The sequence below is a fragment of the Epinephelus fuscoguttatus genome, linkage group LG15 (assembly GCF_011397635.1).
Source record: "Epinephelus fuscoguttatus linkage group LG15, E.fuscoguttatus.final_Chr_v1".
Taxonomy (NCBI): Eukaryota; Metazoa; Chordata; class Actinopteri; order Perciformes; family Serranidae; genus Epinephelus; species Epinephelus fuscoguttatus.
In genome coordinates this window covers 40556958-40772186 of record NC_064766.1, presented here as the reverse complement: position 1 = coordinate 40772186, position 215229 = coordinate 40556958, and the positions used below count along the sequence as shown (strand labels likewise).

General features: G+C 40.4%; 8 protein-coding genes and 1 pseudogene across 31 annotated transcripts; 4 read left to right on the top strand and 5 right to left on the bottom strand.

Moving 5' to 3' along the window:
• Positions 1-5884: 5884 nt before the first annotated feature.
• Positions 5885-15291, top strand: LOC125902687 (inner ear-specific collagen-like). The gene is made up of 4 exons (XM_049599226.1): positions 5885-6103; positions 10240-10774; positions 13983-14063; positions 14366-15291. Exons 1-4 carry the CDS (start codon positions 5885-5887, stop codon positions 15289-15291), a joined length of 1761 nt encoding a protein of 586 aa, XP_049455183.1.
• A 6553-nt stretch (positions 15292-21844) lies between these two features.
• saga (S-antigen; retina and pineal gland (arrestin) a) lies at positions 21845-44953 on the bottom strand. The gene is made up of 16 exons (XM_049598574.1): positions 44928-44953; positions 40295-40377; positions 37210-37270; positions 35007-35051; positions 34068-34267; positions 33099-33158; positions 32449-32516; positions 32192-32327; positions 31762-31846; positions 31517-31589; positions 29303-29440; positions 29115-29192; positions 27230-27244; positions 26726-26778; positions 26526-26535; positions 21845-22188 (listed from the first exon to the last, which is right to left on the bottom strand). The coding sequence occupies exons 2-16, from the start codon at positions 40340-40342 to the stop codon at positions 22065-22067; spliced, it is 1194 nt and encodes a 397-aa protein (XP_049454531.1). The 5' UTR covers positions 40343-40377; positions 44928-44953; the 3' UTR covers positions 21845-22064.
• A 3426-nt stretch (positions 44954-48379) lies between these two features.
• cldn15la (claudin 15-like a) lies at positions 48380-56769 on the bottom strand. The gene is made up of 5 exons (XM_049598568.1): positions 56398-56769; positions 50827-50991; positions 50068-50149; positions 49143-49256; positions 48380-48866 (listed from the first exon to the last, which is right to left on the bottom strand). The coding sequence occupies exons 1-5, from the start codon at positions 56612-56614 to the stop codon at positions 48788-48790; spliced, it is 657 nt and encodes a 218-aa protein (XP_049454525.1). The 5' UTR covers positions 56615-56769; the 3' UTR covers positions 48380-48787.
• Positions 56770-62841: 6072 nt separating this feature from the next.
• Positions 62842-74649, top strand: crfb16 (cytokine receptor family member B16). Its single transcript, XM_049598556.1, has 7 exons — positions 62842-62939; positions 65082-65211; positions 68812-69002; positions 71390-71514; positions 72015-72162; positions 73648-73799; positions 74399-74649. The coding sequence occupies exons 1-7, from the start codon at positions 62882-62884 to the stop codon at positions 74483-74485; spliced, it is 891 nt and encodes a 296-aa protein (XP_049454513.1). The 5' UTR covers positions 62842-62881; the 3' UTR covers positions 74486-74649.
• Positions 74650-77795: 3146 nt separating this feature from the next.
• LOC125902267 (cytolytic toxin-alpha-like) lies at positions 77796-180350 on the bottom strand. 18 transcript variants are annotated; one of them, XR_007451068.1, is made up of 7 exons: positions 156463-156585; positions 152747-152838; positions 152142-152200; positions 151954-152033; positions 148248-148339; positions 123740-123831; positions 122718-123405 (listed from the first exon to the last, which is right to left on the bottom strand). XR_007451068.1 is itself a non-coding variant. In XM_049598487.1 (6 exons), the coding sequence occupies exon 6, from the start codon at positions 147726-147728 to the stop codon at positions 145353-145355; it is 2376 nt and encodes a 791-aa protein (XP_049454444.1). In that variant the 5' UTR covers positions 147729-147910; positions 148248-148339; positions 151954-152033; positions 152142-152200; positions 152747-152838; positions 180283-180305; the 3' UTR covers positions 144002-145352. The 18 variants fall into 18 exon arrangements, 14 of the variants coding, with proteins under 14 accessions (XP_049454453.1, XP_049454456.1, XP_049454454.1 ...); XR_007451069.1 differs by lacking the exon at positions 148248-148339; XR_007451071.1 differs by lacking the exons at positions 148248-148339; positions 151954-152033 and adding an exon at positions 124401-124480.
• On the top strand, positions 106584-115978 carry LOC125902266 (stonustoxin subunit alpha-like; annotated as a pseudogene).
• Positions 120826-134810, bottom strand: LOC125901889 (uncharacterized). Its single transcript, XM_049597884.1, has 3 exons — positions 134108-134810; positions 122279-122688; positions 120826-122172 (listed from the first exon to the last, which is right to left on the bottom strand). Exons 1-3 carry the CDS (start codon positions 134808-134810, stop codon positions 120826-120828), a joined length of 2460 nt encoding a protein of 819 aa, XP_049453841.1.
• Positions 167577-172538, top strand: LOC125902293 (uncharacterized). 6 transcript variants are annotated; one of them, XM_049598540.1, is made up of 3 exons: positions 167577-169862; positions 171623-171676; positions 171858-172538. In XM_049598540.1, exons 1-3 carry the CDS (start codon positions 169287-169289, stop codon positions 171975-171977), a joined length of 750 nt encoding a protein of 249 aa, XP_049454497.1. In that variant the 5' UTR covers positions 167577-169286; the 3' UTR covers positions 171978-172538. The 6 variants fall into 4 exon arrangements, 1 of the variants encoding a protein (XP_049454497.1); XR_007451073.1 differs by having other exon boundaries at positions 167577-169361; positions 169704-171676; XR_007451072.1 differs by having other exon boundaries at positions 167577-171676.
• Positions 180351-183485: 3135 nt separating the features above from the next.
• Positions 183486-211144, bottom strand: slc39a6 (solute carrier family 39 member 6). Of its 2 annotated transcripts, none has more exons than XM_049598501.1 (12): positions 211070-211144; positions 207937-208117; positions 204937-205534; positions 202199-202355; positions 201659-201751; positions 201388-201557; positions 200167-200355; positions 199281-199365; positions 198276-198677; positions 196458-196538; positions 196023-196213; positions 183486-190548 (listed from the first exon to the last, which is right to left on the bottom strand). In XM_049598501.1, the coding sequence occupies exons 2-12, from the start codon at positions 208113-208115 to the stop codon at positions 190396-190398; spliced, it is 2298 nt and encodes a 765-aa protein (XP_049454458.1). In that variant the 5' UTR covers positions 208116-208117; positions 211070-211144; the 3' UTR covers positions 183486-190395. The 2 variants fall into 2 exon arrangements, with proteins under 2 accessions (XP_049454458.1, XP_049454457.1); XM_049598500.1 differs by lacking the exon at positions 211070-211144 and adding an exon at positions 210642-210913.
• Between the last annotated feature and the right edge of the window lie 4085 nt (positions 211145-215229).

The window sequence follows — 215229 nt, the reverse complement described above, 5'->3', positions numbered from 1 at the left end:
TTTTGCTTTCAACAGCCCGACACACATTAACCAGTAACTAACTAATTACGGTCTCAGAACATAAGAAACTTAAAATGACATGAACACAAGAGGCCTTTCCTTTTGGTCGGCGCTCCATCGACTCAGGGAGCTCTAGCTCCACACTTAAAAGTGCTTCTCATTTAATTTTTTGCCTTTTCTTTGATTTTCTGTTGGCTTTGCTAACAGACAGCCGACCAGCTGCGCTACCCACCCTGCCCTGCCCACCTTCTGGTCTCCACTGGTTAGCTAATGTTAGCCTTGGTTGCCTGCACTACACACCAGCCGGGCTGGGTGGAGGCTAGCCAGCGGTGCCTGGTAGTGGAAAGACTTTGCTGCAGAAACGTGGTGGCCACCATCCAGTCTCTCTTAGGTTGCCCCGTTAAGTAAGCGGCTTCATTTTGAGCCACAAACCCCCTTTAGCATTGTTAACTACGTCAGCACCACTAGCAATGCTGACACTGCTGACGGTGCTAACATCACTAACAGTTAAGTTAATAATGCTAAAGGGGGATTGCTGATCCGTTTTAAGTAAATTTGGCCTGAAAAAGGCGCACGCCACTTCCCACGCAGAAGTTGTGATCTATAAAAACTGACTTTGACCCATGCACATGAATATTTTGGAGATGGGAAACTGGCGATGCAGATGGTGAGGTGGAGGCCTGACTGTAGTAATTGTCAATTATTTTCTGGCACACGCCATTTTTGGCTTTTGTCCGTTGGTACATTTTTATCATGGATCCTACGCACTGTTTTATAACTCAGACCCCAAATGACTAAAACTGAAAACAGTTCCATGTTACTAATCAGTGTAACTCCAGCGCTGCACATTGCAGTTTGGCTTCTTACTACTGTGGCGGATGTGAAAACACAAATGGCTATATCGGGAGCCAGTGTTTGATTTGTCCATTGTGAGCTACTGTAGAAACATGGTGGTGCAACATGGCAACCTCCATAAAACAAGACTCGCTCCCTCTGTAGATATAAACGGCTTATTGTGAGGTAAGAACACAACGATTCTTACTTTCAGGTCATTACACACTAAAGGAAACACTTATGTTATATTATATTCCATTCCTGCTGTGAACAGGTCAAATCAGAGGCACCTGTGCAGTGTTGGTCGTCTCTGCTTCCAGTTGTCTGCCCTCCACCTCGACAACGCACCGATGTATTCCTAGAATTATAAGTTATCAGGTCTCTGGCAGAAGGAACCATCATCTCCATTTTATTATGAATGAACCTCTGTATGTTGAGCCATGAACACACCAACATACTGTTTGAATATCATGTGTCACAGTGGTCACATGAGCCTCTAAAAACGTGACCTCTCTCCCTCAGGTGACATAGATGACATTTTTTTGTATTCTTGCAGCCTGTTGGAGCTTCAGCTGACCTCAGGTTGTCTGTCAATGCCGCCCAATGCACAGTAAAACCCTTCAAACAGGAATGCAGGTCTTGTTGTTCACTGTGAACCGGTACAGGTGTGAAATCCAGGCCGGCCTCCGGGGTGTCGCAGAGCGCCGCTGGCTGTGGAAACCAGGACAGATATTAAGGTTAACTATTCATCCTCTTGTCGTCTTTTGTGCCTTAGCCTTGTTCCCTCAGCTCGCTTTACCTTTGTGTCCTCCTCTGTTTTGATTTTTCAGACTAAAAGCAGGCCTGGGGACATAAAAGAGACGTCTCTGGTTCCACGGGCGACTCTGCGATGGGGTGACTAACAGCCTTTTGGAATGAGACCGAGGGAGGGTGCGGCTCTGTCCCAAGCGTGTCTTCTTGTGATAGAAGTCTGAGAACTGGCCTGTCGCCTGCTGCTTTGTGTCAGAGATTTCTGTTTGTTCCCTTCACTTCCCCTGAAATAGTTTAAGGACGGGATCAGTGTTTGCATCTTTTTGTCTGCAGAGTGCAATTTGTCTGACACAAGTTCTGTTGAACAGTCGATGTTTTGATTGAAGGCGCCGACAGTTTGTCTTTATGATGAACTTCAGTTTTCTTTACAACGAGAACTGCAAAATATTCTGATCCAAATAAATTTACTTCCATCGAGCAAATAAAGACTTTATAAGATTTGACACACAAAAATCATCAACTACAAAACACTATCCTATTTGTACATCTATGAGTCACTCAGTGTTACCCTCAACCTGTTTTTCTCTTTACAGAAGCGGTAAACATGAAGATTTATTGATTGGGAGCATGTTTAACATGAGAAATCATACCATAAGTTTACAAACTAGGACACAACTCGAGCAGTATAATCCAAGTCTCATTATCCAGTCGTACGCTCAGTACTTCCCAAACGCATGATTTTTGCTAAACCATAATAATTCAAACCAAACTGACAGTGAAACTTATCTGTGCTCTTTTCAAAGCCAGTCTCCAATACTAAGGCTACTTCGGCAGGTACTGAACATACCGCTGGTAAATGAGACTTGGATTACACAGCATGAGTTGTGTGAGACTTGGAAAACAGATGTTTCAATATAGTTTTCTGTTGTTAAACATGATCCCCAATCCATCAATAAATCATTATGTTCATTGTTTCCTTGGAGGCATGCAAGAAAAGAAAGTTTTCATCACCAATTCAGGGTAACTCTGGATGAGTATAGTTTGGTTTATTTGCACAAACGTGTGTACAGAAAAGACAGTAAGAATTTAAAGTTTAAACACTGAAGGAGAGGTTAGAAGGTAAAAATTGCTTATGAAGATACCTCCCCTATTAAATAGCAACAAATATACATAAAAAAGAAAAGCCCTAAACAGAGATTGTGTTATGTCCTTTTCAGATGTTTTTGAATAGTGATAGTGAGATACTGGCTGCAGTGATGAAACAAAACCAGCATCAGATGGACTGTATTCATAATCAGTACGCCACAATAATATAAATAACCAGAGGCAATTCATCAGCCAATGAGAATATGTGTGTGTGTGGGGCATAAGCACACACAGCCAGCAGCAGCAGTGACTCGCCGCTGCAAGCCAACAACCCGTCTGTGGTCATTTTGACGTGACCAGCAGACTTCACTACAAGCTGATTGACTATAGAAACAAGTGACGTGCTTTAAAACCAGCCGCCGTCGATTTGACCAGCTGAGTGTCAGGTGACACCATCAGCCGGCCTGAGTCGAGCTCAGACCGACCAGTTCACACCGCTGACACTTTTCTCTGCAACGTCCTAAAATGATTTTGTCTTGTCACGAATCTTTGGTCTGAACTGGGCTTTAGTTTTAAAATTTGAAGGCTTTTAACACATTATTTATTTGAAGTTGTGAATTCTGGTCTGGGACAGGTTCAGAAGTTAAAAAGTATCTTAAAAACCAAATTTATTTCACATATGTAATACCTTTACAAAATAATGTTTCACCTGAGAAGCAGAATTAGTCCATTGGTAAGTTAGGTAGAACATTATTTGTCCCAGTTCTCAAGAATGGGTTTTTAACGCTAAAAACAAGAGTTTAGGTGGGAGCTACTTCCTGGAGTTATTTCATGACGAACAATGTGACTTAACTGAATAATGATTTAACTGATAAACCGTTTTGTCTCAGCTTTAGTTCACTTTTAGTTTCTCTGCAGTTGAGTTGTTGCCTGAAAATTCTGTCTTTTCACAGGATGAACTGAGGAGGAGCGTTAGTCTCGACAACAGAAGCAGCAGTGAATCTTCTGAGGGAGATTTGTTTACAGTCTGAGCTTCTTATCGCACACTGACACCAAAATGACAAAGACACCACAGAAGAAAAGAAGAAAGGAGTAAAAAGAAAAGTGAGATGGAGGTGAAGAGAGGGAAGAAAGTAGCCATATGTACACAGCTTTACTGAAGTAAAAGTGCAGAGTAGATGTTTCAGCGATCATGTGTCAGCATAGTAAACTTTATGTTTGCAGGACATTTGAGTAATGAGTGTCATTTTACATTGGTTTATTTTTTTCCCGTGTTTGTAATTAGTTTCATTAATATCATGGACATGGATGTCACTGCAGAATGAAGTCATTATCGTCTGCTGTTAACTGCTGAAATAATAAAAGTAGGCTCCTCATTATGAGGACTGGATGCTTTCGCAGTGTTAGATTACTGTATTGTTGAGCAGCTGCTTGTGCCACAAGAGCTGTTTGTTAAGAGGATGGTAAAAAAACATTCTGCAAAGTACACTGGGAAAGTCATTCTGGTCCATGACGGAGTCCTAAATACTTTGTTTTCCCATATTTCAACTTGTCAAAGCACTTTCTGGTGGTGAGTGTTACTAAGGAGACGGAAAAAAGTCACTTGTTCACAGAAAAATCTTGTTTGATTTTATGTAATTAAATAATATATAATAATCTAATCACTCAGGCTGAGTGTTTCCTCACTTGTTCCGACAGTTTAGTTTTCCAGGTGTGGTGGAGATATTTTTGTTTAATTGTAATTTTAATTCATTTAAAAACCGTTGTCAAGTTGGTCAACCGGTCAAGTTGCAGTTACAGTTTACATCCATGTCTGTCCAGACTCATATGAAGCCATGACAGCTGACGATGCTTCAAATGTTGCTGCAAAGAAGCTACAAATTCTTAAACATGGATGCTTCACACACAGATGCTCTATACAATCAGCACAGTTTCAAGATTAGAGTCACCAGCTCAGTATGTGACCAAATGTCTCCCCTTCTGTTCCTGAGATATCACACTGAATAATGGCCAAAAAAGTGTTTTGCAGAACATTATGATGTCATCACTTCATTATTTTATCCTATTAGACATTTGTGTGAATTTGTTTCATAATTAGCGTACGAATCCTTGAGTTACAGCCAGAAACGTGTTCTGTGAGATTACACTGACCTTGACCTCTGACCACCAAATTCTAATCAGGTCATCCTTGTGTTAAATTAGACGTTTGTGCCAAAACTGAAGAAATTCCATCAAGGTGTTTTTGAGCTGTCACATTCACGAGATTGAGAGAGACAAGCTGACAGTGATCTTGACCTCTGACCATCAAAATCTATTCAGTTAATTGAGTCCAAGTGGACGTTTGTGCCACATTTTAAGAAAATTCCCCAAGGCGTGCTTGTGATATCGTGTTCAAGAGAATGGGATGGAGGGACAACCACTGTCACCGGCGCAGAAGCATAACAAAGCTGACTATAGAACTGTTAATCTGAGTATGTAATCTCAATAACATGTAAGAGCTAACAAACGAGTTCACACTATCATCTTGTTCACAATAATACCGGTATGTTTTTGAATATATAATATGAAAAATTCATATTGTGATACTCGCAATATTTGGACTTGTTGACATACAGTACTGACGTCATACTGTTACCCCCGGCAACAACAAACATGGCTGAAAGTGAAATAAATTATTACTCTTAGTGAGTTACCCTCCCTGCAGAGGGAACTCATTCAGCAGCTCCTCTGGCAGCAGCACAGCGTCTCTCCCTCTCCTCTCTCGCCGTGCGCACACAGGAGTCGGTGTCGACAAGTGATTAAACCTTTGGTGATGTAAACCTACGTGAATAAACTCCATATATGTGAATGTGTGATGATTGTGGTATCATAACAGCCTGTCACGGGTTACGGCCTGATGATTAGAGGAGAAATGGCAGAGCATAAAGGTCCAGGTGAAAAAAAAAACAACAACTCAATTTAGGATTTTACTAAAAGAAGGAAATCACCTGTTGATTTACATAAAGAGATCCCAGGGGACATTTTTTGTATTTGAACTGTTTAAATGTGTAATTTGTGGTAGATTTGATTTAGTTGAACTATTAGTATTATAACAGAATCTGAATCTCACTCTGAGTTACTACCGTCAGATAGAGGAAGTGGCTGATATCAAGAAGACCTACCAGTGGATGGAGAATGCTGGACTGACAGACAGCACAGAGGCACTACAGTAATCATGGCAGCACAAGAACAGGCCCTAAGCACAAGGGCCACAGAGGCCAGGGTCTACCTCAGCAGATCAGACCCAAGGTGCAGGCTGTGTAAAGACGCCCCTGAGACGGTCCAGCACATAGTAGCAGGGTGTAAGATGCAGGCAGGATCAGCGTACATGGAGAGGCACAACCACGTAGCTGGGATAGTGTACAGGAACATCTGCACCCAGTATGGACTCCAAGTACCCAAATCCCAATGGGACACAGCTGGGAACAACAGGGCTAAGATCCTGTGGGACTTCAGCTTCCAGACTGACAAACAGCTGCTGGCTAACCAACCGGACATAGTAGTGGTTGACAAACACCAGAAGAGTGCAGTGGTGGAAGATGTGGCGATACCAGCCGACAGCAACATCAGAAAGAAGGAACACGGAAAGGTGGAGAAGTATCAATGGTTGAAAGAACATGTGGAACAGATGTGGAAGGTCAAAGTTGACCCCTGTGGTAGTAGGAGCACTCGGGGCAGTGACCCCACAACTTGGCGAGTGGCACCGGCAGATTTCAGGAACAACATCTGAAGCCTCAGTCCAGAAGAGTGCAGTCCTAGGAGCAGCTAAGGTACTGCACAGAACCCTCAAACTCCCAGGCCTCTGGTAGAGGACCCGAGCTTGAGGATGACACAGATATTTGTCATATCGTCATTATGTGTGAATTTTCAGAGACATGATCAAAGAGATGAGCTAATGTGTCCCAGAGGCCGAAAAAATCCCATTGCAAGTTAAATATCTGATTGTGTCTGCAGGTCCCAATCCTGTAGTTCTGACCACAATAAAGCAGAAATGACCTAAAGCCAATCAGCGTGCACCACACGAGCGATGTAAATACTGTTTATCGGAGGAGGGGTATTAACACCTGCTACAAGACATCAGCAAGCAAAACCATCAATTCCTGCTGCCTGCATCTCCTCAACCATTCTTGCACTGGTGCTATTATTCTTTGAGAATTATTCCAGTAGAACAACAATGTGGATTAATCCTCCACTGTAAATAGTCCACAGAAAATGCTCTGTTTCCTTCTCTTTGTTTAATAAAAACTACAGTGACCATCTGCTTAGTGCAGAGACTTTGAAAAAAAGTATTAGTTTGTGCTTTTAAAGATTCAAGTCTTCTGTAGGAACCAAGGTGCTTGGAGCTGACAGACAGAGACAGGAAGTCAGACAGCATTGAGAGACGAACTAATATGTTACTGGTTTTGGTTTTCTTATGGGTTTTTATTGATAATGGAAAAATGTAAAATATCACCAGCCTAATTATTTAAAGTGGAGTTTAGTTTATGCTTTATTGTTTCTGAAGGTTTAAAGTGCTTTGCTGCCCTAACAGGAACAAAACTCTGCAGGACACAACATTAAAATAAGGAAATTAAATCTACATGTAATTGTGTAAAATCTGGGACTTTTCTGTCCAGACTGGTCAAACGATGAACGTGATGACGAATAAAAAAAAGAGCTGTGAAAGGAAAGATTAAAAAGAGAATCTTGTTTTCTGAAAGAATGATGAGAGAAAAAGGAGGGTGGAGAATGATGGAGAGATAAACAGAGAGGTGTCTCTTCTTTCGGCTCTATAATATATTTTAGCTGTTTCATGGTGAAGGAGGTCACATCGCAGGCAGAAGGCCCAGTTCTTCCCCAGCAGGACAATGAAGACGCACCTCTCCTCCCCCCCTCCTCCTCCCTCCTCGTCCTCAGCCTTTGTCTGCAGGCCCAGCGAGTGAGCCAGAGGCTGAAAGAAGTTTTGTTTTGGGCGAGGTTTATAAATGGATCAAAGCCTCCTCGATAGTGCTAATCTTCTCACAAGTCCTTCTCAAGACGATGTTGCACGTCTCAGACGGAGCGGTGAGTCTTTCCTTGAAATACCTCGCAGGATTTTTTTTTAAGTCTGGCAGCAGTTCAGGTTCACTGGAATATATTGACTTTAATTTTTTTTTTTAAATCCACTTTTGACTGGTTGTTAAAGCAGATTTCTGAAAAAGTGAAATCAGAAAACGAGCAGAAAAAAATGTGTGTATAAAATTATACACACATTTTTTTCAACTATATAGTCAACTCAAAGCTCTTAAATAGACGATACAAATATTCCAGTATTTTAAAATTATCATTATTTTTTGTTTTAGTCTTGAGCTTAGCAAAAAGCAAATTGTTAATGCATCCAATAATCATTTCAGATTGATTGATTTGATTTGATTTAATGCATTGTGCTCCAGTCAATCACATTCAATCTTACAGAAGGCACGCCAAGCTATTGTTAATCTCAGCCCTGATCAGTTCAACCACTAATTAATCTGTGGGTGTGAGCGAGAGGCCGTGAGGATGATAGAGCGTTGGTCTTGACCGTAGTTCAAAAACGGGACTCATCCATGTGACTGTTTGTAGATATCGGTTAGTTATCCCGTCTAACTGCTGCTGTAACTAAACTGCTGAAGTGCAGAAGTTCATCTTCTGTAAGTTATCAAACAGCTTCAGGTGCATCACTGCCTTCCTCTGAGCCGGTGGAGTTTTGATCCTAACTTATAACGTAGCTCAGAAAACAAAGACAGATTGTAATCAGATCTGTGATTGAAAAAACGACACCTGATTCTGAGGAAATCCTGAAACAAACTGATTTGCATTCTATGAGAACTATTTTTTAGTTATGAGGATAAATATGGACAAACAGACTGAACACTCAACCTAAGGATGTTTAAGTGCGGGTGAAGCAAAAAAAAAAAGTGTGTAACGATGTCACATCATTGAAAAGCTTTTACTAACCACCCAACGATTAAAAAAGGTTTCATTTTTAAAAATCTTGAAAACATTAACAGTGTTCGTTGCTCTGAGATGCTGGGGTGTTTCCACTGGAGGCACTGAGCTGAAGAACGAGCCACTTCAGAGCAACAGACTCTTTAGCCTCTAACTCAGTAGTACAAAGTGCGCGCACGCACGCACGCACGCACACACACACACACACACACACACACCACGACCTGCTTTGAAGTGACAGACATAACATTTACATGACTTTGAGGAATTTGATTTATTGTGTTAGTCCGACTAAAACTGGACTTAAAATCCATGTAAACATGTTAGTATGACTGAACTTGCACCAAATTGACTTTCTCAAAGTCGGACTAACACACCCAAATGATTCAGTTGGGAGCTGAATTCCTCCTGCATGTATACAGTCAGTCAGACCCAAACTGGCCGAGGCGCTCTGAGCATGCTCCACAGTTTCCTCCCCGGGCTTTGACCCGGAAGTCCAATAGCATTAAATGTGTAAGAGAAGAAGAAGCCGGTAACAACATGGAGAAATCTACATCCAGAGCCGTGACTTTTTGGACGGACCAAATGTACAGAGCTGTAAAGTTGTCCACCATGGTACCAGTTAGCTGCTAGCTCACTGTAGCTAACTGTAGCTAACTAGCTAACAATATTTTGCTCTTTGATGTAATAGATCAACTGGAAAAAAGCTCCAATTCTAACAAGCTGAAAGGGGACATATCGTCAGTCGTCTTGGGCCAATAAATGGATTCCCCTCCCAGCTTGTATACTGGGACAAGGACAATAGTCCAGTTGAACGGCCTAGATGAGCTATAACTGTAGCTCCACTTCACTGTGCATGTACACGTACTGAGACTCTTGATAGCAGTTAACTCAGTAATACAAAGCATGCATGCATACACACACAAGCACACACACACCCCAAGTTACAGAATGAGCTGTCACACTCTTGTTAGCAGCTACCCCAGAAGCTTTGGTCTATGGTAGCGCAGCACACACCCTCTTTTGCACGTAGATAGCCTCTCGTTCAGCAGCTAATGTTAGCTCAAGCACACACCTACAATAGTGAGCAGTAACTGCCGGCAGGCTGGGTAACTGATTCAGGCTCAAATACTGAAAGGTACGTTCGTGACCACTGTTTTATTTGTGTTTATACGATTGTGGCATTTAACAAAGATATTTATCAGACTGAAAGAGCTAAGAGAGGTCATGGGACGTGGCAAACTCACAGCAGGCGCCTGAAACAACTCTGATGCTATGACCTCTAACCTTAGAAGTAACGTAGTTTTTATATAGAAGAGGAGAGGTTATGTTAACAATGGCTCCAGTGCATCATCGCGCCATGATTTCAGGCCCGACCAAAAAAATCAGACACAGAAATATTGAAAAATACAGTCTAACTCCATCATTCTGTACTAAATAGTTCCAAATCTTTTCAAAACATGTGTAATGCGTTTTCTGAAGAAATTACTGATTTTGCTTTACCTGGATTTAAAAGATGCAGATTTTTCCCAGTGTGATTAGCTTACCATCTTTCTCTTGCCTCCCATCATCCTTTTCCTCTAGATGTTGTCGAGGCTGCTGGGACTCCTCGTCCTCTCCTCCCTCTGCTCAGCCATGCTGAAACCAAATTTCAATGACTCCAGTGCAGAAGGCCATGGCACCAACTGGTCTCACCGCAGCCGTAGCATGGCGATGCCCTCCGGCTACATGCCATTCAGCGAGGGGCACCCTGACGACATGGACTCCAAAGCGCAGATGAACCAAGGCGACATGTACTCTGGCGACATGGACTCCAATGCACCGATGAACCAAGGCAACATGTACTCTGACAACATGGACTCCAACACACCAATGCACTATGGCAACATCTACAACATGAACACAGGGGACACAAACTCTGGAGACCCCCCAAAGACCATAGAGTCCCGGATGTTTGGAAGCACCGATCCAATGATGCCCCCCATGCCTGATACTGGGATCTGTGAAATGCTGATGAACTCGGCAGCGCCTGTTGACCAGATTCCTTTTTTCTGCCTCTGTTGGCACTGTAAGGGCACCGTGGGGCCCAAAGGAGACCGTGGAGACCGGGGCCCTGCGGGTATGTAGATCACTTTAAGTTTCCCGTTTTGGCGGGAAAGCAGGCTATGTATGAAAGCTGACAGCAGCTGTGGGTTTCATTTTTGGTTAGACTCCTCTTACAGGGGGCTGGGGGTGATACACAACTGAAGTTGAACAAATCTGATTCTCAAAGGAGCAATGATCAAACTAGAAACTGCTCGGATGGTGCAAGAAAAAAAGGTTCAGGTTTGCAATAATCACTCAGGCAGCAACATGTAATGAACAAGAAGCACAGACTTCTGACCAAAAAAGGAAGAAAAGGTGATTGTCAGTGAGCTAAAACATTAAATCATAAATATGAAGAAGCTCCAGACACAAGAGATGCTTTTGAGCATTTTGTTGTTATGTGTAAAAACTATATACTGCATAAAATAATGTACATAGCCACCGTGATATCACCCATTGGTTTATGGACTCCTGTTTTGAAGCATTGAGCGTGGCATTTTGGCGATCGCCTTTTGGAGTTTTGGAGCCAGAAGTCACTATTTGGATGAGAAGATGCAGCTCTGGAGGAGAAAGGGGTGGATCTGACTCTTCCCTTTTCACACAGAGAGGGCGCTATACAGCCGCTACAAAGTCCCTTCTTTGTGCCACAATTACATTTTGAAACAGAACCAAACAATGGCAACATCATGCCACTCTGGTGTGTGATTTCACACAAAAGGGGCGTGAAGGGTGTGACGTGTAATGCAACAGCACTGGCCTTAAGTGTAACATACAAAATAACAGCATAACATGACAATAATAATCATTTATCGTCCCTGTTATATGTCGGCTGATCTCATCCTCTGCTCAGGGGGTAAAGAGCTCCTGGACCTCATTTTTTTCCTCAATCTGAGGACATTTACAGCCACTGTTCTTCTTTGAGTTAGCTGATAACTGCTTCTTGCTACTTTTTAAATTCCCGGCCTTGGGTTCCTCACACGTTATGTTGTCAAAAGGTCAACATTGTTACATCCATGATCCCGTCATGCCAGCTGTCCTTTTGTTTTTTTTACAGACCTTGTTCTGCTGCTGTTACTACCTCTGTTGCCGGCTTAAAGAGGAGGCAACTCTGTCTCCCCAATCCGTCATCGTACCTTTTATACAGAACAGTGAGGCGGTGTAACGCCATGAATTTCCTACCTTTAGGAGGCAATGTAAAAGGGGCTGTAGACTGTGGTGATGCATCGTAGACAGCCTGTCACTTAAGCAGCCCCGTCCTTTACAATGCATAACTTAACCCTTAATTAAATGTAAATGGGTGAGTTATATAAAAATTCTCCCCCTCGTACAGTTGTCAAGAACAGGGAAATAAGCTTAAGAGATGTATATTGTTTTTTTTGCACCGGGCTGTAAACATGTTTATTTCTACTGTGAAGTTGGACATTTTAAAATAGGGGTCTACGGGGACTGACTCGCTCTTTGAACCAGCCTCATGTGGCCATTAGAGGAACTGCAGTTTTTGGCACTTGAGGTTGCTGCTTGGTAAAAAACAAAGAAAGACGTGAAAGTATCTGATGAGAAACATGCATGAAAAAAAGACATGCAGCTCATGACTTAGATAACTTTTCAATAAAGTTCCTTTTTTGTTTGTTTTGAAACCAGGTGCCACAAAAGTATTAATGTTTGATAAAAAATTAAATCAGATCACATGGGGAAATTAAAGGAGGTCATGACAAAAAGGTTTGAGAACCACTGGTCTCTGCAGGAGGAGTGAGGACTGTGATATCAGCAATAAAAAAGTCAGTGAAAGAAGTAACCAACAACTAACCTGAGTGTAATTTTTAATCAGGTACACCTGGGAGTCCTGGAAGAAGAGGAATGATGGGGTTCCCTGGTCGACCAGGATTCACAGGCAGTCAAGGGGTGAAGGGTAAGTTACACATCAGGAACTCTCCATCACCTCACTGTTAATGACAACATAACACAACATCAGTCTCGGGCTGCAGTTTTGGCTTTTTTCTATGTCTGGTTATCAAAGAAGAAAACACCTTTCGACAACATTGAAACTGTCCGTTTTGATCCATCCTCTTATCTGACTCTGGATTAGACAGAAAAAAAAATGTTGGGCTGCTCTACAAAAGCCACTTTGTGCCCCACCAGAGGGGGGACCAAAAATGGGGACGGTAAGGAATGGTTCTATTGGTACCATCCACAACTTTTCACAGTGGAAACAGAAAAAAACAAAGAGCGTACCAAACTAAATTAAACATATCGTACTGCTCAGTGGAAACGGGCCTCATGTGTCTCTGTTCAGCCCATTCATCTCATACACCTTGTCCACCAAATCAGATCTGGTTCCTCAACCAATTCCATCCAGGACTCTCGGAAACGGTTGTTGTACCATGCACAAAACAAGAAAACAGTAGGAGTAAAATGGCAGAACACATTGATCACCTGCCAACTTTTGTTTCATTATTGCAGATATTTGTTATTTGTTTTTCTATTAATGAGACCAATGCACGCCATCCACATTTCCCTCACTTGCATCTCTTCTTCGCGTGGAGAAATGAGTCTTTTCCTCTGAAGCGCCACGTGAAGCAGCGTCCGTTATCAGCTATAGAAACTTTTGATAGAGTTTGTGTCTGCACACACAAAATGTTATATATACATATATAATGATAAAGATTCAGTTCTCAGTAGCAGAGCAGCAGCGTTTTCTCTCTGTCTAACAATCAGCTGCACATGAACAACAACCTGCTCAGAGTCACACTATGTCTTTATATGATTTAGGCCTTTTCATCATTTGCAACTGTATTTATCGATATTCTGATATTCTGAAAAATCTGTAAACAGAGTATTCAGAACCGTCAGAAACCTGAGGATTTTCCTCACAAGGATCACTTTAACATGCGTTTACCTCATTATTTGAAACTTTGGCCATATTCAACATAAACATCCTTCATTGTAACCTTCATAAAGTCGCCTTTGTATTAACTGTAGACCATGCAGATGCCTGTCATGCACACTTTAATGTCCCCAACCAAGATACTAGAGCTGAAAATCGGTCTTCAAAGACAAAGACAAGACATGACGCAAATGTTTGATTAGTCACTGTAATGTGATTACTGAATTCAGGAACACTAATGGGTTACATTACTGGGTTACTGACAAACAATGTGATTACAGTAGCACTGGTCTTAATGCAGGTTACCTCATACTGCTTTTCATGTCTTTTGCAATAATCATTTTCTTTGTCATTACAGGTCAGAAGGGAGACATGGGGGAGAAAGGGCAGCCCGGCACTGTTGGTTTCACCGGGATGAAGGGCAGCCGAGGCTTCAAAGGTCTGCTAAGATCTCTCTGTGTAAAAGATTCCTCTATGTAAAGGGCTAACACCACTATCAATAGGACAACATCATTCGTCACTGACAAATAAAACAGTTGTATGATGTGACATTGCAGTAGTTAAGTTTTGGTTGAGTTTAGGTGCAAAAATGATCTTGGTTTGAGTTATGGCTTCATGAACGTTGAGGGACGTTCCTCACCATGGCTACAATAATAACGTGTTGTTTTAGGTTGATCGTGGTTAAAATAAACTAATGTTGTGTCTAAATGTAATGTAAATATTCTTGATGCATGTCTCCAGGAGAAAAAGGGGAATCAGGAATGGAAGGCCCCCCAGGCTCACAGGGCCCTCAGGGAGAAACCGGTACATGCCCTGCCTCCTGTGAGAGTGTCCAGGGTCCGCCAGGTCCACAAGGCCCCCCTGGATCAGCCGGAGCCCGGGGCCTGCCTGGGGTCAGGGGAACCATGGGACCCAAAGGTATTAAGGGAAATAAGGGTGACCTAGGTAGACCCGGCGACCCCGGCATGGATGGCCAGAAGGGTGATCAGGGTGAGCAGGGGATGTGTGAGTGCACAGATGGAGCAGATGGCACTGATGGGAGACCAGGAAGTAAAGGAGCTAAAGGGGTCAAAGGTGACACTGGTGTCCAGGGTGTACAAGGCCCCATGGGGCTAAAAGGCAACGAGGGTGACATGGGTCTCATGGGGCCACCTGGGCCCTGCTCCCCAGCCATCCAATCGGCATTCTCTGCGTGTATCAATGAGTCGTTTCCTATTCACAACTGGCCTGTTGCTTTCCCAATCGTCCTTACCAACCAGCAGGGGCACTTCAACCCACTCATGGGCATGTACACGGCCCCTGTCAATGGCACCTACGTGTTCAGCTTCCACCTGGCAGTTGCCAAAAAGATTCTTAAGGTTGGCCTGTATCGCGAACACTACCCCATGGTGAGAGCAACAGAAACAACCCACCAGTCCACCACTAGCCAGACTGTCGTCCTCCACCTCATCATGGGACAACGGGTGTGGCTGCAAGTGAAGGACCAGACCACGAACGGCATGTACACCGATGCTGAGAGCAGTGGCACGTTTTCCGGATATCTGCTGTACCCCGACTCCTGTGATATGCCCATGGGCCGACATCACTGGCCTCAGCAAATTACAACAGGATTCAAGTGGGACTCTCCTTCCTCATCTACCACACCTTCCCCCACCCCTCCACAATAGCAGGCTCCAGTCATTCAGTCACTCAGTTACAGCAAGGCATCCACACACATCCAATCAAACACAGTGTATTTATAGCTGCAAGTTTTAGAGGGGTATTCTGTCACACAGAACATTTAAGTGACATTCAATATTCAATCTCTTCCATTTGTGGACTGAATCTGAGTTGTTCTTGACACAAGGTAAAAGGCAGGGTGGTCAAAATAGCCAATACGAGTTTTGTTATTACACGACAAAAAATAACAGTAATAATCTTGCTTATCAAGTCCTGTTTTAATAGCCATGCAAGTGACTGAACCATGAGGCTGACATTGGTGGTTTGTGGTGAAATATCTCAAAAACTACTGAATGGATTTCCATGAAATATGGTTTAGAAATTCATGTTTCCTGCAGGGTCAAGTGTAATCACTTTGGTCATTTTGGGTGGGGGGTGGCATGTGTGTCAATAAACTCAAAACAGCCTGTTGTACTAGAGTTCTGGAAACCACATAACATCGATAAACTATAAGATTTTAAGGAAAATCCTCTAAAATGTGGACATAAATTCACTCTTATAATTCAACACTCACTGAAATATGAAATCGCATGTAGGCTTAGTCGTACCAGTTTGACAAATGCATTTGATCATGCACTCTGAAGTCTGTGTAAGGCAAAATCACTGATTTCTTTCTAAACACATTAAACATGTTAGAAAATACTTGTTGAAAACATGAAAAGACTGAACTGTGTAGTGCTGAATTGTGGAGTTAGACTGCTCAACATGTGTCCAGGTTTTTTGAGTAGACCCTGTATTTATTAGTCAGAAAACCCTAAGACAGCTTGCAGAAAGTAGCAAACTCATCGGTTTGGGCCGCACACCCATACTGTCATATACTGCATACCCTGGTAAAATTTCAGAAAGGTATGAAGGTATGAAAAAGTAGCTACTGCCCATGCCTTGAAAGAATATAAGGCAATATATGAACATTCACATCCTGGATTGGTGTAGTTCTGGCTAATAAATCCTTAATTTTGCTTTTGGACAATCAGGTCAAGGAAATACTTAAAAAAAATCCCAAAACAACCCAAAGTCCAAAAATAACAGAAGCTGTGGATCAATCTAGACAACTCACCGAGGATCTGTTTAAGGCTTAAGCCTCACTGATCTCTGTTTTAGGGCTGTTTCCAGCCCATCAGTTTATCTCCATGGTCTCTATGGTAATGGTGGTGAGTACAATGATCTCTGGCAACCAAAATGCTATCAGCCAGGCTTGATGAATTGCACATCAGAATCGGCTGCATTGTGGGTTGATCGGATGGCTGAGGTTAACACTGGCCCAAAACCAGCTAACTGAAGTTGATTTTTACCAGAGATTGGTCCAAGGCCTTTCGCCCAATGCCCATCTTTTTCAGTGCCAGAACACAACTAACTGTGCCGACACTCAGCCACGAAGGAGCCAACTCAGCTGGCCGCCTTGGTCATAAGCCCCTTTTACGCTGCCTCTTCAAGGCATGAATTTCATGCCTTTATGTCGTCTGTATAAAAAGTACAATCGCAGAATGGGGTAACAGAGGTGTCTAACCTTTGAGCCGACAGCAGAGATAATAACAGTGTCACAACAACGTCTGTGTAAACGAGACAGCCAGCAGGACGGGACCATGGATGACATGGGTGTGACGTTCTGACAACTTTATGTGTGCGACCCACCCCAAGGAGATTTAAAAAGCAGCTGATAGCAGTTAGCAGCTAACTCAAAGAAGAACAGAAAAAACGAAAAACAACGAAAATAGTTAGGTCCAGGAGCTCCTTACCCTTCAAGCAGAGGACGAGAATGAGGTAAATGACTTTTATTGGCCTGTTATTCCCATTGTCATAAAGTGTTGCTGATGCCATTGTTAAACTTCACACTGGTAATGGTGATGAGTACAATGATCTCTTGGTTCTCTGAAAAAAATGCTAAAGCAGGCTTGATGAAGCACATCAGAAGCGGCTGCAGTATGATATCTATGTAAAAAGGGCTATAGATAAACTAACTGAAACTATAAATAAGAGTCATAGTTGTAAAACTGATTTTTCCTTTAAGTGTGAGTACAAATATGACAGTTCAAAGCACCAGCGTGTAGGCTTTAGTGGCATCTAGTGGTGAGGCTGCAGACTGCAACCAACTGAACACCCCTCCACCCAACCCTCCATTTCCAGGCATGTAGGAGAACCTACAGTGGCCTTCACTTTGATATAAAAACGCCTAAGTCCCTCTCCAGACAAGGCTTTCAAACGAAGGCTGGGACACAGTGTGATATCACATGTTATCATTAAATTAAAACACGTGCATTCAGTGTGGTCTGCACTTGCTCAAAGCCTAAATAGCTGGTGCACTATCATAGAACGGAGGAGTCCGCAATCAGCCTTGGGTCAGAATATTTGTTGTAGGAGAAATACAGATATAGGTGAAGATAACAGATCTGCAAATATTGAAAAGATCTATAATATATGATGATAAACAAAAAACTTTAAATTATATTGACCGCCGCTCCGAGCATACCCAAAAATTTCTGTCAGGCTGAGAACACCCAACGAGCACCTGAGCGAACACCATCCCTTTATTTCTGGTGTTGTCTGCTGTAACCCTCCAACATCACAGCTCCAGTCGCATTGCACATGTGTCATAACCAATAGCACCAATGGGTCAAAGACTGTGTCTAAGATAATGAAATTCTTAGTTTCACGGTGACTTCTGAAACATAACTATAAATATTATATTCAATTCCTACGCACTGCTCCTACAACTTTTAATAAGTAAGTTTTTCAATTTAAGTCAGGTACCCGTCACACTCCATCAAAATTTAAGGATTAGAGTAAGAGTAACTCATTTGTATTGAAATACATCTGCAAAACTAAGAGCGCTGATTTAGTAGCAGAGATTGTGACAGGAATTTTATTTTTTGGTAGAAAATGTAAATATGTGAATCGGCACTGTGGGTTACGGTAAAATCAGACGGTTTGCTGAGATGGAGGTTTGTTAGTTAAAAGGTTTAAATGGCAAAGGAGCAGTAAAGAAGGTGCTGTGAAGGACATAAGACGGTGGAGAAATGAAGTCATGTACAGGTGGAGTCCTGGGCTGGTTAAAGAGTAATGGGTAATGTTTTGTCAACAGTGAAATTCTCCATAAAATGAGTGAAAATAGTCTTGAGAGTGACAAACTGCAAAAAATAATCTATTTAAACAGACACCCAGATTAAGTCTGGGAGAAAAAAAATATTGCTTCATGAAACAAACATGAATAAATGAGCTGTTGGAGTGAGAGACTTTCTAAAAGAAGATTAACTGGTTTTAAAACTTGAATACCAGTGCAGAGGCTGAGTGAGACTGCACAGAGAACCAGTGGAACTGACAAACTAAAAATCAAAATGAATAAAAATGCCAATAATAGCCAATGATTTATAAAACTCACTGTGATGAATGCTGTAGGACAGCTACAGGTGAATTCTGGACGTTTTTGGACGATGCAGGTGGGGAACTGAAGAAAGAAACATGATAAAAACATATTCAAACCCTCACTGAGGTGTTTTGAGCAATGATGTAGTTGTGTGTCACATGCTGCACTCTGTCCACTGTGGTTTTTGTCTGATAATTAAAAGTTGACTTTTCTCCTTTCTCTTGTGTCTGGTTGTTTCTTCAGCAATTTAAATTTTTTGCATAATTCATAAAATATAAAATCAGCCCATTCTGATTCCTGTTAAAGGGTCCCAAATTGACAACAGGAGGGACATTACAAAATAATTAAATATTTAAAGTGTAGGTTTGATGATATTCTACATACTCAGACACTGAATGTATCTACAAGGGATGCACCCATTTATCGGCAGATATTTGCCTTGTTGCCTGCCATGGGCCTATCTTCAAATAAGATGATATTCAGCGATGGTGTTGGCTGACGTTTTTCTGTTATGTTACATCACTTTTGCGCAGCCGAAAAAGCTTAAAACTAACAGTGTCCTGTTATTTCGGGGACAATAGAAAACGTGTTTGGGACAACCAGAGATCCTCTCCAGGGTGCCGTGACGCAGTAAACTCACTATAGACGCCTGAGGGGACTTCCAGTTGCTTCCGGTGTCCGGACCCAACTGCTGACAGAGGTTACACTGTGATGCTTTCAAGCTCTATTCAATAAAAATGAGTATTGGGCGAAGGTAAAATACAGCTCTTTGAAGAAGAAATGCATTGGTGTTTTCACAGCAACGTAAAACAGATGTTATGGAAGGGAAATATAATATAATATAATATAATCTTTGGACAAGGGGGAATAAATAACAAGAACAAATAAACAAAAACAAAAAAATACACTGGTATCAGCCATACTGTTATTCAAAATGATGATGTATCACTATTTAGTGATGAATGCTGTAGGACAGCTACAGGTGAATTCTGGACGTTTTTGGACATCAGTGGGGAACTGTGTCACTGGGTGAAACATGATAAAACATATTCAAACACACATGCTGTAGTTTCAGCAATCCTGCATAGTCCTGTGTCAACAAATGCTCACTCTGTCACTGTGGATTAATCCACAAAGTACTGACTTTTCTCCCAACACAGGCAGTTTGTTTCTTCACAAACCACAGAGAGCAGATGTTTGAGCAAATAACTGATGAAACTTAATATTTGTTTTTACGTCATGTGTCAAATTTGCGTCACTGAAAGGAGCTGAATTGTAGCTGAATGCCACTGACAGGAAGTCAGACAGTACCGAGGGATGGACTAATACCAGACTTGGGCCCTTTTCACACAGAGATGGTGCTATAAGGCTGCTACAAAGTCTGTTCTTCATGTCCCCTTTACATTTTTACAAATAAGATGATATTCGCTCCAGTCTAGTGTGTTGGCTGACAGCATTTTTCTGTTATGTTACATCAGGCGTGACATGCAACACCATAGCTTCAACCTCTGTGTAACATATGACATCCGTGTTGGCAGCACTGTATAAACAATAACATGTCAATAACAATCATTTACCATCTCTCTAGGGTGTCTGTGGACGCAGTGCTCACTATAGACTCCTGGATCTCATTGTTTCGCTATTTGCAGTTGTTTTAAGCTGACAGTTTACACTGTGATGCTTTCAAGCTCTATTCAATAAAAATGAGTATTGGGCGAAGGTAAAATACAGCTCTTTGAAGAAGAAATGCATTGGTGTTTTCACAGCAACGTAAAACAGTTGGAAAGGCAGTGTAAAAGGGGCTTTGTATTTAAAAAAACAAACAAACAGAGATTTAAAGAACATAAGGAAATATTTATTTTAAAAAAAAGTCCCATGAACTCCTGCATGGACCCCGGACCTCGAGCCTGAGAAACTGCACGACACCAAGAAAGAGCAGCTGATGCAAGAATGGATCAACCAGCTTTTATTGTCAGAGATCAAACTGCACAGAAGTCACACACAGCATCACACCTCCTTTAACTGCCAACTAGAGCTTAACCTTTTACATACATGTTGCCACAATAAAACTAAAGTCAGCAGCAGCAGTTTTACAGTGCGATGATTTCCTTCAGAATCAAGGTAGCAGGAAACTCAGCCATCCGAATTGTGATACAACAGTTAAAAGCAAACAAAACTAATTCACATATTATTTATGAGCTTGCACTTTTGTCAGATTATATTTAAAAAAAAAAAAAAAAAAAAGTTAGTTCAGAGAAATGTTGGGAGATCATTGCCTTTTACACATAGAATACTTGTATTCTAAAAACCACTGTTATGAGCTCAAGTCAAGCACATCTAAACTTCAGCTTCAGTAAACCAACTTCTTTGCATTCTTGAGCAACACATAGTCTACCTGTTCTGATTATACAAAAAGAACAAATGACTATAGAGTCTGAAATTAGCTGCGTAGCTGTAAAAGCATAAAAATTATTCTTACAAATAACTTAAGAAGAATTCATCATTTATTCAGTTCAGGGACCATATCAGTGGAGTTGCATGTTGGCTAAGAAATCATCTTTAAACGAGATTTAGCTACAGTATTAAATGTTATGCACCACCAAACACTGACTCTAAGTGGGGCCATACTCCTTTTCATGTCAGCCACAATAGCTCACAACCCCTTCTCAACAAGAGCGCCAGAAAACATTTTTTTTCTTAACGTAAAAATATTTTATTCAGTGTTTATAGCAGTTTAAATTACTCTGTCCATTTGTTGTCGAGAGGTAGATACCTCTGCAGATAGTCTGTCTCCTGGTAAAAAGGTGAACACACATTTAATCATCAGAGAAAATAGGTGCAAACGCAACAGCAGGTGTTGGGCAAGCGGGCTGTCTGCGACGTGCCAAACAGCGAAGAGAGAAGAGACCTCTCTGGATAATTTGGCTCTCGATAAAAAAATAAACTATGAACACTTTAGGAATTATAACCAGGAGAAGTTACAGCTGGCTGCAATCTGCAATCCTCACCACTAGCTTACACTAAATCTCCCTACATCCTCTTTACTGGACCTTTAAAATTATACTTACATGAGACACTCCAACAGGATGATCACGTGTCTGCTGGTTGTAAAAAAAAAAAAAAAAAAAAAAAAGCAGCTGTCTGGTACCATGTTAGCCTTGTCAGGAAGATGTTTTCATACTGTTAAAGAGCCCTTCTGCCCCTGATCAGTGTACTTGGTGAACTATGTACCAAAATATGCAAAATCACAGATATGGTCCTTTAATTAAGTCTCAATTTTTTTCTAGCACAAACTCTGAGTCGACTCAAACTCCCAGCTGTCTTTGCTACAGCTGTCATCACTCCAACCAACTCTCTCCTTTATTTCTCTTTAGGCGCCATGTCGTCACCCCCCGACACATTGCCATCTTCGTCCTCGTCATCAATCATCCCCTTCAGGTAGGAGCGTTTGAACTCTTGAAACTCCATCTCCTCCTCCATCTCACTGCAGACGTCACAGAAAGATGACAGCAGTGTTAGAGAGGAACTGCAAGCGTTTACTGTCACAAGTGCAGTCAAATTTATTACATGTAGGGAGTACAGAAAGGCTTTGAGTTTGAACATGCTGCGCTTTAGCCAATCACAATGGAGGGGGCGGGGCCCAGATGTGCAGGTGTCCCCAGGAAATGTGTACCTACAGAAACAGCAAGCTCCGCGTCCATAGCGACCGCTCCACCCAAAACGCTGTCTCATCAACGTGAAAAAAAATATTTTTCCAGCGAATGTTAAAACATGATTGAGCTAACTGGAGTAGTTTCATGTCGTATCCGACAACGGGAGGCTTTTAACAGATGACGTCCTGATGTTAGCTTTGCTAGCTGTCCCTGTCAGCTGCAGCCACTGATGCTTTCTACACATCATGATTTCCCATAACTGAATAAATACCACACATAGCAACACAAAACTGCTTTGCTAGCTCAATCATGTTGTAACTAAGATATCTGCTGGAAAAAATATTTTATTCACGGACCATTTATTGAGTTAATACCTTATTTTTATACAGTGTATGGTTATTACAGACGCCGCTAACGTTAACAGCTAACAGTTAGCCGAGCTAATCTACGATAACCATGTTAATTACAAAACACACAGAAATAGTAATGTTTGTTCAGTCATTGTGTTTATAGACTTAACAAACATCAGATTAGTCTACACGGTGATATAGTGACGTGAAAAATGTGATATCTAAACTCTGCTGGTTTTCTACCCGAAGTATTTGTAAACAAGACGGCGATGCTCTGGGGGCACCGATGGAAGTGAAGGGCATGAGCGATTGCCGAGGCCCCTGCACTTCCGTTAGTCGGCAAACTCCGGGCTGTGCCTCCAGAGGTAAAGGAAGAAAATTATTTATTTATTTATTTTTTTTTTTAACCGATGGATTTCCAGATTGTGTTTCACCTAGCTGACACAAGTGTGAGAAAAAAATCTGCAAAGTCAGAGGATCTATTTCAGGCACTGCTGGTTCCAGAAGTCATTTTTCCCCACTCACGGCTGGAGCTCCTTCACAGCAGCAGTTAAACCAGAACAAGTTCGAAAAATATCTGGTTCTTTAATCAAAAGTAAAAAGACCTAAAAGGGCCTGTGGGCGTAAAACCAAAGATACACTAAAACAGAAGATACTGCATTACAAGCTGTGCAAATGGTACGAAACACTACACACTTCCTGTCTGCTAAGTGGGTGTGGTTGTCTCTCCCACACATACCCCTACTTTGTTTGGAAGGGTAGTTCACGATGTGCGGATGTGGATCAGATTCAAAACAATATGACACAATATACAGTACAAATTTAATGTTTGTTCCTTATTTTGCTAACTTAATGTCTGACATCGACCGAGTGTTAGAACACCTCAGTTGTTACCAGATCTCCCAAGAGTGTGTTGCTAAAACAGGCACATCTCAAATAAAGTTAATTTGCTCCTGATTTGTCTGTATGAAAAAAAAATGCCATTTCAGTGTCAAAATGTCTGGAAGGATTGGGGCTTGTGAGAAATGGATACGATATTTACTTCGGTGACTATGGGGCGATCATCATCTGTACTCACATTCACTTTTCCCCACTGGAGGGAATACACTCAAGACTGCTGTCAGTCTCCTAAAGGGGCGGGGCAGTGGTGAAACCCACACATGCACATGCAGGAAATGAATTCAATGTGGGCCGTCTTGGTTTAGTCTGTCTCTAGTAACACTTTGACTTCCACTGCCAAGATGCATGTCTGCAAAGCATGCTGTCACATGTGCTGCTCGCGGTGGGTGAAAGCTAAAGATTTAAATGTTGAGAAAAACATAAATAAAGTCTGCAGCTGAAATGAATTCACTTTCAGATTGGTTTTTTTTATGAATGAAACAACAACAGCAACGAACTGTTGAAACATTCTGAAATCACTACTGCTGTGATTCACACAGTTGACTGAGAAAAGCAGCTGAGGCTTGTCATGCATCAAAACTGACACACAAAACATGATTTCTTAGGGGTTATCCAGGAGAGCCACACGTTTCTTTGTTTTGTAATATCAAGTCTGCAGTATGAAGGAAGTCTTTAAAATAAGAACACAGGATTCAGAAAAACACTTCTGGGACCAGCGAGTCCTTCGACTTTGCAAATAAGGAGACGCACTGACTCCAGTGATTTCATGTCATTTTCTGTAAATCTACATCCAAGGTCTACTGAGCCAGAACAACTGAAAACACACATGGGTGTCAGCATGTTAAATCTTTTCCTCTTAGCAGTCTGAACTTTTACTGAAACTGATAAAATATAAAAACTAGAATTATCACCTTGCTGTTGTATGCCTCCGAGGACCAGTCAGTTACAGTTTACATTCATGTCAGTGAAAACATGGATGCTTCACACAGAAGATCTATACAATCAGCACAGTTTCAAGATTAGAGTCACCAATTCAGTATCTGACCAAATGTCTCCCCTTCTGTTCCTGAGATATAAAAAGTGTCTGGGTTTTTTTTTTTGTGGAACATCACATTGAAGTCACTTCATCACATCATTTTATTTTTAGAGATCTGTGTGAAGTTGTGTCATAATTCACATATGACTTCTTGAGATATCATGTTCAGGAGAATGAGACAGATGCAAGGTCACAATGACCTCTGATGACCTTTGACATCTGACCACCAATTTCCAATCAGTTCATGGTTTAGTCCAAGTGGACATTTGTTCCAAATTAAAAAAAAATCCCTCAAGGTGTTCTTGAGATATCGTGTTCCCAAGAACGGAGGGACAGACAACCCTGAAAACATAATGCCTGTGTGAAGGCAACAGGAAAACAAAGAACACGAAAGATGACACTGCTGATGAAGATACAGGGATATAAACAGGATCCAATGGAGAGATGGCCTGGAAATAAAAGCCAATGAGGTGATAAAAGATCCTGAAACATGATCATCAGGGCTTGAAGCAAGAAAAAAATCCTGTGCCTGAATTTTTTTTGGAGAGCATTGGGGGAGGGGGCTTCTGTGCTAGGGGGGTCTGGGGGAACATTTGATGTCAAAATGAAATAATCTGAGTATCAATCAAGTATCACATCAAGAAGCTAGAATAACAATTTCAAGGTTTTTAATGATGAAATATGAACAGTTCACCAAAAAAGGAAAATTTGGTCATCAGCTCCTACAAAATGGTTTGGGCCGGGCAATTTTAGGCAATTCTGAGCAACAAGAGGCAGAACAGTTAGACAACAAGAACGTCTGCATTAAAATGTACATTTTACATCAGTTGAGGCTTAAACTCATGACCTCTGACACCAAGGAGCAAGCTTCTATCTGACTGAGCTAATTAGCAAGTGACAACTCATCTGTGGCTTCACAAATTATCTCTCGCTTATCTCTATTACCACCCCCACACCCCTTTCTGTATGTGTGAATTGCAACCCCCAACCTGTAGCCATTTCTGTGTGTGTGTGTGCTTTCATCTCTCTCATGTCTAGACCAAACTGAACAAATATTTATAGACGGGCAAGCAACATGATTAAACAAGCTTTTATTTTTTAATTTAATTTTAGTTTGGAAATTGGCCGGATTCTCTCATCTTTCTGTGTCCGACTTCTTGTTTGGTACAATCCGCTCTATCCAGCTTGACAGAAGCGCTCGCGGCTCACATGAAAAATAGACCAGACACTGAACTGAAGCGCTGCAGTGCGCGAGCCTCAGTTCGGGGCTCCGCTCTGCTCTGCGGCCTGTGTGGACAGTCAGATAGGTTAACATGGGCGCCGACTGAAAACTGCCTCCGCTGCTGGGCGCTGCGCTTCGGTTCCACATCTGGTGTGTCCGTACCGTGACTGAATGAGAGACTATGAAAAGGCCCGCCCTACTCTGCCTCTGATTGGATAGAACTCCTAGTTTACCTTGAGTAATGTGATACTCAGTAGTTGGTAGTTGGAATGACTGGAAAATATTCCTGCACCAGAATATTCCTGCGCCGGAAATCCGGCACCGTGCCAGATTTCCGGCCCTGGATCATGTCACCAGGCCGCCATTGTAAATAAGAAATTGTTCTTAATGATTTGCCTGGTTAAATAAAAGTTAAATAAAATAAAATAAAAATGTTCTGAGTGAACTGGATAGACGGAGGACATTTACACCAAACGTCACAATAAACACAACAATATTCATCTTCAGGCACAATAAGAAGACCTGCTGTCTGATTTAAACAGTCCTGTTCATCCTAACTCAGAGGGACTGACGCTTATTTTAGAGAAAAACAAGACTATTAAAATAAAAAAATAAATAATTCACTGTATTTCTTTTGTTTTGCGTGGTAAACTGTCTTACCTCTCCTTCACTGTTGGCAGCAATAAGAAAAGAAAGGACAAACAGGAAGGTTAAGTTGGTCGACATTCTTTCAGCTGACCTTGAAAATCTTCTATGAACACTTCTATATACACGATTAACTGCATCCACTATTTAGTTGTTATGGAGTTAATAATACCTTTAACTACATGTAGATGCTTTTGGTAGACTTGTTTCCTTACCTGCATCAGGTTTAGGATGCATCAGTTTGAAGGGAACCTCTAGGCCGACCTCGCTGCAACACAACCAAACAAAAAATCTCACTGCAGCTGTGTTAATGAATTAATACACAGTACATGATGTCACACTCATGTCAACAAAATGTTATCAAAGAGTTAAAGGTAATAAATACATGCTATGCTGAATAAAGAATATCAGAAGCTTTAAATTAATAACATGTTACTATCCCAAATATCAAATTATATATATTATCATTTAATAATAATGATGCATTTTTACTAAGGGTGCATCTCAAGGACATCTTACAAGACAGATTTAAACATGCAGCAGAGGCAGAGGAAGCTTTAGACACTGGAAAACATCACTGATATAGATTTCCATGATTACTACTTGCAAGAGAGAAACACAGACTTCTATTTTCTCAAAGGCAGAAACATGCTGTTGTTCTCTTACATTCTACTACTCTACTAACTACTACTGATGAAAATAAGTAAACATGAACTTACCTTGATCCCATCATCCTGTGAGCGCAGCAGTGACAATAATTGGGACAAATACAAAAAAAAAAAAAAGTTGAAGGTTTTGACTGGAACACTGCACACCAACAGCAAACATTTGGAAGACGTCACAGTCTGCAGGCGGTGGGTTCAAGTCGACCCAAAAAATGTTCACACAAGATACCACTACTCCATAAATAATTTTAGGAACTATGACAGACAGACAACCCTGAAAACATAATGCCTGTGTGGAGGCATAGAAAGGAGGTGCGAAGAAACAGAAAAGGAAAACGAACACTAAAGATGACACTGCTGATGAAGATGCAGGAATATAAACAGGATCTAATGGGAGGGATGAAGGCTTGGAAATAAAAACTGATGAAGTGATAAAAGATCCTGAAACATTATTTTGTCCCTGAGTGAACTGGAAGGCCGGAGAACATTTACACCAAACGTCACAATAAACAATATTCATCTTCAGGCACAATAAGACGACCTTGTTAATAATAATTTTAGTTTAACCTCCAGTAACTGTGCGCAGCAGTCTGTAATGTCAGTCCAATATTCTCTCTCTTTCAGCTCAGTTTTTGGTCTCCACCAGCTCCTGAGGGAAATATCTGTCTCTTTGGCTGCTAAATGCTCCGCTATGTTCACCAGGTTGTTTCTAACTGTGTCTGTTTGCTGCTGATCGTTCACTACCAGAGACACTCGACACATTGTTACAACAAAAGCTGTGATTTCAAGATTTCAGCAGATCCATCTCAGAGTGGAATACAATGAACTCAAGATTGTTATCACAAAGTGAGAAGGTGCTGTATAAATCATATGGTGCCTTGTGTTTATTTCTATTTTTTGGCATAAAAAAAGAATTTGAAAAAAATATGTAAAAACTAGAATCACCGCCTCGCGGTTGTATGACTGCCCGAACCCGTCAGGCTGCACTTATAGTTTATATCTATGTCTGTGAAAACATGGATGCTTCACGCCCATCTTCAACCAGGCAGCGCAGAGGAGCCACATTTGAGGAAAGTCCCTTAAGTCCTTCTTGAGATACTGGATGAATGAGAAAGATACAAGGTCCCCCAAAATCAAACAATGTCATCCTTAATTCCAAGTTAAGTTTTGTGCTAAATTTGAACAAATTCCCTCGAGGCATCCTTGAGTTGAATTCGGCGCAGAGGCTTACAAAGCTTTTATGCTTGTGTGAGGTGAGAAAGTTGGTATAGCGATAAAAGCAAAATGCAGCAGAGTGCAATGGAAACAAACTGAGTGAATAAATTAAGATGTACATAAAGCATGTGACTTAAACTGAAGAGCTGACAACATCAGATCTGTTTAGAACAATGAGACTTTAACCTTCCTCACATGAATGTATTAAAAAACAGAAATCTCTTATTTTGTCTTTAATAAAGAACTTGTTTTTTTAAATTGTACTTTATTTAAAGCATCTTTGAGGACACTGAAAAGCACTATGTAAGTGTGATTTATTATTATATTTTTTCCCCAGCATTTGAGGTTTGACTGGAGCCCTTAAAGACATCATTTCATTGCACTCTTTTAAAATAAAAGAACTGAACCTGGCACCATTTCGTCATGTGAGTGGACCTTTTTCACAGCAGACATTTTGACTTGTCATAGCAGATGAAACTGATAATATTAACGATGGCTCAGTTCTATGTAACACATTCAGTTAAGCCAGCATACACAATACCAGAGCATCTCCTAAATGGAATGCAGCATCCAAAAATATGCTTTTTTCAAACTGTAAACATGGTTTTTGTCCCCAGTTGGACACGCCATCCCCAACTAACTAGTCTTTAGTCTGTAATGTGTCCCCATGGGTAGCCTGAGTCATAACATCCCACACAAACACACACAAAAGGGGAAGACTGACCCTCCAACGATGAGCTTCACCATGACTCTGTACGACACCATGATCCCCATAACTTCTTTCAGCACACCTTCCTTGATACTGAAAGAGAAGAAGATCATTTAAATTATTCAATCTAGTAAAGACACGTTCACCTCCTGACTGAGCTGTCACTTCGTTAGAAGAGGTGGGCTGTGTGAGTGTTTGCTTACATGCTGGATGATGCCAGGTTGGTGTCCTCATGCTTCAGTTTGCCATCCAGAGCGATGCCCCTCCTCTCTCTGTTGTTGGCCAGCACGGGCAGCAGCTTGTAGACTTTCTGCAGGGTCGCTCCAGGAGACACCGAGTCCCTGAGACATGAAGACACAGATGCACAATGAGCTTTAGGAAATAACTTTCGATACACTGATTTTATCACAGAGCATCCAAATCTTAAATGTCCTCCTACTCACTTTCAGATTGTGAAACTCTGCTCAGTTCACAGTTGAATTAAGAACAGCAGTGAAGACGTGAGGAAGGCTGAAAATTTAGGAACGCTTAATTTGGACATGTAGTATGATCTCCGCCAGGTGAAAGGCTGGAGGGGACGATACATTTGGTTGTGTTTGTGAGAGTGTGTATCCTTCTGTCTGCAGCGTATCTGGCTGGATCCACCAGCCTCATATTTTGTGTGCACATGTATGACTGTATGCTTAAGGACCACTGATAGTCGCTGAGATTTGTAATTGTTGAAAAACCTGTTTCACTGACCATTTTATATCGTCACTGACTCCTCACTCCACTTAACCAGCCAGTGGGGGCCGCAAGTTCTCTCTGAGCCTCATCACTGCTACAAACTCTCCCTTCCCACGTAAAAAGGCACAAACCTCCATCTATTCAAACTCTGAGATGCATGTGTATTTAATTCTTAAAACTTCAAACTTGTCTTGATTATTGTGACTGTTAAAGTCTCACTTGATCTGTATCTGCAGATTACTAATGCTCTCTTTTATTTGTTGATTTGACATGAGGTTTATATGACCAGAGAGCTGTCACGAAATAAATCTTTTCCTTTTTTTGAGTGAAAGCTTTAATGTCTACATGACGTCACTGACTGTACACATGAAACTCAGTTTTTCTTTTAACTATGAACAAATGGAAATACTAATTTAGTCTTAATTTAGATTTAAAGATACAGTAGGGTCCAAAATTCAGAAGAGTCAAAACCAAAATTTTATGGCACTGACCAACTTAACTCCTTTGGAGAAAAGGTCAGAGCTGGAAAATTGAGTTGTAGCCCTTGTATTGGAGCACAAGTTTACATGACACTCGACAGAACTAAAGTGGGATTCATACGTCTGTGTTGAATCAACACTGTGCATACAGCATACCCAAGGCCAGAGTCTGACGTGCACCTCCCCAGAAATATAACTACATGTCGCTGCAATGCAGACCGCCTGTTTATTTTAGTAAGCTGACAACAAAACTTTTATTTACTTTCATTTCACAGGTCTGAAACAATAAATCGTAAAGCACGTTAAACCCCCACACAATAGCATTTAAAGTCTTGTGTGTGATTTACCCTGTAGAGTAGAGGAAACTCTGCAAGCCACTACTATACTGAACCCCCAATTGCTGAGCGAACGTGAAGTCTGTATGGTAGCCTCAGCCACCAATGTGTGAATGTGTGTGTGAGCGAACGTGAAGTCTGTATGGTAGCCTCAGCCACCAATGTGTGAATGTGTGTGTGAGAGAACGTGAAGTCTGTATGGTAGCCTCAGCCACCAATGTGTGAATGTGTGTGTGAGAGAGTACATGTGACATGTAGTGTTAAGGAAAGGTAAAGTAAAGTAAGGTAAGGAAAGGAAAGGTATACTTTATCACCCCTCATTGAAATTTGTTTTGGACTAAAAGCTGCTGCACCATAAAGCACACACACAAAAACACATGTCGACATCATAAATTGGAACACTTGGCGCTGACGTGCCCAAATACACTAATTCCATATAATAAAAGTGCTAAAAAATAATTATGCTCTTGACGTGGTCAGAGCGGAGGACTGCAAAGGTGCGAGTTCAGTCCATTTACGATAAAGATCAAAGGAGTCCTGACTGTCATGGACTTTCCTACACAGTCACTGACATCATCTACGACAACCACTCAGTGGCATCGCATGAAGCTCTTTGGATCTTTGTCAATGCCATCTGTTGTCATGCAAAGCAAAGGGGGCAAATACCAAATGCTGAGATACTCCGACATTCGTATACACTGCTGAAAGATTCATGCACTCAAATTGTTAAGCTGATATCATCATTTGTAATTTTTAAAAATAGTGTTACATTTGAAACAAATGCAAAACAGAAGTATCTTGGCTACTGGCCTCAGACTATGTGATAATGAAAACTCTTAATTATAATTTGTGTAATATTTAGTGTGAGCTGTGTTACCCAGGTTCCTCGATGGCCACAGATTTGACATAGCTGTCATTGGAGTACAACACCACCGTAGCGACCTGATCCACTGAGGAGGACGAGAGAAGAAGAAAAATGACTTGGAGGCTACATTTACATTTACTCATGCAACAAAAGGTCCAACATGCAGTCAGTAACACTTCTCCATATTACAGTGTGGGCATATTTTAGTTAATGAACATCCCTCCTCTCACAATGAAAACATGAGCGACCGTATTTACCAGAGACGATGATGTTCTTGATGTTTTTGTTGGAGTTGTTTGTGATGCTGACGTGCACATTGATAACTTCACCATGGTAGTACATCTGGAAACAAGACGCAGGGTCAGAAACTAACCCTAACATCAGGGAGGCATAATCTTGGTCGTCATATTGTTGATATCTCTCAGATTTCGGCTCAGATTTCAGATCGTATTCCTGCGAGAACATGTCCAGCTGTTTCTAAGAGACTGGCGCTAAAATAAGGCAATTCAGACAGAAGTGAAATTCAGGTGTTTCAGCAGAGGTGCGACGAGTTCTACGAGCACAACGTGCACCAACCATGGAGAATTCCATCCCCTGAGACTTCAGATTCTGTAGCTGTTTTTGAAAAAGTACTCCTGCATGTACTGCATTGTGTTTTGTGCTACAGATACATGTGAAGCTACGAACCTCTTTGTCCAGACTGGCCTTGACAAGCAGCGGTTTATCCGACATGACAAAGTCCCTGGTGGTTTCAACAGAGGGCGCCACTCCCTCGTTCTCTGGAGCGTATTGGACCTTCCTGATCATCAGCTTAACTGTGCTCCTGTTGGACAAAGAAATATTAAAACATACAAAGTCTGGGTTAGACTTTTTATACTGACTTGGAGCTGTTTTAGTGCCATGAATAAATGGATATAAATTCTGGACAGATCAGCTGGACTCACCGTTTGCGAATTTTAGCGTCCTGGCTCTCAGCGCTGAACGCTTTGATCTCAAACTCCACAGCACATTGCTACAGAAGAAGAGAGAAGAGGCGTCACCATCCTGTGGTGAGCAGTAAATAATTATACAGGCGGGCTGCTAAGCCAACATGAACCCCCACCAGGCCAAAAAAATCTTTTTTTTATGAGTCCATGAACAAGGCAAGGGTCTGTAATTTGTTCACATGTTTGTAATAACAGCAGTCAGTGGGATGAATGTTAGCTAAACTGCTACAGACAGTTAAACAGGTGAAGTGAAGATAACCCTGTCGATAGGTTACCAGTTACAAACAGACTCAGTAGGCCCTGTGCTGCATGTCATCCCCCCTTTTCCCCACGTCTATTTGAGCTGTTCTATGAACAAAAGGCAAACAATGCCCCAACAAAAATCTTTAATAAATAAATAAATCATGATGATGATTTTTGCCGTCACTGTTTCTGTAAAGTTTGCATGATGTTCTTCACCTCTGTTTTGGAGGTAGGAAATAAAGTGACAGGCGAACCAGCCTTGAGGTCACATTTATTCCTTTTAAGCAAGTGCTTTGTGGTATGTTCAGAGTGTTTCATGTGTTCACTTAATCAGGACTGATTCGATCCCCGAGTTGGGCTCTTACCTTGCCGACATCGTGAGGTGCTGGCTGGAGAGCCACTGAGCAAGGCAGGTTGTCAGGAAACTGAGAAGACAAAAAGACAGGGGTCAGTCAATCAGTCAGCCTTTACTCAGATAGTGCTGTTTGTGCAAACACATGCGATGAAATAGACTTTACCTTAAAAGCAAGATACAAACACATCTAGTAAAATAAATAGTTAAATACATATAACAAGCAATACATTAATAACTGAGAAAATCAGTCTTAAGCCCCAGTCAGACTGGATGAATGCATCCATTAGAGTTGGGGTGATTTTAATAGTATTACTTGCTCTGGTCAGTAAATTTAATCCTGTCAGTATGTGGGTCATTTTCATCCTCACCCCATTAACAATCACAGCCACTACTGCCTCCTGCTTTTCTGTCAACTTGCTGCTTAACCTGACATTTAAGTCCTGTCCATGTATTTTAAACTGGATCTCTGAGTTTTTTCTTCTACTTCTCTTCTTTTTTTGTATCTTTGTATTTTGTGTGATCTAAATCTATTTTAAAAACTCATCAGTTGTTTAGACTGACAACTGTTTACCATACTTTATCTTTTCCAGTGTTAGAACATTATTAACACACACACATTACTCGAATTCTAATGTGGTCTAGAGCTGAGACACAGCTCCAGAGTTTGTTTGTCAGTTTTGTGACACACAGTCAGTGGTTACATCGTATAAAGTGAAACGCCATCTTTTCTTTTGTTGCTTTTGCTCTTCAACTGATTTGAAAGCACCAAAATCCACAAACTGCAATTTGAGTACAGAGTTGAGTACATTTCCCTGCTGATGATTGTTAAGTTTCATAACAGTAAAATATTAAATGCAGGACCATAACCTGTCTTTGAAGTATGTCACTGTGCTGTTTCCTGACTTCTTCCTGACAGTGCAGCTGTTATAAAAGCACCTTCATGCAGCCTGGGGGTCTCTAATCAACGATCACTCCTCACCTCAAAGAAGAACGGGTAGGCGTTGTCTCCCAGCTTGCGCAGCAGCTTGGCCTGCATCCTGGTGTGGATTCCCTTCTCGCGGTCCTGCAGAGGCGGGTACACCTGGCGAGTTGACAGGTACAGCTCCCTGCGAAAGGCGATTCCCATCACATCCATGTCATCCCTGCCGTACCGGAAAGTACAGGACAGGGTGACGAACACTGGGGGGCAGAGGACAGACACTGTCACTGTGATGATCAGGTGTCCCTTTAAAGTCATTAGTTAGGGTACAAATACGACACAGCAGTGTATTTAGTGATGAAATGTCATGGAACCAACAGTATGATTTAAACATAAAGAGAAAACTGAGGGGAGGATGGCAGATGAGTTTCTTGTATTTTAACTCTTTAACACCAGAAGGACATGTCAGTACGAGCTCATTTTGTGTGATTTTGTTCAATCCCCAAAATATTTACTTCAAGCTCATGGAGATCTCAAAGTTTTAAAGACATGAGCTGAGCTGTGTTTTGGGATCATGTGTCAAAATTAACAAATATAGAGAACATATTTAGCTTCAGTGAGGATCTGGAACAAGATAATACAAACATGATGTGTAAAGCTTCCAGACACTGTGGAATAAAGTCACAACCTCAGGGCTACTTCAAGGGAAATAAAAGTTAATTTGAGAGAAACATCCATAAAGGCTTCATGTCACTTCTCTTATCTGTGAAACTGGACTGTCAGATTTCTTTCAGCAGGAAACAGTGTTGTGGACAGAAGTGATCACACAGGTGTGAGGAAGAGAAACACACAGACAGGTGACGCCCGTGGACGTCTGAGCAGTTTCAAATGAAATAAGTCTCTCAAAATGTGTGGGAAAATGTGAGATGTAAACTGAGACCTGAGCCTGGACCAACATCCTGTGATATCACTGAGTGTGAAGTGTGTTTGGGTACTGACCTTTCCTCCCCTGCAGAGCCTCAGGGTCAATGATGATGACGCCATCTAGTGGTGAAAAAAAAGTTCAGCGCAATTAAGGCAATAAAAATGGAAGTGTATTTTTAAACTGAGTTCAATCATTTTAATAACCAGGATAACCAAAATGTGTCCTACAACTAAAGACACTTTCTTTTCTGAGTGTGAGGAGTTGAGTTAGTGCCCCTATTCAATCAACTTCAGCCCAAATCATCTGCCACAAGGATTTCAACAGTGACATTTCTATTCTAAACTTTGGGTTTATGATGTCACACAGAAAACTACGCCAATCAGCAACATCATGGAAAATGTCACATGGGTAAAAGAAAAAAATATTGAAAAAAACAAAAAAAGATTTAAGAGGTACTGAGATATCATCATTATTGAAAAACCTTCACTCTTAAAAAGAAAAACATGTCAAACACTTGTTCTCAGTCCCAACGGTCACACAGAGGCTTTAAAACAAAATACTAGCATCAGCCCAAAATGAACATTTCTGTCGATATGTGACTTGAATTATTTGAAACAGGTCAAACTTGCCCTGATTGTGACTTCTGTCAGGATTGTCTCTGATGGATTTTACAATTCTGTTTGATAATGTTCCCTAAAGATAAATACAGCATGTTTCACATTAGGGCTGATGACATAATCATCTTTGATTATGGTAATATGTCAATATGCAAACTGTGTGTCAGCATGTCGCAATCGAGTAAGATGCACGCGGTTAAAACATGGATTCCAACAGAGAGCAAGCTGCAGCTAAAAAAACTTCACCCACAAAGTGGAAGTAGCTTATCACAGCAGTACAACTGTCATGCACGCACACTTGAAGCAAAGCATCCCAGAGCACTGTTTACTTTTTGTCCCCATCCGGACACATATATATGGGGATTATCATCATGCAGGATGTGTTTCTGTCAGTGGTATTCACTTAAACTTTCTGCTCTACTGCTAAAGTTACAGCATGCATCACCTAATGTAGTTATTTGGCTGTTTTACATTTTCTGATCATTTTAACAATAATGCATGAGTGAGAAGACAGCTTTAACTAACACTACAGACTGCTGTTACAGACTGTAAATCTTTTCAGTTTTTATCCTTGTCCCACACTGATGCAAAAATGCATTTGCCAGTTATTACATAAAGTGCATATTACACCAGTGATGAAATAAAGCCATGTCCTAAAATCAAAGTTAAGTACTAGTTAAGTACTTAATCTGTGTCCAAGTAATCCAGTTGATTTGGAGGTCCAGTACTTTCTGATCAGACATCTGACACACAGGGCCTATTTTATTATTAATATTAATATTATCATAACACAGCAGCAACATGGGAATTAGACAAATTTTACAATATGCTGTTATTATGTTTGTAAGAGAAAAAGAATGAATAAAATGTTCTAAAATGAACAAGAGAAGTTAATGATATTTATTCTGGAGTAAATTAAGTGAAAAATTGAGAAAAATAACCTTTTGAATAATCAATAAATTAATCATTAGATCAGTCAACTCATTTAGAAAATAATCACTAGATTTATCAATAACAATAACGAAGAGGTGCAGCCTTATTTAACACGAATCCCTTTTCTTATTTTGCATGTGAACATTGTGTTGTGTGCTTTGTATTTCATGTCTGTATCTGCCCGTGGGACGTCACTAAAATGTAAGCATAATAATATGTTGACTCCACTACAGGAGCGACGTGATGGTCTCTGTGGAAAAAACATATATGCATATATCAGCATTGGCCAAAATAAGATGGAAAAAAATGCGGGCACATCAGAGAACGGCAAATATGTAACACTGTGCGTCCCCACTGTAATGCTCTATAAATGAGCAACACTGAAGTACAGAGACACTCTTGTGATCCCAGACGCTCTGTATTTATCCAGTAAAATACACGAGACAAACGGACCAATTTGCTTTTAACAAAAAAACAAACAAACAAAAAACACATTTTTTGGTGTCTCACTGGAAGTTTGTGGTGATTTTATCTGACTCACCCACAGAATACGTCCCACCGTCAATCATGAGATCTACACTGCGATGAAACACTGAGTGGCCCACACTTTTGATGCATCAGGAAGCAGACAGATAATCTGACTGCAGATATAACCTCGATGGACAATACATCTGACGTGGCTGCTAGTTTACTGGTGGATGTTTGTTGATCGGTGGAAAAAACTCACCCACTGGATCCACAGAGTCAACGCGGTCGACAAAGTCTCTTTTGCCCATGTAGACTCCAACCTGAAGCAGGAGAGGAGAGTTTCAAATATCTGGCACTAATGACACTTTGCATCATGATGTCTGTGGGTGAGCTCTCCATGACAGCACAGAGCTGGGACGCTTTGGTTCACATAAAGCAAAAGACAAATTAATTGGTATTAAAATAATTTGTTAACTTTGGAAAATTGCTGAGGTTAAATAATGTACTTTTTTTTGTTTGTTTAAAATGGGACTCTAACCTGCAGCAGAATCAGCAGCGATCTAAGGTTCTTTTCCACTTTTTGTTTTTTTGTTTTTTTTAAATCAGTTGAATCACATTCTGTCTGTGAACACAGCGCACATGCAACATTTCAGTTTGAGTCACGGGGTGGATAACTAGTCAGTCAATACGATCAGAGCTGATCAGATCGATGGATGAGAGGAGCAGTAGCTAGAGGAGAGTGAATGCAAACTTTCAGACACAGCACAATGAACAGCTAACTTTCACTGTGCCTGACAGTCTGCTTCTCCCTCACTGCCCCGAGTACGCTCTGCGCTCTGAGTGTGGTGCAATAAATAACCAAAGGGTATATGTTCCAACAGCGCTCCCAACGAGCGTCCAAATCCAAAAAATATGAAATCAATATGTTGAGGCAGATGCTGATATCATGGCGGGCCTCGACAAATGAATCAATGTGTGGAAAACCCTGAGTTTACGAATTTCAGCTAACGTGATATTATTGGAAACATCAGAAATAATAGTTACAGTCCTGTTTTAAAAGTAATTACTTGCTTTTTTGAAAACGTACTACTTCACTGCTTGTTGGGTCATTACTGCAAAAGCTCATCCCAGTGAGTTTGCGACTTGCCACAAGTCAGTTCATCTAAACAGAAGATGGCTGCCGCTTTGACCATCCTGCTATGTGATCTGTATGGGAATGTCCCTTCAACTCTCATTTTATTTCTGTGTTTGTGGCTTTTAGTTCCACATTCTACAAAACAGCGAATGGTACTTGTCGCCAGGTAGCTACAGGTATGACTATTAGCATCTAGCCCTGTGTCCTCATCACCAGAGGAGTTTACTGTAAACTGAGCTGAACAGAGTCCTCTTGCTGCAGCAAACACCACAACTATCTGATACATGGAAATACCTGACCCTCAATACAATACATTTATACAGAACTATTTTTTCCATTTAGAGTAATTAAAGCATTAAGTAATTAGATATTCTGGACTGGCTTTAAACAAACAGCTGAAATAATTACATGTACACAAGATAACCTCTCATGAGTTACTCAGAACGTTGCTGTAAGATGCAAACTTCATAACTACAGATTCTACTAACATCATTTTCTGAGAGTAAAAGACAGCTATTCAACATCTAAGATCAGACATTTAGTTATTAAACACAAACATCTGAGCAGCAGTCACCTGTTATCTGACATAAAGCTGTAAAGCGCACAGCTCAGCTCATGTTGTCGTGACTTTGCCTTGACCTCCTGAGGATCAGCACGCAGCTCAACTGCTTTACAGAATTAAATTCAGTGAGATGGAAAATTTCACTGAAGGTCAAACATTTCCTGATCTACTGTATCTGATGCCAATAACTCATCTACTACCAGACCAGCGTGAGTAATAACTATTAAAAAAGCAATGTTTGAGAAAAAAGAGCAGATGGGTCATCAGGGGTTACCAGTCAATGCCTGCAAGATTTCTTAAAAATAAATATATAAAAAGCTGCACAAACTAGAGTTACGCAGATATTTATCTTAAAGGAATACTCCGATACTATACTCACAAAATGTCCACTTGTGAATCACTGCCTCATCGTGCCTTGTCACCTTGATTCCATGAAGAAAACTTAATTTTTCAAGCATGCCTCAAAGTTCAACTTCAAGTGAACTGTCTTGTAAAAAATCAAAATGAAATGCTTGTGTTCAGTGGCACTCTTTGACTACACAAGCGTCACAAAAGTAAATAACATGACCCACAATATACAAGACATACAATCTACACACAGCAATGTGCAGTCCATATATGCAGCTGGAACCTAACTGCCTGAGGGAAAAGCTATTTCTCAGATGGGTGGTGTGTGACTTAATGCTCCCTTAAAGTGATATCGATGGGAGGAGCAAGAACAGAACACGAGCAGGTGCCCTTAATGATGTTTTGGGCTTTTGTTTTGCAACAAGTGGTGTAAATGTTAGGGCTGTACCTGACTCAGAATTATGTCATTAAGATTAGTTTCTGCTGTTAAACAGAGATATTCAAGTATTCTTTCCTTTTTTCCATGTAGAGTTTGACAGTTTGAGCAGGGTTCACTGGGACGTTCAGGTCGACAGTGACAATCACATAACATAATAAACAAGCTAACTTTGCTTGTGACGGACTGGAAATGTGCAACAGCATTTTGTCTGACACTAGATATCAAACAAAAGCCAGAGACTGTATCGTATTATGTCACTGTGGGCTGTGAATTCACCACTTCTAAGCAGAAGAGAGAAGATAACGTTATTTCAGGGCCTTGCGGGGCAAAACCTCTCCTCCTGTGCGCCACATTCACAAACGCCTGTACCAAAGGTGGCGTTATAGTGAGGAGCGCTCACTCTACAGCTCAATCTGGGGACTAAAATGTCCCCAGAAATACACTGCACAGCACACTGACTGGCAAAAAAAAAAAAAGCTCGACTTGCAGCAATCCCGGCTGACTCAGGGTTCTCCGATTAGTGCCAATGAGTTTCCCTGCTGTTGTTACAGTCCTCTGTAACCGTCTGCAGTCCTGAGCAGTCAGGTTGCCAAACCACACAATGCCCATCAGAACACTCTCGATGGTACAGCAATAAAAACTCACTAAAGTTCTGGTGCTCATACCAAACCTCTTGAGAGGTGATGCTGTAACAAAACATGAGACATTAGGGCTCCAATTTTGAAGACACCAACTGACTCTGGTTTGGATGTTCAATGATATTATGCTCATTTTAAGAACAGCCATGAGTCAGTGTCGGACTGTGGACACCTCCAGCACTACAAACCACACGCAAAGATGCAGTCAGCTGTTTCACTCACCGACTTGTCTTTGCAAATCTTCTTGAAAACAACATTTTTTGGACTCATGTTGGTGCAGATTGAGGGCAGCGAGTCAGCAGCACCTGAAAGAAAGAAAGAGACAAAAATATTTGTAGGTGATTTCTTCATTTAGCTCGTTCTTCTGTGTGAAATGGTAAAATGGCAGGTGAACCTGAACTTAATAAAGAAGGTTCACATTTGGTTTTCACCTTTAGTCAAAGGCCTGCAACAAGGGCAGCAAAACACACCAGCATAAACTAAAGTCACTAAATTGTCCATTATGTGACTTTAACTCAACACATTCAACAACCCATCGCACAACTTCATTAAAACTACACACACTTAACAACAAACAGCCCAGTTGATCTGAATCTGAGCCTTGAACCTGGGTGCAAAGAATATGACTACCAGAAGAAGGCGCTGATCCAACAGACACCAACACAGATCATCACATCCGCAACGCTCAAACATGAAAAGCTACATCCCACAGCAGAATCACTGACACTTGGTGGCGTCTGATTGGTTTGCATTTAAATCCACACTTTGAGAAGCCAGATTTTGCTCTTGAATGAGCCATGTTACAGCCACAGACCTTTAAGTTACCTCACCGTTAGATAAAACATAATACTGAAGTAACTTTATTTTGTTCTCAAAGTTTCCAGAATCCTTAAATGCTCTTCAAACTGTGCACATTAAAAAAGATGTTTAACCCATTTCCCTGAGTTACACTGCACTTCTTTTTCCAACATTCACACAAAGATGGCGACTGTAAATAAGAGCTTTAACTTATTTTCACCCTTTATTATTTTCTGAATTAATCGATTAGTTTGGTCTATAAAATGTCAGAAAATGGTGAAACATTGCCATCAGTGTTTCCCAAGGCCCTGGGTGATGTCCTCAAATGTATACTTTTGCACAGGGTGATGTTTCGGGTCACACAGCTCTTCCGCACACTTCTGATAGGTGACAGAAAGTTGCCATCCTAAATACCAGTAGTGCTTATTTTTACAGCCTATGGTCACGTGACATGCCACACCTGTAGCCCATATTCATGATAAAAATAAACCAAGAAAAAACACATAAATGTGCCTGTGTACCCCAATATAGTGCCAAAGCTAGACCCAAGAGGTCGAAACCAGTCGTTTTTTTAAGTGTCTTTGTACAAGCCATAATAAAATAAAGGCTTTTTAATGAAGTAATCACGCTACCTTTTTTCTTTCCCTGCTCCATGCAAGAGTGCCTGAAGTTTGTTTTTCGTCTTTGGTAAGATTTTGAGCCCTCTTCTTCAAGAGCACCTGCATTTTTTCCTTGAGTTTTTGGACAATAACAATCGGTCCTTGAGCACACCACTACCTCTCTTCTCAGTGCCAAAACTACTATTGAAAAATATATCAGGGGAAAATACTAGCATGTACACACTTTAAATCCCACATATAAATAAATAATATCACACAATTATCTAGTCAAGTGGCTGTCATACACACATACATCAAAAACACATCTTGATATGTCAGTCGCTGCTGATCAGTGGCAGAATTTATTATAGTGTGAGCAATGAATCAGAAGTCTGAGGGAGAGCCGTGTGGCTTGAAACGTCACTCTGTGACGTGTGTGTGTGTGTGCATGTCTATATTTTGAATTTTAGATTACCACTTACCTGTTCACATATCTGGCACTGTGCACATTTGGTTTTGTACCTTCTTGGTATTCTTGCCATTTTTAATTTCTGTGTTTGCCCTCTTTCTCACTTTGGACTGCAGCCAGTGATGGAATGTAACCAAGTACTGTGTTTAAGTATGAATATGAAGTGCTTGTACTTTACTTGAGTCTATTCTTTCTCTGCCACTTTAAACTTCTAGTAGTGCTTCTATACTACTACTATACAGAGGGAAATATTATACTGAGTGTTGCAGCGACATACCGGTTCCATAATATAAAAGCTGACAGTTATCATACAGTGTACATTTTCTTATTAACGATATTAAAAAAATGCAACTGGACAGAGAATCCCCCGGTTATTTGAGTTATTTCCAAGGGGAGACTTTCTACACATATTTCCATCAACAAAATGCTTCCAAGTTTCAACTGTAGTAACAAAACATTTGTTCCCCACAATAACCCTTGTTTTCATTCCTTTACGGGTCATTCTGACTGACAACAATATAAATTCTGTGATATCATGAAACTGCAATATTATCTGAGACTGATATCATATTGTCAAAATCTCATACTGTTGCAACCCCTCTTGTTTTATTTACCTTACTGCATTTACTGAGAGCTGTGGTTACTAGTTTCATGCAAATTAAGATTTTCACATAAAAACACAAGGAGAGTTTAGAAAATATAATGTTTTGTTGTCATTTAAACCGTTCATACAAGTAGAGCTGAAGAGATTAGACAAATAGCCAGTTAGCTGTTTGAGAGAAAAATCAATTGTCACATATTTGTTAAACATTAACGGGCATTTTCTAAATTATTTTGAATATTCTGAGTTGCCTTTTTCAGATTTTTCTGCAGTGAGTGCTTTGTTAATACTTAAAATACATGTTCCTGCTCATTTTACAACATACAATATAGTGCCAGCTCACAGGCAAAGAGAAACACAACAACAATACAACAATCTTAAACACATGTCACAGCTAAATAGCAGTAGATACACCGAAAATCGATATACATATGCATAATAAATTCTGCTCATACAAAAAGGCACTGTGATCAACAATAAAACGTGTGCTTGAGGGGGCAACTAAAGTACCCAACTGTCAAATAACCAGTAATCAATAAATTGTCCCTCAATTAACAATCAGAACAAAAGTGCACGGTACAAGGGATGAAGTTCCAAAGGTTGTCTTTTGGTACTCTGTATTTTGTTCTGATACTTAAGTAAAAATTTTTGATGATATTTTTTTTGTTTTGTAACAGTATTTCTACACTGTACCTGTGTTTAAGTAAAATATCTGAGTACTTCTTTCACCACTGCAGAAAATGCATGCTCTTATATTTATTCTTTAAAGAATAAAATAGGGTTTATTGTCTTTAATTTTCTACCCAAAATTTTATATATTTTTTTTAAAAATTCCAGCCCAACTCTAGAGGCACCATGGCACTGAGTAAACACACATATAACTGAAGTACATCTCAACAACAAGTGGACATTTTCTCTCTCACACCTCCATATTTTTGATGGTATCTGGTGGATATAACTTGACAATTTTACGCTGTTGAGTTAATCGAGTTGAGATGACCGAGCGATCTAAACAGACATAACTCTGCTGAGCTTCTTAATCCTTTTAAAACCTTCTCAGATGTGTTTCACCTCTCCTCACTGAAAACCACACACACACACTAATGTCATAAAACCTCCCTGGACTTCCTCTGACTGTTTTGGGATCAGTGGTAGCAAAAGCACAATAGTCAATGTAAAAACAAGATGGCAGCCATCTCTGCAAAGTCAGTCTGCTGCTGCTTTCAGCACAAAGGTGGACAAAACCTCATCAAATTATTCAACTGAAACTTGTTTATTTACGCTTAATAATATTTGTAGTTTAATGTGGCGTACATGTTTGACTAGTTCCAGCAATATTAAGAAGCTAAGACTCTATTAAATAGGAACAGGATTTAAGGACATTAGGACTTAATTATTGTCTCGTTTTAGGACATTGGGACTTTATTACTGGAATATTTCACACAGGCCAGTCAGGTGTAACAGACTGTGCCTACAGATAAAAAGGACACTCCTAGCTTGGAGTATGGAGCAGAGAATATTCATACAGAGTTACAAAGCAAACAGTTCACAAGGCTTCTAGAGATGTTGCATTATTTGCAATTTTGTTTTTGCACAGTCGTTTTCAGACATTGAAATTAACAGTTATGAACAGTTTAAGCCTTCAACAGTGACCACTAACCCACAGAGGTACAGAACACTGAACAAATGTTGCTTTGTTTTTGCACAACAATTTTAGACTTTGTTACACACTTGTGACTATTAGAAAATAAATCCATCTCCAAACCTACTTATTGTTCAAAAACAATGCTCAGTTTCTTATACTTATCAGATCCTACTGATCCCAAATAGCCTGAAGAAATTAAAATGCACACCAAACAGACACTTGGTCTCAGGAGGCTAAAAAGGCAAATGTGTTTACTGCAAACCTTTTTACAGCTTAAAATATTAAACTTAAAATATAAAAGTAAAAGAAAAAAACTATAAACTTCTGTCAAACTGTGTGCCTACACATGGATATCAATATTGTATTAATTTATCTCCAAAAGATAAAGCAAAACATTTCTGTTCAATCTGTCAAATCTGCTCAGTTTTGTTAATATCAGCCAGAGTCACAGATTTATCTCAGATGGCATCACAATACAAACAACAAACAACATTGTTTGTCCTCTGACCCTCCATTTGGATAAAGAATTTCTCTCATTTTAAGGCTTTGAGTCATAGAAATCATATTTTCTTTAAATAAGTCAACGAAGATAAAATCAAACCACAAATGAAGTTTCCCCACAGATTTCTACGTGTTCGTCACGTCAGAGGAGTTCATGTGAGACTCTCAGGATGAAAACAAACAGTCAGAAGGACTGACTAAATGTCAGCGTGAAGATGTCTGTGAGGATCAGAGAGACTCACCTGTGTTGCAGCAGTGGAAGGTGTGATGTTGGATCAGAGGGGGAGACGATGCTCGGTCTGAGAGGCTCTATATGTAAACACCTGCTGTCCGTCACAGCCTCCCTCAGCCAATCAGGTGACCAGGCTGTGAACTTTGACCAACCCTTTGTACCCTCCTCCTCCTCCTCCACGAACCACAACATCCAGACAGACAGACAGACGGATAGACAGACAGACTTCCTGTGAATGAGCCGACTGAGAGGATTGAAGCTGGTTCCCCCTCAGTCAGCACAACAGAGTCAGATTAGAGACAGGGGGCGGACATGGAAAACACATTACATGAACTACATTCAAACATGAGCGCATGAACATATGAAATGTTCTGCAAAAGAAATGTCAAAAAGAGTTTTTTTTATTTCCTAGAGGCAATGATAATAACAATAATTATGACTTTTTTGTATTTCGATTTTTAATTTCTAAGTTCCTTGGGACGATAATAATAACAACAATAATTGTGATCTTTTTGGGGGGAATTTCCTTTTTTTGTTTGTTTTTTATTTCCTTAGGCAATTTGTATTATTTTTGTATTTCTATTTCTATTTTTTTTTTTATTTCACTGGGGCACAAATTATAACAATAATTATATATTTTTTGTACTTCTATCTTTATTTTTTTTTTATTTCCTTAGGGACATAAAAATAATTATAACAATAATAACGATATTCTTTTTTGTATTTTTTTTTAATTCTTTGGGGCACTAACAATAATGATAATAATTGTGTATTTATTTGTACTTCTATTTTTATTTTTGAATTTTCATTAGGGCATAAAAATAATTATAACAGTAATAAGGATTTTCCTTTTTTGTATTTTTTTTAAGTTTTTTATTTCCCTTGAGCAATAAAAACAAAAATAATTATGATTTTTATTTTGGATTTCTATTTTGATTTATTTATTTTTTTTAAATTTCATTGGGGCACAAATTATAACAATAATTGTGTATTTTTTGTACTTCTATTTCTTTTATTTCCTTAGGGACAAATAATTATAACAATAATAAGGATTTTCTTTTTAGTATTTCTATTTTCAATTTTTTTTATCTACTTGGGGCGATAATAATATCAATAATAATGATTTATTTTGTATTTCTTTTTTTAATTACCTTGGGGCACAAATAATTACAATAATTGCTTATTTTTTGTATGTATGTATATTTTTTGTCTATTTTTATTTTTTTTATTTCCTTAGGGACATAAAAATAATTATAACAATAATTTGGATTTTCTTTTTGTATTTCTTTTAATTCCTTGGGGCACTAATAATAACAATAAATATGTGTTTTTTTGTATTTCTATTTTAAATTGTTTAATTTCCTTGGGGTGATAATAAAAGTAACAAAAATTATGATTTTTTTTTTTTTTTTACATTTATTTATTTATTTTACAGACCCCATTGTTTTTTTAAATATAGTTTTATATAGTTTTTAAATATACAAATGGTTGGGAAGTCACTTCCTGGTATTTGTAAAACAGTTTTTGTTTGTTGTGTGTGATTCCAACTGATATCAGAAGTTGTTTGATTTTGTTGGGCAACATCCTGTTTTCTCCTGTCTGTTGTATAAAGTACTAATGTTATCACATATCTGCCCTTTAGTGACAACTTATTGATTCTTATTATTCTTATTCTTCTTATTATTATTTATTGTTATAGCTGACATACAGACCTGAGGAATTATTCTTAGTTTCTGTTTGCGTCTGGATTTCATTCAAAATGATCAGATGACAGTTTTGTTAATTTTTGTAAATGTGTGTGAAACAAAGACGTGTTCAGACTTCAGACGTTCAGAGTTGGTCCGGAGGCCGTCTGCAGGTTGAGCCACAGGTTTGATCCGGTCTGCAGTTTGTGTGAGGAGGTCTATAGATAGACAGAGTGATGCTGTGGAGCTTTAATCCACAGTTCTGCCTGTCAGCAGGTGAACAGACAGAGGTGGATTACTGCCCCGCAGCGTATTAATCATCATTATAACACAGGAGATTACAGCACACACACACACACACACACACACACACACACAGATAACATACACTGTAAAATATTTGCCTGTACATGTACAGTAAATCACTGACTACTAGTTGTGTCACTTTCACAGTAAGTTACCGTGTCATTTTTACAGTGAATTATTGTGAAACAACAGCTGTGTAATCTGTCCTTAAAGTAGTTATTAAAGATTAAAATTACTATATTCAGTTACCTCACAGTTAAAGGCCATTACATTATTGTGATATAACAGTATGTTCCTGTAAAATTACTGTATTTAACTGTAACTTCACAGTTTATGGACATTGGATTGTTGATTCAGCAGGAACTCCCATTGAATTACCGTATTTCACTGTAATCTCACAGTTAAACTCCATATAGCAGTATACTTCTGTAAAATTACTGTATTTACCTGCATGAATTTCACAATGAAATTCTGGCTTCAGTTAGTTATCACAGTTGCAGCCTTACAGTGATAATAATTGATTTTATTGTGAAATATTACAGTTACATATTACTGACGGCAAATAAAATTTCCTCAAACATGGTCTCTGTCATTTTAGGTAGTTCTCATCACGCTGGTGTATGTCCAAGTGTTCATTTTCCCCGATTAGTTTGGTTTTAATTCGTTATTTGATTCTATAAACACAGTCTGACCACCCGGGCTTTTATTTTGGTACTTCCTCTGACCGGCAGTGTGCATTTGTATATTCGTTATATTAGTTTCACCAAGCACATTTAGATTTAACATTCAAGATTTAGATTTAACATTTAGATTTAAATTTAACATTTAGATTTAGATTTAATATTTAGGTTTAACATTTAATATTGAGACTTAACTGTGACATTACAGTTAACATATTTCAAATATTGCTGTAAATGTGGTAAAAAAGTGACTTTAAAAAATTCACACCACTTTTTTTAATCGTTGTTTGAACTAAATGGCAAAATGTTGCTGTTAATTTCAGTGTGAGACACTTAACAAACGGCACCCCATAATCAACTGCTCTTTAAGTGTTTATTCAGATTAAATGTCTTGGCCATCACATTGTCAATGATTTATCTGATGACAAAGATATCCACAGACAGTGTCAGAAGTTGTATGCACAGGCTAATATGCTTAATATGCACAGCTCTTTGTAGAGCACTTTGTACCTCACTGTATATACTGCCCACTTGTGGCGCTCTTACAGGAAGAGCAACATGCAGAGACTCAATGTGGCTTATCATGATGGCATCAGACTCCATGATGGTGTGGTGCCAGCCAAATGTTTGTGATTGTGATTTGATTTATGTGATTTGCAGGACTTTTTCTTGTCACAGAGTATTCTCACCGTGTGGTATTAGTGTTTTTACTTAAGTAAAGGTTCTGAATTCATCCTGCATCACTGGTTTGCAGGCACTGCACCTTTAACAACAACGACCAAACACCTCAGTGGTATGTAATACAAACTTTATTCCGATAAAAATAAACTCCAGACAGAATTATACAATCATTAACAGTCATTGATTAATTCAAATGTCTTCTCTAGATCTAGAATTTTAGAAAATCACCTCAGAAACTCTTTAAAAAAATAAACAAACATTTCAAAAGGACAGAAAAAGAACTACATATCCATATTTTAAGAGACCAATGCAGTCAGTAGATATGGCATGTTTGAGTACATGTGATGGTGTGTGTTTTCCTGTAATCATTACATTGTGGGGACTGTCATCCCATCTGGGGACAAACAGCTGGCGTCCTAATAAAACATATTTTTAAAACTTCAGGACCAGGTCAAAGTTAGGGACGTCAGGAAATAAGCAATGCCCTTAAAAATGTACAGATGTGTGTTTGTGCGTGGTTAGACGTAAGCTCTGGCTGAATCTGGATCGGACTTGGCTGTCGCCGTGTAGATCTTTGTCTTGTTTCCATAGTAAGCGCTGCAAAACAAGAGAGATAAAGTCAGGCTCAAAGTGTAGCTACAAGGCCTTTTCAAAGCAGACATTTAGGCGTGTCAGAAACTCTTTGGTAATGTCTTTCCTTGTCTTTATTTGAAACTTCAAGTTATGATATCTTGTCTCTTGATTGGCTGCTGACAGTGTCTGGTACAAAAGTTTAAAAAAGACATCTGAGCTGTGCTTCCTCTGCACTTCTTGTCTTTGCTAATAAAGGACAAAAGAAGACAATGAAACTCTGGTGAGGTTCGTAGCACTGACCCTTTCTTGCGTTCAGGTGATGCTCTCTTACAGGCGGAGCAGAGAAGACTCCCACCCAGGATGGACAGACAAGATGCACCCCATCCCAAGTAGAGGCCAGTACCCAGCTCAAACCTGCAAACACAGGGTAGAGTCAAACCAACTGCACAACAACACACAGCACAATGAAACAACACAGGGCGAGGTGTAACAACACACAGCAGAATGAAACTACACACAGAGTTGAAACAACACACAAAAGAGTGAAGCTACACACAGCGAGGTGAAACAACACACAGCGAGGTGAAACAACACATGGCGAGGTGAAACAACACACAGAGAGGTGAAACAACACACAGCGAGGTGAAACAACACACAGCGAGGTGAAACAACACACAGAGAGGTGAAACAACACACAGAAAGGTGAAACAGCACGTGGCGAGGTAAAACAACACACAGCAGAGTGAAGCTACACACAGAGAGGTGAAACAACACACAGCAGAGTGAAACAGCACACAGAGAGGTGAAACAAAACATGGCGAGGTGTAACAACACACAGCAGAATGAAACAACACACAGAGAGGTGAGACAACACACAGAGAGGTGAAACACCACAGACAGAGGTGAAACAACAAATGGCGAGGTGAAACAACACAGAGAGGTGAAACAGCTCATGGCGAGGTGTAAAAGCACACAGCAGAGTGAAACAGCACACAGAGAGGTGAAAAAGCACATGGCGAGGTGAAACAACACAGAGAGGTGAAACAACACACAGCACATGAATAAATAAATAATCATTGAATAAATACATTTCGGCATATTCAGTCTGTGAGAACTTATCTTTTCCTTTCTAAAGAACCATTAGTAACTCAAATTTGATGTTGTCACACCTCATGTCAGAGGATCATAGTAAAGTTTTAAAGGATGTGTGTTTGGGTCGACTCACTTCTCACCACCGACGAAAGGGTCGTAGAAGTCCTGCACGACTCTGTAGGCGTACCAGGAAACTGCTATCATGCAGCACAGACCTGCAACACACAAACAACAAAAACATTAAATCTTCCTATTCATTACTTTCCTCCATAACCTGCGGTGATGCCTCGGTGCTGTGGATGCTGCTGTATTATAAAAGTCACTTCCTGCTTTTTTTTCTGTCAGATATCTCAGTGTCAGGGGTCCACTGTCAAGGTCAGTGTTTTCTGCTGCTGTTTTCATTTGCTGATAAAATGTAATACTGCATATTTATTATGAATTTAATTTGAATCTAATATTTGATATATTAATAATAGTATATATTTATAGACTCTATTTATTTATTCATTCATTCATTTTCCGTAACCACTTATCCTGTTGTGGGTCGCGGGGGGGCTGGAGCCTATCCCAGCTGACACTGGGTGAGAGGCAGGGTTCACCCTGGACAGGTCACCAGACTATCACAGGGCTGACACATAGAGACAGACAACCATTCACACTCACATTCACACCTACGGACAATTTAGAGTCACCAGTTAACCTGCATGTCTTTGGACTGTGGGAGGAAGCTGGAGCACCTGGAGGAAACCCACGCTGACACAGGGAGAACATGCAGACTCTGCACAGAAGGGCTTTTTGTTGAACCCAATTTATATTTGTTGAGTTTTGCTGTCTCTGCTCTGTCACATGTGATCATGAGTGTAAAACTCAGTCTTTGCTGCGGCTGACTCACCAGCGAGGATGCTCAGGATTCCTCCAGTGACAGCGATCTTGGCCTTGGATTGGTCGGTGGCCGACCCAATTTTGATGCACTTCAGCCCGAGCAGAGACACGATCATGGAGGCGAGGCCGAGCAGCAGAGCGATGATCATTAGAGCACGACACGCCTGGACGTGAGCTGCAGAGGAGAAGATAAAAACATCTCAACATTTACATCATCAACAGTTTCACCAAGACAACTCAAAATAACTCATCCTCACAGAGAGGCTGCTATACTGACTTTAATACACTTAATATACATTCAGTCTCTGCTGCTCTGTGCATGGACAAACGTTGTTTCCAACATGTTTATCCTCGCCAGGGAGGCATTTGATGATATAAAGCAACAGGCCTGATGGGAAATGTGGTCTTACTGTGGGTAAACAATAACTTCAGCATTACCAGTGGACTGATGGAGGTAACTGGATGTTTCAATTGTGATCTCAGCCTGAAGAAACTACAACGTGCATTTTTACACATAAATTAAAGATATAATATGCAGGATTTTCCTGAGAAAAAAATGTATAGGCTTACACCAAAGTAATTCCTCTCAATCATCCCAAAATGGAATATGTGGATTTTTTAATTGTGTTCAGCAATGACCAAAAATCTAAAAAAAAAAAAAAAAAAAAAATCTTCTTCTTTTTTGCTTGTAATGTGATCATATTCATTCATGATAACATTTTATTTAACAAAGATAATCTCACACAATAGAGTGCCGAAGTCACGCCCCTTCCGGTGAAGCTCATGGGACCTTAGATCGGAAAAAATATGAATGGCAGTGAATGAGGAGAGAAATATTATCTTTTGGTCCCGTTTGAGTTGTGACATGAAATCCAAATATGTTCTTAATGAATCAAGAAAGTCAAGAAAGTCATACTTTGTGGTAAAACTGTTGAGATATAAGCTTTTGAAAAAAATGTAATTAGAGAAACTACACAGGAGGAGGTCGCGTATGTGACATCATAGCTTTCGCTCGCTTCCTGCAGCTTGGAGTGACTGCAACCTGGCACAAAACACACAGACATCTTCAATCATAAATCAATTAATCATTAAACAGTGGAATTTCAGCGGGGAGGCCAAGCTACAGGAAGCGAGCGAAAGCTATGACGTCACATACGCGACCTCCTCCTGTGTACTCTTGAGTCTTTCTAATTAAAAAGCTTATATCTCAACAGTTTTACCACAAAGTATGACTTTCTTGACCTTAAAATTTATGTTTTAAATTCATTAACAACATATTTAGATTTCATGTCGCAACTCAAACGGGAACAAAAGATAATATTGCTCTCCCCATTCACTGCCATTCATATTTTTTCTGATCTAAGGTCCCATGAGCTCTACCGGAAGGGGCGTGACTTCGGCACTCTATACATTAAAACCTAAAATTATCTCAAGTCAACCCAGTTTCACTTCGATTTCACTTCGATTTCACTTTGAAACTGGCAGTGTTGGGGAAACACAGCAGGACAGCGACAAAAGTAAAGGCAGTTGGAGTCTGAGTAGAGTCGGTGTGATGAGGTGGATGGGTCCAACAACCATTGACTTCCACCCAGCAGGCTGGTGTTTGCTTCCTGTATGATAGTAAAGTCAAACCCTGCTATAGTTTCCTAAACCGAACCACGTGTTTTTGTTGTTGAAGGGAAAAAAACATCAATTCGTGGTGTTGTACCGATGTAGTGCTTTTATTTTGAAAGAGACCGTATGTAAATATTAAACTTCCTGTGAAAACAGAAGTGTATTTTGAAAACAGACAATGCATGTAACAGGCTGAAGTTGACACGGCGGCACAGAACGTCAGCAGCCAACACACCCAGGGTACCTTGGACGTCATATGTGGACGTGGAAAGTCGACGACCAAGTGTCGATATGTGACGAGGTCAGAGTGAGAATGTGTTGGATGTTCAGTTTGAACTAATCAGAATGGTGATCAGATGAGGGTGTACAGATATTTGGATAACATAGATCATAGACAGATCCATGAACAGTATCAGTCTGTAGTATACAGATAGAATTGTATTGAATTAATTGTGTTTAACAGACGTTTCCAGCAGGTGTTACAGCTGACCCTCTGCCTGTTACAGTTAACCCCACCCATGTTGTAACATTTCACCTCCGTCACTCCGTCACTTCCGTCGGCGCAGCTGTAGAAGAAAAGGTACAGCTAACAGCTGTTCATTTGTAGCAGAGATGTGCATGTTGTTAGAATAAAATAATAAAAAAATTCATCTTTAACAGTTTTGATAACAGTTAGTCAAAACCAGAATGTGTAAGGTTGTGCCCCGCTCTCACCTAATAATAATGATAATGATAATGAATATGAGATTTGATGTCAGTTAATGACTCGTTAAATCCTGGTTTAAGCATTTTTATCCAAAGCAATCATGGTTTGAAAGTTTACCTGTTTTTGCCTCGAATTCCATAGACTTTTTTTAAACTGTAATGTTGCTCATATTCCACCTCACTGCTCCTGTCTCTGTCCTGAAGTGGAATCAATCACTGTAGGAAAATGGTAACACTACAAAAAGAGGCCTACGTGTATATTTAAATGAATTCGCAAATTTGTTTTGAAGAAGAAAAGAAAAGGAGGAACTGGAAGTAACATTATATATGTATGTGTGTGTGTGTGTGTGTGTGTGTGTGTGTGTGTTTTACAGCACTCAGCTGTGATGCTGTGGTAATTTATTGACAGATGACCTCTGATGATCATAAAAACCTGCCGCACCTCTTTATGAGCCTCACACAGTTTCAGGAGAGAAGGCTGGTTACAAAACAGGCAGAAGGGCTGAACAGTGAATCATACTGTATGTTGATCATATTGAGCTCTAATATTTGTAATGTGTGTCCTTTTTTGGGGAATCCAATCAAGTGTTTTAATTTCAAGTTATGCTGTTCAAGCCTTTAGCTTCTTAAACTCTCCAGACACACTTTATATTGTCTGGATTTTATGCAGTTTTCTGAGTGTATAAATACAATAAAATGAAAATAAAATATATTAAATTGTCAAACCTATAGTAGGCTTTTTTTTTAGGTAATAAAACCAACTTCAGCCCCTGACTCTCACTGCAAACCCCAGTCCGTCCATGACGCAACATTTTAATGTAAAGTCGACACAAATGCCCCAAATTATCAAAGTGACATAAAAACTTTATGTTTACTTGACACAAAACTCATCCATTGTGAGCCTGACATGTTTTTCTTATGTTAAGTCAACAATTTTTTAGTTTTGAGTTAATTTGACTAAAATCTACAAATCTGATTTTAAGTAAAGACCAATAAACAACACACTTAACATACTGTGGCATGTCGGGGCTAAATGAATAGAGTTTCCCAGCATGCTGTGAGACAATGTGTTTAAGGCAGTAAACCTTAAACACATTTTCTCAAGAAAAGAAAGGTCTGGCTGCGCCGACTCTCACTTTAAGATTGGAGAAAAAAACGCCCCGGCTGCTTGTATTTCTTTCAACCAATCACAATCGTTCTGGGCGGTGCCACAGCAACGGTGTGATTGCAAAAATATTGCCGGGGAGAAACAGGTTTTGGTGTAACACGCCCACAAAAATATCACCTACAGGATGCGAACCATGGCAGAAAAATGGCTACATCCCCACAAGATCAAACACCGCAAAAGTTAGTAAAGCCTGCGTGAATATTAGAGCTTTGAACATAAAGTTGTGCTGAGGTGAAATAAAGAGCACTTCCTGGTTCAGAATTATTGTCTTTACTTTCTTCTAACACTTGGGAAACCTAAATTTGTCATTTTATAATTAAATAAAATTTAGTAAAATTTTCTTCGAGACCGGGATGTTCATACGACATAGAAAAACATGCTCAAACAACATTTTTTTTTTGTGAAACTGACATAAAATTCCTGACAGACAAGGGTCATGTGACACATTTATTTTGTGTCGAAATGTTTACATCACTTTATTGTACTAAACCAAAAATTTTGAGTGCAAGTAGTTTCCAAAAATACTTCAGGTTGAGTGAGCAAATTAGGGTTTTCACTGCGTCTGTGGCTCCATTTTTAAAAACTTCCTTTGTTCAAACTCAGCTGGCACCAGACGTCAATACGACAGCAGAGAGAAGTTGGACTTGTGTCAGCCAGATGTTGAATTTTGGTCAGAATAGAAATCATGTTGACGATAAACATGCACAATCATGTCAGAATTTGACGTTATGTGGACAGTAACATTGTGATGCAGATGCTGGGTTTTGTTCTCTGCACCTTACGACTAAATGTCGTTATTCAAGATGATGTTGGCATGAGACGCTCAGAAGACGTTGGGTTTTGGTTACTTAACACCATTAAACCAAAAAAATGTCAGTATTTATGTCGGCATTAGGCGTTGTCCTGACATCGGATTTTAGTCACCCAGTGTCTCAAACTGAATTCAACCAAATATCTGGGAATTATCGTTATACAAAAGTATGCTAAAATAATTACAGAGTACATTTATGGGAGAAAATTGGTGTTCAAGAAGTTAACCAGCCATTTTTCTGACTAAGCAAATGTGTAAGATTTCCCCTTAAAGCCACACGTACAACCTGAATGAATATTCAACAGAACGAAGCCTCTTTAAAGTGAAAATAAAGCTGCTCTTTCTCTTTGATGGTGACCGGTGTTTCCCTCCATTTTATCATCAGCGGTGACGGAGGCTCAAAATGGCGCCCAAAAGATAATATTATATGACAAGTAATGGAAGGAAAAACAACAAAAGTATTCACTATACAGCAACAAAAATGAAGTTGGGTATAAAGTTGTGTTTTCTATGCAACAGCCTGAGCAGCAACTGATCTTCATTCTGTTTCAGGCGGGAAACTTCTGGCTGTAAATCCCCCAACCTTTGGATGAGCATTTCTGAAATGGTGCCACATGGCATGCTGGCCTACTTACAAAGGATCGAATAAGCTTTTAAAAAAATACAAAAACCTAATTTTAGAGAGTTAGAAGAATTAGAAGCTCCATCGATCAACCTCGTGAGCCTCAAAAGTTCAGAGCTGATTTTATTTTTAAAAACCTTTTCTGCTTTAAGAAGCTGAAACCTGGTCACTTCCTGGTTTCCTTCAGCAGCTTTATGAGCATATACGAGGAAGTTGACCTCAATGCATTGTCTCAACTAACCAGGTCACTTAAGTTTTTTATTTGTTTTAAAAAAATGTCAATGAAAACCTTTCAAAAGTTTTATATACATTTTTTTATTTCTAAATCAGTACATTCAAAGAATCATTTCTAAAGACAGATGCAGCAGCAAGAAGACAGCCCCAATGGCGTCTTATTTTACACTTCACCTTTTGTCAGTGAAGTTGATGAGGGTATCTGTTCTCTTTTATTAAGTCCTTATATCCTGTTTCATTTTATATCTTTTAATGTTGAATATATTACAGACTCAAAAAGCCTTACTGGATATTTGGAAAAAATCTTTAGAACATAAGGGGAATCAAATGTGCTCTTTATTCTCTCATAGGGTACTCACATCGTGTTTTATTTTAGAAAATATAGGCTAAGGCCTTGAAAGTCAGTGGGTCAGTGAACTTGTCTTACCGGGGAGGGCGAGGAGCGATTCAAAGTCTCTACACTCGGCGATACCGGCGCTGTTCTCGGCGCAGGCATGCCACAAGTTCTCAAACTGCCTCTGGGAGATGATGACGCTGCCGGACACGGAGGAGATCTTCCAGTAGTCGTTTGCCAGCGACGCTCCAGTGACCAGCCAGCTGATAATGCACATGATGAACCCGGTTGCTTCCAAAGCCGTCGACATGTTGGCAACGTTTCCAGAGAGATCCTCAGAAGAAATCCAACTAGTCTAAAAAACAATGAAGCCTTAAATATGGCAGGTTCAAAGGGCCCGGTCTTCCTCAGTAGAGCTTCAGTGGGTGAAGTCAGAGTCAGGCTGGGTTGTTGGAGGCTCTGGTCTCTGTCCTGCAGTTGTTAATCTGACGTCTGTGGCTCTAACAGGAGTACTTTACCCTCTCCCAGGGGCCATAAACTGCTGGGAGCCACTCCCTGTGGTTCCCCACCGCCTTCCACTCAGTATTGATCACAGTGATGATGATGATGTCACACCTCTCATAACCTTGACAACTATCCATAGTGTTTGTGTAGACTGTGACAAGAGTCCTGCGTGTCTCCAAAGTCATACAGCTGCTTTCCACACAGGAAACATCAGTCAGAATAAGAGCAAAGGCAGGAAAAGCTGTGGAGAACATGTACCTGTGCAGGTAAAAGTCACCTGGTCACTGATGAAGACTTGAGTAGAAGATTGTTGTGGATATTGCCAAGTATTGGTAGCTGAGGTGTGGTGAGATGGCTTTGTGCTGGGCTGTCTGAGGTCTGTAAGTAAGGTAAAGGAGGTTGTTGGGTTGGTGTGGGGAGCAGTGAGACCTGGCATTAGGGGAGTGTCTCTGGGACGCCAGAGATCACTGTCTAGCCTCCTGGAGGTGTCGTGGGACCAACTAGATGAAACACTGGTGAAAGGAGGTTCCCACCTGATGACCCCAAAGATGTGTTAGTTATCACTGCTCATTGGTCTGTATAGTTAAGCCTTGCCATGATAGCTTTTCATAGGGCTTAGGAGGTGATTCACTGCGTGCTGATCCTTTCTCTAGAGCACAAACTTCTTGTGTTTATTTGAAAATATGCTCACACAACAAAGGAAAAGTCAAAAAACTTTACAATCTCTGCATATATGTTCATAGACCAGGCATTTTTCTGCAGCTGCTGAGGCTCTACAGAGGCACACATGTCTGCATCTCCCAGCTGTGACGTCATTCTGTCATGTGACAGCCTCTGAGCGAGATCTGCTGTGATGCTGGCAACAGCAACAGCTGTGTCTTAATGAGCATAAGTTTCACAAGGCTTTGCTCAGCAGAGGCAACTGACTGTAATAAAGACTTAAAATCAAGCTGCTGCTGCTGCTGCTGCACTATGCACGCTCAAACCTCTGGCAGCGCAGCTCAAACTGCATTGTGTCTGAGGGAGATAATGCAATACATATGACTATGACTGATGATAATCATATTGGGCTGTTTCAGTGGCCCTCCTGCACTGGTGCCCAATGCACAGCATGTGATGCGCATGTCCGTAATGGCAGCGCTGATCAAAGCAGTCCCTCCAGGATTTTGCAGCCTGTTTTTGAGATTGTTGAGACCTGAAATACCTGATTTCATGTCATCTTTTCTGAAAAACTTGTGATGTATGTTGCTATGTTTATAGCTTCTTTTTTTTTTTTTGTAATGAAATTGCAAGGGCAAGTGAAATTTGAAACATATTTATGATGCCGTTAAAAACAAATAAGACCTCATATTTGTAAAAAAAAAAAAAAAAAAAAAAAAAAAATAGTGCTCAGCATAGATGAGGACACCCCAACAGATTTGTCAGAAAACCTTTAGTTTCCTTCAGAATCAACATTTTCGATGGGATACTATACTACAAAATACTCCCGCAAATACTCCTGTTAAATGTGGGCCAGATTTGTTCATTTGTACACACAAAAAAGGTAATTTTCCAAACAAATTCATTCAAAACCATGTTGCAAAAATGAGTTCACCCCAATGAAAGTCTTCGGAGCAAAGCTGAAGTTTAGACTACAAAATTCTAATTAGCAAGAATTCAACCACAGGTGAGTCTAATTATTCATTAAACAGGTGTCCAGCAGACAGTTGGCTATAAAAGGGCGTTACTTACTGAAGAAAACCCCTCCCCATTTCATGCTGTCAGTGATGGCATCACGTGGAAGAGAGATGTCACAAGACCTGAGAAAGAATATCATTTCTTTACGCAAGAAAGGTGAAGACTACAAGAGGATCAGCAAACTTTACTTATCAGTCAGGATACTGTAGCAAAAGTGATACAAAAATTTATCAAAGGTGGAGCTGCAACCATCTCACAGAGACGTCCAGGCCGTCCACGGAGGTTAACACCTAAACAGGAGCGTCTTCCGATGAGAAGGGTTGAAGAAAATTGCCATGCAAGTTCACTGCAGTGAGCTAAAGAAGTAGAAAGCCAAACTGAGGCGACTGTTTCCTGTGGTACAATACGGCGTACACTGCAGAGGAATGGCATGCATGTGTCATCCACGAAGAAAGCCTCTCCTAAAGCCCACCTAGCAAAAGATTAAGAAGACTACTGGGACTCTACACTCTGAAGCGATGACACTAAGATAAATGTTTTTGGAACTGTTGGCTTCCAAACTGTATGACATCGCAAAGGTGAGGAGTACAAAGAAAAATGTGTGGTGCCTTCAGTGAAACATGGTGGTGGGAGTGTCCTTATGTGGAGTTGCATTTCATTGATGGCATCATGAATTCACAGATGCACTGCTCTATACTGAAAGAGAAGATGTAACCATCACTATGTGCCCTTTGTTGTTGTGCAGTTTTCCAACATGACAGTGATCCTAAACACACATCTAAGGCCACTGTTGCATTTCTGAAGGACAGGATGAAGGTGATTCAGTGGCCGAGTGTGTCTCCTGATCTGAACCCAGTCGAAAACCTATGGGGAATTCTGAAGAGACAAGTTGAACATCACTCTCCATCCAGCGTCCAGGTTCTAAAAGAGGTCATTCTTGAAGAATGTAAAAAGTCAGATGTTGCAGTATGTCGCCACCTTGTTCATTGCATGCCTAGAAGACATGCTGCTGTCCTTTAAAATCATACAAAATACTAGATGTAGTCTTTTGTTGTGGGGTCTATTCATTTTTGCAAGATTTCATAATCTAAGTTATATTATTAACCTTCCTTTCATGTTATGAGTTAAACAAATGTTCTATAAAACTCAGTCTCGTCTAAAAGACGTTGATGAAAACTTTTACTTTTCAAAGGGGGTGTACTCATCTATGCTGAGCACTGTATGTAAAAAATGTTCATTAAGTGTTGTGTTGGAAACATTGAAGCCATGGGAGGGGAAACAGGACAAACACAGCTTGAACATGAAACTAAAATAAGCAGCAGCAGTTATTGCCATGAAACTGAGATAAACATTTATTGCAGTGAAGTTTCACACACAGCAGCTCAACATCAGTTTCAGCATTTCTTTTTTTGTTTGTCATATTTGTTGACGCACAGCAGAGTTACTGCTTTATTCTTGTCTTACACTGAAGTTCACCTTTAACATGTTTCCTCCAGTGAACCAGCAAACTGTTTATGATCACTGAGGAAAGGAGAAGTCACTCTCTGCAGCAGGAAGTAAAAGGACAATAAACAGGCTCATGTACAAATATGGAAATCCAGGTCCCGTCCCACTGTCAGGCCGATGAGTCAAATGAATGAGGAGTGCAATGACATCTGCTAATGGCATAATTTCTTCATTAGCTCAGAAGACCAGGTGATCCAAACCTGCTGCAACATTTACCACAACTCTCTGTTTATTTGGTGTCTTTCTGTGAGATTCATTTCACTTCACAGAAAAGTTAAAGCTGCTTGAACTAAAAGTTTTGATACGTGGAATTCAAATAAATAAATGTGCAACAGAATAAAAACACTGAATATTAAATGATGTTTCAGGGTCAATGTTATGTGTCTGATGGTTTCAGGCTGAAGCAAGTATAGAACAAAAGCAGACCATTAGTTAGCCGGTTGCTGTGTGTTTTATAGCTTGCTTTATGGCCGGGGACAGTTAATGTTTGATCATCATGAGAGTCCAAAGTCTTCACACTCTGTCTGTCCTCTCTCGAGTGAAGCAGTCAGGCAGAGACACAGAAACATTATCAGAATCAGAGACCAGAAAAGGTTGAATTAAATGTAACATCCCAACAGATCCACATCTACTTTTTCATAACAACCTATGACAGCGCACGCTTTGGCAATTAAAGGAAAAATCCACCTTTAAAAGTTCTATAACTGTCCAGTATGAAAGCTTTGACTCCAAGGGATTTAACATCACCTCAGCTCTCACACTGCTGGAGAAAAGTTTAGATAATCGAAAGTGGGGTTGTGTAAGGGGATTATCCATAGTCAGAGTATTACCTACAGCAGATGGTGGTCGACTCGCCCCCAGTAAGCAGGAGTACTAACACAGTAGCTGAGCAATCAACCTGTTCTCACACCGGAGTTGTTGAAAACTGCTTCTTGGTCAGTGACTTGTGGCGTCAGGCATGATACACAGCCGGTAGCTGTTACGTGTAACAGCACCCAGCGACGTCAAGGGGAAATGTGGTGGGACAACAACGAAAGTACAGGTGTTATAAGACAGACTAGGGTGGGTACGAGGGGTGGTGGATGCGTCCAACATCCACCAGAAGGCCAGTGTTTGCTTCTTGTCAGATTGTAAACCAAAGCCAAACTCTGTCCTTTTTTCCCCAAACTCAACCATGTGTGTGTTGTTGAAGAAAAAAAAACATCAATCACGGTGTTGTACCAACGTAGTGCTTTTATTTTGAAAGAGACTGTATGCAAACTGTACGTTTCCTGTGAAAACAGAGGTGTATTTTGAAAACTGACATTGCATGTAACAGGCTGAAGTTGACACGGCGTCCCAGAACGTCAACAATCAACACACCCAGGGTACCTTGGACGTCATATGTGGACGTGGAAAGACGTGGAAAGTCCATGACCAAACGTGTGGCGAGATCGGAGAATTTTGTTGACATTCTGGGAGGCCTTGTCAAGTTCTGCCTGTTAAATGCAATATTTGGCTTACGTTCATACAGGAAGTGGACACTGGGTGAAAGTCGGTGGTTGCTGGAGCCATCCGTCACCCCTCCCGCACGCCCTACTTGAACTTTCGCCCCCTTAACTTCCATTGTTGTCTGGCTGCGTTTCCTCCTCACCTATTACAGAATAACAGCGACCAGCCAGGTATCATACTGACACAAATGGATGGCTTTGTCGTTGGCGTCTGATGCCGGAAGTCACTGACCAAGTGCTGATATTTGACAACTTCAGAATTAGACGGTGGTTTGCTTGTACACAAACCAACTCTTTGCAGATTATAGGGCTGGTGTAGAGATGCATGGCCAAAAGAAAAGCTCACATTTCTGGTCGTAAAGTCAAACACACTGACTTTTAAAAATAATGGAAAACTTGGATATCAGCAGGTTTTTGGATAAGCACCAACACTGCAACGCCGAGCTTCACAAGGAGGTGGTTGAAGCCGCCGGTGGAAAAGCAGAGTTTATCAGAGTGTGTAATCAGGAATATTAGTGGAATATTATTTTTTGCTAGCCATGTAAACAGCTTAGCAGGAATATTGTCTGTTGTCATTCAGCAGTCCAATCAATGAGGTGTCATCTGCAAATTTAACAATGCTGCTATTGTGATATTTGGCAACATACCAGTGAATGTCACTTTGGGCTGTGACTGCTTCATAATTCTGCCTTTTTGATAATATTCTCCAAAGAGTTGGCCCCCAGAAGAGACCAGGATCATGACTGGAATCAAAAGGAGTCAAACAGAAACCATTTTCTGGCTTGTGCACAGCAAAAAAGGGTGTCTGTGCTACTGAGTCAACAAGAGGTTAAACAAAAAAAAAAGCAGCTCTATCGGCCCCAAAGAGCTAATCAGGTGTTATGAGTTAAACCCATAAATTGCAGCTGACAGCTGATGCCCCGAGGCCGCTGACAACAAGTCGAACCGGCTCTGCGGCTCAGAATCCAGCCTCAGCATCCCGACACACCAGTTTTTCTCTGCAGATCCGGGGCAGATCACAGGGACGCTCACACAGCTTCTGCTTTTTGAGACATCTTGAACACTGCGAGGTGAAGTAAACACTGACAGAAACCAGACTCTGAATCATGTGGATCTAAAACGGAAAGACAAACTGGAATATTATCGTCCTCTGCACAGTGGATTTAAGGCTTTTATTCACCTCTCAGATGAGCTGAAGGACGGATCCAGAAACGTACACTGCATGAAAGGCAAAAGGAGTACTCAGTTTTCTTTGAGGGATATTTCTGGACAGTAAACTGGATTATATGTTGTACTCTGCATTAGTTTATATGCAGGTCACTGGTTGGATTTGGACATGTTGGACCTGACATGACCAGAATCTTTCCCTCCTTTTGGTTCTGGAGACAAACTCTCCGGTCATGAGACGCACTGTGAGCCTGCTGATGATGACGATGGTCCTGCTGGACTTTACAAACTGTGAGTTCACTTTCACACTTAGCTGATGGAGATTTTCAGAAATGGCTCAGATCAGGTGAAGACATGAGTTTACCCCGCAAAATAATAAAAAATAAAATGTATACTTTTGGTTTTTCTTTTTGGATTTTTGGTTGGGTGTGTTGCATCAGTCAGCTAACACCTTGGTCTGAGTGCACCTGCAGAGACATTCACATGTGTCTTTGCTAAAGTTCAGAGTTGTAAAGAAAAACTTCGACATTTTATTTTTCTCTGAGAGTTGCAGCGATACCACCCTCATGTCTCCACACAGGATAAATGTTGGCATGTGCTTCCCTGTAAACTACGGATACGTTACAATTGTACATTTCATTTGAGGTGGATCTGTTTAAATGTTGTTAAATGTTTCTTTACGTTTCAATTTTCATTTTAATATTGTGCCAACACTGTGGCCAATGTGTAGTTTGGTTTTGGTACAGTTTGGAAAATAATACCAGGTTACTATCACCATGACCTCAGCTGGAATCTGTCACGACATGTCTCGACTCTCACCTATCCACCGTCCCCTCCACCTCCTGATGGGAAGTTAAAGCTCAAATACTCCAATCAGCCAAATTATTAGAACCTCTGGCAGGTGGAGTGAATAATGATCATCTTGTGGAAAACATTTGGTCCTGGCATTTGTGTGGATGCCGTTTGACATGCAACACCTATCCAAACACCATTACAGACCAAGTACCCACCCCAGCTGGACAATGCGTCATGTCACACTGCACAAAGAGTGTGTGACTAAGAGCTTGAGGTGTCGACCTGGTCTTAAGTTTCCCCAGATCTTACTCTGCTCGAGCATCTGTGGGACTTGTTGGTACCCCAGAGGAACTCCGATAAACAGTGGGGCCTGCTTGGATCAGACTTGGCTCTGACCTGTTGAACAGGGGTGTAAATATAGACAGTGAAGGCAGTGCGGTTGCACCGAGGCCAGTGGGAGTGAGTCATTTGGCGAATGATTCAGTTTGCCACCTTGGAACTGCACCTGTCTCTCTCTAAAAAAAACCAAAACATTAAATTAAAAATGGCGTCATTTTCTTGAGGCAATATACCCTCAAAAATTCATCTCCGTCATGATTTTCTTTTTTTCTTTTCTGGGGTAAAATAGTCAGCAGCAATCTATCACCACATTAAATGCTCATTCTATATAATAAGATATAATGTTTTTCATATACAGGTATGCAGTGATGATTGTTGGATAACATGTACTTGGATGACGTTGCTGTTGCCTAATGTCAGGTCTCTATTTTATCGTGGGATGAGATGATACAACACAGCAGCTAGTGTAGACGCAAAATCTGAGCACATGTACAAGTCCAGCGAGCAGTCGTGCCATTTAAACAGAAAAGTGGTGGTAAGAAAGAACAAGAGAGAAACAAACAGGAGGAGAAAGTAGCAAAGCTCCCTAAGTCAGATTGCTTTGGCTTTTTTACAAACAGTTGCCAGCAGTGTGTGTGTGTGTGTGTGTGTGTGTGTGTGTTGAGACATGGAAACGGGGGGTGTCCTGATGCTCGATCAGATTAGGATCTTCAGAATTTGGAGGCCAGGTTGACGTCATGTTCCTCCGGCCGTTCCTGAGCAGTGGTTGCAATGTGGCATGGCGCGTTGCTCTGCTGGGGGGCGGCGCTGCCATCAGGGAGTGATGTTGGGTGGGTGGAGAACACATGAACGCCAGGACCCAAGGTGTACACGGCAGCATAACAAGATGATCAAAGTTATTCACTTCACCCACCAGTGGTTTGAATGTTTTGGCTGATCAAGTTACATTTAATCTGAACACGTCACTTCAGTAACGTTAATTTACCAGTAATACATATGAAATGTACAATGCCAACATTTTCTCCTGGCGGCTGGGCTGCTGCACGCTAAACATGGAGCTACAGCCAGTTAGCTTAGCATCAAGACTGGAAATAGAGGAAAACAGCACTGCACAAACGTTAAAAAAACAACCTACCTACCAGCACCTCTAAGCCTCACTGATTAGCATCTTATTTGTGTCATTAAATGCATCCCACAGCTACGTCATGCTGCCCTCAACAATAATACCCAGCTCCTCAGAGCAGGACCTCCCCTCTCTGTATCTCACATAAGACTTAAACCATGAACTCATTCTGTCAGCAGATGTCTGGATGCTGCCGGCTCCCAGCAGAGTTTCCATGGAGTCTGTTGACATGAGACACGTACTGAGGTGGGGCCCTCTGGAGGCTCCCTGTGACACCGCAGCCCTCTACTCTGTTCAGTTCCAGGGGTGAGTCTCACACGCGCACACACACATCACACATTGTCCTCCTCCTGTCACACACTCACCAGAACACACTATGTGGATTAATCCGCTGCTGAAAATAGTCCCAAACAAAGTCAGATCCCTCCTGTCTGATAAAAACCACAGTGAGCAGCTGTTTGAAGAAATTACTGATGAAACTATTTATATTTGTGGTTTGAAAGATTTACAGACAGGAAGTCAGACAGCGTTTACCTTTCAGCCGAGTGCACCACTGAGAGGATTTTAGAAGTATATCATCACCTGACAAGCAGTAATTTTAAAAAGAAAAAGAAAAATTAGTCTACAGCATTTTTTATTCTTAAAAATCATGTGTCTTGCAGAAAATATTGTCGTGTGGTTTCCACTTTGGGGGACACATCCCAGTCAAAAAAATAAATAAATTTTGCTTTATGAAATTTAGGAAAATGCTCAGATCACACTTTCCTAAGTTTAATAGTCCAAAACCCAAAGATATTCAGTTTAATATCACAGAAGACTTAGAAAAAAAAATAACTGTCACATTTCAGGAGCAGGAATCTGATTTTTGACATTTGTGCTAAAAAAAAAAATAGTTGCAGTACGGTGAGTGAATTAAGACGACGAGGCACAGTGAATCATGAAAGCTGCAGCGCATACCTGCAGCAGGTAATCATTACATTCATTAAGTCATTTAAATAATGACACACATGTCCTAATAAACAGAATCAGCAGGTGTGTCTTTTCTCTGATGAGCCAGCTGTGACACATTAACACACAAAGCTGCGTTAGTTTCTACATTCAGACTGCATCACGTCAGCTGTAAATCACATTATAATTATCTGTCCGGAACATTCCTGCGGTTGGTTTGAAGTCTTCGGTGCGCTCCTCTGTTTAAGGAGAAGAGGATATACTTCATTAATCCCTGAAGGGAAATTAAATTTTCTCACTCTGTTGTCAAATACACACACAGGCCTGAAATACACACACAGGCCTGAAATACACACACACAAACAGGACCTATGCATGCAAGGCTGTAACTACCATTGAGGACACCGAGGTCATGACCTCTGTATTTTTTCCCGACCTAAATGAATGAATAAAATGAAAATAAAAATAAACCATTTCATTTGTGCGGTGAAAGTGCGTGGGAGGACCGATGGAAGGTGACTGAGTGACTCTCTCTTCTCTATAATAACAATTATTTAAAAAAGAAAATTCTGGCACTCTTGTTTGATCGACGCAGCTTTCATACAGCTCTGCACACACATTATTCTTGGATGGATTACTCGCGAATGCAGGATCACACAGAAATGCCACACATATCATATGAAAGCGCAGGAGCAGAGCTTTCCACTGATGCCACACACATCATTGTGCTGTCATCCCATCACGCTATAAATCCAGATCAACTGTCTACAACATAAAAACCTGATGAATTTCTTTACAATCCATGATACAGATCTTGTTATCAGTCACTTCATATAGTGAGGAATATCGTATCTTACCACGTCTTAGGCTTGCGTGTGTTTCTCCCTGTCTATCCACATTTGTAGTCCGGCTTTCAAGATGCAAATATCTCCATATTGTCCAGTTGACGCTCCATCAAACTTTGTATGACAAGACCAGCCACTTCACCTTTGTGCACCCAGACAACTGCAGCCTAATTATGCATGCTGACAGGGCCGTAGTCACCATATACATTGAGGGGGACACGCCCCCCCCAAAAGCCCAAAATGTCCCCCCAGTATATAACTGAAACTGAAAAACAACAACAAAAAAACGTTCAGGTCAGGCCAAAGAGCAGCACAGAGCACAGAGAAGTCAAGATCATGTCGACAAAAAAACGTCCAGAATTTTTTTTTTACTGCAAAGTGGCAAATATGATCTTGGAGGACATCATTGCACTTGGTTGACTATTTTTCTATGATCTTAGATGTAAATATTGCATGTTTCTTTCAGATAAAACACATTTTTGACTTGTGAATGAGTCAATGGAATTTCTTGCAATAATGAAAAAATACTGGCAATCATGTCCGCCTGGCACAGACCACATGTTTTGGACAGCTGTGAAGTGACAGAATGTCCCAGCATCATGGTTCTTATATTGCCAGATTCCAGAGAGTCTCCCCTCTTCATATATGGCAGAATATGTCTTCTTCCAACTTGCTATGCTGAGATACATGTAAACATGTAAGAATTTAGAAACACAGATTTGTTTTTTCATTGATATAAAAATTAATATAACTGACAGATGAAGAGAAGTACTTCCTGCTAAAGAATAAGTGGTTCAAACATAATTATAAATACCCACAAACAAAGTTTGGTGAAAGGCAATTATGCTATAGTATGAAGTGGGAAGAGAAACATGATAAGATGGGATTAATCTAATATGATGTGTGTAGTTCTTTATAGATGTAGCCTCTTAATTTGGCTGTCAAAGTGCACCAGATTGAAGGCTTTTGATATTTCGGACTCCCCCACATGCACCACGACTAAATGACCTCGGTATTTCAAAAATCCTGTGTACGGCCCTGTATACATGCATTAAATGGAGAGATGGCCTCCCAGGTGAAAGTCACAGGCTGTTTGACCAGACTACCACCCCTCCTACCTTTACTTACCTTGTTGTCCCAGCGTTTCCTGCTGACACCACCGGTCACCACTACACAATAACAGCAAGTGGCTGCGTATCATGCTGTGTTGAAAGGACGTCTTTATTCGTCTGTGTCTGACGCCAGAGGCCACTGACTGAAAGCGCTGTATTCAACGTCTTCAGAGTGAGACCGGGTTGTCTGCGGTATGCAGCCCACTGAATATGCGTGTTTCTCCCGCTGGCTCCACCCACAAGTTCCTGCTCACCTCATAAACTTTACATTGTGATGCTGTCATAGATTTTTAAATCGCTTTCTCGGCTCTAGCCTAAATCTGAAGCAATATTTAACCCCCTCCCTGAGAAGCTAGCATGACTGATGATTGGTACCACTGGGTTCCTCCAGTCTCCTCGTTTCAGAGGGCTGAAAATGAAATATTATTGTACATTTTTGTCTGAAATTCAGTTTGGGATATTTGGAAAGTTTGGGAAGGGAGAACTTAAATTTAAGTTTCATGTGAGTGAAAAAAACCTGTCGTGTAGGTTTGATAACAGAGACAGTGGACGTGTCTTCATAAGTGCTGTGATAAATGTCACCCAACAGGTTGGCTCCACCTGTCAGCAGGCCGATACACTGACTCACCTTCACTCTTAATTTTATTTTCACTGCACTGTGACAACTAGAAGCCTGAGTCAAGGAGGAAAAACACTGAGAACAAGTCACACTCAGCTCCTGTGAATCAGTGGCATGCACAGCAGCAGCAGCACAGCGGTGGAGGTATGCAGGGTGTGGCGCCTGAGTTTAGCTAATTATTACTGAGGTGCCAGCTGGGTGAATATGACAAAACCCACATTATCTGTTCAGAGACGCTGACGTGCACAAATGGTTAGAGTTAGTTTCAGTTCACACAGCCAGTTCTGTTCTCATGCTGCAACCAGAAACACAAAAACCCTTCAAAATAAAGAAGCATGAAGCGGTACATTTAAAGCTCTCTGTGTGTCTCTTTCTCCTTCAGTGAGTTTGAGCTGATGTTGCTGAACGGCAGCTGGGTGGACGCTCATGAGTGTCAGCTGATTCCTCACACTCACTGCGACCTGACCTTAGACCTGGGCTCCGACTCCGACTACAACCTCCGCGTCAGAGCGCAGTGCGGCTCCCAGCTGTCGCTTTGGACCAAGCTCAGCCTGCCCTTCAACCGCAGAGACAGTAAGACGTTTCTCACATGTGAAATTAAGTTTATACCTTTATTTACAAACACACTGTGTTAGCCAGGCCTGTCAGATATTGTAATTTTCAGAATATGTCAGGCTGCTCAGAAACTCCATCATTTGGTTTGTCAGAGTTTGGTTTTAATTAGTTATGTAACGTTATAGAAAGGAGGTGTGGCGTCATGATTGATAGCTGTGTGCTTGTAATCAGTGGTGCTGGATGTATGGGCGGGATTTGTTACCAGCAAAAGATAACATCGTCCTTATTACTTTGGCTTCACGTTGTACTGTGGAAGGAGGTGGAGGTGTGTCATTCGTCTTACAGAGATACAGTCTCTGGCGTGGACGTGCATCGTCTACACTGGGCGTGGCTGTGCCTCGTTGTAGTGTTAGGTGGTGCAACAGGTGTAAAAATTAATCACAAGGCTGGATTCCTTTACCTCCAGCTGTTGCAGCCGGATTTTGATGTGTTATTTACATTTGAAATAGTTTTGATGCCAAAGAAGAAGAATGAAATGATGTAAAGTTCCATTTAGTGCAGGCGTCAGTTAACTATCAGAGGAGCCATTTATGACCAAAAATATGATTATTTGATACTTTAACATTGCAGCGTTGGTAGTGAAAGCAAACAAATCTGTCCATGCACTATTAAATTCTGTATTTTATTCTGACACACTGTTAGCCGAGCGAGGGAGGCTCAAGACGAGCCACCACTTTTGAGGTTTGGCAAAATTTAGAGGAAAAGGCGCCAGGCCGTAGATGTATGACGCACGTTTTAGTTGACAAAATGTTAATACTTTTTTTTTTTTAACAGTGCAGAGGCTACACATTTTTACAGTTCGGGATGTAAGAATTTTGTTAAACCTACAACAGTGATAAATAGAAATGAAAATATTAGAAACAAATAAGTTTTTCACTTTCATGTGATATATTTGGTCAAAGGTACAGATGAGGCACTGATTTAGTTGATGTCCTAACAGTGCATGAAACTTTGTGCATTTCCTGGATTTTTTTTTTTTACTTCGTGACATGTTCTTTTTTCATTTTCCTGAGGTTCTTGTATCAAAGTCTGCTCCTTTATCTTTTAATACCTTCCTGGGTTTCACGTTATCGCACTTCAGAATATGGTTAGGCATATGACCTTTTCACATGTGTGATAGGGCCGCAACAAAGTCCCCTCATTACGCCGCCTTTGCTTTTATATACAGAACAATGGCAGCATCATGTCGCTCCAGTGTGCGATTCACAGCGTGCCAGCGTTCCAGAAGCAAAAAAGTCGTGACGGTGTGACGTGTACCACAGCAGCATCGGCCTCTAGTGTGACATATAACATGCTTGTCGGCAGCACTTTATACACAGTAACAATGGCATTAAGGTGTCAACAACAATTATTTATTGTAAGGAGCTCCTGGACCTCATTTTTTCCCAACTGGCGGACATTTTCAGTTGCTGTTCATCTTAGCTGAGTTAGCTGCTAACTGCTGCTAGCTACTTTTTGCATCAGTGGTTCCCAACTGGTCCAGGTTTCTCAATAGCTCAAGGTCCACACAGTGTAATATATTCAGTGTCATACTTGTATTTGAACATTTCATTGAGCTAGTTTTCTGTCTGTTAAGTAGCTGTCTGTTAGTCACTCACTCTACAGCAAGAAACAACACTTGAAATAAAAGCTCTGTGTCGGAAATTAGCTGCACTTCAAAATAAAGTGTGATTTTTATAAACTTGACATGTTTGCGGGTCTATTTAGAGAGGACCCGCCACCCACTTTTTGACCGCGACCCACAGTTAGGAACCACTGTATTACATCTCCTGGGGGTCGAACACATACCAGATCGTCAGAATATCACACCTGTCTCGTCCTGCCAGCTCACGCTTTTCACACAGACATTACTACCTCCACTGCCGGCTTAAAGGTGAGACAACTCTGTCCCCCTATTCCGTTACTGTCCCGGTTAAAGAAAGCGGCGAGGTGGGACAACAGCGCAACATTCCCGCCTTCAAGATGCAGTCTATAAAGAGGGTCTATGAAGAGATAATGAGTTGGGTATAAGGTCGGGTCCAGGTTAAGGTAAGTAGAAACAGACTTTGACACAACACAGCTTAAGTCCCACGATTTCATGAACGCTGCAATAATGGAGACGTGTCAAATTATCCAGAGGATGCACAGCACAATCTTTTCACCAGAACATTTTGACTTATAAAAAATTATGATTCTAACTCAGGATTTTATGTATTGTGTCAACACCAGGAGGAGGTTACACACTTAGAGTGAAGGGGCCCCTCTTTGGCCCTTTAAAATGTCTGTCCACGTCGCTGTCGAGCACATCACTCATAGGTTTTTTAAAAAAATGCATAAATCAGTGAATGTTAATCTCTTGTTGACAGCGGTCTTGACGGCGCCGGAGATGGCGGTGACGGTGGCAGGTGATGCCCTTCAGGTGTCGTTCAACAAGCTTCCTCTCACTGCTGTTGTCAGTGTGACGGTGTGGAAGAGAGGCGACGAGCTGCAGGTCAGAGTTTACTTCTCATCTTTATTCCCTTCTTTTCCTTCCTCCCATGGTTATGTGTCCTGTCCTTTATTTTTCCTCTTTCCCGCCTTCTCCTCTTCTTTGTTTCCTTTCTCCTTGATGTCTTTTCTTCTTTTTCCTCCTTTTGTCTCATACCTTTGTCTCCTCCCCACTCAGTTTTTCCAGCTCACCTCTCTTTTATTCCTTCACCCTTTCCTCTTCCTTATTTATTGCCCTTTTTTAATTTCCTTTATTTCCTGCTTTTCTTTCTTACATCCTTTGATGAACCTTTCCTTCTTCCATTGATTGATATCCCTTGTCATCTCCTCTGCTTTCATTGAAGCAAGTGAATTTGTAGCTCAGACTAGCTGCTGAGGTGCAGATATTTTGCACTATTCAGTTAATTTCTTGTCTATTTTTTTTTTTTTTTAAAAACAACAACAACAAAAAACACTTGTATTATACATCTTCCCCTCATTTCTCTCTGTCTGACTCTGATTCAGGCCACTGTGCACACAATGCCAGCTGAGCAGACGGTGCTGCTTGTCCCCGCCCTGCAGGAGGGAGCAGTGTACTGCGTCAGAGCTCACACCATCCTGGACAATCGGCTCCGCAGCAGCAGCACCGACCCCCAGTGTGTCTCCATCACTGGTGGGTTACAGTTACAGGGTGTTATGGCGCACACACACACACACACACATTTTGTTTTATTGACATAATACCTAGGCTATATGTTTTCACTTTCCTAAATAGATTAACTTTCCATATTTCTTATATTACCAATTTACAGAAAAGTCCTCATTTTCCAAAAAATTACTTACCTAAAGGATGTCACATCATTTTTTCCACTTCTCAAAAATTTTTACTTTCCAAAAATGTCCTCTTTCCAAAATGTTTCAAATTTCAAAAACCCCACTGTGGAAAATGTCCTAACATCGTGCTCTCACTTTCCTAAAACGTTCCCCTTGTTTCATGTTCTCTACAAAATATTTCAGATTTCAAAATATTTCCTTACTTTCCCAAAAAGTTGCTTACCTTATTGATTTCATGTTTCAGTTTTTTTTCCACTTCACAAAATATTTCCACAATCCATGTTTTTACTTTCCAACAATGTCCTCTCTCTCCAGTTTTTAAAAACTGTTCCCAGTTGGCAAAAAAAAATGTCATTCCAAATGTCCAATTGCTCATTAGTCTTTTCAAAATATTCCCATTTTAATTTTCCAAAAATGTTGACTATTTTTAAAATGTTGTAAGAACCTCACATTTATATATTTTTTAATATTCTCGTGATCCATGTTTTTACTTTCCAAAATGTTTCCACTTTGCAAAAAGTCCTCACATTCCATGTTCCTAATTAATTGTATTTTCCTAAAACAAAGTCCCCACTTTCTGATATTTCTTTACAAAAATGTCACAATTTTTAATAAATGTCACTTTAAAAAAAAAAAAAGAATAAGAAAAAATACTTTTAAAAAAAATAGCAAGATTTGATCACCCTGACCAAATGTTTCAGGGTTCTTTTTTTTATACTTAACAAAAAATATTTTTCAAAATCCATTTTTACTTTACAAAAATGTCCTCTTTCCACAAATGTTCCTATTTTCAAAAATCTGTCCTCACTTCGCAAAATTGTCCTCATGCTCCATGTTCTCGCTGTTCTTAAAATGCACAAGCCTAAAAAAAAGTCCTCTCACTCCATATTCTTTGCAAATTATTCCCAGTGTCAAGAGATGTCTTCACATTCCATAAAATCTTGTTACTTTCTGAAAGAACCTTGCATTTCTTTCCCACCAAAATATTCTAACAATGTTTTTACTTTCAAAAATGTTCCACTTTGCAAAAATGTGCTCAGGTTCCATGTTCTCTATTTCCTAAAACAAAGTCCCCACTTTATGAATTTTCTTTACTTTACAAAAAACAAAAAACAAACAAACAAACAAACAAAAAAAACTATATACCAAGAATTTTCTCTTTCCAAGAATTCCTTCCTTAGCCAGTCACGACCTTTTATTGAATGAATTCTGCTAAATTTGCAAAAGAAATATAATGAATAAACGGACTTAAAGAAACACTCTGACCTGGGTTCAAAAATAAATGCTGATAAATCAAAAACTTTTCTTCATGATCCACCCGCAGGTCCAGACGCTGCCTGGAAGAAGCCGACCACTGTGACTGTGACCGTCATCATCATGGCCGGTCTCCTGTTCGCTGTCTTCTGGTCCGTCGTTCACTGTCGTCCAGACGTCTGTCAAACGTACATCCGTAAAGAGCCACTGCCCCGCTCGCTGGTCAGTCTCACCCCGTATAAACACAGAAATGCATATAAAACTAGTGCATTAAAGTCACGTTAGAATAGACCTGGTTTTGAAAATAACTTAATATTTAACTGAGCTCCAGAAAATTGATTTTAGATTTTATAAGTATGCAAAACATATAACAAATATACCATAAATATGTTACTTACTTAAACCTGGTCACTGTAATGTGTCTATATTTATTTTTAAAAAATTTTGTCATTTTTAACCCAGCTGTTTTGGGTGTCCTGTACTACTGGATGTTATTTCTAGTTTTAAATATTGTGATTTACTGTTTTTATAATTGTAATGTGACACAATTCTTATGAGGAAATAAGGCTTTTCACATTTTTTAATTACATGAAAGATTCTTAAAATTTGATCTATACTCCATCAAGATCTGAGATCTTAAATCATTGTATATGCTCCAGTAAGTATATTTTAAATACATGTGCATATATATTTCACTCAAAGGGATGAAAATCAATTTCTACTCTCAACTATGTGATTTTGAATTGTTGAAATACCGCAGTATATCAGTGTGTGTTTTAATGTGCTAATCTTTAATAGAGGAAATCCGCCCTCTGTTGCAGGAACCTGATTGGGACACTAAAATCGCGATGAGCCCTGAGGAGGCGGAGCTTTGTGAGGAGGTCCATGTGTGCGGGCCTGAAAAATGAAGCCAATGCGCAAGTGCCAAAAACTGCAGTTCTTTGAACGGCCACTTGAGGCTGACTCCAAGAGTGAGTCGATCCCCACAGACCGCCATCTTAAAACTTTACAGCAGAAGCAAACATGTTTACAGACTGGTACAAGGTTTAGTCTCCATGACAACCATATGAAGGGGTGACAGGCTGTCTGTGAGGCGTCGCTACAGTCTGAGTCAGATCCATCCCTCACTCCTCCACAGCTCCACCCTCTCATCCAAATATGGTCACTTATGGCTCCAAAAAAACAAGATGGTGACAGCTGAAATCCTGAACTCGGGGCTTTAAAACAGGAGTCCACAGGATGACGTCATGGAGTCACACTCTGTGGTCACAACACATCTGGAAGACCAAGTGCTGAACATGGTGGACTGATGTTGTACGTTAATGTTTTGAGAAGATGCTGTTGAGCTGTTCAGGTCTCCTGGAAGTTTTGGGGGGTTTGTGATGTGTTCAAATCTTGTGGGAAAACTGAAACAAGCAGAGGAAACAAAAGGAAACAACGGAGATGCTTTGTAATCCAAGCCATGAGACGTTTCACCGCTCCAAAACCAAACAGCTCGTTACATCGTCACTTTTGTTATCACATCACTACTGACTTGAAATACAACAGTCACGTCAGTGGACTCATTTTAGTAATCGTCGTGCTGCTGTCTAGTGTTAGGTACACTTAACGGCAATGACCCTGACATTTACACACACACACACATCTGAATTTTGGGGAGATATGCAATTACCAATTTTACAGGGTGTAACAGAAAAGCAATATAACAAGTAACGTAAAGAATTCACCCTTTGTCAAGACCCGCCCATGGTCCTGCCCCCCTTAGTTACTGTTGTTGGATTCGACAAAACAAGCCTCGCGGGGGTTCATTCCCACAGGAAACAATGGAAAATACCAGGAGATTTAACTTTCTCGTAATTCAAATTGAATTGATCATTCTGTCCAAAACGTGGCGTCAGCAATAGAGAACAAACGTGGCTACAGTTGAGTGAACGGGCAATACGTGACCTGATGTCCCGATGTCTGACGGTAGCCATGGCTGCTAACGTGAGTTGTTACCCCTGACGTCTGACGTTAGCAACTGTTGCTATGGGGAGAAGCACTCTGGTTGGTGGGTCAGCAGACCAATCAGAAGGCCAACAAAGGGTCATTTACTGTTGGCAGGGGGTAATTAGTAAAGTGATGTTATTACTTTTGAGAAGAGTAATGAGTATTTACAACATTCTGTTTTTGTTTGTAAAGAGAGTATAAATGAGCCTTAAGTCCGCAGCTGTAGCGTGGCTACATGCGTTAGCCTCACCGGCTGCACTTTCTGACGTGGACGATGTGTCAGAGTCTCTGGTTTGTCACAAGCCGATCCATTGCGGCTGGGGAGAATATCTGTACACCTGGAATAATAATACAGATAATTTGTTTATTATAGTATTTATTTTCTGTGACATCATCAATAACTGTAATGAGTCGTAGATGTTTACTTTATGGCATCTTTTTTTTGTTGCCATCACGTTTAAGTGTTACATGTTGCCACTGTGTTATTGGTGTTTTATTAGATTCATACTGTATTTATTTTACTTTTTTTACATGAATTCTGATCCTCTGTGTGTGTGTGTGTGTGTGTGTTAAGGTTCAGTTCAGTTCAGGTGATATTTTGTGTTAATATTTTTTGTCAATAAATTCAATATGTTTAAAAAATTCAAAATCGTGGAAAATCTATATAAGCGGAAGTTATGGGTTCTTGAGGCAAATGTGTTCCTCATGAGGAGAGGCATCTCTGTGCAAAGTTTCATGTCTCTACCACATACGGGGCATGAGATATGCCCATTCAAAGTTTGACATTTCAATGGGTTGCTATAGCGCCCCCCTTTGGCCAATTGATGTAATATTGCTTCATTGGCATCCTCCCATGACCCTCTACCACTGTGCCAAATTTCACATGGATTGACCAAGTCAGTGAGGAGAACACACACACACACACACACACACACACACACACACACACACAGTTTTCATCATTATATAGTAAGATAAGATGTTTAGATGTCCATCTACATCCCAACCCTCACCTGGGGCCTCATTTATAAAACTGCACAGGTAAGGTGACTAAAGGTGACATACGAACAAAGCACAGACAGTGCGCACACACAAAAATATCCTGATTTATAACACAGTGCACACGCGTGTCCCACACTTGTTTCTGGTATTATAGGCCTTTGTAACGTGTTGTTAGCCAGGTCATTGTAATCGACTGAAGACCCAAACTCACTGAAAGCGTCTGAATTGTCCGTTTTGGAGTGCTGTTCTCTCTGAATATTACTCACATAGAAAATTAATGGAGGTGTCTGTGATATAATAATTTTGCCAACAATAGCAACCTTTCCTAAAATACTGCTGTGCTGTGAGATAACTTTCATAACGTACCTCTCTCTTGTCTTTGATCCGCTGTCTCTCACAGTGACAGATCAAATAAGTGATTTTTTTTTATACATTATACTATCGCCTAATTTCTATACAAGTGATATACATACTGTTTTAGATAAACAATTTGATAGTGTTTTCCATATTTGCTGATAAATGGTTTTCTGTAAAAGGAATTGAGAGCGAGTACCACAGAGACACCTGTCCCAAACGTACGTGGCTGAGTTCAGTGAGTGAAGCAAATAAAAGCACAGGCTGCTGTGTATAGAAGATAAACTTCACCACTCTGGGCTGTGATTTTTGTTTTGTCTTGCCCTGCCAATGTTTTTTTTGTTTTTTTTTGTATTTACTCCTTTGTTAAATAGGCTATATTATATTCGCTGTCAATTTTAATGTGTGTTTCAAATTATTTTTGATGTTTTTGGGTGGATTGTGACCCCTCTTGAATTACAAAAAAAAAAAGGCCTACTTAATACTGTAATCTGTAGTGACGTGATCTTTTGACTGTGCAACAAATCATTTAAAAAAAGAAAAAAAAAACATTTATTTTGGCCTTTTTCACACTTCACTTCCTGTCATTCCACCGTGTCTGTTCCAAATGAGAAATGGCAAAAAGGAATTAGTTAATACCAACATTATTTTTTTGTTTTTTATTTGGCAACAAAAAAACAAATTAACCACAGGATTTTTTTTTTTCATCTTAAAATGACCTTTCCGATCATATGTTCAACTTATCATTTGGTTTATAATGCATACCAAACTGAAAGCCTTGTACCAAATGGTTCAGTACGAATAGATGGACACAGTATATTCCAGTGGGAGCCACAGGAGCCAGAGGATAATAAATTATAGTTCAATGAAACATCAATAGCTTTTGTGTCGGGGTCATTTACATCAATTTAAGGATGTATAAAGAGATATAATTAGATATGAATGTGACTAGTAAAAGCAGTGGGTCAAAGAGAATGATTACATCAAAGGATTTTATTTCAGATAAACAACAACATGTTTGTGTATGGTCTATAAGAGTGGAAACAATAGCAAAAAAATTCACACGTAACAGGTAAAACAAAGGTATTTCTTCAAAAATGATGCTCAAGTGTTTCTTTAGCATAAAGCAACATTTAACAACAGTCAATGTGTCATTTTAGGTAGACACATTTTCTACGTGAACACATCTGAAGAAATTACATAATACACATTGAAGAGGTTTCAGACAATTACAAGACACAGGAGATTACACATACACACAGCTGTCTACACTATTTAACTGATTAATGACAACAAATCTAAAATGATCATGCAGTTTCAATTTGTTCAAAAATAATAGACATGAATTTTTAGCTTTTAGTATAAACCCTAGATTGTAAAGCTTGTTCAGTCCCCAGAACCGAGGCGGGTCCTCATAATGTCGGTGGACTGAGGTTTGGCTCTCAGCGTGATATCAACAGACATGTTTAGCCTTGTTTAGCACAAAGACAGGAAGCAGGGGAAACTCCTCGCTGAGCTCCATCAAAAGAAAAATCCCAGCTGTGTGTCCTCAGCTAAAAAGGTCGTCACCAGTCCATCCTGCGAGTTTGGGCAGACCTCAAACCAACAAACCCACTATGAGTTCAGGATTGAAGAGATGCAGCGAACACCACAGTTTACATTTCTTTTTCCACACATGTTCAATAAACAAGATACAACATGTGAATCAAACTTTGAGTTTTTGAAAGGCTAAAAGAAACACTGTGGATTGTAACGGCGATCAGTAATGTTGACCTACATATTATGTTTATGCACTTCTGATTTCCAACAGCTCTCATTCATGAAACATGAGCAGAACGAATTTGAGTGTAAACTGTTTGCAGAGGAAAATTTAAGTGTGTTTCGGCATTCATCAATATGTCAGTAGCTCTGATCTTTTTGCAATTACTAATAAAATGATAGCACATAAATATTGCTTGTTATTATTAGGTATCGTGCTCTGTTATGTTCACAACACAAAGACGCCTTTGAAACGCGTCAGTTAAACATGACAGGAGACTGGAAATATAACACATTTAGCTACATGAGTTGGCATTTAGCAGATTTAACCTTCAGATTCAACACATTCTCACAATGACCTCGTCACCTATTGACATTTTGGTCATGAAATTTCCGCATCCACAACGCTGTTGCTGATGTCCTGGGCCTGTTACATGCATTGTCTTCTTTCAGGATCCATCCATTCATTTTCATCCACTTGTCTGAGGCCGGGTCACGGGGGCAGCAGGCTGAGCAAAGCACCCCAGACGTCTCTCTCCCCAGCAACACATTCAAGCTCCCCTGGAGGACCCCGACACGTTCCCAGGCCAGATGAGATCTATAATCCCTCCAGCGTGTTCTGGGTCTGCCCCGGGGCCTCCAACCAGTGGGACTTACCTGAAACACCTCCAGTGGGAGGCGCCCAGGAGGATCCTGATCAGATGCCCGAGCCACCTCAACTGACCCCTTTAGATGCGAAGGAGCAGCAGCTCTACTCCGAGCTCCCTCCAGATGTCTGACTCCTCCCCCTATCTCTAAGGCTGAGCCCAGATTTTGGTTTGCCCTACAGCATCTACTCCTAACAGCTAAGGTAAATATGTTAATGGTTTAACTCTATTTGTTTCATGACATATTTGTCAAATAATGATCAGGATGTATAGGATTGTTGTGTATTTCAGTAAAACTCATGAAAAGCGTGTTCTTGCCAAGATGTTGTATCCAGTTGTCTTTACATCAAAAACCCTTACTCAGGCGAGACTGGTGGTCTTTATGCTGACTTCATTGGCTGGTCCAACACCTGCTGAGGTCACTGCTCTGCACCTGAACATGTACTCTGTGTTAGGACTCAGATCACTCACTGTGACTTCTTCAGCTTCTGATGCTGTCTTCTGTTTCCATCCATCGTCTCCACTGACACAGTACTCAACAGAGTAGGAGGTGATGTTCTCTGCTCCAAACTTTGGTGGAGAAATCTTCAGTGTCACACTCTTGTGGTTTGTTTCAGTGACTGTCACTGTTTCAGACTTTGAAGGTGGCTCAAAGTTCTCACTGACTGAAAAGCCGTCTTTATAAAGGTAGATGCTTGAACCTTTCTGTGTCTCATTTGTTGAACCAAATGTCAAGAACTTTACGTTCTTGTTCTCCTTGTTGGCCTCTGCAAAGTCACTGAAGAGCTTTGCTTTATGCCTCATTTCATCTGGTAGTTCTTTTGAGGTGTACCATTGTTCCCTCTCTACATCACGAGTATGTGGATCTCGAGGTTTGTCTGGTTTGGGTGTCTCTGTTAAGTAGTTTGATAAAGCTGAGAGGAAGGGTTCGGCACTTCCCAGTGAGGTGAAAACAAAACACACTGCATGCTCTGCACTGAGACTTTCTTTGTAGAGGTGATTTTGAGATGGAACGATCTTGGTGTTTTTCATCATGTTGGTGAAAGACATTAATGTGTAGATTTCTCTCTCTTTACAGTCCATCCACTCGTTCAGGTCTTTGCTGTTGAAAGGAGAAGCATGTCTCTTCTTCAGGATCTCTATGAGCTCAGCCTCTTTCTCTTCTTCTCCTCCTCGGATTGCTGGAAGTATCTTGGCCAACTTTCGCTGAAATTCAACCTTGTACCCAGAGCACACTTCTTTAAAGGTTTTAATCTTTTTGCCAATCTGTGAGAACTGCTGTGCAGTGGTTGTCAGTATATCATTGCACCTCATTTCCAGCTCACTGAACTCCTCCAGGACAGCCTGGACTTCTTCTACAGACACAGCACTTATCTCACGCATGAGTTTAGCAGCAGAAGAATCTAAACTCGTCAGTGGCAACAGCCAGACCTTCATTGGTACAGCTTTTTCTCCGTTGGGTCCCAACAATTTTGGCAGACTTTGGTAGACTTGTATGGCATCCTGAAAGGTTGAAGGAGTTTTCTCAAGTAAAAAGTCTCCATGGAATTTGCAGGAGAATTCCTCAACTTTTTTGAAGTCTTTGTCTTCCATTTTCACGCAACCTTCAGCATCTATCTGAACACTGGGAATCTTCTTGACCATCACCTTCAGGTGGCCTTGAATGTCTCTCAGATTTTCATCACTGGACACCTCTCGGTCAAAGACAAAAAAGGCTTGTGCCCCATAAAGAATAGCTGTGACCACATGTGTTGCTTCTCCTTGACCAATAACATCTGGATACTTCAAATTGCTTTTTCCAAGATGATCCATTGATAGTTGCTGGAACCTTGTGGTAGCTTCATATTTGAGTGTCACTCTGGCTTGATTTTTGGATGTCTTATTATCACGCAGGTATTTGGCTGATCCTGCAACCTCTACCAGTCCACTACAGAAACTTGCCTTCAGGGATGCTTCTACATTTAGAGCTGAAGATTTGCCCTCAATTGATTCTGATGCCACAATGTCGAAAGTATTGTAATGTTGAGGTCTTTCTCGTATGTCTTTTACCAGATTGTCGTGGCCCCACAATGTCAGGCCTGCAAAGAAAGTAAGGAAATAACTGTGAATCAAGGAATGGAAATTGTTTTTTAAAAACCATGGAATAGAAAAATCTCTTCCCACTAACCAAGTAAACCCCCTCATGGCAATGGCACTGCTCGATGGCAGTGGCCCCAATGCACCATGCCACACCACAAAAACTGCTCAGGAATGACCCCAGGAATAGGACAAAGAGCTCAAGGCATTAACTTGGCCTTCAAATACCCCAGATCTCGATCTGATCAAACATCTGAGGAATGTGCTGGTACCCCAGAGGTACCCCCAAATCCATGGTGGGTCCAACTTGGACCGAACTTGGCTCTGACCTGTCAAGGCATGGACACAGGACCTCTGGAGGGTGTCCTTTGGTGTCTGGCATCAGGGCGTTACTTTCAGATCTACTGAGTCCTGTGGGTTGTGAGGTGGGGTACCAACACATCTTACAGATGTTTGATCAGATCAGGATCCAAGGAATTTGGAGGCCAGGTCGATACCTTGAGCTCTTTGTCAAGTTCTTCGGACCATGCAGGGAGGTACCTGGACTGCACTGGTGTTTAGTTGTGTGGAGCGTGCAAGTGTATGTCAGAGCCCAAGGTTTCCCAACAGAACATTGCATTGTAACAAGATGATCAACATCACCTGTCAGGGGTTTTAATGTCTTGGCTGATTGGTGTAGATCGATTGTTTAAGCGGGTGGACAAGGTGTTACAGTAATCAAGGCGGGATGATATAAAACCATGAATGATTTTCTCTGTGTTACTGAAGGACGGAAGTGACTTACATTTGGAGATGTTCCTCAGCTGGTAAAAACAAGACTGGACTATGTTTTTTACTTGTTGCTCCAGAGACCAAATTACTGTCCAGAATAACATCCAGATTTTAGGAGTAGGACATAGGAGTGTTGGGAGTATGGGGGCTGACAAGTGGCTGAATTTGTTTTGAGATATGTTCAGAGTCAATGTTAAGAACTTCTGTCTTCTCAGAGATGAAATTTAAAAAGTTTGGGACATCCAGCTTTTTGAATCATATAGGCAATTATGATGAGATGCTAATTTACGGGTGTCAGAGGGTTTAAAAGACAGGTAGAGCTGTCTGTCATCTGTGTAACTATGGAAAGAGAAGTTGTGATGACGTATTATCTTGCCCAGGGGTTGCAAGTAAAGGGTAAACAGACCAGGTCCCAAGACTGGTCCTTGTGGTATACCATGTTTTAACTGAGTAGTTCTTGAGGAATATTCCCCAAACTAAAAGAGCATATGAAGCAAAATGTTGGGGAGTGATTATAGATCAAAAACTCTGTTAGAAACCACAAATAGAGCATATTAAACATACTTTTTGCTACATTTATTGCTGTTCCTTATAAAAAAAAACAAGGGAGCTGTTGAATAAAAGATTGTCTTTCTAAACTGTACTGTTCACATGTATTGCCATATATGTCTTACTGTGCTAAAATTTGAGGTGATACATATAAAAGAAATCTCCGCCCTGTATTTTAACTTGAGATAAGAGCTCTTAGAGTAATATAAAGCCAATTATCAACTGTTTATAGGCTCCTACACCTTAAAGGTCCTTGATATTGTGCATTTAAAAACATTAAAAATACTTTTTTTGAGTTGTAAATAAAAGCCCTCCTGTCTGTATTCATTGTTTTATGAAGAGAAGGAAATTGTCATCAAAGAGGTCTGTTTATTCATGAAATATAAAATGAGGATTAATGTAAAATACAGATGTGTTTCAGGTTTGAGAGTCAAAGTGTGGAATAGACTCAGAGCTAAGTTGAAACTGTGTCGCTCTCTGTTGAGTTTCAAAAAAGCATTAAAATGTAAAATGATTAAAGTGTACAGTAATGAAGGATTATAATTCAGATTATGTATTTATTAATGTATTTCCTTTCCTTTCTTTCCTTCAGCTGCAAAGTCAGTGATAATCACTTTGTCAGTATATTAAGCCCTGAAGTTTTGGTTAATCTCCAGTTGTGACACACTCATTTCAAAAGGTGTGTCCTTACCAGGGATGAATTTTTCATGGCGGCAGTCATACAGCATCCCAAGGCTGAAAGGACGGCCGAGGGCCGCCATCTCCATCGTCTTGTCCATCACTCAGCACAAACTAATAAAACAGATGACAGCATCACTGTTTACCTCTGTCCAACCTGTTACAACCCTTTCTTACCTCAACACGTCAAATACCGCTGATGTGTTGGCTGACCTAAACGTCAGAACATGACACAGTAGGAACCCTCTTGCATGAGTTTTTGATGTTCAGGGACAGCATCTCAGTTGGTGCTTGTTATGTGCATTGTTTCTTTTCAAAACACACTTGTGTTTTCACAGGAAATGTACAGTTTCTGCTCGTTACATGCATACAGTCTGTTTCAAAATAAACTCACAATGTGGGTAAAACAATTCGTGTTTAGATTTCCTTGAGCTGAGGTTACAAAAGTCTGTAATAAGGTTTGGAGAAAAACATCATGGTTTGGATTAGAAGGAGAACAGTTTTTACTGGTGTAACATCACATCACGTGACATATGTCATGTGACATACATTACTAGTGTAGCATGCTACACATACCAGCACACCACATTATAATTAAAATAACTCCACTCACCTTTGGTTTCACACAGTAAACAAACAGCAGGTGAAACAGAACAGAGTGAAAGTCTGGTGTTTGTTTGACTCATCCACCTCCACTCCTGCCCGCCAAATAGGAACTTTCTTGCTCTTTATACTACAGTAGTTGCCCACAGTTTCAGAAAAAGTCACTGTCTGGTGTGTTTCATACCGCTGCAAAATGTGTTTCTGTGTGTCGGCATCCAAAGCAGGGATCTATGGGGTGCCGTTTGTAAAGTGTCTCACGTTAAAAAAAACATCAACATTTTGCCACATTTAGCTTCAAACAATGTTTAAAAAAGTATTGTGAATTTTTTAACGTCACCTTTTACCACATTTACAGCAATATTTGTTAACTTAGAAATATATTAAATAGTTAAATCTAAATATTAAATGTGGCACCTAAATGTTAAATGTTAAATCTAAATATTAAATCTAAATCTAAATCTAAATCTAAATGTTAAATCTAAATATTAAATCTAAATCTAAATCTAAATGTTAAATCTAAATGCTAAATCTAAATATTAAATCTAAATCTAAATCTAAATGTTAAATCTAAATGCTAAATATAAATCTAAATGTTAAATGTTAAATCTAAATGTTCTGGGTGAAACTAAATATTTAGCTAATATGCAAATTCACACTGCCGGTCACCGGAAGTACCAAAATAAAAGCTTGAGATGGTCAGAAAGTGTTTATAGAATCAAATAACGAATTAAAACCAACTTATCGGGGGAAATGAACACTTGAACATACATTAGCGTGATAATAACTACCTAAAATAACAAGAAACGTGTTTGGAGAAATTTTATTTGACGTGTACTTTGAGTTGTTAGTGTCCCTTCAAAAGAAACAAACACAACTATTATCACTGTTTTGTTCTTTTCATGTTTAGTAGTCCTAATGTATGATTTTATGCTAGGATGTCCTGCGCTCATCATTATACCGCCCATTCTCATTCTGAATTCATCAAATACTGTAGCTTTGTCACTGATTTGGCATCAGACAGTGAAGTCAAAAGCCACTTTGCGTGGTGGTATGGTACACCGAGATGGAACCTTCTGCGGTGTTATGATATGCTCCGCCAACAGTACCTGTTGGTGCAGAATAATGCACAGACAGGTGGTGTCAGTTCATGACACGGAAAGATGAAACCTCTCATAGCAATATTATACGCCGCCAGACTGTGTCACTTTGAAAGGTTGCCAGTGATGTTGTTATATAAGGTGTTGGAAAGTGCCTATAGGGCAGGTGGGAGAGGTGGTGGATGAGTCCAACAAACCTGGACTTTCACTCAGGAGCCCGCTGTTTATTTCCCATGTGAATGAAGTGCCAAACCATGATGTTATTTTCAGTGGTTGCCACATGCTTTTGTTGGCTAAACCTAACCATGTACTTTGTTCACATCTGCCATTGGTTGCCACATACTTTTGTTGCCTAACCATAACTACGACATTTTTTTTATATTGCTGCATTGGTTACCACATATGTTTGTTGCATAAACCCAACCATGTACTTTTGTTGACATTGCTGCATTGGTTGCCACATACTTTTGTTGCCTTAACCTAATCATGTACTTTTGTTCACATTGCTGGATTGGTTGCCACATACTTTTGTTGCCTAACCATAACTACAACCTTTTTTTTAATATTGCTGCATTGGTTACCAAATATGTTTGTTGCATAAACCCAACCATGTACTTTTGTTGACATTGCTGCATTGGTTGCCACGTATTTTTGTTGCCTTACCTTAACTACAAACTTTTTGTTTGTCGTTGCTGCGTTGGTTACAACATACTTTTGTCGCCTAAACCTAACCATGTAGTTTTGTTGACATTGCTGCATTGGTTGCCACGTATTTTTGTTGCCCTACCTTAACTACAAACTTTTTTTTTGTCGTTGCTGCGTTGGTTACAACATACTTTCGTTTCCTAAACCTAACCATGTAGTTTTGTTGACATTGCTGCATTGGTTGCCACATAGGCTACTTTTGTTGCCTAAACCGAACCATGCACTTTTGTTGACACTGCTGCGTCGGTAACCACATATTTTTGTTGCCTTACCCTAACTATGAACTTTTTTTTTTGTCTTTGCTGTGTTGGTTACAACATACTTTCGTTGCCTAAACCTAACCATGTACTTTTGTTGACATTGCTGCATTGGTTGGCACATATTTTTGTTGCCTTACCCGAACTACAAATGTTTTTTTGCCATTGCTGCGTTGGTTACAATATACTTTTGTTTCCTAAACCTAACCAAGTACTTTTGTTGACATTGCTGCATTGTTACCACATATTTTTGTTGCCTTACCCTAACTACGAACTTTTTTTTGCAGTTGCTGCGTTGGTTGCAGCATCCTGGAGCATCAACAGCAGACACAGGAGGATACCTTGTCTGTAATAGGTAGACGTGAAAGTCCACTGACGAAGCGGCGCCATGTGAGGACCTGAGATATGAACATAATCATGCTCCTCCATCCTTGAACTAGCCTGTATCATTTCACACTAATGTGAATATTGCACCCTTTTACCACCTAGTAAAACAATATTATCAGTTAAATTGCTTCACGCCCTTTCAGAGTTATAGATTTTCTTTATATGCAGCTCATTTGCCTCATCGATACATAGAAGTGCATGTGCTCAGCCAAAAACATCAGAAGTGGTGAGGAGAGCAAAATTGTGGTCTGTTTCTTTTTTACCTGTGTTTAACCACTTCATGTAAAACAAGAAAACCCAAGATTTTATCCTGCTTTGTTAACATCAAAAATGTGATACGAGCCGAATGATTCATCCACACCTGAACTTCTTTGCCTTCGTTGCTTTCTTGAAAAATCCTTAAGGTTGTCTGAGATGGTCTACAAAAACATGAATCATTGTAAAACTAAAATAAAATCATGCAGTCATGTTCAGGCACCGATAACCTTCAGCATCACATAAACACAACACATAAACAGAGTAACAGCTCAGTGTGTTCAGCAACTTACCGTTCAGTTTGTCTCTGATCAGGAGGGGAGGACGAGTGCTGCTTCAACTGACTCTGTAGCTCCTTTTATATGCACTGCACACACACACACACACACACACACACACACACACACATGCACTGTGGTGTGGCTTCATTTTGTGCTGAGTCATGCCTCAATAAATTAATAAATCATATTAATCAATTCGGAGGTGGATGGATGGATGAAGTGAATCTTGTTCTCCTCTCCCTCTCTGAGAGATAACAGAATGATCAATGACCAGAGGGCTGAGATACACAGGGACTGAAAGTGTTAATGGCTTCACACAAGTAGCCCATTTCCCCGAAATGCCAACCTGCAAAACTGAAAGTAAAAGCAAATTGCTGCATTTTACACACTCATGTTTATACTGATGATGTTTCTGCACCCTCTGAGTATCTCATTAGGGTGTGGGGTCTGTGAACTGGATCAAAGAGTGTTTGGCACTGATCCATGCAGATGTAGCTTTTGTCTGATTGGATTTATGTTTTGTGTCTTGTACTTTACTTTGTGTTGTGGGATATCTCCTGATGCATTGTTTGTGGGAAGTTTATGGGCTTTTTTTGCCTGATAATGTTTGTGTTTATGTCTGGATGATATTTATGTATTGTGCTCTTAGATGATGGTTGATGACATACCAGAGCAACACATCCAAACGCCAACCTCGTCACATATCAGCATTTGGTCATGGACTTTGCGCATCCAGATACGACGTGAAAAGTGGCTCGGGTGCGTTGTTTGTTTGCGTTGCCTGGTTCTTTCAAGATAAACATACGTCATAACAACAATGCGACTTGACATGTTGACATGTTTTTTTCCTCCAAAAACTAACAAACATCGTTGGGTTTAGGAAAAAAAGAACAGGGTTTGGCTAACAGGACGTGAACACTGCTCTCCAGGGTGAAAGTTGATGTTTGTTGGACCCATCCACCTGAATAATCCAGGGCCGGCTCTTGGCATAGGCCATATAGGCGGTCCCCTAGGGCGCCACACGCTGGCGGGGGCACAGCTGCAAGCCCTCAAAAAAATAAAATAAAATAGAATAAATAAAATAAAATTTGCAGCCCCGACTGGCACCCTTTCCTCAGGAATACCAACAGTATCTATTATTAAAATCTGTTTTACATACTTCTATTATTATGGTAAAAGTATCACAATAAAATATATTTGATGACAAATACAATTTACAGAGGAAATATGGCCTAACTCAATCAAACCGAACCCTAATCCTGCCTAGGGCACCAAAGTGGCTAGAGCTGGCTCTGGAATAATCCCATGAGGGATGGGTCATGTAAATGTCCACGCATAAAAATGAATTATTCATTAATTAATTTATTTATTTATTCATTCATTGTTTTCTTGCTAGGGCGGCACGGTGGTCTGGTGGTTAGCACTCTCGCCTCACAGCAAGAGGGTTGCCGGTACGATCCCGTTCTTTCACATAATGTCATATACACTCACCAGCCACATTATTAGGTACACCTGTTCAACTGCTTGTTAATGCAAATAGCTAATCAGCCAATCATGTGGCAGCAGCTCATTAACATTTAGTCATGTAGATGTGACGGAGTCAGTTTTCTAATAAAGTGCTGTGTTTGTTTTAAATTTTGTTGTGTATTGTTTTTAAGTGGGTTTTGAACATGTAGTTTTTATCCAGCTGGCCCTGAACTGCTCACGCCCTCCAACAACAATCAGCATCATTGACGCCAGGTGTGTCTGCAGACTTGGAGACCGCAGATTCAGACCTGCAGATCTGGACCCGCAGTTCTAGACCCCTTGTATTTCGCGACAGCGCCCTCTATTTCACTGGAAGCCAACATACTATTAAAACTATTGAATATGGCCGACGACAGTCCGAGTGTGAGTATTGAATGTGAATCATATTATTTGTTTAAACTATTTTGTTGACTTGAATTAGAGAGTGAACTTCATGTTTTACAGTGATACGTTTAAAATGATATGACTGTCTTTACCACGATAGTCTGAAAGGCACGTCAAATATGGGTTAAAGTAGTAGGTAATAGTTTAGCTTGTTAGCAATGAACTGTTTGACCTGCACATTTTGTTTCATGAAACCGAAGCATGTGCTTTAAATTAAACACCAATAAATGATTAAAGCAATGAAGTGGATGATATGAGAAAAACGTGTATAGGCTTACGTTTTCATACAAGCATGAAACTGTTTAACTTACATATTGGCAATTAGTGTACTTTATGCTAAAAGTTAATTTTGTATTCATGTATAACATGTAATACACCTTTATTTTTTTAATATATTTTTTCCTTTATTATTCATAATGTTATATATCACGTGTGTTTATATCACTACACTGATATTACTCTATAGCATATATTTAGAGATTTTGTGGATAGAAATTAAGCTCATCCAGCGCAGATGATCAGAAATGTATTTTTGTCTATTATTAGGTTTTGGCCTTGTTTATGTGTTTAAAACGGTTGAAAAATCTTAACTTTGAATAATTAGGGACTCTCTTTTTAAGGTGCACATAACAATCCAGAAAGGGGAAACCACAGTGAAGTGGAGGAGTTTTGTGGAGGATCAAAGGCAGATGAGGAAGGAAGGGGCACTATTGTTAATATGTCGATATAATAATGTATTTGCTATGCTCCAGGATCTTCAGTATTTCAGTGTAGACGGTGATAGGTATTTATTTTTTTAAGAGTTTCTGTTTTCAATTTTGTGATATGTTTGATTTCTTTTTTTTCTCTGCAGATCTCCCTGATGTGTGATGTAACCACTGCACACAATAAAACATTTAAAACCATTTCAGTAGCCTATTTCACAGCCTTTGTTTCAAATTCCCACAACAAAAGTGAGCACTGGACACCCAAGACCAGACACTTCCTATTATATGTTGTAGCGGGTTTGATCAATGCAGTGCAAGTTTTTGGCGTGCTAGTCAGAGCAGTCTGATGAATATTAAGAAATAAAGAACTAAAATAGTTGGATCAAACCATACAGAACAACCAGCAAACAATAATGATGCAGAACAGCACCCAGGCATAAATCAACAATTAAATCTTGGTATTTTTATTCGGGTGTAATAAAATTTTAAAATTGTAAATTGTAGTAAAGCATTAAAAGTCCAACTTCTTTCAAACAGTGGTGTTTGGGTGAGACGCTGATTTAGTTGCAGTTATACAGCCGTCCAGTAGGGGACGAAAAACAAGGGGTCTAGAACTGCGGATCCAGAATTGCGGGTCTGAATCTGCAGTCTCCGGGTCTGCAGAGACATACTATTGGGCCAGGTGTGCAGCAGCCTCTGACAAACAGTTTAAGCAGCAGCAGAGAAGCCACGCAGAGAGACACCATGCAGCGACAGATACTACGCAGCGGGAGAGGCGGAAAGGGCCTCACCACCACTGCTGTACGAGAACCTCCAGGAAGCTAGCAGATCGCTGAGCAGGACCGTGGTGCCAGGCCTGAGAAGTGACGAGTGGAGCCAGGAAGGGAGACGACAGGACCGGGGAGAATAAGCCTCGCTGTGGGCTGGATTGGAGGGGAAGCAACGTGGGATAATAGAGGGGTGTGGTCGCGATGCACCCCTCTTGCAGTTAAGTACCCTCCATACTCATTTAACCAGCCATTTTAACTTTGGGAATTTACTTTATAACTGTGGGGACTTTTTTAGTGAGCTTTTATTGAGATCACTTCGGGCCATTTAAGGAGACACCTTGCACTAGGGGCGGCTGGTCAATAGAGGGCGATAGGGCGCCGCCCCTCCTCGAGCCACAAAAGAAAAGAAAGATGATAATACATGGATGATTATCATCATCATTATTGTCATATATACACACAATATATTAATTATTCTGATAATTTTCACTTGAAACAGCTCGTCCTGCCTCTCTATATGCAATCAGATGCAGTGTGGAGTCAGTTCCAGCCCTGCTGAAAAACAACAACAAAAAATGTTCAGGTCAGGTCAAAGAGCAGTGATACTATGTGATGTGCATTGTATTAAGTTGCAGGGTATGCCTGCATTTAATCAGAACACAAAATGAATTTCCACTTAGCTATAATAAAATGTTTTCTGATTAAGACTGACAGTGACTCAGTGAATACCTGACTCAGTTTTATTTGATTAATGGTAAAACAGGTCTCTGTTTACATTCAAAGGTGTTTATGTGGGCAAACTGATGAAAGTAGTCTGTTGATGACCACAGTGGATTGTTCAGTCATTGTAGAGCCAAATTAATTCAAATTTACCCATTGAACGGGTCACCTCAGCCATCATCAATCATCATCAACAATTGCCCCCCCTGAGAAATTTGGCAGGAGCCGCCACTGATCGAGGCCATAGTTTTTATCCAGTCTTGGTTTGTAAAACTTATAAACAACACGCTTGTGGGTGACACGGAGTGCTGTGGGGTGGGTGGACTGAACATATTTAACTTATATTTATTACCCAAGTGGCTCTTAATTTGCTGTGTGCCACTGAGTGTGTTCTAGAACGTGTTGTGGAATAAGAAGTACTGCCATTAGACCAACGGCTGACTAAGAGACTGTGTGTCTCTTATTTATGACTCATGGACACCAGAGTGATCGCATTTGTTTTTTAATCCTTAAGGACTCCCATCTGCAGCCTCAGGACTTTGTGGAGGACAAGACGGAGAGGACGGGGAAGACGACCACAAGTGACTTTGGGCTGGGGTTTCTTAAATTCTTTTAAAAGTAAACTGTTAAATTGTTGCCCTTGATTGTGTTTTTTTTTAACTCTGCTTATCTGATTCCAAGAACCTGCATAGATGTTCTAACAGAGTCCTAGGCTCTTTTTAATCTAGGTGGCGTTGTCGGTTTTATAACATTTTGTCATAATTTAAAAGTTCTTTAACCTCGCCACATAGACATGGTGAAGACGAGCTGCTGAAGTTCAAACGGAGCATCAGAATGATGAAGAAAGGTGATTGAAGTGACTTTGAACGTGGCATGGTTGTTGATGCCAGAGGTCAGAGGAGAATGGCCAGACTGGTTCAAGATGATAGAAAGGCAACAGGAAGTCAAATAAGCACTGGTTCCAACCAAGGTGTGCAGAAGAGCATCTCTGAAGCAACAACACCTTGTCCAACCTTGAAGCAGATGGGCTACAGCAGCAGAAGACCACACCAGGTGCCACTCCTGTCAGCTAACAACAGGAAACTGAGGCTACAGTTCACACGGGTTTTCTCACCAAAACTGGACAATAGAAGATTGGAAAAACCACATTCAGATGGAAGCATGGATCCATCCTGCCTTGTATCAACGCTTCAGGCTGCTGCTGCTGCTGCTGGTGGTGTAATGGTGTGGGGGAGATTTTCTTAGTACCAACTGAGCATGGTTTAAACACCACAGCCTACCTGAGTATTGTTGCTGAGCGTGTCCATCCCTTTATGACCACAGTGTACCCATCTTCTGATGGCTACTTCCAGCAGGATAACGCACCATGTCACAAAGCTCACATCATCTCAAACATGACAATGAGTTCACTGTACTCCAGTGGCCTCCACAGTCACCAGATCTCAGTCCAATAGAGCACCTTTGGGATGTGCTGGAACGGGAGATTCTCATCATGGATCAACTGTGTGATGTCATCATGTCAATATGGACCAACATCTCTGAGGAATGTTTCAGCACCTTGTTGAGTCTGTGACACAGAGAATTAAAAAGGGGGTCCAACCTGGTACTAGCAAGGTGTACCTAATAAAGTGGCCCATGAGTGTGTAAGTCATTATACAACAGTTAGTTCTGACCGAGCACATAGAGCACGTAGATGTAAGTACTGTCATGATCCTGGTTTTTGTTTATATTCCGTTATTTTGTGGATGTGTGTGTGCATGTCATTAATTCATGTTTAGTCTGTTTCCTGTTTTATTTTGTCCATTCTCTCCTCATGTGTCATGTCTGGTTTTACTTCCTGTCTTTGTGTTTTCCCACCTGCCCTGCGTTCCAATACCCATACTACCATACTGTTTAGTATGCCAGGAAAAAGAATTAGTGTGTCCCAATACATAGTATGTCAGATGCAGTATGCCAAAAGTACCAGGATGTTCTACTACACCCGGTCATATTTCGCAGTATGCATGTCAGCATGCTTCTTTGGCCAGTCTGACCCACAATCCTTTGCGCAGAGGAAGTTATGTCGCACTGACTGAGCTGCGTGTACAACTAACACCCACACTTCCTTTCATACATGATTTATTTAATTTGAGATACTAAGACACTACATATTAGGACTGCAATGATCTGATTATATACTGTCACATATCATACAGTTTTGCAAGAACACAGTTACAACATTCAACTTTATTGTGATTATAGTATAACCAATGTTAGGGTTCAACTATGACTACAATATAGAAGATTCTACCAGTACAGGCAGTGGTGTAAGTGTGGTATAAATAATGAATGAATATGACTAAATATGAATACACTATGGGCCAGGTATGAGCAGTATAGACTAGTAAATACATAAATAGTAAAAGTCAAATACATATTGCATAATGTAGTAAGAATGTGCAGGTATGTTACACTACAAATGAAAGTAATGTGAATGTAAGGCTGCTTCACGTGCAGACAGAATATAGTGCCAGCAGCTGCAGAGCTGTGAATATATTTAACGACAAATATCTGCCAGCAACAGAGAGCTGTGTGTGAAGGGGGTTAATGTGCCTACTGGTGACTAGTTCAATAGACAGGTCACTAATAATAGGTTTGGAACTGTTTACGTGAACACGTCAGTTTATTAGAAACAACAACATACATTATGACATAACAGCAACAGAGCTCTCCGGCACCTCCAACGGTATGCACGACTCTGGCGAGAGGAGATTTGCTGCATCTTCGAAGTACAACAACACAAAATATTCAAATGTGGCGCGACGGACGGCGGCGGAAGTGAGCAAGAGGGTCGGAGTTCAGGGAGCGATGTGATGGCGGATGTAGCGTGTCCCAATAGCATGCATACTGCATACTACACTACATACTTTTTAAGGGCAGCTGCAGTACATACTAAAAGTATATAGTAGAAGTATGCGATTTGGAACGCAGGACTGTTTTCTGTCACTCCCATCCTCCATCAGTCTCGTTAGAGTCTTCCCTTCACACCTGCTCTGTATTAGTCTTAGGTTCATCCCGTTATCCCTCCTTGACTCCTCTGTCCTCGATCACTTGAAAAGGCAGCAGTGTTTTCTCTCTGTCTAACAATCAGCTGCACATGAACAACAACCTGCGTTCTGTATTTATAATCTGTCCTGTGTCCTGCTCAGAGTCACACTATGTCTTTATATGATGATGATGATTTATTTATTATTATTTGCATCTGTATTAAAATCATTATCCAATAACCCAGAATATGATTTTGGTGTCTTTTTAACACCGGGAATGACTTATTAGGCAGGGAAAATTAGGATTGTGGAACACATCAACCCAACGTTCAGGAATGATCAGCCTCAGTGTGACTGAATGGAAATGACGGTCAGTGGTTTAAAAAGTGTTTCTTGCTGACAGACAGACTCTCTGACTTTGATTATATCCATTATAAAAATTGATGTGGGTCATAACAGATTGTGAAGAGAAAAATCTTTCTAATAAACAAAGTTGTTTGTTCAGATTTTTAACCGGATGGTGAATCAGAACAAATTAAATCTCAAACGTGGCAGTGATACACTTGGGTTTAACCTCTTATCCATCTTCACTCTGGTGTGAAACTCCAGTGATGTTGTGATCTATCAGATCAGTCTGATCAGTAACTGATATCCAATCGGGGTGTGTCGGTCGAAGGCTGCTTCCCTCTCCTCTGGAAGCCTCCTCTCTCCTCGACTAATTTGTTCTTTTCCATGGCTATTGTCTTCTCCATATCCAAATAATGACACATTTCATTTTTCCAGCGAATTAGCGCAGAAGGGTGAGTGGATTTCCAATCTTAAGTTTCTTAAATACAATTGAAGAAAAAAGAGCAATCCAACTCTGTGGATATCTCACATCATGTAACATGTCCTTTAATATACAAATTGAGGGATTACAATTTTAATTTCACACCCAATATTATTGATAAATAATGTTCTATTTCAAACCAAACTACACTCCCAAAGTGCACTGAACAGTGAATCTGTGATTCTGCAGTTAAAACAGTTCCCTGATTTGTTTCCATCATATTTACTATTCACTTATCTCTTGAGCAATAAGATGTATTCTTATTGTTCTACCTCTGGTTAAATTCCAACAATCACACCATCTTAAGTCAATATCAGTTCTCTTTAAATCTAAATTCCACAGCTGTATTATGTTGAAAGTGCTGCTGGCATAGGCAACTGGACTTGCTTGCGTTTCTTGAAGACACACGATATTAGCACTTACGATTACCATAACCTGGATGACTGAGAATCTTCACCAACCACTGTATTATAGATTGCAGCAAAGTAGTAACTGAATATGATTTCTGCAAGATTTTGTAGACTTTACATGTTAACTTCTTATCAGTTTCTGAGTCAAATATTAATGATTCTAAATTGCTCTCCTGTTCAGAATGAAAATCAATAGTTTGGAATAAACGTCTGAGTAGCAAACACTTGAAAAAAATCTTGATAAGACAGACAGTACTTTTTTTTTTTGCAGATCTGTCCAAGACTTACTGTATGGCGTAGGTAAAATGCTTGAACAGCAAGGTGATACAGTTCTAAATCTGGCAGACTAAATCTTCCTTCCAGTTTTGAAATATGTAAAACTTTTCTTTTTATTCTGTGACTTTTCTTTCTCCATATAAAGTCTGTAGTGTAAAGTCTTCATATGAAGTACTGAGTGCTTATAATGCTCTTATTGAAAAGGACTTTGGGCTGTCTTTCTTTGATGAAAGGTGCTAAATAAATAAAGTTTATATTATTTATTATCATTATTATTAGTAGTAGTAGTAGTATCATTATTTTATTAGAATAATAATTTTCAGTCCCGACAGGCTAACACTTAAATAACAATGCAAGAACCGAAGAACAGTTTTGGTTACCTGATGTTAACATAGGTATCTCTATTGGTCATTTTAAAGATTTATTTTTTTTTTAAATCATTTTTTGGGAATTATTTTGTATAAAGTTTCTATTTCCTCTTGGTAATTCTCAGACTTTGTCATGGCAGGATTATAAAATCTAAATAAGATGAGCCAGTCAGTGATTCTATTGTTTTTTGTCATTTTTCATTTAAATGACAAATTTTGTGATAACGTGAAACACAAATGTGTTCTTGAAAATTATGATTTAACACTTTGACAACAGTTAGCTGCAGAGGGCCAACGTGCACAATGACACATGAGAGGACAACAGACAGCACTTGAGGCAGTATCTACACACATCCAATTTGATTTATTGTTTACAATTCATAATATTTCTCCATCATTTAGCAGGAGCCACCAGCAGGACAATAACATGTAATTTGATGCACATCAGTATAAGAAGTCATTATGAACATTAACTTTCAGATCTCAAAGGAAAAAAAAATAGAATCGAAATGATTGGAATAGAAAACAAAAAAACATAATTACATTTTTAAAGTTAAAAGTTTGCAGCTAAACCTTTAGTGTGGTGGTACTGATGTCATGAAGTTAATGGTTCCAGCACAAAATTTAATCACACAGCTTTGTCAAAGTCCACCCTGTTCCAACAACAGAAAATCAAAGTGACATTACTCAACAAAATAATACATGGACACATGATTACTACAACCACCAAACTGTTTTGGTGATATGACGACAAAGCAGACTTTTAGTCTGTTACAACACTAATTTAAAAAAAAATTATGAGGAAACTGTTTGTGTTCCCTGAAAGCCCTTGCTTCTTTTCATGTTTGGCAAAATTTAACCTCACAACTCTGAGCAGAGTTCTCAGGATTAACAGGTTCTGTCTAAGTTTGACCCCATTTCCAAATGCGATAGGATTTTGATACTGTACATTTTGGAATACATTTAGGTTGTCTGTTATTTTCATGTATCAAATACACTTGTTCCACTTTATCTATTTGGTATGCAAAAACTTTGAAGTTCAACGTCTCAACACTGCTCGCAGATGGAACCTTAAAATTCCAATGAGAGGCGTTGCCAACCTTTTAGTTTTCATGACGTTCAAAGCAACAAAGAATGTCTTCATGCTTTTAGCCCCCATGTCCCAAAACATCTTTTCAAAGTGTCCGTCTTCCTCTGATTCATCTCCACTCAAGCTGCTTGCTGCGGATAATTTGTCTGTAAACAACGCTGAATTGTTGAACTTGAAGTGAACTGGCAGCCCGTCCTCTGTTTTAGGACATGGGACACCTGAAGCATTGATTGCCTCTAGAACTGCTGGGTGCATGCCGTCTGCAAAGGTCACGAGAACCCGGATGTTTTCTGCCACATCTTTACCAAAGATTGAGAGCAGGGATTCAAACACATATTCCTGTGATGGTGTGAGTTGTGTTAAAGCAGCCTGAGCTACAAAACAAATAGCATCAACTTCACTGACACCAAGCTCATCAGAGTAGACTTTACTTAGCTGAGGAAGGATCTCTTTGTCTCTTTCTCTGCTTCTTGTATCTCCAAACCCTGGAGTGTCAACAATGGTCAGTGAGTGCTCTATTTTAAACCCCTCCTGGTGGTTGAGTTTGTACACAGTGACGTCAGATGTCTGGCTGTGAGCTTGTGATGTTGACTCACCCTCATCAACTAACTTAAACCGATATGAATCCTCCCATTGGACACCCAGAATGTAATTGATCATCCCATTGATGAGAGTTGACTTCCCAGCTCCTGCTGCTCCAAAAACCATAATGGTGCGATTGGGTTTACTGGACCATTTCCCGAAACTGAAACGCTTGCACCCAGTGACATTGATTTGTTCTTCTTTCAGGGGAACTTTATAAACAGGCAGAGACCCTGTCTGGGGTTTGAGCAGTTTGCTTTTTTCTTTAACAGCATCAGCAAGACGTTTAATCTCCCTTAACTTTGGTTCAACTTGAGGTTTCCCAGGAGGGCAACAGGGTAAGGTTTTAATGGAACCACTGACTTCATTGGCTGGTCCAACACCTGCTGAGGTCACTGCTCTGCACCTGAACATGTACTCTGTGTTAGGACTCAGATCACTCACTGTGACTTCTTCAGCTTCTGATGCTGTCTTCTGTTTCCATCCATCGTCTCCACTGACACAGTACTCAACAGAGTAGGAGGTGATGTTCTCTGCTCCAAACTTTGGTGGAGAAATCTTCAGTGTCACACTGTTGTGGTTTGTTTCAGTGACTGTCACTGTTTCAGGCTTTGAAGGTGGCTCAAAGTAACCTTTATAAAGGTAGATGCTTGAACCTTTGTGTGTCTCATTTGTTGAACCAAATGTCAAGAACTTAATGTTCTTGTTCTCCTTGTTGGCCTCTGCAAAGTCACTGAAGAGCTTTGCTTGATGCCTTAATGTATCTTTTACTTCATCTGAAAGGTACCATTGTTCTCTCTCTACATCATCAGTATGTGGATCTCGAGTTTCGTCTGGTTTGGGTGTTTCTGTTAAGTAGTTTGATAAAGTTGAGAGGAAGGGTTCGGCACTTCCCAGTGAGGTAAAAACAAAACACACTGCATGCTCTGCACTGACAATTTCCCTCTGAAAGGCATCTTGTGAAAGGACAATATTTGTGTTTTGCATGATGTCAGTGAAAGCTCTTAGGATGTGGATTTCCCTCTCTTTACAGTCCATCCACTTGCACAGATCTGTTTCATTGAAAGGAGAGGAATTTCTCATTTTCATCATGTCCATGACCACAGCCTTCGATTCTCCTCTCAGAATTGTCAACCTCTGTGGGAAGGTCAGTTTGTATTCAGTGCACAGCTTTTTAAAAGTTTCAATTTTTTGGGCAATCTGTGGAAACTGCTTCACAGTGGTGCTGTTAATTGCATCTTTGCACCTGATTTCCAGATCAGTTAAGTCCTTCAGAACATCCTGTAATACCTGCACATCTTGTGTTGTGCAGACAGTAACAGTGATGCTTTCTTTGCTTCCTCCAGCTTCACCACAATCACATCTGACCCTGACAACATATTCTGTCTCTGGCTGAAGACCTGAAATGATCACCCTCTCAGCTCCTGCCATCTTTTGGCTCCATTGGAGATCTTCCTCTTTCAGGCTGTTGTCTTTTTTGGCGTACTCCACGATGTAGCTCAAAATGTGGACATTCTGTCCAACCTCAGCAGGTTTCTCCCAGCTGACTGATATCTCACTTGAGGTTGGTTCAACTTGAGGTTTCCCAGGAGGGCTGCAGGGTAAGGTTTTAATGGAACCACTGACTTCATTGGCTGGTCCAACACCTGCTGAGGTCACTGCTCTGCACCTGAACATGTACTCTGTGTTAGGACTCAGATCACTCACTGTGACTTCTTCAGCTTCTGATGCTGTCTTCTGTTTCCATCCATCGTCTCCACTGACACAGTACTCAACAGAGTAGGAGGTGATGTTCTCTGCTCCAAACTTTGGTGGAGAAATCTTCAGTGTCACACTGTTGTGGTTTGTTTCAGTGACTGTCACTGTTTCAGGCTTTGAAGGTGGCTCAAAGTTCTCACTGACTGAAAAGCCGTCTTTATAAAGGTAGATGCTTGAACCTTTCTGTGTCTCATTTGTTGAACCAACTGTCAAGAACTTAATGTTCTTGTTCTCCTTGTTGGCCTCTGCAAAGTCACTGAAGAGTTTTGCTTTGTGACTCATTGCATCTAAAACTTCTTTTGAGGTGTACCATTGTTCCCTCTCTACATCACAAGTATGTGGATCTTTAGTGTCGTTTGTTTTTGGTGTTTGTTTCAAGTAGTTTGATAAAGCTGAGAGGAAGGGTTCAGCATATTCCAGTGAGGTGAAAACAAAACACACAGCATGCTCTGCACTGTGAGTTTCTTTGTACAGGTGATTTTGAGATGGGACAATCTTGGTGTTTTTCATCATGTTGGTGAAAGACTTTAAGTTAGAGATTTCTCTCTCTTTACAGTCCATCCACTTGTTCAGGTCCTTGCTGTTGAAAGGAGAATCTCTCTTCCTCAGGATCTCTGTGAGCTCAGCCTCTTTCTTTTCTCCTCCTTCTCGGATTGATGGAAGTTTCTTTGCCAGGTTACTTTGGAATTCAAGCCTGAACTCTGAGCACACTTCTTTAAAGGTTTCAATCTTTTTGCCAATCTGTGGGAACTGCTGTTCAGTGGCTCTCAGTATATCATTGCACCTTATTTCCAGCTCACTGAAGTCCTCCAGGACAGCCTGGACTTTTTTTACAAACCCATCACTTATCTCATATACGAGCTTAGTGGCAGAAGGATCTAAACTTGTCAGTGGCAACAGCCAGACCTTCACTGGTACAGCATTTTCTCCGTTGGGTCCCAGTAATTTTGGCAGACTTTGGTAAACTTGTATGGCATCCTGAAAGGTTGAAGGAGTTTTCTCAAGTAAAAAGTCTCCATGGAATTTGCAGGAGAATTCCTCAACTTTTTTGAAGTCTTTCTCCTCCAATTTCAGGGAAAGGTCACCTTCAAGGATGGGAATCTTCTTTATCATGCCTCTCAAGAAGCCCTCGGCTTCCTCACGATTTATCATGTCGGACACTTCACGGTCAAAGACAAAAAAGGCTTGTGCCCCATAAAGAATAGCTGTGACCACATGTGTTGCTATTCCTTTTGTAAAAACATCCGGATACTTGACATTTTTAATTCCAAGGTGATTCATTGACAGTTCCTGGAACTTTGTGGTGGCTTCGTATTTCAGTGTCACTCTGGCTTGATTTTTGAAAGTCCTGTTATCACGCAGGTATTTGGCCGATCCTTCAAGCTCAATGAGTCCAAAAAATAAACTTGCCTTCAGTGATCCCTCAACATTTAGAGCTGAAGATTTGTCCTCAATGGATTCAGATGCAACTATCTCAAAATCATTGTGCTGTTGTGGACTCTCTCCAATATGATTTACAAGGTCATCATAGTTCCACAATGTCATACCTACAAAAGAAGGAAACAATTATGAATAACAGCATAGAAATTGTATTCAAAGTACCATGGAACAGAAAAATAAAAGTACACATTGTATGATATAAGTGTACATTCATCTTGAAAGCATCAGCATTCTCTACACCATACTAGAATATCCATCCAGTCTTATCTTTTATGTATTCCAGGGTCATTATCTGACAGAGTTGATTAGCAACACTGTTCACCAATATATGAAAAGGAAAATAAGTAAAAAAAAAAATAGCTTCACAATACATTTTTATACACTAACCTAACTGAATGCATACAAACAAATGGTGGTTAAAATTGTAAGCAATGAAAAGTCACAATAACAAGGGCATATAAATTGATCTTGTGATTGGTTTTACATTCTACAGTAGGAGAAGGGGTGTGAAGACTGGTTGAGACAGTTTAAGGACCAGTAGGCATCTGGATGCTGTTTCTAATATAAACCAGAAAAGGGTTCCATAGTTTTTAAAATCTGTTTGTGGAACCCCTCAAAGAACCTCTCCTAATTTAATGAAGAACAAAAGTCATGGATCCATTGCGTAATGCTGGGTGAAAAGGTTTCTTTTTTAATTATTTTAAAAGAATCAGGCATTGGTCAAGAAACGTAGCATAGGCAATACAACACAGATGCAGGTCCAAATTAGTGAAAAGACTTTAAGCCAGAATTCCTTGATTTTGCTGCGTAACCACATCATGTGAACATGGGTGGCTGGGGTTGATTTGCAGCGGCTGCATTTTTTAATTTGTCCAGCAGTGAAGTATTTTACTTTGCATAGAATAGTGTTGGATGCTGTTAACCCCACCCACATTCTCTGTTTGAGGAAGAACGTTGAAAAACAGACAGTAACACAGGCTAGAGTGGAGCTTTTATATGGCCTCACTGAACCTGAACATTGAGCCCTACCAACTTTCTGAAGGCCGAAACACAACCGGCAGCAAACAGCACGTGTCAAAAAATATGCCCCTATTATTTTTAACGTACAGTCCCACACAGGCAGTGGCTAAACACGTGTTGGCGCTCCTGGACGTGCCACCCTGCAGCACTTCATGCCACTGTCCTATTTCAAGCCTCGCCACGCCCAGAATTAAATGCATTATTCCCCCACTTGCTCTCCACTCATGCACACCTGCTCCTGTAGCAGCTCTTTTCCTTTGCTCCTATGGCAGCTCGACTCCTCTCCTCACCTTGGAGGTATTAAGAGAACTCTGTAGCTGTGTCTCGTGTGTGAGGAAAAATGGATGAGGAGAGACTTGTTGAGGTAGAGAAATATCCTGAAATGACCCACAGTCCTGTCATTATAGAGACCATGGCCTAAAAGATATTACCTGGTGAGTCATAGCTCTGGAGATTAGCACTTAGGTGAGAAATCAACTTTTATTAAGGGCGTCCACACATGATTTTAAGCTAATGCAGAGATGGGAGAGGTACACATTTTTCAGAAACAATAACTTTGCGTCATTGTCTGCGCAAAACGTCCAGTGTGTGCTAGGGGTGGGACTTGACATGTGTCGGAGGATGCACTGCACCACGGCAGTGTGTTTTCAGCTTTAGGACTGTATGTAAAAAATTGAAGTTGTGAGTCTAAAGTCAGAATTCTGAGAATAAATCAGAAGGAACTTGAGAATGAACACAACGAGAGTAAACTCAGAATTCTGACTTTAATCTCCAGTTGTGATGCATTTAGTATTCTACAGGTCCGTTCTTACCAGGAATGAATTTTTCATGGCGGCAGTCGTACAGCATCCCAAGGCTGAAAGGCCGACCGAGTGCTGCCATCTCAATCGTACCAACTGCTTTGTGGCCCATCACTCTGCACAAACTAAGACAACAGATGACAGCATCACTCTTCTCCCTCAGTGCAATCTGTTATTTATCTTTCACCTTGTAAAGTTGTGCAAGCATTTACAATGACAGAATATTAAGAAGATTACTAAATGTAAACATTTAGGTGTTAGAAAGAATTGAGTATACAGTTGTTTTCATACTTAATTACATTTAGGGTTGCAACCGTGTGAGATTGTCATGGTACGATACCCGTCTCAGAAAATATCGCAGTTTTATGGTATCACAGTATTAAAGAATTTATCTTATTATCAGTCAGGAATGAAAACTGAAGGGTTATTGTTGGTTTAACAAACATTCTATCACTATAATTGTAATTTGAGACCATTTTGTTAATGGAGGCTGTGTAAAAAGTCTCCCCTTTCAAAATAACTAAAATAAAGGAGAGATTTAACGTCCAATTGCATTTTTTCTTCAATATCGTAGATAAGCAAATGTACACAGTTTGATGACCGTCAACGTTTATATCACGTAAACATTGAAACCAGTATATTGCTGCAACCCTGATTACATTTTTACTTAACATAAAACTGTTGAAATCAAGTAATACAAGTAAGTCATCAAGTAATACTGATTCATTGAAAACCTCTGCTGGCTGTTCACAGTCAAGTCTTCTGGTTTAGGTTCCAAGAGCTGTTGTGACTTCTGTTGCTCAGGATTTAAATCTTCACCCCCAAAACTCCTGAAATAGAAAAAGAACAAAGTCCCTTTAAAACACAGCTCTGTTTATGGTGCAGTAATTGTGTTTAAAGACCTCTTCTATCTTTATGATCATTGTTACGATAATTGATATATTTTAAAACATTACCCCATATATCATTGACCCTACATGTCATCTGATAGTTGGCACTGCAAAGGAACACATGACTGTGAGAGTGTAAGTGTCCAAAGGCTGACGTTCCTTGATGTCCTCTAAAGTAACAAACAGCAACAGGCTGCATGGAGTTGAGAGATCTCATTGTCTTGTATTTGTTGTGTTTTTGTTAAGTGTAACCTGTGATGAGGTAGCGTGACTTTGACATCAGAGCTGCTGTTAAAATCTGCCAGTGACAGTTTAAATTTCAGCTGGCAAAAACTGAGACGACAGCTTTTATCTGCCTCTGTCTGCAGTCGAAGACCAATTGTTTGACTCCAGAAACTGTGCTTGGAATTTCTGGAGTCACTTTTATGATTTCACTTGAAGGATTTTGTGGGCTCCTGAGAACCTGATAGTTTGAAGGGTTGTACACAGTATCATTTACACACAATGGACAGAACTCCAATATATTTATTTGTGTTAAAAATATGCAACCTTTTCATATGTACAGCTATAGTGTTAGACAGTCAAGCTGTTGATGGTGTTAGTGTGCATGAAGAGTGCACTACCAACCTGTCTCTATCCCAACTCATCACATATCACCTTTTGGTCAGTGTTGTTCACATCTACAAATTACATGCTGCGCATCCTCCTGCGTTTATTGTTGACATTGAGGGACAGCAGGTCAGTTTACTCTTGTTAAATGCATTGTGTCTTTTTGAAACACGTCTTGTTCAGATGTACAGTTTGTGCTTGTTAGATGCATACAGTCTTTTTCAAGATTATTTTCAACATTGGTAAAACAACTCGTGTTTATGTGTATTTCATTGAGTAATGGGTTAGTTATGTGGTTGAGTTTGGGGGAAAAACCCATCATGGTTCAGCTCAGCATTCATATGTTCATATACTTCACGGACTGCATTTTTTCATCTGCGTAATATTGTGAAAATTAGGCCTATCCTGACCCGAAAAGATGCAGAAAAATTGGTCCACGCTTTTGTTACCTCAAGGCTGGATTACTGTAACTCTCTATTATCAGGTAGCTCTAGTAAGTCCTTAAAAACTCTCCAGCTAATTCAGAATGCAGCAGCACGTGTACTAACAGGAACTAAGAAACGAGATCATATTTCTCCTGTTTTAGCTTCTCTGCACTGGCTCCCTGTAAAATCCAGAATTGAATTTAAAATCCTACTGTTAACTTATAAAGCTCTAAATGGTCAAGCTCCATCATATCTTAGAGAGCTCATAGTGCCATATTATCCCACCAGAACACTGCGCTCTGAGAACGCAGGGTTACTCGTGGTCCCTAAAGTCTCCAAAAGTAGATCAGGAGCCAGAACCTTCAGCGATCAGGCTCCTCTCCTGTGGAATCATCTTCCTGTTACGGTCCGGGAGGCAGACACCGTCTCCACATTTAAGACTAGACTTAAGACTTTCCTCTTTGATAAAGCTTATAGTTAGGGCTGGCTCAGGCTTGCCCTGTACCAGCCCCTAGTTAGGCTGACTTAGGCCTAGTCTGCCAAAGAAATACAATAAATACAATCAAATAATGCTCCTTTTCACACCGGCATCAACTGTGTAAGACAGGAAACATGCTTCAACAAAACTCAAACTGGGTGCCAAATACTACGTATATCCTCAAACTTGTCTGAGCTAGACTCGTCGTAGTTCCGGTCTCCATCCATGTCAGTGAAAACATGGATGCTTCACCCACAGAAGATCTATACAATCAGCACAGTTTCAAGATTAGAGTCACCAATTCAGTATCTGACCAAATGTCTCCCCTTCTGTTTCTGAGATATGACGCTGAGTAATGGACAGAAAAATTTTATGCAAAACATTACGATGTCACAGTGAAGCTGACCTTTGACCTTTGGGATATAAAATGTTATCCCTTTACAGTTTTAACCTGCCAGACATTTGTGTGAATTTTTTATTGTGGTTTGGCCAAAAACATGTTTGTGAGGTCACTGTGACCTCGACCTCACCTTCACCAAATTCTGAGCAGTTCATTGTTGAGTCCAAGTGGACGTTTGTGCCTAATTTGAAAGAAATCCTTAAAGGTATTCTTGAGATATCATTTTCACAAGAATGAGACAGATAAGGTCAAAGTAACCTTGATTTTGAGTTTGTGCCAAATTTGAAAAAATGATCGAGGTGTCCCTGAGATATTGCGTTCATGAGAGTGGGATGGACAGACAGATGGATGGCCAACCTAAAAAACATAATGCCTGTGGCCACAGCTGCTGCCAGCTTGGACGCATAAAAACATTAATACGTCTAACTTTAAATAAAATCATGCAGTCATGTTCAGGCACCGATGACCTTCAGCATCACATCAACACAACACATAAACAGAGTAACAGCTCAGTGTGTTCAGCAACTTACCGTTCAGTTTGTCTCTGATCAGGAGGGGAGGACGAGTGCTGCTTCAACTGACTCTGTAGCTCCTTTTATGCACTGCACACACACACACACACGCACACACACACACATGCACTGTGGTGTGGCTTCATTTTGTGCTGAGTCATGCCTCAGTAAATGAATAAATCATATTGATCAATTAGGAGGTGGATGGATGGATGAAGTGAATCTTGTTCTCCTCTTCCTCTCTGAGAGATAACAGTAGGATCAATGACCAAAGGGCTGAGATACACAGGGACTGAAAGTGTTAATGGCTTCACACAAGTCAGACCATTTCGGGGAAATGGGCTGACTTGCAAAACTGAAAGTGAGAGCAAATTGCTGCATTTTACACACTCATGATTATAAAAGCTACAGAAAATATTGTGAGCAGTATTTATTGGAACGACTTTGCAAAGCGTCCTGTATTATTGTCTGTTTTAAATGTACGCCCTGACATCACAGAGGCACACAGACATTGGTAGAGGTGTACCGCTGAGTCACTCCCCCACCCTGCACTCTGCAACTCATTCTGCAGTTTCTGGGAAATCAGATGGCTGCTCCTCTCTCTCCACCTCCCAATGAAGAAAACAGCTCTGTGTTTCTCTCTCAGAGACGATAGCACTGCCTTGGAGAGTCACACACATTTCTACTGTAAGTACACAGATGCTCTTTTTTTTATAGGATTTTGTGTGTACCAGTTCTGCTGCTGTGTCTTTGCTGTGTACTCAGTCTTGTAGAATATGATGGTTTAACCAGAGACTTTAGGTATGACTTACTTGATGTAAACAATGCAATAATGAATGCAGGGTGTAACTGAACATCATAAATCATCCTTTGGGCAGCTGTACCAAAAGGTACAGAAAATAAAAGTAGTTATAGAAGTTCAGAAGTCCACATTTTACCTTTGAATGGATTTTTATAAAGCACTTGACTTTACTGAGAGACGTTTGCAGAAGGTAATCTCTAATTAAGAGTGTCTTAGCTTGTTACTGTTGCTGAAATTGGTTAAATTGTTGCCTTATCAAACTAGAAACGTTATTAATCATTAATAAGAAGAAGAACAAGTTTAAATCTGATCAGGTTTTGGACCTTGTCGATTTTTGTGTCAGGGTCAGCTGCAGACTGACTTGGCAGAGATGGCTGCCATCTTGTTTTACATGGATTAGTGCATCTTACTAGTGCCCACCAACGAGGACAACAGGTCTAAGTTAAGAAGAGTGACGTATAAGGTCCAGTAAACCCCAAATGTGACGTCCTCATGTGAGGACACTGGGTCTCAGGAGGATATAACCTTTCTCCCACTGATTCACACACTCATTGTCTCCTCAGGAGGGAGGGTAATAACTTTGCTGATCCTCCGACTTTTCATTTAGCGCCATTATCAGGTCAACACTGGTCCAGAAGTCACAAGGTTAATGATCAAATGCCTGCAAGAGTAATGATATTCAGGGATGTCCTCATCTGAGACAATCAAGGCACCTTTTCACTGATTGGGACAGACTATTTTGAGCTTCATAGAGCCTGATCTGATCCTGTGTTTTACATCAGCGGTCACACGGGTGCCTTTACTTGGGAAGCTTTTATGATCAGCGACACAACAAGAGCTGCCATCATCAGCTCTGCAACTCTACGCTGTCCGCCTCTCCTCCAGTCTGCTGAGCTCCATGTCTGTGTAAGAGCGAGGACTGAGCCTCTCCTGTGGCGAAACACTATATAGATTATACACACACACACACACACATATATATATATATATATATATATATATACATATTCATTTATTCATGTAATTTAGCTCATTGATGTGCATTCGTTTCATTTCAGCTCAGCGTGAGCAGTGTGAGAGAGTATCTTATCTTTTGCCTTTTGTCATCGGCTATATGGTGCTTCACCACCAACACTGTTTCATTTTACTATCAACAATAATGGAGCTTGTGTTTGTGACAGAACTATAAAAGGTGAGAGATGATGAACAGTTTGGATAGCAGGAGAGTCACAGGAATGAACTGACACACTCTCTGCTTTCTCTAGTCTCCATAAGAATTGGATCCTGAAGTCAGCAGAATGATAGAGGTGGCAGCGCTCGGCCGGCCATTCAGCCTCGGGATGCTGTACGACCGTCGCAGAGATTCACTGGTCCCTGGTGAGGATGCACGTGTGACGTTAAATGTGTGTGTGTGCGTGTGTGTGTGTTTGCTAGCTGCTAGGTTGCTCACCTGGCAGTTGTCACTCTGCTGTAACAAGGTTTTCCTCTTTGCTGGAATCCCACACATTTCTTTTAGCGTGTTTTCCTCCATGGCGAACTGCTATCTGTCTGTTTGTTTGGGTTTAGCTCTGATCAGTGGGTCGTTTCTAGGGTTGGGAATCTCTCTGTGATAGACGATTCGATACGTATCTAGATACACGGGTTACGATACAATTCAAAAACAGAACAATTCGATACGATTCTATGGTTAGCATTTGTTGATGTAGACATTAATCATACATTATAAAATAAAGAAGCCAATTCTATAAAAGTGACATTCTTACAGTATTTTCAAATTTGTAAAAGACCACATCCCCAAGTACTGTTGCTGTATGGCACTGGCAAAAATAAAATAAAAAGACAAACAACAACAAAATCACATGTCAAATGTATTTATTTTTAGACATGGACCAAAAAAAGACTTGCTGAATGAACATCATTTTGTTGGATGGGATCAATATAAAAATGAGAAGAAGTTTTAAATTTCAAGTGAAGTGAACTTTAAGTAAAATTTAAGTGTTTTAAACCTACAGTATTTGTGTTGTTTTTATCGTACTGTCTGTGTTTTTGTATGTATCTTATATGGACTTGAGTCTGGAATAAAGTTTATCATAACGCTGTACAATATAAACATAAAGCAGAATAAAATAATAACATGCAATGTAGGGGCAGAATCTGACATCTCCTGTTATTAGCTGATATCATGGACTGTGATGACTAGCAGCTTATCACTGACAGCATGTCAGACTATTTCTCTGTGTTTGCTACACTCTGTGTTTGTCATTTATAAAAAGATAAATCACTTTTCTATAATACATCAGTGATATTTCAATGGAATAAATTACTTATTGACTTATTCATACTTCAAAAACAGCATCAATAAGTGATTAACATAGGGGGGATCAAAATAAAATAAATAAATAAAATAAAAATCAACCAGCCACCCTCCTCCCCTAACAAGTAAAGAACAGTCCCTAAAGTGCGGTGAGGTTTGTGGAAATGTGAACGGCTCGTTTCTCCTCTGACACGTCACATACCTGTGTGCTGCTACGGCTCGGCTGTTCAGGTATTTCTGGGCAGTCATGACACCGACGAAGACTTCTTGGACCGGGCTTCTCGGTCACCGGTAAACCATTATCTTGCGCCGCGGAGCACTATGGCCGCCGTATTTGACAAGAATACGTATTTCTGTCTGTGTCTGTGACCCCCCGTTCAACCCACAACCGACAGGATTCGCCTGTAGTTTCTGCTGCGGCTTGGCTGCTCCCTGGTTTATCCAACCAGCATTAGCTTCTGGTCCTCATCTCCACCGGTCAAGCTGGCGCTGATGTTTACAGCCATTATCGTTGTCAGTAATGCCTGCTACGGAGCATGCCGCCGGCTCTCGCGTTGTTTTAGAGATGCAAACTGTTAAAGCCAGTCAACCGATTGCTAGTCTCGCAATACCCGAATCCATGACTCTACAATCGATTCATCTAAGGATTCTTGGCTGATTCGTATCAATTGAGGAGGCTGCTACCGATGCAGCCGTATCTCTCACTTGTCAAACCGGATATCCGGTCGTATCGGTGAATCGTTCCCAACCCTAGTCGTTTCATGCTGCATTTCTATTGGTTGGTTAGTAGATGTAGGTTGTAACAGCAGTCACACAGTGAGATGGTCATCCCAAATGTCTGTCAGAATTTTATCCTGTGCCATCTTTGATCGTAAGACCGTGACAATGGCCGTCCTTGAACCTCTCACTGTGCGACGTAGGACCACCATTTTAGAGCCACGACCAAAGATATCGCCACCTTTCCTTCACGTTAGTCATCTTTCGTCTGGGACAGTTTACAGCGGGCTTTTGGCACTTTTTGTCACAAGTATTGTACTTTGCTACATTTGTAGTCACATTCTTTACTGAGAAAAAACAAAAGTCACATGAATCAGTCCTGATGAACTGTGTGAGAATTGAACAAAAGAAAGGAGATAAAGCAACATTGCTGACGTGACTGCCATCATTGAGTGCGTGTACATAGACAGTTTAATTCCCTTTTCATTTGGAATGAAAGCTCATTCCTATTAAAAGTGATCTTGTAAACACCTAATTCGGAATGAAAATGGCCAATGCGATTGAAAATTCAGTCCGATGTAAGGGGCTGGAATATTCCGTTTGTAATTCCAAATGAAAGAATTTCTCGCGTTCATTCCAGTATTTCTGCGCATGCTCGTTTCCTTGCCCTTCTGGCGCGACGACGTATATAGCGCGCACAATGACGTATATAGCGTGCAACGGGCTGAGATAGAGCAGTCGGACTCATTGCACTCATCAGTTTCCATTCTCCACAGCACGGTCTTTTATCTCCCTTCTTCGACCTTCTACCTCCCTTCTCCTCCTCAACAGACGAAGCATTAGCAGAACAAGGTTGTTGTCGTACTGCTGCCTCAAGAATATCAGCAAAACAAGCCTGAAAAAGGCACTAAGAATGGCGTCGTCAAGCATCTTGTTATCCGGAGCAAGGACTACAGTGTTTTCTTCCAGTAAACATAAACACGTAACATCTGCCCCGCCCCCTATCCAATCAGAAACCTTCCCTGCCCCAAACCTTGTGCGGACCGAATACAGGCGATTAAACTGATCTCTGTGTAAACCCTCATGCAGAATGAATATTTCCCATGTAAACTACCTGGAAAGACTTTAATTCCAAATTATTTCATTCAGATTTATCTCATTCTGAACGAGAAGCCGTCATGTAACTGCACCCATTGTACTCCAAGCACACTGGTAAAACTTTTAGGAGCAAAGTGGGACAGAGATGCCGAGTAGACTGGTTATAGAGGGACATAGTGGACTGCCCCATCCCCGTTAAAAAGGTCACACATTAATGTGTAGATTATCTGCGCAGACAGAGTTTGCTGACTAATAGTTGGAGCACTTTTTAGATGGACATGTCTTTGATAAAAAGTTATTCACAAGTTACAACTCTGTTGCATTGGCCACTAACAGCAAGCACAAGTTTATGCTCTGTGGAGACCTAAAAATATATTTAGCAGTGACACTTATTTCACATTTTCATTTGGATCTAGTTTTGGATTTTGGATTTCATATGTATCTTAAATAGATTTGTTCATTATTGAAGACTTTTTTTTGAAGTTTTACTGACACCATAGCTAATAGATTAGTGTTTTTCCTCTTTTAGTCTTAGCGTTTCACTGATTTTGTGTCTGACATCCAGTCACTCAGTTTAACTTCTCTTCTTTTTGACAGGCATAATGCTGTGGGACTGGGGTGACCTATTAGAAGTTATAAGAGAGAAAAAGTTAAAGTGAAATGTTGAAGCCTATCTAACAGCAAGTTTGTTAAAAAAACAAAAAAACAATTTCCATTCCTTGATTCACAATTATTTCCTTCCTTTCTTTGCAGGCATGGCTTTGTGGGACCGTGACGATCTGGTAATACACACACAAGAAAGACTTCAACAGTTGAATACTTCTGAGATGGTCGTATCTGAATCAACTGAGGGCAAATCATCAGCACTAAATGTTGATGCATCCCTGAAGGCGAGTTTCTTAAGTGGACTGGTGGAGGTTGGAGGATCAGCCAAATACCTGAACGATAGTAAGACTTCCAAAAATCAGGCCAGAGTAACACTGAAGTACAAAGCTACCACAAGGTTCCAGGAACTGTCCATGAATCATCTTGGAAGAGACAATGTGAAGCATCCATATGTCTTTGATAAAGGATTAGCAACACATGTAGTCACAGCTATTCTTTATGGGGCACAAGCCTTCTTTGTCTTTGACCGTGAAGTGTCTGAAAAGGAAGAACAACACGACATTCAGGCTAACTTGAAGGTGATGATCAAGAAGATTCCTTGCCTTGCATTGGATTGCGAAGGTTCACTGAAAATGGAAGACAAGGACAGAGAAAATGTTGAGAAATTCTCCTGCAGATTCTTTGGAGACTTTTCCCTTCAGAAGCCTCCTACATCCTTTCAGGATGCGGTAGAGGTCTACCAAAGTCTGCCAAAATTGTTGGGAGCCAACGGAGAAAATGCCGTACCAGTGAAGGTCTGGCTGTTGCCACTGACGAGTTTAGATTCTTCTGCTGCAAAACTCGTCGTCAGATAAGTATAAGATTAGTTCATGAATCACAGAGTGTCCTGGAGGACTTCAGTGAGCTGGAAATGAGGTGCAATGATGCACTGAGAACCACCACTGCACAGCAGTTCTCACAGATCGGCAAGAAGATTAAAACTTTTAAAGAAATGTGCTCAGAGTTCAAGCTGGAATTCCAACGAACCTTGGCAAAGAAACTTCCAGCAATCCGAGGAGGAGGAGAAGAGGAGGCTGAGCTCGCAGAGATCCTGAAGAAGAGACATTCTTCTCCTTTCAACAGCAAAGACCTGAACGAGTGGATGGACTGTAAAGAGAGAGAAATCTACACATTAATGTCTTTCACCAACATGATGAAAAACACCAAGATCGTCTCCTCTCAAACAGACCTGTACAAACAAATTCTCAGTGCAGAGCATGCAGTGTGTTTTGTTTTCACCTCACTGGGAAGTGCCGAACCCTTCCTCTCAGCTTTATCAAACTACTTAACAGAGACACCCAAACCAGACGAACCTCGAGATCCACATACTCGTGATGTAGAGAGGGAACAATGGTACACCTCAAAAGAAGTTTTAGATGCAATGAGTCACAAAGCAAAGCTCTTCAGTGACTTTGCAGAGGCCAACAAGGAGAACAAGAACATTAAGTTCTTGACAGTTGGTTCAACAAATGAGACACAGAAAGGTTCAAGCATCTACCTTTATAAAGACGGCTTTTCAGTCAGTGAGAACTTTGAGCCACCTTCAAAGCCTGAAACAGTGACAGTCACTGAAACAAACCACAAGAGTGTGACACTGAAGATTTCTCCACCAAAGTTTGGAGCAGAGAACATCACCTCCTACTCTGTTGAGTACTGTGTCAGTGGAGACGATGGATGGAAACAGAAGACAGCATCAGAAGCTGAAGAAGTCACAGTGAGTGATCTGAGTCCTAACACAGAGTACATGTTCAGGTGCAGAGCAGTGACCTCAGCAGGTGTTGGACCAGCCAATGAAGTCAGTGGTTCCATTAAAACCTTACCCTGCAGCCCTCCTGGAAAAATGCAATCATACTCAAGTGAAATATCACTTAGCTGGGAGAAACCTGCTGAGCTTGGACAGAATGTCCACATTTTGAGCTACATCGTGGAGTACGCCAAAAAAGACAACAGTCTGAAAGAGGAAGATCTCCAATGGAGCCAAAAGATGGCAGGAGCTGAGAGGGTGATCATTTCAGGTCTTCAGCCAGAGACAGAATATGTTGTCAGGGTCAGATGTGATTGTGGTGAAGCTGGAGGAAGCAAAGAAAGCATCACTGTTACTGTCTGCACAACAAAATCTACACCCCTCACAGACTTCCTCAAAAGTACAAGTGTAAAGATAAGTTCTGAATCTCCCTCAGTTTACAAACTGCCTCTGGATGAAGAAGAAATGGACATAGATGGATGCCGAAGATTCAGCTGTGGCAAAGAAAGCATGAGGAAAAATTGCACAATAATGCTTCTTGGAGAGACCGGATCAGGAAAGTCCACTCTGATCAATGCAATGATCAACTACATTGTTGGTGTAGACTGGGAGGACAATTTCAGATTCAAACTGATTGATGAGGATCAGTCACGATCACAAGCTGAAAGCCAGACCTCTGAAGTCACTGTGTACAAAATCAACCACCAGGAGGGGTTTGAAATCCCTTTTCTCTGACCATTGTGGACACACCTGGGTTTGGGGATGCGAGAGGAATAGGAAGAGACAAAGAGATCACAGAGCGAATCCGAAGACTTTTCACGTCTGTTAATGGAGTCAGTGAGATTGTTGCAGTGTGTTTTGTTACACAGGCCTCTCTTGCACGACTAAATCCAACACATCGACATGTGTTTGACTCAGTGCTCTCCATATTTGGTAACGATGTGGCAGAGAACATTCAGATACTGGTGACTTTTGCAGATGGCAAGCTGCCACCAGTTCTTGAGGCAATAAATGTCTCTGGGCTTTCATGTCCAAAGAATGACACTGAACTTCCAGTTCACTTTAAGTTCAACAACTCTGCATTGTTTGCAGACAACAGAAGCAGCAGTGACAGGGCCTGTGATGAAGACTCTGATGAAGACTCTGATGACAATGATGACAGCTTTGATGAAATGTTTTGGAATATGGGTGCCAGAAGCATGGAGAAGTTCTTCACTGCTTTGGGTAAAATGAGGACCAAAAGCTTGTTAATGACCCAAGAGGTTCTACAAGAACGAGAGCGGCTTGAAACAGCCATTGAAGGTTTTCAGCAGCAAATTATAGCTGCATTAGCACAACTTGAAGAAACTGAGTCAACAGAGGATCAGACTGAAGAGCCCGAAACAGCCACGACTTTCAGTGAAAGCTTTGAGATTGAGGTGGAGGTTCTTAAGCCAGTGAAAAAACAGCTCACAAAGGAAGGAGAGTACATTACCAACTGCCAGAAGTGTTCAATGACATGCCATTACCCGTGTATGATAGCAGATGATAATGAAAAACGTCGCTGTGAATCAATAGATAGGACAGGGATGTGCACTGTCTGCCCTGGAAAATGCATTTGGAGTGTGCATGTCAACCAGACATACAGATGGGACTATGTTCAAGTAAAAGAGAAGCAGACACTGCAAGAGCTCAAAGACGAGTGCAAACAAGCTACAAAAGAACAGAGGCAAAAGACAGAGATCACTTACACAGCTCACTCTTGCGACATGATCGTGTCCGTCATGGATCAGTCAGCTCACTCCGTAACTCGTCTGCAAGAGGTCGCCCTGAGGCCTAAACCTGTGATCACTCCAGAGGACATCAACATGCTGATTGAAGGGGAAAAGTCAGAGGCCAAAGAAGGTTACCAGGCTCGAATTCAGTCTTTGGAGGAAGTGCAGACCTACGTAAAAATCATGTCCATGGTAAATGGATTTCCACTCTTTGACTCTGATTCAGATTCTGAGCCTAGTTTGGGGTCTGTTTGTGAGTCTGACTCTGAGGAAAACCAGGAGAAGTGCAAATTCATGTAGATTTTAGGGGGAAAGATCGTTTGGAGGTCTGCAGTCATGTTAGCAGCACTGTGAGCTTGTCATTACAGCTAAAACCACAATAAACAGTTGGATGAATGAAAAAGCCAAAGAAATAGCTGAGTCATGGTATGGACATTGGTATGTACACGTTTCAATTAGTTATTCTGTCGTGATTTTGGAAAACATGTTGATTATAATTATGTCTTAACTTTTTATCACAAACTGCTAAATTAAATAAATTTGTTCTTTGGGATCTGTGAATGCTCCAAATGTCACAGCAGTTCATTCAACTGTTTCTTATTGGTGAAGAACCACACTGACCTGGATGTCATCTCGACATAACCTGAATATTGTTTAAATATGGAAAATTGCTGACAAAATAAAATAATTTATTGATCCCTGTCAGATGAAGCACTGGTGCCACTAGTTATTTTTTTCCTCTGATTTTTATTAATAAAACGTAAGTACTAATTAAATACTTAAAATATATATTTATTATTTTTGAATCACTCAATAATCTGCTCAAGGTTTATGCTTAAAAACTATTGGAATTTTTACTTCTCTGCATTGGTCGGAGGCATTATGTTTTCAGGTCCAAATCCATCCATCTCATTCTCATGAAAGCAGTATCTGAAGAGTGCCTCGGGATTTCAACTTAAAGTGTTAATGGCTTCACACAAGTCAGACCATTTTCCCGAAATGCCAACCTGCAAAATTGAAAGTGAGAGCAAATTGCTGCATTTTACACACTCATGTTTATAAAAGCTACAGAAAATATTGTGAGCAGTATTTATTGGAACTACTTTGCAAAGCGTCCCGTGTTATTGTCTGTTTTAAATGTATGCCCTGACATCACAGAGGCACACAGACATTGGTGGAGGTGTACCACTGAGTGTACTGAGTGTAATCAGAGTCCTGTAGATTCTGATGGTTTAACCAGAGACTTTAGGTATGATTCACTTGATGTAAACAATGCAATAATGAATGCAGGGTGTAACTTAACATCACATTTTGCCTTTGAATCGATTTTTATGAAGCACTCGACTTTACTGAGAGAAGTTTGCAGAAGGTATGGGAGTAACGTTTACACATTTTTGCTACATTAACAGCATTGTGAAGAAAAAAGCTTTTGTTTCTTTTGACCAGACAAATATCTATCCGGGATCTAACTGTCAGTGTTGATAAATTTGGGCTTTGAAGTCGATGTGCATCATCGATGCTGATTCTACATCAGCCTTGCACCTAAATGTGATGAGCATATAACCATTCTCCCACTGATTCACACACTCATTGTCTCCTCAGGAGGGAGGGTAATAACTTTGCTGATCCTCTGACTTTTCATCTAGCGCCATTATCAGGTCAACACTGGTCCAGAAGCCACAAGGTTAATGATCAAATGCCTGAATGATATTCAGGGATGTCCTCATCTGATCTTAAAGATCTGTATCCAGCCAATCAAGGCACCTTTTCACTGATTGGGACAGACTATTTTGAGCTTCATAGAGCCTGATCTGATCCTGTGTTTTACATCAGCGGTCACACGGGTGCCTTTACTTGGGAAGCTTTTATGCACAGCGACACAAAATGTGCCGCCATCATCGTCTGAGCCCCTCCCATGGCGAAACAATAAATAAATAAATATTTATTTATTTATTTATTTTTTATTTATATATAAATCTCCCTCTGATTTTTAAAATCAGGATTTTTAAAATCTTAAAAGATTTTAAAAGTCCTGTTGCTTTACATTTTATCAATGCAGATGAAGCACTGGTGCCACTAGTTGTTGTCACACCAATGTTCTTTCCTCTTATTTTTGTTAATAAAACTATTAAGTACTTCAAATATATATTTATTATTTTGAATCACTCAATAATCTGCTAAAGGGTTATACTTAAAAACTATTGTAATTTTTACTTCCACGTCAGTCGGAGGTTTTATATTTTCATGTCGTCTGTATGTCCACACATGAAAGCGGTAGCCTATCTGAAGAAAGCCTCAAGGGAATGTCTCCAAATTTTGCACAAACTTCCACCTGGCCTAAACAATGAACTGATTCGAATTTGGCGGTCAAAGGTCACGGTGACCTTGCGGCGATCTCATTCTCGTGAATGCAATATCTCAAAAACAACTTCAAATTTGGCACAAACATCCACCTGGACTTAATGTGATACTTTGCTGATTTCCAATCAGCTTTGTATCACAACAGTGTGGGTAGTGTGTGTGTAAATGAACTGTGGCTAATCAATAAAGAGATAGTTGAACTTCTTGGCACTAAATAACTGATTTCATGTCCTCCACTCAGGTTTTCGACCGCACCACAGCACTGAGACTGCTCTTATTGATGACTTCAGTGACTTCCACTTAAACACAGATGGTGGCAGAATCTCAGTCATAGTTTTACTGTATCTCAGTGTTCTGCTTTGTGACCCCAGAGTCAAGACTAAACATTAAATCAAATATTTATTCATTTCTTAGTTGTTGTTGTTTTTTTTAAAGATAAATAACATACACAACATATAGCAATACACCACATAACCCTAACCCTGCCCTTAAGGTTTAATTTAAAATTTAAATTTAAGGTTTGTAGTTTTCATTTAGATATTAATCTTTCTATCATCCAGTATGTTTTAATTTTAAAATTCTGAAATATTAAGCTGGGTGTTTATTTGCCATTTTTGTGTAAATGATTTGCCAAATAATATTGTAATGTTACTCATCTCTGATTTGCTGTCCCCTAAAATTTCTGTTTGTAAGTTGATTGTATATTTATTTTCGTAAATCATTATCCACCTTTGGGCTTTATCCCAAAATGAGGCAACAACGGGACAATATCACAGATGCAAGACTGATTCCTCTTCGTCACTGCAAAACCTACACAAACAAGTTAGTTCAAGGCCCCAAATAGATAGCATCTTGTTAGTGGGTAAAAAGTTATATATTATTTGTAGTTATATTATGCATATAGATGCATCTTGGGTGGTGTTGGAGATAATATTAAATACATCTCCCATGGAATTATTATATTAATTGAGTCTTCCCACTTATTTGCAGTATTACTTGGATTCATAATGATGTTAACTAAGTTATATTTATGTACAGTACAGGCCAAAAGTTTGGACACACCTTCTCATAGCCATTTTGCAATAGCATCGTCAGTGAAAGCTGACATCAAGGAAAATAAATCATTTTTTGGCTGAATGTAAGTGGTGACTTTTAACTGTGTGTATGGAAAGAGTTATCCTGATTACTGTCATGATGCCAGCTCCCCAGCTATAGCCTCCTCAAGGCATGTCCAAGGCCTGGCCCGGCGCTGACCAATTTTTAACGGCCCTCTGCTTAACCTTCAAAATACACCACATGTGGCCCACCACACAACATCGATTCATCAAGCAAGATCAATCCACATTTTCTTCCTATATTCCTTTTTTTTTACTGCACTGTAACTTTGATTCTTGTAATTCAGACCTGTCTTAGTATATTTTGACTTTTCATTTTCTGTTCTCTAGTTCTTTAATGAATTGTTTTTATATGTCCTTTTATAATGTGTTTCTTTTTGCACCTTGTCTTGGTGCTGTTGGTGTTTTATGTAGAGCAATTTGAATTGCCTTGTTGCTGAAATGTGCTGTATAAATAAAGTTGCCTTGCCTTATTGTGGCTGTTCTATTATCATTAGCTATGAAAGCATCACCACTAAGCATTTGAACCCACGGTGGCTCTACCAAATATGACAAATGTGTTACACCACAGGAGCTCCAGAACAGCTTTAATACAACACGCAGCCAGCACAACCCTATCACTTAACTGCACACACATAATCTCTGGATGCAGTTAGTGTTACACCCATTTTAATCTAATGTGTCACAACCTTCAGTCATGACAACTAAAGTACAGCTATGACTACAGCCACAGTTAGTGACAGCAGCACCCGACGCTATATTATCCCTTGGGTATAGCCAGGTGCAGCTATAGTCTGTCTCAGTGAGCCTCAGCAGCTGCAATGATGACTTGTACCTGAGCAGCCATAGCTGAGGATGCACCCACACATGCTGTGGCCAATAGGCAGGGTAAGCTACATACTTTGTTGCACATCTTAAAGTTGTTATAACTTACTTACTGTTCGGTCCAAAAGTTGAGTCCAGATTTTGGGCTATTTAAGAAATGAAGGTCATGTTTAATGGTTTGAGGTTGATGCCAGCAGTGTGAAGGCTGAAGAGACGTTAGCTGCAGAGCCAAAGTACATAATAACACATCAGAGGGCAATAGACAACACTTGAGGCAGTATTACTTCATATTACATATTATTTATTGTCATTTAATACTTTCTCAATCATTCAGCAGAAGACAACTTTTTACTACAGAACAATAAAATGCAGTTCTATACACATCAATGGTGTTACTGGTGTTACTGGTGTTACTGGTGATACTGGCGTCAGGAAGTTAATGGTTTCAGCACAAAACATGGTCATGCTCAAACATTCATCACCACACATGATAAATCTTTATTCATTTATTTTTTGCAAACAGCACATGTAAATAAGTCCTGCAGGAATACAGTTGTACAAAAGAAAACGGTGAGCAGTTTCATTCTTTGTCTCAGACACATTCATGTTTAAGCTTTTCTTGGTCAAAGTATTTTAAGTCAGAGTCTCTCACTATGGAGATACACTGTGTTTCTCTCATGACTCTCAGGGACTGAACTCGTTGCTTCCAGCTTGGCATTGCCTCACATTGTTCATTCAGTAACCAAGTCATTGTACTCTGGAGTGCAGGGAGCATTTCCCTTGATTTCTGCAGTGAGCACAAGGACAGTGATAGTGGATTACAGATATTTAACAGAATAATAATAATAATAATAACAGAGTTCATATAATGCCTGCATCGTTTCTTGTTGGTGGCAACTGAATACATTGTGTTAATATTGTGGCCTGTTAGTAGCTGCGACAGCTGGATGGCTTGTTCGTAATTAAATTCCCCAGGTAAAAAAACAAATACAGCAAGAACTACCAGTGAAGTGACAATATGTTTCTAACTTCTGCTTATTCATTCATTTAGCATTAAAAACAACCACAACAACAAAACAGAAACACAAAGAAATCACACACGCCTTTCCTCCAGTAGCTGTCTGAGCTGAATAGAGAGCCATATTCCTGACTTCACTCCCTGTCTAGTTTCTGTTCCACTGCTTTCTGTAACTCAGTACATGCTCAGCATTTCTGTTAAGCTTTACTTTTATATTCTAAAACAAATCAGCTCCAATGCAGCAGTTGCTAAAACAAATTGAAACCTTTGTGATCAACAAGTACTCTGTGAGCACAAAAAACTACAGGTCCCATGAGCACAGGCACTCATCGTAACTTGGTTGTCTCAGCTATGCGTCTTGACTCCCCCCTGGGCCTTGATCAGCGTCACTCACAATCCCGTCTTGTTCTTTATTTCTTTATATATTAATGGTCTGATGGTCTGAGGAGTTTCTCTCCTCTTTCTACTTTAGCCATGAGCTGTGCTTTTTCTCTCATGTCCATCAGGGACTGAACTCGTTGCTTCCAGCCTGGCTTGGCCTCAGATTTCTCTCCCTCAATAAGCATGTCAATGTACTCTGAGGTGGAGAGAGGGTTTGGCTTCAGTGCTATCTCTTTAAGTCTGTTTAGACACTGAGCAGACATCTCCATAAATTTCACCACCTGTGTGTGCACATAATCATATGCAGCCCTGATGTTTCCAGTCAGTACCTCATCAGGTGCCTTTGCCTTGTTGGCCTGTAGGTACTTTTCTTTCAGCTCTGTCACTGTTCGTTTTTCTTTAACCTTCTTATACTTCCATTTGTACTTCTGATTAAAATGTACAGTCCAGTTACATTTGCCTGGACACTGTCTACATTTTCCATCTGGTCCCATTGCAGTACAGCCAGCCTTATCTGCATCACTGGGTATTCCACAGGGATAGTGACAGGTGAAATGACACTGCTGACAGTTGGTGATGTAATTTCCAGAACCAGAAATGTCTTTTTGAACAGGCTTCATGACAGTGACTTCAAACTCAAAGTTCTCATTTCTGCTGATCTCTGCCTCGTGCTCTTTCAGTTTGTCAGTTGTCTCTTTTAACTCTTCGAGCTTTGCTAACCCAACTCTAACCTGTGTCTGCAAATTGTCAACTGAATTCTCGAGCTGCTGTCTCTCTCTGAGGACCTCTTTTGTCATGGTCAAGCTTTTGGTTTTCATGACATTTAAAGCAGCAAAGAACCTCTTCATGCTTTTTGTCCCCATGTCCCAAAACATCTTATCAAAGCTTCCATCTTCGTCATCCTCACTCATGCCACCTTCTGCAGATGATTTGTTGTCTGCAAACAACGCTGAATTATTGAATTTGAAGTGAAGTGGCTGCCCCTCTGTTGTTTGAGGACACGGGACACCTGAGGCTTTGATTGCCTCAAGAACTGGTGGTTTCTGGCCGTCTGCAAACGTCACCAGAACTCTGATGTTTTCTGCAATATCTTTGCCAAAGATTGAGAGCACAGAATCAAACACATATTTCTGTGTTGGTGTGAGTCGGGCCAAAGCAGCCTGAGCTACAAAACACACAGCATCAATGTGACTGACCCCAAGCTCAGCAGTGAAGAGATTACGGAGCTGTTCTGTGATCTCTCTGTCTCTTTCTATGCCTCTTGTATCTCCAAACCCTGGAGTGTCAACAATGGTCAGTGAGTGCTCTATTTTAAACCCCTCCTGGTGGTTGAGTTTGTACACAGTGACTTCAGAGGTCTGACTGTGAGCTTGTGATGTTTTCTGCAATATCTTTGCCAAAGATTGAGAGCACAGAATCAAACACATATTTCTGTGTTGGTGTGAGTCGGGCCAAAGCAGCCCGAGCTACTAAACACACAGCATCAATGTGACTGACCCCAAGCTTAGCAGAGAAGAGATTATGGAGCTGTTCCGTGATCTGTTTGTCTCTTTCTATGCCTCTTGTATCTCCAAACCCTGGAGTGTCAACAATGGTCAGTGAGTGCTCTATTTTAAACCCCTCCTGGTGGTTGATATTGTACACAGTGACTTCAGAGGTCTGGCTGTGAGCTTGTGATGTTGACTGATCCTCATCAACTAACTTAAAGCGATATGAATCCTCCCATTGGACACCCAGAATGTAATTGATCATCCCATTGATGAGAGTTGACTTTCCAGCACCAGTGGCTCCCAGAACCATAATGGTGCGATTAGGTTTAGTTATTTCTTTCCCGAAACTGAAACACTTGCACCCAGTGACACTGATTTGTTCTTCTTTCAGGGGAACTTTATAAACAGGCAGAGACCCTGTCTCAGATTTTAGCTGTGTGCTTTTTTTTTTAACAGCATCAGGAAGACGTGGAATTGGCTTTTGCTTCTTAGTTACACTGGTTGACTGTGTTTCTGTCTGGAGTTTAAGCGGTGTGCTTTTTTTTTTAACAGTATCAGGAAGACGTGGAATTGGCTTTTGCTTCTTAGTTACACTGGTTGACTGTGTTTCTGTCTGGAGTTGAAGCGGTGTGCTTTTTTTTTTAACAGTATCAGGAAGACGTGGAATTGGCTTTTGCTTCTTAGTTACACTGGTTGACTGTGTTTCTGTCTGGAGTTGAAGCGGTGTGTGTTTTTCTTCAACAACATCATTAAGCTGTTCAGTATTCTCTAGATTCTCTGTTACACTGGTTGACTGTGTTTCTGTCTGGAGTTGAAGCGGTGTGTGTTTTTCTTCAACAACATCATTAAGCTGTTCAGTATTCTCTAGATTCTCTGTTACACTGGTTGACTGTGTTTCTGTCTGGGGTTCACCAGCAAGACATTTTAGGCTTTGGCAAGAAAGTCCAGCCATAACAGCCTGCACCTCTGCACACAGTTTTGAAATACTGAATTTACAATCAGATGATACCAGGACCAACCCTCTGGGAGGTAGGAGCTAGTTCTAATCAGAAAACAACAGTTGAGACTTAACGTCTGCAGTAAAAGTGTATGTTTTCTGCTCTTCCTTAAAATGAAGTATTCTCAGGTCAACATCTGCAAAAGATAAAATATATAGAAATTAAAGTTCAAGCTTCATTTCCTTCATTGTGTATTTCCTATCGCTTGTGCATGATTAAAACTGATACAGGCTCAGATCACCATAACTAATGTTAAAATTAAGTCAGGGAAAAACAGTGTATGTCAAGAAGCAATATTAATTAATGTGGGAAAAATATTTTCCCTTATAGCACATTATGGGACAGTGGGCCTCTTGCAGCAACATCTTCTTAAATTTCTCTTGTGTTTTCTAATTTTTTGGTAAAGAAAATGTAAGAGAAGTCACCTCCAAATGCACCAAAAGTTCTTTCCCATCAAAATCTGCTCTTACCCAGGTGTGTTCAATGATGAGTCCCACTTGATCATCAGTCACCCAAAGACTCTGGCATAAGCTCAAGATTGGAGAGGTGCCACCAAAACAGGCTGTAAGAAAGAAGAAATTCAGCAGTGGTGAAACTGACATACTGTTATATAAACTTCAAGTAAATGTGATTTTTACTGTCAGTAGTGGTGTTACAGGAAAATCAGAAACTGAGCAATTACAAAACATTTGCCACGTCTGCAGGAGTGAACTAAGTATTTAGATCCTTTACTTGAGTAGAAGCACTGATAACACACTGTAAAAAATACTCTGTTACTCGTAAAAACTCTGCATTCAAAATTTTACTTAAGTATGTAAGTACAATCAGGGAAATGCATTGAAGTGTTGAAGTAAGTAAAAGTACTCATGCAGCATTTTAAATAAGTTTAATAGATTAAACTAATTAAAATGGAAAACAACAAGTCCTTACATAATTTATATACAGCAAGCTGGAACATAACGTTACATTGCAACACTGGTCATCAGAGGGATGCACAGTTACTGAAATAACAGTAATTGGGATCATTGGACCAAGTATAGTAGTATTTCTCTGGCCCTGAATTACTTTAAACCAGTATCTAAAAGTATATAGTATTTATGTATTTTTTTAAAACATAAAATGTATTTTTACCTTGTGTTGGACCACAATCACAATGTTTTCCTCTTATCTTTGTCAGAGCGCTCTCAACCACTTGTAAAATTTTCACTCACCTAAGAGAAAAGGGAAAATAAGGAAATATTGGTGAATCCCATAATTAAATAATAATAAAATAACAATTTGTGGAAAATTTGTGAAAACAAGTTGCCCAGAAACATCATAAAATAGCAGAATGTATTGCCAGGCTTCCTGAAATAACCCCCCGCCCCCCGGGGCCGGGGGGTTGAACTCGCCACTAGCTACATTGATAAAATATACCAGTGCGGCTTGACTACACCATGGCAATACGAAGGCTATTGTCACAGCGGCGACACATGGTCAACTGTGTTATAAGCATTTATTTTAAGTGTAGTTATAAACATTGATATGAGTCTCATTATTAGAAATCAAAAGGAAATCATGAAACACACTTAAATGAGACATGAGATCATTCTTCAAAATGACTGACAAAAACTGAAAGCCACTTTTAATTCACTGACATCCTGTAGGCCTATCCTATATATTTTTATGCTTTGTTACTTGAGGGTAAATATTTCTGTCAGATAGAGAAAGCTACACAATGGAACCAGAATCTGAGCACTAACTGAGTCAGACTAACTTTGATTGAGTGAAACTAACCACTGTTGGGAATAGAATGATTTTATGTGGAACTGCCAATGAGAAGAGGACAACGCCTCGCGTGCACAATGACACTCTGTTACGCTCAAATATACTGGGTCAGGGGAAGGACAGGAGGTCAGACTTTGTGAACTGACACACCTTTGTTGTTCGTCAGGGACGTGAAGTTGAGACCCAGAGCTCTGTAATTTTATTCCTTTACTGCTTAATAAACTACATTAACTGAGACCGAATATCTTCTCCTATTGCTTCATTAAAGAACACGCAGGACTGAGCTCACACATAGCACACTGGAGAGTAGGATGAGCCTCGAGTCCATCAATTGGTGAGTCCCGACGTGGTTGAAGCCGGAGAAGTGACGGGACAAAAGACATTCAACAGCGGAGGACAGCAGTATCATGACACTTGCCGGCCTAAAAAGAAGGTAAGCAGACGCCTGTTTTATCGAAGTTCTGCAATTGGAAACGCTAAAACTTGTGTTGTCATTGTACTAAAGTCTCCTAGTCTAAAATGTAAAGGAATAAAATTAAAACAAAACACAAAAGTGAAATGCCCCGGGGCAGAGGGTGTAAGGCCCTGGAGCAAATCATAAATTTGACTCCTAAACATGAAACATCGGGTCGGGTGAAAAGCCCTGAGACTAGGTTTTCCATCTAGTCTCTAAAAAAGAAAAAGACGAGTGTCCTGAGGTTGATAAGCTCGGGGGGGAACCCATAAGGTTGCTCCTTAGACAGCTGAGAATATAGTCTGAAGACACGGGTTGTCTGAGGTTGAAAGACCTTTGTGTAGATTGTTACAACACAAAAAAGAGGTTACAGAGTTCTGCAGGCAGGGGAGCGTTTTCCATGTGATCCCTAACACTGAATACTATCGCTCATGTTGAGACATCTATTCAGTGGTCCGCAGAACCACCCTGATATTGGGAGTGTAAATAAATAAGTCTTTTAAGGGGATATTGTTTTGTGGGTGGCTTACCGACAACCAGCTATTTTTACAGGGCGGAAGAGTTGTGTAGAGTCTATTAGAGGTGACTCGAATTCCAACTCTTTTCGTGCCTGAGCGGTGGTCGTGTTCTGTGGGGAAGAAAAAGAGGAAGTTGTGTAATTTCGCCTTAAGATAGAAGCCATTTGCCGCTGAGCCATAGGCACCCCGCACCCTCCTAGGAGAGCGGTGTAGAAGCTTGGGTGTGTCGGCCTGCATTTGGTGGAACTTAAGCAGCGAAATCACAACGATAGAAAGGGGAAAATAAGTCCGCGCGGACTGCGCTGCAGAGCAGTCACGTGGCGCTGAGTATTGTGTGTATTGTTGTAATTGTGTGAAGTTTTGTAACATCGTGACGAGTAGTACCCTCTGAGTAAAATAAGTAAGGACAGAGGAGGGACAGAGAGACATCATGGACGGTGAATTTGACAGGGACTGTCGTGAGCAGGGAGGCTCCCCTCCCATCCTAGTAAAAACACAGTACGGGGAGATTAGGAAACAGTTATTGTCAGGAGTAATAGATAAGCAGAGACAGGCTGTAGGAAAGGAGTTTGATGATTTATGGAAGGCATTACAGGCCCAAAATGAGCTTCCTGGCGATAAGCAGATAAGCAACTGACACACCTTTGTTGTTCGTCAGGGACGTGAAGTTGAGACCCAGAGCTCTGTAATTTTATTCCTTTACTGCTTAATAAACTACATTAACTGAGACCGAATATCTTCTCCTATTGCTTCATTAAAGAACACACAGGACTGAGCTCACACATAGCACACTGGAGAGTAGGATGAGCCTCGAGTCCATCAGCACTTACTGACATATTACCTCACATGGCAAGAACATAATCACATAATAGCATTTAAAAAAGCATTTATTGTCTGCATCACAGAGCTCCAAATGTGGCCTTTCTCTCCAGGTTAGCACTGATGAAGGTTCTCATTAGGCTATCAATGTCCATACCGTCCAAACTATCGCCATGAACATGCATTTCATTAACTTTATTTCATTTATTTAATTTGGGTAAATGCATTTTTGGATCCTGCAATGCCACCAGGGAGTGCTGCAGCACCCCCAGCAACCCAACTTATGCATATACGTGATAGAAAGCAGACAAAAGACAAAAACAATAGGGAACAGAAAAAAACCTTATTCCAGTTCCATTTGTGTTAATGCAACATAGATGTCCTTTCCTATAATGGTTAAAGGGAAATTTCAGTTTATTTCAACCTGTCTCCTATCGTCCTAAATTTGTTTCGAGTGACTAGTGACATAAAAATAATAGTTAGCATGTTAGCCGTTAGCCTAGATACAGCTGGGGCGCATAGTAGCGTCAGACCTGTTAAAACGTAAGTGAACGGGCAACCTTCAAGTGCAAAGTTAGTCCACTAAACAAGCTTTTTTTCCACAAAGACCGCCTCATATCGTTAGGATAAATGTCAGAGAACATATAGAAAACGACATATAAACGTGTTGTCTTACCTTACCGGTGTGCTGCCATGTTTGTTTACCATCTAGCTCTGCTTTCCAAAGCACGGCCGAAATATCACGAGAACAAGCAGCAACAGCTGGAAGGCAGAACCGGACAGTAGCCTGAAAAGTTCATTCATTTATTTTATGAAAGATTTATAGAATAATGGCTGACTTTTTGCCAGACTTCGACTTTGTGGAGGAGGAATTTGATTTTGCAGAGTTTGATGGCCGCCCTTATTTATTTGAGCCAGAATACACTGATGAAGAGCTTCATGAAACTGAAGAACGGAGGAGGAGGAGAGAGAGAGAGAGGCACAACAGGTAGAGGACGAGAGAGGAGGAATGGCTGCTGCAAGGCTGCGTAGCTCTGGAGATTGGTGGTGTACCTGTGAATGCTGTGCCCCAGTGCCCACAGAAGAGGAATGCCTCTGTTGCAAGGAATGGGACCGGTTGCAGCCTTATTTTCAAGGTCTGGATGTGACCGAGGACGAGACACCTCCACCTGGAGTAGTATCCAGCTGGGCTTTATCTAGAGCTTGCGAGATTTCAGGCACGGTATGAGATCGCTGCTTGTTCTCGCGATATTTCGGCCGCACTTTGGAAAGCAGAGCTAGATGGTAAACAAACATGGCAGCACACCGGTAAGGTAAGACAACACGTTTACATGTGGTTTTCTATATGTTCTCTGACATTTATCCTAACGATATGAGGCGGTCTTTGTGGAAAAAAAGCTTGTTTAGTGGACTAACTTTGCACTTGAAGGTTGCCCGTTCACTTACGTTTTAACAGGTCTGACGCTACTATGCGCCCCGGCTGTATCTAGGCTAACGGCTAACATGCTAACTATTATTTTTATGTCACTAGTCACTTGAAACAAATTTAGGACGATAGGAGACAGGTTGAAATAAACCGAAATTTCACTTTAACAATAGTAGGCCTATATAAACTGACTAACACAGCCTAAACAATCTTTCAAATCAAAATGAGATATCTCTAATCATGTTGCTACATTAAAAAAGAAGGCTATCGACAAATGCCTATTAACAAAAAGATTTGCAATATTTCCAATATACAAGAAATTTACTTAAGATTTGAAAAAAACACATCTTCTCTAGTAGCAAGACCTTTTCCTCCTACATCAACTTATCTTAAAACAACCAGCACATAGTAAGATTAGAGATAATCCATCAGAAAATTGTTGAACCTAGCCTACAACAGACACATACTGTTCAAGGTTAAATCTGATCTGTGCCACATTTGGAAGTTCCTCCTATCCTTCTTTCCTTTATTCATTCACTTTTTACTTCTTTCTTTTTCCTTCCTTCCTTCCTTCCTTCCTTCTTTCCTTCCTACTGTGTTTTCCATAAAATGTCCCTGATTTTGAAATGTCCACAGGTCACATGCCTAAACAAGACCCAGGCCATCATCCACTTGCTATTTTTTCCAAATAGCTTCCTTAATCTCGCTGAGAGACCACTCCCGCGTCCAGCTGATTTATATAGCCTCATAATACTAATGACACTGTCACTGTCATGTTCCAACTGAAGGCTTTCAGCTAAAGATTCCCTGATGTAGATTTGAGGAAGAAATGGTGATGCAAGGTCTTGAAAAAGTTTAGCAACCTTGTTGAATACACCAAGCATGGACATGTCAGCATGTAGTGTTAGCTGAATAATATATGACAACAATTATGTCGGCAGGTTGGGCATGAGACTGGACCTTTGTGCAAAGTTTGGTGAGTTTTCACCCATGGGAAGTGTGATTTAAGAAGAAGAAGAAAGAAGAAGAAGAATACCTAGGATTACAATAGTGTCCTGGCAGCTTAGCTGCCCGGACCCTAATTAATGTTCTGTGTTCTACACATCCAAAGCTCAGGTGTTACACACACACACACACACACACACACACACACACACACACACACACACACAGTTGAGGTTCATACAGACATTACTGTGCGCATGCAAACAGAAAACTGTGCTGCTTGACATAATTTAAAAAGCAGTACAGTCTAAGGGCCGTAATATACTTGCTGCAAACAACGCAAACGCGACCGCATCATGGCTGCCACGCGTGACCCGACCGGATGATCTTCTTCTTTTTCTTCTTCTTAAATTATCGATTTCCAGCAGTTTTGACACTACTTGGTGTATCACTGCCTTCCACTGGACAGAGTCTATTTAAATCTTCATATACAGCCCTGCTTCACGCAGGAACTGTAAGGCTGCTTTTGTTATCATCTGATGGTTCTCACCCTGGCCAAAAATAGCTTTAATAGAAAATGTCTCCACACCCAGATCTGCCAACTTCTTATAGAAAGACCTCCTCTCTATTCTATACATCTGACATTCCATAAAAACATGTTTAATTGTTTCTGACCGCCCACATTCACATAATCCATCAGGATGCTTCCCCATAATATGCAGATAATGATTTAATCCACAATGCCCAAGCCTCAGTCTGCAGATTTTAACAGATTCACTGCGAGTTCCAGAACTATAACTAATTTTTCTTACCAAAGGCTGTAAAGAAAAATAATACCTTCCTTTAGTCTCCTTTTCCCACAGTTCCTGCCTTTCTTTTTCCACACCCTCTTTGATTTTCTATCTCAGTTCCACTCTTCCTGGAGATATATTGAAGTCTACTACTTCTTTCTGCAGGGTTGCCTTTGCTATAGAATCGGCAATTTCATTTCCCTCAACTCCAGCATGTCCAGGAACCCAACAAAACATGACTTCACACCCATTCTTTTCTACTCGAAACAATACAGACAATATGTTTTTAACAAGATCCGGCCGAGCTTTCGATTTACCTCCTCTTATAGCCATTAGAGCTGCTGCTGAGTCCGACCAAATCAGAACTGATTTTGGTCTTTCTTCCTCAGTCCACCTCAGAGCCCAGAGAATTGTCAGTAATTCTGTAGTAAAAATAGAACTTCCATCTGAGATGCACTGATCAAACTTGAGTCTTAACTGATCTACGTACACCCCAAATTCTGCTTTCCCACTCTCTGGATCCTTAGAACCATCTGTGTATATCATCAGCTTCTCCTCCCTGACTGAATTAAGATATTCTTGTATTATGTTCACCTCTTTCTTGTCTTGAAGAAAGCACAGCTTGATGTTTAATTCCTGCATTACCCACAGTGGTATTGATAACCAGCTTGTTTGTTCCACTATGCGACCCTGTTCCATGCCCAGTTTCCTTGCCCACTGATTTATTCTGGCAATATATGGCTCATGTCTGTTGCCTCCTTCCACCTCTTGTAACAGACACCTAGCTGGGAAGGTTTGAGTACTCCTACTAACTTTTATCCAGTACTGTAATCCTAACTTAATGCGCCTTAATCATAGGGGCATTTCTCCCATTTCAATAACTAGTGCAGGGACTGGGGAGGTTCTAAAGGCTCCACAGCAGAGTCTCAGGGCCTTTGCCTGTATGACGTCCAACCTAGCCAGCACAGTTTTTGAGGCAGCACCATACACATAGCACCCATAATCAAGAGCCGATCTAATCATGGCCTGGTAAATTAGTCGCAATGTTTCCCTGACTGCTCCCCACTCACACCCAGCCAGACTTCTTAAGATGTTAATGATTTTTTCACATTTCTCCACTGTTTTACCGATGTGCACAGCCCATGACATGCGCTCTTCATACCAAACACCCAAAAATTTAAAAACCTTCACCTTTTCCAGATGTAGCCCATATAAGTTCAGCCCTAAATTTGGTAACTTTCTTTTAAAACCAAAAATTGTATACTTTGTTTTGGACACTGAAATCCTAAAACCTCATGCATTCCCCCATTCCTCTACCGTCTGTAGTGCCTTTTGAACCTGTTTCAAAATAAATTCCACATTTCGTCCTCTTTTCCAAATGGCCCCATCATCAGCAAACAAGGACAGCCCAAATCCTCTTCCTATATTATCAAAAATGTCATTTATCATTATGTTAAACAACACTGGTGATATTACACTTCCCTGTGGTGTACCGTTCTCTATTTCTACTACCTTAGAGCTGACCCCACCTACCGGGACTTGTATAGTTCTTTTCCTTAAAAAAAACTGGATCCAGTTAAACATTCGTCCCCTAATTCCTAGGTCATAAATTTTAATCAGTAATCCCTCCTTCCACAGACAGTCATAAGCTTTCTCAATATCTAGGAATACACCCACCACCACCTCTTTATTATTAAGCGCCTTTTTAATATCTTGATCCAGCAGTGTAACTGACTCCATTGTGGATCGTCCATTTCTGAACCCATTCTGGACATTAACAAAGAGCCCTCTTGTTTCCAGTGCATACACTAGCCTATTGGTGACCATCCTCCATTATTTTACAGAGCACTGCTGTAAGTGCTATAGGCCGATATGAGCCAGGGTCAGACGCCTTCTTGCCCGGCTTCAAGATCAGAACCAGTACTGCATGCTTCCATTCCTTCAGCAAGCACCCCTCCTCCCACACTGTGTTTAACAAAGCAAGGATCTCCTCCAACACTATGTCATCCAGGTGTTTAAACAGCTCATAACATAGTCTGTCTCGCCCTGGGGTGGTGTTTGCCCCTGCCATAATAGAATCCCTCAATTCCTTCATAGAGAAGAATAAATTAATTGGCTCATCATTTTCTATACTCCTTTCCAGCTTCCACTGTTTGGCTGACATCACCTCCGCCCTCCTCCTACACCTCTCATCCCCCAAGCTCTCTGATCTGTGCACCTCCTGAAAACTGTCTACAAACATGTCTGCCTTTTCCTTATTAGACACTGCCTCCACCTCACCCTTCTGTAACACTGGGATAGCTCTGCCTTTTCCTTATTAGACACTGCCTCCACCTCACCCTTCTGTAACACTGGGATAGCTCTCTTCCTATAAGCCCCTGACATTTTGTGCACAGCTGACCATAACTGCCCTACTGGTGTCTCTGGGCCTATTGTATCACAATATTTCCTCCAGCTACTTCTCTTTTCTTCTTTTACAACTTTCCTTGCTAAGGCCCTTAACCGCTTGTATTCAATCTTACTTATCTGACATTGGATACTTTCTTAATTTCCTGTATGCTTTGTTCTTACTGCTTCATCACATTTTTTGTTCCACCAGGGTACACACTTTCGGGCCTTAGGCTCTTGCTTCTCAGGGATGGTGCCATGAGCTGCATTGTGAATCATAGAACGAATGGAGCAATTCCATCTGTCCACAGAACCCTCATTGTCAACCTCTCCTACTAAGCTTTTTGCCCTTTCTTGAAACTCATCCCACTTGGCCTGAGAGAAGTTATATCTAGGTACCCTCTCTTCCTCCTCCTTCCACAATTCTCTCCCAAATCTACACATGATTGGATAATGGTCACTGCCCAGCGTGTATGTATTCATTACATCCCACTCCCATACTCCCATACTCCCATACATACACTACATGTGTTTCTAGCAATATCATATCGAGTTGGCCTTCCATCATTTATCATTATTAGCCCATGTTTGTCCAGGAAATCTTCTACTACTACCCCATTACTGTCTCTTTGTTCACTGCCCCATAATGGATTGTGTGCATTAAAGTCTCCTGCCCAAGTGACAGGGCTTCCTACCTTTTCCATTATCTCATCAGTCTGCCAATACCAACCTATTGCATGGGTTATAGAAGTTTATCACAGTTACACTCTTTTTATTTTCACTACTATTATTCCTACCTCTATTATAGTTATCACTATTATCATCCCAATTATTATCACTATTAATATTATTACTATACTTATGGCTATACCAAACCTCCACAGCTATACACTCAAGTTTAGCACTTATATCCACTCTCCTGTACTGCAGTCCATCTTTCACAAAAGTTGCACAGCCCCCATGAGATTTATCCACCCCCTCTATCTCCCTACCTATTATTTCTGCCCTATCCAATCTCAAACACTCATACCCTGGGATTACAAAATCCAAGCTGGGCCTCAACCATGTCTCCGGAATACATATCAGCTCTGGCTCATTCTCAAGCTTATCAACAAACTTTTTAAATTCCTGACCATTCTTCATTAGACTCCAGGCGTTCCATTGAAGGACACAGAACATTATGGTGCTAATAATCCCCCACATCATCTGCTATGTTTGCATCCTCCTCTTCCTCACTGTCCTTCCTCTGCCTCTCTGTTCTATCTTGAACCTCCGACATGTGTTGGTGTAACTTCTCTGGCACCTGTTTTGCCCCAAGGAACCTTTCTGCTGCCCCTACCACTTCTCTGATGAGGTCTGACCTATTTGCCGTTTTGGACGCAAAAATGCGCTTAGCAGCTACCAGTACATCAACCATAAATGAAAGAAATGACTCCTTGCTCATAATCAACATACCTGGAGGAGGCATGTTTGGCACATCTTTTTTGTTCCCCAGCTTTACTCTGCCCCCCCTCTCTTCCCCGCATTCTCTCGTCACTTTCTGAACTGCCTGAGCGTATGATATTTTATCTCGCTCCCTCACAACCTGCACCTGCGTGGCCTTAATAGTGTGCTCACATCCACGATACGCTGCCACATGCCCCCCCCCCCCACAGTTTGGGCATCTTGGGGCATCTGCTTTGCATTCTGTTATTCCATGATCTCCCCGCACTTTGCACACCTTTTCTTACCCAGACAAGAATCCGCTATATGCCCATATCTTTGACAATTATAGCAGCGCAGAGGAGGTCTAACATACTCCTTCACTTGATATGCCATGCTCCCCAGAAAAACTCTGCCTGGCAGCTCAGTGTTTTTAAAAGTCAGCATGACCGGCGGATCCCCCTTGGCTCCCTCCCTACTCTTGAATCTCCGTACAGCTGCTACCTGGCCCCCTCTAATATTGTCCAATATTTCCTTTTCTGACAGCCCGGCAAACATTCCATAGACCACTCCCTTAATTTCCTGACTGTCTTTAGGAGTTATGTTTATCATCTCTACTTTGGCCACCACTTTCCCCACTTTTTTAGCGTCCTCATACTGTTCCCTATCCACACAACTAACTTTCAACACTCCATTAAACAGTACTTTAGCCTCAAAATCCTTGCCAATCTGATCCTGTAAGGACAAATCGATCTGTAAGGAGTTGATTGCACTGAATCCTGCATTTCCTGGCTTAGCTGCCTTAATCCTATATTTCTGTTGTCTGCCCCATGTGGTGACCGCCAGTATTGTGCATTTTGGCTGCATAGTGCTGCGTACACAACGCGTTGTGTATGCGTACGTTCGATCAAGCATCAAGTATATTACGGCCCTAAGGAGTGTAATGTCCACAGTTGATGGCTGTGTTGTGTTCCAGCCCTGTCGGGCAGCCGGCGTGTCAACCGGGTCCATGAGCCGCGCGTCTCACTCCCGGTTCTTTTCCCCACTCCACTATCTTTACGCACCGGACCGACTCGCACAGGAGAGAAAAAAAATATTGCAACAACACAAATAGGCCTTTAGTCTGACATCCACCTGGAGGCCGGTGCAGCACCTTGAAGTGGAGGAGCTGATAGCTCAGGATCAGCAGCAGGATCGATCCAGAGTTCTCTTTTTCTCCTCTGCTGCAGGTGCAGCTTGTTGGACACTACTTCCAGACAATATCTTCTTTAGTGTAATCATTGTTTTCAGCTCCTTCTGATAAATATTATGACTAACCATTATGATATGTGTTATTAGTCTACACAATAATAATGATTACTATCTTGATGATGCTCCCTTAAAATAACAGTGAAATACTGCGCCATTGGCTTAACTTCTGTAATTAAAAGGTAATCAATCAATCAATCAACCAAATAAACCTTATTGTCCCCAGAGGGAAATTTGTCATGGACATGTAGCTAGTAGCCTACATTATAGCTGCTGGCATAAAATACAAGCACACGCTGGACAATAGGAGAACAATCATATGTGCAAAACAAGATGCGACATGGTCGTCATACAATCAAGAACAACTGGCCAGATTAACCACACCAGGTCATAAATAAATTAGATTAAAATACATGGGTTGCACCAGCCCAGAGGGAGAAAGCTAAAAGTCCCATTAAGAGAAAGAGAAGCAAACATTAAAACCAATACTACAATAGATAAATAATTAAGATAATAAAAATGCCACACTCTGTAGTGCAGCAGAACATGATCATACATGAAGTGAACGGCATGCAGCAGTACAGAGACAGTCACGATTACAACTCGTTTTTTTACCAGGGAGATGCCGCACAGAGCACGTGCCAGAATAACTAAATAACTAAGAATGGATCAGGAATAAGAGAATAATTTGGAATCCGCAGCAACGAGCCTCCCCCTGCCTGGCATTTGTAGTGTCACAGGACAACGATTGAGAGCACAGAATCAAACACATCTGGTAAGATGGGGGAGATTCCCCCGTTAAGAGTGAAGTCAGTTAACTGTAAAATTAAATAAAATATTTGGATATGATTTTAGCATGTGCAGGAATGATGATGCATAAACCAACACACTGTTGGAATGAACTGGTAGAGTAGTCAATTTTGTTGTCATGGCACAAAAATTGAATCTTCTAAAGGTGCGTCTTGTCCCACTATTGGGGCAAGATGCCAAAAACATGTTTGTGAGGTCACTGTGACCTAAAATAAAATCATGCAGTCATGTTCAGGCACCGATACCCTTCATCACATAAACACAACACATGCAGAGTAACAGCTCAGTGTGTTCAGCAACTTACCGTTCAGTTTGTCTCTGATCAGGAGGGGAGGACGAGTGCTGCTTCAGCCGACTCTGTAGCTCCTTTTATATGCACTGCACACACACACACACACACACACACACACACACACACACACACACACACATGCACTGTGGTGTGGCTTCATTTTGTGCTGAGTCATGCCTCAATAAATGAATAAATCATATTGATCAATTAGGAGGTGGATGGATGGATGAAGTGAATCTTGTTCTCCTCTTCCTCTCTGAGAGATAACAGAATGATCAATGACCAGAGGGCTGAGATACACAGGGACTGAAAGTGTTAATGGCTTCACACAAGTCAGACCATTTCCCCGAAATGGTCTGACTTGCAAAACTGAAAGTGAGAGCAAATTGCTGCATTTTGGATTTTTATAAAGCACTTGACTTTACTGAGAGACGTTTGCAGAAGGTAATCTCTAATTAACAGTGTCTTAGCTTGTTACTGTTGATGAAACTGGTTTAATTGTTGCCATATCAAACTAGAAACGTTATTAATAAGAAGAACAAGTTTCAACCATTAAATGTGATCAGGTTTTGGACCTTGTCAACTTTTGTGTCAGGGTCAGCTGCAGACGGACTTGGCAGAGATGGCTGCCATCTTGTTTTATATGGATTAGTACATTGTGCTCTTACTAGTGCCCACTGTTACGGTCTCCGGACCTTAGTACATTTATTTTCTGTGTTTAATGTGCTGTGCATGTCATTGTGGGAGTTATTCGGCCAGCACTTGTCAATCATTTATGTGTGTGTCTAATTGTCTGCTTTTCTGGAGGGAATCCCCGGCGAACCACGCCTCCAGCCCGCCCTCCTCTGCTGCTGTTCAGTGTTCCCTCGCTTGCTGGTCGGCCGGCCTCCTCGCCGTCGTCATCGGTTCTGGCCAATCACCGCTTCGCCGGCCCTCTCGTCCGAACCTTTAAAAGCTGCACGGAGTCAACAACAAGGGCAGCTGTGATTTAATCTGAGCAGTCCGCCTCGCTCCGTTTGTGTTTTCAATTGCGGTAATCTGTTAGTTGTTGTATCTGGGGAATCTGTGGGCTTTAGGATTTAGCTCCTTAGCCTAGCCACATATCCTTGTACACAGGGGCGAAAATCCCATTTCATAGTTGGGGGGACAATAAACAGTAAAATTTTAGAGAATAATTCCAGGGGGGGACAAGGAAAAAAAGTTGTAGCCTGTCTTTTATACAGCATCATTTACCGCAGTTTGACGCTTTAATCTTTCCTCTATCTCTCCAACAGGCAGGCATAGGACCTTTCTTAGCACTGGCTGAGTCCACCTGCACATGTCCAGATTTAAAACAAAATGATTGAAATCACATTAACATCTACACAATGACAACAGTCAGGTGCGCCGTGTTGTCCAAGGTGCTGAGTGTGTCTGGAGCAGAGCAGGTCTCTGCCTCCCCGTGCGCAGTAGTGTGAATATTTATGCTGTTAAGTAAACAGAGAAAACGTGTCTCTCATTGTTTAATAGCAGCAAAACAATAAGGCTTCATTCATCAAAGACCGAAACTCGATCTCTCTCCTTCTCTCCCTCTTTTTCATCTGGCTCAGGTGTGTGGAATGGATCCTTCTCTCTGGCTGGCTGCAGGAGCAAACCGTTTTATTTGTTTTTTTCGTTTTTTTACTGGCAGTGAGATAAACATTTCCTGCAATTAAACTGGTGAACTGGTTTATAAACAGTGTGCTGTGAGATCTGCCACTGCGCACCTCACAACCGTGCGTAATAATCGCGCGTAATGGCCGCTCCTCGTCAGTTAAACTGCACGTCTGTCATTTTAGCAACACATGTACTCACAGCTATTCTTTATGGGGCACAAGCCTTCTTTGTCTTTGACCGTGAAGTGTCTGAAAATGAAGAAGAACAAGACATTCAGGCTAACTTGAAGGTGATGATCAAGAAGATTCCTTGCCTTGCATTGGATTGCGAAGGTTCACTGAAAATGGAAGACAAGGACGGAGAAAATGTTGAGAAATTCTCCTGCAGATTCTTTGGAGACTTTTCCCTTCAGAAGCCTCCTACATCCTTTCAGGATGCGGTAGAGGTCTACCAAAGTCTGCCAAAATTGTTGGGAGCCAACGGAGAAAATGCCGTACCAGTGAAGGTCTGGCTGTTGCCACTGACGAGTTTAGATTCTTCTGCTGCAAAACTCGTGCGTCAGATAAGTATAAGATTAGTTCATGAATCACAGAGTGTCCTGGAGGACTTCAGTGAGCTGGAAATGAGGTGCAATGATGCACTGAGAACCACCACTGCACAGCAGTTCCCACAGATCAGCAAGAAGATTAAAACTTTTAAAGGAATGTGCTCAGAATTCAAGCTGGAATTCCAACAAACCTTGGCAAAGAAACTTCCATCAATCCGAGGAGGAGGAGAAGAGGAGGCTGAGCTCGCAGAGATCCTGAAGAAGAGACATTCTTCTCCTTTCAACAGCAAAGACCTGAACGAGTGGATGGACTGTAAAGAGAGAGAAATCTACACATTAAAGTCTTTCACCAACATGATGAAAAACACCAAGATCGTTCCATCTCAAAATCACCTCTACAAAGAAATTCACAGTGCAGAGCATGCAGTGTGTTTTGTTTTCACCTCACTGGGAAGTGCCGAACCCTTCCTCTCAGCTTTATCAAACTACTTAACAGAGACACCCAAACCAGACGAACCTCGAGATCCACATACTCGTGATGTAGAGAGGGAACAATGGTACACCTCAAAAGAAGTTTTAGATGCAATGAGGCATAAAGCAAAGCTCTTCAGTGACTTTGCAGAGGCCAACAAGGAGAACAAGAACATTAAGTTCTTGACAGTTGGTTCAACAAATGAGACACAGAAAGGTTCAAGCATCTACCTTTATAAAGACGGCTTTTCAGTCAGTGAGAACTTTGAGCCACCTTCAAAGCCTGAAACAGTGACAGTCACTGAAACAAACCACAAGAGTGTGACACTGAAGATTTCTCCACCAAAGTTTGGAGCAGAGAACATCACCTCCTACTCTGTTGAGTACTGTGTCAGTGGAGACGATGGATGGAAACAGAAGACAGCATCAGAAGCTGAAGAAGTCACAGTGAGTGATCTGAGTCCTAACACAGAGTACATGTTCAGGTGCAGAGCAGTGACCTCAGCAGGTGTTGGACCAGCCAATGAAGTCAGTGGCTCCATTAAAACCTTACCCTGCAGCCCTCCTGGAAAAATGCAATCATACTCAAGTGAAATATCACTTAGCTGGGAGAAACCTGCTGAGCTTGGACAGAATGTCCACATTTTGAGCTACATCGTGGAGTACGCCAAAAAAGACAACAGTCTGAAAGAGGAAGATCTCCAATGGAGCCAAAAGATGGCAGGAGCTGAGAGGGTGATCATTTCAGGTCTTCAGCCAGAGACAGAATATGTTGTCAGGGTCAGATGTGATTGTGGTGAAGCTGGCAGAAGCAAAGAAAGCATCACTGTTACTGTCTGTACAACAAAATCTACACCCCTCACAGACTTCCTCAAAAGTACAAGTGTAAAGATAAGTTCTGAATCTCCCTCAGTTTACAAACTGCCTCTGGATGAAGAAGAAATGGACATAGATGGATGCCGAAGATTCAGCTGTGGCAAAGAAAGCATGAGGAAAAATTGCACAATAATGCTTCTTGGAGAGACCGGATCAGGAAAGTCCACTCTGATCAATGCAATGATCAACTACATTGTTGGTGTAGACTGGGAGGACAATTTCAGATTCAAACTGATTGATGAGGATCAGTCACGATCACAAGCTGAAAGCCAGACCTCTGAAGTCACTGTGTACAAAATCAACCACCAGGAGGGGTTTGAAATCCCCTTTTCTCTGACCATTGTGGACACACCTGGGTTTGGGGATGTGAGAGGAATAGGAAGAGACAAAGAGATCACAGAGCGAATCCGAAGACTTTTCACGTCTGTTAATGGAGTCAGTGAGATTGTTGCAGTGTGTTTTGTTACACAGGCCTCTCTTGCACGACTAAATCCAACACATCGACATGTGTTTGACTCAGTGCTCTCCATATTTGGTAACGATGTGGCAGAGAACATTCAGACACTGGTGACTTTTGCAGATGGCAAGCAGCCACCGGTTCTTGAGGCAATAAATGTCTCTGGGCTTTCATGTCCAAAGAATGACACTGAACTTCCAGTTCACTTTAAGTTCAACAACTCTGCATTGTTTGCAGACAACAGAAGCAGCAGTGACAGGGCCTGTGATGAAGACTCTGATGAAGACTCTGATGACAATGATGACAGCTTTGATGAAATGTTTTGGAATATGGGTGCCAGAAGCATGGAGAAGTTCTTCACTGCTTTGGGTAAAATGAGGACCAAAAGCTTGTTAATGACCCAAGAGGTTCTACAAGAACGAGAGCAGCTTGAAACAGCCATTGAAGGTTTTCAGCAGCAAATTATAGCTGCATTAGCACAACTTGAAGAAAGTGAGTCAACAGAGGATCAGACTGAAGAGCCCGAAACAGCCACGACTTTCAGTGAAAGCTTTGAGATTGAGGTGGAGGTTCTTAAGCCAGTGAAAAAACAGCTCACAAAGGAAGGAGAGTACATTACCAACTGCCAGAAGTGTTCAATGACATGCCATTACCCGTGTATGATAGCAGATGATAATGAAAAACGTCGCTGTGAATCAATAGATAGGACAGGGATGTGCACTGTCTGCCCTGGAAAATGCATTTGGAGTGTGCATGTCAACCAGACATACAGATGGGACTATGTTCAAGTAAAAGAGAAGCAGACACTGCAAGAGCTCAAAGACGAGTGCAAACAAGCTACAAAAGAACAGAGGCAAAAGACAGAGATCACTTACACAGCTCACTCTTGCGACATGATCGTGTCCGTCATGGATCAGTCAGCTCACTGTATAACTCATCTGCAAGAGGTCGCCCTGAGGCCTAAACCTGTGATCACTCCAGAGGACATCGACATGCTGATTGAAGGGGAAAAGTCAGAGGCCAAAGAAGGTTACCAGGCTCGAATTCAGTCTTTGGAGGAAGTGCAGACCTACGTAAAAATCATGTCCATGGTAAATGGATTTCCACTCTTTGACTCTGATTCAGATTCTGAGCCTAGTTTGGGGTCTGTTTGTGAGTCTGACTCTGAGGAAAACCAGGAGAAGTGCAAATTCATGTAGATTTTAGGGGGAAAGATCGTTTGGAGGTCTGCAGTCATGTTAGCAGCACTGTGAGCTTGTCATTACAGCTAAAACCACAATAAACAGTTGGATGAATGAAAAAGCCAAAGAAATAGCTGAGTCATGGTATGGACATTGGTATGTACACGTTTCAATTAGTTATTCTGTCGTGATTTTGGAAAACATGTTGATTATAATTATGTCTTAACTTGTTATTACAAACTGCTAAATTAAATAAATTTGTTCTTTGGGATTTGTGAATGCTCCAAATGTCACAGCAGTTCATTCAACTGTTTCTTATTGGTGAAGAACCACACTGACCTGGATGTCATCTCGACATAACCTGAATATTGTTTAAATATGGAAAATTGCTGACAAAATAAAATAATTTATTGATCCCTGTCAGATGAAGCACTGGTGCCACTAGTTATTTTTCCTCTGATTTTTATTAATAAAACGTAAGTACTAATTAAATACTTAAAATATATATTTATTATTTTGAATCACTCAATAATCTGCTCAAGGTTTATGCTTAAAAACTATTGGAATTTTTACTTCTCTGCATTGGTCGGAGGCATTATGTTTTCAGGTCCAAATCCATCCATCTCATTCTCATGAAAGCAGTATCTGAAGAGTGCCTCAAGGGGATTTCAACTTAAAGTGTTAATGGCTTCACACAAGTCAGACCATTTTCCCGAAATGCCAACCTGCAAAATTGAAAGTGAGAGCAAATTGCTGCATTTTACACACTCATGTTTATAAAAGCTACAGAAAATATTGTGAGCAGTATTTATTGGAACTACTTTGCAAAGCGTCCTGTATTATTGTCTGTTTTAAATGTATGCCCTGACATCACAGAGGCACACAGACATTGGTGGAGGTGTACCACTGAGTGTACTGAGTGTAATCAGAGTCCTGTAGATTCTGATGGTTTAACCAGATGCAATAATGAATGCAGGTGTAACTTAACATCACATTTTGCCTTTGAATCGATTTTTATGAAGCACTCGACTTTACTGAGAGAAGTTTGCAGAAGGTATGGGAGTAACGTTTACACATTTTTGCTACATTAACAGCATTGTGAAGAAAAAAGCTTTTGTTTCTTTTGACCAGACAAATATCTATCAGGGATCTAACTGTCAGTGTTGATAAATTTGGGCTTTGAAGTCGATGTGCATCATCGATGCTGATTCTACATCAGCCTTGCACCTAAATGTGATGAGCATATAACCATTCTCCCACTGATTCACACACTCATTGTCTCCTCAGGAGGGAGGGTAATAACTTTGCTGATCCTCTGACTTTTCATCTAGCGCCATTATCAGGTCAACACTGGTCCAGAAGCCACAAGGTTAATGATCAAATGCCTGAATGATATTCAGGGATGTCCTCATCTGATCTTAAAGATCTGTATCCAGCCAATCAAGGCACCTTTTCACTGATTGGGACAGACTATTTTGAGCTTCATAGAGCCTGATCTGATCCTGTGTTTTACATCAGCGGTCACACGGGTGCCTTTACTTGGGAAGCTTTTATGCACAGCGACACAAAATGTGCCGCCATCATCGTCTGAGCCCCTCCCATGGCGAAACAATAAATAAATAAATATTTATTTATTTTATTTTTTTTTTATTTATATATAAATCTCCCTCTGATTTTTAAAATCAGGATTTTTAAAATCTTAAAAGATTTTAAAAGTCCTGTTGTTTTACATTTTATCAATGCAGATGAAGCACTGGTGCCACTAGTTGTTGTCACACCGATGTTCTTTCCTCTTATTTTTGTTAATAAAACTATTAAGTACTTCAAATATATATTTATTATTTTGAATCACTCAATAATCTGCTAAAGGGTTATACTTAAAAACTATTGTAATTTTTACTTCTCCACGTCAGTCGGAGGTTTTATATTTTCATGTCGTCTGTATGTCCACACATGAAAGCGGTAGCCTATCTGAAGAAAGCCTCAAGGGAATGTCTCCAAATTTTGCACAAACTTCCACCTGGCCTAAACAATGAACTGATTCGAATTTGGCGGTCAAAGGTCACGGTGACCTTGCGGCGATCTCATTCTCGTGAATGCAATATCTCAAAAACAACTTCAAATTTGGCACAAACATCCACCTGGACTTAATGTGATAACTTGCTGATTTCCAATCAGCTTTGTATCACAACAGTGTGGGTAGTGTGTGTGTAAATGAACTGTGGCTAATCAATAAAGAGATAGTTGAACTTCTTGGCACTAAATAACTGATTTCATGTCCTCCACTCAGGTTTTCGACCGCACCACAGCACTGAGACTGTTCTTATTGATGACTTCAGTGACTTCCACTTAAACACAGATGGTGGCAGAATCTCAGTCATAGTTTTACTGTATCTCAGTGTTCTGCTTTGTGACCCCAGAGTCAAGACTAAACATTAAATCAAATATTTATTCATTTCTTAGTTGTTGTTGTTTTTTTTAAAGATAAATAACATACACAACATATAGCAATACACCACATAACCCTAACCCTGCCCTTAAGGTTTAATTTAAAATTTAAATTTAAGGTTTGTAGTTTTCATTTAGATATTAATCTTTCTATCATCCAGTATGTTTTAATTTTAAAATTCTGAAATATTAAGCTGGGTGTTTATTTGCCTCTGCTTAACCTTCAAAATACAGAAGACAACTTTTTACTACAGAACAATAAAATGCAGTTCTATACACATCAATGGTGTTACTGGTGTTACTGGTGTTACTGGTGTCAGGCAGTTAATGGTTTCAGCACAAAACATGGTCATGCTTAAACATTCATCACCACACATGATAAATCTTTATTCATTTATTTTTTGCAAACAGCACATGTAAATAAGTCCTGCAGGAATACAGTTGTACAAAAGAAAACGGTGAGCAGTTTCATTCTTTGTCTCAGACACATTCATGTTTAAGCTTTTCTTGGTCAAAGTATTTTAAGTCAGAGTCTCTCACTATGGAGATACACTGTGTTTCTCTCATGACTCTCAGGGACTGAACTCGTTGCTTCCAGCTTGGCATTGCCTTACATTTTTCATTCAGTAACCAAGTCATTGTACTCTGGAGTGCAGGGAGCATTTCCCTTGATTTCTGTAAGTCTGTTTAAACACTTGACTTCAGTTTCACCAATTTGGCCAGCACAAGATCATATTTAGCCTTCAGTTTTGCAATCGATGCCTTGACAGCATCTTAAGAGGTGGGAGTGATCTCTCATTCAGGATGTATTGATTGTTTTATCCTTGCGTACACACCTGAATGGCAAAACGGCACAAGCAGAGAAGGATCTTGGCTGCAGTGAGCACAAGGACAGTGATAGTGGATTACAAGTATTTAACAGAATAATTTATTGTTAGCTCAAGGGGATTTAATCACTTCTTATTAAATCATGTGGAGAAACTGTGAGAAGTGTGTTGAGTTCATTTAATGCCTGCATCGTTTCTTGTTTCTGGCAACTGAATACATTGTGTTAATATTGTGGCCTGTTAGTAGCTGCGACAGCTGGATGGCTTGTTCGTAATTAAATTCCCCAGGTAAAAAAACAAATACAGCAAGAACTACCAGTGAAGTGACAATATGTTTCTAACTTCTGCTTATTCATTCATTTAGCATTAAAAACAACCACAACAACAAAACAGAAACACAAAGAAATCACACACGCCTTTCCTCCAGTAGCTGTCTGAGCTGAATAGAGAGCCATATTCCTGACTTCACTCCCTGTCTAGTTTCTGTTCCACTGCTTTCTGTAACTCAGTACATGCTCAGCATTTCTGTTAAGCTTTACTTTTATATTCTAAAACAAATCAGCTCCAATGCAGCAGTTGCTAAAACAAATTGAAACCTTTGTGATTTAAACAACAATTACTCTGTGAGCACAAAAAACTACAGGTCCCATGAGCACAGGCACTCATCGTAACTTGGTTGTCTCAGCTATGCGTCTTGATTCCCCCCTGGGCCTTGATCAGCGTCACTCACAATCCTGTCTTGTTCTTTATTTCTTCATATATTAATGGTCTGATGGTCTGAGGAGTTTCTCTCCTCTTCCTACTTTAGCCATGAGCTGTGCTTTTTCTCTCATGGCCATCAGGGACTGAACTCGTTGCTTCCAGCCTGGCTTGGCCTCAGATTTCTCTCCCTCAATAAGCATGTCAATGTACTCTGAAGTGGAGAGAGGGTTTGGCTTCAGTGCTATCTCTTTAAGTCTGTTTAGACACCGAGCAGACATCTCCATAAATTTCACCACCTGTTTGTGCACATTATCATATGCAGCCCTCAGTTTTCCAAACAGTGCCTCAACAGGTGCCTTTGCCTCGTTGGCCTGTAGGTACTTTTCTTTCAGCTCTGTCACTGTTCGTTTTTCTGTAACCTCCTTATACTCCCATTTGTACTTCTGATTAAAATGTACATTCCAGTTACATTTGCCTGGACACTGTCTACATTTTCCATCTGGTCCCATTGCACCACAGCGAGCCTTATCTGCATCATTGGAATATGCACAGGGATAGTGACAGGTGAAATGACACTGCTGACAGTTGGTGATGTAATTTCCAGAACCAGAAATGTCTTTTTGAACAGGCATCATGACAGTGACTTCAAACTCAAAGTTCTCATTTCTGCTGATCTCTGCCTCGTGCTCTTTCAGTTTGTCAGTTGTCTCTTTTAACTCTTCGAGCTTAGCTAACCCAACTCTAACATGTGTCTGCAAATTTTCAACTGAATTCTCGAGCTGCTGTCTCTCTCTGAGGACCTCTTTTGTCATGGTCAAGCTTTTGGTGTCCATGACATTTAAAGCAGCAAAGAACCTCTTCATGCTTTTTGTCCCCATGTCCCAAAACATCTTATCGAAGCTTCCATCTTCGTCATCCTCACTCATGCTGTCTGCTGCAGATGATTTGTTGTCTGCAAACAACGCTGAATTATTGAATTTGAAGTGAAGTGGCTGTCCCTCTGTTGTTTGAGGACACGGGACACCTGAGGCTTTGATTGCCTCAAGAACTGGTGGTTTCTGGCCGTCTGCAAACGTCACCAGAACTCTGATGTTTTCTGCAATATCTTTGCCAAAGATTGAGAGCACAGAATCAAACACATATTTCTGTGTTGGTGTGAGTCGGGCCAAAGCAGCCTGAGCTACAAAACACACAGCATCAATGTCACTGACACCAAGCTTAGCAGAGAAGAGATTACGGAGCTGTTCTGTGATCTCTCTGTCTCTTTCTATGCCTCTTGTATCTCCAAACCCTGGAGTGTCAACAATGGTCAGTGAGTGCTCTATTTTAAACCCCTCCTGGTGGTTGATATTGTACACAGTGACGTCAGAGGTCTGGCTGTGAGCTTGTGATGTTGACTGATCCTCATCAACTAACTTAAACCGATATGAATCCTCCCATTTAACACCCAGAATGTAATTGATCATCCCATTGATGAGAGTTGACTTTCCAGCACCAGTGGCTCCCAGAACCATAATGGTGCGATTAGGTTTAGTTATTTCTTTCCCCAAACTGAAACGCTTGCACCCAGCGACTTTGATTTGTTCTTTTTTTAGGGTAATTTTATAAACAGGCAGAGACCCTGTCTGGAGTTTTAGCAGTTTGCTTTTTTCTTTAACAGCATCAGCAAGATGTTGAATTGGCTTTTGCTTCTTAGTTACACTGGTTGACTGTGTTTTTGTCTGGGGTTTAAGCGGTGTGCTTTTTTCTTTAACAGCATCAGCAAGATGTTGAATTGGCTTTTGCTTCTTAGTTACACTGGTTGACTGTGTTTTTGTCTGGGGTTTAAGCGGTGTGCTTTTTTCTTTAACAGCATCATTAAGCTGTTCAGTATTCTCTGGATTCTCTGTTACACTGGTTGACTCTGTTTCTGTCTGGGGTTGAAGCGGTGTGCTTTTTTCTTTAACAGCATCATTAAGCTGTTCAGTATTCTCTAGATTCTCTGTTACACTGGTTGACTGTGTTTTTGTCTGGGGTTTAAGCGGTGTGCTTTTTTCTTTAACAGCATCAGCAAGATGTTGAATTGGCTTTTGCTTCTTAGTTACACTGGTTGACTCTGTTTTTGTCTGGGGTTTAAGCGGTGTGCTTTTTTCTTTAACAGCATCATTAAGCTGTTCAGTATTCTCTAGATTCTCTGTTACACTGGTTGACTCTGTTTCTGTCTGGGGTTGAAGCGGTGTGCTTTTTTCTTTAACAGCATCATTAAGCTGTTCAGTATTCTCTGGATTCTCTGTTACACTGGTTGACTCTGTTTCTGTCTGGGGTTGAAGCGGTGTGCTTTTTTCTTCAACAACATCATTAAGCTGTTCAGTATTCTCTGGATTCTCTGTTATACTAGTTGACTCTCCTTCTGTCTGGGGTTCACCAGCAAGAATTTTGCTAATAATGAGACCCATAACAGCCTGCACCTCTGCACACAGTTTTGAAATACTGAATTTACAATCAGATGATACCAGGACCAACCCTCTGGGAGGTAGGAGCTAGTTCTAATCAGAAAACAACAGTTGAGACTTAACGTCTGCAGTAAAAGTGTACGTTTTCTGCTCTTCCTTAAAATGAAGTATTCTCAGGTCAACATCTGCAAAAGATAAAATATATAGAAATTAAAGTTCAAGCTTCATTTCCTTCATTGTGTATTTCCTATCGCTTGTGCATGATTAAAACTGATACAGGCTCAGATCACCATAACTAATGTTAAAATTAAGTCAGGGAAAAATACAGTGTACGTCAAGAAGCAATATTAATTAATGTGGGAAAAATTATTTTCCCTTATAGCACATTATGGGACAGTGGGCCTCTTGCAGCAACATCTTCTGAAATTTCTCTTATGTTTTCTAATTTTTTGGTAAAGAAAATATAAGAGAAGTCACCTCCAAATGCACCAAAAGTTCTTTCCCATCAAAATCTGCTCTTACCCAGGTGTGTTCAATGATGAGTCCCACTTGATCATCAGTCACCCAAAGACTCTGGCATAAGCTCAAGATTGGAGAGGTGCCACCAAAACAGGCTGTAAGAAAGAAGAAATTCAGCAGTGGTGAAACTGACATACTGTTATATAAACTTCAAGTAAATGTGATTTTTACTGTCAGTAGTGGTGTTACAGGAAAATCAGAAACTGAGCAATTACAAAACATTTGCCACGTCCGCAGGAGTGAACTAAGTATTTAGATCCTTTACTTGAGTAGAAGCACTGATAACACACTGTAAAAAATACTCTGTTACTCGTAAAAACTCTGCATTAAAAAGTTTACTTAAGTATGTAAGTACAATCAGGGAAATGCATTGAAGTGTTGAAGTAAGTAAAAGTACTCATGCAGCATTTTAAATAAGTTTAATAGATTAAACTAATTAAAATGGAAAACAACAAGTCCTTACATAATTTATATACAGCAAGCTGGAACATAACGTTACATTGCAACACTGGTCATCAGAGGGATGCACACCCATATGGAAAAGATATAGATAAATCTTATAAAGTTTGTATATCTTTTGTCTGAAACTTGTATGTAATGTATACGACAGTGAAACCAGATATAAGATCCTTATTAAATTTGTACAAAATGAAACTTGTATGATTTGGGTACTTATAAGAACATTATATGACAGTAATTCCACATACAATATCCTTAGTAGAAAAATGTAATATCAAACTTATGAGTTGGACAATAATCAGTGAAACTAAACTCTTGTAAGTATTATAAAAAACACTTACAAGATTTACTTGCGATGCCACAAACAATATAATCTGATAATAAAATTGAAGGGAAAAGCATATGAGTTGACTGAAAGCAGGTTTTCAACATGTAATGACAAAGGACTGTTAAAATGTTGCGTTCAAATGTTAAGTTTAGCATTTTTGCAAAACCAGGCATCTTCTCTCTAAACTAATTAATTTTCCTAAAATTATTACATGGGTAATATTGTTTAACATTTTAGGAGCATTTATATCCAATAAGTTAGGAAAAATGATTAAATCAACACAGCAAATATTCAAAATCCCTGTCGAATGTATTCAATGTAACGCAGAGATTGAAAAAGACTATTCATCCCATTCTTGTAGAAATAGTTTTACTTTTGCACGAGATCAGCAGATTACATAAGTTGCACATTTACTTAGGAAAGAAAAAATGGCAATACTTGTCCCCTTTTTACATGACCCAAGTTCATTATGACGGTGCTTTAATAATTGTTGTACCACTTTACCACTATTCTTTTGGATTGTACATCAAAATACATAAATATTGATAACACTGCAATAGAGCTGGCACCATTAGACATTAATATAATGTAATGATCCTTCTTTTATTGGTTTTTATTGGTTTCGTTCAGACTACTAACTGTTAACCCTCTATGGTACAATGTTGCCATTTGGTAACAAACCCACTGAATTCCTTCTACACACACACACACAGTACCTCCCCTTTTATGATGTAGTGCATTGAAAGAGAGGTGGGGTCCTAAGAGAACCAAAAGCAGTGTTTAAATTTGTCACATGACTTTCTGGAGGGAATTTTGAAGCCCTTTTCTGCAGACCTCTTCACAGGGAGGAGCCTCGCCATTTGACTCCTCAAAAATCATCTAAAAAAGTATTTTTATGACATTTTTCGACGGGGAAAAAAAATACATACTCAACAGTGAGTGAGGTAAGTTCACTATTCTGTAGTTTATTACACTGAACTTGATCATTTAATAATGTTAAGCTGTTAAAATGTGGAAGTTGCCATATGGCAACACCGTACCATTATTATTACCATTGAATTGCTAGCCTGGCATGTTGATAGCATTTTGGATTAGGTTATAGGCCTACATTGTTCAAAAGCATATTGTACCATGTGGACTCATTTAGTTATTTTTTCAGGTCCATCAGTTTGACAGACACACATTTGAATGTTGGGTGTAGTAAAGTTAAAGTTATTAGCAACATTGGTATACACTGATCTCCTAGAGTCTACTATAATAATGCACTTTGTGAGTCCTTTCCGCATTGCATATGATTATATTTGACACTTTATTCTTCCATTTACAGAATGAATGCAACAGTGTTTTATGGTTCCTCACGGAAGAAAGCCAAACTAGCCCTCCCTGTAGATGGTAGTGAGGGTGAATTAGGATTTAGTGATGAAGAAAACGAGCAGCTTGCAACCAAGCAAGGAGAGAGTGAGGATGATGGAGACAGAGAGAATGATGAAGACTATGAGCCAGAGAATGAGGACAGTGGAGACAGCATGGACAGTGGAGACAGCATGGACAGTGGAGATAGCGAGGACAGGGAGGACAGTTAGGGTGAAAGTGCAGTGACAGTGCAGTGTGGGTGAAGGGCCCACACAAATACCCCGGTGCAAATACCCAGGCTGTACGGGTATTGTCAAAGTGTGAGACCTACCTGTGCCTCACAGCTGAGAAGAACTGCTTCAACAATTTCCACAAGCAGTAAGGCAAAGATGACAGCATCAAGACACTCAGATCAAATCAAAACAATTATTCAAATGATATAGCACAAAAATTTGAATGAAATTATGAAAAATATCTTTAAATGGTTTTAACTTTCAAATGAGATGCATTTTTAACTGTTGATGCTACTGGGGACTGTTGAGACTATAACCTGAGTTTTTAAATAAAGGTTTTTACAACTATAAACAAAACTGTCGTTTTCATTAATTTCCACTATCGTACGGTGTTGCTGCATGGCAACATCAACAAAAAATTACTAAAAAAATAATATTTTTTGAAAATATCTCTTGATTATGTTTACTTGGTCTATTTTATGACAAAAAAACATCCCAAACATTTTTTTTTACCAACTGGCATCATGATGCGTACCATAGAGGGTTAAGTTCTACTAAGTTCTTTTATTTTTTCCCCTATTTTTTGTTTATATATACTGTAGATGCGACTCTTGAGAGGTGGCAGGGACCCAACCCTCCAGCACTGGCATCACAATCAATGCCAAGATCACAGAGCTCCGTGCCAAAAGTAAAGCATCCCCTTAAATTGAGCTTTGTTGCTGTTTGTTGTTTGTTGTGTAATTTCAGTACTCAGATTGTTGAAAACAAGCACATTGTTCCATGTGAAATGATTATTGTTCAGCAGTGGTAAATATTAGTCAATATAAGCGACTATGCAAAATAAAGCATAATTCCCCTGCAAAATATATTGACTTTACATACAGAAAACATATATATAATGGTATTTGTTCATATATGTAAAGCATACGTCTTTAAAACAGACATATAGGAAAAACTGCAAAAAATTATATGTAACACGTATGGAAAACATACTTTGACATGTACTTTCCTTATATACCGCATACATAGATTTCACATGATTCTTATGTAATTCTTTTTATTTTCTTGTATGAAAAAAATGCAAAAGTGGCCACTGTCAACAGTAAATTATATAAGCCTTATATGATGCACAATACATAAAACATACACTGAAGGTGATGGAACTTCTTATAAGTTTTTTCTATTTCTTTTCCATATGGGCAGTTACTGAAATAACAGTAATTGGGATCATTGGACCAAGTATAGTAGTATTTCTCTGGCCCTGAATTACTTTAAACCAGTATCTAAAAGTATATAGTATTTATGTATTTTTTTAAAACATAAAATGTATTTTTACCTTGTGTTGGACCACAATCACAATGTTTTCCTCTTATCTTAGTCAGAGCGCTCTCAACCACTTGTAAAATTTTCACTCACCTAAGAGAAAAGGGAAAATAAGGAAATATTGGTGAATCCCATAATTAAATAATAATAAAATAACAATTTGTGGAAAATTCGTGAAAACAAGAGAAAATCTGTTCGTACATCGTTTCTTGTATGAGACCTAATGTTTCTTGGTCCAACTGAGAGATTCCAATCAGCAGCTGGCAACAGAGCAACAAACAGCAGTAAAAGACCAAAGTTGGAATACACTTAAGTGGTGCCCAGAAACATCATAGAATAGCAGAATGTATTGCCAGGCTTCCTGAAATAATACTGATATTTTAACTGGCAAGTCCTGTAAACTTCAAAGATTACACCCCCCTTAGAAATGGGGTCCTGACTGTCAGCGTGAAAGACGATTGCACCTACACTGGATCAGGATTAGTGTTACAAAGTAGTTCCAATAAATACTGCTCACAATATTTTCTGTAGCTTTTATAAACATGAGTGTGTAAAATGCAGGAAGCAACACCACATTGCACACTGTGTGTGTGTGTGTGTGTGTGTGTGTGTGTGTGTGTGCAGTGCATATAAAAGGAGCTACAGAGTCAGCTGAAGCAGCACTCGTCCTCCCCTCCTGATCCCTCTTGCAGCAACATCTTCTTAAATTTCTCTTATGTTTTCTCTTAATTTTTTGTGAAAGGAAATATAAGAGAAGTCACCTCCAAATGCACCAAAAGTTCTTTACCATCAAAATCTGCTCTTACCCAGGTGTGTTCAATGATGAGTCCCACTTGATCATCAGTCACCCAAAGACTCTGGCATAAGCTCAAGATTGGAGAGGTGCCACCAAAACAGGCTGTAAGAAAGAAGAAATTCAGCAGTGGTGAAACTATGGGGTCAGATCAGTCTCATAATGAATGAACTCACGCAGGGTTTTTCACGAATGCACATGCTCTGGTTCACAAATCTAATTTTTATGCAAACTTGTAACATAAATTCGGAAATGCACACACTCTGCTTCACAAATATTATTTTGAGGCACACTTGTAATATCAATTCACAGATCATGCGAATCGCTGAATGTGCATTTACAAACTGCTTCTCATTTGTGAACCTCTCTACATTTGTGAGAGAAATCTGTGTGGTGAATTTTGAGACTCCCCTGACGTCGCAAGTCAACGAACATCATTGGCTGATAAATCTGTCAATCAAATTTATGATTCTGATTGACAGATTCATCAGTTAATCAGGTGTGTTCACTTTCAGCCAATCGTATGGCTCCTTACATTTTCTCCACACTTTTAAACCAATCGCAGAGCTACTGAGCTACTGTTTGCAGTGTTCAAACGGTGGAAGAGACATGGATCAATCTCAACCTGTAAGTAACACATTTATCTTATTATGCCCTCGTTGTAAATCATGCAATGTTATTGAATTATAATAAGTTGAAGCGTTCTGTTTAGCCAAGTAACATGTCTGAATGAACATAAACTATGAATACAGCCATACGATTGGCTGAAAGCGAACACACCTGATTAACTGATGAATCTGTCAATCAGAATCATAAATTTGATTGACAGATGTATCAGCCAATGGTGACGTTCGTTGACCTGCGACGTCAGGGGAGTCTCAGAATTCACCACACAGATTTCTCTCACAAATGTAGAGAGGTTCACAAATGAGAAGCAGTTTGTAAATGCACATTCAGCGATTCGCATGATCTGTGAATTGATATTACAAGTGCGCCTCAAAATAATATTTGTGAAGCAGAGTGTGTGCATTCATTATGAGACCTGGGGATACAAGGAACAGTGAAACACTTTTGGTCTCACAGAATTTCTTTTGTATTTTTTTACAGAGTGAATTAATGTTCAAAAAAGGTTTTAAATTACTGCTTACCAGCGTACTGTATATAATAAATTGTGAGTAATTTTCTAGACTATAACGCATTCCAAAATGATGTGATGTGTAAAACATGGGCAGCTATTATTCAAGCTAAGTGTCATGACTTAAAGATCCCAGCCACCTGGATAACTGCCTTTTCTCTCTGTTGAGGTCAGGAAGAAGGTAAATGTTACACCAGGCCGGCACTGACAGGCTCAGGAGCAGCTTCTACTCTCAGGACACAAGGATACTGAATGATGACCCTGCCTTCTCTTACACATGAAGCTCAGCGTAAGTTCAATCAGGAAGACCTTCCTGTGCTCATTCACTCACAATTCTCCCTCTCCCACTGCTTCCTCCAATCAGCTGCCTCTGGGCGTTCACTCTTCTAGCTGTCCTATCGTAATTAGCCACGACCTCCATCAGCCAATCAGGTTGTCACTACTAGATTTTAAACCTGTTCTCTCCTCTGCCGCTTTCAGCTGTCATTCTAGGCAGATTCGCCGCCCCTCCTCCACCCCGTTCACCTCCAGCTGTCGTATCCAAGGTCAAAGAGTGCCTGAACAGGTGCCTCAGCCTTTGTGACTTTCAGGTACTTATCTTTCAGCTCTTGCACTGATCTTTTTTCTTTTGTTTTGCCTCTACAGCTGGTGGTTGCTGGTTGTCTGCAAATGTCACCAGAGCCTGATGATGTTTTCAGCTACATCTTTGGCAAAGATTGAGAGCACAGAATCAAACACATCTGGTAAGATGGGGGGAGATACCCCCGTTAAGAGTGAAGTCAGTTAACTGTAAAATTAAATAAAATGTATGGATATGATTTTAGCATGTGCAGGAATGATGATGCATAAACCAACACACTGTTGGAATGAACTGGTAGAGTAGTCAATTTTGTTGTCATGGCACAAAAATTGAATCTTCTAAAGGTGCGTCTTGTCCCACTATTGGGGCAAGTATGGAGATATATTTGTGTCTTTATTACATGCGAGAAAATAAATGATATGAGAGGGGAAAAAATGTTTGAGAGAAAAAAAAATATTTGAGAGAAAAAGTTTTCACACTGATAGCAAAAAATAATAATATTTGAGACTAAAAAAAGTTTTGAGAGAAAGTATTTTGTCATAGAATATAAAAAATAATAATTTGAGATTTAAAAAATGATTTCCAAGAAAAAAACTCTCTCAAAACCTTTTTTTTTTTACTCTCATATATTATTTTTTTCTATCAGTGTGAAAACATTTTCTCTCAAAAAAAAATTTGTTTCTCTCAAAACATTTTCCTTCTCTCTCTCAAAACCGAAGTCTTTGCTCTCGTGTCAGGATTTTGCTCTCACTGTGAAAATAATGTCATGGGCGGGGCCACGTTCCTATTGGCCAGTCTCAATCGAATTGACAGCCGGGTGAGGATCGTCTTGGGAGTCGAATTCAGCTGAATCATTCATCCACCATGGTGGATTCACCGGCATAGATGCGCTGCGTTATTTGGGAGCGGAGACTCCAATGTTTGGGTAAGATGGTGACACACACAATTGATGTGTAGCTAGCTGAGCAAGTTGGTTATCAAAATCATTCCTATAATGAATCCCTTTTCTCACCTAACGTTATTTTACAGAGGTTGTGTTATTAATTGCACTAGCCAGCTAGTGTTAACTTTACATCTAGCTAGGTTATCCCGTTAACGTTACTTTACTACGGTGCTTTTCTCTTCCAACATTCCATGTGTGGCAGGGTGAGCGCTGCTACACCTCCGCCCTTAATTGGCATCAGCTGGGTCTAATTTCCAGTTGTCGGAACCTAATTGCACAGTGGGGGAAGACCAAATAACGCAGGTGCCACCACTGCACAATTAGGCTCCGACAACTGGAAATTAGACCAGTTGTCGGACACACAATTAGACAATTGTGTGTGTCACCATCTTACCCAAACATTGGAGTCTCCGCTCCCAAATAACGCAGCGCATCTATGCCGGTGAATCCACCATGGTGGATGAATGATTCAGCTGAAATCGACTCCCAAGACGATCCTCACCCGGCTGTCAATTCGATTGAGACTGGCCAATAGGAACGTGGCCCCGCCCATGACATTATTTTCACAGTGAGAGCAAAATCCTGACACGAGAGCAAAGACTTCGGTTTTGAGAGAGAGAAGGAAAATGTTTTGAGAGAAACAATTTTTTTTTGAGAGAAAATGTTTTCACACTGATAGAAAAAAATAATATATGAGAGTAAAAAAAAGGTTTTGAGAGAGTTTTTTTCTTGGAAATCATTTTTTAAATCTCAAATTATTATTTTTTATATCTATGACAAAATACTTTCTCTCAAAACTTTTTTTAGTCTCAAATATTATTATTTTTTGCTATCAGTGTGAAAACTTTTTCTCTCAAATATTTTTTTTTCTCTCAAACATTTTTTTCCCTCTCATATCATTTATTTTCTCGCATGTAATAAAGACACAAATATATCTCCATAGGCAAGATGCCAAAAACATGTTTGTGAGGTCACTGTGACCTAAAATAAAATCATGCAGTCATGTTCAGGCACCGATGACCTTCAGCATCACATAAACAGAGCAACAGCTCAGTGTGTTCAGCAACTTACCGTTCAGTTTGTCTCTGATCAGGAGGAGAGGAGGAGTGCTGCCTCAGCTGACTCTGTAGCTCCTTTTATATGCACTGTGCATGCACACACACACACACACACACACACACACACACACACACACACACACACACAGTGTGCAATATGGTGTTGCTTCCTTTCACACGAGTCAGCCCATTTCCCCGAAATACCAACCTGCAAAATTGAAAGTGAGAGCAAATTGCTGCATTTTACACACTCATGTTTATAAAAGCTACAGAAAATATTGTGAGCAGTATTTATTGGAACGACTTTGTAAAGCGTCCTGTATTATTGTCTGTTTTAAATGTATGCCCTGACATCACAGAGGCACACAGACATTGGTGGAGGTGTACCACTGAGTGTACTGAGTGTAATCAGAGTCCTGTAGATTCTGATGGTTTAACCAGAGACTTTAGGTATGATTCACTTGATGTAAACAATGCAATAATGAATGCAGGGTGTAACTGAACATCATAAATCATCCTTTGGGCAGCTGTACCAAAAGGTACAGAAAATAAAAGTAGTTAAAGAAGTTCAGAAGTCCACATTTTACCTTTGAATGGATTTTTATAAAGCACTCGACTTTACTGAGAGAAGTTTGCAGAAGGTATGGGAGTAACATTTACACATTTTTGCTACATTAACAGCATTGTGAAGAAAAAAGCTTTTGTTTCTTTTGACCAGACAAATATCTATCAGGGATCTAACTGTCAGTGTTAAATCAGTGATAAATTTGGGCTTTGAAGTCGATGTGCATCATCGATGCTGATTCTACATCAGCCTTGCACCTAAATGTGATGAGCATATAACCATTCTCCCACTGATTCACACACTCATTGTCTCCTCAGGAGGGAGGGTAATAACTTTGCTGATCCTCTGACTTTTCATCTAGCACCATTATCAGGTCAACACTGGTCCACAAGTCACAAGGTTAATGATCAAATGCCTGCAAGAGTAATGATATTCAGGGATGTCCTCATCTGATCTTAAAGATCTGTATCCAGCCAATCAAGGCACCTTTTTCACTGATTGGGACAGACTATTTTGAGCTTCATAGAGCCTGATCTGATCCTGTGTTTTACATCAGCGGTCACACGGGTGCCTTTACTTGGGAAGCTTTTATGCACAGCGACACAAAATGTGCCGCCATCATCCTTTGAGCCCCTCCCATAGCAAAACAATATACATATATATGTATATATATATATATATATACATATATATGTATATTTATTTATTTATTCATATATAAATCTCCCTCTCACCCTCTCAGGGTGGTATCTGTATCATCCTCAAGGTCAGGGGCCTCATTTATAAAAGAGTGCTTAGGATTCATACTAAAAGTTGATGTGCGCCCAAAAGCTGAAAATGGCGTGTGCCAAAAAATAACCTGATTAATAAAACCGTGCGCACGCACACTTGCACGCAATGTTCTCTTTATAAATCACAGACCTCCTGGAGTTGTGCGCACCCAGATCCACCTCATATTCCGCCCTAGTTCAACCATAAATGGTCATGCAAATCACCTCATGAATGCGATCTGCATATAAATAAGCCGGCATGCGGAATTTCTCCGAGACTGAGCTAGAGACCCTTTAATGGGAGGTGGAGGACTAAAGAAAGATTTTATTTGGTGGCCACAGCAGCGGGATCACTAATAAAAGAAAGCAAAAAAAGTGGTCTGATCTAAAGGTAGACCAAATATTTCTACTCCTTTACCAACATGTAGTTAATGTGTTGCTTTTAAATTTGAGGAAGTTTGACATTGATGTGCGACATAAAGAATCACATTTATTAAAGGTGGAGGCAAAAAGGAGGATGTGCCAGTGCCATCTTGTGCAATTACGCACGAGGGTCACCGCAGTATTTATATGTTTATGGCAATTAGTCTGATCAGACACCCGGCCTGAATTACAGCATGAACCAGTGGTATCCCTGTCCCAAAATACAACGTGTAATTTGAAATAAAATTCAAAGATGAAAGTGTAATAGGCGAACACGTTTCTTCGTGCCGGTTTTGTCATGAACAGCACATGTCTAAGGAGGGCTGATGAAATGAGTGTAACGGTTGTGCTTAATGGCTGTATTTCCAGATATGAGAAATGCACTGGAAGTATTTAGCTAAATAAATAAATATATTCCATGCAGTCGCACCGTCCTCTCCCCCTCCTGCGCTCACAGAGTGGACAATGAGACGTTAGAGGCAGTGCAGATTAAATACATATTTAGAAAGAATTTCAATTCAGGATTTGAGTTTGTTTTACAACGTTTTAATGAAACAATTATCACTCACTCCAAGCGCAATAAGGCTGCTGCTTTCAATGATAACGTGGATCTAAGGTGGATATAGCGTGACATTAAATTTGTGTGAGACATCAATAAAAATCTGACGCCACTTCTCCACCTCGCCGTCTGCGTCACCAATTCCCAGTGCCTCCAAAATGTGCGCACGCATGACTCAGAGTTTGCTTACAGGTGCGCACATTCTCCCGCCAAGTTTATTTTTATAAATCACAACCTTTGCGTGGGAAGTGGCGTACGCCACTTTCAAGCCCCATTTTGTGCGTAAGCAAGCTTTATAAATGAGGCCCCTGGTCCTTAAGCAGTATCTAAAGAATGCCTCAATGGGATTTCTTCAAATTTGGCATAAACGTCCATTTGGCCTCAACAATGAACTGATTCGAATTTGGCGGTTAAAGGTCACTGTGACCTTGTGTCCATTTCATTCTTGTGAATGCAATATCTCAAAAACAACTTCTTTTCAAATTGTGTAATGGATATGTGTAAAGGAACTGTGGTAAACTTCCCTCCATCTAACCAGTGCCCAAATATCCCTCCTTGTCCCCTAATGAAACTCTGCCGTAGGGCTGGGCGGTATACTGGTTTGTACCGAAAACTGGTCTTTATTTTTGTTGTGATACTGCAATACTGGTGAATAGCCCAATCCAGGGTTCAAACTATGTAGGAGCCAGTGGGAGCTGAGTTCCCATGAAGAGGGCATTAGCTCCCATGAAAGCTGTAAAATCATACATCTGTGGGGGTCTCTAACAAAACATTAACACCCACTATTTTATCACAAATAATGTGTTTTTCAATGTAATGAGTATTATTTACGTTAGCGAGATAAATAACTAGTCCAAAATAATCTGTGTTGTTCTATGTGCTGTAGATGTGATGAAATAGAGCTCCAGTAGCTGACATCACGCAATCCTGGCATGCAACAGTCAAAATCAAAACAATGCCATATTGGCAGGAAAGTGCGCTGTTCAACTGACTGCCAATAGGACAGCTAACAGCTAACTCGTCTCTTCTTCGGGCTGTATTAATATAAAAGTGAACATGGTGGACAGCTGTTGTGCCCTTGGGTGTCAGAAAAGTCGATACGTGAAGGGGAGACTGTTTTATCGAATCCCGAAACATCCCGAAAGATGGCGGAGGTAGATTACTGCCATAAAACGTGCACGAAGCGAGCAGAAGAAAACGGAGCAGTGGGAGCCCACAGGCAATGGATTCCACTTGTGTAGTGATCACTTCGTATCAGGTACAGAATCCGACGCTCACTAACTTAAATGTTTATTTTACATGCTTTTATTGCGATTTCTAACCGTTTAATTTTTATAAAAGGCTAGTTTGACCTTTGAATTATGGTGTGGATTTTGCAGAGCTAGTAAAAGGATGTTGCTCACTCAATGAGCAGCGCAAAACAAACATGGGATAAGAAAATTACTTACATTATTGTATTACCGTTATATGTAAGGCTGCCAGATTGTATCCATTTGTACCCCTCCAGGCCCTTGTAGGCTTTCAGGGACTCTCCGGAGTAGGACGAAGGAGAGTTGATCAAGTAATTGTAGATGTCGGGATACTGCAATATTGGTAAATTGTCCGCTCTGGCTGTCTCAATACTCCTGAAAAGCACCCCGCGGTCATTCTAAGGGTCAGCTATGATTAATCAGTCAAGTTTTGCGATATATCGCTCAATTTCCGGGGCTTTAACGTGCAAAGTGAACTCTGACGACCTGAAATCAGCACTGGCGCCATTCATTTTCACTCAAGGACTGCCAACATGGTGGTGTAAACAAACCGAGTCACGTGACGTCCGGAGCTCTATACGGCTGATTAAAATTTGTAAGTCCCATAGCTGTGCAGGCATGGATTGAGTTAACAGTGTAAGCACTGTTATTTTGGAGACCCCCACGAAGCTCAGTTTATAGTTCGAACCCTGACCCAAACAACATCCGGAACGTGTGTGGCGGGAAAGTGGGGGAGCCATTTCAGCGCTGCACATCCCAGGCGTGCTAGAGCCGGCTAGAGTGAGAGTATAGAGAAAAGTTTAGAGGCGAGAATGGCTGCCAGAGAGAGTCCTGAAAGTGAAGCAACTGTACACGTTGCTGAAGAAGAACATGATGACCCAGAAGAACTCATACCAAAAAGAGCAGTGTTTCTCCTACATGCAACCACACACACACACACACACACACACACACACACACACACACACACACACACACACACACACACAGGTGAGCACACTAGAGCATGGCTCGGGCCGCATTTTCCTGACCGAAGCCGACCCGAGTCAGAGACATATAACCGAGCCCGGCCGCAGCACGCCACTAATGGAGCGGAGCTTGTGTTGCGTTAAGGTGTTGTCACCTAAATAACAAATTCCAGCACTTGAATAGGCTGTAGCACAGCACAGCAGCATGTCAAGCGAGCAGAACCCGAGCAAAATACTGTCAAATACTGTGAAACTGATATGATTTTTTTTAAAAACCTGTGATATGAACATTTTGTCATACCGTCCAGCCCTACTTTGCCGTCATCTGGCTAAGTTTGGCTGGCTCAAACTACAGGCTGTACTCCCACGTTTTTGTATTGCCTGCCACCTCTGCCCCCATTGCCGCCACAAAGTACAGAAGTGGATCAAGAGCGGACCCATCCCCCTCTCTCACTGTCAAACCGAAACACAGTGCTGACTGCATATCAAGATTATGTTACCGCACTGCCTGTTTCTTGCCCACACTGCTTGTAGAAACATATTTTAGTGCCGTTTTTAGTTGTAATAGAAACAGCAAGTGGGCGTCATCCTGTTTCCTGCACAGTGAAAACGGAGGCAAAAAAGACTGAGATCAGTCAGATTTCTCACCTCAAATGTTTTCAGAGACGTGTTTTAGCTTCCTGTTTAACTGTCATATGAGATTGTTTCTCGCTAGCTGGCTGCCATTGGTCTGGTGCGGCACACTGCATTGTGGTAGTTGTAGATTTTCTCCCTCTTGTGCAAAAGCCTTATCTCTGTTTTCTCTTTCCATTTTCAAGTATTTGCATCTTTTATAGACATCCTAGTTTTATTGAACGGCCATCTTTCCAGCAGTGAAGTATCTCTTTAAGAATTCACTTATCCACAATTTTACAGGATAAAATGATGAAGTGATGACATTTTATATCCAAAAGGTCAAAGGTCAACTTCACTGTGACATCATAATGTTCTGCATGAAACACCTTTGTGGCCATTATTCGACATTATGTTTTAGGAACAGAAGGGGAGACATTTGGTCAGAAGAAGAAGAAGAAGAAGAAGAAGAAGCTTTATTGTCATTGTACACACGATACAACGAAACTTTGTTTGGCAGCAATTCCTGTAGCAGCTACCGTATATCGAGTGTCTTAAATAAAATGAAAAAAAAAAAATTAAAATCAGAAGTGTGCAAAAGAGGCAGTTATAAATATATAATCAATAAATATTGATACTGAGGTGGTGACTCTAATCTTGTATAGATTGTATAGATCTTCTGTGTGTGAAGCATCCATGTTTTCACTGACATGAATGTGAACTTATGCAGAGGCATAAAACCACGAGGCAGTGGTTCTAGGTCTGTATTTCAAAAGATGTAGGAAAAACAGACAGTGACACAAATGCTGTTTATTTCACAGTGAAATTGTAGGTTTGATGTTTCGTTAGCAGATTAAAGCTGCAATCTGCGATGTTTGTCCTGTTCTAACTGCAGCGCAGATGACAGTGCTTCATATGTGCAGTTTGTGGAGATTTTACAGGGCATTGGTGATGTTAGCCAGGACAGGTGAGCTTCAGTATTTATGAACATAATGTAGAATAGAATAAAGAAAGCATCTGCAATTAAGGTTCAGTCAGAGACAGGAACTGACTATTTGTCTCCAGTGATGAATACAATTAGAGGGACGGAGCTCTAAAGAGACAGCGACAAGAATTCTGCTGAGACAACCACACACAACTAAACTCATTCAGTTGTGTGTTAACTGCACTTCACCATACAGGTGAATAATACAATAACACAAGTAAAAATATTACAGATTTCAGCTTTAACATTTGTCCTTCATTTTAACCCATGATGCATTTTGGGTGTTTGTCTTCTTTTATTGCTTTTTTTTCTCAACTGTACCTTAAAAACATGTTAATCTCTTTAAAATGTGGGTTTTAAGATGTCAGTAACACGTGTAGTGATGAATTTGCTTGATTTTACTGGAAAGTGCTTTTTCATTTAAATTTCATGTAGCCTAACTAAGGTGTAAAAATAAATAGATTTTATTGGATATGTTGTTGTCTTGTGTCAGTTTTGTTGTGTGATGACCCCTCAGATCTATCTGGCGACCCGTCAGAGGGGCCCGACCCTTAGGTTGGGAACCACTGGATTAAACTAACTGTTTATAAAGTAGTTCAACTGACTCCACCTGGAGCAGCTACAACAGCGACATGCTGCTCTGACACTGAAGATCCACACATCAGTCAACACATACTTTTACTGCATGAAGCTGAAACTACTGCTGTACTTCACTATGAATACTTCAACTACATAAAGCTGATAGTACTGTTATACTTTTACCACTGATACTTTAATTATGTGAAGCTGAGAATATTTCTTCTGCAGGTCAGTAAGAAAACAAAGGGGGGGGGGGGGGGGGGTGGAGTCTATCCCAGCTGACATTGGGCGAGAGGCAGGGTTCACCCTGGACAGGTCACCAGACTATCACAGGGCTGACACATAGAGACAGACAACCATTCACACTCACATTCACACCTATGGACAATTTAGAGTCACCAATTAACCTGCATGTCTTTGGACTGTGGGAGGAAGCTGGAGCACCTGGAGGAAACCCACGCTGACACGGGGAGAACATGTCAGAGCACCTGGAGGAAACCCACGCTGACACAGGGAGAACATGTCAGAGCACCTGGAGGAAACCCACGCTGACACAGGGAGAACATGTCAGAGCACCTGGAGGAAACCCACGCTGACACGGGGAGAACATGCAGACTCTGGGCCTTAAGATACAGAAGACTCAGCAACAAAAACACAAGTAAGAGTGCAAAGTACAAACAACACTAAAAAGTACAGACAGAACAAGACACAAACTGCAATACATAATCAGCACCATAGAATAGGAAGCACCAAATTATTTATGACTGCAGAACTGATTCCTCTTCAAAATCTGTTTCAGTTTGAGTTTAAAGTGATTTCAATCTGGATCCAGTTTGAGTTCTGTAGGTGAAGAACTCCACATGTTAATTCCATGGACAGAAAAAGCTGTTGGTCCAAATGAGGATCTACACAGGGGAACCTGACAGTTCCCATTGGACACATTAGCTTCTGTTGATGACCGAGCCCTGGCAGAAAAGCAAACTGACACTGTTTTATTAACATTAAGTGTCAGATGTGATTTTTCAGACCATGCTGCTGTGGACTGTAGGTGACATGGTGACATGACAGCTGTTTGGAGGCTTTCTTACCTCTTTATCTGTATGTGTGTTCCCCGGCTTATATTTATTTTATATGTGTTTTCATTTATGTAGGCCCACCCTGGTTTGAGACCATGTATTTATGTTTGCCTTGTGTAGAACTATTATTTCATTGTCTGATTTATTTGCATTTAAAATAATGTTTATTTTAAATTTTGAAAAAGCACTTAAGAAAATAATAATTAACAGCCTTTTGTTTTCTTTTGTTGCTCCACTTTGTGATGGTTTAAGAAATCTGTTAAACAGAGTTTATTTAGTAGAGGTCAAGTTGAACGGGTGGTCATTAGCTTGTTAAGCTGTCAGGCTATTATAGGGGCGAAGAAGAAGTAAAGGATCGGACCTGGCAACCCTGGAGAGACGTTAGCATGTAGCAGAGCAGCTAACAGTTAGCAGGAAAAAGGACTCAACAGTGAGCCGGCAAGAACTGACTGTAGACACGAGAGCATGCAGAGTGTGGAGCTTTTGTTGGGTGACTTTGAGTAGCTGTTAAAAAACGTTTTGACAAAGTGCCGTGCCGGAAGAAGAACTGTGTGGACGGTTTAGCCCGCTAGCCTCCAGCTAGCTACTTTAGCAGCTTTTAACTGGTGTGGACTTTAGCTTGCTAGCTGTTAGCTAGCTTAGCAGTTGAGTTTACGTCGGTCTGCGGGTAAAGAGAGGATAACGCTACATTAGAGGAGGACAACACAGCAATACGGGACTCTTACATGGACATTGTAGTTTTTTGGTATTGGACTCTGTATTTAAACCGTTTTTTTGGCCCGTGAGGGACCTGTTGTGCAGCGGCCTCTGGATTTACCGTGGTCAGGACGGTGCGGTGACGTAAGTAACGGATTCACTCCTGTGAGCTCCAGCAGACACAACACAGACTGTGTTATAGTTGAGTAGGTTTCATACACAACAGTTTGTTAAAACACTGAAATGACAAACTTATTTGGGTGTCTGGTTACTTCATGCTGACTGAATATTATCTCCACACAGCAATGCCAGCATTTTGAATCATATTTGAAGTCCTTTTGCACCAGCAGTGTTGAAACCAAATCATTGGCACTTGAGACACGTTATCTTTGGTTAATGGTCTTTACATCTTTCTTTTAAGTTGCTCTGGTGGTAATTAACACAGCACGAACCAACTGTGAATCAGTTAAACACCTGTCAGTTTTAATTTTTGTCATTTATAATCTTCATACATACTTACATGTAGCAGATATGTTTTTTTTTTTTACCTGTGCCACATTGTTTACCTGATGTTTTGTACATGTTTGGTTTGTCATATCAGCAGATACTGATACGACGCTGAAATTCTGTCAGATTTGTCAAGGCATAGCAGTTTTTGATCTGGACCCAGCCTAATGTGGTCTATATGCTGGAAAAAAACGGTGAAATGTGTCTTTATTGCATTTTCACAAATAGAATAAAGGTTTCAGAAACTGTGTCTGAATGAATGTTTATCCTCTGTAGGATAATCTAGTCTAGATTTGAGAAGTCTAGGTACAGTGGTTTTTGATCTGGACCTGGTCTAATGAGGTCTAGGTATAAAACAAAACAGTGAAATCTCCCCTTTAGCATTTTCACAAATAAAATAAGTATTTCACAAATACAGTAGTCGGTGTCAGGCAAAGTTAATGTCTTACCTAAAATGTCTAACATGTTTTCACATCAAGAAGTGTCACAAAAAACAGACAATCAATCGCACTAAACATTAAGTCAATTTCCCCTTAACTTTATCCTTAAGTGCCAAATCGGAAGCTGGCAAATTGGAAGCTAACTTCAGCTTCGTCAGATAATGGCATGTTGGCCATTCTGATATTTAATTTTTAATATTGGCCGATACTGATGATGTGCCAATATTATCATGCGTCTCTTATACACTGATCAGCCAAAACATTAAAACCACTGGCGGGTTAAGTGAACAACATTGATAAACCCCCTCATGGCAACGGCACTTATCGATGACAGTGACCCCCCACCAGGACAATGCACCATGCCACATCACAAAAGCTGCTCAGGCATGACCTGAGGTTACGGGACAAAGAGCTCAAGGCATTGACCAAATACCCCAGATCCCAAACATCTGAGGGACATGCTGGTAGCCCAGAGGTACCCTGATCCACGTTGGGTGCTCCTTGGACTGGACTTAGCTCTGATAAGGCATGGACACAGGACCTGTGGAGGGTGTCCTTTGGTGTCTGGCACCAGGGTGTTAGCTTCAGATATTTTGGGTCCAGTGGGTTGTGAGGTGAGGTCCCACAGACAGCTTGGTTTGCACTGGTGTTTAAGTGGGTCGAGCATGTCAGGTGTATGAATGGAGACACCCTGGACATGATAATGCACACAACCACCAGCACCCTTCTATAAGGTATACTGAATGACATGACAACACACACTGGCCTTTGGGCAGAGGCGGACTTACCATTAGGCAAAACTAGGCGGTTGCCTAGGGCCCCAAGTTCCTGAGGGCCCCATAAAAATCCTCATACACTTATGGTTAATATAGTTATTACTTATTTGCGCACATTAATTATGTTTTTGAATAAAATCCTCTCGCTAAAATGCCAGCAGAATGCTTATTGTATTATGTGTGTGTCGGGGCCCCCCCTTCAGTCTCCACTACAATGGATCAGTCCATCTTACTGCGCATGTGCAGAACGGATCCAGGAAGACAGCAGAGAAACGAAAACAAACGGCGCGAGAAGTGGCGAGAGAGGAAAAGTGGAGTACTGGAGAAGAGAAAAGAAAACACAAAATGAAAAGAAGCTACCGCAGCGGTGCTGAAAAGAGGAGGAAAAAGGAGGAAACCTGAAAGTTGATGTCTAAGTTACCGAAAGTGACAAATTTCTTCACTGCGCCTGCGGCAGCGGCCAGCAGCAGCAGCAGCAACCCACAACCGGTAAGTACAACAACGACGTCGACACCTGTTGGAGAGGGTCAGTCATGTAGAAATGAACTAGCGAGTATCAAAACTGTCCAAGGGTGATTTTTTTTCCCCCCCCCTATATTGGTAAGTATTCCTTGAAGACAGAAGAGTATGGGTCATTTTGAAGTAAGCTTTGAATTTCGTTTCTGTTTGCTACAGAGGCTGAGAAATCAATTATTTAGTAGGCGTTTTATTGCTTTAATGTGTGTTATCATTTACTGTTGTAGATGTTTATGGTTGAGCTAATTTTGAATGAATTCGTGTACTGTTGGGCAGTTTAAGCAATTGTCATAATATCTATAGCATCACTAGTCTCTCCTGTGAGATGCACCCTGTTTTCAGCCTTGTCATGATGCATTTTCCAGCTGGCCCAAGAGGATTTTTAAAGAATTTTGGCTTAAGAAGTCACCCCACAAAGGAAGACTCTTTCAGTTTATCACAAATATTAGCATTAAATCATCATTTTGAGGGTACATGGTTTTCACTGGGCAGGAAGGGTTTGAAATATGTAACCAGCAACGTACAGTAGTTGAGTAGAAAGTGCAGTATTTGCCTCTGAGATACAGCAAAGCAGACAAAATTGAAGTTGCATGAAATCCTCAAATGTCTACGTTAGCACTTGAGTAAATATACATTTCACCACTGGGTAAGAGCTTTATACTGTGTTTTGTGTGTGTTTGTTTTCAGAATGAGACAGGGATGGGCTGTGAGAACTCTGAAATTATCCAGCCAGGTTTGTATGATGTTGTTCCACCAGATCACGAGACTCCAGCATCATCCACTCTTCTAGTAAGATGTCAGCACACTGTACTTCTTGAAGATGACCCAGCACTCTGGCCAAAACAGCTGTCTGATAGTGCACGCTGCTCAATAGTGCAGAGAGGACCACTTCAGGTGAAGGACAGGATCTTCCCAAGAAATGAAGATGGGCGCAGATTTACTAGCAGCAATTACTACATGCAAATGAAAAATGGAGAACAGATATGCAGATCATGGCTTGTCTACAGTGAAAAGAAGGACCGTGTTATTTGTTTTTGCTGCCGCCTGTTTGGAAACAGAGAAAGGAGCAATCAGCTGAGTGAGGATGGGTTTAATGATTGGAAAAATCTTTCAGCCCACCTGAGACAGCATGAAAAGTCAGCTGAGCACATTGCAAATATGGATGCTTGGCGCAACCTATCGCAGAAACTCCAGACACACACGGCTATAGATCAGGTGAACCAAAATCTTCTTTCTCTTGAAGTAAATCGCAGGAAAGAGGTACTGACAAGATTGATTGCAATCGTTAACCATCTGGCAGAGCGCAATCTAGCATTTCGTGGCCACTCTGACAGGCTGTTTGAGCCTGGAAATGGAAATTTCCTTGGGCAAGTTCAACTCATGGCTCAGTTTGACCCAATTATGAGAGAGCATCTGAGAAGTCAGGCCAAAGAGCTAAGTGACAATTACTTGAGCAAACACATTCAAAATGAACTCATCTCCCTTGTAGCAAAGTGCACAATCAATGCAATTGTGGAGAAAGTAAAGAAAGCTAAATATTATGCTGTTATCATGGACTGCACTCCAGACCTCAGTCACAATGAGCAGCTTTCAGTGGTACTACGGATTGTGAATTGTGAAACCTCAAAAGGTATCTCCATTCATGAGCACTTTGTTGGTTTTCTTCAGGCACTTGACACAACAGGAAAAGGGTTATGTGAGTCATTTTTAGGGCACCTAGAAACACTAGGTTTGGACCTCTCCAACTGCCGTGGCCAGTCTTACGACAACGGCAGTAACATGCAGGGTAAAAAGCAGGGGGTCCAAAAGAGAGTGTTAGAACTAAACAGCAAGGCTTTGTGTGTTCCCTGTGGAAGCCACACTTTGAACCTTGTTGTTGGGGATGCTGCCAAGTCATCTGTGACATCCATCAGCTTCTTTGGTCTGCTACAGTGACTCTACACTCTGTTCAGCTCCTCAGTTCACCGCTGGTCCATTCTCACAGAGCATGTCAAGAATTTCACACTGAAGGCATTGTCAACAACCAGATGGGAGTCCAGGGTTGAAGCTATCAAAGCTGTTCGCTACCAGCTTCCTGAAATTGTGGAGGCATTGACTGCTCTAAAGGAATATGCCATGGAGAAAAGGGATGCAGAAGTTGTTTCAGCAGCTGGAAGCATCTGCAAGGAGATGCAGAGGTGGCCTTTTGTGGTAAGTACCATTGTATGGTACAATGTGTTGTTCCAGATAAATAAAGCCAGCAAGACCCTGCAGAGCCAGAAGGTTTGTATTGAAACAGTCAGGAAAGAAATCGGGGCAGTGACAGAATTCCTTCAGGAATTTCGGGATGATGGGTTCAACACTGCCAAAACAGAGGCCAGGGAAATAGCAGAGAAGCTTGGGGTAGAGATGAGCTGGCCAGAGGTGCATCAGAGAAGAACAACCCAACAGTTTGAGTATGAAGGCAAAGAGCAAACTCAGTCAACTGCAGAAGAGATCTACAAAAGAGAATTTTTCTTGTCTCTTATTGATAAAGCTCTTATTACTTTAAAGGAAAGATTTTCACACATGGAAACCTTCTATGAGCTGTATGGATTTCTCTACTCCACTGACGTCATGAGAAGCACTGAGAAGGAAGGGAAGCTGGATGAATGCTGCCACAGACTGGAGCAGAGATTTGATGATGTTGATGCAGAGGACCTGAAACTTGAGGTAAAGGGAGCAGTTAGATCCTTCCCCACAAATATCTCAACACCATCTGAGATGCTTGATTATATCTATAAGGAGAATATCTTAGACCTATATCCAAATATGAGTATAGCACTGAGACTTCTGCTCATTCTCCCTGTGACAGTGGCCTCAGGTGAGAGAAGTTTCTCGAAACTGAAGTTCATTAAAACATATCTGAGGTCAACAATGTCACAGGAGAGGCTGTCTGCACTCGCTGTTCTCTCCATCGAGCAAGAAGTCAGGAAGTCAGTGGATATGGATCTCCTCATTGCAAGATATGCTGAGGCCAAGGCTCGCAAAATGAGATTTTAGGGCCAAAAGGGAGAAAATACAAAGACTACGAGAAAAAGGGACAAAAGAAAACATGGAGAGGGAGACAACAAGACTACAGAAAAAGACAGGAAGAGAAAAAGAAAAAAGAGAGAGGAATGTGAGTTAAAGGGACAGGAAGAGAAAAAAGACAAGGACAAAAAGGAGAGAAATCAAAGACTACAGAAAAAGACAAGAAGAGAAAAAGAAAAAAGAGAGAGGAATGTGAGTTAAAGGGACAGGAAGAGAAAAAAGACAAGGACAAGGAGAGAAATCAAAGACTACAGAAAAAGACAGGAAGAGAAAAAGAAGAAGAAAGAAAAAAGGGAGAGAAAGACAACCAGTAAAAGGGACAGAAGAAATCAATGGAGATGAAGACAACAAGAAAAAGGGACAGGAAAATGTGTAAAAGGAACAGGAAGAGGAAAAAAGACAAGGACAAAAAGGAGAGAATTTAAAGACTACAGAAAAAGACAGGAAGAGAAAAAGAAGAAGAAAGAAAAAAGGGAAAGGAAGACAACCAGTAAAAGGAACAGGAAGAGAAAAAGGAAAAAGGGAGAGGAATATGAGTAAAAGGGACAGAAGAAGAAAAAAGACAAGGACAAAAAGAAGAGAAATCAAAGACTACAGAAAAAGACAGGAAGAGAAAAAGAAGAAGAAAGAAAAAAGGGAGAGGAAGACAACCAGCAAAAGGGACAGAAGAAAACAATGGAGATGAAGACAACAAGAAAAAGGGACAGGAAGATGTGTAAAAGGGACAGGAAGAGAAAAAGAAAAAGAGAGGAATATGAGTAAAAGGGACAGAAGAAGAAAAAAGACAAGGACAAAAGGGAGAGAAATACAAAGACTACAGAAAAAGACAAGAAGAGAAAAAGAAAAAAGAGAGAGGAATGTGAGTTAAAGGGACAGGAAGAGAAAAAAGACAAGGACAAAAAGGAGAGAAATCAAAGACTACAGAAAAAGACAAGAAGAGAAAAAGAAAAAAGAGAGAGGAATGTGAGTTAAAGGGACAGGAAGAGAAAAAAGACAAGGACAAGGAGAGAAATCAAAGACTACAGAAAAAGACAGGAAGAGAAAAAGAAGAAGAAAGAAAAAAGGGAGAGGAAGACAACCAGCAAAAGGGACAGAAGAAAACAATGGAGATGAAGACAACAAGAAAAAGGGACAGGAAGATGTGTAAAAGGGACAGGAAGAGAAAAAGAAAAAGAGAGGAATATGAGTAAAAGGGACAGAAGAAGAAAAAAGACAAGGACAAAAGGGAGAGAAATACAAAGACTACGAGAAAAAGACAGGAAGAGAAAAAGAAAAAAGAGAGATGAATATGAGTAAAAGGGACAGGAAGAGGTAAAAACAAATAATACATGTGTATTCTGTTAAAATGTATGTATCTGTATAATTGACCTGTTGTTTTGTGTGTTGTCTTCTCATTTCAGCACCACAACATAGAGGACAGCAGCTGCTGCTGCCCAAATTTGAGCTATGTAAAGGTAAATCATCTCTGTCACGTATACAGTTATGAAATAACAACTTATATAGTGAAATCAATTCTATGTATGTGATCCATTCTAAGTATTCTATCAGAGAACCTGCTGGTAAAAAATAATACTGTTAAAATGTATGTATCTGTATAATTGACCTGTTGTTTTGTGTGTTGTCTTCTCATTTCAGAGGGCCCCATGCCTGCCTTTGCCTTGGGCCCCAAATTTCCTAAATCCGCCACTGCCTTTGGGGGATATTTTTCTGGTGGCATACTGGTGGAAGTGGAGCAGTGTGGATCAGTGGGGATGAATGAAGAATATATTGGGTGGTAACGCGTTACGTGACATTGTAAATGAAATAATACAACCGGTAATCCTGTTGGTAACGTGTTGATTAAAATCTAATAGCAAGCAGGACTGGCTGATGATTCAACTTTTATCATTGACAGTTCCTCTAAATGACTGTGACGTGACAGAAATTATTTTTGCAACAGCAACATACACCGGTTGCCAGTTTTCAAGACTAAATGGATGAATGCTTGATCTTCTGTATTGTGCTGCTTCATTTAAGATTTTGTGAAGAAGAAAGAGGGAGGATACAAAGCAAACATGCTGTAGATTACATACAGAAACCCATAAGTAAGTGCTAAGTGCCACCCCGAACAATGACTTTTAGTTAATTGGACAACATTTACAGTGTACAAGCATGTGAGGAGCCAGACTTGATGGCAAGCTGGTATTGTATCTAATAAAAAAATGCTGTAATAATTTGAAGTTAAGTGCAATAACTGATATGTAATTGAGGGTTTTATATACTCGCTGATATGCTAACATATAAAGTTTGAAGTTGCTAATTGGCAGCATGTGACTTCAACCAGCAGCAATAACTCAATAAACTTGATATCACCAAAGTTGAGACTTTTATAACTTTACATTGTATTTCGCCTCATCAGTAGGTTTGCAGTTTGAATGTCAATGTTGTTGTGGGAGAATTTCTTAATGTTGTAAGACAATTGTTTCCTAACTACAAACAGCAGGTTTCTCAAGTCATCATTCTTGTTGGAGGCTGATCGTGTAACTATGGCTGGTGTAATACAGCTACCTTGTGGACAAAGTTTGAACTCTGAAGAGTCCTCCAGCAGTGCACAGTTTCACAACCAGACACTGATCAGGAGATCTCACCACCACAGTTTAATCTTCTGATACAATACAACCATGTTAATCAATGTGGTGGATGTTTTTTTAACTGGTGAGTTGAAACACTGAAGTGAATGTCAAAAATTTGTTTACAAAATAATGCTGTGACAAGAAGAAAAAGGATACAGGACATTTATTAAAATAAGAGTTCAGTAACTTTTTGTAAAGATTGTTTCAAGGTCATGGGCCCACTAGTTGTCAGGGCAGTGCATTACTAAGTATAATTGTTGTGTAGAAAGACTTAACAATGTTCTTCTTGTCATCATGATTTCAGATGTTTTTTGACAAATTGATTGTTGTCAAAAAAGGATGAACTCAACTGTCTGCAGGCCAAAAGCAGGGACCCTTATGAAGGGGCCTGTGTGATGTCACTTTGGCTGCGTTGACACTCGCAACCCTCATGAATGCGTTGAGCATAGATCACTTCAGTCATTACATGTGATTCCACCTGTGACCTTTGGTGTACTTGACATGTCAGGAGCAAAGCTGTTGTACTGATTACATGACACTTTCATTGTCGACGCTGTCTTGAAATTGAGACATCTGATTTCTTGCTTTTTAAATGCACATTGTTATCCTCTATTTGTGATATTCTCCTATTCATCCATTGAATCTACATATTTTTAGTGGTAAGTGCTCTGTCAGTAAGTATTTTGTCACAACTTTACATACAACAAAATTACACTGTAATATGACGACTGTACTAAGACTGTATTGCATTTTGATCAGCTATGGTTCTTTGCAGTGTCTCAACATTAGATATTGATATTAACAAGATCAGTCACAAGCAGTTGACACATTTATATTTTAAAGGTGGTTGAGTTACATCAAGTTTGACGAGTTGGGAGTTATGCCCTTTCCTATCATTTTCATATTGAGACAACATGATCGATATCTTTTTTGTGTCTGTACGTCCAGTGGCTGGGTCTCAGCGGTTAGCATTGCGGCTTAGCTTAGCAAATACAATTGAAGTCTATAGGGAGTCAGTAGCCTACTCTGTCAAAGTGAACAAATAAACGTTACAGAAACCCTGAAGCTGGCATTTCTGCACGTGCATTTAAATTAAACATGTTTAAACATTAATTCGAAAAACAAGAGTCCTTTTTAGTCGTTTTAGAAGAAGTTTGATACACAGAACTATAGCGTGTTTACATCCTGCGCTGTGATACTACAAAAAAAATATCGATCATGTTGTCTCAATATGAAAATGATAGAGAAAGGGCATAACTCACAAATCGTCAGAGTATTCCTTTAACACCATCATTTTGAAATGTAGCCTACTTTTAGCATTAGCTAGCAAACGTGTGGTTACTGTAGGTGTATGTGGTAGCTGTCAATTTTAACAACAATTTTTATACATGAAGTTAACTAAAGAGAACACTGTCAATTGTAGTGGTGAAAGAGATGAGTAATGAAAGAGAGTGGTTTAGTTAGAACTTTAATATCAAGAAAAAACACAAGTTTACAATTTATTGTAGCCTGTTTTTGGCCTGCGTGTCTTTTCACTGAATGGATAGTTAGCCAGCTAGTTGAATAACATTGTACAGCTCACTCTATAGCTTAGGGACTTTTTTGATGATCATACCACTGTCTTTTTTTGTTAAATAAAATCCATACAAAACAAAGAAAATGTTAGACAACAAACATAGGTATATATATATACAGCAGTGGAAGTCTGCATACTGGTAGAGGAATCTGGCTTTAATGTGGCTTTTCCATTTATTCATCGGTACCAGCAGGTTCAGAAGTTCGTCATGAAGATGAGACCAGACATGAGCACAGGACCATGATGCAAGTGATGTTTCCAAATATGTCTGCATGGTAGGTATCTCACTGTCAAACTTTAAAAGCTTACATTCAATGGAGTTTGATTAAAATCTAATAGCAAACAGGACTAGGAAAGACGTAGGAAAGAAGCAAGCACTCTCAAAAAAAATCCACTCAACAGGTGCACGACGAAAAGCAGCAGAAAAAAAGAAAAGAAGCCAGCACTCACAAATGTGAGTGCTGCGTTTCGACAGAAAGTCTTCTTCAGTGAAGAAGACTTTCTGTCGAAACGTCTGTGTTTCTGGTAATGCCACCCAAGTTGGTTTATTAAATTTACCAAAAGGACATTCGTGAGTGCTGGCTTCTTTTCTTTTTTTAAGAAATTAACTTCATCATTTACAATTCCTTCAAATGAAAGTGATGTGACAATTTTTTTTTTTACTTCAGATCATGAATACTTGATATTCTGTATTGTACTAATTTAAGATTTTGTGAAGGAGGAGGGAGTATACAAAGCAAACACAATTTTTGCTGTATTGTTTTACAGAGTGAATTGTTGTCAAAGAAAGGTAAAGTCAAACATCTGCCAGCCTATATACATTTTGTGAGCATTTTGTACGTGATCACACAGTCCGAAATGACAAACAAATTATTAAAATGTGGGTATTTGTAATTCTAAATCAAATAAAGCATCCATATAAAACAGAACTTTTTATATTTTCTAAAATGATGCAAGCAACATACATAGCTTTTAGGGGAATACATGCAGAAGCTTTAGATGCTTATTCAGATTGCATGGTTATATGACTTCATGTACAGATAAATTGCATTGTCCCACATGTAGTTGCTGACATAGAAAAACTGCAGCTTTAAAGTACAAAGCAAATCAATATCAAATAAAACAAAAGTAGATAATTAAATGGATACGGTAAGCAGGAAGTTGGTTCAGTTTCATCCTGGCCTTTATCAGAGTCAGTCATGGTTGGTATCTGTGTCGACTTTGTCGTGGTCTGTATTTGTGTTGATCTTGTGTTGGTCTCGGTTGGTATCAGTCAGTGTTGTCCTTTTTATTTTTGCTGGTGTCAGTGTCGGTATCATTTTAGTCTTGGTCTCTTAGAATCAGTCTCAGTGATGTCATGGCTGGGACTGGAACACTGGAGGTCAATAGGTGGACTCGGGAGGAGTATCTCTCCTCTGTCGACTTTAGCCATGATGTCTGCTTTTTCCCTCATGGTTATCAGCGGCTGAACTCGTTGCCTCCAGCCTGGCTTGGCCTCAGATTTCTCTGCCTCAATAAGCATGTCAATGAATTCACAAGCGTAGAGAGGATTCGGCTTCAGTGCTATCTTTTTAAGTCTGTTCAGACTCTTGTTATAGCGCGCTCTCAGTGCCTCCACCTCAGCCTGCACGGGTTGATATTCATGCATCAGTTTTTCAATCCATGTCTGATAACATTTCTTAATATCTTTTGCGTTTCTGTACTTCTTTTTACGTTCTTTCACTGTTGTTACTTCCTTCAATTCCTCACTCTCCCATTTGTACGTCTGATCATTATGTTCATCCCAGTTACATTTCCCTGGGCACTTTGTGCAGCGTCCATCTGATCCTATTGCTTTGCAGTGTCTTTTGTCCCCTGTATTATTGGATCTTCTACAGGGAGAGTGACAGGTGAAATGACACTGCTTACAGTTGTTGAGGTAAATTCCAGTACCAGTAATGTGTACTTGAATAGCCTCTAGGAAGCTGGATTCAAACTCAAAATTCTTATATCTGCCCATCTCTGCCTCGTGCTCTTTAAGTGTTTCAGCCTTCTCTGTTGTCTCATCTAGCTTGGCTAACCCAACCTTAACCTGTTTCTGCAAATTTTCAACTGCCTTCTCTAGCCTCTGTCTTTCTCTGAGGACCTCTTTTGTCATGGTCAAGCTTTTGGTGTCCATGACATCCAGAGCGACAAAGAATGTCCTCATGCTTTTTGTCCCCATGTTCCAAAACATCTGATCAAAGCTTTCATCTCCATTTTCATCATCCTCACTCATGCTGTCTGCTGCAGATGATTTGCTGTCTGCAAACAACGCTGAATTATTGAATTTGAAGTGAATTGGTAGCCCATCTTTTCTTTCAGGACATGGGATGCCTGAAGCACTGATTGCCTCAAGAACTGGTGGTTTCTGGCCGTCTGCAAACGTCACCAGAACCTGGATGTTTTCTGCAATATCTTTGCCAAAGATTGAGAGCACAGATTCAAACGCAAATTTCTGTGATGGCGTTAGTTGTGTTAAAGCAGCCTGAGCTACAATACAAACAGCATCAATTTCACTGACCCCAAGCTCAGCAGAGAAGAGATTATGGAGCTGTTCCGTGATCTGTTTGTCTCTTTCTATGCCTCTTGTATCTCCAAACCCTGGAGTGTCAACAATGGTCAGTGAGTGCTCTATTTTAAACCCCTTCTGGTGGTTGAGTTTGTACACAGTGATGTCTGAAGTCTGGCTGTGAGCTTGTGATTTTGACTGACCCTCATCAACTAACTTAAAACGAAATGAATCCTCCCATTGGACACCCAGAATGTAATTGATCATCCCATTCAGGAGAGTTGATGTCCCAGCACCAGTTGTTCCAAGAACCATAATGGTGCGATTTAGTTTAGTGGACTCTTCCCCAAAACTGAATTTCTTGCACCCACTAACACTGATTTGCTCTTCTTTCAGGGGAACTTTATAAACAGGCAGAGACCCTGTCTGGGGCTTTAGCAGTGTGCTTTTTTCTTTAACAGTATCAGCAAGACGTTTAATGCACACTCGCGTCTTTGAATTCCAATAATTTGGTGGTGAAATAACAGGTCGTAACCTAACGTAAGTCTTGGTTCGCTGTGTTTCTTCAGCACCATTTGATTTTGATCTGGAACAGACTGACTTAAAACCTGACCTTAGTCTGGACTGCATGATTGTGAAGGGAAGTAATTATGTCTACTGTAATAATCACTTGGTACCGCCCCTAAGAAGAAGTGCCTCGAATGACTCTTTGTAGTCAAAGAAGATCTTCCATCTTGCTGAAGGGTGAAGGTGTCTGTTATTGTGAAGTGCTCTCTGGTCTGAACCTGTATTGAAATACAATAAATTAAAAATACACATAACTCACACTTGCAGCTACAGTGACAGTGTACCACTCTGTGCTGTTACTGCTTGTATCATGATTGTACAACAGCTTTTCTAGTGATGGAGGGTAAAATTAACTACTTCTTGCAATGCCAAGTAACTTTTTATGCCTCTGCTCCAGCGAAAGCTGTGGCTGAAGGCATTATGTTCTCAGGCTGTCTGTCTCATTCTCGTGAACACAATATATTAGGAACACTCGAAGAGAATTTCTTAAAATTCGTCCACTTGGACTCACCGATGAACTGATTAGATTTTGGTCGTCAAGGTCACTGTGACCTCATGAAATGTATTCTTGGCCATTTGTTCTTGTTTTTGTTCCACAGAGGCACATAACCACAAGGCAGTAATTCATTCTTGTCTTGCGATAGCAAGTTGTTATTATCTCATCTTTTACATGGATAGATTATCAAGCACAATTGTCATTAGTTGGCTTTAGCAATTCCCTTTGAAATTTTGAAACTGGAACGCCTTCTCGCCTCATTGCCTGCCTGGTCCATATCATAAGTATCCCAGTATGCTTTGGACAGCAAATCAGTCACCTCCCATGAACAACTGGTGCTTCACAAAGTCAAGGATTCTTCCTTGGTAGGAAGGATCCTTCCAAGTCGCGTCCTTCAGAGGCAAGGCAAGAGTCATTCCTTGCTTTTGGTGAGCACTCATTGCAACAGGCTAGTGCTCCATCTCTGCTGTGTCTGATTAATTTAAAAATGTTTCTGTTTTATCAAGATCACTTCATTTAAAAAAAATAATAAAGATTTGGCAGTGGACGCAGTGGAAAGTGTAAATTATAAGGTTTCTGTCAATATTTTTTTTATTCTTGTATAATAAAAATGCCAGGAGATATTAATCTGTATAACTGACATATTAATCAAAATCCCGCCAAGCTCCACTGGCAAATTGTGTGCAAAGAATTGTGGGTACAGCCATTTAAGGATCCTTCCTTGACTTTGAGTAGCACCTAATGAATGGTAGCAAATTTTGTCACCAGGGCTGCACCCTGAGTGGTCAACTATGTGTCTCAGAGAGCACTGCATTAATAAACATCATACTTCAAATTCTGTTGATGTTCAGCTAACAGCAGAGTGAAGTTAAAAATTGAGTTTTGTAGAAGTAGAATTTTGCAAGTTCACTTTTAGAGTGTGAATCTGTTCAGCAGCTGTGGTGCAGAGTTTTGTTTTGCAAAAGCTGACTAATGTAGTAAAAATACTCAAGTATTAAATATAACAAAAAAACTGCTGGAGATAAAATACAGCAAACCTCAGTGTGCTGTCCAGTCGTCTGGTTTAGGATCCAAGAGCTGTTGTGATTTCTGCTGCTTATGATTTAAATCAGTTTCCCCATAAATCCTGTAATACAAAAAGAACAAAGTCCGTTTAAATAGCTGTGTTGATGATATATTTTTTTTCCTTTCTGAGCATTGTTAGGATCATTAAAATACTGACGACACTACCACATCTAACCTTTACCTTATGAGTCATCTGATAGTGCAGATGATATCACTGTGGGGTTTAAATGTCCAAAGTCTGATGTTCCTCGATTGTTTCAAGCTGCATGGAGTTACACCTAGAAAACAGGGCAGGACATCAGATTTTCTTGAGTTTATTTGTTTCTTTTTTCGTAAGTTAAGTCTTCGTTAAAAAACAGTGCTAAGTTAGCATGACTTTGACATCAGAGCTGCTGTTATAATTGACAAAAATTAGACAAATGTTTTTGTCTGCCTCTGTCTGAAAACAAAAAGCAGTTGTTTTACACTTGAAATTGTGAAAACAATATATAGTTAAATTCACCACTGTTGTCATTGCAAACTGCGCATGTGCTGAGCTAGCATTAAAAACTTGACAGGTGTAGCAACAGCAGCTATAGGTGGGATAGGCTATAGGCTTAGGGAACGTCACTTTTATGCTTTCACTTTAAGGATTTAACTCTGTCTTTCGGATCCTGAGAACCTGACTTTACACAGTACACAAGGTTGACAGGCTTCCAAATGTTAATCTCTGATTATAATGTGTAATAATTTGTTTTCACTTACAGCTAGTTGTGTTGGATGGTCGAGCAGTTGATGGTCTTGAAGTGTAGAAGAAGGAAGTATAAATTAACTTCACTGTTAAGTCCAACAGCGTATGGACACACTGCCAGTTGTCAACTGCCTCTAAAAAACCCCCAAATCATATTAGAAAATAATACTTTAATAATATTGATGCTGAGTTTGGAATAATGGACATGACATTTTGCCAAAGCCAAAAGGAATACACTTGAATAATACTTCTTTTGACATTAGGATCAACTGTGTAGGAGAGGATGTAAAAAAACAAACTTCAGCCAAGTAGAATATTGTTAAACTTGTCTGAGATAGATGACAAAAATGTAAATAACGATTTTCTTACATAAACTGAACAAAAATCATGCAGTTAAGGTTTCACCACAGTCATCTTCAGCATCACATGAACTCTGAAACAGCATTAAAAACGGAGTAACAGCTCAGTGTGTTCAGCAACTTACCGTTCAGTTTGTCTCTGATCAGGAGGGGAGGACGAGTGCTGCTTCAGTCTACATACACTGTAGAATATACACACACACTGTCTTAACACAAACTTTGATCAGCTATAAAAAAAAAAAAAATTATCTAATGACCAGAGGACTAGAGGTGATAACCAGGGGCATGAAATGTGTTTATGACTTGATAACACACTGTGTAAACCCGAAAGTGAAAGAAAGCCATTGCATTTTACGCTCACATTTATAACACCCATAAAGCTCAAGGTTCTTTAACACATTATTTTACCAATCATCGCTGTCAGAGCACATACTTATTGTTCAGCAGCAGAACTGTGGTCAACATGACTGTTCTTCATCTGCAACTTTTCTCTTCTGAAAGGTCAAAGGTCATAAAGACTTATTACAGGTTTTGACACCAGGCCACAGTAGCTCTGCAGCCAGAGACCAAAGGTGCTGCATGGTATGAAAATGAAAATTAAATACAAATGTAGTCATGCAAGTCAAGACACTTTTTTATGGAAGGTGATAGGGTACATTACACGTTTCTAGAAGTAGATATTTTTACGAGATGTAACTAGAAATGAAATCATAGAGATAGTAAACAACTTCAAGAATAAAACTTCATGTGATGACATGGGTATTGACATGACTAATAAAGAAAATCATGAATGAAATTGTTGATCCACTAACTTAAATATGCAACTTATCATTCAGACTTTTTCCACTTTCCTAGAAAAATTATTTGTTGCAAGGTTGGACAATTTTATAGATAAACACAATTTATTAATAGATAGCCAATATGGCTTTAGAAGCAACAGATCCACTTCACTGGCACTGATGCAAGTGGTAGAAGAGTTAGATATCACTTGTGGCGTGCCACAGGGATCAATACTTGGACCAAAATTATTTATATTATACATAAACGATATAGTTAATGTCTCTAATGTTCTTAAATTTGTAATTTTTGCTGATGACACTTATATGTTGTGTTCTGGCGAGCACTTAGAACAGCTATTGGGGGATGTCACAACTGAACTAGGGAAACTGAAACTGTGGTTTGATAACAACAAACTTTCTCTGAATGTTAGTAAATCAAAGTTTATTTTATTTGGAAACAGACGAGTTCACCCTAACATACAGGTAGAAATAAGTATAGATGGCTTCAGCCTTGAAAGAGTTTATGATTATACTTTTCTGGGGGTAAAAATAGATCACAAACTTAACTGGAAAACCCATATAGACCATGCTAGGTTGAAGATGGCAACTGGCATTTTAGGTAAGATCAGACACATGTTAAACCACAAAACATTGCACACACTGTACTGTACCCTCATTTTACCATACCTGACATATTGTGCTGCGATCTGGGGAAACACATACAAAAGCAACCTACAACCTATTATTACCATGCAGAAAAAGGCAATAAGAATTGTAAATAACGTAGAGTTCAACCATCACACAAATATACTGTTTTCTAGATTAAGGGTAATAAAGTTCCCTGACATAGTGGATCTTAAAACAGCACAGGTAGTATATAAGGCAAGAAAATATCGGTAAACTACAAAAAATGTTTGTTGGCAGAGACAGGCGATATGATTTAAGAGGTGAATTTAATTTCCGACAACCTAAAGTTCGTACAAGTAGTACAAGTATATGTATTTCTGTCATTGGGGTGAAGTTATGGAAGAGTTTACCAGACGAACTGGAAAAAGTTAAAATATCTTTCAGTTTAAAAAGAAGTTTAAATATATACTACTTTGAAAGTATAGTAGAATTGATGCACAATTGGATAAATAACGTGTATTGTGACTCTTACATAGGTTTCATTTGTTAATTATTGACTATTCGTTTTCTTGATCGATACATTTCCGGTTTTTTTCCCTCCTTGTTGGTGTTACCATTCTTGCAATCATTTATTGATGGGACTGATTAAGGGAAGGCACAAATAAGCTGTACAGCTTCAACCTTTTCCTTTTCAATCTACAATATAAAAAAGGAGTACATCTATGATACGTGTACTGATGATATGTGTACTATAATGCAAAGATTATAATGTGAAATGATTGAAATGATTGAAATAAAACATCAGTATCAGATTTATATACCTCAACAGAGCATCTGCATGTAGTGATGATCATAATAAAATGTTTTAAGGAGCATCAAGAGTTTTGCTTCTTGTCAGTTCAAATCAAAGCATTCAGATGCTTGCAAACTGCTTGGACCCTGATAAATGCTGCTTGTGGCTTTTTGAATTTATTTTTCTGCTACACGACCAGAGAAAACCAGAGATGTAAAATAATAACAAGATACCGGACACCAAGAATGCGTCCATTCAGTCCAGTGGAGTTGTTCGCCTGGCGCATATGCCAAGAAAAAGTTTCCAGCTTTTGGGTTTACTTCTGTGGTATGAAGTCCACTGAATATCTGCAGCAGTGTTTCTCTTGCTTGCTCTGCACATGAGTGATAATGGCAGAGATTTCAAATTGCTTTTCTCTGCTTGAGCAAAGTTTTGCAAATATAAAACCTCCATGCAGACCTCCAAAAATTCTGGGCACTTGGAAAAGAAAAGAGAAAACGGGCTGTGGCATTTACTTGTGCGAAAAATGTAGAAAATGTACATCTGCAAGAATACACTGCACTGCGCCAGACTAATAAACACTTCTGCTGGTGGTGACCATCTCAGCGCTGCATTCGGCCATAACATCGTACTAGATCTACTAGAAAACTGTGTGGGACCTTTGTGCACAGTTAACTGGTTTAATTCCTGCTTTAAAGGACAGGGACTACTTTGTGTCTGTAGGTAATTATACATCTGATGTTATCATAATTATGCAGACAACACAAAAACTTACATAACCATATCACCAGGGTGTTAATGGTATTTTTTAAAATTATATTTCAATGTCCTTTAATAGCGTGGTTTTTTGCAGTTTGTCTCTAATGTACACTGAATTAGCTTATTGACAAAATGTGCCTAATATTGTGACAGACAATCAGATATCTTCAGATGTCTTTTACTCCATGAAGCTAACAATACATGTGTAATTTTACTGCTCATACTTTAATTACATGAAGCTGAAAAGGCTTCAGCTGCTCTTCACCAAGAAAACACAGAGGACAGAGACTAGGTATATCAAAAGGTTAGGTTTTACATTGTTCAGGACGAGTTATAAAATCATCACCTGTCACTGTCCAGGTGAAACACAAAGAAGGTCAGACAGAATGTTGTGGGAAGGTGACGGAGTTTATTTGTATTCAGGAATGTCACAGTGAGTCAACATCACAGCTGCCTGAAGGTCACTGCAGTCAGTGATTCAATACAGAGGTGGACAGAATAACAGGAATACTGTTAAAACAGCAAAACATCAGATTGATAAACCTCTCATTTATTGGAGACTTCCAGGTGTTGACTGGACTCAATGGTCATTTTTGAGGCCACATAAAGTTACAGTAATTGTGTCAAATAATGATTTTGAGTAGAGAGAGTTTTAGTAGTGACAGATTTACTGTTTGCAAAGTATAAACACATTTTGTATCGTAAGAAAATCTAACAGTCGTGCAAAAAATGTGACTAAGTAACATTACAAAATTAAAATGGCGACTGGAGCTCTGATTGAATTTTCAAAAAAGAGGAGTTATGTACAAAACATGCTCTCGACATTCAAACACTTTTTTAATCACTTTTTAAACATGGAGAGTTTTTTCCTGCAATTTTAACATAACAGACGACAAAGGTGTTCAACTGCTATTAACTTCAATGTTTTTATGAACATCAGCCAATGTCACCTCATGAACTCATACAAGAGGCGGTTGTTTAGATGTTCTTGTGATAAATACACAACAGGCTCTCATCCCATCAAGTCAAATACCACCGCTTTGTCAGTGGACTTGAAATATGACGCGCTAGGTACCCTCCTGCGTCTGCTTTGGATGTTCTGGGACAGCATGTCCATTTACACTCAATAGTTGAATTCTTTTCAAAACAGACTTCCATTTTTACAGGAAACGTACACTTCCTCCTCATGACGTTGAATAATGGCCAGTAAAGTGTTTTTGCAAAATATGATGATGTCACAATGAGGTTGACCTCTGACCTTTTGGATGTAAAATCTAATCACGTCATTTTTGTCATCATGAGCATATCAATTCTTGAGTTATGGCCTAAGACACGTTTTGTGAGATCACAGTGACCTTGACCTTTGACAGCCAAATTCTAATCAGTTTATTGCTGAATCCAAGTGAACGTTTGTGCCAAATTTGAAGAATTTCCTCGAGGCCTTCTTGAGATATCACGTTCACAAGAATGAGATGGATACAAAGTCACGGTGACCCTTGACCAACAAATCTAATCAGTTTATTGTTAAGTCCAAGTGGACATTTGTGCCAAATTTGAAAAAAGAAAAAAAAAAAAAGAAAGACCCATTTTCAATAGCTACACACTATCACTGACACAGCTTAATATTCACACAAACTACGGTGTCTGGCGTGTTTCACACCGCCGCTAAAGGTGCCTCTGTGTCTGACACCAACATCAGTGACAAAGCGGGGATATTTAACGAGTTGGGACTGCAAACGGCCAATGTACGACCCCCTGTGAAGCATGATTAAATAAGGAAACGCGATGAAAAAGAAAACGTAAAAATCTTTGAGCATTTGTACAGACTTTTTTTTTTTGCTTTCATCGTTTTTATTGTAAAATTGCTCATCTGTTGAGTAGAATTAATATATGCTGTGAGAACTATAAGGGGAAAATAAGAGAAAAAGAAACCCTACTGGTTGCAACATGGCAGTAAACATTTTATTTATCACACCTCATTTTCAACGTTTGTGTGATGTGTTTTATTTTGATTAAATTTAACTGAAATTCAATCTGGTCTGAAACACTTTGTTCTCAAAGTTAGAAACTCACAGCTCTTTTTCTCGTAACATCAGTTTTGAATAGATTTAACTTTGACACAACCACAAATATTAACCTCAAAAATGACCTGAGTCAAATCAGAAACTCAATAAAACATTTTCAATAAAAAAGATCATGAATTCAGATCATGAAACATTTTGTGTGTATTTACTGTGTGATTGTATCGTGAGCCGTCTGTATGATTTAATCCACCTGCTGTAGTTCCTCCAAAAACAGATTCATTTCAAACACTTGACATTTTGTTTCCGACAAAAACATGAAATGACATCCTCTACTTTCAGACTCCTACGTGTTCTCCACACTGTAACTTTTCCTCTGAATGAGATTCTTTTGGTTTGTGTTGAATACAACGTAACAGAGACTCACACTGTTCACAACAAACAGCACAGCGAGTGAAACTACAAAGTCCACAACTGAAACAAATCAGACACATACTTGTACCGTATTGTACATAAATATCTACATATAGTATAATGTTGTACATGTGATGTACACATTGAGGTTCGTGTCTGGACTCAACGTACTTTCTGTATTATTATTTTTTAAACACGTACAATTTTTTAGGCCAGAAAATCATGACCTGTGAGGGAACATTGTCATTTAACATAAACAGCAAAATGTTCTATTAAACAAACTGTAAACAAAAAATAATAATAATAATACAGGAAACTATTCAAGCTGAGCTCATGTTAGATGATCTGTAGTTTGAAGTGTAGTTCTCCTGTGGTAATTACAAAGTCCACATTCAAACTGAAAAAGAGAAATACTGTAACAAAGACTAACAGTGACTTTAAAGTCTTAGTTTCTCTGAACACGGTCAGTGTTGAGCTGCCACGTTAACTCTTCTACTGTAATGATAAAATTAAACATAAATTAAAAACTAATTCAACAAAAACTAACACTACAGCCTGTAGTCTACAGTACCTGCTGAGTTTCACCTTTTTGTTGCCAGAGTTTGCTTTCAGTTTCTCAGCTCTTCACTGGACAGATGAAAACACTGTATTTGGCCTTTCTCTGACACAGAAGTCAAAGGTCACGGTCAGTCAGTCAGTGATGACGTTTTCATGCACACTAATATTTCCCTTACATTGCAAATATACCAATATTCTGAATTTGATTTGGGTCATGTAAATGGTGCTGCAGCTCAAGATTATTTTCCCTGTAGATTAATCTACTTTCTCCATTAATGGATTTGTTGTGTGGTCCGTAAAATGTCAGAAAATGGTGAAAAATCAGCGTTTCTCAAAGCCCAAGATGACATCATCAGGTGTCACGTTTTGTCCCCAACCCAGAGAGATTCAGTTTAGTGTCACAGAGGAGGAAAGGAACCAGAAAATATTCATATTTACGAAACTGGAATCTGAGAATTTATCTTCTTGAAAAATTGCTCAAACGGATTCATTGTTATCAAATTAATTGGCAACTCAGTTAATAGTTGGCAACCAACTGATTAATCATTGGCAGCTCTTTGTGTAAACAGCATATAAAGTTAAGTTATTCAAAATTAGGCCTTTCTCCGAATGCACCATTTTCTAAGACGTTAAATATGCCGGCATTATTCAGATTTTAGGAGCATTCCTTGGACATCTACACAGCACATTCGGAATATGTTTCTCATTTGGGGTTTTTACAGCAGTTTGTGACACACTGCCTTTTGTCTGTTCACAGTCAGCTCTGTGCGTTGTCATGGATACAATGTACAGAGACCAACTTGCCAACAGTTCGCAGGGCTTGGGTAGCGATCCCTGCCCCAAGGATAAGCCCACGTTTCTGGTTGGAATTATGAAGGACTTGGATCTAAGCAGGTTTTAGGATGTACGCAAATATCACAATGCTAACCTTTTCCAGAAGACGGTTAAATGAACGAAAGAGGGAGGCTAAGTTCACACGGTCCAACACGTATACCACCGGCAGGAGACTCCTATTTGGATGAAAGAAGCCGCTCCACTTTTCCATGTTTTGCCATTATAAACAACATGTTAGGGCACGTTAATCAGAGTATACACAGCTGCGTGTAAACTAGAAGATAAGTGGAACATTTACTTTCATCATGTAAACAGCTTAGAAATATTGTCTTTTTCAGAATAAGGGCAAAAATGTTGCTGTGGAGGGCCAGGTTAGGGCCACATTTGCTTGTCGGAGGGTGGAGTGATAACAGCACACGTTTTCAGACAGTCTCTCCTGGAAGACACAGAGTTGAACTGATGTGGAGAGACGACAACTGATCATCACCACTTCAACCAAATAAAACATCTGCATATGTTCTATCTGCTGTTTGGAGCTGAACGAGCCAGTGACGAAGAGGGGCCAAAAAATGTGAACGTTAAAATAAGTGCAGTTGCAATATTTTTATAAAAACAAAGAAAAAAACTAACAAAAAAACAAATCTAGGATAACAGGATAGCCAACAGGAATGTAGATCTTGTTCAGCTCCACATGTGCAGATCAGAAGTGCCAGGATTCAGTTCAGTTCAAACATCCCTCATAAAAAGGAAATTTTAACTCATTTAGGTTCAGTTTGGGGTTTTTTTCCAATCGTCTAAATCCAAACATTGGCGAACACTGCGATACGATCCCAAATAGAAAAGCTTCACAGGAGAGACTTTCATGTTTAGGGGGAAAATTCAAGGCTCCGGATTAATACGACTTTGCATCATCACTCTCCAAACTGATTTTTTCATCTTCTCACAAGAAAACACCACTCTGAGAACGTACGTAAGATTTGCCTCCATCTTGTTCTCGTCCTGCTCATCACATTAGTGAAAACAAATCTCAGTCTAAATGTGTTTCCTAAACGAACAGCAGATTTACAAATGTTTGTTCAAAGCAGATAACGTGTTGTAACAGGCAAAGTTTGACAGTGAAAACAATTTCAGCACAATTTTGGATTTTCTTGATCATTAATATCCATTTCCAGTCTAAGGCCTCATTTCAGCTTAACTCAGGTGTGGTCCTTTTTCTCTTTCATTGTAGCAGGGCTGTACCCAACTCGACAGTCACGTAAGATGAATCAGATTCGGCTGTTCAGTACAAATATTCGAGGTTTTAAAATTATAACGGGGCTCAGCGGGACGTTCAGTGTGACAGAGGCATTCATGTATTATAGTAAACAAGTTAACTGTGCCACCGACAGATCGGAAATATGCAACAACATTTTTTGACACTAGCTATCAAACAAAAGCCAGAGACTGAGTCGTATTAAGCATCCGTGAGCTGTAAATTCACTGCTTGTAATCAGAAGAGAAAAGATCTGTGTTGTTGTATCACGTCCGTAGCGGTCTGTACCCAAGAGAAGTGTGAAAGTCAAGAGCATTAATCTGCAGCAATATCTTGGATCAAAACATCCCCAGATTTACAAGTTTGAAGCAAACTCAGTCGACCGAGGGGTCGGCCCCACAATTTAGTCATGTTTATACTTTCATCCAGAACTTAATCTTTCAAGGAGCCGTTTGACAATCAGATAATGAACCGTGACTGAACTTTCAAAGTGAAACAGCAACAGTGAGTGTTAACTTCCAACTAACGAGGTCTACGACATCGTTTCCTTCATCAGGCTGAACTCAGGTTCATTTAATGGACGGATTTCCTGCTGATTTATCCAAACTTTTATTATATGTGCTGCCACAGTCCACGCTGGTGATATTGTTTACTTTATCTGTCTGTTGTCTTATTTGGGCGTCAGGTGACAAGGTCGGTGTGTGTTGCCTTTTATGGTAACTTGGACATGGATTCACTCAGCCCCTCTCTCTCTGTTTATCATGACACTGCTGCTGCTGGGCCAGAGCTCTGTGCCTGGAGTCACACACACACAGTGACAAGGCTAACTGTTAGCATCACAAAGCTAACGTTAACCAACAGAATTTAACAGGTTGTTTTGGTCACGGTGTTGGTGTAAGATGAATGGCTCGGTGTCGGATGTTAAGTGCTGCTGTGGGGCTTCAGCACAAGCAGCAAAATATGACGAGTAGGGACGAGATCACATTATGTTGTGTTAATGTGCTAACTGGGCAGAGAGCAGGAGAGTCTCTCTCACAGGGACAGTCATTCAGCGCCGCGTTGCACAGCATTAACAGCTGATGGCTGATGGTGATCACGAATAAATTCTAATTCAATGTCAAACACTTAATGCTCGTAACAATAAGCTCTGAAAATGTAAAAAAAAAAAAACTCCTTTAAACATTGCAACATAACTTGCAGTTTTTTAGAAAAGCTGCCGTGAAATCAGACATTTCAGGTCGCAACAATCCCAAAAACAGCCCACTAAATCCTGGAGGGGCTTAATTGACCCTGAAAACTGATCTCAATTAGGGCTGAAACCATTAACCCATCAACAGAATATTGATAGTAACTTTTCTTAGCAAAAATGCAGAAAGTGTGCTGCCTCCAGATTCTCAAATTTGAATATTTTGTGGTTTTCTTTCTGAAAATCTTCAAACTGGTTCAGCTTGAGTTTTGGTCCGAAAAATATTGAAAAGCAACAAATAATGTCCGTTGTTCCTACCAATCAGTTCATGGATCAATTTATACTGTAAAATGATTTTGAATGGAAATAATATCTTAAGACTCAGTACATTGTTGAACCGACAGTGGGGCTGTTATGGCACGTTGAGTATCTTCTGGAATACTGATCTGGTTTGACTCAGCAGCACAAACACTTCCAACACATCAGATAGAAAAAAAATAAGGCGTATAAAAAACAAAAACAACATTAAATATGACGGCAGAGGAGGTCGGGGGGAGGTCATGCTGCTTTCATGTCTTTTTTTTTAGTGGTAAGAGCAGTTAGGACAGGGGACTTTAACTTTGATCTATTTTTGTTTTTGTGCACTCTGGTTTTCTCCCACTTGGGGGTCACGAGTTTGTCACCATCTGGAGAAATTGCTGCATGTTTTTAACAGCGGTAACAGAAAGTGAAAAATAAAAAAACACTACTTTGAGCAGCAGATATTTGAGTCTCAGCAGCTCATGAACGTTTAGTTTCTGTTTCCGTCAGCTACAGCATCAGAGAGCGCTGTCAGCATGGCAACTTTCTGGATTACATTCGGTGTCTGTGTTTCGACTGATGCATCTTCCTACACTATGTAAAAATACTAACTAAATCAATGCGACTGGACCATCTGGAGCTACAAATAAAAAACACACTACATTTCTAACAGACACTGAAACGCACATGGAGCTCTGGATGAAACACCTCTCCTTCAGTACCCGAGGTCCAGCTGGATTTTGTGCTCGAAAATGGCGATCAGCAGCATTATGCAGAAGCCCAGCAGGATGCCGGCGTTCTGGAGCAGGAAGAAGCCGCAGTGGCTGAAGCCGTGGTCCCCGGCGTCGTTGTGTAACATCTCAGGCACCTGGAGAGGAAACGACACACATGACATCACACTGATCTGTGATTGGTTTCCCAGTGCTCAGGCTGCAGACTGGTGCCCAGCGATGGAACGTTTGCTTCACAGGAAACGCAACCAAAAAATACAATTCATCAAAAAACAGATGAATAATAATTTTATAACTAGGTAGTCAGAACATTCTGCAGTTGCTTAACGAGACTTGCTTGTTAACACATTCATATGGTGTCGGAATAATCAGAAAAATAAGAGTCCACACTAAATGTTTGTACAAATGAAGAAATGTATATATGCCGAAAACATACTGATTTATAAAACCGTATGTACGTCTGCCGGTGCGAAATTCTCTTTTACAAATCCCAAATTAACTTGGAATTGTCCGCTCATGGATCAGCCTCATATCCCGCCCTCTACACGCCCACATCCAACCATTAAAGGGGAACTAATGTTTTTTCCAACCTGGGCCCTATTTTCCGATCTACTTTTGTCTAAATGAGTGATAGGATGTTCAATATGTGACATTCTCCAGTATGAAGCTAGGGCTGACCTGCCTGCAGCCTGTGAGCGCGCGCTATATTAAATAATAGGGCACTCAGACAGCGTCAAACAGCGTCAAAATACGTCCACTAAAAGTGCATTTTTTTCACACAGATAGGCTCGGATTGTTAGTATAATTATCTGACAACATAACGGAAAGGAGAAATGAACGTCTGTGTTTACCTTTAGCTGGATTCAGACATGTTCCTCTGCCTGTTGCTGCTCCCTCTCTCTCCTCGTCCGCTCTTCAGTTTCAATGAGCTCTGCGTCCGTGTACGTCCGTGTTCAAATAAATACGGGCGCTCATCAAATTCAAATGGCTCATCCAGATCCAGTTGGTCAAAATCGGGTATAAATTCAGCCATGACTACTCCAAACAGAGTAACTCCTCGTGTTTGTAAGGTCACTCCAGCAGTAACTTCCTGCAACAACTCAAATCTCGCGAGACATGAAATTTCAGAGCCAGACTTTCACTCTCTGAGTGAGTGTTTTGACTTGCCACAACAAACATGTCTGAATTTATTTGAACACGGACGTACACGGACACAGAGCTCATTGAAACTGAAGAGCGGACGAGGAGAGAGAGGGAGCAGCAACAGGCAGAGGAACATGTCTGAATCCAGCTAAAGGTAAACACAGACGTTCATTTCTCCTTTCCGTTATGTTGTCAGATAATTATACTAACAATCCGAGCCTATCTGTGTGAAAAAAATGCACTTTTAGTGGACGTATTTTGACGCTGTTTGACGCTGTCTGAGTGCCCTATTATTTAATATAGCGTGCGCTCACGGGCTGCAGGCAGGCCAGCCCTAGCTTCATACTGGAGAAATGTCACATATTGAACTGGCACAAACACGAGTAACACTGCTGCATCTGAATGTTTATGAAGTGGACCTGTGAGAAACGTCTTATATGAGGTGAATTTAAATGTGTGAGAGATCGTTATACATACAATGATTCCTCTCACATCTAATTTCCACAATCTGTCTTCAATTCACACATTTAAAGTCTTTTTTATGTGCACGTGCTGGTTGTAAATGAGGCACCACGTCTGTCTCATGTACATGTTGTATTTTGTGTGAAAACATAAGTAAAAACAAGATGTTGTGGATTCAGCAGCAGTTGGAGTTGGAGCTGTGTGTTGAGCAGTGTCTGACATAACACAGCGTCTCAGAAGTCCTGAACTCATCGTGGGGCTGTTGGTTTGGACTCTGTCCTAGCTCTAAACCAGCTGACTACAGGATGAACTGGTGACAGCAGACATCATCATTTTATTACACCCATGTGGTTGTGATAACGCGTAATAGACTGCAGTGTGGAGCAGCAGCCACAAGAGGTCAGGCTGAGGCAACAGAAGCTCTGCTGTGTTTAACAGACAGCAGCAGTTTGTGACAGCTCACTTCTCTTCTGTTTGGTTTCATACACTTGTCATGTGTTCGTGTGTGTGTGTGTGTGTGTGTGTGTGTGTGGAAAGAGGCCATCTGCTCCTGAAGGCTGCTGCTCTCTGACCGGCTGAGAGTCGGACCAGATGAGTCGACAGAGCAGATGCTGCTGACTGGAGGAGAGCAGAGGAGTTTCAGTTCTCCTGACTCAGTGAGAAACAGCGGAGCAGTTTGTTTTCAAACCACGTAAAGTGAATAATATATCATTTGTTTATTTAACCACTTCCTAAATATTGAATTTATTCTGTCAGCCTGCACAAACAGCTTTGACATCTCTTTAAATTTTTGTATTTGTTTCTTTTGTGTTGATTTTACACAGACGCACCTTTATTCAGGCCTCTACTGAATGCATCATCGTTCTGCATGTATATCCACACACATGTAGAGGTTCTGTCTTAGATTTTTGTCAAGTGTTCCAGATGAAGGAGAATCATTTGAAAATGGTTCATTCATGTCCAGTCGAACAGTCTGGCAGAGTTTTCTTTATGTGAATGTTTCCACCATGGTGTCAGTCCGTTTCTAACTGTCCAATGCACAGTCAAACTTGTTGTTAGTGCCTGTGTTGCCTGCTCTCCCTCTCCTCTTGAAACTCTGTTTGTGGCGCAGGTCGCATGCTATTATCAGCTAGCACATTACAAACTGAACACTGCAGGCGGTGGTGCTATGGAGTCCCCTGAGCCTGTCCCAGTAAACCCAGCTGGCAGTACTGGTCATTTTCACAAGTTTTGGTTTTGCTCCTGTAGTTTTTTCTTTTGGAACTTAAATGTCAAAGTTAGCAGTGGACTCAAAATTTCTGTTTCATTCATATGTCTGGTAAAAGTTGCATTGTTCTGAAACTTCTAAATTAAAACATGTGGATAGAGGTTGAAAAGGTTTTGGGCCGGGCGGCAGCGAGCTCATGTCCAGCAGGTGATGTTATGTGTCTGCAGCTGAGAGTTCCCTGCAGTTACTGCACTGTAACAACACTGCTGGCTCTCAGTAGTTTGTTTGGTTTTCTTTAAAGGAATGCTCTTCAGATCAGGAGGGTTAAGACCTCAGACTGGCTTTCTGAGGGTTTAACTATCTATCGATCTTCATCAATGTATTGAGATGCCATTGAGTGAAACATTGATTCATATCATCAGCTTTAGGATACGTTTTTATTTTAAAATTATGTGTCACTGTCAAACAGCAGCAGCCACGAGAAAGACAATAATTAAACAGCTGGGTGGAAAAATTTTGGATTTCAGAGAAAATACTCGGACAGAGCACGTCACACGTCATATATAAACAAGGCCGTTTGAGATAAATTACTCAGGAAACACAACATGCCCGTCTGTACTGGCATCTCATTTCCCTAACTTTTTGCTAGGGCAACATTAGCTCCTCTTTTTCAACAATATTGGGCTGAAATTCACCTGCGCTGTTAGTCGGCAGATGCAATGACTTCAACCAACCATGTGTCAAAAAACGTATAAATAATACATGTAATATGCAACATGTAATAAGTATGGTTAATGTCTGCTAGGCTAATTTATGCAATGTGAAAGTGCCTAAGCTAATAATGGCTGACGAGCAAAAAACAATTGTTTTGTCTTTGACTTTTATTATTCAGCCGAATTTTAAACTTTAGTTCAATGATGATGAAAAAGATGATGGTTTAGGTTAAAATTAGGGATGTCAAGTGATAAAAAAAATAAATCCAATAATTACACACTGTGTGATTAATTAATCTAAATTAATCGCATACATCAATTTTTGTAGTGAAAGTATTGAAAAAAATAAATTCAAATTATTTTTGGCAGATGTGTCCTAAAGTTGTTGGATTTTTGACACAATTGTCGGGTGGGGGGGGGGGGGGGGAATCAATTTTTAGATGCATCGAGATTCTGTCTTCAACGATGCGAGCATCGATGTGGAAAACTCAATCGATTTTAATTTTATTTTTATATTTATTTTTCAAATTACCGTAACTCCTCGACCATTCACGCTATCGGCATAATTCTGTAGATATACGGTACATTACGGTAGTGACGTCATTACCTGTGAAGGAGGGGAGGGAAGTGAGCACAGCAGGAGGAGAGTGACAGCTGATGAGGAGAGTGCAAGTTGGAGTGATTTAGCGGAGTTTGGGTGGTGTTTTCTTTGTAAATAATATTTAGTGTTGTAAATAATAGTATTTGTGATTTTTTGAGATCTTTTGAGTGTTTTTTGCCGTGTTTTCATTGTGTTTTCACCATAGTTCGTAGTTTTGCCATCGTTCGTCTTTTTTGCAATAGTTTGTATTTTTATAGTTCATAGATAATTATAGTCAGTTATAGTCTTGTAAATACTGGAGGAGAAATGTCGAGGAGGTCAACGAGGGACAGGAGAGTCTCGTTGAGATTTGTGGATGAGGAGGATGGACCGGAGGAGACTGGTGGAGTGTAGTCATCTCAACCACAGTAAGTAATACAGTTTGTATGCACTGGATATGTGTTTTCAGTTTTATTACAATAATGTTTTTCAGTATCTAGTGTAAATTTTCTTATTGGCTCGTTTTAGAATCGAGAATCGTTTTATAATCAAAATCGTTGCCCTCAGAATCGGAATTGAATCGAATCATGAGGTGCCTAGAGATTCCCACCCCTATCTACCACCCAAATTGGTCTGCAGTGAATTGGTTGCAATTCATTTTGCAGTGGAGTCAGTCGCTCACAGACAGACTTACTCAGTTTGCCTCTGAACACCTGGTTGAGTTTGGCTTGACGAGGCTGGCTGCTGGTGCAAGCATCAGACGCTGTGCTAGCTCGGCCACCCAGGTTCTCTGCTAAATGCTTTGTGTTGAGGTGATATTTCAGGCGAGAGGTTCTTCGATGGTACGAAAGTTCCTTACTGCAGGAACTGCAGAGAACAGTGCTCCTATCAACAGTTCCATCTGGGCGTTTTTTAAATGTAAACCATTCACAGGGCCAAGCAGCGTCGTCTCTTCTGCCTCCATCATGTGATAAAGCCACTGTGGCCTTCAGTAATGCACCGGGTCAAAGGGCACCAGAGCGCAGTTACTCAGCATTAATTTAATTCATTTTGTCTTTGATTTATTAATTGAAGTGAACACATTATTTTGACAGCCCTAGTTAAAATGAAAACATTTCTTCAAGAACTTATCCTAACTTGTCCCACATGCTGTTTTATGTGTGTTCGAGGAGTCAGTTTCACGCAGACTTAACTGCACTTAACTGTGTACAGTTAGTTACAGTTATTTATGCGTTTTTATCGTTTATGGCCAAAAGTAAAAAATTAAACGGTGGCAGTTCTGGGCACATAATATCGTTGTATATGAACTGAATTGAATTAAACAGTGTATCGTGGCTTACTTGATATCTGCAAATATTGTATTGTTGTCCAAAGAATCAAAAATCATATCGTGATGAAACTAGTGATTGTTATTGTTTATCATGCAGCTGCAGAAGATACATGTTCATGGTCAGCTTGTGACTGTTTGCCATGTGTTCAGGGTTAAGTGAGGTAATGTTGACTCACCATGTCCACCAGAGCCACATACATGAAGAGTCCAGCTGTAAGGGCGAATATCCACATGGAGATGTTCTCTGCGTAGTGTCCGATCAGGATACCGGTCACCATACCCAAGTAGGCCGTCATGGCCGACAAGACGTTGTAGAGAATGGCCTGACGCACCGTCATACCGGCCTTCAAGAGCACTGCAAAGTCACCTGGGAAAAAGAGTCCACATTCAAGCCAAGACAAGGAGCCTTTACAAACTTTACAAGTAACTGTCACCACATGAGATCTACGCTCTCCTGAAATGCTTTAAATCTACTGAGATGAACCGTAGTTCAGCAGTGTCACACACTAAGGATTTTAATGTGTAAACTTTGTTCACTCATGCTTTACGTGCAGCAAACACTTGTAGATTAAACCGTCGCTGAGAGACGAAGATGAGATCGAAGGTCTTACCTAACTCGTGAGGCAGCTCGTGACAGAAAACAGCCACAGATGTACTCAGACCGCTGGACAGACCCTCAGTGAAGGCAGCTCCTGCAGAGTGACAGGAAAACATTCAAACCTACCATCATCACTGGTACTGTACTATATAATCTGTCAGTATCAATCCCGCAGACTAACGTTAGCGGCCAGGCAGCTCATATCTTGGGTTGGTTACATTCATCAGTTTATTATTAATAATGTGTATCGGTCATTGTCTGAGAGCGTTGCTGTTCGTTCCACAAGACCAGTCGAAGTGCTGGTGATACTTCCTGTCTTTGTTTGAGCAGGTATTTGGTAGATGTATCACAAATACATTTTATGTTCAACCTGAGAACTGGACTTGAAGTAGCCGTGTCATCATTGACTTCTTGTTTCCTTGTTGATCCAAAACAGCTCTCAAAGAAACAGTTAACCACATAATCAATCTAACCTGTAGTGCTATTTATCAATCTAGATAGTTCTGAAGCAGAGTGTTTGAAATATCAGGCGTAGAGATGTCTGTCTTCTCTCCAATATAATGGAAATAGATGGTACTTGGCTTGTGGTGCTCACTACACCCGCCAACTGTATCACCACATAGAAGTAGGTGTCCATCTACTGGTAGTTTACCAAGCACCACTGAGCTAGCTAACATTACAGTTCAGCCAAGGAGGACACCATTAGTGTTCACATCTCATGCTGTCACAAGCCTCTCGTCTCCAGCCCTTTTTAAACAGGAGTTGTGCAAATTTGCAGGAAAGTCCAATCAGTGTTTTTTCAGCATTGACAGTATAAAAACAAAATCGGGGAGTGCAGCAAAATGCCGCCTGCCTACTTTTGTTTATACAGAATGTGCGTTTTTCGGGGCAATGGGGGGCGTGAGCAAGTAACAAAACGTGTAGCTCAGCGTGTGACGTCGGAGGGAAGCCGCGGCTGGTCAGTCCTTCGGCGATTCTCTCGTAAGTCGGCCCATTTTTCACCGTCCCCGTCATCTGACGGTTAATGGCCTCTTCGTTTGCGAGGACAAGGAGGGCACGCAATTCCTTGTCTCCCCAGTTGCTCATCTTTACAGTGTCTGTCAGGTTTGTGTTTCCCTCTTGCTACTAGCTGCTAATTCCTGCTATCAGCTGTTTCCTGTTTATCCACCGCCAGTGGCTCGCACGTGCAGCGTCATCAACAGCTTCTCCCACAAGTCTTCAACAGCTCCTCCTGTTGCAGAAGGCCACCTCTGTGTGTTTAAACTAAAAGGGTTTGGCCAATATGTCTACCCTACGAGGCGGAAAATTGGGCACCTCAGATCAACTCAATCCGGCTCTGTGTGTCTAAACGCTCGCAGCTTGCCGGCAAAACGGCCCAACGTTTGCGGAAAATCTGGCAGTGTAAAAGGGAGTTATGAGTTGATGCTTCCTTCAACGCAGTAATTCGGTTGGCGGCTGCGGTTGGGTAGAAAGAAAATAGTTCCTACATGAAACTGCTCACAACAAGGTCTGTGGATTATCCTGAGTAACCAGGTGATGATTTCTGGAAAGAGACATTGCGGTTGAGTTTCTCAAATGTATTACTTGGTGCTTTGAGCACCACAAGCTGAGTGACATCTGGCTCCATTATACCGGAGAGAAGGCAGACATCTCTACAGCTGCTATCTCCAGCTCTCTGCATCTCACATCAGAACTATCTCGACTGATAAATTGCAACAGGAAAGAAGAAAAATATGTTTTTGATTTAGGGGTGAACTGTCCCTTTAAGGTTGTTGTGACTGTCAAGCTAAAGTATGTTTGAGCTCCAGCCATGACAGCAACACCTACTAACCGATGGCCAGGCCGTCGCTGAAGTTGTGCAGTCCGTCTCCCATGATGACCATCCAGGCGAGCGTGGCCACGCCGGCCTGCTGGAAGTGCTGCTCTGAGTAGGAGTGGGAGTGGCTGTGAGGGTGGTGGTTCTGGGAGTGGTGGTGGTGCAGGATGTGGTGGTAGTCGTGGTGATGGTGGTGCATGCTGTCGGCCTGGCCCACAGTGTCGTGGAAGTGGGAGTGGCATTTGTTCTCACAGTCCTCGGCAGTGTAGGCGGCAGCCCCCGACGCCCCGCCGTAACCCTGCGGCAAGACAATGGACACCTGCGGTGCCAGCATCACCTGCTCCTCTTCTGCCACGCTGCCACCATGCAGGCTGCTCGAGTGGTCGCCAAACATACCGGCACCGTTCGTCTCTACATCTGAAGGAAGAGAATAATTCTTTTTATTTCTTCTAACTGCTGAAATATGAAATGAGATTTTTGATTCAAATTTGTCCACAAAAATGGTCTTGTTACCAAAACGGGTCAGATTTATTTCTATAGCACCAAACTGCAACAAAAGTTAATTTCATGGCAATTTACCTCCTGTATACCTGCAGTCTCCATCCATGTCAGTGAAAACATGGATGCTTCACACACAGAAGATCTATACAATCAGCACAGTTTCAAGATTAGAGTCACCAATTCAGTATCTGACCAAATGTCTCCCCTTCTGTTCCTGAGATATGACGCTGAGTAATGGCCATGAAAGTATTTTATGCAGAACAAGGCTCACAAGACAACAAGACAAAGTGATTGACACAACGTCAGCTCATATTTCTTTCTTTCTTTCTGACGAAAAATACAGACTGTGTTCAACAAGCCCTCAGTCTCAGCTGGACTCTGAGCTGAATTCTAACAGAGTTTCTTTTTTATTTTTTTTGGATAGCTAACAAATTCCACGTTTTCTGGGACATGACATTTTTCCCCTTCAGAGAGAAAGTTAAAAAACCACCAGGGTGTTTGTTTGATGTGGCGTCTTACCTTCAGTTGGCTTCAGGTCGTTCTCTTCCAGAGCAGGCTGCTTCTCTGGATCTGCTTTGTCGTTCTGATCCCACTTCTTCTGGATCTGCTCAGACGGCACAAACACCTTGTTATAACCTCATGATACAGTATGAATAACCCCAGCAACAGCACAATACTAAAGCTCATGTTGTCATGGTGATTACAGTCTCCAGAGGAATGGTTTCGAACCTTCGTTAAAAATCATATAAATATTTAAAATCACTTATTTTTTATCTTGGATTTAAAATGTATTGTCTTCAATGTGTTTAAAATGTCACAAATAGCGTCAGAAATGCCAAATTCTTGAGTCAAATCAAATGTTTCCTCCAAAAATTATTTAATAACCGCCATGTTTGTTACGCTGAGTAAAATAGTAATTATGAGGACAAATCGTTCCAGTTTAACTAGTGATCAGGATCTTTATGTTATCAAGTGTTGCTGGGTTTTTAACTTAAATAGTTGGGAACAAAAATAATTAAACTACTCCTTCAAATATTAGAAGTTGTTAGCGACTGTCTGGTCATTTTCATAATCTTGTTGACAGCTGCTTTAATTGTATACTTCTTGTTTTAAATGATCAGTTTTAATCAGTCATAGGCTGCTTTTAATTTATTTAGACAGTTGTCTAAATTGTCTAAATTAACTGTTGGTACTGAAACTCAAAAACTGGTAGAACTCTGGCAGAAAAAAATCAATCCATACCGAGCCATCTAGTAGCAGCACTACATATTATCATATTACTAATCATTCAGAGTTTTTATACATCTCCAAATATGGCTCTATTCATACGGAAGAGAATAAGGACTGGAATCATGTGTGATGAAATGTCGTTTTGGGCACTTCATCTGTGTGTTTGTGATCTGACCTTCTGTTTCTTGTCCTTGTACATTTTCCCCAGCGTCAGGAAGTGTTCGATTAGAAACATGAGGTAGACTCCACTCAGAGCCGTCAGACCCTTCCACACTGCGTCCAGGTTTTCCTCCGGCTCACCATGCACGTGATGTTCCATACCCATCCCAGAATCCTCGTGGTGGTGATGGTGGCCTCCCTGAGACTGAAGCATCCACAGATATGAACTCAAAGAGACTGATGAGACAAAAACTTAAAATCAGTGAGAACACAAAGTCTAGACCAATTAATTGATAGGGTGGGGAGACGCCAGTTTCATCCCTATAGAGAGTTGTCTCGCCTTTACGGCAGCATCGGAGGTAGTAACAGCCCCAAAACAGTGTCTGTATGAACAGGACAGCCAGTAGGACGGGACCATGGGCAGGACGGGTATAACATTTTGATGGTGTGTTATGTGTGCGAACCCACCGCAGGAAATTTAAAAAGTAGCTGGTAGCAGTTAGCAACTAACTTAAAGAAGAAGAACACCAGGAGAAAATGTCAGCAAAAAACACTTAGGTCCATGAGCTCCTTAGCCTCTGATGATTGTTATTGCAATGTTATGTCATTGTTGCAGTGTAGAAAGCGCTGCAGACAGTTACATGTCACACTAGAATTAATTCGAATTAAAATTAAGTTCCTTTGATGGAAGAGAACTCTGGTTTGGACTCAAACAAATGTTAAAGTGTTGTGATGATCCCTCCTTTCCACTAGGGGTCCCTGCATCCTTGTACAGCTGTTTCTATTTGTGTGTTGCAGGTGCTGAATGGAGGGTCATCAGCTGGATGAGCTACACCTGGGCCCGATGTGCTCTGCTCATTCATGCCTCCCTCCTTCTGGAGTCAGTCCTTTACTTCCCTGATGGGTACAGCTGCTGTTCTTTTGGTTACCACAGACGATTTCCACAAACCCCCAACACACCTACATGACTGGTAACTGACTTTCATGTTCATTCTGTTATTTATTGTCACTTTTTGTAAATAGAAATGCTTTTGTTATTTTGTACTTATCTGATCCCCCATCTTTGTTGCAGCCTTTAAACCAGTGTGAAAATGGCCCTAAAATGCTTTGTGTCTCGGGTCAGGACAAAAATTAAATTTGACCCTACAGGACTGATAATGTGAGGACCACATGCTTGCAAGACGTCAAGGTCCTGTGGTGTAAAAGATATGGATGCCCGGCAACGTCGCTGACTCACGTGGGGGATGAGATGAAGAAAGGCGTCACCGCTCAGCGTGCCGACAGCCAGCGCCACCAGGAAGCTGAGGAGGAACTTGAAGAAAACTCTGTTCATGAGCGGGATGAGGATGACGCCGAGCAGGGAGAGCAGGCTGATGATGGTGATGGAGATGAAACCTCCGACCCACGCTGCAGCACACATATCAAACAGGCACATTTTTAAAGCGATCAGTTAACCAACGATCACGGTTAACAGAAGTCTAATCAGATTTATTCATTCATGATCTTACCTATTGTGATGTTTTTGCCACTTTCGTCTCCAGAGCGCTCCCTGCTGTCTGAGTTGTTGTGGTCACCATGGTGACCGTGACCATGTTTATGGTCTGGTAAAAAAAGAGGGGGAGATATTAAATAAATCCATTATCATCACATCGAATTACAGAGCTGCTATAAAAATGAATCAGCATTAGATACAATAAAAACATCAGTCACACCCATCTTAGAACTTCTATGAGGGCGTTTCAGGTGTAAACTGGTAAATCTGGATCGTCAAAGAGCACCGAAACACAACAGGCGTGTCAGTCAGTGAGTCAGCGGACAGATATGTAATATTTGATGATAAGAATAACTTCATTATCTGGTTGGATGATGCAGGTGAAGGTGAAACCAGGAAGTCCAGTTTGAGTAACAGAACAATGACAGATCCACACAGATGTTGCTACGGTCTGTCTGAACATTCTCTCTCTGACCTTCTCCTACTTTACTGACACAGCAATATATATTTTAATTTTAAAAACTGAATAAACATTTGCCCCGTTAATGGGTCTCACCTCTCTCCCCGTGTGTTGCAGCGCCGCCGTGCAGAATACACGCTCCACCGTCAATCTGGTTGAGGAGGGCGGGGCAAAGGAAGCTGAAGTCAGCGAGGGTCACACCCACCTCCTGAGACATCCCGTGTGAGGAGAGGATGGTGGAGGCGTTCAGACACTGGAGGTAAAACACAACAACTCACTAACTTCACTCACATTTAGGAAACATGAAGACAGTAACACAGACATGAAAAGTCATGATAGGTTTTACACATGGTGACTCAGCAAACCTGAAGAGACTTATTTTTTTTAAACTGTTCACTTTCCTCTTATTTGCAACGCCATCTACAGAAAACTAGACTACTATTATCATCACACAAAAATGGTGGAACCTAATGCGTCGTGTTGAAAACTAGAGTTACCGCCACACGGTTGAATGCCTCTGCAAACCAGTCAAGCTGCAGGTACAGTTTACATCCATGTTCGTCCAGACTCATTCTTAGTCTGAGAATTCTTGAGTTATGACCAAAAACATGTTTGTTCAGGTCACTTTAACCTTTGACCACCTAAATCTAATCAGTTTAATGTTGAGTGTAAGTGGATGTTTGTGCAAAATTTTTAGAAACCAACTCAGGGTGTTCTTGAGATATCACATGCAGGAGACGGACACAGATGCAAGGTCATCAGTTCATCCTTAACAACCAAGCGTGCCAAAATTTAATTTCTCTCAAAGCGTCCTTGAGGTATTGCTGTTTATGAGAATGGGACAGACAGGCGACTTGAAAACATAAGCGTCAATCCACAGCTATCGCCGGCACGGATACATAATAAGATCCTGGCACCGTGGTCACAGACGCCCATATACAAAGGCAACAATCTTGCCGCAGTGGTCGCAGGTTCGATTCCAGCCTGCAGTCCTTTCTCTCTTCCACTTTCATGCTTAGACTGTCCTATTTAAGAAAGCCAGAAAAATAATCTTTAAAAACAATCTTGGCACCAAACCATATGAGAAGTAACTCGTCCTACAGTTATTAAGCAGTAACCACGACAAACCAAAAGTAACCGGTTAACATGACACTTAATGAAGCAGTTGGGACACCTCAAATGAACCAAATGTAAATGCTGAATCATATTTTGTAGTTAGTAGTAGTTATGTAACATGTTAAAAAAATAAATCCCAAGGAGCAGAGTGGGGGTGGCACAACTTCACTCACTTCCAAGATGCATGGAGAAGAGGAAGAAGTCTAAAGAGGACAAAACTCTGGACTCATCAAAGCTGATGACTGGTCTTATAATAAGGTTCTTTCATACGCTACAAGTGCTGCTGGAGTTCTGACCCCTTAAAAAATGAATCCCAAAACAAACGTTTGTTTTATTTCCTTTGTTACTAGACTAGTCCATAGCCATTGGTGGCTTTGTCACCTTCTACCTATGCCAGTCCTCAATGCCTATGTGCAGTTTCACACAGATTGACCACGTCAGTGAGTAGAAAAACGTGGGACAGACAGAATGACTGACTGACAGAATGACACACTGACAGTTTCTGTGATTATGTACAGCATACCATACCATGACTTAGTCATACCAAACATTAGAAACAACACCAACATTGGTCCACAGGGGGAGCCACAGTGATCGGTCGCATTTTAGCCATTTTGAAGCATTTTTCTGTTGTTATAGCGCCACCCAGTTGCCAATTAGAGTTAAATTTCTCCAGTCACCTTGAGGCGTCCTGTTCTACATATCTACCAAGTTTAGTAAAAATCCATATGGCGGTTAGGCCTAGATAAGAAATGAGCTCTCTAGCGCCCCCATTTTGTTTGATGGGCTCAATAATGGAGGGGTCCCCTCAGATTATGTGTGGTCATATGCCTACAAAGTTGCGTGGTGATGGGTGAAACCCTTGAGATGTTCTACACCTTTATGTGATGAGCCACGCCCTCCGCAATATTCATTGCCTTATAGAAGCTCAGTTTTAGTAAGTTTTCCAACTTTTGCCAAGAGGGAACTTTAGATATTGCTCCCTAGATTATGTTCACCCAGTTTCATGCAGATCGCTCAAACTTCCTAGGAAGAGATCCATTTGAAGTGTTTTTTAAAAATTCAAAATGGCGGAAAATCTATATAAGCGGAAGTTATGGGTTCTTGAGGCAAATGTGTTCCTCATGAGGAGAGGCATCTCTGTGCAAAGTTTCATGTCTCTACGACATACGGGGCATGAGATATGTCCATTCAAAGTTTGACATTTCAATGGGTTGCTATAGCGCCCCCCTTTGGCCAATTGATGTAATATTGCTTCATTGGCATCCTCCCATGACCCTCTACCACAGTGCCAAATTTCACATGGATTGACCAAGTCAGTGAGGAGAAAAACCTGGAACACACACACACACACAGAGTTTTCATCATTATATAGTAAGATACCTACCTACGCTGAAAGATGAACAACAAGTACTAAAAGTTGGTACTGACCCATTAGGTCAGATTCTTCAGGCTTAATTACTTACTGTCTCATTCTGCAAATGTTTCTAATTTTACACTATTTCACTGAGGCAAAATTCTTCTTTTAAACACAGATGAACTAAACAGTTTGGCATACTTTGTTAAATGAAGAAAGAAAAGGTTAAAAGATGATTATATTCCACAAAATAAGGTTTCGTGTTTTTTGTACATTTGGCTCCAAAACTCAGGTACTGCTTTGGCTCAGATAGCCAACAGTTAAACACTGCCCAGTTGTAAATGAGAGGCTAATGTCTTACCTCAACATTATCTATGCTTCGGTTGTGGGGAAGATCCTGGTTTATGTGATCGTGATCGTGGTCGTGGTTGTGGTCGTGAACATGGTCATGGTCCCCTCGGCTGACTGCAGCTGCCTGAGTCTGGCTTTCAGTGACCAGTCTGGCAGCAGACGCTCTGGTGGTTTCCTCCCCAGCAGGACTGGGTTGCTCCGGGCTGCTGTCTTCTCTCTTATGAGCATCATCTGGTTTCACCACCATCTGGGCACTGTACACCGCCGTGGTGCCGACCTCCTGAGCCACCGCCACTGTCGTCTTCTTGTCGAGCAGGTTGCGGTGGCTGTCCTGATCTTTGGAGACTTCAGGGGTCTTTGGCAACTTTCTGGGCTGTGAGGTTTCAGAGCGTTTCTGATGATGTGAGTTGTTGTCGTCATGGAGATGGTGGTGATGGTGCTGGTGGCCGTCGTGGTGGCGGTGGTGGTGGTGATGATGGTGGTGGTGGTGATTGTGGTGGCCTGGTTGCTCATGATGTTGCACCATAACAGTCCTGATGCGATCCAGCCCCACGCTCTGTAACAGACGCTTTAAACCGGCCAGAGAGATGGTGCCGTTTTCTCCATATCTACAAATTTTATAAAACATCAATTAGAAAATAACCACTCATCAGTCTTTGTACAAAATAACTGCTGACAGAACAACTGCTATTTTCACACCAAGCTCTCAATATCTTCAATATTTATGATCTGCCAGCAGCTAACAGTCCAGAAGAGAGTTCACTGCTATTTATGTACAAATTATTAATATTTCACTGGGTACAGTCGTTTAATTTTTAACTACTGAACAACAAACATATTTACTTATTCATGACATGAAGTGCACATGCACTACACCATCTTTTAAAGGTCCAGTGTGTAGGATTTAGGGGGATCTATCTGCAGAAATGGAATGTCATATAGTAAGTGTTTTCTTTGGTGTATAATCACCTGAAGATAAGAATCGCTGTGTTTTCGTTACCTTAGAATGAGACTTATATCTACACAGGGAGCAGGTCCTCATCCATGGAGCTCGCCATCATGCACCGCCATGTTTCAAACTGCTTTATTCAGATTTTTTTCCAGTTTAAAATCACCTGATCTGTTTGTTTTGGAGAGGAAGAGACCTCTGTGGATAATTCAGCACCCGGCAAAAATCTCTTAGGACTTAACACTGAAGGAATTCTGACCAGGAGAAGTTTTAGCTGGCTGCACTCTGTAATCCTCACCACTAGATGCCACTAAATCCCCCTAAATGTGACACACTGGACCTTTTAAAAGAAGACTTTAATGCTAAAAAATGGTCTTGAAGGAAGTTGTTTCATGTCAGGTGTGAAAACTAAAACCAACTAGTTTTAGAAAACAACTTTTAAAATCTTGTAACAATTTTTCTGTGTTTATTCTGTGCAAATTAGTGACAAAGTATGGAAAGAAAACTTTCTTTTAATCGTATCTGCAGAATTCAACAATATTGTGTAACTTTTTTGGATATAAAGCAACAACTCACAATTGTTTTCATTATTCTTGTTTTTCCAGTGAACTCTTAAATTGTCAGAAATGGGAAAAACCTACCACAAGTTAGTAAAGCTCTAAGTCATACTTAAAGCAAATCTTTGTTGAGCTGCAACAGGGAAATGTTACTTTAAAAAACAAAACAGTGACCCAGCAACTCACAGGGTTCGCTCACAATATTCTCAATATTTCTACCCAATTTCCATGACTTGAGTTTAAAATGGGTAGGCCTATAAAGCAGTACATTATTACACACCTACTTCCCAGACATTTTTCGATAAGCAAACTGCTGGTGCTTTACTTGCTTGTTAAATATTCCTGCAGCCGACTTGCTGCATACACTAATTTGTAGGCATCTATTTGTTGTTTAAGCAGCTGTGCGGAATTTTTTACCATTTATAAAACTGTCCCTAGTTCATATCACCCCCCCTTGAAGATCCGCATATTTATTTGAACCCAACAGCGACAAAAAAAGCCTTTCTTTATATGGCTATTTAGAGTAGCCTCGGTCGGGTCGGACACAGCGGAAGTCAGCAAACCAGAATGCGGCACCCGGAGGCGGAAGTAAGTCTGCAAAGCTGCAGCCGTTAAACCACAGAAGAAGAAGGAGCCGTGTTTACAGAGAGTGTTCTTCGAGTAAGCGGTACGCAATGGGCATTGCTGAACACACAACAGTTTTACCAGATGTATCTATAAGGACTTGGTTGTACTTTTGATGTCATGGCGGATAAAGAAGGAGCACCATCTAAAAGAAAAAGAACAGAAGAACAGAAGAACAGAAGAAGGCTAAACGGGACAGTGACAGGGCTCGAGCCCAAACGCTTGAGAGAGCTGAGAGATTTGAAAGGTTTTAAAACTGATCCCGAGTTGGCCCTTTTCCTAATCGACAGGTATGTCATTTTTGTTTTTATTTAGAGAATACACCGCAACTTGTTAGACATTGTTTCACTTCAATATATGACGACATGGAAGTTATAAGCAAGCTAAATGTAACATTAGCTGATGTGAACCGCTTTTGTCTAGTAACGTTACAACGCCACAAAATCTCTGTGACTGTGACCATGAACACAAATATACAGCAGGCAGTTGTCCTCAGTTTATAAGAAATTCAGAGCGACACCAGAACATTTATGATTTTCCTCTCGCTCTCCAAAACAAATGCATGCGGTAATTGCCGGTTGCAGTCGAGATTTTACGACACCAGGCTGTTGGTGTCATACCACTTCGACCAAAGGGGGCGCTATAATCAACAAAATGTAAAGTTCTACACAGCTGCTTTAAACAAACATTAATTTTATAGACATGCCTGCTAATTGTTCTGTGACCTAATAAATTAAGGTTGATCACGGTCATGTTCCTCAGCCAAAACAAAATACAATCAAAACTTTTCATACATTTCTGTTAATCCAAACCACTTCCAGGTCTGGAAAACAGTCAAAAACTCAGTTCAGTGTTGTCGAGGTAGTAGACAGGAGCTCACCTGTTGAACAGAGCCTCCAGGTGTTGCCTCTGGCTCTGCTCGGCTCTCTGCGAGTCGACCACAGCCGACAGTAATCTGTTGGTCTCTGTGGTGGACGGGCTGCAGTCTAAACCGTTTGACCCATCCCCGCCGGACGAACTCTCAGCGAGGAGAAATATCAACATCAGCGTCAACATCATCTCTGCCAAGGAGAAGAAGTTAGAGCATCTGTTAAACTATATTTGAAACCCAATGTCAGATTATTTTAAAAATAAGTGAAACTGTTCTCATTTACTTCTGAATAAGCACAATATTCAGTAAGAAAAAAAAAAAAGACAGTAATATTTCAATAAATCAGCAACTGATCTGATGATTGATTAATCATTTCAGTCTTTTTTAATTTTATTTTAAGTAAAAATACCAAACTGTGACTGGTTCCAGTTTCACCAGTCTGAGAATTTTCTGCTTCTGTTTCACATCTTAATGAACTGAATAACTGAGGTTTGAACTGTTGCTCAGACAAAACAAGAAAGCAGAAGCTGTGGCGACAGTGCGACATTAACTACAGCCCTCTGAAGGATGTGAAGGACACAAAGCAGAGTTTCTGGATAATTTAAATCATGAACTGACAAAATATGGCAGCCACAAAACAATGAATCAAAGAGATTACAGAAGTGACGGTCACTACACATAACTATAACTCACTAAAATTAGAACATCCGTCTGTAGTGTTTGTGGCCGCCTTCTGACTGGATCAATGTCTGATCCCAATAAAGCTTGTTCAGAGAAAAAGCTGTGGAAATTTAAAATAACACTATGAAAAGCTGCCGACCAACAAAATAAACCACAGGATATGTTAATGAATCATGTGCCTGTCATACTTAATGTGAGTAATGCTAAAAAGTTTCCCAAAGACCACAGTGTTTGTTTCCAAAGTCCAGAGAATATAAGCAACAAATCCTCAAACGTAAGAAGCCAGAAGGAGGTAATGTTTTCTGTCGATGGAATAAGAGATTAAACAACTCGTCAGTTTAAATAGAAAACGCTGCACATGGACGACAAAGCTGTTTTTCTCTGGAGGAGGAGAGAAGTGAAACTGACACTTGACTAATGTCAGAGGGAATATTATTTTATCCTCCATGGGCCTTTGTCCCTAAAAATAAATCATACGTAACATAGAATTTATATTTACAACACAAAGGCACACGATCGTATAACACTCAAACATTACCTCCTCGGTATAACTGGGACACACTGGCCCTACTATAGTTCTCCATGTTTAAGTTTAAATGGAAAAGTTTAAATTACTACAGAATAAAAATACTCTTTAAAGAGTGAAAGTCTGACACGTGCAATTTATTTTTGAATTCATGATTGTTTTGCTCATATATATCAACTTATTTAGCCGATAACCAATATTGATAGATATATCCACTTTTTCCCGCCTTATTTTAGTGATCAAAACTCTTCTGCAGTGAAATTACCATAGTATGCATGCACACTTTCATCCTGACGGCCCACCAGCAGATGGACACATGAAAAAGCATGATTTTCAAACTATGTAATACTCATTCATTGTGCAAAACAAGAAAGAGCATGTTGGCCGATTCTGATATAATTCATTTTAAAGTCGATGACATGTCAATATTATCCCTGGTATAAAGGAAAATATGCTGGCAAAACCACCTGTCAGTAATTTTTCTTACAGTGTATCTACATTATATTTATTCAAATGTAATTACATGATTATGGTTTAATTACTGTACGCAGTTTTCAAATACAGACGGCTGCACTGGTGCCACTTCTGCACATTATAAATACTATTTCACACCCTTTATGACAATGCATCATATTTTATAAGCTCTTCATAGCCATGAAAAATCTTAATCTGCACAGCAACAACTAAATACGGATGTCAGATAAATGTAGTGGAGCAAAAAGTGCGTAATCCCCATCATTTAGATGAGCGGGAGTATTAAATAGCATCAGATTAAAAGCTGCACCCAAGTACAGCAGCTTCTGAATCACAAGAAGTGAATGTTCACACTGTGATTATACAATTTGTAGTTTTAGTTCAGTCAACGTGTGAACGCAGGGCATTTACTTGTAATAGAGTATTTCTACACTGTAATATTTCTACTTTTACTTGACTGTTGTAAAGTACAGGAAACAGTACACAAAGCGTGCACAACTGGCTCCAGTGCCTTCTGGTTAATTACAATAGGAAACATGATCACAGCACATGTGTCAGTTGGGCCAAATGAGGGAAGACAATGGTTAACTCCGGATAAAGATTACTGGGAAACCCCGCTTATTCACAGAAATCCCCGTGGATCCCACACTGGCCATCACACCGCCCCTCAGCTAATTTAAGTCTCAGCCCACAGTGGTGACCAGATAAAGAGTTGGCTGGATGAGAAAACTATGTCGTGTAGTGTGTTTAATGTTGAGCCGAATTAAAGAGCATCCTCTAAATGATTGGTTTACACAGAGACAGCCGTGTTGAGAAGTGACTCGTCCTCTGATGGTCAGAGATATTTAACTTGTAGGATTTCTGAATGAGGTTCATCCGAATGAAACCAGATTTCCGGGTGGCATTCTCAGAGCGTCCGATGCCATCTTAATAAAAAAAACAGCTCATCGTTATTAATAGAAATGAATGCGAGTGTATCGCGTTTAAAATTCAGGAATAATGATGAAGATAATGATACTGGAAGCTTCCTCACCTCTTCTGTTAGTAATTAGCCTGGTTAGCCACCCTGCTAGCAGCAGTTATTTCGTTAAATTTCTCGGAGGACGCTGACAGATGGCATCTGCCAGGCGGATGCGGCCCAGGCTCGGGCCTCGTGCTGCTGCGAGCTTCCGCTTTACTTTAAAAATAACATCGAGCCATAAAAATATAAAATCCTTCTCACAGTCGGCCACGCGTGTCTGTGTTTGACACACACTCTCAGACACACACTGGAGGTAAACAGTAACACGTTGGGTTTATGCGCTCTGCACCAGCCCGGTGCCGTGTGCACAAAGACGGCAAACCCGGAAACTGAAGCCAGCCGCTGCCGCTGCCGCCGCCGTGCGGAGCGGACATGTCTCACCTCCACACGGCCTCACAGTGAGACCAAAATAAGCCTTTAAATGTGTGGAAATAACTCACGGTGTGCAGTGAACGTTAGTGCAGTGCTTTGTCCTCTCCGGTTGATGTGTGGACGCGTCCCGGTGCAGCTCGGTCCTCTCCGGTCCAGTAAATGAGCACGAATGGATGCTGTGTGTGCCTCCTTCAGGGGCTGCCGGAAATCTGAGTGACAAACCAGAGAGTGGAGGGAGGGAAATACGGAGCCAGAATTTTGAAGGAGAAGTCAGCTCACCACGTTGTGTTCTTAGTAGCTTCTTACACAACGCACACAGAAACACAGGAACTTACAGGGACAGAGAATATAAGTGTAAAACATAAATAAAAAACACAGCAGTGAAATGATAGTCTCATCGCAGGACTCCTACAGAGAGCTGTAGATATTCTTCTGATTGTGGTGCAAATTTAGGTGGTTGACAGTGCAAGTATTGCAATGTAAGGTTATTAAATTGAAGTGTAGCAGTGCAGGAGTGATGAATACTCTGCTAAGGAAGATACAGATGCCAATGCAAATACAGACTTTTTTTATTTTTGTAGAAGGTGCTTAAAGGTAAAAACTGTTAACTAAGGAATAAGAAATATTCCTTGTGGTATTTGAAACAAAGAAATCACAAGAGATAAATGTCATGGCCAATATATATGATAAAAATAATATGCAAAAATGTGATTGAAAACACAAAACATTAAGAGACATCAAGAGATGATTAATAATGGTGATGCGTGATATGCCGATATTTAACTACTCATTTGGCTGATAACTGATACTGATACCGATATCCACTTTTTTCCCACCTAATTTTGATGATCATCAAGTCTCTTTTGTAGTGGAATCATCATCATATTATGCATGCATACTGCTGACGGCCCACCAGCCGATGGAAAACAAAGGTGAAAACGACACGCACATCCTCATACCCGTATTAGGGATGGGTGCTGGACAAACAAGGCCACACGTAGAGCAAGAAACAATGTCCGCACACCAGAAAGCTCCAACAGAGTGAGTTTTTACTACGGCATGATGCTTCGAGCCAAACGGCGCTTCCTCAGATGCTTACACCAGCAGATGGAAACATGAATGCTTTTCAATGTATGTAAAATTAGTTCATTGTGCAAATTAAGATAAAGCATGTTGGACTATTGTAATAGTTCATTTGAAAGCCGATATCGGTCAACATCGACGACGTGCCGATATTATCGTGCATCCCTTATTTGTGTAGTACTTATCTGAATAATGTTACAACGTCCTCCACAAAGTTCCTGGATATAAAACAATAAAGAAAATACAGTTACAACAAGCAATGTTAAGAGCTGAGAAAAATAATGTTGCTAAGTGGATACCACTACTGGAGGTAGAGCGAAGCCAAACGATGTTTTTATATTCTCTAAGGCACTTTTCATATGGCGTGGATTCATGTATAAAAGTATTTACATAATAATATAATAATAATACTTTATGATAATCATTTATAGCTCCTGTTATACATGGAATGCAGCTCAAAAGTGTGTAAATAGTCCCGAGTCTGATGATCGTAGTCGTGCCTGATTTGGAGTGTAACATGACAGTCTGTTACGTATGAGGGCGCTTTCTTAGTATTGCTAGATTTGACTACTAGAGGCTTAAAAAATAAATTGAATTAAATGGATTTCGACCAGAATGAAGTTCCTTGTGTTGTGAAGAAGGCTTTGAAACAGCATTAAGACCATCACAGAGGCAGATAACATTTGCAGAATACCGCTGATGGCTTGATAGCTGTATTTTACGAGGAGGACGTGAATGCAACACGGGAGGACTTGGAGCTGATGCTGTGAAGGAGGATAGCAGTGCACAACATGTGACTGGGCTTTGGTAGCATGTGACAGCGCTGCCAGTGTTCAGGTCTGTGAGAAAGAAGAGGGGAAGAGGATTAGTTTGGAAAGCTGTGGGAACTATCAACATTAGTTTTGTTGCAGAGAAAGAGACTCACTGTAGGCCTAATTTAGTCTCCTCCATATATGTGTACTCCATCTCAGAGGGAAATACTGCACTTTTCACTACACTAGTTTATGAAATATGATATTAAATTATAAATGAAATTCCCCAACAGTTTATTTATGTCCAGCTGACACGATCAGTGCATTCATCATTTATCAGTTGATCGACAGAAAGTGAATGTGAAACTGTTTTGATGGCTGAGTCTTCTTCATGTCAAACATTTCATGGTTCCAGTTTCACAAATGTGAAGTTTTGCTGCTTTTCCTTTTAATAATGTTAATAATTGCAGTGTATTAGTAGTAATGTTGAGGTCTGGACTGTTGGCTGGACAGAACGCACATTGTAGCATGGTAGCAAAGTACAAATCTGTAAAATTCAGATAAAATGCAGCGGCAGTGAAGATGGAGTGCTCGGTTCGTCATCCACGTTGCATCTGAGGTGTGGGCAGAACGTCAGTATTTATAAAGTATATTGATTACTCGATTACTTTGTATTTTCACTGTCACAAACCAAACAGTCATTTGGTTAACGGAGAAAATAATCAGCAGGTGATGATTTTGTGTCCAAGTGACTAAAAGGATTCGACAGTGTGGTTACACTGGGGCCCATGTGGTGGGGACAGAGTGGTTGAACACACATCAAAATACAAATGTTGTCCTCTGCTTTCTGCCCTCGAGAAGGCAAACCCATCTCTGTTTCTTTTTTTTCTATTTGTAAAACAGTCAGTAGCAAAATTATAACAAAATGACGTTCATTTTACATAAAGTTGTTTAAAAAATAATTTTTATTTATTTATTTATTTATTTATTTAACCTTTATTTAACCAGGTTTGTCCCATTGAGATCAAAGATCTCTTTTACAAGAGAGACCTGGCCAAGAATGGCAGCACATATAGTTTCAACACATTGTCACATTAAACATAGACACAAGAGATACAAATAACAAACAACTGAATTTACACAATCAGGTCGAGATCAAATAAAACATTTACACTCATAAAGCCTTGATACAATGGGATTTATCATGGACTTAAATACATTCAGAGATACCAGGCTTTGGAGTTTGAGCTCTGACTGCAGATTGTTCCATGAAGTTGGAGCAGAAAACCTAAAAGCCTTCTTCCCCAATTCTGTTCTGACCTTAGGAACAGTAAAATGTAAAAAGTCCTGAGAACGGAGACTGTGGGCTCTATTATTCAGGATTAAAAGAGATGATAAATAAGATGGAATCATCTCAAGAATGGCCTTGTAAATCAAGACATACCAATTGCCGAGCCGGCGCACATATAAAGATGGCCAATTTACTTTAGTGTATAAGACACAACAATGTGTTAGAGCACCACGGTTTGTGATAAACCTCAGAGCGCCATGATACACACTATCCAGCACGTGGAGGCAGTGAGCGGAGGCATTCATATATAACACATCACCATAATCAATAATCGGAAGAAAGGTCGACTCCACCAGTTTCAGTTTTTCCCAAAAGAAAAGCAAGACTTATTTCGGAAATAAAATCCAAGTAAAAGCTTCAGCTTCTTAGCAGTATACAGAATATGTGCCTTAAAAGACAAGTGGTCATCAATCAAGAACCCCAGATGTTTAAAAGTAGATACAAGTTCAATTTGTTGACCATTACTGGTGAAAATGACAGAGCGATTTGACCTTGCTGATCTTGAATTTGTGAAAAACCTAAGTTTTGTTTTATCAGCATTTAGAACAAGTTGCAGCTGGCAGAGCTGTTCTTGCACTCTATTAAACGCAACTCCAATTTAATGAATAATATCTCAATGTAGTTGATATTTTTCTCATATACGGATTTGCAGTGATGATTGATAATATGTCACGTCAAGTTTGTATTTGATCATGTGATGATATCACAAAATATTCAGTAGCTATTTTGATGCTCGTCAGGAAGTAGTGGAATGTGAGAGGAAGTAGTGGAATGTGAGAGGAAGAAGTGGAAATGGGAGAGGAAGTAGTGGAAATGGGAGAGGAAGTAGTGGAATGTGAGAGGAAGTAGTGGAATGTGAGAGGAAGAAGTGGAAATGGGAGAGGAAGTAGTGGAATGTGAGAGGAAGTAGTGGAAATGGGAGAGGAAGTAGTGGAATGGGAGAGGAAGTAGTGGAATGGACCCATCCTAACTACAGTACGCCACTGGTAGGCTGCAACATAACCACCTGGAGCATTTGTGCACCGTCTGCGTACATCCACTG

Bases quoted from the DNA above. Each gene is read 5' to 3' on its own strand.
- LOC125902687 (XM_049599226.1), top strand. From the start codon at position 5,885: ATGGCAGCACAAGAACAGGCCCTAAGCACAAGGGCCACAGAGGCCAGG. The intron at 10,775-13,982 runs GTATGTAGATCA...TTGTCATTACAG, and splicing joins TGGAGACCGGGGCCCTGCGG to GTCAGAAGGGAGACATGGGG. The intron at 14,064-14,365 runs GTCTGCTAAGAT...GCATGTCTCCAG, and splicing joins GGGCAGCCGAGGCTTCAAAG to GAGAAAAAGGGGAATCAGGA.
- saga (XM_049598574.1), bottom strand. From the start codon at position 40,342: ATGAGTCCAAAAAATGTTGTTTTCAAGAAGATTTGCAAAGACAAGTCG. The intron at 34,268-35,006 runs GTCAGTACCCAA...TCTGCCCCCCAG, and splicing joins GGCTCTGCAGGGGAGGAAAG to TGTTCGTCACCCTGTCCTGT. The intron at 29,193-29,302 runs GTAAGCAAACAC...CTTCTCTTTCAG, and splicing joins AACCTGGCATCATCCAGCAT to TATCAAGGAAGGTGTGCTGA.
- cldn15la (XM_049598568.1), bottom strand. From the start codon at position 56,614: ATGTCGACGGCTTTGGAAGCAACCGGGTTCATCATGTGCATTATCAGC. The intron at 49,257-50,067 runs GTGAGTCGACCC...CTGTGTTTGCAG, and splicing joins CCTTTCGTCGGTGGTGAGAA to GTTTGAGCTGGGTACTGGCC. The intron at 48,867-49,142 runs GTCAGTGCTACG...CTTGTTTTGCAG, and splicing joins TCACCTGAACGCAAGAAAGG to CGCTTACTATGGAAACAAGA.
- crfb16 (XM_049598556.1), top strand. From the start codon at position 62,882: ATGAGACGCACTGTGAGCCTGCTGATGATGACGATGGTCCTGCTGGAC. The intron at 72,163-73,647 runs GTGGGTTACAGT...ATCCACCCGCAG, and splicing joins CCAGTGTGTCTCCATCACTG to GTCCAGACGCTGCCTGGAAG. The intron at 73,800-74,398 runs GTCAGTCTCACC...CCTCTGTTGCAG, and splicing joins AGCCACTGCCCCGCTCGCTG to GAACCTGATTGGGACACTAA.
- LOC125901889 (XM_049597884.1), bottom strand. From the start codon at position 134,810: ATGGACCCGGTTGACACGCCGGCTGCCCGACAGGGCTGGAACACAACA. The intron at 122,689-134,107 runs GTAAGAAAAGGT...AATCTGAGACAG, and splicing joins TATAGCGGATTCTTGTCTGG to GGTCTCTGCCTGTTTATAAA. The intron at 122,173-122,278 runs GTCAGTCACATT...TCTTTGGCAAAG, and splicing joins TCTTCTCTGCTAAGCTTGGG to ATATTGCAGAAAACATCACA.
- LOC125902267 (XM_049598487.1), bottom strand. From the start codon at position 147,728: ATGGGTCTCATTATTAGCAAAATTCTTGCTGGTGAACCCCAGACAGAA.
- LOC125902293 (XM_049598540.1), top strand. From the start codon at position 169,287: ATGGAGAAAAGGGATGCAGAAGTTGTTTCAGCAGCTGGAAGCATCTGC. The intron at 169,863-171,622 runs GTAAAGGGAGCA...TTCTCATTTCAG, and splicing joins CAGAGGACCTGAAACTTGAG to CACCACAACATAGAGGACAG. The intron at 171,677-171,857 runs GTAAATCATCTC...TTCTCATTTCAG, and splicing joins CAAATTTGAGCTATGTAAAG to AGGGCCCCATGCCTGCCTTT.
- slc39a6 (XM_049598501.1), bottom strand. From the start codon at position 208,115: ATGATGTTGACGCTGATGTTGATATTTCTCCTCGCTGAGAGTTCGTCC. The intron at 199,366-200,166 runs GTCAGATCACAA...CCGTCTGAGCAG, and splicing joins ACAAGGACAAGAAACAGAAG to ATCCAGAAGAAGTGGGATCA. The intron at 198,678-199,280 runs GTAAGACGCCAC...CTCTTCCTTCAG, and splicing joins CGACCTGAAGCCAACTGAAG to ATGTAGAGACGAACGGTGCC.